The 256,391-nt window shown below is 35.5% G+C and overlaps 10 protein-coding genes across 12 annotated transcripts; 5 read left to right on the plus strand and 5 right to left on the minus strand.

Moving 5' to 3' along the window:
• The first annotated feature begins 25,395 nt into the window (after positions 1–25,395).
• Positions 25,396–40,207, plus strand: LOC128212508 (zwei Ig domain protein zig-3-like). Its single transcript, XM_052917993.1, has 8 exons — positions 25,396–25,546; positions 27,239–27,331; positions 36,122–36,158; positions 36,928–37,094; positions 37,322–37,520; positions 37,914–37,970; positions 38,509–38,786; positions 38,985–40,207. Exons 2-8 carry the CDS (start codon positions 27,245–27,247, stop codon positions 38,994–38,996), a joined length of 837 nt encoding a protein of 278 aa, XP_052773953.1. The 5' UTR covers positions 25,396–25,546; positions 27,239–27,244; the 3' UTR covers positions 38,997–40,207.
• A 33,192-nt stretch (positions 40,208–73,399) lies between these two features.
• Positions 73,400–86,954, minus strand: LOC128211533 (bridging integrator 3-like). Its single transcript, XM_052916436.1, has 7 exons — positions 86,843–86,954; positions 84,843–84,935; positions 79,305–79,366; positions 77,328–77,464; positions 76,232–76,272; positions 75,820–75,961; positions 73,400–74,902 (listed from the first exon to the last, which is right to left on the minus strand). The coding sequence occupies exons 1-7, from the start codon at positions 86,848–86,850 to the stop codon at positions 74,618–74,620; spliced, it is 768 nt and encodes a 255-aa protein (XP_052772396.1). The 5' UTR covers positions 86,851–86,954; the 3' UTR covers positions 73,400–74,617.
• Positions 86,955–87,110: 156 nt separating this feature from the next.
• On the plus strand, positions 87,111–100,382 carry LOC128211532 (zinc finger protein 184-like). Of its 2 annotated transcripts, XM_052916434.1 has the most exons (6): positions 87,149–87,229; positions 87,685–87,756; positions 93,974–95,722; positions 96,038–96,158; positions 98,989–99,087; positions 99,804–100,382. In XM_052916434.1, the coding sequence occupies exons 3-6, from the start codon at positions 93,977–93,979 to the stop codon at positions 99,926–99,928; spliced, it is 2,091 nt and encodes a 696-aa protein (XP_052772394.1). In that variant the 5' UTR covers positions 87,149–87,229; positions 87,685–87,756; positions 93,974–93,976; the 3' UTR covers positions 99,929–100,382. The 2 variants fall into 2 exon arrangements, with proteins under 2 accessions (XP_052772395.1, XP_052772394.1); XM_052916435.1 differs by lacking the exon at positions 87,685–87,756 and having other exon boundaries at positions 87,111–87,229.
• A 621-nt stretch (positions 100,383–101,003) lies between these two features.
• LOC128212454 (uncharacterized) lies at positions 101,004–111,111 on the minus strand. The gene is made up of 7 exons (XM_052917920.1): positions 110,638–111,111; positions 109,155–109,956; positions 106,711–106,868; positions 106,149–106,289; positions 104,358–104,586; positions 103,742–103,866; positions 101,004–102,227 (listed from the first exon to the last, which is right to left on the minus strand). The coding sequence occupies exons 1-7, from the start codon at positions 110,938–110,940 to the stop codon at positions 101,922–101,924; spliced, it is 2,064 nt and encodes a 687-aa protein (XP_052773880.1). The 5' UTR covers positions 110,941–111,111; the 3' UTR covers positions 101,004–101,921.
• Positions 111,112–114,278: 3,167 nt separating this feature from the next.
• Positions 114,279–121,357, minus strand: LOC128211791 (DDRGK domain-containing protein 1-like). Its single transcript, XM_052916859.1, has 8 exons — positions 121,222–121,357; positions 120,901–121,041; positions 118,850–118,974; positions 118,209–118,310; positions 117,262–117,384; positions 115,495–115,533; positions 115,032–115,088; positions 114,279–114,644 (listed from the first exon to the last, which is right to left on the minus strand). Exons 1-8 carry the CDS (start codon positions 121,316–121,318, stop codon positions 114,381–114,383), a joined length of 948 nt encoding a protein of 315 aa, XP_052772819.1. The 5' UTR covers positions 121,319–121,357; the 3' UTR covers positions 114,279–114,380.
• A 273-nt stretch (positions 121,358–121,630) lies between these two features.
• On the plus strand, positions 121,631–148,326 carry LOC128211108 (zip homologous protein 2-like). The gene is made up of 15 exons (XM_052915528.1): positions 121,631–121,775; positions 138,771–138,909; positions 139,167–139,282; positions 140,920–140,984; positions 141,534–141,617; positions 142,165–142,221; positions 142,675–142,757; positions 142,961–143,039; positions 144,398–144,414; positions 144,771–144,826; positions 145,195–145,237; positions 145,754–145,784; positions 146,009–146,069; positions 146,344–146,398; positions 146,771–148,326. The coding sequence occupies exons 3-15, from the start codon at positions 139,174–139,176 to the stop codon at positions 146,823–146,825; spliced, it is 795 nt and encodes a 264-aa protein (XP_052771488.1). The 5' UTR covers positions 121,631–121,775; positions 138,771–138,909; positions 139,167–139,173; the 3' UTR covers positions 146,826–148,326.
• Positions 148,327–150,387: 2,061 nt separating this feature from the next.
• LOC128212235 (solute carrier family 2, facilitated glucose transporter member 8-like) lies at positions 150,388–156,266 on the minus strand. 2 transcript variants are annotated; one of them, XM_052917580.1, is made up of 3 exons: positions 156,154–156,245; positions 155,609–155,827; positions 150,388–154,231 (listed from the first exon to the last, which is right to left on the minus strand). In XM_052917580.1, the coding sequence occupies exon 3, from the start codon at positions 154,221–154,223 to the stop codon at positions 152,838–152,840; it is 1,386 nt and encodes a 461-aa protein (XP_052773540.1). In that variant the 5' UTR covers positions 154,224–154,231; positions 155,609–155,827; positions 156,154–156,245; the 3' UTR covers positions 150,388–152,837. The 2 variants fall into 2 exon arrangements, with proteins under 2 accessions (XP_052773540.1, XP_052773541.1); XM_052917581.1 differs by lacking the exon at positions 155,609–155,827 and having other exon boundaries at positions 156,154–156,266.
• Positions 156,267–157,491: 1,225 nt separating this feature from the next.
• LOC128212429 (charged multivesicular body protein 7-like) lies at positions 157,492–169,030 on the minus strand. The gene is made up of 11 exons (XM_052917890.1): positions 168,985–169,030; positions 167,409–167,678; positions 166,835–167,009; positions 165,926–166,117; positions 165,083–165,150; positions 162,645–162,707; positions 162,132–162,180; positions 161,559–161,678; positions 161,022–161,120; positions 159,513–159,798; positions 157,492–158,715 (listed from the first exon to the last, which is right to left on the minus strand). The coding sequence occupies exons 2-11, from the start codon at positions 167,669–167,671 to the stop codon at positions 158,639–158,641; spliced, it is 1,392 nt and encodes a 463-aa protein (XP_052773850.1). The 5' UTR covers positions 167,672–167,678; positions 168,985–169,030; the 3' UTR covers positions 157,492–158,638.
• Positions 169,031–172,041: 3,011 nt separating this feature from the next.
• Positions 172,042–187,192, plus strand: LOC128211489 (lateral signaling target protein 2 homolog). Its single transcript, XM_052916328.1, has 12 exons — positions 172,042–172,175; positions 172,710–172,988; positions 173,278–173,427; positions 173,670–173,722; positions 174,063–174,152; positions 175,213–175,302; positions 176,894–176,995; positions 177,750–179,804; positions 180,133–180,296; positions 180,521–180,844; positions 181,176–181,279; positions 181,745–187,192. Exons 1-12 carry the CDS (start codon positions 172,140–172,142, stop codon positions 181,871–181,873), a joined length of 3,576 nt encoding a protein of 1,191 aa, XP_052772288.1. The 5' UTR covers positions 172,042–172,139; the 3' UTR covers positions 181,874–187,192.
• A 59,818-nt stretch (positions 187,193–247,010) lies between these two features.
• LOC128210577 (alpha-1A adrenergic receptor-like) lies at positions 247,011–248,353 on the plus strand. The gene has a single exon (XM_052914930.1). The coding sequence runs from the start codon at positions 247,115–247,117 to the stop codon at positions 248,351–248,353; it is 1,239 nt and encodes a 412-aa protein (XP_052770890.1). The 5' UTR covers positions 247,011–247,114.
• The last annotated feature ends 8,038 nt before the right edge of the window (positions 248,354–256,391 follow it).

The raw sequence follows: 256,391 nt of genomic DNA on the forward strand, positions 1-256,391 counted from the left end.
TCCCAATTGTTTGAAAAACTGCCGCTAATTTCATTTTGATTTAAGTGCTACTAACGCTTTTAGCCATAACACATAATTTATGATACATTCATATGAAAAACTGCGACCGATCTTTTGTCAGTAGTCTTATATCACTGGTTTCCAAACATTTACACAAAAAAGTGGCTAATTCCAAGACACAAAATAAAAAAACTGTCAAAATGGTCAATATGAGAGAGTGCAGCTAAATGGATAAAGAAAAGCTTTATATTGAATACTTGTCCAGACTAGTAAAAGGTTGCAAAGGGACATTTATTATCATCAGCTGGAATTTACAAACTACTTTCATGTAAAAGCCATGTTGCATCAAGCGACGCAGAAATAGGTTGTTGTTATTACAAGTATTCTCCCGTGCGTCTGTAAAAGATAGGTTTGTTCGAGTGCCGGATTCATTGGTCTTGTAAGCGGTAGTGTGGAATGGGACGTCATTCACATTACTGGGACAAAATCGGCACTCACTGAATAAGTCTTAACTTTTAGTTCTCACCTTGTGGCGTTCTGGTATATCCTCTGTTGGCGTTGGAAGGTCTTGAAGTACACGTCTGTTTATTCACACCGATGGGACTTAAGTTGATAATTATCATTTCTCAACATGTGGGTTTCATGCCTCTCCTGTGTGTTGACGTTGGAAGTCAGTCCGTAACACTTGTGTTTCCAATCCGTTCGAACAAAAGACAAAAAGGTTTTGTGCCACAGTTAACGCGTTTGGTTTTCGGTTTTCAGAACGTTATGGTGTTATGTGATTAGGGATTTTCGCAGGAAAAAGTAACTCAGTAAGTGTGGAATATACTTTGTATTTGCTTTAAAGCTTTGCGGGTCCTGAGAGACGAAACAAGAGTTGAAGTGAAGGCAGTTCATACTATTGTATTTGCAAGTGAACAGTTATTGTAAATATTGAAGCTCTATACTGAGGGCTTATGTTCTTGACCTTTTGTTTCGTGCTGTAGGATTTGTTCTATAATTATGTATAAAGCAGACGTTTATGTGAAAGTGGTTCCTACCATAATCGAGGCAAGAGAACAGTCAAGGTAATTTTTGATGTTCTATACTGAAATACTTCTGGTCTGCATCTTTTGTTTCGTGTTGTAGGTTTTTGTTTAAAGATATGAAACAGCTGCTTATATCAAGGCAGTTCCTACGATTGAATAGACAAGAGAACACTCAATGTAACATTAAAAGGCTTCTGGTCAGGACCTTTTGTTCCGTTATGTATGTTTTTGTCCAGAGATGAAACAGACGTTTATGTGAGGGAAGTTCCTACCATTCTGGAGGCTAGCCAACAGTCATTGTAAGTTTTGAAGTTCTTAACCGAAAGGCTTCTGGTGTGGACACTTCTTGCTGTAGGTTTTTGTGTATAGGGATAAAGCAGACGTGTATGTGAAGAAGTTTCTGCCGTGATAAGGGCAAGGAAACAATTACGGTAACTAATGCAGTTCTATACTGAAAGGCTTCTGGTATCGACCTTTTTTTCGTGCTGTTATTGTCTAGAAATTACACAGACGTGTATGTGAGGAAAGTTCCCACCATGATAGAGGCAATGAAAAAGTCATTGTTACTATTGAAATTCTATACTGAAAGGCTTCTGGTATCGACCTTTTTTCGTGCTGTATGTTTTTGTCTAGAAATTACACAGACGTTTATGTAAGGTAAGATCCTGCCATGATAGAAGCAAGGAAAAAGTCATTGTCACTATTGGAATTCTATACTGATTGTATCTTCTTCTGGTCTGGACCTTATTTTCAGTTGTGTATGTTTTTGTCTTGAGTTGACACAGACGGTTACGTGAGGGCAGTACCTACCATGAAAGAGGCAATGATACAGTTAGGGTAACTTTTGAAGTTCTATACTGAAAGGCTTCTGACCTGGACCTTTTGTTTTGTGCTGTAGGTTTTTGTCTAAAGATGACACAGACGTTCATGTGAGGGCAGTACCTACCATGAAAGAGGCAATGATACAGTTAGGGTAACTACTGAAGTTCTATACTGAAAGGCTTCTGGCCTGGACCTTTTGTTTTGTGCTGTAGGTTTTTGTCTAAAGGCATGAACCAGACTTTTATGCGAAGAAGCTCCTATCTTGATAGAGACAATGGAACAGTGACTGTTACTATTGAAGTTCTATACTGAAATGCGTCTGGTTTAGACATTTCGATTTATGTTGTAGGTGTTTGCCTAATAGGGGATAGAGCAGACGTTTATGTAAAAGCAGTTGCCACCATTATAGAGGCAAGGGAACAGTCATTTTAACTATTGAACTTCTATACAGAATGGTTTCTGGGCCGGAATTTTACCGGTATATCGGGCGCCGTAGATTTTCATCTGCGAGTGGCACTAGAAGTAGATGTTGAAATTAGATAGGTTTCGTGATAGTAGTTTGGTGCTTCGCTTAATTTTATGTGAGTTTTTAGATTACTTTAGAATGTCCATTATAAGTGTTTTAAATAAGTAGAATCTTAATTATTTTATCAACTCAAATAATATTAAAAAAAATATCAAATCATTTTTATTTAATGAAAAGTCAAGGACCCAGAGGAAGTTTCCATTTATAAAGGCCGCTCGGAATATGTTTAAAAATCTGTTTCACCATGGCGTTGTTTTAGAAGAACCGGAAATACTGTTTTCACTGTATTCAATTAACGTTGAGCATTAAATCTGTTGGTGATGGCCATATTATACCCAGAAAATACAGAATACACCCAATTCGGATTTCGTTAGGGTTGTTTTTCAACAGTTGGTGCTATATCCTTACTGATGGCAATAGAGCAAACATATGAATGCATGTTATTTGTCGATATAGTGAAGCTTTTGATACTATTTAGAAAAAATGCAACGAGGTTAAAAAATTATCAACTGATGTGGTATTGATGAAAAATAATTATTGAATGTTACTCCATATATATATCCTAATATTAGATCATGTGTAAAATCATGCTCATCAGACTATTTAAGGTATCGGTATGCTTTTGGATTGCGCCAATGGCAGATTATGTCCCCAGTTTGATTGCATCTATTTGTTTGAGAATATGAAATGGTTTTAAAAGTGATAGAGTGAATTCTAATTTAAGCATAGCTTGTGTTTTATTGATAAAGTTTCTGTTTGCCGATTAAAGTCGCTTGCTGAAATTCAACACCATATGAAAATTCGTTTTACATATTGTAAAATATGAGGTCTTAAATTTAATGCATCCAAAACCAATAATATGGTATTCTGTAAACGCGGAAGTCAATAGAACACCTCAGTCATTTCCATTGAAAATAACATTGGATGTAAAAGAACGGTTTACAATGTCAGAATGCATCAGCAAGTAGATCGCATATTAATTTCAAGAATCAAGCCTTAGTACTTTACTCTTGGGAATCTTAATTGTTTATCCAATTATACACACTGGAAATTAATTTTACCTTGAGCTAGTAAAAGATATTTCCACCTTTAGCACTACAATTGATTTATAATATTAGTTTTACGAACCGTTTTTACTAATGCAGTATACGTTCGAGGTTGTTTTCGGACACTTGAGAGGTGCTCCGATTTCGCGGACGTCACTGTTTCTTATACATATTATATATTATTCCATCAGATAAATGTCTTTGTTGATGTGTGAACTATGTTACAGTTCTTCTCCCAGTGTTTATGGAGGACTTGGTAGATACCCTTTATATATAAGTAGATAACGCATGGTGTTTTAAGAAGAAGCTGGCTGCACGAAAGTCTTAAGTTGACTTCTGGCGAACACTTAGAATGTAGAACTTTTGCGTAACATTTCATTTCCCACAAGTTAGACCATTTTCCTAAGTCTTTCCTTGAATAATTTATCTCTATGAAAAGCAATCATCGCGTATTTTCGCTTTTAACATTGCCTTGTGTCTAGAAGATCGTTTATGTGCGGACCTAAATCTGTGCCTATGGTAAACCGGATAAGACTGATGAACTGTCTCAGTGTTCACGATTTACAACAACACTCGTTTGTTACAAACATCGCGACTTAAAGGGGCTAAACACCAGTTGGTCCGAAAATCGACAAATACAGTGTTTCCTCAAAACAAGCCTAGTATTGTCAATACAAGCTAGTATGAGGGCGATAATACGTCATGATTAAAGAATATTTTGTCGCTGTCGCAGCAGAGTTAACCCCGTTTAAAAATAGCGCATAATGGTTTCCCAGTTTATAGCCTGTATATTAGGCGTGTGAAAGTCACATGATTAGTAGAGAGATAGATATATCGACGCATTTTTAAATTTACTTGTATTTACTTGGTAGACAAACCCAGTGAAATTCAAATTGAAAAAAAAAACACACGCTAATCCCACGGCAGTTACATATGTCAAAGGCGATGTGATACATCAGTCAGAAAGATTCAATGCGTTAAACATAACAATATCAAGTTTATGGAAGTTTTTTTTTACAATTATCATTTACCGTTGCAATTGTATATTATCTGGTGTCTAGTACCTTTAAGGTGGGAACATTTTATGCCATAAAGAGGCACGGTGACAATTGTACGTGGAAAGAAAAACATTAGCTATGGCCATTTGTCTTATATACACCTATTTGAGTGTACTTGATTTTCAACACTTACAAAAAAGTTGCGTTTCGGTGGAAATGCCGCAGTGAAAAGCAAATGAAATAAGGTAACGGTCTATGAATTATTTATGTTTAGGAAATAAAGGTAATGGCTTGTGTAAGTTGATTGGCACCTTTTTTCCCAAATGGACAGATGTACTATACTAGCCGTTGTCTTTGATATATGCATGAACAAAGTTTCTTGAGAGTGCCTTTTTCTGTGATATGTAGATCTTCAACTCCAGGGCTATCGTTATTTGGATATTCAGATTATTAATAGCCGCTTTCTCTTTGATTTAACTGAATACAGACAGATTCAAGCTGTTGTACGAATTCAGTTTCATGTTTTTGTATAGGTATATAAATTACCAACGGTACAGATTTATTAATATTCGACGGAGAGCATTTCCCATTTAACAGTTTGTTTCGAGGTTTCCTAAAATTTATACAGTTTTGCGAACGAATGCTTCTCGTCAAGGAAATGACATATTCAATATTTTAAAGGGAGGTAATTTTAATAAATAATAATAATTTAAAAGTGACCTAAGTTAGAGTTATTGCCCTGACTACGTTACTATACACACCAATAGCATTATCTTACAATTGCAGTTATTTCCATTCACTTGTGTGTTTTATTTTTCATTTTCCGTTATGCTTATTTTTCTAAAATTGAAATATAAAATTTAGAATTGCTATTGATATGCGAAAAGCTTTTAACAAAGTAAAAGACAAAAATGTCAACACAATTAGTTTTTGTCTTAGTATTTTAGATTTCATGTTATGAATAACAGAGGCTTACTTCCAAGAGGTACTAAGTCCATAAAAAAATCGCTAGGCCGCTAACTTCACGTACATCAAAAGAAACGCATTCAAATGCATTTTTATTTTAACTCTTAAAACAGAAACAGCATATGATATGTGTAAAGGTAAAAATATGAGCGATCATGGCGCTTTTTAACGGGACTTTGTGGCCAAGTAGATATTCATTAAAAAAAAACATTTACACAGGCTAATATTTATTTTTCTATACACAAACTATAATATTGTTTTTTGAGTTTTTTGTGTGTGTGTTTTTTTTATCATTAAAGTCAATTGAGTTTAACAGAATGCATTAAAATGCATACTTTTATATTGTGCATCTATCTTCTTCGAAGTTAAAAACGGTTTATGGCTTGAGTAGTTCTGAAAATATTATTGCTCAAAACGATGGCGAATGTAAAATTGTTATACAGTAACTAGGTATCGTGTAAAAGCAGTAACTAGCTAGTTGGTGAACTGTATGATTTTGTGTCGTTTCAATAAAGTGTAAATGTGGACGTTGAAATTGTTTTTCGAAAAAATGTTTTCACTCAATCTCCTGCATATTTTTGTGTTTGTTGTTGTTGTTGTTGATTTTGTTGTGGTTCACTATTTGTTTCTAGCATACTGAACAAAAGGCTTGAATGCATCAGTAACGGTATTTTGTAAGCTTCATATAAAAATCAAAATTTGCTGAAACATGAAAACCCGTGCCTTTTGGGTTGCGGTCAATACATACGTTGAAAAATCTCCAACCATAGCATGAATACGTTGAAACCGTTAGGCGAGATTGTCTGCGAATATGCTTTAAACTTAAAATCAGAATTATTAGAAGTATGAGTAAGTTGACCTGAATTAAAATCCTAATGATTAAGAATGGGCGTAATGAGCGTAAGGAACGAGCCCATCTTAATCATTAAGATTTTAATTCAGGTCATATTATCGATTTAGAATACAACCTGACATTTGCTGACACATTGTCAATGCAAAATCTGACGCAGGGAGTGTGTATCGGATGAATGGCAATTGGCTGACCTTTAAACAACCGCGAAAGTTGAAATTCTTAATAATTGCCTATTGGCAATTTCATTGGCTGAAAATGTATGTAATATTCTTCACATACGAAGTCGGCGTTCTTTTATATTTGGGCCAGTTTTTTCCAGATTAAGCAAGATGTGTCCTTTCAATACCACGTGACAAGCAGAGTTTTTTCCGTAGGAGCAATGTACATAATTGTGGTCCACATCTTAGTGTATCATACCATTTCCCCCCGGGGGTAGAGAGTGTAAGATCCCTGTCTTAAGATAAAGTTAATAATTAACCATAATCACTCAAAATTTTAATACTTGACATGAATGTTTTCAATTTCAATATAATTTCACATACCATGGTGACGTTTGTGACAAAATGTACATGTAGATAAGATCATTGACCGGCGGTAAAAATTAGGATCAAAGAAGCGTGAAATGTGAAAGGATCTCCGATGAAAAATGGTCACGATTGTACTTTTGAATTTCACATTATTTGAGAATTTGCGATGTCAACCCACGTTAAGTTACGGAAATGTTTGTTCACACGTAACGTGGCAATGCTTGTCTCTGAAGGTGCTGTAATAAGAACACGAACTATTATATCGTAATTAAAGATTTTTGCTTAAAGCTGCACTGTCACAGAACGAACGTTTTGACAACTTTTTTATTGTTTGTTTTCGAACGAGCCTGCGAAAGTGCATTGAAACCAGTGATATAAGACTGTTGACAAAAAATCAGATCGCAGATTTTCATATTTTAGTTCAAAAATTGGAGTTTTATGCATTTTTCTTAAACCGTTAGTAACGCTTTTAGCCATTAAACATTAATTTCAAAACGAAAATATGAACATCTGTGATCTGATCTTTTGTCAGCAGTCTTATATCACTGGTTTGCAGATATTTACACAGATTTTTGCCCATTCCAAGACAAAAAAATAAACAAGTTGTCAAATCGGTGCATCTGTGAGAGTGCAGCTTCAATTTTCAAGTTTTTTACTGTTGGAATCTCAAATTTGATTAACTTAATCAACGAAATAGAAATCAGTACATTTTAAACATGTAAATCATTTGAGTTCAGAAATAGCCTATTTTTCGAAAACCTATTGAAATATGAATAGTTGAAGCCCAGATCTGACCGAGATTTTCCGGCTGGGGGGAAAACCACACCTGAAGTCTTACTAATGACATGTTCGAACTCCCAGCCGTTACGATATGACACGATATATGATAAAATACTATCATGTTTCAGTACTCTTGGATAAACATGTTCGGATGGTGATAAGAATTGTGTAACCACGTTTTTCGTTCCTATCGGTGGTCACACCACTGCCCCTTCTTCATGGTCAACAGTCTGAGGTCAGGAGTGGCATAAGGGAGTGCATTCCAGATTTTCAAGTTGGACTCTCATAGATCGACCGTTTTTACATCATTTTGTTCTTGTTGTTTTTTGTCTTGGAATGAGCCAATTTTTGCGTAAAAGTCGGGCAACCAGTGATTTAAGACTGCAACTAACTTAATGTGTAAGGCCCAACAAACAAACTTTTGTCAATAGATGTAAACCATTGTTACATGCAAATTCAGTCTAACCCCGTTGGCCCGAACTGCCAAGGACCCGCAAAATACCTCGAGCCTCGGGGAAATCCAGCAAATGGGCTGAAAAAATGATATGCTTTGTTGCACAAGTCAAAATTTATGTTATTTTCTGTTCTTTGTTTTCTGTTCCTAACAGATATACTTAACGATAAACACGCAACGTCACAATACAAAAGCATTAAAAGGCTATATCACGCCTCCTTAATATATGCCGCAACGCCATTGGTCCAAGACTGGTCACGCGGTGACCCATTTTTTTCATATTTGGTCACCAATTTTATATCGTACCAAAATGGCGTCTATTTTGCGATTCCGGTGAATAAATGAAACATTTAAACATGCAAACAGGTTGTCGACGTGATATATACGTTACTGGAGTTAGTAGGTGACCCGATATGGTATATATAGGGCAAAGGGAACAATACCGGGTGAGAGCTTCACCTACTAACCCCGTAACTTATAATATTACTCTCTTTTTACAATTCTTCAGCCTAAAATAACAAGAACATATGCAATGAAAGATCGTTATTAACATATTAATAAATGTTGGAGTTACCGCCACGTAACTGGGGGTTAATTGGGGGAGGGAGGGGTCCGGTAGTCTCGTCACAGTATCATACAAATATTTAAGTCATTTCTCAATTTCAATCTCAACTATTTATTCCACATTACAGCATGACATTATTCAAAATAACTAATGTATTATTATTTTAAAAAGCGCATTCTCTTGTGTAATGTTTATAAATAGAATTCCGAAAACTATTTTTAGAACATAAAATATACTTACGCAATAAATCAGAAATAAGAATATGGACTCAAGTACAAGTTTTGCTCTTGAGCTATATCTCTCGAAAATATTGACCCAATTGTGTTAACAATATGATGTATGAGATGATACGTTTTTTTTATTAGTAAAATATATAAAAGTTTGATGTATCGTATGCGGTTTTGTGGCAAATGGTAAATTGAGTTGAGATTGAGAATTCACTTAATTATTTCTTGTGATGTTGGGACCAGGTGTATAACTGTTATCAATTGTATTAATGTCATTTGAAACATTAAAACATTTATAGTTTTTATACATTTTATTTATGTTTAAGGTGCATTGGAATAGGGCGAAACATTTTAAAACAATATCATTAAAATGATGGAAAGAATCGTGGTCCTCATTCATTGTTTGATAAACGACATGCGAACAGCTGGAGGAATTGATGAATTCAAACTATACAAATATAAATTAATATGCTTTTAATTGACATATTGTTTCCCTTAATGACAAATACTCAGCTTATAAACAATGCAATTAGATGCAGATGTAAATAAAAAACACATGAATATATAATTGTGACGGATTCAAATTATTTAAGGGTGTTCAAGTGCAATTAAATTAGCTCTTAAAGCTGCACTCTCACAGATTGAGCGTTTTGACAACTTTTTTTTATTTTTTGTCTTGGCTCGAGCCAATTTTGTGAAAATCCGTGGAATCGACTGTTTTATAAGACTGCTGACAAAAATTTAGATCGCAGATTTTTTATATTTAAGTTTAATAATTGATGTTTAATGGGTTTTTTTAAACCGTTAGCAACGGTTTAAGCCATAAAACATTAATTTTCAAACAGAAATATGAAAATCTGCGATCTGATTTTTTGTCAGCAATCTTTTATCATTGGTTTGCAGATATTAACGCAAAAATTGGCTCATTCCAAGACAAAAAATAAAAAAGTTGTAAAATGGTATATCTGTGAGAGTGCAGCTCTAAATGACAAATTGCACCAGGATTTTCAGATTAACAGGCGAATTAAATGGTCACAATTGCTTCAAATTAAAACGCTCTCTTTTAAAATAATGCTATGTTGCGAACAATAAAAATATGTTAATAAGATCACCAAAAGTACACGATCAAAGCCAGGGGAAACCACAACCATGCCCTTGATGCCCTGTTATGCAAAAATCGCCAGCTAAGCTTTTGGGGAAGATGAATGAACAATTTAGTTTGGAAAAACCGCAGAATGATCTCGACCATGGTTTCAAAAGAAGGTGTGGTTTTTGCGGCCGCCTACGGAGACTGATGTGTGACGTATGTGGTCGGGCTCGCCTCGGTATCCGTCACCCAATCTCCGGTAATCGTAGATTAAGTTTGCATGTAATTATAAGTATAGTATGTCATTGTACAAGGATGTTGAAACTTGATATAGGTTACGACGTGATAGGTGCAGAAGAAATGGTTTGGTTTTTTTTTAAAGTTTTATGCATTATAATGTGAAAAACTGCGTACAAATAAAACATATAAGCGATATCTGTTCGCTTTTTTACTGGAGAGGTAGTGGCCACGTAGCTATTAATTGAACACAAATTCTATTTTCTTTTGATCATTTAAGTCATGTGAGTTAAACATCAAAATACATTATGCATTGATATGAAAAATGCATCCTTGAACTGTGAACCTTTATTGTGTCCCCTTTTAAGCATGTTTGAGGTTCAAAGGCTATGTTGATGAATATGCAACTACTGACAAGAGACATTATTCATATTGATATAATGTATGTTGTATATTCTATAACTCATAAATATTGTTTTTGGACATAATCCTTCAAGGGACTCGCTCATGTTTTAGCACCAATTTCTTTTCCTCAGTTATGCATCTGCAAACACTTATATTATAACTATTTTAATCTTTTTACCAAGGTTGCAGGGAAAAAAAGAAAGTATATAAAAATAAATTTTCTTTTAGCAGGGTGCGAACCAAATGCAGAAATGCAGTTAATGAGAAAACAAATCTCGCGCCTACAATACACAAATGTTAGGATAACTTAACCTTTAAGCCTTTAATTGAATCGCGTTACTAACTTGGGCCTCAAAGACAATATTTGAGCATATATCAACATTTGTTGTAGGGTTCCAGCTGTCAGCAATTAGTTTTTAGTAAAACTTTTTACACCCGTAATGACTTGCCACACTTTATTTCGACATACAAAAAAGTACAAAAAGTAGTCCCTTTAAACATGTACTCTGGGTGTCCTGTAAGCGACTCGCCAAGGCGACCTGGGTTCGATTGTGAGTTTGGTTGGTGGTCAGCAACCCAAAAAAGCGGGTTTTCTCCGGGTTTCCGCCCCCCCCCCCCCCCTCAACAATAACAAAAAAAACACACATGCTGCAACGTCGTGCTAATGAGGACGATTTAGCAAACGTTAATATAGCTTTTTCACAATTGTTATATAAAAAATAATCATATTTGAACTAAACAAGTACAATATAGTGCAGTATTTATTTGAATTGAAATCATTTGATGTTTGTCCATTAGATCTGTGTGCAAATATTATGATACTTAGGCAACTGCTCTTCAATACATCAATAAAGCAACACGCTGTGGTCAAATCGCTTGATAACAACATTATCCTCCAATCTAATCGGCAAAAGGCGCACCTTTTAATATCGAAATGGACATTGGTCACGTCAATCTGTGTGTCCATGTCACGGTATAATGTTCCAGTTAATGTCAGAGAAAATTGCAAACAAAGACATTTCCTTATCAACCAGTGCATGCGACCAAGTACGAAACAAACGTTCAGTATTGTGGTTAATGGTTATTAGTATGCATTTACGAAATTAAATTGGTCTGGGACCATTTCAATAATTAAAAGGATTTTAGTCATTACTTCAATAATCTTAAACCTGTATAAACCACACAAATGGCAACACATTCACTGTTTTTATTTATTTCCACAACTTTGTGGTTATTTCTATTACTGGCGTAAGTTCAATTCACTCAAATATAGTGTGTCTACACCACTTGATAAATCGCGTCATAAATGTTTCATCGGAAGGCAATATTTTGCTTCTAATGACGGCTTTTAACAAAGATGGTGTAAACTTTATTGAACTTTAGCAAGTATTAAATACACAAAGTTTAGGCAATGAAAAAATGAACGCATTTCCGTGTGTTATGTTATTACAGATTTAAGATTTTTTTTGAAATTACGACTTAAAACCAACTTGATACCAAATTACTTCCAGTTTGAATTTCATGGGTTTCTGCGGTTTGGAACCTGTTTCGAAAGTTTTACTTGAAGTAACACACGAATGGTGTACTGGTTGTGCGGTTAGCGCAGTGGTTAGCGCACTCGCTTCTCACCTAGGCGACCCGGTCGGGTTCGATTCCCGGCTTGGTCGCATGTGAGTTTGGTTTGTGGTCACCAAGCCGGACAAGTGGGTTTTCTCCGGGTTCTCCGGTTTCCCCCACAACACAAGACCACACTCTCGCGTAAAATCGTGTCAACGAGAGTGATTAATATAATGTTGTAATAACTTGTTTCACAATCGTTGTAAAATAAATATGTTTAAACTAATGGTGTACAGCTTCAACAACACGGTAGAGCCCTTGTTCTAAATTATTTCTGTATTTCTTCAAAACAATGATATTGCACATGGTCGTTTGCCTGTTTTAACTGAATATTTTTTCAACACACGTGTTGGATCACTATCCGCCATGTTGCTTTTTCAAAGTGAACTAGTTTTCGGATGAAAGGAGCCGACGAAACCGCAGGGTCCTTTAATAGTTTTAGAAAACAGTTTCGGTTTCGAAAAATATTCGATAAACTAGTTTTAATTTTATTTACAACAAATACACAGTTCGTAAAACCGATATAAAACCAAAGCTAGTTTATTACCAACAAAAACGCCCTAAGAATGTAATGGTTAACGGTTATTTGTAGGTATGTACCAAAAAATGGTGTAATGCGATTTATCTTGTTTAATGCATACTACAAACCCTTTAACCAACTTAGTGATCGAGAATATATTTTGTCTACTGGTCCAGCCTCTTCCGATTCAAATGATTAAAATTAATGACGGCTAACTGCTGGTTTACCAAAATAAAACGTATGGCAGATTTGTGAGAATACTGCAATCCTATTGGACAAAAGATAATGATGACCACTAAGATACCTTAACTTGAAATATTATACAATTACAATTTGAACAACTGTTTTTCTTGAAATTAGTACATAAAAATGCCGACTTTTGAAATAAGGAAAGAAGGGCGTTTTCGATTATGATTAATCGATCTTTAACCACGAGACTGCCCGTTTTCCTCGTCAGTTCATTGCCAGGTTAGCATATATTAATACAAATCTGATCATAAATGTCCGTCTGTGGTTGTATAATAAGCATATTGTTAAATCACAACGTATTGCTATGATTCATGGCGACCATGATTTTAGCCAGAAAGGACAGATAGAAAAAAACGTCCCATTTTCTGACTGGATGATATGACAATTATGATAAATGGTTTGATTTTCATGGTATTATTTTTGTCGTTAACCATAGTGTTGCCTTTTTAGTTCATCTGTAATGTGTCAAACTTGCCATCACAGTAAAAATAGAAATGAAATACCAAAATAGCCCCATGTGCTGACCAGGGTTGAGGTCGAACAGTACTACTCTGTATATGGTGTATCACATTGGTCTTAAATCTACTGGTTTAACTTGATATTAAATGACAGTGAGAACCGGTAAAAGCAATGTTTGTCCCGTTTTAAATGAAATCTTGGGAATGGTTTATTCAATACGATATCGCCAAAAAATAGGGAAAAAATAGAAAAATAATAATATAAGAATAATTACAATAATAATAACTTTTATATAATTAATAAAAATCATACTACTACTGCTACTGCTATTGCTACTGCTACTGCTATAAGAAGAGAAAGAAGAAGAAGAAGAAGAAGAAGAAGAAGAAGAAGAAGAAGAAGAAGAAAGAATATTTTTAATATTTTATACCTAATAAATGACCACTTCGGACACAGAATGACTAATGACGTCCTAGTATAGGTCATTGGCAGGGCCAAATTTCACATATTTGGGTCAACTGGTCAGTGGTCGCATCGCCTGTCTTGTCGAATCACGTGTTACAGCTGGCTTGGACACATAAATGTGTAGCTGAGAAGGCGATATCACCAATTAGTATCGTCATGATTAATTAATTAGTTATCAGAGAAGAAGAACATTAAACACGTCGAGAATATAATGCTATGGGGATGAAACTACAAATATACGTCGACAACGGTGTCACCTCTATCAGAAAAGCAGTCACATTTCAACCAACTGTGAATGACGAAGCAAAACTATTCTAAATTGATGGCCGGTATTCATAATTCGTATTAAGTAATTTCATGACTTAAGTCGATTATCTAATTATGTTAAACATAAAAGTATATTAATTACTTAAAATTGATAAAAAATTAAAAGGTTTAGACAGTATTAAGTCATAAAATATGACCGGTGAGATACTTAATTTAGGAAAATGACTTAATTGAGGATAATACTATATATGTTTTAGGAATATCGGCCCGGCGGTATTTCATAAAATACATTCTTTGAAAGTCTTCCTTTTTTAAGTTTAAACAAAGGTATGCTTAAATCTAAATACCTCTCAAATGTTGCGTTAATCCACAAAGGAAGAAGTTAAACATAATTTGAGAAGCTGGGGAGCGTCACAGATATTTGCGATATGTATAAATAACGCCACCAATCACAAGACTTTGACTAAGTTACATTGAAAAATTTTGTCTTGCGGTTTTAAAATTGTCATTTGAGTACAAGCAGACTATGGTTTGACAGCAATAAGTAGACCATGACCTTAAACTATATGAATTCTTACTTTTTAGTTATGTAAACCCCTATTGTCAGGATGCGCCTATTTGCAAAGTCATAGCCTAGCGGATGTAAACAAAAAAGCCGCCATATTGGATGTAAAAAGATATGGGTATTTTTACTATCTCTCCGTTCATAACTATATTTCTGCCTCAAGTTTATTCTAGAAACTGGAAAATAGCTTACATTTTTACCTCGACGATGGCGGCTGTGTGTTTACAATTTAAATGGTAAGGTGCAGGGCAATTACCCGCCCTTGGATTGTAAGATTGTTGTATTGATAGAAAGCTGTTGGAATTCATGTTTTGGAAATGGAAGAAAATTATCGAATTTTTGGATAAGAAAAAAACAACATGAACACAACTATGCATGTGTTTTCTGCATTGGTATATGAGCTACAGTGTCCTTAGTCTGACTTCTATTAAATATGATCAATAACGTTGTGTAGCCTGAAACCGAGCTTGTTCAAAATATATCTTGTATATGAATTGACCTTTCCTATGATATAAAGTATTATGTTTTTAAATGGAATGTCATTTCATAATTACAAAAGTAAAATTACAGTATCACATCCTTCTTTTCTTCTCTCTGCTTTGAAACGCAAATGTCTCTAACTTAATCAGCCCATCAAAGTGACACTCTTATTTAAAATCAATACAAACACATATATAACGAAAATTAATTTAAAGTGATAAACCTTAAGCTACTTACTAAACAATGCACTTTTGGAAAATATTAATCACTGATAATAAAATTTTGACCATGTATTTACCTGCTGAAAACGCAAAAATAGTAAATGATTGGTGAATGCTAAAAGATTTACTCTGATCTACTATCATTTCACATGGTAGAAATACCGTGTTTTTGCACCTTTCTTTCAAATCAAACTTGGTATCCCCCCCAAAAAACTGTTGCTCTAAACCATGTCAAATATCTTCTAAAGTAATTGACGAAATCTGATCATTTTAACATTGTCATAGAGCTTAAAAGCCTAAGCTACAATGAAAATACAAATTTTATATTCGTGCCTGCTACAATTCTAACAAAATCAGACGTGATGTGCAAACTCAGCACTGAAAATGCGAATAACGAAACAATGAAGATTAAAAAACTACGAAATTTCCACCTAAAACACGTTTTATTCAGACTTACATGCAAACCTTGTGTAATGAAGCTTGCAATATCATCCTAACCGTTGAGAACTAGATGATTAAGACGCGTATTTATCATATCGAACGTGTTTTTGTTGAAGTAAATCTACTTCATCTTGCAATGTTGACCTTGATCGCGCAGTCAGTTATGTCTTTAATGTAAGAAGAGTTTTCATTGGACGTAAGTGACGTTATTAGATTGCTCTCAAATGTCGAGCGAACGTGAAAGTAGAACGAATAGGCCTCCCTTAAAAATAGAGTCCAATTTTAATCTAAAATGGTGATATTTTGGTGTACTCGATGCATCTTTTTCTACTTCTTAGACATGAACAGTTCACTAGGACAATTTTAGCGGTTTCGCGCGCCGGATGCGCGCCCCAACCACCACCACCACCCACCACCCACCAGCCACCAGCCATCACCCACTAGCCACCACCCACCACCACCACCACCCACCAGCCAGTGCAAAAAACAATCACATGATTATGGTAAGAACTTCATTAAACATGAGCGCAACATCAATTGAAATAAATGCGTTTGTTTACCCCGTACATGTTCCCATAAGGCTCTTGGCTTCTGTTCATGCGTGTTTGCATTCATTTATACGTTCAAATGAAATGGAATCGTGTCACGCTATGGTTTCACGTTGGGGCAGGTCAAATCGCTCTGCGCATGCGAACTGGGATATAGTAGGTTAAGTTTGTAATTTTTAAATCCTCACAGTCAATGATACTTGATTTGAACAAAGTATTTAAATACGAAAGTATTGTTTGAATTAATTATTGGTATTGGGCAATCACTAATATATTTAAAATTCGACAAAGACAATGACTCGGTGCCACTTAGGATTAAATTATTAGAGAACAAAATAAAAATTACTACATAGCTATGATAGAGTCTCAGATAATTTCTGATTAAAACCCGAGGTCCACACGATGCTCTATTAAACAAAAATGTATGGGAATTCATTAAAATTGCATGTGAATTTTTTTGGCTGGGCTATATTGTTGCTTCATTCTGAATGGACAAACAGAAATGTCTCGCTTTTCCATTAGCTCGAGTAGATATTTTCTGAGAAACAATTGTAAAGTTCACATTTTATCAGCCGGCGCCTACGCCGGACACACTCTCCGTAAATAGTATAAAGATGTCCATTCCCGTGTCCATTCTGCAGTACATCACATAAAACCAATTGCGCGCAACAAAAACAATCTATAAGTAAACAACATTTCCCCTGTTTATTGCCGTAATTACGGGAATGAATTGACTTTCATTCAGGCGAAATCTGCATTTACGTAAACGTTTCTCAGAATGTTCTGACAGGCTTTTCTCTACCCTGAAGGCGATATTGTGTTTCCTTTATTTGAACATTGTGACCCGGAAGCGGGATCAGCACGTCAATGGCTAGTATTCCTGCGTCCTCTATATTGAACAATAACTCCTCCACAAGAGACAGATATAACATTGCGTGTATCGGCTAACAAACAGCCCATTGCGTACGAAACCATTATATAGTTCTACTCTCATTATCGTAATTAATTGATCATTATCGAAGTAATAATTTTAAGCCAATGTACAAATGCGTCGTTATAGTCAAGGGATTGATTGTTGATGGTTTCCTTTTTCTTTTGGGACTAAAGTCTATACAAACGATGGAAGAATAATCGCTCGTCAATTGACCGCAATATTTTCCATGCCAATATTTATTTTGACGTCAAACAAGCATTTCTTCAGATAATGTTTCGAAACACAAATGCATTGAAACCAGCGTGATTCAGTCAGTATAATTTTTTTTCGACTATTCTTTCCTGAATGGCAGCTTCTCAGACAAGCCTTTTGGGGCGTCCGTTTATATTCCCAATGCACATTTTGTCTGTCTCCACTAATTTCTGCCTTTTTTTATAATTCCTTCGTTTGCAAACATTTACCACAGTACTCAAATGTTTGTATTTCTATCATAGCTGTAGATGAAGGCAGATTTAGAAATATACCTTAACAATATAGAAAATGTACATATTGCAATATGAATATGATTGAAGATGAATACCATTTTATTCTTATTATGTCAATTTTATACAGATATTAGACACATGTGCTTACCACGATATTATTGTCATTGGCCAACCAAGAAAAAACTATGTAATTTGTTATGTTCTGTAAATGCTGTTAAGAAGACTTGCTCAATACATTTAATTATTGCCATTTATTATTTAAATAGCTATATTTATATGTGTGCTTGAATTTATGCTCTTCTCATACAACATAAATGTCAATAATGTTTTATATTGCCGCCGTGAATGTATATATGCATTTGACTACGAACATGTTAATGTTTATGCCTAATAAAAGTTCTGTTCTGTTCTGTTCTGTTCTGTTCTTTTCTGTATCATTAATTTGTCTATTAATTGTCGTTTCAATGGGGTGTCTTTAAATATGTCTGACTGAAATTCCGACTGTCCGAATGTCTCTGTGTGTGTGTCTGTCTGACCGTCTGTCAGCCTGTCTACTGTTTTCGTGCGACAGTGTCTATGCAAGCGGGATTTCGATATGTATAAAGCGGCACATATATTGTCTCGCTATAGAGCTAGCATTTTATAGCGACGCGATAGAATGTCCGCCTGCAGAGCGAGCGGTCGTGGGTCCGATCCCCACAAGATGCACACAGTAATGTGTACAATTTGTTACAGCTATAACGCAATATATTTTTTTATGAGTGAGCATCAAAAGTTATATTTCACGGGTGGCCTAGCCACAAGTGAAAAAAAAGTTCACGAGGTGAAACATATTGTTATCTTACACAGAAGCAAACTTTTTTTGTTTATGCCTAGAAATATATTTATATAAGATGTCATTTTATTGTGGTTTTTCAGAAAATCGCGTCAATTATATGCGAATTTAAAGTCGGAAATGACGTCGTTAAAATCGTGTCTCAGCTCGGTGCGCGCTGACGGGCAAATTTTCAAAACAGTAAACAATATCAAATTGTTATTTCACTACTTGGAATCGCTCTCAATAATTGGGAAGCATATAATAAAGAGCGTTGGGTTACTGTGTTTACGTATATATCTTTATGTCCGTTCGTCCCCTTTTTGTGCGTATTTCAATGCTTTTAAAAACTCAATTTTATTCTCATCATACAGTCAAAAATGGTATTGTTATTGGTTCTCCTAAACCTCTCAATAAGATTTTCAACATTCCGTTTGGAAAGTGCCACAAGGAACCAAAACCTTCTAAGTTTAATTGTCGCTTGGGGCACCTTCTCAGGCCTACTAAACGCTAGCTCCAGCACTTTTCGGTGGTGCAAATCAGATGAGTTGTGTACACTTCCGTGGTGCAGCTGTGCCTTTTGTTTATTTATACATACGTAAGAATGACTTATATTTCATCTGATTTTTTTTATTAAATGGACAAATTCAGAGAATGTAGTACAAGGTAATAACACTTGTACGTGAAGTTAGCGGCTTAGCGGCCTAGCGGCGTGAAGTTAGCGGCCTAGCGGCGTGAAGTTAGCAGCCTGGCGGCCTAGCGGCTTGCGGCGTGAAGTTAGCGGCCTAGCGGCGTGAAGTTAGCAGCCTGGCGGCTTAGCGGCCTAGCGGCGTGAAGTTGGCGGCCTAGCGGCCTAGCGGCCTAATTATTTTTCTTTTTCCAAGCGTTAATTGGTGCATAAAAACAATTACTATGTCATTGTTCTAGACCGCCAGGCCGCTAACTTCACGCCGCTAATCCGCTAGGCCGCTGAAGTGCTTGCTCGACTTTTTTGAAAAAAAGTTGAAAAAAGCTTCAGAGTGATATTTTGTGCATAAAAAAGTAAATATATCATTGTTTTAGAAGATCAGGCATGTTAAATGCTTTGAAATAGCTGACTGCTAAATCGACTTTTTTGAAAAAAATATGTTAATTATCGCTTATAGCTTCAAAGTGTTAATTTGTGCATTCAAACAGTTAATATGTCATTGTTTTAGAAGAAAATGCATGTATAAATGCTTTGAAATAGGAAACCATTTTAAGCCGCTAGGCCGCCAGGTCGCTAGGCCGCTATCTTCACGCCGCTATGCCGCTAAGCCGCTAGGCCGCTGAAGTCCTCGATCGACTTTTTTGAAAAAAAGTTGAAAAACGCTTCAGAGTGATAATTTGTGCATAAAATTGTTTTAGAAGAACAGACATGTTTAATGCTTTGAATTAGCTGACTGCTTTATCAACGATTTTGAAAACGAAATGTTGATAATTGCTTCAATGTGTTAATTTGTGCACAAAAACAGTTAATATGTCATTGTTTTTGAAGAAAATGCATGTATACATGCTTGGAAATAGGAAACCATTTTAGGCCGCAAGGCCGCTAGGCCGCTAGGCCGCTAGGCCGCTGAAGTGCTCGATCGACTTTTTTGAAAACAGTTGAAAAACGCTTCAGAGTGATAATTTGGGCATTTAAACAGTAAATACATCATTGTTTTAGAAGAACAGGCATGTTTAATGCTTTGAATTAGCTGACTGCTTAATCGATGATTTTGAAAAAATATGTTGATTATTGCTTCAATGTATTAATTTGTGCATAAAAACAGTTAATATGTCATTGTTTTAGAAGAAAATGCATGTATACATGCTTTGAAATAAAAAACAAACATTTTAGGCCGCTAGGCCGCTTACTTCACGCCGCTAGGCCGCTGAAGTGCTTGATCGACTTTTTTGAAAAAAAGTTGAAAAACGCTTCAGAGTGATAATTTGTGCAAAATAGTTTTAGAATAGTTTTAGAATAAAATGTAATGAAAAATGTTCTGAATAGAAAACAATTTAAGGCCGCTATGTAACTATATGAATAAAAAACTTTTATTTATCGTGGTTTTAAAAAAAAACGCATTAACAATTGCTTGGAAATAGAAAAAAATAATAGGCCGCCAGGCCGCTAGGCCGCTAGGCCGCCAACTTCACGCCGCTAGGCCGCTAGGCCGCCAGGCCGCTAACTTCACGCCGCTAGTCCGCTGGACAGCTAGGCCGCTAACTTCACGCCGCTAGGCCGCTAGGCCGCTAGGCCGCCAACTTCACGTACATTTGAAACACTTAAAATGCAGGTTGGCTACGATTCCGTTTAAAAATTGTATGAATGGTGGTGCTAGGCGCCATTCTCTGTCTTGTTTATATTTTTAGATCTGCTGGTATTTCAACTAGTTTTCGATGTTGGCGTTTAGTAGGCGTGCTTCTGGCATTTACCGCACGAGTTGTTAAAACACTGGTCAATGATTAAGAACGAACATAGTTCAAAGCTGAGATCATGCCATTATTCATAAATGTGTATATTTGATTAGAGAACCTCAACTGACGTCAACATAAACACTATCTTCTTCATAATGCAAGCTGTTTAGATTTATCACTGTTTCCATATGAAGAATGTTACTTTCAAGTTCAATTTCCTGTGAACTACGTCTGTTTAATACTACACATTTCAGTTTAAAAAGCAATTCTACGTCATGCTTGAACTTAATAAACTTGTCGCATGTTTTATTTTTATATTATATGATATTCTGATTATACAGTCGGATTGTTTAACAGTAAAAGGATGGCTATCATATATCGTACGTGTATGTCTGATCCATTATCTGTTGGTAATTGAATAAACAGATATTGGATGATTAGTATGACACGGTAAAAAGTATCATTTATGCATAACTTCTGTCAGATTTACTAGTTAGTGCCACACAAGAGCCATGGTTAGTGCCAGGCTATATTTTCCACTTAGCCAACACCTCTTATCAGCAATTCTGGACGAATAATTATATTCAATGTCAACTCTTTTAAAGCTGCACTCTCACAGATATTCCATTTTTCATCTTTTTTATTATTTTTTTTTTGTCTTGGAAAGGGCAAATATTTGCGAAGATATCTACAAACAAATGATATAAGACTGCTGACAAAAAATCGGATCGTAGATTTTCATATTTCCATTCGAAAATGAATGTTTTATGGCTTAAACCGTTACTAACGGATAAAGTAAAATGCATAAAACATCAATTTTTGAATTTAAATATAAAACTTTGCGATCTTATTGTTTTGTCAGAAGTCTTAAATAACTGGTTTCCATGGAATTTCGCAAAAATTGTAACGACCAAGACAAAAAATAAAAAAGTTGTCAAAACGTTCAATCTGTGAGAGTGCAGCTTTAATACAGAACAACAAAATAACAATCAACGTAAATGTCATCTGGCACGTCGGAAGAGGAAAACACTATGGACAAATCATTGAGTGCACTTTCCTCTATAAAAAGTGATAAATTACAGATGAAACCATAGAATATAATTATATAAATATAAAACGTTATTAAATTGTATAAATTAGATGCGCAGGATGAATAACAGGTTTCGAAATGTCATGTGCTAACACGTGCAGATGATTAGCCGTATAAAAGTGACCTAACGTAAGTTAGTTCAAATTATTCCCCTGGAATCAGGCAAAGTCCCTTATTGTTTCAGCTGTTTTCAATGTTTTAGATTTAAAAAATAAGAAAAAGTACACACCATTGAGGGTCGATAACTCATATGACATTATATGGACCGGCCAATCAGCCCCTGAAGGTGTATATGAGCCGAGGTCCATTCACCATCGGAGGCTGTTTGGCTGGTCCTTATAATGCAATATGGCCAGAATTCTTATTCATAATATCCATTCAATTTTGTCAAAAAGGATTTTGATGTGTTTTATTGAGAAAAGCAAATAATGCACATACATTTTTATTTGCAACAGGTTTTCGCCGTACTGAAAATCCCAAAATCCGCACTCACCAGTTTTATCGCAACTCAGAATGAAGGCTTTGATGACTTTCTCAAGACTATAAACCACGTTTATTAAATTTAAAGAACCGTCTTTATCTCATTCGTTTCACACAAAAAAAACATGTGAATAATTCTAAAATACTATTCAGCAAATTTCATCTTCTAAGTCCTTCACCTAGAAAAAAATGAAGATTTGCTCTTAGGTGTGATCTCAAGCTCGAGTGGTCGTAATCATGGCCCAGGTTCCCATTTTCACGATTTAACCTCCCCGACACACACATCCTTTCTTCCAATCCTAATCTCCTTCCTTCCAAGTCCCTCAATCAAACCATCCTCCTCCAAATCCCTTTTCAATCCCACCCCTCAAACCTAATCCCCCTCCCCAGCTCTCTTCTCCCGACACTCGCTCAATATCCGGCCTCCCAAACCCCCTTCCAACCTCCTTTCATGCAATCCCCTATCCAGATCCCAACTTCCAACAACCCTCCTCCCAATCCTCGTCCCAATCGGACTACCAATTCCAATGCCAGCTTACCTACCCCGATCCCTCCACCGAATCCCTCATCCCTAACAATCCTCCTCCCAACCCTCCTACCATTCCAATTCCAGCTTACCTCCTCCCAATTCCCTCTCCCAACCCCCTCCAAACATCCCTCCATTCAATCCCCCTTCCAACCCCCTCCCAACATCTCTCCATCCAATCCCCTCCCAACCCCCTCTAAACATCTCTCCACCCAATCCCTCTCCCAACTATTGAGGACGTTACTGGTGTTGTACGCCTGAGTGTTCGCACACATTGTGAAATGATTTCATTATTGAATGTGAATGAGTGAATGTTAAAGGGGCGTAAATTTGAATTGTACACTTCCCGCAGAGCCAAAATGTATATGGTTTAAAATGTTGGCAGGGTGGTTTGCGTTTTACCCCCCCCCCACCAAACCCCAATCCCTAACCGCACCACCCACAACCAACCACATACACACATCCTTAATTTTTTTAACAATTTCCAGTCCGAAAGTATGCAGTTTTTGGCGTAATTTATCACATCTTTTCTCCTATATTGAAATACAAAGTTAAGTTGGACGATTTAAGGGGGTGCGGATGCACCCCCAATTGCACCGCTAATGGCAATTGGTGGCTCGTTTATGGTAACAAGGGTCAGAGCACGGGCAAACCACACTCGATTAAGCTTTTTTCGCGGCTAGAGAACAGACGACAGATTACATCACGCTTGGCACACTGACCGAATATGGCAAAGAAGTTAATGTAGGTTACACTTCGCACAGACTTCGTAACGAGTGGGAATTATCTTAACCAAAACCAACGACGGTATTCATGATTGCGGAAGTGTTTCAGTTAAGACGCGCGTGCACCGTTTATTATTCTTCCTGATCGAATAAGAGTTATAAGAGTAACCTTATTGCTCCCAGTCCTGTCTGTCGTTTAAGAATTTGAACTTGGGAGTTTGTTTGTATTTTGTTCCAAACAAATCCAAAATGCTTGGTGCTGGTCTTTTGCTAACCTTGTTTAACTCATGCCCTTTGGTTTTATGTCTTCAATTTAATTAGGTGAACCTTCTGTTTTTGAACCAGCTAGTAGTTTGCTTTAACTTAGGACACGCAATATGGACAAGCAAGCATTTGGACAAGCAATGCTTTTGGTTCAATTTGGACAAGCAAGAATAGTGTTTTAAATTTGGACAAGCAAGCCCTTTGTTTTCAATTTGTACAACTCAATTTGGACAAGCATGCATGTTGTCTTCAATTTCGACAAGCAAGCATGTTGTGTTAAATTTGGACAAGAAAGCATGTTGTCTTCAATTTGGACAAGCAAGCATGTTGTCTTCAATTTGGGCAAGCAAGCATGTTGTCTTCAATTTGGACAAACTGAATTTGGACAAGCAAGCATGTTGTCTTCAATTTGGACAAGCAAGCATTTTGTCTTCAATTTGGACAAACTGAATTTGGACAAGCAAGTATGTTGTCTTCAATTTGGACAAGCAAGCATTTGTCTTCAATTTGGACAAGCAATCATGTTGTCTTCAATTTGGACAAGCTCAATTTTGACAAGCAATCGTTTTGACTTCAATTTGGACAAGCAATCATTGTGTCTTCAATTAGGACAAGAAAGCTTTTTGTCTTCAATTAGGACAAGCTCAATTTCGACAAGCAATCATTGTGTCTTCAATTTGGACAAGCTCAATTTGGACAAGCAATCATTTTGACTTCAATTTGGACAAGCAATCATTGCGTCTTCAATTTGGACAAGCAAGCAGTTTGTTTTCAATTTGGACAAGCTCAATTTCGACAAGCAATCATTGTGTTTTCAATTTGGACAAGCCAGCATTATTATTTCAATAACGACACAAGGGTCAAGTGATAAACTGGACGTGTGTTTAGATGAATAAGAAGAAAGCTTACCAATGAGTGGAGAAAAAAAACGTATATTATTGTCGCTGTGTTTTAGTATGCCTTTAATTGCAATTCAATTAACCGGTCATTGCGTTCATTTGCTACCATTATTTTTAAATCTTATAAAACAGAATGACGAATAAGTTACACCTGCAAAACTCATAAAATATCATATTATAATATTAACATCCGACGTTTTGATGGCGTCTAAGTATTTTTCACAACGACGATCATATGAATATGTTAACTTCATTTTTTTTCAATACGTATATTTCAGAAACAGATGTTAGACCAACAAATTCTCGGAATTCAACAACCCAGTGACGCAGAATGCAACAAGTGTGAAGCTATATAAAGGCCAAGCAGGCCAGGAGAAAAGACAGTGGCTTGGTAGTATCAGAAAGCGATTGGTTGAACCCAGCGATGCTCTATACAAGCGACAGTTGACAGTAACATAGCGCTCTTGGACTCTCTCCCATTAATAGTGTTTCAATCGTGCACTGTTGGCATCGCACTCGGATACTTTTAGAATTCTACGCTAAGATAACTTATCGGTAAGTTTTCACAATATGTTTGCTATTAACAGTGCGTTGGAATAATATTACAGATTGACTTGCTACTATAAGTTTAAAACATTTCTTCGAACAATTCGTTCCTTTTATAAAAATCTACTTTATAAATTAGTAGCGTTGTTTATTATGCTATGATTTAAAAACGTTTTGGACAATATGAGTTTTTAAAATTACAGCAAATTTAATCTTATATTATTGTTTATCAGATCGCAATCATCAATATCATTTTAATGTATTTTATATCATAATAATCAGTTTTCATAACAACTAAGTAATTTGTTTGAATGATGATTTCTTAATTACTATTGATTAACTCTATACAATTAACATGATTATCTAATAATTTACATATAAACAGTTCTCTAAATTAGTATTTATTTGTTCCTGCTCTTAGTGGTATTTTCTTTAGCAAGCTATGTAATACATGGACTAGCTCACGTTTTTGAAAAATGCACTTATTTGTATGACGAAATAAAGTGTGGCAAATCCTCCAGCTTTGGAGTGTTAAAACAAAGATACTGGCGGCCAAAACTCTCCAACAAATGTTGACATAAACTCAAATTTTGTCTTTGAAGACACGATTTTGAATAGCGTTAGCGGCGCGATTCACTGAAAGTCAGGCTAGGTTATTCTTATGTTTGTGTTTGAGTCCTTGTTGGCGAAAGGTTTTTTGTCAGTTTTCTATTTTTTCATTGAATTCCGGCGTTGGTTCGGACCTCGGTTAAACCAGAATTATGTTTTATACTTTAAGTGTATTGTTTGTTACTTCGGTATCAAAAAGTAAGATAATTATTATATAAGTGTTTTCAGACAAGGGGAAAAGAATTTTGGTGCCAAAACATGAGCGAGTGCCTTTAATGATTGCAATTACGAAATGTCAATTTCAAGACACGCACATAAGTTTAGAGGAAGACTTTTGCTAAACAATTACATTACTCATATTTGACAGGTTTTTTATTTATAAAGTACACCAGTGGAGCGGTATTCAATATATTCAACATATTTATAAAAGAGCATATCATGAATGTTGTATTTTTATAAAATTATTGATCATTTTGCGTTTCACGTTTTCATTAGTAGGTAGACGAAGAGTTTATCATTCTTAAATTTGTGAAGATATTTGTATCGGCAATTTTAAAAGATTAAGTTTTTCGCATAATTGACGTAACTTCTGGTTATTATTTAGGTTTTGATTGAACATCTTGTTTTTAAAAAAATATGCATTGGAAAAATACTATTGTTTCCGGGTATATGCAATTCCTAGTAATACAATATATCAAGAAAAGGAAAACCAAACTACAAATACAAAGAAAAGCAAAATAATGTTTAATTTGTTTCTAAGAGTTTGTGAAGGTCTGTCCGCGCATATTGGTGGCAATATTGGTTGACCCCGCCGTGACGCCATTACAACTTAGAATGGTTTAGATGCCATTTGTGACATGAGATAGAAGTACTTGCAATTCCCTGTCAAATTTAGACATCTTTAGAGTTGAGGAAACAGATTTTGATACAAGGAGATCCATTTGCGCTTGTAAACATATTTCGGTATGATGCGGTCGGGAATTGAACCCACGACATTGTGCACTCGAAACAGACACATTTTGGGTGTTATATAAGCGCCCGGGCGGTTCAAAGAAAAATCTTTGTCTTTAATATCGTCGTTTTTTATTTCAGCTCAAAATGATTGTGGACGGAGATAGACTAGTGAAACTGATGACTCTCATCTTTACTGCCTTAAACCAAATACACTTCGCCTTTTCCTTTAAGGTAAGTCTGTCCTTAATCACGTATACCTGTTATTTCATTATCCAACCCATCACATATCCTTCGCTGTTTCATTCACTTATGTTTATTTCACATTCACTAAAATAATTCTATCATAAGGGCCTTCCTTCGTTTTACTACCCTATACAACACATCATATACATTTGTCTTTGATTCAAGTTAAACATCTGCGCTCAATTCATCAATCAAAAAATATGTGTGCGCTCATTAAAGGCGACCTATACATATACACTTTGCTTTTTGTTTCAAAATAAATCCGCGGTCATTAAATCGAGTTTTTGCTCTTTGATTCAAGATTCTTTTGCACTCATTAAATCGAAATCCAAATACACTTTTCTCTTTGATTCAAGATACATCTGCGCTTAATACAGGGTTGTAGTTTCCATTATGTCGCTTCGTCCGCAAAAGTTTTAAGGTTCTATCATAATAAGGCATATAATAAAAACTTGAAACAATTGTTTTAATGATATTTTAATCGCAATAAGTTACAGCATGTGAACAGCAAAAGTATATAAATCACGCCACTCGTGAAATATAGATTTTGGAACTCACTTGTGAAATTTATTGAGATCTTATATGAAAAGAATTGTTCGCTCTGTCATCTGTGACATATTCATTAAAAAGTGATCAGGCGCGTAGCTGACTGTACGCAAATACGCAGCTGCATAATAATTTTTGGCAGATCGAACTTTCCGTCAAACCAAAACCCCCGAATTTGAAATAAAAACCGAAGGGGGGGGGGGGGGGGGGGGGGTCAGGGTTGAAGGGGTTAATATGCTGTCCGTCAATGAACTAATTTCGATCTGCGTAATCGCAAATTTTCCCGAGCTACACGGCTGAAGTCTATAAAAATAAGTTTCCGTTTAATTGTGTTTTTGTAATTACGTATATGACATACTATACCCCTCTATCTCTATCTCATTATCCCTAAACCTTCCCTTTTTGTACGCCGGAACCCGGATGTTGTGGTAAGTTTGAGTGCAAACTGGATTCGAATTTCATAAGTGTCAGTGACAATTATAAAAAAAGAGTATCATATATACACCATTTTCTTCGAAAAAAAAAGATAATTGTGCGTTTATTCTATGTCACATAAAATTGTCCAATGAGATCCAAAACACGTATCTCCACTTAATTAGACCGAGAATGCTCTACATTTCTTCAATGAAAAGAATACAATTAATGTTTAAAACAAATTGAGTATGAAGTATTAACCTAATAACCCTTCAAACAACATTTCTGTCTGTCGAACAATAGCGTGTTTAATTGATGGTAAGTTTAAGGGGCTTTCGAAAACTTCGTCTGAGGAGTAATTGGTGTCCTTACTGAACCAAGAGAGCAGTAATGACCTGCGTGGCACCCTACGCCCTACTCATTTTTATATTTAATTGCTTTGTAGGTTATCATTGTACGGTTAAAGGTTTGTCTTCAGAACATTGTTAAATGGCACGAAATTTACTTCAGTCAAATAATACGGATATTTTAACACATATGAATACTGGAGTATAGAAAGTCATATAAATAGAACATTAAAGATTGATCAAGGAAAATAAACCGCAAGATAGCGAAAAGCCACAAAGCTTATAAAAATAAATGCCAGCCTCAGCATGCAATAAAGTCATTCGAAAACATAATCTTATTTATCAGTATCAAAGACTTTTACACGTCATTTCTATCTCAGAAAGTAATCTTATTTATGAAATACTATATCACGATCTCTAAACGCCAGCTCCACCACTTTAGTCATACCATGGTATATACCATAGTTCTATGGTAGAAATTAACACCACCTAACCGTTTGTTTTCGAAATAGTTTTCAGTAAGGTTAAGCTAGTTCGCGTAGAGTTTTGTCCGCAGGTAGTATGCATAACCAGCATAATGTTCAATGAATGATAAACTTAGCAACTTTTGCATTCATTCCAAAAGCGTTAACTTTTTTTATTTTGATATTACTTCAAGCGCAAAACATACTCGATAGCGCCACCACTTCTCGGCAGCGCCACCACTAGAGCAACAGCGCAACCACTTTAATAATATGTGCATTTTTCCTTTTTAAGAAGTGCTTATTAGTTTTGTTGTGTTTTGGCATAGGTACTATACTTAACAGTTATGTTTGCATGCGTGAGAATGTTCTTACGGGGTAGTGTAAGCACCGAAATGTACTTGCTATGCAATCAGATCTCAAAATATGCACAAGTCCTATTCGCGAGAATTGCTCCTGGCACCACAGTTTGCACAATATTGAAACGAAATAGTAACCAGCCGACAGTAGAAGTGTTCTTACACGGTACCACATTCTCCGATTTTCGAAATATGTTCGTTAAATGAAATTATCAAATAAAATATAAATCATACTCACGTTTGTTCATGTAAACATAAGGCACAGCTCCACCACGGAAGTGTCGACAGCTCATTTTCTTTGCACCACCGTAAAGTGGTGGAGCTGACGTTTAGAGGCCGTGTATATACATTAAAGAACACTCTGACAACAAAGGTGTGTACAAATCTGTAAATGATAGAAGTATATGTTCGTTAAATAAAATCAATGTTGGTTGGGAGGCATGTTGGAGTTCTTTCTTAGCGAACCTTCAAATTTTCCCATGATATTTGAATTATCGCCAGAACCAAAACCGAACACAGGTTGTTGGGCCAGTGGTCACCCAAGGTACTTAACAGAACATTGCGTTGTGGGTATACAACTAGCTACTCACTAGCGAATCCAGTCCACCACCCACCAACCCTAAAATTGTCCAAGTTTACTTTTCATCTCAATATAGGAGAAAAGGTAATAATATTCGCCCACAATGCACCACTTTAGATGCACTTGTTTCCGCAAACCCATCTGCTAACATTATAAACCAAATAAATTTCGGTTCAGAGGGAGGCGCGCAATTCAAAAGGTTACGCCCCTAACATACCCCTCCCCCCATCTAATTTAAAACCTTTAAAACCTAGAACAGCCCCTGCTACTGATTGAGGTTCCGCCTTTGAATATTGAATTCTAAAAAAAATGTAGAGCTAAATGTTGGATGAGAGGCAGGTCTGAGATGGCTGCCGTCTGACCGGTGTCAGAGCAGGGATTACTGGTGGAAGTCTGATATCCCGCGAGAATCCCATGGACTCTCTGCGATGTCATTGACTGCAATCTCGCAGTCGTGAACGTCTTCCAGCAGTCATACAACCCATGCTGATATGAATTCAAAATAGCCAATAAACGAAATATAACAATGGCTTTTATCTGCCCGGTAATTACTCATTGTATAATTGTGATGAACGCTTTGACCATGCTGTTCTAGGAATTGCTTACGAATTATGCTATAAGGTTACGATAAAGTAAATTAATACCAGTAGAATACGTAAGATAAAACCGCTGGAAAATAGTTAAGAAACATTACACACCATTGAGGGTCATATGACATTATAAGGACCGACCAGTCAGACCCCAAAGGTGTATACGGACCGAGGCGTTTGCCAAAAACATGATATGGACCGCTGACGTCATAAAAACTGGATTTTTATTAAAATACATTGATATACGAACCGATCAACTTTATATACACAAAGAAGGGACTCATTTATGTGAGGTATAATAAATATTTCAGTAAATCAGCAGTCAGCCGTTTTTGATTGTAATCAGGTGAAGCGGTAGATATAAACAGTGGCTGGCGCAGTTGGTGGGGTAGTTTTCACAATATTATGTAGATCACTAAGAAAGTTAGTGAGATTGTTAGTATGTGCTTACTTAAAAGAAATGGTATTGAAACGGTGTCGCATCAAACCATTGTTTTGTAAGTACATACTTTCAAACTTTAACCATGACTTCGCGGTCGAGTATAAAGTGTTTATTTTTTGAAAATATGTCGTACGTTCATTTTGGAAAATGAGCAGTCAATCAGCCGTTATTAATTTTAATGCTTTAAACCAAGAATGAGTAATCGCTCTAAATAAAATCTTGACTACTAAGCTGATCAAAGGGTTATTAGTACGCACTTACCAAAAATAAATGAACATGCGACTGGTATGCATAATAATAACCGGTTTAACTATTACAAGGAATTAAACAAAAGTTCAAAATCGAGCATGTACTGAAAATATTATGTTCTAGCGATTGCAGCGTTTCATGCCAATGTGAATTTAAGAATAGAAATAAAAGTAAAACAACGCAAACTACGATGATAAGCCCAGTGGATGATAAGCCACAATGCTACAAAACAACATGCATTAAAGACACATTAACAAATCGTCATTGGTAGATGCTGGGCTCACCATTTAGGCATGGTCTGTGAAAACTAAGTAAGAACACTGGGGGTGCGGAATAGGGGCTGGGGGCTAACGAGAGGGGGTGGGGGAAAACGAGTGAGGGGGGCTTACGAAGTCGGGGCTAACGAGGAACAGGAGGGGGTATCGAGGTAAGGGCTTTGGGGTAAGTCTAACTATTTGCGTACGCCCAACTGCAGACGCCCAACCTCAACGCCTCCCCCCGGCCGTCTCCCACAAACACACACACATTTATCAAAGGCCAAAGTACATATACACGCCACATCGGAGTCTGCACCAACGCGTCGGCAATGCGGTATACAATAACAAATAACATCTTATCAACTAAAATTATGACTGCTCAAAGGGCTATACCATCCGCTATCCGATACCACTTGCCATTGAATGAGTCTAGCCGGGGCCACCGTGTCGAGTTCATGTTACAGAATCAAATAATATAGATGAAATATCTTGAACATTTGGGAATGACCAAAGAGACTACTATCAATTCAAACCTCATTGATTGAGCGAAGATTTGTTCCCGAATGGAACCAGATTGGTCTTGTCAAGTCCCTAAAGGCATTAACAAAAAGGTTGTTGGCACCACAATCCTCTCCATTCAGTGCATGAACTGTAGCTGTACAGTCAAGAGGGAGCACTAACTATATCAGAGATTTTTGAGAAACGTGTTGCTGTAATGGATCGGTCGAATCAGCGGACACCAGCACTGTCGCCAAACTTCATACTACATCCAAAAAGTGACTGCGCAGGGATATTGGCAATAATTGTTTCCTTTTTCAGTAATGTGTTTTACGTCCTTTAAGTTTTTTCCATCCTTCCTCGGGCTGGACAGAGATACTGCTCGTAATTGTTTCCTTTTTCTCTTACACTAGCGGTTCAAATGAAGGGGGGGGGGGCGCCCCCCTTAAATTGTCCAAGTTCACATTTTATTTCAATGAATAAAATACGCCTAAATTGCATCATTTCAGACTAGAATATGTTAAAATTTTCTTGGGGGAATACCCTAAAAATCCCATCCCAACACTTAAAACCAAATAATTTTCGGTTCTGAGGGAAGGGCGCAAGTAAAAAGGTTTTCCCCTAAGTCACGCCCCTTTTAATATCGAATCCTTGATTCTCGCCTGAATTAAGTGTTTAAGTTTTTCCAAACCTCACCCGACCAGGTTAAGACGTTGGTCACACATTCAATTACAAATTTGCACACCATTGATATTGTTTAACCTATAAAAAAAATCTTACAATGTAAAGTTGTGGGAAATAGTAATATTAAAGTACGTGCATATTGTGACTTGTTCTTATGGGTTTTTTGTTACAAAGTATTTCGTCACTTTCCGTGTACAATTCTGTCATATGTGATCATGAACATGCTATTAATGCGAATGTGCACTTTTAAATAGTTCATAAGTGATCGAATTCAGTTAATTCACATGTCGGACTATGACTTGCAGATAAACTGACCTGCCCGGGCTATTATCACCCCATCCGGTCCGTGTATCTCGTGATCCATAAAGGACACTTAAAAGTCTGATAGCAATAAGGAGAGCGAGTCACGATAGTTCGATTAAATATTAACCATTTAGAAACATTGCATCATCTCGTCCTTGCCTGAAACCATTAATATCTCTTCCGTTTACTTTAATGATCTACTCTAACTTGAATGGGTTCGGTGTTCTACATTCCAAATAAGGAATGGATTCACGAGCGAGTGTATTCAGAATATCGGTCGTCAAAACATTGGCAGCTAATCTTTTAATGTTTACATTCCATCAGGAATTAAAGGTAACTCGTTTATTGATCTTGCAGGTTTATAATCCTTGTAGACCAAAGAACTGTCATGATGTACACACAGTACCTTAACTACATTAAAATATATAATTCACTGAAATCTCATCAAATCAAATATGTCAAGGTTGGTCTTTATTTTTTGCGTTTTAATGGGGTAATGAAACTGAAAACTTAGTTCGCTACTTATCAAAAAGAGGCCTACTATTCTAAGGGTTGTTTATAAGCAAATATTTATTTAAATCCTTCTCAAGTATTTGCAGTATAATGTCCTTGCTCCATTATATCCTATTATGCTTTGTGAAAGACTTCAAAGACCGAAAAATGATTAAGGCTTCTTTGACCATACATAACATGTTGGCATCCAACCAAACATTTATGCGTCTTACTCCAGCAGGGGACAAATTAATATGTCTACGAATATACCAAACTATCGCCGTAAATCCAACCCGCCCCACTCAACATTTCCCAAGTTAACCTTTTACGATGCATTAAAAATACCGAAATGCATAATTTAAATTTAATTTTAACCTCTTTGTGCTCCATGCCGTAGGCCTTTACAGACTTTAGTAACGCAAATCGAAATAATAAGTTATCTTCAGATCTACTTTTTTAGACATGACATGAAAATTTAATTAATGCGCAGGGGTTACGAAACAGAATGGATGGTGCTATACGGTTTAAATAAGTTCGAATTAAAAGACCACTTTATTCAGATACTTTTTAAAGATTGCAACATTTATGTGAATTTGAAAGCAAGCCAAAGAATCTTTCATAAAAGATCTTGGTCAGGAACCGAAGTGAATAGAATAGATAATTTTAAATAATAAAGCAGAACAAGGAAGTGTTGACAATCATTACCTTATACAAATAGTCAAAACGTCTTCAGCCAATATCGGGTTACATTTAATTGCCTTTACACTAGAAATAAATTTGCGAGATGAAAGCAATGTTCATATGACCTTGTACATAAGATTTTATAAGTGGTTATTATGAAACTAGCTAAGGGTATTAAAAATTCATTAATCAACATTATCTATTCTTAGGTAATGGCAGGCTTAAGTCTTATGGGTTATGGTTTGGAACCACTCAAAATCATTTTTATTCGTTTTTCAGTGCCAGTTGATCGTATTAAAAAAAGTAAAATCATGCTAGTCGTGCCTACATCCTTTCAAAGCTTTTATCGCTTTCATTTCTAGGGGAATGCTTACCACTCAACATTTATAGCCATTTGTTTTCCGCGATCACGGATGGGGAGACGCCGTAAGACTTGTGCTCCTAAGTCATGCCTCCTCTAACTTTAAATTCTTATTCCACCCTTTGAAGCAAAGTTAATCGTTGCACGGGTTTATGAATTCATAGCATATATCGATAATAAAAGCTATGTAATTATAAATTAAAGTATTTAAGTTGTTGGTGGTTGTAACCAAGTTAGCGCGTAAAATCTTCAATCAGTTGATTTTCACGAACCAGAAAACTCACACCGCGTGGTGGTTATGCAACTTCTGCACGGTCATGTAAGGTCGACGGTGGCAGTGAGGGGTCACTGTCTCTATGGCCCCAAACGGCCCGTTCGCACAAAGGGACAGACAGATCACTACTTTAAAGACGGGGTTATTCGGGGTCGACGGGCGTTCACCTTAATTGCCTTCTAACCGCACCCTTTACAGAGATCCTTCCACGGGTAATAAATTCAACAATTCATGAATACGACGACCCAGGGCTTAGTGTTTCAAGATTAATAAGATAACCTGATAGAATTCTGGGTGCGGCAAATACCTCCGTACTTTCCCGTGGCTAAATTTAGCAATGACGCATCCCGGCGCAGTGTAAAAGATCACATTATGACAGATATTTGACTTTATTGACCTTGCTCACCTCTCTCAATTTTAGCAAGCCCCAATTTCTGTCAGTTAATACATTTTTGTGGTCACTACTTATATTCAGTGACAATGAACTCGTGTTCAAAACGAGTTTTAGTTTGATTTTATTGTGTAATTTGATGAATGGAGCGGAGCGGCTTTTTCGAAATAAACGTCCGCATGCGTTTCGCATGAGATACTATAACCAATGGTTGACTTAAAATTGATCCCAGTTAACAAGAACATCTTTAAAGCGGGAAATTGATGGTTTTACATGGTAATGCATTACGTAAGAGCAGAATTGCTCATTTCTAAAATTAGCTGCGCGTGCACCAGTTCGATTTCACGTACGGCAGCGCCCTCGGGCTGCCATGATCATGATCATGTTCGGTGTTACAGCATGTCTCAACATTGACAATTTGACAGAAAGTGCAATTAACGTGGCGAAAAGTACAACCTTAATTATAATAATGTCATTAGGTCTTTACAATGAATAGATATTGCATCAGAAGAAAATGAAAATCATAAAAATGAATTAGCAAATAGTCCAGGGCGTCAACCTATTGGGTCCGGGGACATCCCCGCTCGTCTGATTTCTTTTAATACGTATATGGCTAATGGCCCATTTTGACGTTAATCGAAAGGGAAAAAATAACTGAAAAAAATCACAATAGGTCTTTTGCTCTTTCTTTTCAGGAAAAAAATAATGTGAAGGCTCAGGCCTTTAAGCCTATTGAAAGCTACGCCACTAATAAATGTACTCATGTCACAGATTTTAGTTTAGCAACAAAAACGAAGTGTTTATGTTCACTATGATTGAAAAAGTAATTTTATCATTATTATATTTTAGGGATTTTCCATGAGAAGTCCAGAGCAGTTTAGCATGTGTAAGTATTCTTCTTACTATCAAATGTATTATGGCAGTATTTAAATAGCTTTACCGCGTTGTGTTTATCTTGAACCTACAAATAAGGTAGCAAATGTTACCAATGGCCTATTCAAATATTTAAGTTATTCAAAAGTTATAAGATTGTACAAATCTGAGTCACTGGGTTAAATTTTACGCACTGATAATTTACATGAATGAAAAGGTGCGACAGGCATTCTTCACTCATGTTTTATGCGCGAAAAAGTAGTCCCCTTGTAATCGCCCAAGGCAACATCTTATTACGAGTATTTCCGACGTATTCATGACGTTTCAAATCGTAGTAAGCAAGTTTAGCTACAAATCTTTATTAAAGTGACAGTAAGTGAAATACCATTGACAACCATAATGACGTCATTCAGCGACTGCAATTTGATTGGCTACGGGAGAAATGTCTACACCTTTTTCATTGAAGAGTATTCTAGCGCCCAATAAGAATGCGCTGATGAAATCCTCACCTTACTATGAATACTCTGTCTGATAAAATAAATTTCATTATTATACAAGGTTAAGCTAGAGCTACATTAATTAAACGCTCTAAACATTATCATAAAGTGGAACTTCGTTGGTCAACGTCAGCTACTTAGAACGTAAATTCGGAATTCGGACTTCCGAATAAAAAGAAATAAAATAAACTGACGGAATAAAATTTAAAGCTCAAACTTCTAGAAACGTCAATCAAATGCGGACTGTATTTCTTTCACTGTATGCCATCCTAACCTCGTTTGCAGTGGCAAAGAGGGGAGGCGGCGGCGACTGGCGCGTGGCCTTCAAAGGCGACAAGTTCGAGGAGAAGACATTTGCGGCGCGACAAGACGACATCGTGCTTGAGTGCGAGGCGGGCGGAAGTCCCTCGCCAACCATTCACTGGCTCAAGGACGGAGAGCGCATCCAGCAGGTATGACATGTGACACACACCACGTGGTCAGCAGTTTTTACTATTTATTTTTTAAAATTGGATTTGTGTGTTATTTCAATTAAGAATTTTCAGAATGTAATTGGTTTATTTAAAATTCGTGAATAAAATTTGATACTTATAACTATCAAATTAATAATGAGCAAATGTTTTATCGAATTGTTTTTAGAAATAGTAATACATGCCATATCGAATGTTGTGCAATTCAGGGTGTGTCTCGGGACTATTTGGACGATGAGGCGGCGTACGAGGAGAAGCTGAAGGCGGGGGATCAGCGGATGTTGCGGCTGGGAAAGGTCAAGTCCAAGTTGTTCCTGGACTGCGTTTCCGACAGGGATGAGGGTGTGTACACGTGCGTGGCCGAGACGCCATACGAGAGAATAGCACAGACGACCGTCCTTCAAATGGGTAAGTTGCGCCCTGGGGATATAATAGTTGTACTTACTTATTGACGTTTTATTTAGTAGCAAGATGTCTTTTATGTGGACTTTCCTAGTAATGAGTTTTCCAATGACATCACTTTTGGATCATTTCCTTTGGTTTTAGGGTATTTTCTGTGAATTATGGTGAATTTGAGTTTAATTTCGCTTGTTCACACTTTTGGGGAGACAAATATAGCAATCTTATAATTATATTGGTAAACGACAGACTCTAAAACTGTCTGAAGAAAATGTCTTTATTAAAATGATCTTATAATAGTTTTACCACTTATGGTGATAGTAGCTTAAGATATAAAATCATACTGAACATGCTTATTTTCCTGTAAGGTTTGTTTAAAATTGATTTGTCTTATATTTTCAGAAGATAGCATCTCTTCATTATCAAGGAAAAGCTGTTTAACGAAGAAAGCGTTTAGAGGTAATTATTTCCTAATATTTATTTTAATAAACAATTCGGTTTCATACCAGTAAAATGATACACTTCAGTTGATGATATACTTATAAAATAAGTCACAGTTTTTGACCCGCTCATACCTCTTTCTATTGTTCCTTTAAACTTTAAAATTTTCCGTTCATTTGGGTTAAAAGTATTCGCCAAATCTATTTGCACGGATTAACTATTACGTGATATTACTTAAATAGTTATGACAGCAGTAGTTATGGCACTTGACCAAAATAGAAATGGAATAATGACTTTCATGATTTGAGAATTAATTCCGCCAGATTAATCGAGCGGAACATTAAATAGATATTGGCCGCCAACTATTTAATACGCAAATTCTTCAGAGGTCATTGAAACTCGGACAAGCAATGTTTTATTTATATCGGCATTAGTAACGTTCAGGATTTAAGCAAATAAAATTTACACACTGGCGCCTTAAGGCGTCTTATTTGTTAATTATTGTCGGTATTGTTTTTTCTTGTGCAACAAATCTAATAAGCCATTGTTTCTCCAGGTGAGCCGGCGCGGATCCATCTATGGACGGCCGTGCGGGTTGAGTTCGAAAGCGCGCCCGTGCAGTTGTTCTGTCGCGCGGATGGCTACCCGGCACCCACGTGCACTTGGCGATACACAGACGAGGGTAAACCGATCGAGGACGATGAACATCACAAGCTCCTGCCCAACGGCGACCTCCTGATTGGTCAGATCAGCTGGCGGAGAAACATGGGCGACTACTACTGCATGTGCGAAAACGAGTCCGGTGTTGACGAAATCTCAACATTCCTCTACCCAGTAAGTTTCATTTCATTTGTCTTATTCTGATATTGCATTGTCTACATATTATATAAACAAAAATACATTTTGCTCTGTTGGTTAAATAATAGGTGACCGTCCCTTACAAGAACATTAAAATTGCCGTTGGTTAGTTTAATTTTGCGTACTCATATGACTATTTTACAACATTGTTTTAAGTGATTCATTTTCTTTCAGACAAGACCCTGAGCTGCCCAAAGCCTTGCTTAAGATATAAGGAGGAAGTCTGCAGTTCAGCCAAGCGCCATTGCTTCTTTCATATGCCTTAACAATGACGTTCGGGTGTTAACACGATCTACGCGAGAAAACAAAAAAAAACAATCAGAGGACGGAAATCTCAATTCGACTTTCACGTGTTGTTGAACTATCCATACATGTCATTTACCTCTCATTTCGATGTTGTGACAATTGTGATATTGGTGCTGATGTACATTGTGCCAGTAAATTGTAACTTGACAACATGACGGTGAATATGCGCAGTAATTCGTTTTTTGGCGTGGTAGTTTTTGCGCATGCGCTTAATTTCTGTAGACGACTGTATCATGTGACTTAGTCGAAAACTATTCCACATAAGGGTGCCGAACTGACACGCCTTGCAATGTTAAATGTGTTCAAATGACTTGTAATCTATGATTTTATCCTGTATTATTATTGATGTACTTTCCTTGCTCTATGTGCTATTACAGTCATTTTTAGTCATACATTTTCTGTTGGCCATAATTTATAAGGGGGCATTCAAGTCAATACGTATGAACGATAAAAAAACGAGAGTAAAAAACAACTCGAATCGGGTTTGACTCACCAACACCAGTATTAAGACTGAAATGTGTATGAAACTCATCAAAATGCCCCGGAATAAAACGCTGCCATACAGCATAATATAACATTACGACAGAAATATTTATTCAAATGGGTCGATTGTTCAGAAATTTGTTACCTTTCAAATTGTTACTGCTCTGGAAGTTTAATGGATACATTTCAGATCTGCTGTATAACAAACAAGACTTGATACGGCTTTTATATTTAGATCTGTGAACTCACAATCCAATATTTTACGTTTACAAGATAACAACGCTACCTGATGACTTTAACAAAGTTGTGAACAACCGGCCCCATGTAAACAAAGTGCATAATAGTTTACATAGACTTTAGTCAAACTGCAAACGTGATTTATGTTTTTGTTTGATATGTCTCAGCCTATTTAAATCCAGGTTTCCTGTGTAAATACGCATTTCATATTTATTTTACTTATTTATTTTGTTCATGCATTTTTAGCCATCTTTCATTTACATGTTTTACATTCACTGCATTGACACTCATGACTTCATCTTTTGTTTCATTGTGACTATGAACTAGTTATTGTTAAAGGCAATTGAGAGATTAAAACTCAGAAAAAAATACCTCTTTAGTTTTAACATTATCTATTTTACAACGACTGTGGTGGTGGTGTGTAAGCTTATTTATACTTGCACTCGGTCCTTGCCCATTCGGCGAGTGCTCCGTTAAGAATGTCAGTCATTTTAGGGTTTTGGAGCATAGTGCACAGACAGAATGTAACCCTGGTTAGAGCTACCCTGGTTCTTTAACGTGCACCAGTGTATAGCACTGTCACACGGGACCCCCATTTAACGTCCCTCCCAGAAGACGATTAGTATTTTCAGTGATGCGACGGGGAATCGAACCCGCGACCCCTGGATTGATAGTCAAGTGTGTTAGCACTAGACCACGGATCCGCCACTCACACACAACGATTGTGAAGGAAGGTGTGATAATTTATACTAAGTCACTCTCGTTGGCACGATGTAGCGCAAGAGAGTGGTCTTGTGTTGTGGGGGAAACCAATGTGCCCGGAGAAAACTCACTTGTCCGGCTTGGTGACCATTAACCAAACTCACATCGCCCAGGCCGGGTTTGAATCCGATGAGAAGCGAGTGCGCTAACCACTGCGCTAACCGGACACCTCTTTCTTGTCAATAAATTACTAGCCATGCAAACAGTCGACACAGTAAACCCGGAGTTCAGTTAATGTGACTCGCGTATGTTAAGTAGTTGCACTATTTATGACGCAGTAAAGGGTATCTAGTATAAAGTGATAAAAGTATCATTTGGATTGTAAAAACTAAGATACTGGCGGCTGGAACACTTCAACAGATGGTGATATATGCTCAAATATTGTCTTTGAAGAAAGCGATTTTGAACAGCTTTCGTAACACTTTTCAACGGAAGACTTAAATGTAAGATATTCCCAAAATGAATTAAGACTCTTTGCGGGTGAGGGGTTAAGTTGTCAGGTTTCTTTTTTTTATTTTGACTGCACCGGCGTGGGTTTGCACCCCACTAAAACCAGGGCTGTTTATACTTGCATGGTTGTATTTTTTCTGCAATTTCGCTATCAAAGAGTAAATCAGTTATAAAAGAAGTGTTTTCAGATGCATTACCGTGAATATTTTATTTTAGGCCCTTTAAGGCTAATGTAAGGTGTTTTCGGTCTTAGTATTAGCAATTTTGTTCCGCCGCTTGTAGTATATGCTCTGTGCTGTAACAGAAATACAAAATAAAATAGCCCGCGCTCACGTGAGCGACTGACGCAGGGCTGCTCCTTGCCATGCACGGGAAACAAATACACGGCCTCTAAACGCCAGCTCCACCACTTTACGGTGGTGCAAAGAAAAAGAGCTGTCGACACTTCCGTGGAGCTGTGCCCTATGTTTACATGAACAAATGTGAGTATGATTTATAGTTTATTTGATAGTTTATTTGATAATTTCATTTAACGGACATATTTCGAAAATCGGAGAATGTGGTACCGTGTAAGAACACTTTTACTGTAGGCTGGTTACTATTTCGTTTCAATATTGTGCAAACTGTGGTGTCAGGAGCTTTTCTCCCGAATCGGACTTGTGCATATTTTGAGATCTGATTGCATAGCAAGTACATTTCGGTGCTAACACACCCCGTAAGAACATTCTCACCCATGCAAACATAACTGTTATGTATAGTACCTATGCCGGAACACAACAAAACTGATAAGCACTTCTTAAAAAGGAAAAATGCACATATTTATAAAAGTGGTGGCGCTGTTGCCCTAGTGGTGGCGCTATCGAGTATGTTTTGCGCTTGAAGTAATATAAAAAGTAAACGTTTTTGGAATGAATACAAAAGTTGCTATGTTTATCATTCATTATGCTGGTTATGCATACTACTTGCCTAAACAAAAATACCTCTCTCATAACCGGACACACATGATAGATACTTATAGTTATATGGTAAAATTAACAGCACCTAGCCATTTGTTTTCGAAATAGTTTTCAGTAAGGTTAAGGTAGTTCGCGTAGAGTTTTGTTTCAGCAAGTAGTATGCATAACCAGCATAATGTTCAATGAATGAACGTGAAACGTGAATGAATGTTCGTAAAATTAATTAGTTGTAGATTTTTACGCGTAAATTGTATCATTAAGTTCAAATTGATTACCGGAGGAGTGTATTATTGCATAAATAGTTAAGATTCCTAAGAGTAAAGTCCTTATTTTAACTGCTAAATTGAAATTACTACGCGATCTACTTACTGCGTAGCTATTTGTTAAGATATCTGACACTGTTCGCCGTCAAACTATATCTAAGGGTTTTTTCGATGGAAAATGGTGGAGGTGTTCCAAATGGAATTCATAATCAAATATCTAGTATGGACGTTTAGTGAATTATTGATCAAAATTGTACGCTTGTACAGAATAAAATCCAGGATCAAAATATTGCAAAATATTGCGATTACCAATAAACCCATTGCATTCTATATTTAAGTATTTAAAGGCGCACAATATTGGTTGATACAAAAAAATCATATGATTTAGGTACAGATGAAGATATTAGGCTTTATAAATGATTTTTTTTCTTCTTAATAGATACAAAGCCACAAACTCCTCAGTTAAACAAGCACCAAGAATCTAATATTGTTTATCTTTACCTTCATCATCTGCATCTTTTTATTTTTGAAGTAAAATGATTACACAAAATGATGCATTAAATTCAAATATTGAACTTCAACTTTTTTCCAAAAAGTCGATTAAACACTTCAGCGGCCTATTTTCTTGACTTTACAGGCGTGGGTTCGCATTAAACAAAAACGAAAATATTATTTATACTTTAATTGTATTTTTTCTGCAATGTCGATATTATAGAGAAAAATAACGATTAATTGAATGTTTTCAGAAACATAACTGGGAAAGCTATTTTTTGGTCCAAAACATGAGCGAGTTCCTTTAAGCAAGCTGCTAACACAGTATACTGTTTACAATTTATTACAATTGAATGGCAAGGCTCAGCTGAAACTCATAATATATGGTTCTCAATTCAAGAGATTCACAAAATTTGCAGACAGAATCAATCAGAAATGATGAACTAAAAAGAAATATTTAAAACTTAAATAAAACAAATCCGTTGATCATCTTTTATTTAGACGCAATGTATGCTTGGCGTCTAATGTTTCTTTACAAATGCAAAAATGGACAGTCAGCAATCAGCTTATCCTCATGTTATGAATAATAATGTATTGTTATTCTCTTTGGAATTTCGTTCTCGTGAATGCTGGAGACAGACAACTGAAGTGCCCAGCAAGAGCGGGTCCAGAATTTGACGTTTGAGGGGGCGTTACTTAGGGGCGTAAGTTTTTGACTTGCGCCCCTCCCTCCGAAGAGAAATTTGTTTTTCTTAAACTGTTGTCAGAGTGGGGGAGGGGGGGCGCTTCCAAAAGAAAAAAAATCTAGTCCAAAATGGTGCTTTTTTTTGGTGTATTTAATTACAGGTATATGCCTTTGTAAATTTATCCTTTTTTATAAGTGTAAATATTGACTGCTACCGAGTGTGTGTTAATACGACACTGATGTAAGGGAGTAAACCACTTTTAATTCTTAATTAACCGATTTCCCCCTTGTTCAAATAAGCCCCTGCTAAATTCATTCTCTGTTTACCACGATATGACCGATTGCATTTTTTGAGCGCAAACGTTAGATACAATATCTCAGAAGGTATTTCGACATTTGTTTTTGTTTCTGTCTGTTGTCAAAAATACGGCATGGCCTTTGTCACATGCTACAAACATTTCACAGGGAGCTGCTTATCGTTAAAGAAAAAAAAATAAAGAAAAATTGTGGACGAGTGCCGATTCATATTGACTAAGTAAAGAATCGGTGGACAAAGCTGAGATAGCACATTCTATGTGATAAAAAAACTACGAAGAACGTCTGCACGCACGTCATTGCCGATTTCCAATGGTCCTTTTGAAATCGGTTAATCGGTTAACGTGCGCAAAAAGTTTGATTTCGTTTAAACAATGAATACGATACAGGACGGACGAAAAACGATCTTGAAATGCTGAGATAGCAAATTCTTCGTGATAAAAAAGCTACGAAGAACAACTGCACGTATGTCAAAGCAGAATACCAATGTTCCTTTTAAAATCGGCCAATCGGTTAACTTACGCAGGAGGTTCGATTTCGTTAAAACAATGAATACGAAACAGGACGGACGAAAAACTACATTGATTACTGAAGAGAGCTATATTAGAATTGTCAATGAAATACAAGGAGCCCACTTAGAAACTTAAATGCAATAATCATCTGAACAATTGTAGAGTAAACCATTTTTGTAAGATTTGAATTTAATTAGCCGATTTCTTTTCCCTTTGTTTATCATAATTAGACCCTCCTTAGTTAATTCTGAGTTTACCGTCATTTGGCTGATTACATATTTTGAGCTTTAAATCTTTATTTCGACATTTGTTTTGTCACGGTCTGTTGTCGTAAAAAACGTCATGTTCATTGTCACATGCTACAAACATTTAACAGGGAGTTGCTTATCATATAAGAAAAACAGTAGAAGGAAAAAAATGTGGACGAATGCCGATCCATATTGACTTGGTAAAGAATCGGTGGATAATGCTGAGATAGCACATTTTACGTGATAAAAAAAGCTACGAAGAACGTCTGCACGTACGTCAAAGCTGATTTCCAATGTTCCTATTATCGGTTAATCGGTTAACGTGCGCAAGAAGTTTGATTTCGTTTAAACAATGAATACGATACAGGACGGAAGAAAAACGACCTTGATTAGAAGAGAGCTATATTAGAGTCGCCTATGAAATACAAGGAGCCCTCTTAGATACAGCAATTATCTTAACAATTGTACAGTGAACCATTTTTTTTTCATTTTTTTATTTCAATTAACCGACTTCTTTTCCGATTGCTTACATTAAATTAGACCCTCCTAAGTTCATCAGTATAAGTTTACCGTCGCTGATTGCATTTTTTAGCTTTAAATATTTTATCATAAAGAGTTTTTCGACATTCGTTTTTGTTTTGGTCTGTTGTCGTAAAATACGTCATGGTCTTTGTTAAATGCTACACACATTTCATAGGGAGATGCTTATCAAATAAGAAAAAGATAAAGATTTTTTTGGACGAATGCAGTTCCAAAAATCGGTGGATAATGCTGAGATAGCATATTTTACGTGTAATAGCTACGAAGAACGTCTGCACGTACGTCAAAGCAGATACAAATGGTTCTTGAAAAATCGGTCAATCGGTTAACTTGGGCAGGAGATTTGATTTCGTTAAAAACAATGAATACGATACAGGACGGAAGAAAAACGACCTTGATTATTAAAGAGAGCTATATTAGAGTCGCCTATGAAATACAAGGAGCCCACTTAGATACAGTTATCATCTGAACAATTATCGAGCAAACCATTTTTATTTTTTGTTCATTTCAATTAGCCGATTTATTTTCCCATTGTTTACATTAAATTACACCGTCCTAAGTTCATCAGTATGAGTTTGTCGTCGCTGATTGCATTTTTTTAGCTTTTAATTTTATATCTCAAAGAGTTTTCCGACATTTGTTTTTGTTTCGGTCTGTTGTCGTTAAATACGTCATGATCTTTGTTACATGCTACAAACATTTCACAGGGAGTTGCTTATCATATAAGAAAAAAGATAAAGATTTTTTTGGACGAATGCAGTTCCATACTGTACCGCCTTGGTACAGACTCAGTGGATAAAATGCTGATATAGCATATTTTACGAGATAAAAAAGCTAAGAAGAACGTCTGCACGTACGTCAAAGCAGATAACAAATGGTTCTTGAAAAATCGGTCAATCGCAGGAGAAGTTGCGGACGAAAACTAACCTTGATTACTGAAGAGAGCTATTTTAGAGTCGTTATAGAGTCGTCTATGAAATACTAGGAGCCCACATATTAAAATACATAAGTCATCTGAATAATTGTAGAAAGCTTCGTGATCATTAAATCACAGTAATATACAGAGAATACATAGCAAAAAACCCGTTTTTATACCACACTCGGGAATATATCTGGTATATCGGCGTGCGATTGACGTCAAACTCCAGCTGATCGTCCCAGCATGTCTATGCATCTTCCTAGATTTCTACATTATTGTACTCCATGTCATGAACCATTTCGATTTCGAATATGAATGACCGTAATCACTGGAGAAGTTGCAAGCGCTGTGATCGATCTGCTAAGTGTCACGCCATGTTTATTTTCTCTTTACATGCAATGCAAGAGGCGAAAGTTATTGCGTCCCGTGCAGGCGATTTCAATGCCGTTTAGTTATATAAATATCACATAATTAACAGCAATATCCTCAAGTGTGCTTGAACGATTCATAAATGTGGTAATAATTTAAGCGCATTTGGTGATCATCCACATGTTCAGCTCAAGATACCAGATTGTCCAATGCGTCCAAATAAATGATTTCGCGGAATCAGTTGTCCAATTAAGCACGACCATTCTAGAAGCCCCGCGATTCTAAAATTGTTCGACTCGTTCTAGATTTTCGCAAAGGCTCTTCCCAAGCAACAATTTAATATATGATTGTAATTAATATAAAATAGAATAAACACGAGTACAATTTCACCAGGCAAACTGTTTACTTGCTTTTCTCAATAATTTACTAATTATAGCCGACTTTGTACCCCTTTCGACAGGCGTTATCATATGTAATCGTTTTAAACTTGCCCCTCCCTGGCTGTATATGTACGCAAGAAGTCATACAGTCATGATATAGGCATACAGCATGATTATAAAGATCAATTCAAAAACGTTCACATTGATTCCAAATATAACAATATATATGTGATTGCTAATGATGTAAAATGTGTGAGATTGCAAATATACCTAGATATTTGTATTATTGCAAAATAATGCATGTACTATAAAGGCAATTACTGTTGAAAATAGTGGGTATAACAATAGACACGTTGGCAACGTTACGATCGAATCTTACGTATTCAAACGGATAGTTTGAAGTTCCTATCTCTTTTAATGAAGCGTCCATACATCATTATGAAGCTTTAAGAGAAATCGGTTAACACGGTCAAAGAGCGGCCAAAGCCATGGTGTACACTGTATGTTAAATGATGATGTGATTTTGTAAACTACCAGATGTCATTATTATTATTATTATTATTATTATTATTATTATTATTATTATTATTATTATTAGGCAAAAAAAATACCCGTGTTTCCGATAACATGGCGAAAAAAATAGGGTCGGTAGGTCGGGATTTTTTTTGTTTTTTTTTACACTTTCCATATCATGCAATTTTCTGTTGCATAAGACCAATAATGTTATATCTACGCGTTTCCTAATTTACAAAAAGACTGATAAAACAGCTTTGTTTAATGCCTGAAATCATTTCCTTACCTTCGACTACCGTATTTTCCCGCCAATATTGCCCATGAAATCTGGTGTTTTTTTGTATACAATACTCGTTTATAAGTCGTGATCGGTTTTAAGGAAAAATCCAGCACTTCAGTTTCAACAAATCTGTGATAATGTTCTAGCCAGACAGTCAATTATTAACTAAATTTTTAATTTGCTTGAGGAAAAATCGCCGATTTTCTTGTCAACTGTGAGCTCCTTAAACTAGGCCTTCAAGCGGAGGTGGATAAATAAAAGAGTAAGTAAACGCGGATATGGATTTATTTTACGTATCTTATTTTTCGTACATTACTACAATCAAAGTTTCATTCATATTTATATTGAATTTAAACATTTCGGTCATTGTTTTAAGATTCCCAGATGACGATTATTGATTATTATTTTTTCGATCGTATGGTATTTTCGTACCAGCCTAGGCGAAATCCTGGCAATTGAATGGGATCATACGGTATCCGACTGACCGAATTAGATACAAACCATAGCCACGCGCCTTTTATCATATCACCGCTCGTGCTCTGACGTCACAAATTGTACCGTATGATCTGCAGCCGACACATTCCTATAAATGTTTTGTTAACTCTCGCAGTTTTTTGCTTGGATTTCAGCTGATGGCACTTGAATAAGGCGAAATAAATAACCATTGATAATTGCGGATAAATGAATATAACGATTAATGAAATGTGTATTGCCTGCAGCCAGTTAGCCTGCATGAATTCGCAAAGCCTAATCGTAAGAAGCCTGCATGATATACGCAAAGCCTAATCGTAAAAAAAGTAAGATTTATTTTGGACATGGATATGGATAAATAACAACGCGAACTATAATTCAACATATTTTCATTAAAAAGACAGCAAATTATGCCTCCGGTGATCAACCACGTGTTTGGACAGTAAACATGCGTTTGCCAATTTGATGATATCGGACAGGGTTCGCCGCCCTCCGCCATTTTGTTTCCGTCTCGGTAATACATTATCAGGAATGAAAGTATATTCTCCGGGGACATTGAACGACAAACAACGAAAATAATAACAATATATTTAAAGAAATATATTTTTTTAAGAAAGAATTAAAAAAATATTTATTTTTTACTTTTATGTCTAAAAAAAGATTAGGGTCGACGAGGAAAAAATAGGGTCGGTCGGGTTACCGGAAAAACATGTATTATTTTTTTGACCTTATTACTTTTATAAACACTCGCTATATATAAATCTGTTATCTCGATGTTCCGGTTATGTCGAACTTTTCTCGACTTCTTTGGTTCAGTTTTACACGTTCCGTATTTCGGTTATATCGAATGTTCGTTATCTCGAAGCTATTATCGAGTTCACAATGAATTCGCAATATCGAGTTTTGACTTTATTGACAATAAGACCAATTATTGCAACATGGACGTTGTGCGTAACGCATTTACGCGCGGAGTGACGCGTATAAGCTCTAATAGCATGTAATCAGGCCCTTATTTCTCGAAACCTAACTTAATTCCCTCATAACAGGATTTAACCTAAGCTCTCCATTTTGTCAATAAATGCGTAATATTTACTTCGTTCGAGTTTATATACTTTATATAGGAATGACATCTTTCTTATAATCTCAATAAACCATTTTTCATTCATCATTTTTTAAAAAAAATGAAATAACTACTTAAGCCTATTGAGTTTTAGAAGTTTCGAGAAATTGTGGCTGCACGCAATCCCGATTTGCTGGCTCCTTTTGCCAATGGATTTCTCCAGGAATTATGTTTTTGCTCATTTGTGACTGTGATTTTCTCTTTACTGTCTTTTCTAATATGTTGGAGGCTTTATAAGGTGTAGACCACTAGTAGTAATCACACTGCCTCTTATTTGTATCATAGAAGATTCCCATGTCATGCAATGTCCTCCTTTGTAGCATTTTACATGCTTTGGGCGATTTAAGAAGCACGTTGATGCCTTGTGATCACAGAGGCAACTAAGGCGGCTGAAAACAGGAATTGAAGGCAAGAACACGTATATAATTGCTTCTATTATTCCTACTACTTAATACATGTAGCATGATGGTCATTTTACTGATGCTGAAGAACAAAATATGAACGCACTACTCAATTATTTTGTGTAAGAACTATTTATCACGGTAATCTCTGACATTCTGACTGAAACTCATTGCCATGATCGAAATAGGACGGATAAACTAGAAGTTCATTTCGAAAACGTTCGGCAGCCCCATAATGCTATTCTTAAATATTTAAGAAAACAATGTTCACGTATTTGTTTTATGAAGTGTATATATAAATATAGTGATATGGTATTTTTGGACCACTTAGCTGACTTCATAACATTTTTCATAGTAACCCCTTTGAAAAAAGCCAGTGAATGACGCAAGCACCTTGTCTCGGACCCTATGACTGTCTTTACCGATTTACCCTTCATTTTGTATGCACACTTGATATATTAACTTAATGAAACTATAAAACTATATTAACTATTTAATTTGACATTGCGTGGGCTAAAACCAGCGGACGCGAATGTTTTTTAATCTAAACACGACTTGTTGTAAAATATGTGTCTGACTAAGGGCTATACCTGTCTCTCTGATTTAAGTGTATTGCCTAATATCGTGGAGCTCCTCTCTTTTAGTTCTCTGGCAACTGGAATAAAAGTACTTGTAAGAATTAGTCTATCAATAGAGTCTGGGTCATCAGACTCGGACAGGCTTATTCTCCGGAAATTAACCCGGAATACTCGGTATAACCCGGAAAAAACATGCTCATTTGGCGTACGATAGCAAACAAAAATGTTTTAAATGACATTAAAATAACTCATTTCATCCAATTATCAAGAGTTTTGCAAACTTAGATTGTTTTCCCACAAACTATTCGTAGAACGAGAACGATCTACAAACATCGCTAAAAGTGAACGGAAGTGCAGTATTTGTGGAAACAAATACATACAAGACGAATTTCATTTCGTTCTTATTTGGCCAACATATAGGGAAAGTCGGGAAAAATATGTGCCTTTGTATTATCGGAGAAGACCGAATATGTTCAAATTTGTAAACATGCTGAATACAACGAAAAAACACTTACTACACAAAATAACATCTTATTTGATAAAGGCAAATACATTATTAGGAAACTCTTCAATCAACATTCCTGTGTGATATGTTTCATTTTGCATTATACACTCTCATGTCAATTCACTTATTATTTTTCTTTCTGTGTTTGCATCATTATCTATGTTATTGTTTGGCTGTGTACCATTTACATACATGTATGTTTGCAAAAAATGTGTAATTGGTAATAAGCTGTACATGCTTATATCAGAATTGACTTTATGTAATGTTACGTTATGTTATCATTATTTTCTTAATTGGTATCAATGTATTAATAGAGTTTAGAATAGCCTTTAATAGGCTCTTACTTTACTTTTTTATTAAGATAGTTAATATGTACTTACACAAAATAAATGTTTATGCGACTGTATCTCATCTAACCATTTATTTGTGTAAGTTCATACTTACCACCTTAAAGGCGGGCTTTAGCCATTTTAAATAGATATTATACACTTTCACAATTGAAATCAAAGCACTTAAAGCGTTTACAGGCTTTCGGCCAGCTACAATCAGTGAGTATAGTCCTGTAATGCCGAATGGAACGGAGTGTGTGTGAAGATTTATCAGATTGTCTCAGTAATTTCAGCCCTGAGTCCAGAGCATGTTGCATATGCATATATATATACCAGTGATATAAATATGTTCGTTTTGTCCACGAGTGACATAGGTTGAGGGCAAGATTAAGATACATCAATGCATACAGGGAATGTATAGTAAGTGTGTGTGTGGGGGGGGGGGGTCGATCCAGAGGACGTTTGAACGAGGATCCTGTCATTGTAGAAAGAGACCTTAAACATAAACTTTATCAATATGTCCAATGCATTTCGTTGAATGCACTTGGTTTAGCGGGCATACCGTGGTAAATCAAATACGACTCAGTCATGTTTGACTTTTATTAAAAAAATGCTTAAATGCTTTATCCGTGACAGTGCATTGTTTATTAAACAAAAGTTCCAGATAAGGCTTCATATGCAATTGCGTATTACTCCATACTCTTTGTTATTATTTGGGTATTCCACATATTAAATGAATATTTCAAGTGACTGATACTCAATTCTCTTGAATGAATCGAGTGTCAGCTCAAAATTATAACGGTATTTGCGAAGAAATTCATGAGTATGCATATACTTACTTTAGATGTTTATATTTATTTGTTTTATAATTGCATGACTATACTTACAAAACGCAGCAGACCGAAAGCCGCTTTAACGCTTTAAACGCTTTGATCAATTATACGTTATACATTTTTTTCGAAATTTGCACTGACCTTTCACCAAGCGTGTACCGGGTTAGTAACATTAGAGTTCCTGCCATACCAAAATTCCGGCTGGTGGCAATGTTACTATAACATAGAAATTAATGAAATTGACATAGAGTGCGTATAATTTGAGTTTGGTGGTGCACGCGCAAAGTTCGTCGATGTTTGGTGGGTAGCACAAGCGTTATTAACCAAAAGCTTGTACTGTAAAAGATGAAACGTATATAAAATGTGTAAAAAGCATAGTATGGTGGAGCACGCCTGGGTTTAATAAATGAAATGCTTAAATTTATCCTTTCAATGAATGTAGTTATATTATATTGAATATAAATTATATGAATCTAATATCCAGCAATTGTGAACACCCATCATCAAAATTCTTACTTAGCAACTTTGCTTTTCACTCATATTATAATCATATTTTATTTTTTACACTGCTTTCTTTTGTTAACTTTAGAGTCTTGAACTGCTTTGTTCTTCACCGGGGATATCAATTCTAGATGTTGTTATTTACATTTGTTTCCAATTTCCTCACGCCTCGAACGAGGTTTCTTGTGTATAGATGTCGCCTGAAACACAAATTCGGTTGTCTCCGATATGATATTAAGGGGAAGTATTTCCCGGCAACGTGGTCTCCAACATTACATCATCTTAACGCCTGACGGCTTCTTCAGACATGACAGTCTCGATACATTACTAATTTGAAATATAAACAAAGTCTAAATAACGCAAATACAAATCGCAGACCGGTATAAAACATGTCTGAATCATAGACGTCGAAGAAAGAGAGGTAGCTTGATACGGCTAGGAAGTAACACAAGATTGGCCCGGAAGTATAAAGATTGTACAAAATACGTTCCATCTGACATAGATTATATAAATAATGAGTTTTCTTCTTGGAAGAACAACTTTATGACGCCATTGCTGTTGAGTTGTAAAACTGCATGTCTTACTTATTAGTGGTCGATTGGCTATTCCATTGCTCGAAATGCAGTTCATAATCATTTTGTATAGAAGAAGAAATCAACAAATCTACTCTCGCGCCGCGTCAAGAAAATGGATTGGGCATTCTGGGTTAGATTTCTTTCTGATATTTATACTTCACACAAAAACAAGTTGGTGAAGTAAGCGACTGAGACATGACAATTTACTGCCGCAAGTAATCGACTTCATTATCAAAAGCAAAACAATACACTATTATTACATTTTACACAATTATCTTTCGAGAATATAAAAAAGATGGTTTTTAAGTGATTTTTTTGGTATTTTTTGTTTTATAAAACATGCAAAAGAAAGTACTATCCAGTAGCCTTACCCATAAGTACTGTGGTCTTGTTTACTGGTAAAATGATGTATAGTTATCATAACGTGTTGTCATGACGTTATTTTCGATAACAAAGAAATAAAACCATATTTCTTCTAGGATAGCATTGGTTACATCCGAACTTGATAAAGCTAACCGAATTACTGAATACGCGCAAAGAAAAAATATATTTTAACCTAGCAATATTTGCGGAACATCTTTTGCAACATCTATATTGCGTTCTATATATTACCTATTTTAGTCAGTATGCTTTTACCTAATCGACAATATTTCTAGAACACTTTTGACTGCCTCATATGCATAAACAAATGAACTGTCTGTTTCGTAAACCACTTTCCATACATCAGGTTTTCCGAAGGACACCTGTGTATCGAAAGCATTTAAAATATAAACATGTATTCGAACACATTTAACAACATAAAATGTATTAGTAGCATTTAGTTTAAATTGTGGTAGTTTAAATGAATTTTTATCTATCCTACAGTATTCACATCTTTGTATTTTTTATTTCGATAACCACATCTTGAGCGTATTGCTTGTCACGTGATATAACGTTATTGTACCCTGTACACAAGATTGTCTTATATGTATGATACTTTTGCCATGTCAATTGCTTGTTATATTGTTTTCAACGTTTATTCCTTGACAATAAAAGGGGGAAAATTGCAAATGACAAACATGAATGCAGACAAGAACATGCCAGATAACTAATTTAATGTGACGGCTGGAGTGATTTTCATTTTGAGTTGAAATGATTCTTTTTTTGTTTCCTGTAAAATAGCCAATTCCCAAGAGGTCATAATATTACATGTCACATTAAATGGCAGTATCTGTATTTCAATACCAGTTAATCCTGTTTAGTTTATTTCGAATAATGTTTTAGAAATACTGCATGCTGGTCTGATTTCAATCCCTTTATTTTGAACGGGGAAATACCAGAGCAATATTAAATGATCATCGTAATGTCGTTCTGTTTGAAATTATTGTCAGATATAAAAATGACAGGGCAGGCATGGAGAGTATTTTATACTGCCATTTAGAATATTGAACCTGTAGAAAAAATGCAATGGCCAGGAAATGATCATCATTGAAATAAGCGCTTCTTGGATTTGCAAAAACACGACAATCTTCTACATTTTCCTTTTTTCATTACTTAATTGCTTATGGTAATAATGATTTAGGTTGTAACAGTTTTTCCGTAAATTAAGAAAATTATCGAGATTTTTTTAATTCGTGTTGCACATGTGCATGGCCAACGCCTTTTTTGCGAAACTCCGCCTAGAGGGGACACGAAATATCAATCGGTTCATGCAAAATGAACGTAAATTGTATCAAGTGCGAATGTAAATATTACACTAAAATAACCAATGCGTAATACATGCATACGTTTAAAGCGCACGTATTTGTTAAACTGCAACCGCCGAGTGGACTCTTCATTACAACGGCAATATGTTTTTTGTACTATTAAAGCATTTCGTGATCTGTATAATTATGTATTTGCCGTTATGTGGTCATTGAGATTAAATAAGTGAAGCCGTTAGGTCAAGCTGACTTCGCAGAATAATTCGTTCATCCTTTTTTCGCCAGAAAACTTGACAGTTCCGCATAAGTATAATAGCATTTTATCCTTGATGTTTCTTCACTCTGATTTTTTAATACCCTTCTGCGGACGTCATAGAATCAAGGAGACATAAATTTCAACACAGACTGAGAAAAGTCGCCAAAGGTACAAGAACCCTGAAGATAAAACCAAAATTGAAAAACCAGCAAAATGACAAATTTGAAAAAAAAAAATTCTTCTAAAATATGTATGCACATTGAGCAGAGAAAATAATATGGCTTTCACAGAGAACATCTTATTGCGGTTGCAATCCGGCTTTTCAGACCTAAAATTGCTCGGTACCACAGTCGTTGATGAATATGAATATAACAGGTGTCCATGAATGACGTGATCATGATAGAAGCACTCGTATGTATTTAATGAAGAATACTTTCGATAGTTCAATCAAATAGTTTATATTAAGTTATTAACGCAATAACATTGCAATTGCAAAGTTTACTGAGAAACGTTACTTAGAAACAAGCATTATTTTCCTCATAATCGTCATAATCTTCAATATGGTTTTCGACAGTGTCATTCATGTCAGTCCACACTTATAGGATTGTTTTTTTCTTGGCGAAACGATCTCGGGTCTAGTTAAAATTTTGGAAACGTTTTTCCGATATCTTCATAAAGCTTTTGATATTGTGGACGATAATATTTTTCGATAAATATTATAAATGTATCTTTAATCTGATTCTAGCAATAGGCTCTTGACCTCGTATATATTTCACCGGAGACAATGTGTAAAGGATGGTGGTAAATTCAACATTTCAATATGTTAAAGATGGTGTTCAAAAAGGAATTCTTCTCTCTTTTATACCAATGATATATACCTTTCCCTGAAAAAAATTCTGTAGTGATGATTGCAGATGATTCCACGAAGTTAACATATGGATATAGCATAACGGAAATTCAACTATCTTGTAGAAGGATTTGGATGAAGTGGTTTCTACATGCTCCCACAACATATTAATTTATACGTGATTTCGTTTTATTACAGATCGAAACAAATTTTGTCGTTGCTAATGAATACTATATAATACTTAAAGAAGTCAATAGGCTTAGGACTCGCGGTGTTATTACTTATAATCAATTTAATTGGAAAGATGACAACAAAAACGTATGTCGTACATGAATTCTTAAATATGACTTCTCATAGGAGGTTACAATTCCTATATTTCATTTACAATAGACTATTGCTGTACAATATGGCACAGATGTACACATTAACAAACCACTAATATATCAACAATACAAAAAGCTGCAAAATTAACTTTACAAAAACGTCAGCTTATTCCCTCTTGTTTATTATTAAAAACATCTAGTTACCTTTTGATAAAAGATGTAAAGTGCATGTGTGTTTTGATATAAAAATATTTCTATGGGCTCAAGTTAGAATAATTAAGTGAAGTGATTTAATTTGCAAACAAGTATTTATACTGTTTAAGGCCCACCATCACAAACATATAAATCGTCTTTGCTACCAAACAAACTAAGGTAAACTTTTGTTTTCTTACTTTACCAAAAGTGTCTGGAACTCTGTTCCAATCTGTGTACGTGATAGCGCCTTATTTATTAAAAAAATATAGAGATAATATTTTGACTCATATCATATGAGATTAAAATGAGGTTCATACAAAAAACGTGTCAACGAATTTTAAGGTGGGATCGATCTCCACATTAAGAAAGAGCTTGCAATAACTCAAAATCAAGGATAATTTCAGATGTCACGTTCCGGAACTGCTATCAATCAGATGATCCCATTATCATTTAAATTCTAACTAAAATCAGAATTGTTTTTCAAATCATTACACTCCGATAAAGGATCCGTTTTTAGTATGAGCTTGTAGTATTCATGAAACCTGCATCCATTTGATCCCTTGTGGGGTTGTTGCGGGAAAATCAATGTTATTAAAAAATATTTTCAATAGGAACCGACAATTTTCTTCATTCTTAGGGCGCTTTGAAATAAATATATTGCGGTTATCTAACTTCCATTCCTAAACAATAGTTATGAAATACTATTTATGTTTACACAATTTAAAACATTGCATAAACTTATCTGAAAGAATACTACACTTCAGAGAGACAAACCAGATACTACATATGGTTAACAAAAGCACCTGGTAAGGGATGTCCACAACACTGCATTCTTATGATAGCCGTAGGAGGAATTGCAGTCCTAGACACACTTTCGTTTTTGACCAGTGGCTAGGTCAGCTCCTGCATGGTCAGACACGTAAACAGATTAACATATTGAATTTATAAACAGATGCAAACGATATTTCTTTATTAATCATTTAACTGTTATAATTCTAAGCATGCAATCATCATAAAATCTCATGCCATAATGAAATGTATTTTAAATGATCTTGTTATAATTTCAAGCCTGACGCGTATAGTACTATAATAATAAGATTGTATTGGCGTTGTAAGACATCTTACAATTATAAAGTAACATTGTTTTCTTTAGAACATTGTTTAAATAAGTATTGTGTGCCTTCGCCAAAGCATGTATGTATATATTACATTGTAAATATGTGTGTTTGTCCTCATGGGCCGTATGGCATTTTGGATATGAAATAAACAATCTTCTTCTTCTATGATAGGAGGAATTGCAGGTTATGTGGGACCGAGGGGGATACTTGTCAAAAACCATCCTGCTAACTGACACATATAGTAAGATGCACGTCTCATGGTAGTCTACGATGAATTGCATAGCACCATATGATTATTTTAACGGCCTTGGCCCTTGCCTCAGTAGATCTTTACTCATATCATATTTCTATGCCAGAATATCAAGATAAATGTCTGTCAGTATGTCATTACATAATCCTATTTATGCATGGTTTCATTATTCAGTGGTTTGTTTACTTGAAATGCCTTCTGCATCGAAATACGTTTATCCAATCACTCTTATACGCTTGCATACAGTGTCTAACGTTTTTTCTACCAATTCGCTTTTCATTCAGGTGATCCAGAGTTATCGTTGTGGTAAACCTAACTTATCTTGAAACCTCATTTAATATTTCTTCATCAACACCTTCCAGACCATCAAGTGACGCTAGTGTGTTTCTATCTTAGTTATGTAATCTGTCTGCAGGTTTTTTTTTAGAGTTTTAACGTGGCTGATATTTTGTTTTTTAATTATCATTAAGTCACTGATCATAGTTTTGAAAGCTTGAAAGTATTGCATTGGTAATGCAATCGCTTACTGTCTTTTGTCATCAGGTAGATGTTTGGACTTGCATCACAATGGAGGCTTGAGTCTTGGCATTTTCTGCATATCCTTGCTTGTGTGGATGACGGAACCATTCACTTTGAAGTACAGATTTTTCAGGATGTTTTCTTTATGGACTTTTTTATACGTATGGACTCGATGCATAAGAGCGGTCACGTGCAAATCGGAGGGCAATACAGTGAGCATTCGTCATGTTTAGCGAGTCATTGGCAAGCTTACACCACCAATATTCCATTTTCAAAAGAGTATAAAATAGATGCGACGTTGTTATTGACGTCATTACGCGTAGTTATTTTAATTCCGTGTGGACGTCAAATAGTCCCCTAAAGATTTCATTTATAAATATTGTTTAAATTCATTTTGTTATTATATGATTAAATTCTATGATAAGCATTTATTCATTCAATCATATTATATTGCATTGCCATAATTTACTTTCTATAAACTATAATGTACAAAAAACGCGTTGTTGCGCATTTCTCATCTGGCAGGTCGAGTTTGCCAGACAGAATTTCCACGTCCAATTCACCGGAAATGTTTGTGCGGGGTGCAAGAAAGAAATGCGTAATCCAGATATAAAATGCCAATTCGACGATTCTTCAACCAACTAAACATAGCGCATCCACACACTCATTGTACCCTTAAGGGAAAGTTTATCTATAGATAAGGTGAGGGTTGCTGCCAAGAAACAGTCAGAGAAAACATTTGTCTGGTGAAATCAGCAATCAAAATTTGGCTGTTGTTGTTTTGCTATGTTCGTGTTTTCGCACTTTGGATGCCAAAGGCGAATATGCAAAGGTGTACCATTTCAAAAATGCGCCGAGTGGCGGAACGAAAAACAGCAAGCTGACAGGGTGAGAATATGCAGATGGATAAGTATCGTATATCGTTCACGTTTGGTTAAAAGGCGCGATCTACTAGTTGCTAAATATACGATAGAGGCGACTCACTTATAATATGACCTGCAGCTATAAGTATAGAGGAGCAGCTCAAAGACGACTTTCAGCTTTGGCGACTTTCGAACGAAATAGTACTCATTGATGTGCTTTTACCAATATGACAGATACATGCTCACACATGTAAAATCACTCAAACCAGCCTCCCCTGGGGAGTTTGTCGCCGTGCATTGATGAGCTCACGGGGTTCACCGTGGTTAAGGCATGCAAATTAAATCCACATGCCTTTCTTAGTTTATTGCGTGCAGTCTTGAAAATTGCATTCCCGGTGTTCCGAACGTGTATTTCCATTTTGCCAATAATTGACGTTAACTTATTTAAATGACGAGCAAATTAATTTAGACCAAATGCTGAGAGCGCACGTGAGAGATAAAAGCGGGAATACGGACATTATAAAATATTCTTGCTCATGACAGAATTGCTTGCAATTGTATCAGTTTTTATATGAAATCAATTGGATAGCAAATTCGTTGGATACTATATTTTGTATCACGGGAAATGAATTACAACGAATGACCCCTCGCTGACAACATTATACATTGAATTTATTTCCATCTTTTAAATTGTCAGAAGAAAGAAAAAATAAAAAGAATCATTTCCGATTTTAGGTTAGATTCTTTAAATTCGTTAGAAGATTTCAGAATATTATTTGTTTAATTCGCAAACACCGTAATTGACACGAATTGAATATTACGCTAATGCATGCCTTCTTTCCCAAAAAACAGAATATCTTGACTTGAGAAATTATCCGCTGGCAAACATAATTGAACATATTTCGAAGACGCAAATTCAAGAACAATTGCTCTGTACAATAATGTAATATACTAAAGGAGAAAGAGGAATCAGCTTATTGCTGAAACTCTTATATCTAAGTTTAACATAAGTATATTATGATGAAAGCGCTAAAAGCGTTGGGAGGATGTGTGCGCGACAAACGTGGCTTTATTTATTTTACTATTCTTTTCACAGGCAAAAATCTAAGCGCTTAAAGCGTTGAAAGTTTCTTTATCATAGAATGTTTTATACGTACGGACTCGATGCATAAGCATAGTCGGGTGCAAATCGGAAACCATAACATAGCTATGCGTCATGTTTAGCGAGTCCCTGGCAAGCTTACACCGCCAGTATTTCAAACGCTGACAGATGTATCAACACTATTCAGCCCCAATAGATTGATAGTGTTCAGTCCAAAAGTATGCTATCGCTATGTAGCAAGTTTCAACGAATACCAGTGACGCTGGCTCATCTTACAATTCTGAAAAGGTATTTATCTGATGGTTTGGGTACTTTTCTTAGCAATCTGAAAAGTAGGGTGCATTCCTCGGAACCCTTGTGCGCTGGCTCATCTGACATATCTGTAACGTACGGCGTCTTTCTCGGATACCTGTGGCACTGGCTCATATTACAAATCAAAAGAGGTCTGTGTATTTTTCGGATGCTAGGGACACTGGCTTATCTAGCAACTTGGAATAGCCTTGTCTGTTTAGGATGTTTGTCGCGTTAGCTTATCTTACCATTCGGAAGAGTCTTGTGACTTTCTCGGATACATGTGGCACTGGCTTATCTTACAAATCTAAAGAGTATGGTGTCGTTCTCAGATACCTGTGGCACTGGCTCATCGTGCAAGTGTCTTTCTCGGATGCCTTTTGCACTGGCTCATCTTTCAAATTTGAAGAGTATGATGTATTTCTCGGATGCCTTAGGCACTAGCTTAACTTACAAATCTGAAGAGTATGGTGTCTTTCTCGGATGCTTTTGCACTGGCTCATCTTTCAAATTTGAAGAGTATGGTATTTTTCGCGATGTCTGTGCCACTGGCTCATCTTACAAATAATCTGAAGAGTTTTGTGTCTTTCTCGGATGCCTGTAGCCCTGGCTCATCTTTCAAATCTGAAGAGTATGGTGTCTTTCTCTGATGCCTTAGGCACTAGCTCAACTTACAAATCTGAAGAGTTTTGTGTCTTTCTCGGATGCCTTAGGCACTAGCTCAACTTACAAATCTGAAGGGTATGGTATCTTTCTCGGATGCTTGTGGTACAAGCTCAACGTACAGTTATGAATCTCGGAATAATTGGGGCGCTGGCTCATCGAGCAGATGGTCTTTCTAGGACGCTATAGTCGCTGGATCGTCTTTGTCTTTATGCATCCATTTTGTGTTTCGTACATGCTGCCTAAAATATACAAAAGACAAAAATATACATTGTATTTACGACATTTGAAATACATGCTTTATATATTTTCCTGCCCGTCTTAAATTATATATTTTTGTGTAAAAGATGACGTAGAAAACACTTATGACATTACGCGTCAGAATCCTGATTCCGTGTGAACGTCAAAAAGAACTTTTAAATATTTCGTTTTTATATAATATTTATTTTAATTTTGTAATTGGATTATTAAGTTATATGAAGTATAAATGTTCAATCATTCATAATTTACTTAACCATAAACTGTACTATTAAAAAATAAGAATTTGCGTGTTGTTGCGAATTGCCTCATCTTCCAGTTCGACCATTCTTCAACCAACTTAACATAACGTATGCCATTTAGAACATCACACACCCATTGTACACTAAATGTAAAGCTTATTTTTGAATGAATGCGAGGGCTGTCGCCAATAAACCGTCAAAGAAAACACTTATTTCTGGATTATGTCTGATAAAGTATTCAACTCAACACATTGCAAACATGTCTTATGAATCACCACTCAATATTTGGCTGTTGTTTTTGCCATGTTCGTGCTTTCGCATTTTGGTTGCAAAAGGGTGAAAATGTGATAGTGCGACAAAGCAAAAAATGCGCCGAGTGGCGGGGCGGAAATCAGCAAAGTGACAGGGCGATAATTTGCCGATGGATATGCAGTGTCTTTGAGTATCGTATGACGTACAAGTTTAGTTATAAGGCACGTTGCTAAATATAAGTATAGAGGAGCAGCTTAAAAACGATTGTCGGCTTCGGCGAAGTTTGAGCCAAATGATACTCGTTGATGTGTATTTCGGGAATATGACAGACGCATTCTTACACATTTTTTGTATTTTGGAGGCAAAAGGGCGAAAATGGGAAGGTGTGCCATTGCAAAAATGTGCCGAGTCTCGGGGCCAAAATCAGCAAAGTGACAGGGCGATAATTTGCCGATAGATATGCATTGTCTTTAAGTATCGTATGACTAGCAAGTTTGGTTATAAGGCGCGATCTTCTAGTTGCTAAATATACGATAGAGGCGCCTCCCTTATACTATGACCGGCACCTATAACTATAGAGGAGCAGCTCAAAGACGACTGTCGGCTTCGGCGACTTTCGAACTAAATGATACTCGTTGATGTCGTGCATTACAGGAATATGACAGACGCATGTCCACTCATGTAAACCAGTCTCCCATGAGGAGTTTGTCGTGCATTGATGATAAGTTTATTGCGTGCAGACTAGAAAATCTGCGGACATGTTTTGTATTCCCGGTGATCTGAACGTATATTTCCATAGTGCCCATGATTTACGTTATTTAAATGACGAGCAAATTAATAAAGATCAATTGTTGTGATGATAAAAAAACAGGAATACGGACATAATAAAATAAAGTATTCTTGCTCATGGCAGAATTGCTCGCATACAATATACATGAATATGACAGTTTTATATGAAATCACTTCGATAGCAATTTTGTTGGATACTATATTTTGTATCACTCTCAATAAATTCCTTATGCATTGGTTATTCGATAGGCTCCTATATTTTAAAAGAAGAAGAAAGAAATACAGTTTACAAACAGGAATATCACCGAAGAAGTAAAAGTATAAAAAATACCGCACTAAAATTGGCTTAAATGCCAAGAATAAGATGGCTCCTCGCTGACATCATAATGCATTGCAATATTGAAAGTTAAATTTCCATCTTTCTTATTGTCAGATGAAAGAAAAAAATTGACAGGATCATTTCCGATTGTAGGTAAGATTCTTTGAATTCGTTTGAAGATCACGGAATATTCTCCGAATAGTATTTGTTTAATGCGCAAACACCGTAATTGATGCGAAATGGATATGACGTTAATGTATGCCTTGTTTCACAAAAAGCAAAATGTCTTGACTTGAAGGAATTCGCCGCTGACAAACATAATTGAACATATTTTGAAGACGCATATTCAAGTAATGTAATAAACTAACGGATCGGAGAATGAGGAAACTGCTCATTGCTGAAACTCTTTAGATAAGTATATAAATATGAAAGCGCTGAAAGCGTTGAAAGGCTGTAGGCGAGCCAAACGTGGTTTTATTTATTTTACAATTCTGTGTACAGGCAATAACCAAACTTGAATGATTTACCAACTGCTTCATGGCCTTCATCAATTATGCAAGGCGACCATGATTTACCAACTGATTCATGGCATTCATCAATCATGTACGGCGACCATGATTTACCAACTGCTTCATGGCCTTCATCAATCATGCAAGGCGACCATGATTTACCAACTGATTCATGGCCTTCATCAACCATGCACGGCGACCATTATTTAACAACTGCTTCATGGCCTTCATCAATCATGCACGGCGACCATGATTTACCAATTGCTTCATGGCCTTCATCAATCATTCACGGCGACCATGATTTACCAACTGCTTCATGGCCTTCATCAATCATGCACGGCTACCATGATTTACCAACTGCTTCATGGCCTTCGTCAATCATGCAAGGCGACCATGATTTACCAACTGCTTCATGGCCTTTATCAATCATGCACGGTGACCATGATTTACCAACTGCTTCATGGCTTTCATCAATCATGCAAGGCGACCATGATTTACCAATTGATTCATGGCAAACATCAATCATGCAAGGCGACCATGATTTACCAACTGCTTCATGGCCTTTATCAATATTGCACGGCGACCATGATTTACCAACTGCTTCATGGCTTTCATCAATCATGCAAGGCGACCATGATTTACCAATTGATTCATGGCAAACATCAATCATGCAAGGCGACCATGATTTACCAATTGATTCATGGCCTTCATCAATCATGCACGGCGACCATGATTTACCAACTGATTCATGGCATTCATCAATCATGCATGGCGACCATGATTTACCAATTGATTCATGGCCTTCATCAATCATGCAAGGCGACCATGATTTACCAACTGATTCATGGCATTCATCAATCATGCATGGCGACCATGATTTACCAACTTATTCATGGCATTCATCAATTATGCAGGGCGACGGCCTTCATCAATTATGCACGGCGACCATGATTGGCCAATTGCTTCATGGCATTCACTATTCATGTACGGCGACCATGAATTATCAACTGATTACCACGATTAACCAAATTATTCATGGCGTTCACTATTCATGCACAGCGACCATGATTTACCAACTGCTTTACGGCCTTCACTTGCGATGCACGGCGACCATGATTCACCAAACGCTTCATGGCCTTCACTTACTTTGTACAGTGACCACGATTGACCAACTGATTCATAGTTTTCACTAAAAACATGAACAGTATCAGGATTATTCAGAATTTTCATCGATAGACAGTTTGCTGAACATTGGTATGGTATAATGCAGAGTGATTCTGATGCCCTCGAGCCACTTGGTACCTCACACCCTCCTGCTTCGATGAAGGCTGAATCGAATTTACATATCTTTTTCGTTAAGCTTTGTTTTATTTTGTAATGGAAAAACGCATGTTGTGCACATGTATTTAGAAATTGTTTGTTCCAAAATTTTAAGACATGATTTGTTTTTAACTGCTTATCTGTTCATGCATTACTATAGTTTTACTGCAATATTAAATCGAATTTTATTTAAGGCTGTACTAATCACGTGCCTTTCATATTCTTAATATGCACACTAAAAACTGGGAAATCATCATGCGCTATTTTAAAACGAATAAACACAGCTATGACAACGACAATATATTATTTTAATCATGACTGATGTATTATACTAGCTCATATTGACAACTATAGGCTTGTTTTGTGGAAATGCTGTACTGGCCGATTGTGTGACGATATGGTGTCCAGTCCCTTTAACGTATCAACCTACAGTTGCTCTTTTAATAAATTATAACAAAAAAAGGTTTAGACCTTCGACTGTCACTGACTGTAAATAGTCCTAAAATGTTTATTAAAGTACAAATATTTGAAGTTACTCAGCTGTTTCTAATATAAACAGTGTGGCTAACGTTCATATTACAATAGGAATAATCCTTTTAATTCCTATAAACTAGGTTTATGAAAATTAAGCAACCATCAACAAATCCAGTTTTTGTTTCTATTAATTGCTTAGCCCAACGCTGTTTTTGGTGCATTGTTTGGAACAAACGAAAACTAATTGTCTTTGCCAAAACAACTCTTATAAAATCTTTACTTCTTCTTATGCATGAACACTTTGCTAAGAACATCGTCACACTTGATTTAAATATAATATAAATGCCACAATGTTAGAAACTAGAAAGAATGAAGTAAATTTATAACATAAGGGCTAAAAATATTCTATTTAAGAACATGATTAATTCTTACATATTGTACATACATTTTATCGAATTCGGGCAACACAGACGCACCTTCTATTCTGAATAAGCTGAAATGGATAGTGGAAATTAATAGTTAATGCAAGCAATTCCTAACAGTTAGAAAGACACTCTTCGATCAAATTCATCCTTACAACAACTACAGTCAATAACAACATATTAACAAGTTTCCAAATCAAACCTCTAAAGAACATGCCGAGTAAGAAAGTCTATCAAATCTATATAAGTGTGTGTTTTTTTATGAAAAGCCATGCATTCATGGTTGTTGAGATCGAAGGTTACAAAAGCATATTTACTAAAACTCTTGGTAGTACATTGCTCATCATCCCATTGTGGATCACACAGTCAAACAGTTAAAGATGCATTATTACTCCCAACTAAGATTAACCATATGTAATACAATTGTTTTAATTTACCAAATAAGAATTAATAAATGTCATAAACAATGAAGGATACTCTGTTTAATTTGAAAGAAAGGTGCATAAAACACAGTATATATACATTATGAGGTAATAGTAGATCACAATAAATCTTTTAGCATTCACCAATCATTTAATATTTTTTGCGTTTTCAGCTATTGAATACACGGTAATAAACTTGTCAGTAATTAGTATTTTCCATAAATGCATTATTTAGTAAGAAGTTGAAGGTTATCGATCAAAATTTAAGTTGGTTATACATGTGAAAGTATTGATTTTGAATAAAAGTGTCAGTTTAAAAACTAAGAAATTGAATACCCTTGTCGCAACAATCTTAAATTTGTAGTCTTTTCAGTTTTGGAATCCACTTACAATTTATTACACTCGTTCAAAGCGCTCATACCCTTTAAAACCCCAAACTTCTGAACGATAATTAAGAATAGACATAACATATGTTTCAAAAAGATAAAAACATTACATTAACTGAAAAATCGTTTAAGTTTTAGCTGCTGCGGCAAATGTTACCGAACAGCCGTGAATACCACTTCCGGGTAGTTGAACGAGGTAATCGTTTCTACATCAGCTGTATAATCTGTATTAAGCCTGAGTTACATGCCCTTACCATTTCATTATCGTACTCTTGTTTTGCAGAGTACGCTTGGTACCAGATAATATCTGCATTAAGCATAGGCACGGAAATTACCATAGCTGTGCATGATAGCATTCACCATTATTTAGTATTTCAAAGAAACCTGCTGCGATATTGGATTATTCCAGCGTTAAAGTGTGCATTGGGCAAAAATAATAACGCTTGAATCCATTGTTGCAAAGTTCTTCGATTTATTAATTAGATAAATATTGTCTGAAAAATTACTCTGAAAGAAGGGGAAGGAATTCAATAAAATTAGCAACATTTTACATTGTCTCCTCTTGTTATTTGTTTTCTTAGATAACATATATATTCAAACATGTTTAAGGGAAACACCAGTTTTCCAATGCGGCGTTTGGTTTTAGCGCTGTTCACTGTTGAAGTGCGCCGATGCCGACAGGAAACAATCCTTTGATTTTTTACCTTGTTGTATATGTTTCAAAACTCTTAAAGGTTACATCGTTTTGCAATAGTTGTAAGTGTAGAATGCCCTTTACCATATTTACCATGTTTCGTATGCAAGGGCAGTAATGTCAGGTGCATCCATGCTTCCCGGTTCATTGTTTGAGTGATAAACGTCCTCGGTTCGGCGAGTATTACCACTGTTTTCTATATGTTTCAACGGTAATTTTTAGAAACGACCTTGTGCACTGAATGAAGAGCAATTGCTCGTTTACGAATACGCTTGTTTAAGATCAAAATAATGTCTGTATTAAAATATCTCGTGGAAACAATGCACGCTCTTGCTAGGCTTCTCGACTCACTCAATGCATTTTTTGCTTCAAAACAACTATTTAATACCGTTCTCTTGCGTACAAACCCCACCCGATGCTTTGTTTTGGTCAATAACAGTATTGCTATTGTTTTCCGAATGCAGACAGCCAATTTTGGAGTTAAATCGGCCGAAAATGCTTGCTGGTTCATTCTGTACATTTTTAGAACCTAGGTTCATCCCAAATCTTGAAGATCTATGGCACATCGTCGGAAACCACACGATACTTCATTCCGTTACACTTCTTACATACATTGTGACTAACAAAATCGTTGATATGAATATACATGAGGCAAGGGAGACAACTACGCATAGCTTAAGTATAGGCATAAGGTTGAAAAATAAAACATATTAACAAATTACCTGGAACAAATAACAAAATTAACTTAAAGTACATGTTCTAAAATCAAAACAATTTCAATGAATTCGTATGTTACAATTGAATACTCTTCAATGGCCCTGTATTGTCAGTAGGCGAGTGGTCTAGACTGCTGTCAAGATATTGTAGCTACAAATTTCTCAGGTTGGAGTTTAGCTTTCACTAGAATGCTTGTTTACCTACAGAAAATCAGTACGAGTGTCCGTGGATATTTCCGCATTTGGTACCTTGCGGAACCAATTAAACTGCATCATTATATATTCATAATAACGAGATATTCCTAGCCAAATCGCCCACGGTACACAACGAAGCATAGGGTAGTTGTTTAACAGGGAAAACAGACAATGGGATACCTCTTAATAATTAACATTATTCGCACACGGCTTGCTTTGTTTGCTGATGTGACTATAATTGCTGTACATTAGCAAATAGGATTAATGGACCATAATTTAAAAAAAGTATTGTGTGATCTAAACCGACCCACACACTTTGAGGGGTGGGTAGGTAGGAAGGTTGTTTTAATCATCATTTCCTAATGCACTAGTTCAATAAAGAAAATCAAAGAAAAATAATAATAATACCGGAGAGGCCAATTCGTTAAGGCGGCAGGGCCTTTTTTTATGACGCGGGCGGGTAATAGCACCACAATTTATTTTGTGGGTTGATGGCACATTTTTGAACATTCTTGAACTGACTTATGGTTGTTGGCAATGAATTTTAACTTTGTTAAAGGAAACACACGTTAAAACACTATAACCAATAAATACTATTAATTAAAATTTTACGAACTATTTCTACTGATGTATCGGCATACATCCGAGGTTGTTTTCGATGGAAAATGGCCGAAGTGTTCCGAATGTTTTTCAAAAAAAAAAGTTTACAGTGCACATTCCACTGTATTATAATCATGATATTAATATGTGATAGATATGAACAACTGAGAGCTCATTATATACCTAGTTAGTATCATACCCGACCGAGTATGTTAAAATTTATTAGTCTTCTTAAGTATTAAAAGAGGTCATTGTTACACAAGCTGGCTATATTTAGCATAAAGGCAAATCAGATTAGAGACTGTAATTATGTAGCCATCATTCCAGTCTAATTGAAACTGGATGTTATTGCTCTCTTGAAACAAGTGTTATAATTTGTTTGTAATAATGTTTATTTATTTATGTGTTTGTGTATGCTCTGTTGATAGCTTTGATGATCATAAGCTGTATATGCTTGTTAACTAAATAAATGTTCTGTTCTGTTCTGTTCTGATATTAATATACATGAAGTGCTAAACATTGAAAATATCTGTTAACTAATAATTATCACAGTTTTATCTAGTGTTAAATATGGATGGCATGGTATTAAATGCGTGGTTGTCAATATTGAAGAGTGGTCTCCAGAAAAACGGTATCGTATAACGCTCAGAGTCCTGTGTTCCTTTAAAGCGACTCGCTCATGTTTTGACACCATTTATTTCCAAGGTATTATGCATCTTAAATACTCTGTGTGTGTATACCACGTGATAAATTACGTCATATATGCTACGTCAGAAGGCAACGTTTTGCTTAAAATGAGGACTTAAAACAAAGATATCTTTTCGTTTACTACACCATTTTAAAAGAAACAAAAGGCAGTCTTTGCCGCTTTAAGAGCATCGCCTTCGTTTTATTTCCGGAGTTTAATAAGGTGATGAGTTTCATCAAACACTTCGACAAACCTGTTTCCAAAATAATGTTTTGACAGTGCTCCAGCAGACCGTTTTGTGAAAAGGTTTGTCGAAGTGTTTTAAGAAACAAAACGCTCAATCACACTCTAGTAAAGGATCGAAGACGTACCGGTAAGCGGCGTAGACTGCGCTATGTTTCATTTAAAATTGTGAAGTTATCTTTGAATATTTACACCTCAACTTCCATTCCTTAAATGAACTGCCTTTCGGCAATTGCGTTCATCAATCGATGAACGCAACATCTTCGTATATGTTCGGGTCGTAATTCATTGCATAACAATATACATGAAAGCTATTGATCTTGTTATTGGTTGTATTGTGTCTGCAGGTCCCGTAAAATATAGATCAACATTTTTAAAAGTGTAAGTTTATTATATTTTAAATATAATGGTACCAGAAGTGTTTCAATTTTACGTTTTACAGTGATTTCAAGTGGTTGATCTTTTCCCGCGTTATTGTGACGTCATTTGAAAAAAAATGTTTCCGGTTATAGTCGGGTCGTTCTATTTTCATAATGGGTACGAACGGATTACTTAAAGGTTTTCTTAAATAAAATGATTTTTTTTAACAATTCTTCAATGAAATAATGAACTATTGGTGTAAATATAAGGAATGAATTGCGGGGTTGATGTCATTATCGGAGATATGAACGCAACTGGGTTGGTCAAAGTACGCGTGGAGTCCTTCGGACTCCACACTCATTGATTAACCCAATTGCGTTCATACCCCGATAATGACATCAACCCCGCAATTCGTTCCTTAAATAAAGTCTTCATTCGAAGCAAAATATTGCCTTCCGATTTAGCATTTATGACGCAATTTATCACGTGGTATACACACATACTGATACTTAAAATATAACTATTTTACTCTTTGACACTGAAATTGCAGTAAAAATGCACTTACAATATAAAGAAATCTAGTTTTAGAGGGGAGCGAAGCCACGCCGATCGTCAATGTAAAACAGAAAACAGACGTCACACGCCAACAAGGACTCATACACAAACATAAGGATAACCTAACCTTTAAGCCTAACGCCAAACTGGCATTACGACATTAGTGAGTCCTCATGGTGTCATCATTATAAACATTACAAAACATTATTAAATACAGAAAGGTACCTACATCGGGAAATTCCATTAAAATATAAGATTGCTTTTGCTAGGTTTCGCCGTTCAAACCATAAACTAAACACGGAACTTGTAAGATATATAAATACTCCACAAGATGAGAGACTTTGTATATATTGTCTGAATTAAAATATGACAGTTATTGATTGTGAATATTCATGCATTCTTTCAATGTCCTAAATTCGATATTATTCGTAGACAATATCTTTTTGGCTGGTATTCATCTGGTAATAGTTTAAATGATTTCTATTCTTTACTCTCTACTGAAAATAATAATACAATATTAAAGTGAACAATCTATGTATACCATCTGTTAGACATGATAAATATGCAAATTGTATGTTGCAACTACTATATATACTATGTTGTTGTTTTTTGTGTATTTTGGACCGATGGCCTTTGTTTACTTGAATAAAATAAATTGAATTGAATTTGTTGAAAGGTTCCAACTGTCGGTATATTAGTTATAACACTCCTAATGATTGACCACACTTTATTTCTTCAAATCAAATTTTTTTTTACAAAAACATGAGCGAGTCCCTATAAGATCAACATGACACTCACAAGTGAATTCGATAGTTGGTAACATTGGTCAGGGATTACGTTTATACAAACATATATACGTCTTTAAGTCCAAGGTAGTGACAGTTTCTAGTTCACATTACAATTCACAAAAGAGTGAATATATAGAGAGAGAGATGTTAGATGTGCTCAGATGAGTCAGCAAACAAATCAGAAGGATTTTCTTTAAGATCCCTGGATCGTTTCGAATCCGTACAGAAAAATAAAGACTACGAGCACAGTGATTTGAGGGTAGGTGAGCGATTAAGGGCCTTCATTCAACTAAAAAATATAATAATATTTTGATGATAGTTTGCACACAAGTTATAATGTTAAACTTGATTTGACGCAAAGTTTCATCACTTTACACATGATACTGACTCAGGACATTTGGGAGTTGGGACTCCATCAGATTACTACATTTGTCAAAGGTTTATATGCATTTGTAGTTCTGATTTATGGGTCAGGGTATATGAAATATGAATTAAGTTGTTTTCCAAGAGTATCATTAAGGCCTCTAAATCGCTCACCTATCCCCAAAACACCCATTGCAGTCTTTAACCCTTTATTGTACACCTGTTGGAGTTTTAATACCCTTTTATGTCCAGTCCAGCTTGACCAGAGCGGATAATTGCTTGACCATCTATTTAACATCAGTCTCTACCCAACGCTTGACCAAAGCAGCCATTTGCTTGATCAGCTATTGTACATCAGCCTCTTTCAAACGCTTGACCAAAGTAACCGTTAGCTTGACCAGCTATTGCACATCTGTACCATCAACACGCTTGACCAAAGCACACAATTGGTTGACCAGTTATTCTACATCAGTTTATTTCCCACGCTTGATCAAAGCAAGCTTGACCAAAGCAACCATTAGCTTGTCCAGCTTATTTACATCAGTATGTTCCACACGCTTGACTAAACCATTAGCTTTACCAGCTATTTTACATCAGCTTCTTCCCCACGCTTGACCAAAGCAGCCATTTCCTTAATCAGCTACTTTATATCAGTATTTCCCCCATGCTTCGACCTAAGCAAGCCATTTGCTTGACCAGCTATTGTACATCAGCATCATTCCTACGCTTGACCAAAGCAAGACATTTGCTTGACCAGCTATTGTACATCAGTAGCATCACCACTTTTGACTAAAGCAGCCGTTTGCTTGACCTGCTATTGAACATCAGCATCATCACCACTCTTGATCAAAGCAGATATTTGCTTGACCTACATGTATTATTTTACATCAGTATCTTCCCCACTCTTGGCCAAAGCACGCATTTGTTTGACCAGCTATTTTACATCAGTGTCTTACCCACACTTGACCACACCACACATTTGCTTACCAGCTATTTTATATCAATGTATTCCCCACGCTCGACCAAAGCACACATTTGCTTAACAGCTATTTAAATCAGTGTCTTCCCCACGCTCGACCACACCACACATTTGCTTACCAGCTATTTTACATCAGTGTCTACCCCACGCTTGACAAAAGCATGCATTTGCTTAACAGGTATTTAAATCAGTGTCTTCCCCACCCTCGACCAAAGAAGCCATTTGCTTGACCAGCTATTTTACGTCAGTATCTTCCCCACGAATGACCAAAGCACACATTTGCTTACCAGCTATCGTAAATCAGTATCTTCCACACACTTGACCAAAGCATGCATTTGCTTGACCAACTATAATACATCAGTGTCTTCACCTCCCTCGACCAAACCACACATTTGCTTGACCTGGTATTGTTCATCTTCCCTACGCTTACGTAAAGCAGCTGTTTGCTTGACCAGCTATTGTACCCAAATCTTACCCAAGCTTGACCAAAGCCCGCATTTGCTTGACATGCTATTGCACACCATTATCTTCCCCATGCTTAACCAAAGAAGACATTTGCCTGATCAGCTATTGTAATGTGCATCAACACCTTCCACATGACCTTGACCATAGGTGGGCTGGGATGTCGTGCTAGACCAAGCATAACCTTCACATACAATATAAATATAGGTTTTTAAAGTAATTGAAAGCGGAAATTCTGGTCATGCTACTAAGTGTATTATTATATTTCTAGACCAAAACGGCACATTTAAGATGTTCTCTGAACTTTAAATGACTCTATTAATATAATTTTCTATAATTTTAACATAATAAGGACTTAGAGTTCCAACACAATGAAACATAAGATTGTGGAACAATAATGATTTGACAATTAATACAACTAAATGTATGGATATCGTTTATTGTATTGTATAGCAAATAAATATGACAAAAAAATCAATTAATTGTATCTTGTAACATGACAATTACTGAGTTCTATACAAAGTACAGATCAACAATCATTGACATTAGAAATAAAATATCAAAACAATATAAAACGTGAGAATTAATACTCTTATAAAAACATTGCACTTACCAGTGAACAAGCACATTATTTTTTGTGCTCACTTTTACATATTTAACCACGAATATTAAAGTAGTTATCAACAATCACATTATTTTGCTCAATTTAAAGACACACCGATCAAAATGAAAACAATCACGCTGTTTTGCTCACATCAAAGATATTACCATACCAGTCATCAACATTAGACTTTTGGATGAAAAAAGCCCGAATTCTTATACTGTTACCTTATACTATACAAATTTTTTAACAAGCCCTGCTATATAAAATTCAAAATTTTAGCAAGCCCGGAAGACATATTACCAATGCAGGGCTTGCATACTTATGTTCGACCACTGCCATACATATGGAAATAGCAATGAACAAAAAAGTACCTTTTATCACAGAAAGCAACTAGAAATGTGTCCATAGGACAAGGATGCCCCCACTTCGATTTTTTGTCACAGAAAATAAGCCATAATGATTATTCAGGATAATCTGCACATATAGGATAAGTTGAGTTGAGTTGGGTTTTACGGCATCGCAAGACTGTATAGGTTATATGGCGCCATTCAGGCAGGAAAAAACTTGTTGGATCCACATTGGACACATACTTTTCAAGAATTAGATTGGAAACATATATTTTTGAAGTATTTTTGGCAAAAAAGGGCCGTAACTCCTAAATGACTAAAGCGATTTCCATGACTATCGAACTTGATCAAGATATTATGGTCACAAACATGTGTTTAAAGTTTGGTGAGGATTGGACAAACAGTTTTAAAGAATTAGATTGGAAACATATATTTTTGAAGTATTTTTGGCAAAAAAGGGCCGTAACTCCTAAATGACTAAAGCGATTTCCATGACTATCAAACTTGATCAAGATATTATGGTCACAAACATGTAAAGTTTGGTGAGGATTGGACAAACGGTTTTCAAGAATTAGATCAGAAACAATCTTCGGGATGTACGTACGTACAGACAGACAGACGTACGTACGGACAAGGGCAACCCTATATGCCGCCACTTTGTGGGGGCATAAAAACCTGCATATTAATTTCAATCATCAACAGTGATGGCAAGAGCTTTGATTTCTGACAATGTTTGATTGATTCTCTGGCGTCTCTCGTTTTCACTGCACTTTGAATTACTGAACATTTCTGACGACACCTCTGTGTAGGCCCTGAATGCCTCATTGTTATATGCGAGCTGAGATCTGACCAGAGCGTCAAAAGAGGGCTTGAAGTAATCAATCCTGCCATCATAGAACTTGGGCAAGTCCTGGCGTAGAGCACTATCATGGTTCTCAAAGTCTCTCTGGGCTGCATCAAGGACTTTGCGATTCTAGGAGAGAAAAAATTGTTATTGATTTTATTCAAACAAGAAGGGATATCATTTTCTTGTTTATAATGAGAGCAAAAACTCTTAACGGCATCAGACATCTTCATTTTCAAAAACTAGAGAGAAATATTACATTGTGTTAATATTAAAACACATTTTTCCCCTAACAAAGTCTCTAGGAAATCAGATTATCTTATAAATGTATTTCATTCATCTAATATTCTATCAATTCTATTAAATACGTCATACTTTTGTATGTCACTATCATCTGGACAGTCCTAACATGGTTAATGATGAGTGATGTTCTGAGTATAGGCCTCCATATCACAAAATTTCTTCAGTCAAATCTCAATCTTATTTCATTTTGCCACATAACATCAAAAGCGAGTCAAAATCTTAGATGTTTTTACCATTTTAAAAAGCACATTCTCTCATAGAAATATGTTTATTAAAAGCTTTCGTCCATATCTCGAAGAAAACATCATACAGCACAAAATGGAATTGAGTACTCAATGTTATTAAGCAATAAACTTAGGTTTACTTTTTTGCTCTATTTTTTTTTATTTCGCATATTTTCAAAAAGGATTTTATCAACATATTCCATGAGAAAATACGCTTTGAGAAAGATTAAAATCATACAAAATGTTGAAAAAGATTATGCTTTTATTTGGAAAATTAAGTTGAGATTGACATTGAGATTTGACTTAAGTATTTTTGTGATATTGTGGCCAGACCTCTCAATCTCAGTCAACAAAATATAATTTTGAACACTAAAACATTATTTCAGCTTTCTAAATCCCAGATGCTAATCCGTGAAAAACATCACGAAAAAGATTTTAAGGACATCAAAAATGGTTATTAAACAATGCCTGGAGTATGTAGCAGAAAAAGTTTCAATTAAGATTTGAAATGATACTTACAGTGTCAAGTTTGACAACGTTAGCGCCTGTCCGTTCCCGTTCCTGGTACTTATTAAAATTGGCCTGCTTTTTATTATAATCCTGTAGGCTCTGTTCTCGCTTCTTTATTGCTGTCTGTATGCCAGGAAAAACTGCATTGAATCTATGAAAGAAACAATCAAGGGCTTCATCATGTGCATTTCTACGTTTCAGTAACAATACACCCCAAGTAAGTATAATAATTGTTCATTCCATACATCCAATTTTAAACTCTATAACACAAGTGCATTACAATGTCTGTTTAATTCACATACTTTTACTTTAATTCCATATTAGAGTCATTTTTTTCATTCTGCTAGATTGTTAATGGCTAAGCCTAAAATGTGACGGATTAAAATACTGAGGCATGATATGGAGTGTACTGTTTACACACTTTTTCATAGGCTCCACCATCGTCTTCTGAATGTTTGCATTCTGCAAAGAATTGTAAATAGAAAAATCAGGACCTGAGAGAGCAAGAATAATTATGTTTTATAAACTGTATAGTGTATACATTACTGTTCATGTAAATAAATGAACTAAATGTACTCCTCTTTTACAACAGTATTAATAAATAGTGAATGTAATATTTTGTAAATAGAATGTCTGCATGTTTTTTGGTATTAAGAATTAAGAATTAAAGTTCAATAATTGAAAGTACATATGTTACTAAATGTCAGGTGTGACCTTAACCTTCAATCAATTGCAGATGATATGGTGTAAATCTAAACCATCCCATAAAGATGCTTAAATCTTAAAGCTGCACTCTCACAGATTGACCATTTTAACAACTTTTTTATTTTTTGTCTTTGAAAGAGCAATTCTTTGCATTAATATCTGCAAACCAATGATATAAGATTGCTGCGATCTGATTTTTTGTCAGCAGTTTTATATAACTGGTTTCCATGGGTTTTCACAAAAATTGGCTCGTTCTAAGACAAAAAATGAAAAAAGTTGTCAAAACGTTCAATCTGAGAGAGTGCAGTTTTAATAAAGTCTTTATATTAAGAAGAGTTTTGAACTTAAGGTTATCCATCCATCATTAATACTAAAAATCGCTACTTGTAAAGTTTTCACTGAGAGCATTTATTATGCAGACATTTATAATGTTACTACAGAAACAAGTTAATAGAAATTTTGCTATATAAACATTTTTTGTATAATTACCTCCCTTTAATATAACAAATCATTATAATAGAGTCATTCAGAAATGTAATCCATGCAAAAATAATATAATGGATAAACATAGAAATGATCTTGATGTTTATATCTTAAATGCACTAACACGTCTTTGCATCATAATTATGGATGGCTTACCTTAAACTAATGTCAAGCTTGACCCTAAATGAAAGTTGATTAAGCATTTGCTCTGAATATCTTAAGAGACTGTACCATCAAACCTTTGCTTATATTTGAAATAATTTAGGGCAAATTGAGATGGCAAGACATAAGCAATAAAATAATGAATATAAGAACAACTATATGCCCACCATTTCCTGCCTGTTTCTCTGAATGTCCTCCAGGGCGCCCTCCCAAGTCTCTAGGTCATGTTGCAGCCCCTCAACCTCCACACACAACCCACTACTCAACACACCCTGGACCAGCTTGTGCTCTGCCTTGCCCACAGCTGAAGTACGTACATGAAGCATGGTACTGTGATATTTTCAGGAGAAATTGGAATGTTTTCCGGTGTGGTCTAAATTGCAATACAGGTTTCAGGTAAATGATATACTATATAGAAAAATTATAGATGAAATCTTTAATACTTACAATCTGACTAAAGGTTTGATGATGTCAACAACAAATAACAACATTCAATTTAAAAATATTTTTGTTGATGGCTTCTGCACCTACTGCTATGTTCATGAAATTTCTCATTTGGCACCTGAGCCTAATGTCATGCAAGGTCTAATTTGGCACCTGAGCATACTGCCATGTTCATGCAATGTTGACTCATTTAGCACCTGAGCCTACTGCCATGTTCATGCAAGGTCTCATTTGGCACTTGAGCCTATTGCAATGTCCATGAAAGGTCTCATTTGGCACCTGAGCCTACTGCCATGTTCATGCAAGGTCTCATTTGGCACTTGAGCCTATTGCAATGTCCATGAAAGGTCTCATTTGGCACCTGAGCCTACTGCCATGTTCATGCAAGGTCTCATTTGGCACCTGAGCCTACTGCCATGTTTATGCAAGGTCTCATTTGGCACTTGAGCCTATTGCAATGTCCATGAAAGGTCTCATTTGGCACCTGAGCCTATTGCAATGTCCATGAAAGGTCTCATTTGGCACCTGAGCCTATTGCAATGTTCATGCAAACTCTCATTTGGCACCTGAGCCTACTGCCATGCTCATGAAAGGTCTCATTTGGCACCTGAGCCTACTGCCATGTTCATGAAAGGTCTCATTTGGCACCTGAGCATATTGCCATGTTCATGAAAGGTCTCATTTGGCACCTGAGCCTACTGCCATGTTCATGAAAGGTCTCATTTGGCACTTGAGCATATTGCCATGTTCATGAAAGGTCTCATTTGGCACCTGAGCGTATTGCCATGTTCATGAAAGGTCTCATTTGGCACCTGAGCGTATTGCCATGTTCATGCATAAACATGTTTAAAACCTAAATCAAATTATTTCAGAGATGTGTTTTTGCCTTGTTAATATCATTTCCTAATATCACAATTCCGTAACAAGGTAAAGCATATTGTCAAAAAAACCTCACGAAAATACTCAATTTAAAGAAATCAGTTGCAGAAACAATAATGCTTCTATGAATATTAAGAAATTTCTGTACCACCATCAAACATAATGGCAAAATGAACACAAAAAAACACACAATTCTAATAAATCACTATAAAAACAATAATGTTCTATGAAAATTGAATTATTCTGTACCAAAGTTAAGCATATTGGCAAAAAACACACCAAAAGACTCTCAATTCTTATAAGTCAGTAGAAAAACAATGATATTTCTATTAACATTTAGATATATCTGTACCAAGTAAAGCATATTGGCTTAAAACAGCAATCCAAAAATCAATTCTAAGAAATGACTGGTAACTACAATAACATACTATGAAGATTATGGTAAGTCATTTCCATAACAAAGTAAAGCATATTGGCAAAAGACACAAAAAATAAGAATATAAGAAATATCACTAGCAAACTCAATAATGATTCTTAAAAAAACAGTCATTCTTAAAAACTGTCAATTCAAATCAAAGATATAGTTCATTGAACATGCCTAGGAGTTTTTCATAATTTAACTATGAATCTGATATATTTGATTTCTTTCATTATATAATACAATGTCTCATATGAATGAACAGTTTTCAAAAAAATGACATTAATCTTGATCATATTAAAAAATTCTTGGCATTAATCATCCTGTCCGATTCAGTGAGCCGAGATGCAATGTAGGATAGGCTCTCTAGCCATTGCTCGGAATATAAAGTAGATTTGTTTACCATTATTAGCCTCACACAGCCTTCTCCCATCCTTATACAATTTCCTAGAGGCCTCCTCCAATCTGAAACCATAATAAAGGGATCAACAATACATCTGTTGCTCATCCCTAGGGTATAATATCACCCTTCCCTTCCAAACACCATATATCAGTGAGAGAATTATAGCAAAAAAATGAAGCGATTTGAATAAAAGAAGATATAAACTGCAATCATAGCAAGGGTATTATGGTAATAGTCTATGATATATGCCCTTGCCATTATTGAATTGGCTTACGCAATATTTGGCTGTCATGGAGAACGTCATATCTGCTTCTTGTGTAATTGATTCAAAATGCATTTCTTAGCATTTCTTATCCATTTTGAAGGAACAAACCATCTTTTTCATTCAGCAAATGCCAGAATGTGACTGCTTGCTATTTTTGAATGTTAAACATAAAAAAATATATTAAAAGGGAAAAACTGGAATACAGTTTAAAGTCCCATTCTCTTATTTCGTCAGTTTATTGGTTTAGAAGTTATAAGTAAAATTATAAATAGCAGAATGAATTAGGCCCCTCAGACACATTTTATTACCCTACTACCTATAAGCCCTCTTGGACGTATCTTATTACCCTACTACCTATTAGCCCCTTGGACGTATCTTATTACCCTACTACCTATTAGCCCCTTGGACGTATCTTATTACCCTACTACCTATTAGCCCCTTGGACATATCTTATTACCCTACTGCCTATTAGCCCCTTGGACATATCTTATTACCCTACTACCTATTAGCCCCTTGGACGTATCTTATTACCCTACTACCTATTAGCCCCTTGGACATATCTTATTACCCTACTGCCTATTAGCCCCTTGGACGTATCTTATTACCCTACTACCTATAAGGCCCCTTGGACATATCTTATTACCCTACTGCCTATTAGCCCCTTGGACATATCTTATTACCCTACTACCTATGAGGCCCCACTACCTATTAGCCCCTTGGACATATCTTATTACCCTACAACCTATTAGGCCCTACTACCTATTAGCCCCTTGGACATATCTTATTACCCTACTACCTATTAGGCCCTTGGACATATCTTAATACCCTACTGCCTATTAGCCCCTTGGACGTATCTTATTACCCTACTACCTATTAGCCCCTTGGACATATCTTATTACCCTACTACCTATTAGCCCCTTGGACATATCTTAATACCCTACTGCCTATTAGCCCCTTGGACATATCTTAATACCCTACTGCCTATTAGCCCCTTGGACATATCTTATTACCCTACTGCCTATTAGCCCCTTGGACATATCTTATTACCCTACTGCCTATTAGCCCCTTGGACGTATCTTAATACCCTACTGCCTATTAGCCCCTTGGACATATCTTATTACCCTACTACCTATTAGCCCCTTGGACATATCTTAATACCCTACTGCCTATTAGCCCCTTGGACATATCTTAATACCCTACTGCCTATTAGCCCCTTGGACGTATCTTATACCCCTACTACCTATTAGCCCCTTGGACATATCTTATTACCCTACTGCCTATTAGCCCCTTGGACGTATCTTATTACCCTACTACCTATTAGCCCCTTGGACATATCTTATTACCCTACTGCCTATAAGGCCCTTGGACATATCTTATTACCCTACTACCTATTAGGCCCCACTACCTATTAGCCCCTTGGACAAATCTTATTACCCTACAACCTATTAGGCCCTACTACCTATTAGCCCCTTGGACATATCTTATTACCCTACTACCTATTAGGCCCTTGGACATATCTTAATACCCTACTGCCTATTAGACCCTTGGACGTATCTTATTACCCTACTACCTATTAGCCCCTTGGACATATCTTATTACCCTACTGCCTATTAGCCCCTTGGACGTATCTTATTACCCTACTACCTATTAGCCCCTTGGACATATCTTATTACCCTACTGCCTATAAGGCCCTTGGACATATCTTATTACCCTACTACCTATTAGGCCCCACTACCTATTAGCCCCTTGGACAAATCTTATTACCCTACAACCTATTAGGCCCTACTACCTATTAGCCCCTTGGACATATCTTATTACCCTACTACCTATTAGGCCCTTGGACATATCTTAATACCCTACTGCCTATTAGCCCCTTGGACGTATCTTATTACCCTACTACCTATTAGCCCCTTGGACATATCTTATTACCCTACTGCCTATTAGGCCCAACTACCTATTAGCCCCTTGGACATATCTTATTACCCTACTACCTATTAGCCCCTTGGACATATCTTAATACCCTACTGCCTATTAGCCCCTTGGACATATCTTAATACCCTACTGCCTATTAGCCCCTTGGACATATCTTATTACCCTACTGCCTATTAGCCCCTTGGACATATCTTATTACCCTACTACCTATAGGGCCCCTTGGACATATCTTATTACCCTACTACCTTTAAGGCCCCTTGGACATATCTTATTACCCTACTACCTTTAAGGCCCCTTGGACATATCTTATTACCCTACTACCTATAAGGCCCCTTGGACATATCTTATTACCCTACTACATTTAAGGCCCCTTGGACATATCTTATTACCCTACTACCTTTAAGGCCCCTTGGACATATCTTATTACCCTACTACATTTAAGGCCCCTTGGACATATTTTATTACAAGTGAATCGAGGGGGTTAGAGTGCTTGCGCACCTCAACCCACTTAAATCAGCAGATGTATTTAATGTGTACGTCGACTTTTATTATTATATATATATATAGATATGTTGAATAAATATGTTTAAACTAAATCAGCAGAGTTTACTTTTAATTTCAATATAGCAGACAAAAGTAATAAAAAATGCCCCAAATGCACCAATTCAGACTAGAAATTGTTAAGATCCCCATGCAAACATTTTAAACCATATCAATTTGGGTTCTGAGGGATATGCCCCTAAGATAACTCCCCTCTAAAATTAAATCCTAGAGGCACCTTTGGCTTTAGTAACCAAACAAAAGGTGTAAAACTTCTGTCAGAATACATAACATCTACCAAGTTTCCTTTGAAAATCTTGGAAGGGTTTTTGAGTTTAATGGCCAAGGTTAAACTGCTCTGTAAGACAACAATGAGACCACCAAAGCCAAAAACTAAGGCTATCTCAATACATCAATTATTCTTCTTCAAAAAGCAAAAGAGAAAAGCACGGTTTGTCTCCAACTGTTGGCTAAATGGGAGAAATAAATCTAACATTTAATTATCATGCATGCAGACATTCCTTCTGTATTTAAATATATTGTCAAATCTAAAATGTGAAAAATAACAAAACTGAAATACTGATTTTACAAAGCTAGAGATAAATACAGTTTAATTATTTTAATTATTTAGACAATTAAGATCTTTATAGAATTAAATTTTAATAATAATCTTAAGAGACCCATTATTTGCTATTATAAAATTTTGTACAATGAGGGCTGTTCTTAAAGTTTGTGGATTGTGAGCCGTCAGGGCCAATTTAAATTCACCATTTATTAATGTAAGCAATTTGACATATTCTAACAACAGGTCATTCAATATTTTGTGAAGAAGCATTGAAAACTTCATTCAAAAATTTTGATTGGAAGACCCCTGATTTGATCGGAGCACCTACACTTACTACACATCAAAGCACCTTGAAGTAAAAAATGCAATTTATTTAAAAGAAATTAATCCGCCCATATTTTTGTTATGCTTTATCTTATTACAGTTTTATGTTTATAATTTTATATCACAAAATTATGAATATCAATTTGTTGTAATACAGACTACCTATTTTTTGTCTTATTTTTTTCTCATGTTTTATATATTGTGGTTCAATAATGCTCATGAAAAACCTGTAAGTCGCATTTAAAAACAGTTCCAAGGTCAGAAACCTTTAATTTCAAGCTAGAAATTAAGAATTACATCTAATGTATGCCTTCTTTGGTAAAAAAGAATATGCACCTTCCTATCAAATGTAAAAACAATCAGATGTAAGGGGATGAGTTAAGAATAAATGGCAAAACATTTTTATATTACATGTTGTTGTTTTTTTATTTTATGTTGAGTTATGTTTCAAATGAATTTTGTATCATTCAATCTTTGTTTAAAGTATTTTATAACCTAAGATATTTCCAAAGTGCTCTATGTTCAATATCCTTAGTTTTCTTGGCAATGTTTACAATAATATGATATGGTCATTTCTAGACAATCTGTTTCTTAAATGATCTCAAAAAGGTGGCTCTTTGAAAAGTTAGATCCTCATTACATATATGATAACTTATAATATTCATATTTAAAAGTACTAAGCCTGTCCATTAAATTTGGGAACAGCCCTCGTATTAGAAGTGCAGAAAAACAGCAGATAACATGTATTTCAAGATGCCAATTTTCAGAATTACGTGACATTGAATTCAAAGCTGCTAAAAGTATTTAGCAATCAAAGACAAAACAGGACACTCAGCCAGCTCTCAAAATGGACACCAGAGCTGGTTTCTTCCCAGAAGAGTGCTTCTTTAAGCTATCAGCTTTCTTCAAAATCAAGCTTTAAGAAATTAGTACAACTTAAAACTAATTGAAATCTGATGATATCTTATGGCCAATTTATCAATCTTTGGAGGCCAATATATGTGTTTCATACACATTTCTTTTAATAAGTTATCATTCTTTTAATAAGAATCAGTGCTCTAGCTAGGGGTTGAAAAGGGCAGGGTACTAGGTCAAAAAGGGCCCTTTTTGATTGCATTAAGCCTTACTGTTGCACTTGCAAAGGCCATTATGTTCAATTCCTATTGAGTATGTGTTGTAACTTCGTGTACTTTTAATAAAACATAGTAATAGTTTTTTTATGAGTACTTAACATGTCCTTAGATTTTATCTTTACTTAAGTGTAAAAATGTATATTCATTATTTTATAATTATTTTTCTCTCAAACAAAAGGGCACAGCTTGGTGTAGTAAAAAGGCAGCTGGGTGCTGGAAAAGGGCAGCTATCAAAATGGACCCCACCCTGCTATTCAGGTCTAGCTGGAGCACTTGAGTATCATTTAAATACATATATTCTATCTTTACACACTAAACCCTTTCAAATGGTACCAAAATGATATGGGTCATTCAAAACTCATTGATTGTCATTTGATTGTACTCGATAATCGTTTCATCACTATGTATATATCGTTAGGTAAAAATAGATTCCCGTCACATGACTGTCCAATTTTCGCACAAAGCTAAACAGTCTATGGTAACAAATTCATACAACTTTTTCACTTCATATGTATCTTTTCATATTTACTAACCTTCTTTGCAGTTTAGAACTCATTAGTGGAGAACTTATTTAAAGTGTAAAATAAGGTTAAAAATTATCATTTGCCATACCAGTTTCAGCTGCCTTAAAATGATAAAATCTGAGATACAAACAAATTGATATATTTCTGCACCCATACTTTTTTCAATAATATTTCTTGAAAGAAATTATAAAAACATTCAGTTCTCACATAATTATAAATCTATGTAATCTAGAGCCCAGTGGATGCCCAACTTACTCGTCCAGACGCTTGACTTCTCTCTCAATCTCCCGTTCAGAATGGCGGGACACCACAATCTTCTTCGAGCCCGCGTGCCGACTAAATGGATTCCTGCAATAAATACCTCAAATACCTGTATATACCAGGAAGAAACAATACAGTTTTGATGGATTTATAAGTGGAGTGGAAAACCAATTTTTGCTAAAGAGGCCCAATATAAATACACATGGGAATTCAAAACAAGCTGGATATACATAATGTTTAAAATTGAAGTAAAATAAAGTAATATGTACTGTTAAATCATCCCACGAAATATAGACCATTTATTCCCTTTTTCAATTGCCATGCTATGTACATACTCTACAGATGCCGCAGTATACAATACAATACCCATCTCACTGTATATCTTACTATCATTGTTTTGTTAATATATTATATCTGCCTTTAACAAATAATAAACCAAATCAATTAAATTTATTTAATTTAAAATGTGTTTTTATGAACCAAATGACAGAAGCACGTGCTTAAACGTGTCCTGTTCATGAAAATCTCAAGGTTAACAAGATATGAGTGAAGAGCGTCGGTACTTTTTCTTTAATGAAATAATTAATCGATTACATTGGAGGTTACTGAGCACACAATGTGTCAATTTTCATAACAATGCGTTCAATATATAATTATTATAATTATTAAACAAAAACGTGTGAATAAATATTGAAATGAAATGGTAGGAAATGAGATGATAATCAAAAGTGATTAAATTTGTAAACATCGGCTATCTTTTGGGATTGTTTACTCAAATATATGCACCTTCTCGGTGTTTTCACAATTTGCAAAATTCATAATTGGCATTCAATGGCTTTGCCTTTCTGTATTTATGATGAAGGTACATCTTATTTTATGACCTTAATTTCCAATTAAATTGATAATTGACATGGGTATATGCACTAATTGGCATTTCATACCACTTTAGCGAGCGTCATAAACGGAGTTACATAGAATACGGAAAAAGCGGGCGAGCGCGTGGAGATTATGGAGACAATCGCAGTTTCAATTTTTTTTCACGAATTCAAGTACCCATGAAATGGTAACTTTTCGGCAAACCACGAAATTTCATGCCAACCAATATAAATGTTTTCACATTTCATCATTCACCTAGGTACTGTTATGGTTGATCATGTGAGGATGACTACAATTTCCAACATTTGGCATTAGAATGAAGTGTATTGTAAATTTAGCACTACATATTATTAGTCAGCCTAAAATGTTAATGGGAAGGAGTGTAGTGTGTGTGGGTATGAACCAGCTGTCCGGTTAGCTCAGTTGGTGAGAAGGTCGTCCTAGTGATCGGGGGGCTGTGGGCTCAAGCATCACACCAGGCGCACTTTTCATTCCAGGTTTATTTTAATGGTGTTAGCGGTAAATGTCAGCTTAAAAGACTTATGGGGAAGGAATTTGTTGTGGGAATGAACCAGTTGCCCGGTTAGCTCAGTTGGTTACTGTGCCGTGCTAGTGTTCCAGCGTTCATGGATTCGGGCCCCACACTGGGCACACTTTTTCTCCCAGGTTTACTATACCATTAAAGAGTGGCATAATTTGTGGTTTTACACTGATTTGGCAGGAAAATAAGCATCCAATGGCTTTTTTCAGCTGACTTTGAGTGTGTGTTTTGATTGATTTAAGATACTGTTAGGACTACATGTAACTGGTAAGATTGTTGAACTTGTTACATGTACGGATGTAGTTTTGAATCTGCAGCATGGACATTTATTTTAAAATAATTTGTTTTCATTTTAAATAATATAAGGCTATGCTGACATGTGCCAATATTGTCTTAAAATCATGAAATGTTGTTGTCTTAATTATGTTTATGATCAACAGCGCAAAACCGAAAATATGCCTTTGCGTCATACATTCTGGTGTCTGTGATTTCATGTGCGTAATGAAAGCCGATCCTGATAAACTACGACATATGTAAGTTAATGTAAACGTTTTAAGGTAACGTAAGAAAGACAAACCAGCTCATTCTTGAATTTTCCCGACATAAATCCTGTAAATTTGTTATTTTGTTGACATTTTCTCGTTTCTACTTCCGGGTGCTCTTGATTAACGGATATTATGAAGTTACTGGAGAACAGGACAGGGAGACAAGGAAAGAGGGTTTTATATCATGTTTTACGCAGAACATATATATCATATTGTGTCAATGACATATGTATTGTTACAAAGCAACGAGAAGGGGCTATATTTTTATTAAAAGCGCAAAGGAATTCAAAGTTTAATCGACTAAGTTCGATCGATTTTAGTCAAGCACGAAATGATACAGAGGCTGCTCCAACAAGGTCGACCCTCCAACAACAATATTATTAAAAGGGGAAAAAAAGAAAATACGAGCCATATAACAGGTTGATAAAGTTGTATTATGAATTTTATTTGCATATTTTAAAAATTTTCATTGTAGCAATGCTTTGTGGTTTTGAAGAAGGAAGGTTGTTTCTTTTTGAGAAATCTAATTGATCTAGCTACATGAGCTAGTAACTAAGTAAGGGTGTAAATATTTCAAGTTATTATTAAAGGGGCTCGCTCATGGTTAAGGTATGTTAAGTATATTTTTTTATTACAAAAAAAAGTGTCACAACTCATCAGGCATGTTTGAATAAAGATATCAAAACCTCGAACCCTTTAGCAAATGTTGATATTTGCTCGAACATCATCTTTGACCTTTGAAGACCACAATTTTCAGTACCGTTACTAACGTTTTTCAGCAATTTCATTGTTGCATGATTGGTTGATTGACATGATCACATGATGTTATAAATGTATTATTAAATTGTCAAAATAACCGAATCTTCTGTTTAAGTCCTGGTGGCCTAGCTAGTGGTTACAGTAACGTGTCTTTGCCAGTGTGAGTTCACACCAAGTCCAAATAATTGTACGTTGACAGATTTTTTTATGATTTTTGATAAGGCAAATCCTTCTGGTACAAATTGTTTTGTACAAAAAGTGGGTAGTTTTTCCGATCGGAATTTCGGGTTTAAGCATATTCGTCTATAAAATATCATAAAAATAAGAAATATTACCAGATAATGTTATTTTATATTAGTTCCACACAAAAAATAAATATTCAACGAATAATTATGTGTTTGACAGGTTTTTCTTCATTTCATTCCGTCAAAACATAACGATATATCCATGAAGGGCACCTGCAAGGCTGCAGTTCACAATTTTACAACAATCGGAACATTTAGGCCATGACCGAGTTGTTAAGATTGTATTTTACGAGGTCTATCTTTAAGCTTGTCGGAGGTGGCCGAGTTATTACGATTGGGTCGAGTTGTTCCGCTTGGCATAATTGTTGTCTGTATCAGTCAACTATTGTTTTATTGGAAAGGTGTTATAATTGCATTAAATGCTTGTTTTGTGCAAAATAGCTTTACACTTCCATGGTGAAATATGAATATAAACTTTTATTATCCATTTCAACCATAAAATACATCACTTAATACAATTTCAATATTTTTCAAACACCCCCGGTTTTTGCACAAACCCGTTTAGACGTTAGGGATTGGAAGAATCCCGTATAACACGTCTATTATTTTAGACTAGGTTCATACCCCATTTAAACCAGTACTTTAGTTTAATCTTTTTAATACTATGACTGTATTTTTTCTGCAATTTCGATAGCATAGTGATAGAGTAAAATAATGATAAAAGAATAATACAGGGCTTTTTCTATAGTACCCATGGGTCTGATTATCATGGTCCGACTATCGGACCCATTCCCAAAGCAAAATATAAGATATTTTTCCCAATCTCCAGAAAAAAATCTCAATCAAAAGTAAACAAAATAATATATATTTTTTTTTAAAAGATATTTCAGCCATTTTGGGTCTTTTAAAAGGGAAATGAAACTAAAATGAAATCATTTCCTCACTGCAGGAGACTAGACAGCTTGTTCTTTTAACTGTAAAATTTCCCAATTTCGGCATTTTTGTTACCCAAATTTTCCCAAAATGTCTAGGGTCTTTTTCCCAAAATTGGCAGAAAAAGCCCTGTAATAACAACATAAAAACAATCGTCATAGTTTGTGACCCTTTTCTGCCATCTTGGATCGTTTATGTCCTAATGTTAGATGCAGTAACCCCTGTCAACATCCATTATTTTAATGTGTAGAGGTTATTTAACATCACTAAATTTGTTACATTTTGAAACTATATATAATATTTTGAAACTGCATAAGTTGAAATGATAAAAAAATAAGACTAATAAGAAAAAATATTATGTTCAGTTGTTATCACTTCAACATTCATTGTTTTGATTATCTTTCATTTTAAACATTTTTTCTAATTTTTTGATCATTTCAACAATAGTATTAATATTCAGCCACACATAACACTTCTTTAACAGCTCATTCTTACATTTATTTAATGATTAATGTTTTAAAAATTGATATTTTATGATGATGGGGCTTGCATAACTTATAAACTCAACACTCATATATATGATAATATATCGCAACAAGGGCTGTTGTTTATTACACTTCTTGGTTAAGTACACATTGTTGCAGACCAAGTGAGTGGTGGGTTGAAGTGTGTTTCTGTCCGCCAATGTTTAGTTTATGTTAAGGTCAACTTTTCTCCTCAACCAATTTTGTTTTAAAAAGCTGTTGGTTTTAAACTTTTAACACTTCTTTGAAACATTGGTGAAATATGTTCGGAAAGATTCATTACACTACATATTTTTTGTTCGGATTTATGGCCCTTTGGCCTACAGTTTACAAAATAAAAAAATGTAGAAAAAGTCTATAAAATGACAAGAATGTCTGCAGCTGGATTAAAACTTTTGGTCTATTTGGTCTGTTAATATTGCTGGTACCTCAGTACCACTTTGGCTCACTTGACTAGGCTGGTACCTCTGTGTCACTTTGGCTCACTTGACTAGGTTGGTACCTCTGTGTCACTTTGGGTCACTTGACTAGGTTGGTACCACTGTGCCACTTTGGGTCACTTGACTAGGCTGGTACCTCTGTGTCACTTTGGGTCACTTGACTAGGTTGGTACCACTGTGCCACTTTGGGTCACTTGACTAGGCTGGTACCTCTGTGTCACTTTGGGTCACTTGACTAGGCTGGTACCTCTGTGTCACTTTGGGTCACTTGACTAGGCTGGTACCTCTGTGTCACTTTGGGTCACTTGACAAGGCTGGTACCACTATGCCACTTTGGGTCACTTGACTAGGCTGGTACCTCTGTGCCACTTTGGGTCACTTGACTAGGCTGGTACCTCTGTGCCACTTTGGGTCACTTGACTAGGCTGGTACCTCTGTGTCACTTTGGGTCACTTGACTAGGTTGGTACCTCTGTGCCACTTTGGGTCACTTGACTAGGCTGGTACCTCCGTGCCACTTTGGGTCACTTGACTAGGCTGGTACCTCCGTGCCACTTTGGGTCACTTGACTAGGCTGGTACCTCCGTGTCACTTTGGGTCACTTGACTTGGCTGGTACCTCCGTGTCACTTTGGGTCACTTGACTTGGCTGGTACCACTGTGTCACTTTGGGTTACTTGACTTGGCTGGTACCACTGTGCCACTTTGGGTTACTTGACTTGGCTGGTACCACTGTGCCACTTTGGGTTACTTGACTTGGCTGGTACCACTGTGCCACTTTGGGTTACTTGACTTGGCTGGTACCACTGTGCCACTTTGGGTTACTTGACTAGGCTGGTATCACTGTGCCACTTTGGGCTACTTGACTTGGCTGGTACCTCCGTGCCACTTTGGGTTACTTGACAAGGCTGGTACCTCTGTGCCACTTTGGGTTACTTTTCTAGGCTGGTACCACTGTGCCACTTTGGGTTACTTGACTAGGCTGGTACCACTGTGCCACTTTGGGTTACTTGACTAGGCTGTACCACTTTGGGTTACTTGACTTGGCTGGTACCTCTGTGCCACTTTGGGTTACTTGACAAGGCTGGTACCTCTGTGCCACTTTGGGTTACTTTTCTATGCTGGTACCTCTGTGCCACTTTGGGTTACTTGACTAGGCTGGTACCACTGTGCCACTTTGGCTCACTTGACTAGGTTGGTACCTCTGTGTCACTTTGGGTCACTTGACTAGGTTGGTACCTCTGTGTCACTTTGGGTCACTTGACTAGGTTGGTACCACTGTGCCACTTTGGGTTACTTGACTAGGCTGGTACCTCTGTGCCACTTTGGGTTACTTTTCTATGCTGGTACCACTGTGCCACTTTGGGTTACTTGACTAGGCTGGTACCATTGTGCCACTTTGGGTTACTTGACTTGGCTGGTACCACTGTGCCACTTTGGGTTACTTGACTTGGCTGGTACCTCTGTGCCACTTTGGGTTACTGTGAAATCATTAATGTTCGTGGGGCATAAATGTTCGTGGTTTTCGTGGGTTGGGTGATCCACGAATTCAAGATCCCACGAAATATTGACCATTTATTCCCTTTTTCAATTGCCATGTTATGAACATACTCTAGTTTATTCGTTACGGAGGCCGCAATACACATCGTAAATATACATCTAACTGTATATCTTACTATCATTGTTTTGTTAATATAGTATATCAGCCTTTAACAAATAATAAACCAAATCATTTTAATGTGTTTTTATGAACCCAGGGCTTGAATTTAACTTTTTCTGATACTCGCAAATTTTTGCGAGTGCTTAAATTTTCAACTCGCAAAACCAGACACTCACTCGCATTTTTTTAAGGCAAACCATTGTGTTTGCTAGGAAAATATATATATTGTATGGAAAACAATGGTTAAAGGTATAGTGTAACTGTTTTAATGAATGATCATGTAATTTTTCATTATTGATTAAACGATATCATCATAAATGTAACACTGGCAATACGTTCTGAGGAAGTCTGATCAGGCCAGTATTGGTCTGTTTAATGTTTAACTTCCTCTTCCACATTGAAACAGTTTTAACGGACGGATTATTTCATTTTGGATTCTTTTTTGGAACTGATTGATCATTGCCGTCAGCAATTTTAAAATGAACATGCATATTTTTTTGCTTGTCATCATTTTATAGACTGTATCTCGATACGATTATCACTAAAAATAGCCGCCAAAAGTTTAAACGAAAGACCAGTCTACAAAAATACATAGTAACGAGTACCTGCCACATTGTAACGAGAACCAGTGCCTGTGCGCATAATGTTAGTCTACATCATCAGTTTCTATGTGATTATCGGAAAACGAAATGAGTAGGCATTTTTAAAATTAATTTTATATCTATTGTGCAGGAATTGATCACCGATTATGTTCATATCTATTTCAATGATTGCATATTTTCTGCAAATTTTGAACTCGCAAATTTTTGCGAGTGTCTTTAAATTCAACTCACATTTTCAAATTTTGGCTCGCGAGTGCTAAATTCGAGCCCTGGAACCAAATGACAGAAGCACGTGCCTTAACATGTGCTGTTCATGGAAATCTCCAAGTTTACAAGATGTGAGTGATGAGTGTCAGTTCTCGATTTTAATTCTTTAATGAAATAATTAATCGATTACAATAGAGGCTACTAAGCACCCAATGTGACAATGTACAAAACAAAGCGTTCAATATACTTATTTAACGAAACGTGTGAATAAATATTGAAATGAGATGATTCAAAAGTAATTGAAATTGTAAACACCAGCTATCTTTAGGGATTGTTTATTCAAATATATGTAGACCTTCTCGGTGTTTTCACAGTTTGCAAAATTGGCATTCAATGGCTTCGTCTATCTGTATTTAGGATCAGGGTACATCCTCTTTTATGACCTTAATTTCCAATTAAATCGATAATTGACATAGATATATGCACTAATTTGCATGTCATACGACTTTAGCGAGTGTCATAAACCGAGTGACGTCGACAAAGGAAATCACGGGTCAGCGCGTGGAATGCAGTAGATCTAGGACGATCGCAATTTCGATTATTTATTTTTTTCAAAAATGAAAAACCACAAATTCAAGTACCCACAAAATTGTAATTTTTCTGCAAACCACGAAATTTCATGCCAACGAATATAAATGCTTTCACAGTACTTGACTTGGCTGGTACCTCTGTGCCACTTTGGGTTACTTGACTTGGCTGGTACCACTGTGCCACTTTGGGTTACTTGACTTGGCTGGTACCTCTGTGCCACTTTGGGTTACTTGACTTGGCTGGTACCACTGTGCCACTTTGGGTTACTTGACTTGGCTGGTACCACTGTGCCACTTTGGGTTACTTGACTTGGCTGGTACCACTGTGCCACTTTGGGTTACTTGACTTGGCTGGTACCTCTGTGCCACTTTGGGTTACTTGACAAGGCTGGTACCTCTGTGCCACTTTGGGTTACTTTTCTATGCTGGTACCACTATGCCACTTTGGGTTACTTGACAAGGCTAATACAACTGTGCCACTTTGGATCACTTGACTAGGCTGGTATCACTGTGCCACTTTGGGTTACTTGACAAGGCTGGTACCTCTGTGCCACTTTGGGTTACTTGACTAGGCTGGTACCAGTGTGCAACTTTGGAATACTTGACAAGGCTAATACCACTGTGCCACCTTGGGTTACTTGACTAGGCTGGTACCACTGTGCCACTTTGGGTAACTTGATTAGGCTTGTACCTCTGTGCCACTTCTGGATCACTTGATTAATCTGGTCTCCCTGTGCCACTTTGGATCACTTGACCAGTCTGGTCTCCCTGTGCCACTTCTGGATCACTTGACTAGTCTGGTCTCCCTGTGCCACTTTGGTCATTTGACTAGGCTGGTACCTCTGTGCCACTTTTGGTCATTTTGGCATGGCTGGTATCCCTGTGCCACTCTTAATCACTTGACTAGTCTGGTATCCATGTGTCACTGTTGGTCATTTTGCAAGGCTGGTATCCCTGTGCCTCTTTTGGTCACCTAACTAGGCTGGTACATCTGTGCCTCTTTTGGCCACCTGACTAGGCTGGTACCTCTGTGCTAACTTTGAATCATTTGACTAGGCTGGTGAATTTGTGCCACAGAAGTTCGAAGATTTGACTGGTGTTAAGTATTGTAATTACTCAAAATGGATGTCTAAGATATGAATTCTATACTGTAAGTTTGTTTGCAAATGAGTACATTTTATAAATTATTGATACTTGTTTTTCAGGCAATGGATGGGGATGGGAGCAGTCTCCTGGGTCTGCCCATTGTGGGAGCCTGCTTGCTGGACGATGTGGGGCTAACAAGCTCTCATGGGGGTCGGAACAGGGGAGGGCGGCAGAGAGCAGTGGACAGCCTTCTCCCAGACCCTGACCACCAGACCAACAATATAGCCACCATCGAGTCTGGTGGTATGGACTTCGAGTTTGTCAGCTCAGACTTGGTTCCTGTTCCAGAGTTCAGTATCGACAATAGCTCGGTGTTTGGGATATCTGAAACGGGAATGAGTGAAAGTGAGCGAGATTGTGACGACCTGTTAAAAGACACCCAGTGTTTTACCTCCAGTGGCGTATGTAGACCTGGGGACCAACTCACATCTGGGGGTGTGGCTGTGTTACCCAGCAGTGCTGTCATGGAGATGTACAGGAGTGTTGGTCTAAGGCTGCAGATCATCCCCCTGAATAATCTGCAGTACATCTCCACCATTCAGACCAGTACAGGGATGCATATCTTGGCTGTACCTTCTGGTACAAGTGTAAGCGATCTGGGAAGGTTAGTTGAATCTCCTAATGTTTCAATACTAGACAGCTGTGAATTGGAGACGACACAGGAGTGCAACAGCAATGTCAGTAACCTTTGCTGCCCTTCTCTGCACTGTGGCTCGTACCTTTCTCACACGGATGGCGCAACTTTCACATCAAGTCAGTCAGATGAAATCACAACTGTAAAAGATATGTGTAAAACCCTGGTCACCCCAAATGTCGGTGACACATGCAAAAATAAATCTTGTACAGGCAATCATACTCTTAGTAAATGGACAGATAATGAAGCCATATTAAACTTGCACGCAGCAGGTTTAATGAATGGAGCAAATTTAGAAACGACGAATAAAAGTGTTAAAATGGTTTCACTTTTGAACTGCAGTGACATCAAAAAGGTTAAAATATCAAGAAAAACTAAAATACAGCTTACAATACCTGTCAAAACACAAAACAACTTAAAAAATAAAGGAGAACAAAAGAATAAATCCATTGAAATAAACTTCTCTTCTGAGAACCCAGAAACAAATGTACAGAAATTTCCTAAATCATGTGTTAAACAGCCAAATTTTATTCCATTGAGCAAAGTCGAAGAGATTGATGGCATGACCGTTTTAAATCCTTTGTCTAGTTCTGAGAAAGAAATTCCATTTGCAATACACAATCATCAATCAAGTGAAAGTGAACCCCTTCGAGTTATTGATGAACAAGATTCAAAACTGATTTCATATCTCTCAGATGCTGTAACAAAATCTGAAACGGCTGATGTTGGTATCAATAACTGTCAAAACAATCCAAAAGAATGTTTTCTAAAATGCCTTAGATGTCCAGCAAAGTTTATGCGAAAAGGAAATCTAAAACGGCATACTAAAACACACGTGTTATTTACTGACTCAGAAATTAATCCAACAAATCCAATTAACACAAGTGAGAATTTAACAAAATTTATTACCTGTAATTCAAATAAAATGGAATTAAATTGCAAAAAGAATCCTTGTACAGAGTTCTCAAGTACAAACAAAATTAAATCATGTGATATGAAATTAGTTGATGACAATTTACAGTCTTCAAAGTCAGACGAAACCACAACATCTTCCTTGGAGTTTGAGAATGAGGAAACTGAGCTTTCTAAGTATGAATGTGAACTATGTCAGATGAAGTTTATATCCCATGGAAATCTGACACGCCATCTTCTCACTCATTCCAAGTCTCTTATGGTAAGCATGTTTAAATTTAATTGATTTACATGTATTATCAAAAAGTGACATAAACTTTTGTACCCATCCTTATCCTTAATTCCTATTTATAGCGGTTAAACTAAACTTTTACTTTGACATAAGCGGAGTGCAGTGTTTTCTATGTAAGTGCAAAAGTCTCTGTAATAGCCATTGTAAACTTGCAAACTACTTGTTTTTAATGCTAAATCAATTTTTTTAATCCAAATTTTGGAGTTAAGTTTTGTCAGAAACCATGAAAAAAAAATGTTTTTGCCCAATGATCCCATCGGTAGAGAACAACCTTTAACATTTTAGTTACAAGGGCGATACAGCTGTAAGATATGTGGGCGGGGCTTTCTGCAGCGCTGTGACCTGACCAGACATCAGCTGACCCACACACACCAGTTCCCCTACACTTGTGAACTATGCAGGAAAGGTGTGATCACTGCTTCCGATTTATTTTGAATAATGCCAACATGCATGATTCTAGAAGATCTGCACAAATATTTCTTTGTTTTAAAAACTATATACACAATGAGTGCAAAGCAAAATTTAAGTCATGAATAATTTAATTGTAGGGTTTTAGCGAAAGAGTTATGGAAGGGTGCTGCACCTTGTCCTTTTTTGGTAGCACCCTTCTGCCCTCCTGCCTAAATAGAGTTAAATGCTTAAATGTATCTTTTGTTTGATTGAACCTCAAAAGGCGATTATTGCTTGAAACTCAAAAGGGGATTATAAATTCATACAAATTTAAGAGTTGAAACCAAATATTTACTTCAATTAAGCACAGTTCCTAACATTTATTATCAAATTCATAATGATCCGATTCCTAACAACACAACACAATGAGTATTTTTCTCTGTTAGAACCCTGTCCATTTTCAACAGAAACCTGCCCTGCCTGGCTTATACCCTAGAATAACTCCCATAGTTGTTGCAGTAAGTGTTACTGTTTTATACAATATTGTCAAACTTATCAATATCATGCAATAAGTAGCATGGTATATTGAAATATTACTGTAATTTAACCGCACTCTGCTAATGCCAGTGTGAAACTGATATTAATGTTTTGATGGGAGAATTAAGAACTGCATTAGCCACAAAAAGAAAACACTTTCAAAAATGGTACAAGATATTATGAACAGCCCCTGCTACATTTAGGTAACTGTGTTATTTATATGCATACTGCTCATTTGATATTTTATTACAGCTGTAGGTAAAGTTTGAGGAGCAAAATCATTCCACAAATAATTGATGTAGACATTAAGACATCTCCTCGTTTTATTCCTACATCCTACGAGTCCCAAATTATTAAAAAGCTTGGATGCTTGTCTTGAATGAGATTTCGTGCAATTTATCTGTCTAAAAATAGTACTTCCAGTATGACATACTAATATACGACGTGTCAGGAAATATACTGTGAAGAAGAGATGAATTTTTCATTCAAGAATACTGATCAGAAGCCTTGCTTTGTAAAGTTTTAAACAACAACTCCTTTCAGCATGGAGTACCTTGACACAAAATGGCGTCATGAAGTCAAAAATACAATTTATTTCAAAGACTGTTATCTGTAGATATCCTTATTAGATGCTGTATCTTATTGTGTTTTTTTTTATCATTTTATATTAAGAAAGATCTGTATTGTGACTAAGACCTCCTGTTTGGAGGTGGGTTTTTTTGGCTTTTATTTCCTTATGTTTTATTATGTTAGGTAAACTCTGGTGATGCAATGCTCAAAAAAAACAACTCTAAGGCGCATTTTGTTCAAAGCCAGAATTAGATGATTTAATGAATACCTTAATTGGAGAAAACATATGTACATTCCCACTAAATGTAAAAACAACCAGGTGTTAGATGTCAGGGATAGATGTTCAAAGCTAATGGCAAAACATTTCATGACAAAGATTATTGTTCTGTGTTTATGTCAATTTTAAAAAATTTCAATGTTGCTATGTATTTTTGTCCGCGAGTTTCTCAATCCAAAATTAAAGTTCTTATAATGTTTATGATGATATGATCGCATACATTGTTGAGTTTGTATCATGCAAGGTATTTTGCAACCAAATACATTTTTAACCAAGAACATTGTCTAATGTTTATTTCATTTATTTAGAAATAACTTTTCACTGATAAACTTAAGGTAAATCCCAAATTCTACTCGAAATTTCCATTTTTAAGGAATACGAGCTTATTGTAAAAAAAACATTTTCTGTGATAAAGCAATTAGGTTACGGCGGCCTCTGGTGTCGTAAACAAAACATTTTAAATTGAATTTCATCATAGTTTATCCCTAATGTGTGTCTGTTGGTTGAATTTTTTGTCAAGACCAGATGAGGCAAGGAATTATATGTCAGCCCCTGAGTTTGGGAACAGCCTAATGGCACCATGTGTCAGTAAATACATGGGAACAGATTTAGGGCACCATACTTATGGCTCCATGTGTCAGTTACAGTAGAGCTCATCCCAACATTAGAATTGCAAACTGATTAAATTCTGATTGAAATTTCTGAAAAGTAATTACTGGTAGACTATGTGTGATCATAACAAATAGTTAAAACAAAACAAATTATAATCACTTTGAAATAAGAATTATATTGTTAAGAGGCAAGTTATTGAACTCAATTTTAGTAATGCAATTACGATACACAGGGTTTTATGTTTACATAGTCGAGGCTGTCTAAAAGCGTCTTCCTCTCTAAAAGTCTTATTAGGAGTGCAATAACCTCCAAAATTGAAAATCTAATTCCCATAATATGATTGTGTAGGCTTGGTTTTCCACAAACTAGCAGGCTATGGTTCTTTCACTGATATTCCTGATGATAACACCAGTCCTGTGAAAGAATTTAATTTTAACACCATATTGCTTGCTTGAATTCCAAATAGTTTGTCATTTCTTATTATGTCTGTGAAAGGTCTTCCTTTGTCCAGTTGGCGGGTGCTATTGGTGGGGGCTGAATTTGCTCTGAATTTTGATCCATCACTGGTCCCCTAGCTAATGTTGCAGTTAATAGAAAGGATTAATTTGCCTCTGAACTTAAAACTGTCCGTGTAGCCTCGCCAAACTGGCCTTTAACAAGTTTGAAATGAAGTCATGCAGCCATGCTTACCGTAATGGTTAATTTAACATTTTTGTGAGTAACCCAGACCATTTAACACATTATATATAGATGTCATTTAATGCCCAGTATATGTGTAACACTTAGTTAACACATTAACACATTTCCTCATGCTAGTTGACACATTTTCTAATGAGGTTTTTAATTTCAGGTTTCGTGCGACGGAGTGACTTGCTTGTTCACAGACAGTATCACGAAGGCAAGAAGAATCATCTGTGCTCACATTGTTCCAAGTCTTATTTTAAGAAAGGTAATAAAACGATAACACCTCAGGTGAAGTAATTGTTTGATACCACATCACATTTTTTGTACAAGTTTACAAAATGATTATGATTTTGGCTCAAGAGTGCTAAGAGTTGAAGATGTACTGGTACAGAGCTGTATTCCTCTTATCATCAAACGTGTGGCATGAAAAACCAACCATTGACAGACATATGATTTATGTGCCTTGGAGTAACACATGATATTCGTAGTATATCTTTCTCGTGAAATGGTTTCATGCTGAATTCGTAACATATCATATTCAGGTAAATATCAAAGTTTTTCATAATGCAGGCATGATCAAGCTGCAACACTGATTTGTGAATTATAAGGAGAATATGTTTGTGTTTGTTTCGGTGTTATTAAGATCCCAGTACATTATAATCCTTTGGTTTACTTTTTATTGTTGCTTCGGCGTGAAGTCCTTTTTCAAGTTATTAACAAAGAAATTATTACATTTTTAGACTAAACATGGCAATTGTCATATATAGGACGTGTTATATATGTAATAATATAAAAGTTTGGCAAATTGAAACAAGAAGAAACGTTGCAAACCAGTAGAGGCAGAGTATGCATGTTTAGAGAGCATAACAACCCCATTTAAATACAAAACATAGTTTAGAGAATAAAGTCACAGATACATTATTTCATAAGTAAAATTAGATTTATCCTATCATTACTATTACATGATGTTGTCTGTTTCAGGTGACCTTTTACGCCATGTGCGCCACTCCCACAGTGACTCGTGCAGTCTGACATGTGACACGTGCGGCCAGCCATACAACTCCAGGAAGTCACTACAGCTACATGTGCGCCTCAAGCATGCTTGACAAACATCAAGCAGGCAGATTGATAAACCATCAAGCCAACTGGATTTCAATATTCATATCTGTTAAACCAATAAAATGACGGATATGGCTTAATGCCGCGAACAGATGTAAGATTATGGACTTGATTTCTATTGAAACTTTTCTTAAAAACCTTGACCTTAATTAAAAAGCAGGCATAATCTGACTTTAGTGTGACTCCCAAGTCATTGTGCATTGGAGAGAGAGTTTTGATGTGTAATGTGCTGGAATATCATGTTAGCTATTTCTTTAGGAACACCAAAATTGAGAACTGTTCTGGTAAAAGAGAACCTAACTTTAAATAGCTGTGATATGTATGGCTGAATTTATTTAACTATTCAGCAAACTCTTGTCTCAAAACCATTGGACATTTGTTAGTTGAAATATGAAAGATCTGCAGACAACAGGTTTGATGAAAATAAAAATGCCCAAAAGATATGTGTGTTATTTTATAAAAACTGATATATTAAAAAATACATGTAATAAAAATATATATAACTAATTCTTAGGTAATATTTATTGCAGTGATAACTTATTTCTTATGTATCTTATAATGGGCAAATTGTTCAAAACATGATAAACGATGTCTTTGTTAACTATTAAACATGATTTTTTTTATGTGTTCTCACATATTTAAATACAAACAGCCAAAACAGTTGTCTCAAAATTTGTTAAAAATACTGCAAATCACAAGTGTATCCATTAAATTTTCAGAGCAGTAACAATTAGCAGTTAACAACGATGACGTTAACAACATTGTTTACTATAACAAAGTTCTAAGAGACTGGTCCACTATGTAATATCAGTGCTAATCACAATGCTAAAGTGATTTTTCCATCTTTTATGTGAATGAGGCCCTGAGAGCCCTTAGAATTGTGAAAATAGCGAAAAAATGCCTAAAATTGTAAATATGTTATACTATGATTTAAACAAAGAAACATAGCTAAGCCCCCTTAAAGTTCATGTATTTGAAGAATTTTAAGAGAAAAAGACTGCATTTAATAATACTTTTACTAGTTTTACTTTTAAAGTATTGAATTTTTTTTTTATACTTTATAGCATTTTTAAGTTTGAAATCTACTATAAATGAGGCTCTGATAAAGTGATTAGAAATAAAAACAAACTATGGTGAACTGCTACTTGATATAAACTGCCTATGTTTGGTAGACAAATGTTTACAAATTTGTAACTCGTGTTTCATGTGGAAAAAAAATACCGGATATAGCAATAATCAGTATCTGCAGCATACAAAAAATGAAAATAAACCCAATAAATCATTAATACAATGAAAACTACAGGGACAAGCCCAGAAATAAAGAAATAAAAAATAAATTCTGTTTAGAGGCACAAGACAAGAGCCCAAATGAACTAAATAAACTAGAGAGACACAACAGAATAACCACTAACACAAATACAAACTCCATAGACAAACAGCATATGCATCAAGATAAATTTAATGATATATGATGGGATTACTGCCTCGGAACCGTCAGTGAAACACGAGTTCAGTAGTTTGTATGGACAAAACATTTATAGTTTAATAGCAGTATTAAAGTGTTGTGCAGTAACAATTAAAATTGGCACACAAAACAGACCGATAGTCTTCATCAATACAATATTACACAATGTCATCATTGGACCGTGGTTTAATGTCCTTTTGGGGATTTTAGGAACATCCTTGTGATAGCTCATGAACGTTGGTAAGGTAGGATAATCCCAAATAAAACTGCTAAAAAATGTATATGAAACTGGTCAAAGTTATATAAATTTCTTCGCGCGAGTCGTACATATACTCATTTTGTTTCTTCTTCTTCGGGGTTATTAGGAACGTCCTTGTGACATCTCATATACGTGGCAAGGAAGGATAATCCCAAATAAAACTGCTAAAATGTATAAGAAAATTGTCAAAGTTATGTAAATTTCTTCGCAGAAGTCGTACATACACTCCTCTCCAACAAACTGCCGCTGACGTAAATCACCAATTAGACAGTTGATCTTTAGCTTCTTGTACGTATTCTTTGCTACATCCTTTGAATATCATCACATTTAGGTTGTTTTTCAATACAAGAGTACAGAAAACCTTTGGGTCACGTCTCTTGCTGAGAAGAAATTCTTGCACTTTGACGTTGTAATAGAAGTTCTTTGGTTGTATATACTCATCAACGTAAAGGTTTCTGATGTCATTTTCAAGCTCTTCTAATTCAAATTTGACTTTTAAGTATTCTTGGTATCCACATATTACATCTACAATAGGAGGTGAGGTCTCGGTAAAGGCTTGAATCTGAAATCACAAATTGCATGTTTAATTGCATGTTTGTTGCCAAGTCAAGGGACACATACTACTGATATTACTGCTGCTGTTACTGTTTCTACTACTTCTGGTGCAGCTGCTGCTGTTACTGTTGCCGTTTCTACTACAACTGCTGCTTCTACATCTACCATTGCTACTGTTACTGTTGCTGTTTCTACCACTGCTGCTACTGCTACTATTGCTACTGTTGCTGTTCCTACCGCTGCTGTTTCTGCTACCATTGTTGCTGTTTCTACTGCTGCTGCTGCTGCTACTGCTAGCATTGTTACTGTTGCTGTGTCTACTACAACAACTGCTAATACTTCTACCTTTGCTACTGTTACTGTTGCTGTTTCTACCACTGCTGCTACTGCTACCATTGCTGCTGTTACTGTTGCTGTTTCTACTACAACTGCTGTTTCTACTGCTACCATTGCTGCTGTTATTGTTGCTGTTTCTACTGTAACTGCTGTTGCTACTGCTATCATTGCTGCTGTTACTGTTGCTTTTTCTACTGCAACTGCTGTTTCTACTGCTACCATTGCTGCTGTTACTGTTGCTGTTTCTACTGCAACTGCTGTTGCTACTGCTACCATTGCTGCTGTTATTGTTGCTGTAACTGCTGTTGCTACTGCTATCATTGCTGCTGTTATTGTTGCTGTTTCTACTGTAACTGCTGTTGCTACTGCTATCATTGCTGCTGTTATTGTTGCTGTTTCTACTTCAACTGCTACTGCTACCATTGCTGCTGTTACTGTTGCTTTTTCTACTGCAACTGCTGTTTCTACTGCTATCATTGCTGCTGTTACTGTTGCTGTTTCTACTGCAACTGCTGTTGCTACTGCTACCATTGCTGCTGTTATTGTTGCTGTAACTGCTGTTGCTACTGCTATCATTGCTGCTGTTATTGTTGCTGTTTCTACTGTAACTGCTGTTGCTACTGCTATCATTGCTGCTGTTATTGTTGCTGTTTCTACTGTAACTGCTGTTGCTACTGCTACCATCGCTGCTGTTATTGTTGCTGTTTCTACTTCGACTGCTACTGCTACCATTGCTGTTATTACTACTGCTGCTGCTACTGCTACTATTACTGCTACAACTACTTCTACTGCTTATTGTTTGGATGTTATATTAATTGATATTTTTTAACATTGCCATTTAATTTGCTTATGGTGTCTGAATTATTACAGCTTTGTGTATTCAAAGAACAGCTTCACATGTTGATTAATACTTGAATTGATTTCAAATGTGCTCAGCTTTGAAAGGATAGGTATGACCTTACTAGCTATACATGACTGTATAGTTTCTTGCCCAAATTTAAGGCAAGCATTTAATATTTCTTTCTATTTCTGAGAAATCTTAAAAAAAAGTTTGTTTTTATTTACAGTGTACATCATTAACAACGTTTCCATATTTGATCCTATAACAGTTTTTTTCCTGGTCATGTTAGGTCAGTACAGGTCTATAGTTTTACATACGCAAGTAGCAATAAGAGATAATGTTACCTTCACAGTTTTGAATGTCTGCCTGATATTTGTGATCGTCTCTTTGAACAAAAAATATGCAATATGAGCAGTTTCTCCACGTAATCGCCACTCTACGTTACCATCTCTTAGCTGTATACTTATCCCTGCAAAATTTTAAGAACAATCAAAGCACTGACAGTACTGTAATATTGGGGCGGTGGATAATTTACCAAAAACTGACATGATACCCATTGCCTTGCGATCCCTTTTAGATCAGTATCAATTGCACCACACAGTTATGAAAGATGCATTTATCTCTTATATAACTCACAGTCTACGAATGATATTGATTACATGCACATTTTAAATCTAATGAGATAGCTGAGTTTAAGATCATTATATATATATAAACCATCAAAAACTCACTTGAAGAAATAAAACATTTAATAAATGTCAATGTCAAACAAAGTTTTATTTTGGAGTTAATATGCATATGTTTTTCTCAGTTTCACGCTTTGGACTCGTTATCATATATCTATGTACAGTACAATCATTTTATACAAAACCGTTACTTTTCAGCCATACATGTCAGTTAAAGTAAATGGGTTCCTGTTTGTTAATTCATGCAAAGAAATGCAAAATCTGACCAACTTACCTGTCTTGGGCACAGACTCATTCAGATGTTCCAGCGTGTGTACAGCGAGGTCAAGGATCTCCTGTTGATGCCCATATATGGCAAGCCTGTCCCCCGTCCCACCTACACGGAGCCCAAAGTTTTGCTCCAGCAGAGCCCGCAGCCTTCCCAGACCACCTGTCACCCGCTTCCACTTATTTAGCAAAAACTTGGGGATCTTTGTGCTCATCTGTGGCTTTCCTAGGCTGCTCTGTAAAGATCAGGAGGTCGTTATAAACTAAGTCAATTTTGGTCGTAAATTGAAATTACCTTACTGCCAAAGTTTCATTATATTTGTGTGAATTGTACTTCAGCCAACACTGAAAATGAAAACCGAGCTGAGGAAATAAAGCATACTCCATGCATTACTATTTGTGTCGTTTATACAGATCAAAAAACATTTAAGTAATGAATAAAACCTTTTTTGAAACGGCTCCGAGGAGGTTAATTGATTGAATAGACGCGAAATACAACTTGTACTTCTACCAAATGCGTAAGTTTCAACTCGCAAACTCTTAAGACCATCACTGGCAAGTTAATTGTCTCTCGAATAAAACACTTTCCTAGTGATTTTGTAGTAGTCATAATACCTTCCACCTTATATATTACCTGCCATAGATCATACATTTTACACGTGTCCTAGGTATGTACTTTCCGAGTCTTAGATTTCCTTTTATGACGTAGCTCACAAGAAGCTGTCCACACATTCATGTATCCATACGAGCACTGTTTTCCAATCTCTGTTTAACTAGTTATTACATGTATATCTAATAACTTATTTAACATATTAAAAGTGTTCTTCACTCCCGCCAGTTATATGCAGTTATTGTTGCAGTTTCTTTGTAAGTACATGTACTTGTACAATGTGTTAAGTTCAACCGTATATCACAGAAGCAGTTTTACATGCTTTAGCTAGATTCTAACATAACATAACTGATACATGTAATGAATGACTTTATAGACTGTTCAATTAAGCAAGAGCAATTGAACATGCATTGTTTAGCAGTGGAGACGTTTAAACTGTCTCAGGTAACTTCTGTTTATAATGTATGTGTTTCGAGGCGGGTTTTATTTCAGCATAGCTTGTCTGACCTGCACACACAGGTTAAGTATACCACTGGAACGAATATTCAAATTACATATATACACTTTTCCCACATGCACAAGTAGTCTATTGCAATTCTTAAGGCATTTCACACTGAGTTAAATATGGCTGAATCTTGTGAAACTATCTCAGAAGAGCAAAAAGAGCATATTGTAAGATTCGCTGCCTATTGGATTAAAGCGCATTAATTATTAAATAAAACAGATCCAGACAATGTGTATAGGGAAACAGCTCTTCAATACCGTACTGTTGTTTATACAGATTTAAAACCATTTAAGTTGTAGAACTAATAAAACCTTTATTGAAACGGCCCTGAGGAGGGTGAATTTAATGAATAAATGAATAGAGGCCACGCGAAACACAACTTGTACTTCCAGGGTATAGAGAAACAGCTCTTCCATACCGTACTGTTGCATGAGGGGAAGCCTTGGTTAAGGAAGGTAAAAAAGTGTATTCAAGATGAGCTCTGGCCTGGCTGGCTGATTTCGGTGGCCTCTGATAAAGACATTGATGCTGTCAGATCCATAATAAGATGCCCGACTTACAGTGAAAGAATTTGGGGACATATCTGAGTTGCATTCTGCAGTGATGTATTCCTTATTGAATAAATTATTAAACATGCACAATGTTTGTATACAAATGTACGTTGAAAAACTTGATGAAGTTACCTCTTTCCTCTGCAATGAGACTTGTGTTTGAGCTGTATACGATGACTTTGTTGTCCTTGCTCTATTCCCTAAATATGTCTTGTCCAGTGGCTGGTGCAGTGGCCGGTCTAGTGTCCGATCCAGGGCTTGGAATGCTTGAACCTACAGTAAGGATGTTAACAGCTTATTTATTCTGCACTTTTGTACAGCTGACCAGTCATCAACATTACACTTTTTTTCACCTACTGTCGACCCCAAAAAGGTTATACAATAGGTTATACAAGAGTTAATAGTTTAAAAAAGTAAAGTACAGTGTCGTTAGTAATACGTCTTTATCTAGATCTTAAAGTACAGTGTGGCCCTATATGAGGCCAGTGACATCCTCTCTGTAACATACAATGTTCTATGCTAGAAGTACAGAAACTTTGACAAATAGTGGCCTGGTTATTGACATAGTATTGACAGGTATAAACATTTCAATACTGAAAGTCGCCGGGACACAGATAAAAAATTCGCATAAATATGTTTATGTTTGTACTTGTTGAACATTCTGTAATATATTCAGTTTTCAATACGTTCATACCTGTAGAGAGATGATTGGAGTTTTCTCCCTTAGCTGGTCAGCACACAGTGGGCACTGTGCAGTGGTGGTGAGAGAGGGGTCCACACATCCTGAACACAGCACATGCTTACAGGCAAGGTACACAGGGCTCGAACACTCACGCTGACAGTGGGAACATTCTAAAATGAAATCTTTACTATTAAACATTTGCTTAATGCAATGACGTGCATGTCTGTGAGTTGTTCAATATTGAGCTTGTCTTTTACATACTTTCGGTCTTTCAAGGTTAAGTATATAAACTCTTTAACTTGTCTTCAATATTGTGTATACTTAGGTCCTCAACATTGTATGTTTTGGTATTAAGCAATGTATTTAATCTAGGTTTTTAATATGATGTATCATGTCTTCAACATTGTGTACATCAGTTCTTTAACAATGTGTATATCATGTCTTCAACATTGTGTATACCATGTCTTTAACATTGTGTATACCATGTCTTCTACACTGTGTATACCATGTATTCCACACTGTGTATTATGTCTTCAACATTGTGTATGCCATGTCTTATTATTGTGTATACCATGTCTTCAACATTGTGTATACTACAGTACTGTTAAGACCAAACTTGACAGTAAGTGTATGTCTTTAACATTATGCATATCATGTTTTCAAAAATGTGCATATCATGTCTTCAACATTGTGCATATCATGTCTTCAACATAGTATACATCATGTCTTCAACATAGTATACATCATGTCTTCAACATTTTGCATATCATGTCTTCAACATTGTGTATAACATGTCTTCAACATTGTGCATAACATGTCTTCAACATTGTGCATATCATGTCTTCAACATTGTGCATAACATGTCTTCAACATTATACTATGTCTTCAACATTGTTCATAACATGTCTTCAACATTGTGCATAGTATGTCTTCAACATAGTATACATTATGTCTTCAACATTGTGCATAACATGTATTCAACATTGTGCATATCATGTATTCAACATTGTGCATATCATGTCTTCAACATAGTATGCCTCATGTCTTCAACATAGTATACATCATTCTTCAACATTGTGCATAACATGTCTGCAACATTGTGCATAGTATGTCTTCAACATTGTGCATAACATGTCTTTAACATCGTGCATAACATGTCTTCAACATAGTATACATTATGTCTTCAACATAGAATACATTATGTCTTCAACATTGTGCATAACATGTCTTCAACATTGTGTATAACATGTCTTCAACATTGTGCATAACATGTATTCAACATTGTGCATATCACGTATTCAACATTGTGCATATCATGTCTTCAACATAGTATGCCTCATGTCTTCAACATAGTATACATCATTCTTCAACATTGTGCATAACATGTCTGCAACATTGTGCATAGTATGTCTTCAACATTGTGCATAACATGTCTTTAACATCGTGCATAACATGTCTTCAACATAGTATACATTATGTCTTCAACATAGAATACATTATGTCTTCAACATTGTGCATAACATGTCTTCAACATTGTGTATAACATGTCTTCAACATTGTGCATAACATGTCTTCAACATGATGCATATCATGTCTTCAACATTGTGCATAACATGTCTTCAACATTGTGCATAGTATGTCTTCAACATAGTATACATGATGTCTTTAACATCGTGCATAACATGTCTTCAACATAGAATACATTATGTCTTCAACATTGTGCATAACATGTCTTCAACATAGTATACATCATGTCTTCAACATAGTATACATCATTCTTCAACATTGTGCATAACATGTCTGCAACATTGTGCATAACATGTCTTCAACATTGTGCATATCATGTATTCAACATTGTGCATAACATGTCTTCAACATGATGCATATCATGTCTTCAATATTGTGCATATCATGTCTTCAACATTGTGCATATCATGTCTTCAACATAGTATACATCATGTCTTTAACATTGTGCATATCATGTCTTCAACATAGTATACATCATGTCTTTAACATTGTGTATACCATGTCTTCAACATTGTGTATACTATGTCTTCAACATTATGCATATCATGTTTTCAAAATTGTGCATATCATGGCTTCAACATTGTGCATAACATGTCTTCAACATTGTGTATGTCATGTCTTTAACACTGTGCATATCATGTCTTCAATATTGTGCATCAACATTGTGCATAACATGTCTTTAACATTGTGTATAATATGTCTTCAACATGGTGCATGTCAGGTCTCACCATTTTGTGAATATGCAATAATATATTCAGAAATGTACTATTATTTATTTGGTAAAAGGGATACTTTGAAAGAATAAGATTAAAGGAGATCCGCCATTTGGATCTACCATCTATATTTCTTTCAATCTAAAATGTCATTCAACTAGATTTCTAAAGGACCATACTTCAACATCATACATTGTATTACATAATCATACTAACCTTTACAGAATATGCTGAGGAACTCCTGTTTTGTGGCTTGAACTGTGTCTTTGTCCTTGGCTCGAATGCCAAGCTTGTATCCAGAGTCTGTTTGTTTCACCAGGCATAAGACATTACTGTCAGTCTCCTTCAGCAAGGCATACACCCTCAGTCGGAACACATCGCTGTCCGGTCTGGCCACTTCCTCCATCGCCACTGTATGCAGAGCATCAACAATATCCCTGAGGCCATAGTCAACCTCAGTGTAAGCCTCAGGGTCACAAGTCACAGTTATTTTGGTATCAATGTCTCTTAGATCAGACATGCTGTCAAACAAATGTTTTTTCTGTGCTTGCCTGAGATACTGATCAGCTTGTCTGGAAATTCTCCCAGACTGACTTGAACATCTGTCTGAACTGGCCTCAACAAATTTAGTCCATGATGTCCGAGTGCCATTACTGAACACTGTTACAACAACTGAATGATGTTCGGAGAATAAAGTCATTTTATCAACAAACAATTTTAATGTTATGATGGCAGACTCACCACAAATTGTCCACTCTATCTTTCCCTGCTTCACCCGTTTGGTTATGTCCTTACTCTGATTAATTGTGTCATTCCCCAGTTGTTTTACAGTGTCACATACAAGGTCCAGCACCTGGTCGTCATCAGCAAGCAGTGTTACACTTGAACTTATATAGTTTGCACACACCTGAAGGCCAAGCTCGGTTTTTATAAGGTCTACAGCTTGACAGAAATTCAGACCATATCTCTCTCTAAAGATTTGTAACAAATCTTCATCCACATGTTTGGACTTTGACATCTGTTGGACAACAAAGGTAACCAAAACATTAGTATTTTGCAGTACTGGTATCCCTTTCGAACTATTTGTGCTTTTTAAAGTAAAAAATTAACAAAAATACATAAAAATTGTCATTATTTCTAAGTATACTGTATAAAGGGCCATAAAGGTAAATATTAAGCATTAGTTACATAACAAATAACAATAAAAAATAACAACCTAGTGACCTTACTTCAAGATTTTGTTATGACGATCCAATAAGATGTATTTTAGGGACTGGATTACATTTGATAAAGCAGATATGTTTAGACATCCAAAAAAAAGTATGAAATGTTAACAAGGTGCTTGTTTCATCAAAGTTCAGTTGCTTTCATTGTTAAAAAAATGAAAAAGGTGATAGGAAATGCTCTACCATGCTGAAAAGCATTACCTAGTTACGCTACTAAAAATTGAATTGTTTTAGGCATCAACGAGGATCTTTCAGTCGCTGTTTGGTGTTCATTCATAAAAGTAAAATGATCAATTTTAGTAAAATATTAATCTATTTGCCAGCATAAATCATTGAGTAGATCTCTTTAAATAAACGTAATCCATAAAAAAACTTACTTAACTTTTTGCCACAAAAGAAATTGGTTTAAATAAACTTGTACCTACATGTATATATAAATATTGACATGTCAAAAAAGAATATGTTTGTCTTACACATTGTACAGTGGTGTGGCGCAATGTTCCACCAAACCTGGCATGCATTTCCTCACAGAGGCCACACATCTTCTGACAGCAGTGGGGGCAGTAGCGGGAGGCGTGGTTAGCCTCGATCTCACACACATCACACGGCAGAGTGCCCCGCCCCGCTCCTAATGTACTGGGGGTCAGGCATGACACTGACTCTGCATCTGACGAGGGTGTAACTGTGGACTCCCGCCCATAACGAGCCTTTGTGGTAGCTCTTTGTCTGTCTATAGGTGTGTAGGACTCATCTGATCTTAAACTTGCACTATCCATATTGTTTAGAGGTCAGAGGATCACGTTGTGACTAAATAAAGACTGTTCATGTGGTATGACTTAAAATAAGTACATTAAACAAGTTTCACATAATTTTAAATGTGATAATCATTTTTATCCTAAATGTTACTCCACAATATATCTTTCTTCGATATCATTACCAAACACGCGAATCACCTTTTAAGATAGCTTGCATATCCATGAACGATTTGTTTAAAATGTTCAACATATATTTCATTAATTAGTAGAAAAAGTGCAAGTGAGCCCAAAACCATTCATGTTTATCAATTTCATTATCTAAGATCGTGTATTTTACGTTGATAAATCAGTGATCTATGACACAAATGTCATTTGATAGTCTTTCAACTGTTTTAAAGCACATTTTAAATCGAAGGGCATATCTATTTACATGGACGTATATGATATTGTAACAATATAAGTCATTACAAATGAATGGTGCGATGGTATTGTTTAGTTTAAGTTCTAATTCAAATCTTATGAAATAGTTTTAAGATTTCTCCAATCATGCATGTTTATTAAATTATGTGACATATCTTGCATGTTCATTTAAATATGTGACAGATCTTGCATGTTCATTAAATTATGTGGCATATGTTGCATGTTCATTAAATAAAGTGGCATATGCTGCATGTTCATTAAATTATGTAGCATATCTTGCATGTTCATTTAAATATGTGGCATATATTACATGTTTATTAAATTATGTGACATATCTGTTTAATGTATGTCCGTTCATCAAGTATAGTAATTAATGGTATTGTCTTCTTCATATACCAACATGTTTTCTGTATTCAAAATACTAGTTTGTTTCTGGTAATGTTTGCTTGATTTCAGCAGAATCCTGTTCTAACTATTCAATAATTAACATTACAGTGCAGAAAGATTTGGTTACAGAATAAATAGCATAACCTGGAACATAGTTTATCGAGAATTATTCTGCTGGTGTTAAAATGAATCTTTGAATACGAACAAGTCGTTGCCCTGTCATTATTACCTAGAAGTTCAAAAGAAAAAGTAAATTGCTTCATAATTGAGTTGTCCCTATGAAATGCATAATTTAACTGAGTAGTCATAAACACTGTAGAACTGGGTTATTTAATGTGAAAAAAACATGAATGTCTACTAGGGTTTCCTTTTGTTCAAAACATTACATGAAGCAAATACCTTTCTCAGTGTAAATGTCAGTAATTTAGTGTTCTCTTTGATTTTGTTTTTTGTCAAATTAGCATCATCTCCCAATGGGGTTTCATTGTAATTAAAGTAAAGATGTGCCCATCAAATACTCGCATAAACAATGTACCTAAAATGAAAACACTTGCATGTTATATTCACATATATATATTAATTATAACTACTAGGGAATTTCTCATGTGACCCCTATGTGTGACCTTGACCCTGCCATTGAGTGACCTTGACCTGATGTGATCATCACCCTTTACCTTTGTCTGCACATCTACCTCTAATGAAGTTTTGCCATATAATATCAAAATCCTTGAAATGAGGCTCAAGAGAGGGCTGACCACCAAGACCTTGACAAAAAGTGTCTATAACATGCAATCTGCGTGTTGTTGTGATGCGCACCCGGGCCCCCTGGCTATCAGGGAGAGTGCTCTACTGACTGAGCTACCAGACTGCTTACACACCTCCTCACCACCTGTTTAGGTATTGGTTCAGTGACATCTAATGCTATTGCATAAATTCACCAAAAAATTTCAACTGTGACCATCACATTTAAGGAAGGAGTCTGGGTTTTGTGTGCGACATATTGTCTTCATGTTGTGAACATTTGTAACTAGTTATTTGACTAGAACTCCGCGAGTCGGATGTGTCGCCTGACGAATTATTTAATGTCGACATTATAGCTGTTAGATTGGCATTTCATTCATTTATAGACAATGATGTTGCCATTTAACTTTCAAGTGTAGGTGGCATTTGAACCCTCAATCAGATATACCTACGGAATAAGTTTCAGGTTGAAACCTCCTATAGTTTACGAGATATGCCACGGACAAAACCTAAGCAAGAAAATTAACAAAGGGCAATAACTCTAAAAATATGGCAGCAAGAGTAACGATTCTTGTGTACTGCACTTGCCCTCAATGAGATCTATCTAGCTATGAAGTTTCAAGTTGATACCTCTTATATTCTTCAAGATATGCCACGGACAAAACCTAAGCAAGAAAATTAACAAAGGGCAATAACTTTAAAACTAAGAAAGCAAGAGTTACTGTTATTGTGCACTGCACTTGCCCTCAATGAGATATATCTAGCTATGAAGTTTCAAGTTGATACCTCTTATATTCTTCAAGATATGCCCCGGACAAAACTTTAAGCATGAAAATTAACAAAGGGCAATAACTTTAAAACTAAGAAAGCAAGAGTTACTGTTATTGTGCACTGCACTTGCCCTCAATGAGATCTATCTAGCTATGAAGTTTCAAGTTGATACCTCTTATATTCTTCAAGATATGCCCCGGACAAAACTTTAAGCATGAAAATTAACAAAGGGCAATAATTTTTAAACTAAGAAAGCAAGAGTTACTGTTATTGTGCACTGCACTTGCCCTCCATGAGATCTATCTACATATGAAGTTTCAAGTTGATAACCCTTATATTCTACAAGATATGCCCCGGACAAAACTTTAAGCATGAAAAATAACAAAGGACAATAACTCTAAAAATATGGAAGCAAGAGTTACAGTTCTTGTGCACTGCACTTGCCCTCAATTAGATCTATCTACATATGAAGTTTCAAGTTGATACCACTAATAGTTTAGGAGATATACCCCGGACAAGCGAAAATGGGACACGGACGCCGCCACCGCCGCCGACAAAAGTAACCCTATATGTCGTCTTTTCAGGCGACACAAAAATTGTCTCCTGCAGAAAGTTACATGCCCTGACATGAGAGCAGACAGTAAGACATACAGACGGACAGTTTACTATGTACCACCCTTCAAGGGCATAATAAAGCATGCAGAAAGTTTTTAATTTAATGGTATTGATAGTACATACAACTTCCTAACAAGACCAGGATATTTTCCCCAGACATAATAGTAATTAACAGATTTGTACATACATTCGCGTAAGTCACCAGTCTATAAAACTCTCAATAACCTATTTTTATTGTTAATTTGCTAAAAGGAGTCTTCGTATCTGAAGAATTTGGTATATTCACAATTTTATTTTCACAATTCTAAGGTCCCTGGCCCCATTCACAAAAAGATCGAAAAAAGCACTAACATTGAACATGTAAGTACAGTCTTTCCATAGATTGGAAAATATCCATTTTTACTACAAAGAAATTAAGACATGAAATCATCACAATCTTTATTCTGACCTTTGAGGTTTCATTTATAATTTACAAATAATTTACACACAAAATGAGCATGATAAGCAGAGATCCACTATAAGACCAATCACTCCGTGACCTCCACAATCTCTCTCATGTCTGTATCACCCACAATCAGTTTTTTATGAATGTCCGCGTTATCTGGGTTCAAGTTAATCAATCTACTACTGGACTCAGCCAGCTCTCGTATCGACACACGGCCGTGCTGTTTGATAAACTTGGCAACTGCTTCTAGCTCCTCAACGGTGATATAGATAAACTTTCCCCGGTCATCAACAACTCCCGTTAACCGCCCGTCTGTCTGCAGGTCTTGTATTCTGTTTATACAATCCTGAAAAAAGGGACAATACTTGATCAATACACAATATCAAGGGAGCAAACAAATAAAAAAATAGAGATATCACTGTATGTGATTAAAACCCTTGAAGGCAGCCCTCATAGGAAATAGCAGTGAAATATTTGGGAATCCCACCTAAAATTGACAATGCTGTGGAAAAAGTTATGGTTCTTCTACACTGCACTGAATCTCATTGTGCTTTAATTAAATTTAATCCAGTAGTTTTCAAGTAATGCACCAGACAAGAAAAAATAGAAACAAAAGACAATCACTCTAATTGGCTAAAAGTAATTGTGAGTGTACACTCCACTTCCTCTCATTATGTTATATCACTGTTTCAATAATATACTGATAAATAATTTAATTTCTTGAAGAGCGTACCTGTGTTTTGATTTTAAAGTGTGCAGCCAAATCTTCCAACATGACAACTTTCATCTCCTGAAATGCAAAAATTGCCAAAATAGTTGAGCATAGGCAGTCAAATATGGTTCCTTTCAAAATTGAGTGCATAGCCTACATAGTCATGTACATGTACAATTAGCAGCCTCCAGGCCATTATGGAATTTTTCATAGTCGTGTCATTGTACACGTACTGTTAGCAGCTAGATGGCTGTAGGGTTTTATATTAATTTATATATATATTTATATTAATTAGTATTATTGATAGTCATGCCAAATGACTTGACAAGTGTTAGTTATAAATTTCCAAGAATTAAAACGCAAAGGATTTTATACAGTTATAAATTATCCAATTTAATCTGAAGCATTCTAAAATGATACTTGCAAAGACAAACCCAAAACATGGCATCTTACTAACATTGTATAGAACTAACTGTTAGATTACCTTTATGTAGTTTATAAATTCTTGCAGCAATGACTGGGACTGTAAGAAAGGAAACAACATTACATATATGTACCCACAAAATACTAGATATAACATTACGATGTTCTGTAAAAAAGTACATGGAGTGAACAAAGAAACTCATAGATCAGAAGAAAACTATCAAAATAAATTTCTTTTTATCGGCTTCTTACAGTTACACTATAAAGTAAAAAACAAATGAACAAACTCAAAGCAATAAAATGTGATGTATAACAATTTCTAAGAAACACTCCGCACAAATTGCTAGATAGTCTCAATCTATTTCCCCCATGCCAAGGTACAATTTAACATTACATTGTTCTGTAAAAGTACACAGAAGAAATGAAGGAAGTCTTAGATCTGAAGAAAACTAATAAAAACAATTTCTTTTAGCAGACATGCTCTGAGTGACCTTCAACAGTTATACACAATACCAAGAAACAAATGAACTCACTCAAAGCAATAACATGTTATGTATAACAAATTCTGAGAATTACTCATCACAAACTGCTAGATAGTTCTGATTTTTCCCCCATGCCAAGGTACAATGTATGTGGGGTTTTTATCTTTGTATCTAACATGGCTCAATATATGGCATTTGTTGGTAAACAATTGTATAGAAGATCACCTGCGTGTACATGTGTGTCGGTGCTATAAACGATGATGGTGATAAACAGGAATTAACACCTAACTTATGTCATCACCTTTCTCAACATTTAAAGTACACATTCGGTGAAGAACTGTGTACATAAGTTTACCTGTATACCTGTTGATTGTCATTACAGTTGAAGATCGGGATACGGTATATCGTAAGACGTTTATAATTTCAACAAAAATATTTTTCGATTCAAGTTACCGTAATTCACCTAAGAGTTCGGACACTCTACATATTTGGACACCCATAATTATTTCCCAAAATAATTTATTTTGCGTACCTAATTTTCGGACACCCAAAGGACATTAATAATTATTTTCATCGTTTTTATAGTGAAGTAATGAAATATTCACAGGGAAACAAAAATAGCACTTACCGAAATCTCAACCAAACAGAGAAATATGATTTCCTAAAGCTTAATAATTATATTAACAATGATCTGAGTTACAAAAAATTGTTTATCAGGAGAGGTTCAAATGTCCAGATAAAATGGACATTAAATGACTCTATGAGGCTTCATTTATGATTTTCATTTACAAAAGAGGCTATCATGGCCATTCTTTGTAGCTGTAAAGAGAATAAGGCTTGTTTTTTCATGTCAAATCAATTTGGTATGGCCTAATGATGAATTCCTAGAGACAACTAGAAATGTTGTTTTCGTAGCGCGGCCTTCAAAACCGATGTCTCCCCTTCAGGGAGTGAAATGTTTATAAAAAAGGAAAATTTCATTTACATGTTGTTATGGGGTTGAAAATGAATTTGAATTCCTTCAAGTAGTTTTTGAGTAAGTTTGCATTTTTAAAAAATGAACAAGGGGAGATAACTCTGCAATAAAGTGTCCCATAGTTATAGTTCTTGCAAGGGGGCACAACTTCACATCATTATCTTTCTACGTTCTCAGAATCAATGACTCCCTTCCAGCAGTTTTTGAGTTCAGCTCCAGACAAAAAATTTGGTTGATGAAAAAAGAAGAAGAAATAGAAGAAGAATCAGCCGAATAATTACAAATTCATAAAGTCACCCTTCCAGTCTGTGGGGAGACATACTTAAGCAAAATAATGCCTGCAGTATGTGCACCACACAAAAATACATACATCGAGATTGGCTCCTTCCTCGGCCTCCCCCTCCTCCTCCACGGAGAACGCCTCCTTCAGCTTGAGGTATTCCTCGTGATCCCGCTTCTCCTGTTCCTCGCGGGCCTTCTTCTCATCCTCCAGCTGCAGGGGCAAAAAGATTTCTCAATATACAGCAATACAGCAAAATAAAGAAATGCAACAAGACCACATCAAGAGGATGCTAATGCTGACCTAATCTTATTAAAGTCAGAGTTATGACCCTAGTACACAGGTGCATATTTTCTTTGGCAACATATGAACAAAGTTTAATTTAAATATCTTAATTTTTTTTGTTGTTTGGCCAATATGAATTAATTGATAGATTTTCATCAAACTTTTTTAATTTATTTTTTCAGTTTTTATTTTCCTTAAGATGACTGTTTCAGCGTGTTTATGCTCTTTCTTATAGCATAAATGGACCATAGACATGTGCTTCTAGACAAATCATGAACACGACCGTAACAATTCACCTTTTTTAAATCTAAATGTTATACATCAACACAGAATAAACGCCATTCTCAGACGGTACAGGTCCAAAACGCAAATACAAACCCCAACATTTTTATTTAAAATTTTAGGGGTGGCGAAAAAAAGAGGGTGCTCACTCGGATGTAGATCTAGCACTTAATTTATAGTCGCCAGGGTAGAAGTTTTTGCATGCAGATGAAATAACACAGGCTATCACAATTTTTCTTTCTTTGAAAATCATTCATATCTTGAAGGGGTATCACTCTACATATGAAGCAAGACTATGTAACCTACATGTATCTTTATAAATGTGGTCAGACATTTTGATTTTCAGCCTGGTAAGGTGAAGTCACATGAACCATTATGCAGCATTCTACAGAGGAAGATGCATCAGCGAAATGTTATCCAAGGGCAGTAACTTAACTAAAAAAGTACTATATGTAGCCAGAGTGACCTACCCTGGCCTCCTCTTCCTGTTTTTCTCTCTCATCTTCTTTTTTACGCTGGGCCTCCAATTTCTTCTCCCGATCCCTTTTCTCCTCCCTCTCCTGCAGCTCCATCTACAAATAGGGCAGACTTTCAGTGAGACAAAGACAAATGTAAGCAGAATGCAATGAATACCTCCCATTTCTTAAATTGAGATGGCTCAATAAAAATTACGGTATTACACATGCAACTTCAAACTTTCGAAAATGATTCGATATTAGCTTCAAGACTTTCAAGCATTCAAGCTAACCATATCGTGTAATTACATGTTTTTATGTTGTAATTGCACTAACTAAGTGTTTTTTATGTATCATTTTTTTATAAAAGTAATTAAAATTTCTGAGTAGTTATTTGTGACACTCACTAAATTCTTGTCCTTACTTATTTCATTGTAAGCTCAATAATAAGGCTACCCCTAATGTCTTCCCAATTTCACCATTTGACAAAGGCTTACAATAAATCCAACTCCAGCAAATATTTTACGCAAACCCATGTTATTTAAACAGAGAATTAATGTTCCAATTTGGTAACAACTCAGTTTGAACTTCTAATTGACATTTCAATTTTATTGTTAAAAGTTTTTTATCAGAATACTCAAACCAAAGCTCCCTACTTCTCTTTGTCTTTTCTTTTCTGCTTTTTCTTGTAGTTTCCTAAGTTTCTTGGCTCCAATCTTCCCCTCAGTCTGCCCGATCTCATCAAATATATCCTCCTCCTCCATCTCCCCACCTTCTTCATCTAAAATGCAAACAGATGCCTTATGCTTACAACATTATTACAAATATAAATGCAATGGACAACACATGCATACCTTAGCTTTTTTGAAAGAAAACATTTAAATACAATAAGTTTAATACCCTTAAGTTCTTTGAAATCAAATCTTACCCTTCTCCCTTGCACTGAAATACATAGCTGAAATTGTTCTATTATGCCTGGAACAAATCGGCTAAATGCTAAAATCATCAATAGACTATTTGGCAGCTATTTATATGGACTGCATAAATAAAAAGCATATATAAAAGAACAAGAGCTGTCACAGAGACCGCACTCTCAACTATTACATTGCTTTTAAGTTTAAAAATTGCAAAGTTTGATGAAACACACATGGATCACTGTAAAATTAGATTACATGCAAAACCGTAATCAGATCTAAAGTTCTAAGTAAACAAAATAAAGGGTCATAATTTGCATTGTAAGCATGATAGAGTTATCATACTTCATTGTATTAAGTTTCAATGCATTACATGATGTATTTGCTGAGATATTGACTTAAATGTGGTTACATTCAAAACCTTAACCAGAATTTCTAAGTCAAATAATATGCATTATATGCAAAATACAGCTATCTAACATGATTATTCAAGTAGGTTGAATGGTTGAGAACCATTGTAAAAAGTCTCAATGCAATTCATCCAGTAGTTGCTGAGATATTAACCTTTGTGTGCTTACATGCAAAATCTTAACCAAAATTGCTATACAGAATAATAAAGGGTAAATATTTGTATTATATGCATGATCGAGTTATCTATTTTAATTCATGTACTGGTTAGCGACCTATTATTCGCTCGTACCACTTTTTCGCCCACCCAATTTAAACCAGCCAAAATGAAATTAATATTTTACACAAATCAGTCTGGCCTTTCATTGCGGCATCTTTTTTGATAGATAACAGCTGTTTTTTGCATTCAAATGTAAATAGTATGTGGAATACGACCCAAATAAACAGTTGCACACGGGCATGACATCATCACGTGCGCGCTCATTTGCATGAGGCCCTGTTAGGATTTTTTAATTTTCCTTATACCTTACACTATCAGACGACATTATTGATTTGTCATTATAAAGTATAAAACCTGTGTTAAATTATACAAAAACCATAAATTGCTGTATTTAAAGTTCAATTTTTGAAAAAGCAAATGGTAAAACCTGAAAACGGTGAAGTAATCGCCAAATTTTTCGTCTAAGGGAAGCAACTCAAATTTGAATTAATCATTACATTCTTGTATGGACAAGCGTTGTCCCCCTATAAATATGCATACATAATGTAGGTCATGTTTCAAGAAGGAATCCCAGTAGTTTTTAAAATTTTCTGCAAAGCCATAAAAGGCTTACCGAGTAGGTGTTGTATTATTTTAAACATACATAAACGGTATATAATAGTAAACATATTATATTTATTGATCAATTGTCATTTTAAACGGTCACTAGACTGGTCAAATAAAATAAAATTGTTTGAAGATATAGTTTGTATGAATGCATGAAAAACATAGTAAGAACAGCGAATTTATGGGGTGGGCGAATAATTGGTACAGTAGGGTGTTGTTTTTAGCGAAATTATAGGGGTACTTTGAACGTGGGAATATTCGGAATCCCTAGCTATTTTTAAAAACAAATTACACAGTTTTTGTCGGAAGAGCCAACCTGTCTGAGTGTAAAGTTTTATTGTAATAGCTATCTAGTGTCAAAAGTAACATAGGAAAAACCTCCATTTCCGGCCGAAAAGGGGTAGCTAACCAGTATATGTCCACAACGTTTTGTTGAATACGATGCTTGTTTGATTGGGCGAAGTTTCTTTCGCCTTTGTGTTGTGCATTGTCCAAGTTTACAGGATTGTGTACAATATATTGAATAAGATACATTTCAAGAACTTAATGCTGATCTTACCTGAATCTCCATCAGCCATCTGCATCCGACCACGCCTATTTCTCCGTCTCATCCCACCAGCCCTAGCTCCTGGGGGTCCCTCTCTAGCCCGCGGCCTACCTGCTGCTGCTGCCTCTGCCTGACCATCTTCTGGCCCTTTTTCTGAAATACACAGGGCATTCTGACAAACATTTTAAATAATAACATTTTTTTTTTAAATTCTAGATGATTAAAATATAAAACATATGTTACAGCTACATACAGGAAAAGGGACGGTTCTTGGCTATATACACATCAATTTATAATTTAAAGCAAATGATAATGTTAAAAATCAATAGATACTTTTGTCTCCTCCGCCAAAAATGTACACTAAGAGAATGACAAGCGCAATTATCGCAATTAACACTAAATACACTGTTTCCTGGCTGACAGGTGCCATATTGATCAATGATTGGCTTGATTGTAGGAAATGAAGTGTATGAAATAACGCAGTGTGAAACACTATTTTTATAGGTTTTAGGTCGAAAGAAGTGTTAAGTGGTATGTCATTATAAGTTTTCATATGATTAAAAATCATTTAATGTAAGTTAAAAGTTAAATGCATACAACCGTTTACTGCGTCGTAAGTTTTAATCGATTAACAGTTTTAAAAAATTGAGCGCCGCGGGGCCAAAATAATTTTGGGTTGAAATTTTAGCAATAAAAAATGCAGACGAGCAAATATTTATTTTATAAATATGACCATTTATTCCAAGGTTGAAGTTAATTTCTTGTAAGTTTCGGACTATCCGCACAAATTGTCTTCCTTAATTATATCAGTTTTGATGGATAGACCTTGTTGACCTGCATTACTTTCCAGAACTGAATGTTGACAACGTAAAAATTTGGATTTTCAGGTTACATACTACTAATTAATTTCTGTACATTTCAATTCAAACAGGCCAACTTCATACTTAAATAAATGCCATTTAGAGCGTTTTGCGTATATCAGGTAAAAACAGTAAAAACTTGAAAAATGCCATTATAGACTCACTTTTCTTTTGTGATATGCTGTATAACAGTCATTGAAATAAGACTTTTGGATGAACAAGCCCTAATTCTTATACTTTTGCTTGGCATCAAATTTTTGAACAACTTGCTGCCCTGCTATATAAAATTCAGAATTTGAGCAAGCCTGAAACATATTTTACCAGTGCAGGGCTAGTGGGCTTATGATAAATTCCACCACTGGTATTATGTAAAATGTATTGTAGAACTGTCAATGCGAAAGTCCGTTCTTATATGATTATTCATCATGTTAATCCTTGTATCACTATTTATAAACCCCGTTTTGCACTTGTTATCGTAAAAAACGAAAATAGACAAAAGGTTCCGATAACATCTCATTGATAGTTGGAATTTTACAGAAATGTTCTGAAATGAAAAAAATTCCGTACATATATTTTTCGGCCAGATGGTTCCCGGCAATCATGTAAATTTAGATATGATGATGAATTTACCGTACTACACTCTTTCTGCTATGTTTAACCTTATCAATAACAAGAACTTCACTTTTGTTTTTGCATAAATGTTGTGTCTGATTTTGACTTGTTACGTACTGTTCATTATATTTTGTAACCATATCTTTAATTTAAAGATGATTGAAAAGATTTAGATCTTGCTGCCCAAAGGGTTTAACGAAACCGGAGGAGGACTTATAGTATGATTTTATGGGAGGCAAGGGAGGAGGAATGATGACTTAAAGAAATAAAATTTTTTTTCGAAATATTGATTTTTTGTCTTGATATTCAGCTTCCTTTTGTTTTATTTATTACAGTAAGACACATCCAACCAAGAAAATCTAAATATGTTACAGTGAGAAATAAAAAAACTAAAGAAGCTTAAAATCAAGATTTAGATTGATGTTACTGAATACTGTTTGAAACATTGCGACAGGTAAAAAATTGTTGCGACAGGTAAATTTAAGTGTTTACCTATGGCAATATCCTGTGAAGAAAAAAAGTTTTGTGTTGTCTGGTTGAGGTGACACTTGCCTAAACCCAATTCAGGTGTCTGTGTCTTCTACCAATTTAGAGAACTTTACAGAACGTTAAGTTGATGTTTTTGAACAGTTAAATAGCCCATCATTCACCCCTACATCATACATTTATGTCACAGTATCTTCAATCTTGTCACACTAGCCAGCTAGGGTTTGGACAGTATCATATCTACCATCCCATCTAATATCGGGAATGTCGGTCTTAACCCAATCCAGATGTTTTTGTCTTCTATGAGTTCCCAAAGCTAGTCTTACTCTCCCAGAAAGGTTGTCCATGTCGGAAATGTCTATACAAGATGGCAGTAGAATCTTGTCTGCTAGAGCTATGGTTCAATCGATTATGGTTTAACCGGTTTGATGAACTGATTGAAAGCAGTGTCTACAACACTTCCCCTTTCTTGAAAGAGGCCAAAGGCTTGGCGAATTCCCCTCAACAGGACTAAGCTGGTATTTATTTTCCTGTTTGGGTGTGTGTGTTTTTCTCTAGGCTTGGTAGATAGCTTGAGATTCCTCCTAATTCCACTAAATAGTCATCCATCTCTTTCACAGCATATTGTCTCACTGATGCAGAAATACTTTGTGACAAGTGCAGCAAGGACCTCGACGAGGTAACAAACTGGAGACTCACAACTTTACTAAACGTAAAATAGAAACTAAAGCCATAAATAGTCTAATAAAAAAGTTTTACCATCAATTATAAGTCATGAACAATCTGGGCTGTTAAGGTTAAGATACATGTATATAATTATATGGGAGAAAACGCTAGGGTAATTTTTGAAATCATGAATATTTAAAAAAAAACCCAAAGAACCCGGACTCTTAATTTTTGCCGACTTTGCTAAAGCTTTTGACAGTTTAAACGACAGTTTTATCCTTGAATGAATAAAATCATTGAAGTTTGAATCAGATGTTTTATAATGGGTAGCTCTATTCTACAACAATATTCAGAGTTTGATAATTAATAATGGACATATATATCGCAGCCAGTTGGACTAGAAAAAGGTGTTCGACAGGGCTGGCCACTTTCGGCTACATTGTTCATAATTTACTTACACTCTCTATCTTGCTATATATTACACTGAAAGATGACATTAAAGGAATTAGAATAAATGACAAAATAATACAGCAAACTTCTTTGAAACACTCATACAAACCCTAGAAATGTTGTCTAAATTAGCTCAAGCCTAAACCTGAACACCCAATAAATCAGTTATAATGAGGTTGGGATCATTTAAAACTCGTACAAAAATCTGATTGTATACTACGACTTTAGGAATGACATTTGCAAATGATAAAAATACAAATATTGCAAGAAATATCGATAAAAAAATTAAAAAAATTAAGAAAGGTATTAAAACAATAGCAACACGGAAAACTGACACTGATGGGAAAAATTACGGTTATTAAAACGTTTGCTTTACCTAAGCTCATTTATCCATTTACTGTACTAGCTAATCCAACTAAACAAATGATAGACATTATTAAAAAATACATTTTTTGATTGTATGTGGGATGGAAAAAAAACGGATAAAAAAAAATAGCATTTACCAAAACTACGAACACGGCGGACTTAAGCTAACAGATATAGAAATCATTTTTAAATTCAATTAATTAAATAGCACTGGATTAAGTCAAATAATGGAAACTGGAAATCATTTTTTCATAGAAAACTACAAAACTACGGCTATGAACTAATACAAGAATCAAAATTTGATCAAACAGTTATAAATAATGAAACACCAGAAGGAACTTTCCTAAATGATGTACACAAGTCTTGGTTAAAAATAAGACCACATATCACGAGGACAAGTCGAAAACAAACGCAAGTAAACTGTATTTTAAAGAATGGTATGCAATTATTTGGACACATATTCGACTACAGGGCAATTAATGATTTTACAGTTTTGAAGAAGTAAAACCTTTATACGACATAAATAAAAGAATTTCTTAAAAAATCTGACACTAGTTAATTGTATCCCAATCCATCTGAGATGAAGAATAAATCTGAAAATATAAATCAAACAAGGCCCGGAAAAATTACAGATAAGATAAAAGAATCGAGCGTGAATGTTTGTGTGCTTGTGTGACTGCATGCGTGCGTGTGTTTTTGTTGATGTTTTCTGAAAATATTAAAACGACATAGATATGTTTTGATTTGTGCTGTGATGGTATTGTTTGTTATTCAGTTATTATGATATCTATGTTCAAAATAAATGAGAAAAAAGATAGCACTGACTCTGGTGACCTGAACTAGATGTCTGCAACATGTTCCATAGCATTGATTTGTGCACTGTGTCAAAGTGTTGTCATACTCACCTATTCTTTGATACTGAAAGCTACATGTACATGCATGACAATTTAGAGGTCTGTCAATGGCATCACAAACTCACTTTTTACTATCAGTGTCAGACCAAATTGCCTTGTTTTTTGGACAACCTGAGTTTTTTAACTTCCTTTTTCAAGGATACATCACTTTTATTTGTAAACTTTCTTAGCAGCTTATTTCTAAGAAAAGCCATAATTGAATGTCCCGTTGGGGCAGCGTTGTTTTTGCTTTTATTCCCATTATCGTCTTCACTTTCTGAATCTGCATTCTTGTCATTCAATGGTTTTCTTGTAAATCTTTTACGTTTTTAGATGACCATATCCATAGGACATTCATTGGGTCTTTAATAGTTGTGTTTCATGTGTTTGCATAAAACAACACACAAAGTATTTCCTATAAGGTGACACTACTGGTGTTTTGATTTTCTGGTTATAAGGTGCAGACTTTGAATGTACAACGTATTTATGAAACAAACTAGGTTATGGTTTAGATCTGCTCGATATTGTCTATGCCCGGAAGGGTCTTATTATCACTATCATTTTCACTTTTTTCTATGCACACACGATGATATGATATGCTGTTGTCACTTCCTGTGAGGGAAAACATCATATGCTTTTTCAAATCTTTCAATAGTCTGGAACAGTACACTAAGAATTCCTGTAAGGTGAAACTACTGGTGTTTTGATTTTCTGGGTATAAGGTGCAGACTTTGAATGTACAACGTATTTATGGAACAAACTAGATTATGGTTTTGTTGGGGTTTTGATGTAAGTCTGACTGTATATATATGGATGGTTAGGTTGACTCAGGATTTGTGAAATTATACAATGATTTTTGGAGATACCACTGTTGCTTTCAACATTCTCATTTAAACCTTGATCCTTTTCAGATAATGTTCTCTTGTGACTAGCCAAGTTATATTGTGCCTGAAATGTTGACTAAATTGGGGATTTTCAGTTGCATATCTGGCAGAAGTACACAATATTTTCCCCTTTAACCCGCCTTATAAATTTTCCTAAGTCTGCAGTTGAAGCTGGTGTATAAGGAAACTTGTTATCCATATCTTTTGACTGACTCCTTCCCTAAACATCAGATTTTGAAATTTGGTCAGTTATTTTTTTAAATGTCAATATCACTTCTCTTTTTTGGTTTGGAACTTGCAGCATTAAATGTTGCTCGAGCGTCATTCACAACTTCACCTTTCTTTGTCAGAACCAAAGATTCATTCAAAGTTCCTATTCCGATATGATCCACCAACTGTTTTGGATTTTGGAATTCATGTGATGGTTTTGATCTTTTTACAATTTTTGCTCGAAATTGTCTATGCCCAGAAGGGTCTGAATCACTATCATTTACACTTCCTTCTATGTCATATGATATGCTGATGTGACTTCCTGTGAAGGAAAACATCATATGCTCTTTCAAATCTTCCAATAGTCTGGAACAGTACACAAATAGTTCCCTTAAGGTGAAACTACTGGTGTTTTAATTTTCTGGTTATTAGGTGCAGACTTTGAATGTACAATGTACTTATGGAACAAACTAGGTTATGGTTTTGTTGGGTTTTTGCTGTAAGTCTGACTGTATATATATGGATTGTTACGTTGACTCAGGATTTGTGAACTTATACAATGATTTTTGTAGATACCACTGTTGCTTTCAACATTCTCATTTAAACCTTGATCCTTTTCAGATAATGTTCTCTTGTGGCTAGCCAAGTTACAGTGTGCCTGAAATGTTGACTAAATTGTGGATTTTCAGTTGCATATCTGGCAGAAGTACACAATATTCCCCCCTTCTTTAACCCGCCTTGTAAATTTCCCAAAGTCTGCAGTTGAAGCTGGTGTATAAGGAAACTTGTTATCCAGATCTTTCGATTGACTCCTTTCCTGAACATCAGATTTTGCAATTTGATCAATTACTTTCTAAATGTCAATATCACATCTCTCTTTTGATTTGTAACTTGCAGCATTAAATGTTGCTCGAGTGTCATTCACAACTTCACCTTTCTTTGTCAGAACCAAAGATCCATTCAAAGTTTCTATTCTGGTATGATCCACCAACTGTTTTGGATTTTGGAATTCATGTGATGGTTTTGATCTTTTTACAATCTTGGCTGGAAATTGTCTGTGCCCAAAAGGGTCGAATCACTATCATTTTCACTTCCATCTATGTCATATGATATGCTGATGTGCTTTCCTGTGAGGGAAAACATCATATGCTCTTTCAAATCTTCCAATAGTCTGGAACAGTACACAAGTAATTCCCTTAAGGTGAAACTACTGGTGTTTTAATTTTATGGTTATAAGGTGCAGACTTTGAATGTACAATGTACTTATGGAACAAGCTAGGTTATAAATGGTTTTGTTGGGTTTTTGCAGTAAGTCTGACTGTATAAATATGGATTGTTAAGTTGACTCAGGATTTACAAGTGATCTTGTACAATGATTTTTGGAGATACCACTGTTGCTTTCAACATTCTCATTAAAACCTTCATCCTTTTCAGATAATGTTCTCTTGTGGCTAGACAAGTTACAGTGTGCCTGAAATGTTGACTAAATTGGGGATTTCCAGTTGCACATCTGGCAGAAGTACACAATATTTTCCCTTTCTTTAACCCGCCTTGTAAATTTCCCAAAGTCTGCAGTTAAAGCTGGTGTATAAGAAAACTTGTTATCCAGATCTTTCGACTGACTCCTTCCCTGAACATCAGATTTTGAAATTTGGTCAATTATTTTCTTAATGTCAATATCACATCTCTCTTTTGGTTTGGTACTTGTAGCATTAAATGTTGCTCGAGTGTCATTCACAACTTCACCTTTCTTTGTCAGAACCAAAGATCCATTCAAAGTTTCTATTCCGGTATGATCCACCAACTGTTTTGGATTTTGGAATTCATGTGATGGTTTTAATTTTTTTACAATCTTTGCTCGAAATTGTCTATGCCCAGAAGGGTCTGAATCACTATCATTATTTTACACTTCCTTCTAGTGATGTTCCGATGATCGATTATAATCGAAAATCGATTGTTTGGGCCTGAAATCGGCGACAATTGATAGTATTTAGTTATAATCGATTATCGAAAAAAAAAAAAAAAAAAAAAAAAAAATTGTAAGTGTTCAGATGTTATCTTTAACAATATGGCTGATGAAAGCCACAATGAGCAAAGAAATGAACTTTTTTTATACAATAACACTTAATAACTTCAATCATAGACATAAGGTATATGCATATAATGATTAAGAGTTTAATACTGTACCTGAATAAAACTACAACTCTGGTACTATCTAGTATTTTAAAAACCGATTGTACTATCGATATTCGGTTACTTGAGTGGAACCGATCATCGATAGTAAAATTGCAACCGATTCCTAACACTACTTCCTTCTATGCCACATGGTATGCTGTTGTCACTTCCCGTGAGGGAAAACATCATATGCTCTTTCAAATCTTCGAATAGTCTGGAACAGTACACTAAGAATTCCCGTAAGGTGAAACTACTGGTGTTTTGATTTTCTGAGTATAAGGTGCAGACTTTGAATGTACAATGTACTTATGGAACAAACTAGGTTATGGTTTTGTTGGGTTTTTGCTGTAAGTCTGACTGTATATATATGGATTGTTACATTGACTCAGGATTTACAAGTGAATTTATACAATGATTTTTGGAGATACCACTGTTGCTTTCAACATTCTCATTTAAACCTTCATCCTTTTCAGATAATGTTCTCTTGTGGCTAGCCAAGTTACAGTGTGCCTGAAATGTTGACTAAATTGGGGATTTTCAGTTGCATATCTGGCAAAAGTACACAATATTCCCCCCTTCTTTAACCCGCCTTGTAAATTTCCCAAAGTCTGCAGTTGAAGCTGGTGTATAGGGAAACTTGTTATCCAGATCTTTCGATTGACTCCTTTCCTGAACATCAGATTTTGCAATTTGATCAATTATTTTCTAAATGTCAGTATCACATCTCTCTTTTGATTTGTAACTTGCAGCATTAAATGTTGCTCGAGTGTCATTCACAACTTCACCTTTCTTTGTCAGAACCAAAGATCCATTCAAAGTTTCTATTCCGGTATGATCCACCAACTGTTTTGGATTTTGGAATTCATGTGATGGTTTTGATCTTTTCACAATCTTGGCTGGAAATTGTCTGTGCCCAGAAGGGTCTGAATCACTATCATTTTCACTTCCATCTATGTCACATGATATGCTGATGTGACTTCCCGTGGGGGAAAACATCATATGCTCTTTCAAATCTTCCAATAGTCTGGAACAGTACACGAATAATTCCCTTAAGGTGAAACTACTGGTGTTTTAATTTTATGGTTATAAGGTGCAGACTTTGAATGTACAATGTACTTATGGAACAAGCTAGGTTATGGTTTTGTTGGGTTTTTGCAGTAAGTCTGACTGTATAAATATGGATTGTTAAGTTGACTCAGGATTTACAAGTGAATTTATACAATGATTTTTGGAGATACCACTGTTGCTTTCAACATTCTCATTAAAACCTTCATCCTTTTCAGATAATGTTCTCTTGTGGCTAGCCAAGTTACAGTGTGCCTGAAATGTTGACTAAATTGGGGATTTCCAGTTGCATATCTGGCAAAAGTACACAATATTCCCCCCTTCTTTAACCCGCCTTGTAAATTTCCCAAAGTCTGCAGTTGAAGCTGGTGTTTAAGGAAACTTGTTATCCAGATCTTTCGACTGACTCCTTCCCTGAACATCAGATTTTGCAATTTGGTCAATTATTTTCTTAATGTCAATATCACATCTCTCTTTTGGTTTGGTACTTGCAGCATTAAATGTTGCTCGAGTGTCATTCACAACTTCACCTTTCTTTGTCAGAACCAAAGATCCATTCAAAGTTTCTATTCCGGTATGATCCATCAACTGTTTTGGATTTTGGAATTCATGTGATGGTTTTAATCTTTTTACAATCTTTGCTCGAAATTGTCTATGCACAGAAAGGTCTGAATCACTATCATTTTCACTTCCATCTATGTCACATAATATGCTGTTGTCACTTCCTGTGAGGGAAAACATCATACGCTCTTTCAAATCTTCCAATAGTCTGGAACTGTAAAGAACATGAACCATAGGAATGAGGTAGGTAACCTTGTGACAAACGCAAATAATTAATTCAAGGCCTCCAGCCCAAAATACTCATCATTAATTTTAATTTTATGATTACATGTCCACATTTTTAAATATTCAATGAATATTATAAATACACATGCAACATTAATATATTTAATATATACTTGTATGTTGAATATTAATAAACATACATGTATACATACAGAACAATTTTGCAATACAATTTAACTTTGTTAACCTGCATGTACTAGCTTTAGACAGGTACGATATACATTCTAAAAAGGCACACATTTTATAATGCGCAAATTGATAATTATATTATTTCATAATCAGAAATAAATATAAGCATTTAATTATGGGATTAAATGTAACAATAAATGTTAAATTTCACCATGACATACACTTCTCTCAAAAGAAAAGCTTTGTTTTAAAAATATTGCTAAGGCAAAAATATTGCCATCCTGGTTATTTGACATTTATGATCTCATTAAATAGTTCAGTGTGTGTGTTCCACGTGATGCATGTGTGTTGTCATTTACCAGCTCGGTTTTGGGGTAAAATACGCTCTTAAGTACTTGTAAAATGATACATCGTCAGCATATGAATAATAGTGTGTAGTTGACCAGTATCATTTTTAATAACTACTCCATATTGGTTTTAACTCTTATGTTGCTTATTAAATCATTCATAAAGAAAGAAAAAATTCTCGGGGAGCTCAAACATCCCTGATTAATGTCCCAACTTCACATTGAAAAATGTCTGTGAGCCCATTCCTCAGTTTGACACTTGCTTTCACAGTTCACTTTGCTGTACATTGAGCAAAATATTTGCAAGTATTTTCCTTGTATATTGTTTGTAGTTTAAGACATTCCCAAATCTTTTGGTGCTGGCAACTATCAAAGGCCTTAAAAAAATCATCAAGAATTACATAGAAACGTCCGCGTTTTTGAGTAGTGTATTTCTGAATGAAAAATTGTAAATTGAAAACATTATCAATCAGTGAGTAGCCCTTTCTGAATCCTGTTTGTGATTTTTGTCTGTTGTAGTGTTGTTGCCAGACCAGTTCATGAATCTTTTTAAGAAAATCTGCAATTTTTTTTTTTCTCAAACTGCTCAATAAGGTTATTGCACTTTTATTAATAGGCTCTAATTTTGACTCTTTTTGTGAATCAGACAAATCATGCTTTCACCCATACGTCCGGAAAAGTTCCACTTTCAAATATTGAATTAAATAGTTTTGTCAAAAAAGTTTAATACTATCAGAAACTTCACAATCGCTTACTGGATCGTATAAAGTACCCGTATTGGTCTCCCTTGATAACCGTTCAGTTACATCGTTCTCAAAATGTGCTCCTATATTTTCGGTGTGTACATTTGTAAAGTATCTCAGCAAATTTCATAACATTCTCATTATCATTGTTCTTGTACTCCTGCAAAGTTCTTGTACTCTTGTGCATGTGCATTTCCCTGCTTGTAAGCCTTTGAGGTCCTGTTGCCAACACTGAGCTGATTTTAACAGGAGTCTTTTGTTTCATTATTTAACCAAGCTCTAAAATATTGCACAGTCAGGTTTAACTATACATATCTCTTTACCACCATTCATGTCACTGGACATTTTTTTCACGTTTCACTTTGTTGGTGTTAATTGTCTTCGTCAGTTTTATCATTGTCCACATCACCTTTAAAGGGACAAGACACCAGATGGTCCCGAAATCGGCAAATACATTATTTCTTGCTGTCTCTGAAGAGTTTACCTGTTTAAAATAGTGCATAATAGTTTCCCTGTTTAAAATGTGTAAATTTAGCATGTGAAAGTCACATGATTAGTAGAAACATTTACCAACATTTTTTTTTAAATACTGGTATTTACATGGTAAACAAACCCAGTAAATTTCCAATTGGAAAAATACCAAAATCTGCGAAAGATACATGTGTCCTTAAGCGAAGTGATACATCAGTAAGTATGATTCAATGAGTTGTACACAATATATCAATTTTATGCAAGTTTTTGACCATTTTCTTTTTTTCTTGCAATTGTATCATCTGGTGTCTAGTCCCATTAATTCTTGATTAAACAATATTTAATATATCATCAACAATATTCTCTTCTTGCTTTCACTTTTCACTTTGTAAGTGTTGTCTTCATCTTTTTTATAATTTTTCACATAACCTAGATCCTTGATGACATAACATTTTCTGTTTGCTCTAAAGTATTAAACATATTTCCTTCATTGTTTCTTGTTTCATCATTCTGACCACCATTTTTCTTCTGCAGAGTAAGCAGTCACTTTACTTGAATCTTCTGTTACTTTATTTTCGTCACCACCTACTGTATCCATTCCAGAGAAATCACTATCAAGATCCAGCTTGACAGGATCTTTCAGACAAACATGAGTTTCAGTACTACCATTGTTAGAATCATGAATCCATATCTCCAATATGTTTATCCTTCAGGCAAGCTTTAGTTTTACTGGTATCATTCTCATAATCATCAATATCTCGCACATTTGTTTCATTATAATTCTCTGTCTCAGGTTCATGTTTAGTTGATTTCACAACCGTTTCTTCTCCTTAATATCTTTATCTTCTTGATACATTTCATTGCAGTTTTCACTTGGACTTTCCATGTCATGAAGTAAAGCTGGGGATTTTCAGAATATCTGAAGACATGGAACATGGGCAGGATCTAATTGCCAGAATCTCTTGTTGTTTGAGGGTTTAAACTGTTTATTTCATGAACTAATTCTGAAGTGCCCGTTTAGAGTTATAGAATATGAAGTTAATGTTTTTGCATGTCTATGTAGAATGTGGGGTTTTACAACCAACACACTATTTAGGGTTACAAATGTTTATTATCCAGTGAATATAAGATAAAACCTACAAAATGAATATAAATATGAGAACCCAGCAAATATATGAAATGTACAATACAAAATACAAGGGCCACACCCATTTTATTAACAAAAACCAACAGGCTAAATAATTGCTTACGCATAAATGACTATCATAATATAAGGAAAAATAACTCACCAGACTGCGTGACAGTATACTTGTAAATGAAAAATTAAAGTAAAGTTCTTTTGAATTATTGAAATTTGGTGTACAAGAAGTACAAAATTCACTGAACCTCCAGTGACATACATAGTAGTATTGAAAAACAGTCAACATATTATGGAATCCATATTCACAAGATATATTGAAAAGAAATACATGTTTTCGTTTGAAAATACATTATCAGCAAACACGCAAAACATTGTAGTATCTGAAAATTAATATTTTTCAATATTTAATTACTAAAAAAATACTGATAAATAAAAATCAATATCCGCTGTAAGGAAATGATGCATCAAATGTTATAAAAAATAAAATCAAGTAACATTGTAGCAAATGTTTGGTGTAGGTACCGGATGGCGTTGTAGGGTTTCTCTGCATTTCCGTCACTGACCTGAAACTAGGTGTATTTAGATGGGGAAACTGTGTCAGTGTGTGATGTGACGAGAAATGGGCAACAGGGAGTAACTGGGAAAAGGACAGGATTGCATGGAGTGGTGACAGGAGTAAAATGTAAAGGAGGGGTGTTTGGTTTGAAACTTGCGGATGGATTGGAAGCTGGACTTAAATATGATGTCCTCCGTTGGGGTATGATATACGAGCTGGACTCTGTTGAACTGGTGTGACCATCATAGCCGTCATGAACAGGAAAAGGGGTCGACCTCGTTTTGGGCTTGCGGCCAGTTTGAAGTGGACGGGCCTCCTCGGACTCTGGAATCAATATGAATGGAAGGAGTAGATTCCGGTGAAGCGTCCTGACTGGTCCTTTGCGAGTCTCAAGTTGGACCTTTGTAAACTGGCTGTCCCTCGTATGGAATATCTATGATGGAGTATGCGTTCTTCTTCCATTTATCAGCAAGCTTTGGATGTCTTTGTAAGCTGAACTTCTGTACCAGCACTACATTACCAATAGATGTTCTCCCGGACTCTCTGGTTATACTGGTCCTTGTTCTGTTCAGCCCTCTTACTTGCCGCTTTGCCAGCTACCCTATATGCATATCTCAGGCATTCCTGGAGCCATTAGACATACGAAGAATGGTTTGCACCATTCTCGTTCCTAAGTGTCGTGCCAAGATATGCATTCACAGAGTGCCGGGAATGCCAACCAAACATCAGATAATGGGGAAAGACCCCAGTTGAGCTGTGTTTGATGGCATTGTAAGCATGTACAAGGGAAGGAATGAAGTCGGCCCACCTGGACTTGTGGTCCTCCTCAAGGGTTCACAGCCTGCGGAGTAAAGTCCGGTTGAATCTTTCTGCTGAGGGGTTGCCAATAGGGTGGAATGGGATCGTGCCTATTTTCCGGACATTAGCAATGCTACACAACTCCTTTCGAAATTTTGACCCTAGTTGGAATGTAGTTGTTCGGGAAATGCTCGTACAGAGCCGTGCAGTATTCGTCGTCTTCTGGTTCCTGCATGGGATGGCTTTGGAATATTGAGTAAAATGATCTGTGATAACCTCAGGGTTCGAATTTAGACTCGCATACTCGCAAAATGCGAGCAACATTTGGAAATTGCGAGTGACTTTTATTCAAGCTTGCAAAATTCTGCGAGTGGCTTTTTCTAGACCACAAAATGTTATAAGGAAAGTAGAATAAACATGAACTTAATTCTGCTATGTAGTCGAGTGTAAACAGCCTATAAGTGGCATGTTTACACTACCGGTATAAAGAAGACAGTACGAAGTCACACGTAGGTTTTCAAAAATAGAACAAATACGGAAAAGGCCGAGTTTTATCTTGAATCTTTCCGGGAGGCGTGCATAATACAAAGTAAATATGAATGACGTAATCACCCAGCTCAATCATTGGCTAAATTTAGCGCTTTTGCGCACTATATGTAAACCCCATCATCCTCTGAATATATTTCCGCCCAACTGTCAAAATGAATAGACTTCGTTGATCGATATATTTCATGGTCCAAAGTATCCACGCTACATTTACTGTTGCTTTTTTATTTTAAATTTATTATTTTATTGTTTTTAATGCCTATAGACTTAATGAAATCTGTAGCGTGCTTGTATTAAATTACCTGATGGCGAGGGTAAATATACAAAGTGAACAATGTCAAATTATTGGACAGCTTTGTTATCAAAAAGCTGCCAGCATCAGACGAGTCTTTCCATACTCCCCAAATAGAATAAGCAATCAACAAGTTCTAGTAGTCGAGTCACTCAAGATTGATACTTTTCAATATTCATAATATGTCTTAGGTATAATTTCTACTTTAATTAGACACTATTATAAGGGAATAAAGAGAAATAATAAAATTTGTTTTGTCATTTTGCGAGTTGCCTCAAAATGCACTCGCAAAATTTTGCGAGTGCTCCTCAAAGTTTAATTCGAACCCTGAACCTATACATCTTCATATCCACCCTTGGATTTCTCCAACTTCAGAAAATGGATGCAGACAAGTTACATGGGCCTAGTAGTTTGGATGGGCACGAGCTCCGCTGCCGGAATAATCAAATTTGAGGGGTCTTTCTACATACACAAGAGCTGCACGAGGAAACAAGCTGCTTGAAATCAGACTCCATACCTGGCCAGAAGAAACGCTGATGTGCAAGCCAAAGAGATTTTTCTTGTCCAGGATGTCCAACTTCATTGTGCACACCATTTGGCGAGAACTGTGCCGCAGAAACAACTTTGGCTATGTCAGGTTCCTTAGCTTGTTCAATATCCCAGTTGATAGGGTTAACTGGTGCAATCCAGCGGTGACCAGTGGCGTCAAGTTTATCATTAAGAAGATCAAAAGAAGACTGCTGGGCGTCACCCCAGACCAAGTCTACAGGTTTTTTTCGTTTAGACTTGGACTTTGACTTAGGTTTTGTGTTACCATAACTTTCAAGTAAGTGATTTAATGGCTGGACAATTTGAGAAAAGTCACGAATAAATCAGCGTACTTTGACCAGCCCAATTGCGTTCATATCCCTGATAATGACATCAATCCCGCAATTCATTACTTATATTTTCACCAATAGTTCATAATCATTCAAGAATTGCTAAAAGAATACTTCATTTAGTTTAAGAAAACCTTACACTAAGCCTTTCTCACCCATTCAGTAAATAGAACGACCCGACTGTAACCGGAAACATTTATCAAATGACGTCACAATAATGCGGGAAATGATCAACCACTTGAAATCACTTTTAAAAGTAAAATTGAAACACTTATGGCAACAATACATTTAACATATCATAAATTAACACTTTCTAAAATGTTGATTTATATATTACGGGACTTGCTGACACAATACAAACAATAACAGGATCAATAATTTCCATGTATATTGTTATGCGATGAATTGCAATCCGATAAATTCGAAGATGTTGCGTTCATCGAATGATAACTGCAATTGCCGAAAGGCAGTTCATTGAAGGAAGTTGAGGTGTAAATATTATATAATGTTAACTTTATGATATTTTTTCTCTTAGAATTTTATTGAAATGTCATATTATTACTTTTTAGAGTATGTGATGACCTGTGGCATAAGTCACTCAATATTTAATTTTCTAAAAATGGTTTTAGCTCAAAAGCTTGAATTAGGAATAACTCCGTGTTGAAACCATATAAGTCCATATAAATAGCCGCTTCAGAGTCTTTGTCGATTTTTGTTTTGGCTGGAATAAACGGGATCATGGTGAAGGTTGCTGTTACTTACATGGAAATAGAAAATCAAGGTCATTGATAATTTAATATACAGAGAAAAGGTTTTAATCAGTCAATAATTTAAAGCTGCACTCTCACAGATGGACCGTTTTGCCTTTTTTATTTTTTGTCTTATAATGAGCCAATTTTTGTGTTATAGTCTAACAATTAGTGACTGCTGACGAAGGATCAGATCGCAGTTTTTCATATTTTTACGATCGAAAATTGATGTTTTATGCCAAAATACTCATTTTTCTTAAAGCGTTAGTAACGCTTTTAGCAACAAAACTTCAACTTTAAAAATTGCGATCTGATATTTTGTCAGCAGTTTTATATCACTGTTTTCCAGATATTTACGCAAAGATTGGTTCATTCCAAGACAAAAAAATAAAAAGTTGTCAAAACGGTCAATCTGTGAGATTGCATCTTTAAGAATAACCTGTAGGCATATAATACTTAATATATTATGAAGGGTCTTATGTGACTTTCCCTGGGATTGGATTTAGGTCATTATTTTTCAAAATTTGGACAACTGTTAAGGCTAAAAAACCTTAGATAAGAAAGCGAGCAATGATTTTACTTTAAATAGCAAACTGTGTATAGTATTCAGGGTTGATAGGGGAAAGCTGAAAGTCAATGCTTGTATTTTAAGATCCCAAAAACTTAATACTGCCAAATTTATACTTTTGTCATATCTTTAAAATATTGATATTTTTATGCCCTCAAAGGGTGGCATGTAGTATGTGCACTGTCCTTTACAGAAGTTTTAGTTTGTCCGCACAATAACACTAGAACTATTTGATCTAGGACTATGAAACTTCAGGGTTATGTTGCCTTTGAACAACATATGACGCTTATTGGTTTATCAGTAGGTCATAGGTCAAGGTCACAATTTTATGGAAACTTTGTCTGCACAATTAATTGCAAACAGTTTTACCCAGGACCATGAAACATGACCTTGACCAGTAGGTGACCTCATGAAAACTTTGACCAAGGACCATCAATATTCAGTGGTAGGTTACCCTTCACCAGTAGGGGACTAATTGTAAAAACAATTGTTCCCATAATTAAAAGACAATTGTTGGGCGCCAAATGTCACCGGGTGAGAAAAATGTGCAGCCTGACTGGGGCTCGAACCCGGACCCCTCTCTATCAGGGCGAGTGCTCTACCAACTAAGCTTAACTGGACCGCTTACACAACTTCTCAACACCTGATTAGGTAACAATACCGTGATATACTCCCCTGCCAAGTTGGAATTCGTCCCTAAATTAACAGGATTGAGAACAAGGTAAACATGATCTCGACAAAACCACGGGTAGGATATTGAGTATATATTATATACAGTCACATTCCCTCGTTGGGCGTCAAATGTCACAGGGTGAGAAAAGTGTGCAGACAGACAAGGGCTCGAACCCGGGACCCCTCGCTAACAGGGCGAGTGCTTTACCGACTGAGCTACCGAACAGCTTACACACTTTCTCAACACCTGTATAAGTAAGTATACCATGACACCTAGTATTATAAAATTTCAGTGGTAGGTTGCCCTTGACATGTATAAAGATGACCTCTATTGTTTTGGTGGTCAATGATCACATACAATAATATAAATGATCTGCACAATAATACAATAATTTGAGAACAGTTTCATCTAGGACCAAACTATTTAAGTGGTAGATTGCCATTGACCAACATATGACATCTATTGATTATTTATATAGTTGGTCAAGGTCATGGTCAACAGTCTTATGAAAACTGTATCCACACAATAGCTTGAGAACCGCTTCACCTGAGGACTGTCAAGCTTCAGTGGAAGGTTAGGACATTGACCAGTTGATGACCCCTATAGTTAAATGCCAGGTCAGTACTTTGATAGGACAAAGGTCAATACAATTTTTCAGAGCACCTCAAATGAATAATTGTCCACATTATCCTCTGATAAATTGGCTCTCAAGGAGCATAACATTTAACAAGCATCTCTTTTTCCCTGTTAAAATAAGGAGTTGTTGAATTTCTTTTTTCATCAGAAAAAAATAATTTAAGGAAATGTACTTGGACTCATCAAAAGTACAGCATTATTTTATTCTTTACATTTATATTTAAGTTTTACATTTCAGTGAAAAAATGGGAGACTGGCTGCATTGTAATTCATGTTACCGACAGCCAGGCAGTGGCAGGAACTATTTCCTCACCAACTGTGGTCATATCTACTGTGAAAATTGTCAGGACAAAGGTTATGCATATATAATAACTTAAAAATACATTGTCAACCTTTAGTATATAAATAGCTTGATTTGAATGTGAGAATTTGCAGATTTATGACTGTTTTGTATTTTTGAAACATCAATCACAAATTTTACATGATTTTTTTAAATTTTCTTAAGACAGGAGGCAATTTTTTTTAATTTTAGGAAATAGCACTTACAAAATTTTAAATGAAAAAAAGGGAAAGGAGAAAATAACAAATTCCGGCTACTGCTTCCGGCGGATACTGCTCATCAACCAGTAGATTATTATATTCAATAAAAATCCTTCAGCCATTCAGTATTTTATGCCTTTTATCAACATTTGTCTTGTACTTTGATGGTATAACATGCTCCTTCTTCTTCATTTTTTAATTTGTTACGGTAATTTGTTGATCAGTTATCACTAGTATTTGTTATTGTTGTAAAAATAATTAATGTTCCTGTTGATTATGTTATTCTTTTATCTTGACAATTTGAATTTTGTGGAAAAAAAAGTTTGGCATGTTATCTCAGTTGGTAGCACACCTAGCTAATAAGACTACCTTTGTGAAACCAAATTGAGTTTTTATGAGCTGATACAATATTAATAACTTCTATATCCTTTGTTCAGTTGTTCAGGACCATCACACATTGAGGTTACATAACTCCATATTATCCTAAATACAAGTTATGGCCCCTGATTGACTTAGGTTAAAGTTTTAGGGCAGGTTAAGTTTTAGGGCAAGTTGGGATTTTCACTTAAAACTCCAATACCATTCATTCAATTGACTTAATACTTCACACAGATGTTCAGAGCCATCACATAATGAGGTTAGATAACTCCATATTCTCTTTTATACAAATTATGGCCCCTGATTGACTATGGAACTTCGGTTAAAGTTTTAGAGCAGGTTGGGATATTGTTTAATAACTTCTATACCCTTCATTCAATTGACTTAATACTTCGCACAATTGTTCAGGACCATCACCCAATGAGGTTACATAACTCCATATCCTTAATACAAGTTATGGCCCCTGATTGACTTAGGTTAAAGTTTTAGACAAGTAAAAGTTAAGAGGAAATTGGAATTTTAATAAAAAAACCTTCTATACCATTCATTAAATGCACTAAATAAAATTCAAAATTATTTACGACCAACTTACAACAAGAAACATAACTCCGTATTAAGCCTAAATACAAAATATGGCCCTTGGATTTTTTTATTATTATTTTTTTATTTTCTTTGAAAGGCATATTTGTATATTCTTAACCAGATTTTCATAATGGGAAATCAAGTTATTTGAATGACTTGCGTCTTTGTTTGGGCGGGCTGGTGGAAGGGAAGCATCAAAGTCACCTTATGTATCGAATAATTTTAGTTAGGTTTGACATAAAGATACCAAACTTGGTATTATTTCATCTATATTGTATTCTAAGTCAAAGCGGCGTAGTTGAGCCCACTGTCTTACGACGGCTCTTGTTTTTTTAGTCATGGAAACTGAGATTTTCTTGAACATGTCAGAATGCTTTGATAAATTATGTTAATGATAAATATAAACTATTTATTTCATTTTATATATAAATAAAAAAATAAAAATACATATTTATATAATAATTTAATGATTTATAATGATATTCTTTCAGGTTGGAAGGAACGTTGTTTGTTGTGTGGCACAGGACATCCCAGTTCCTTCAAGCTCACCTCAAAAGTTTGTAGTGTTCAATATGATTGCAACAAAAATAATGAGTTTTAAATCAAATTCTGTAAATGAAATGAAATGTTGACAGAGGTCTGCTTCATGTTGAATGTGAAAACTTGTATCTATGCTCTATAGTAATAGGTCATTGAAAAAAAGAAGGTTTTAACTGTCAGTGATTGCTAAATATTTAGCAGGTAATGTAAGATGGCAATATATTTCAGGGAGTGAGCACCATGCAAAAGCTATATTACACGAGTGGCGTAGACACAAGTGAATTACAGATTTTTGATGTCCACAAAGTGAAATTTATTGCAATCTTACACTAACACAAACATGTTTTTTGTTATCTTTATGCCTAAAAAGGATATAAAATGACAGTTATTTGTAGTTTTAAGACTGTGGGAATTATCATTTTTTTTTATTTTAAAGATAAATCTTTATAAGTCTTAAGATAGCAGTATTGTAAATGTGCACACATATTATCATGGTTTTAATGGTGAACAATTACCAGTAAGACTTGAATAATTCATGCTTCTGACTTCATTGATATGTTTGCAGTTACCCCCACCAGTGGATGCCTACTTTTCTGATCCAATCAAGATGCTGAAGCAGACTGCATCAGAAATGAAACAGATACTAGCTGTAAGTAATTGCCAAAGTCTATCATAATGTGCTCGGACACACTGCTTCCATAACAATAAATCAATCCATTAAAGTATTCTTCTGTCTTCATGTTGGCCTAAATGAAACCGTGAACATTTAAAGAAAATCATACATTTAAACATGATTGTGAAAAAATGTATTAGATTTTTTAAATGGTCTTATAGAATTACCAGAATTTACTTCCATATTAAACCAACTGTGTTTTTTTATTCCATATAACAAATCTACTTTTGCAATGCTTCTCAAAAGAAATATGATTTTTTCTGTCAAATTAAAAATCATTTGTAAAGAAAAATAATATAAATTTTATTTAAAAAAAACAACCTTAGCTTTAAACATTTGAAAAAATACAACGTTAGTTTGTGGAATGGTATCACTTCTTGTCGTTTGTACAAGATTCATTGCATTCAACCTTCAATTGTGCAAGATAGACTTAATATGCAAGCAACACAATACATATCTGGGCCAAAGCTATTTTGACCAATGCATAAAAGCTTGAATATTTAAGCTTATGTTTTCCTTTCAGGCTACAGAATTTCAACATCATCAGAGGAAGCGCTTCATGACACATTTACAAAAAAATGTGAGTTGCAGCCAAATTGACTAATGTTTAAGATAATAATGTTAATGGATTTATATGTTAATATAAATAAAATGGCAGTGAAAGTCTTGTATTGGATAGATTATGATTAATTTAATAAAAAACAGGGTTAACTCATGTACTGTGTTGCGTTGTGCATTATAAGAACATAATGTTACAGACCCTTGTGTATGTAAAAGGGATAAGTCAGACCTGAAACGGGATTTGTATAATAGGTTTATTCTGTACAACAGTTTAACAGCAGCTCCATGTAACTATGTTTCTTAGAATACCTGAAAATAATGCGTGAATGCTATTTGCTGAATACAAGCTGGTAGGTGGAGCTTATTAGAGACCATACAAAGCATAAAGGTGCATGTACTTTATTTTTAAGGGGCTCACATTGTCAGTGACGATTATCTTTTTTGCTTGGTATTCTTTACGTCACTGATGTAGGTGTCCAATCAGAAGGCCATTGTAGAAAAGTGTGAGAAAGAGCTAAAGGAGAAGACCCTGACTGTATTCGCTCAACTTGAAAAGTAGGTTTGACTATAATGTGTTAAAAATTCAAAAACTTAATTTTAAAAAACAAACTTTTTTGACATAATTTTTATGTTGAAAAATGTATACTAATCTGACTTTTTTCTTGCTGTTAATAATTCCATGATTGCATGCATTCATGAGTAAGTATTTGATGCTCATATGTCTGAAATTCACATTCTGTGGTGTTTTATTTTTTCAGAGAGAAGACTAAATACCAGAATGAGAGCAGACAGTTGAAAGAGGAGAACAAGTACTTGAAGGTCCTCCTCAGTGAAAAGGTTGGTGGTTTTTCTGTTATGCATCATTCATGGTACCTACCAGAAGGTACACCTTAGTGAAAGGTTGGTAGTGAGTTAAACACCATGGTAGTTGAAGGTACTCCTCAATGACAAAGTCTGTGGTTTTCTGTTATACATCATGATACCTGAAGGTCCTCCTCAGTGAGAAGGTCGGTGGTTTTTATTATACATCATGATACCTGAAGGTCCTCCTCAGTGAGAAGGTCGGTGGTTTTTGTTATACATTATGATACCTGAAGGTCCTCCTCAGAGAGAAGGTCATTGGGTTTTTTTATACATCATGATACCTGAAGGTCCTCCTCAGAGAGAAGGTCAGTAGTATTTTTTATACATCACGGTACCTGAAGGTCCTCCTCAGAGAGAAGGTCGGTGGTTTTTGTTATACATCATGGTACCTGAAGGTCCTCCTCAGTGAGAAGGTCGGTGGTTTTTATTATACATCATGGTACCTGAAGGTCCTCCTCAGTGAGAAGGTCGGTGGTTTTTGTTATACATCATGGTACCTGAAGTCCTCCTCAGTGAGAAGGTCGGTGGTTTTTGTTATACATCATGGTACCTGAAGGTCCTCCTCAGTGAGAAGGTCGGTGGTTTTTGTTATACATCATGGTACCTGAAGGTCCTTCTCACTACATCATGGTACCTGAAGGTCCTCCTCAGTGAGAAGGTCAGTAGTTTTTTGTTATACATCATGGTACCTGAAGGTCCTCCTCAGTGAGAAGGTCAGTAGTTTTCTGTTAAACATCATGGTACCTGAAGGTCCTCCTCAGTGAGAAGGTCAGTAGTTTTCTGTTATACATCATGGTACCTGAAGGTCCTCCTCAGTGAGAAGGTCAGTAGTTTTCTGTTATACATCATGATTCCTCAGTGTAAAGGTCAGTGTTTTTCTGTTATACATCATGGTATCTAAGGGTCCTCCTTAGTGTGAAGGTCAGTGTTTTTCTGTTATACATCATGGTACCTGAAGGTCCTCCTCAGTGAGAAGGTCGGTGGTTTTTGTTATACATCACGATACCTGAAGGTCCTCCTCAGAGAGAAGGTCGGTGGTTGTTGTTATACATCATGGTACCTGAAGGTCCTCCTGAGTGAGAAGGTCAGTGGTTTTCTGCTATACATATGATCGTGATACCTGAAGGTCCTCCCCAGTGAGATGGTCATTCATTGTTTTTCTTTTATACATCATGGTACCTGAAAGTCCTACTGCTCGTAACAACATTTGGTCTGAAAGCAATGTCCATTATGCCATTTCATATAATTTTAACACATTTTCATATGTTTCAGTATTGTATGCAAAAGGAGAATTGTTGATATCCTTTGAAAAATAATGTAACATTTTACAGGGACAGACTCCCATAAGGTATAATGGTTTTAAATTCAGTTTTGATTAGTTATAGTTGCTCACAGTTTTGTTTTTGTAAAATGTTTTGGCTGACATATTTAACTGTATTATTTAAGAACTATTGCTGCATGTCTTTTCTTAAAATTATGTGTTATAAAGTCATAATAATTGCCATTGTCTTCAGTGTCATCATCATCATCATCACCATCATCATCACTGATATTAATGTTACTCTCTTTCTAATACACTTTGACTTTTCAAATGTCAAGAGCACAAAAAAAGAATAATTTCAAGCTAAGCATTTTGTTTGCAAAAAAAATAGTGGTTAAATTACTGAGATCTCAGTGTGATTACATGGTACTGTATTGTTTCAGGAGTCCTTCTGGTGACAGGCTGAGACCAGACTCCTCTAATTCCCCAGCAACAAGGGGTTGGTGTTTCACCCATGATGTTCATCTTTGTTTGTTTGTCCAGTAAATTACCACCATGTGTGCAAGCTTGGGGACCCTCTTGTGGATACAGGATTTTTCATTGCAATTTGAACTTAACTATACATTCTAGCCCCAATTTCTCAAACAGTCTGAAGTCCCTTATAACAGGATCAAACTAGGCTCACTGGTTTTGTTTGGTATAAATTGCATAATTTTCTCCTTCTGGAATCTGTTGTAACAAATGTTACCATGACAAATAAAGGTTACTATTGTTGTTGTTGACAAATAACAATATCATTTACATGAGGACAATTGAACATTTTGACATTGTTTTTTTAGGAAGTTTAAAGTGTATTTATTCTTTCAGGTTATGGTTCTCCATGTAACTTCAACCAACCTTCTAGAGGAACGTGAGTTAATTGACTGAATCTTTCAAAATACAAAGTATAATTGTTTGATTTTGAATCCTATTGAGTTTATTTACGCAGAAAGTTTACTCATTTAATTAAGTAGAACAACAGAAACAGTTGTCTGAATATATGAATATATATATGATAATTTTATATGACAACAGCAAAATGTTTTAAAATATTTAACGCTTTCTCTTGAAAATCATAATAAACACAATAACATAATAACATTTTTATCTATTAATAAATGATAAAATCTAGTGGGATATATGCCCAATATATTTACAGAATTTTTTTTTTTTTAATTTTAATAATTAATATTCATTATATTTGTTACTGTTGTTTCAAAGATTATTTTTATTATAAACATACATGTTGACTGGTGTTCATTAGTTTAATCATGTCGGATTTTGTAAGAGACCAACATAAAACATTTTCTTTTAAATAACGATGCTAACTTTGACCTAACTCACACAGGCGATTGGATTTATTGCAATGAAGTTATTTGTTTTTCAGCCCTTCGGAGCCATTCAAGAATACGCCTGGAGTAAGTTAATCAGTGAAATGGTTGTACATGCATCGATATTTTTCATTATTAATCAATTATCTTCAATTAGCGAAAGTAAATTCTGGTGATCTGGTCCTATTCCCAACACCATTTTGAGCTGATAACCTTCATTTTATTCAATATAAGGTGTGTTATTTACCAGAATATAAAAATATTAGTCGTGTATTTGAGATGTTACTAACTGGAGTTATGTACACTTACAGTCCACTATAATGACATCCGGCCGGATCTGTGTGAGAACACCGCCTACAGGGGGAAGGATGGGTATGTTATACATGGCATTTTACTGAGTACCGTAGTCAGTCCTGAATATCTCCAAAGTTCTTAACATTAACACAATTAAGTAGCTTATTTCATGAAGCCAAATTTCTAACTTTATCTTAATCTTGCAGCCCATTTCACTAAAGGATTTTAGTTGTTACTTCAAAAATCTGAAATCTGTACATATAATGTCATAAATTGCCACACATTTATTTTTATTATTTTTTGTATTTTGTATTACTTGATAAAAGAGATTCTCAGTTTATTTTGTTTGCAGGTGTGATTCCTGACAGCACCCCATCCCCAAAGCCCCAGTTTAACAAGACTCCCAAGTATGTAGAAATACACAAATATTAGTAATTTTTTGAACTCATGAGAATTAGTATAAACTGAAGGCAAGATTGACAAGACTTCAGAGTCTAACATTTTTTGTTTCATAATGTTAACGTGAATAACATACTTTATTCTGAATATAAGGACCAACATCTTGGCAATAACACCTACTAATAAAATTTCAGTCACTCAGTTCCAATTTGTTGAAATTCATGATTTTGGATTGTGAGTTTAAAAATTTGCTATGTGAAATTAGATACTTTCCTAGAATTGGCCTTTGTCCAGTCCAAGAAATTCTTATTGAGCTTCCATTAACTGTAGTGGACGATTACTTGTCGTTCTAACATATGGCACTATATTGTCTGTTCTAGATCAGTGCCCCACCCAATCAACTTTGACTGGAATATGGAAACTTCTCCCAAATAAAAAGTGAGAGCATAAAGTTGGATAATGACAGTCTCATGGTGTGTCCGAGGAGTTTAATTTTGTAACATACTTGCAGAGATTTAGTCAAAACTAATCCTGAAATCATCATTCAGAGATTTCTATTTTAGAATATCGTACATTTGTGAAGGTAGTTTTTCGCTTGACATCAGAATTAAAAATAGTAAGAATAACTTTATAATTGATATAAACCACTTTGAAAACAATATTTGAGAGGTAATGCTGCTTTTGACCTGTATGGGCTGTATCTTTCATAAACAAACAAAACTTTCAGGACTTGTATTTTCGGTCTGTTATCGTCTCTGATTTTGGCTGTGATATCCTATTCTTTTGTTGATTACAATATCTTGTAATGAATCTTTTTAACGATGTGATTTAGTTTACTACATTTTTATTGTAACTGTTACTTGTACTCTGCTGTATATAACACACAACATATAGTTTATTGTAATACAAGACCTCCGGCCGTAAATACAGTTATCAGATTATCAAACAGCAGTGATGAAAAAGGATATGCAGTAGTACTCTGAGTATGTTAATATGCCCATGAATACAATTGTCTAGCAGACATATATATATATAAGTGTTTTTACAATGCAGACAATATATCAATATCTGTTCAAGTAATACAATGTTTCTATCGGATAGCTTTGCCAGCTGTTACAGCCAGTCCACACTCATGGTTTCGCCAGCCACACATATTTTGATATTCATTCAACTATCATATCATATATCAACTACAGATGCATCAACATTATGATTAATAATACTGGTCATTATGTATATTGACATAATAAAGGCCACAAAATTAAATTGTTACATAAACACTATGAAGATTTATCATGACTTTTTTGTATGATTGAGTTTTTCATTTGAGGCCAAGTATATATTGTTGTAAGAATGTGTTAAAAGAATAAATTGTTGGGCCAATTGTTCAAAACTTTGTTAAAGATAACATTGTAATTAATGACTTCATTGTTAAATTTTAAACGTGAAACATTTCATGATGTACTCAAATTTTTAAATATAAACAAGAGTAGGTGAAACAGTTGTCTATAATATTGTTAAAATACCGCAGATCATAAGGGTATCAATTAAACTCAAAGTTAACAACTATTAAAAGTTAACAACTATTAAAAGTTAACAACTATGACATTAAAGACGTTGTTAACTTTAAAAAAGTTCTGAACAATCTGCCTGTTAAGCAACTCTATGAGCCTTTATCACCGGGGATTGAGGTAAATAACAATCCAGTGTGTTTGTATATTGGTGTTTTATGTTTTAACAAATAAATTAATTGTTCTGTAGCACTACAAAGCTTTATAATCATTTGTGAATTTTACATTCCAGTTTGTGTGTACAAGTATATTGGTGTTATTATATGTTATAAGTGAAATAAATTGTTAATTACAAAGCTTTATAATAATCTGTGATTGAGCTTTATATTCCAGTATGTGTTTTTGGCGTTATTTTGAGTTATAAAATAAATAAACTATTAAGTAACGCTTCAAAGTTTGGTCATTATACACCCATATCACAGAGTGAAGAGGGCCTATTTAGTAATTACTGTTGTCAGTCCATACTGTTTTTGTCCAGTCCATATATTTCTCATTCATAGTCAGATTTGAAACTTATTTATCAGAAGTGACCACAATAGCATAAGGATGTGTAGCACACAAGAACTGTGTCCCTACCTTGAAGGTCAAGATCACAGCAACCTCTGTTTTGTTATATAAGCCTTACTGATACTAGTTTGTGTCCGGTCCATATCTTTGTCATACAAGGTCAGATTTTAAAATTGTTTGGCAGAGGTGACCACCATAGTATCAGGGTGTGTCGTGCACAAGAAACATGTTCATACCTTCCAGGTCAAGGTCACAGCAACCTCCTGTACATAATAAGTTTTGCTGTATAAGCCTTACTGATGATAGTTTGTGTCTGGTCCATATCGTTTTCATTCATATGGTTGGATTTCGAAATGATATGGCAGAATGTACATCCATAGGAATAGGAAAAGTCCATCTGTCTGTCCAATCTGTTGTGTTTCGATTTCATGTTAGGTCCATAAATCAACCATTATCAAGATGTGTGTCACTCACCAAATCGACAAACTTTTTAACTTCATAATTCAGTGCAACACGTTCTACTTTTTATCATCGAGTTTTATTTTCCAGTACTTGTGTATATTGTCGCTATTCTATGATAAAAATCAACTGTTAAGTAACACCATGAAGCGTTATTATCAATGATTTAGTTTTACATTCATAATATAAACGTTTGTCTATTTTTGCAATCAAACATGTATATACTGCACTAAAAGTGCTTGATCAACTCATGAAGCTAAAATTCAGATGAAACTGATCTCACTTAATCAACAGTGCCATCTGTGACAGAATAGTCATCATAACTGCAAACTATTACACTAGACTCCTTGAAAATCAGAATATGAAAAGATCCTTCCACGCCCGAACGAGCGAAGCAGCTGCGAGCCTGGCACTTGTGCAAAAATAAAAGGGGAGCCCCGGCATGGCGGCGTCCCCGGTGCCCGGCGCGAGCGCGCGCTGATGATCGCATCAGCGCACGCACACACTCGGGTCGGTTTGGCCGCCGCGCGGAGCTCCCCGCACAGCACTTGTCTGTGCTCAATGGGAATACCTAATACTACAGGGGTTCTCAAGTTCAGAATTTGTCCCGATATCCGGATTGAGTTTTTAACTTCAGACTGTATTATTGTTGAAATGAATATTGATGACTTTGGACTGGAAACCCTTTACCCTACATTAGGCATGGATACCTCATACCCACATGCCCTGGTCCCAGTATCACAAAAATACTCCAGTCAAATCTCAACTTCAATCGCAACCCATTTTACCTCATAATGAGCATAGAATGATTCAAAATCTTGCATTTTTTTATATTTTTGAAAACATACTTTCTCTTATAAAAAAAAGATTTGTCAATATTTCGAAGAAAACTAATTCTAAAACGTACTTGAACAATTGCTATTACCCATGAAATGAACATTTTTGTCTGTCAAATATTTTTCCTTGGAACCCTGACAAAAGGTTTTAATCAACATATTAAATGATAGAATGCGCTTTTAAAAGGTTTAAAAACATACCGGTATATGACTTTTAATAACTTTTGATGCTATGTGGTAAAATGAGTTGAGACTGAGATTTAATTTAGTATTTTCATGATATTGGTGCCTGGTGACCTTTAACTTTGACTTACTCAGACTCCAAAGCAACAGTTGTCATCTAGTCAAGGGCAACCTACTTGTGAAATTTCATGATCCTAAGTTCTTTAATAAGTTATTGTTCATGTTAGATTTAAAAAAATATAAGCCATGACCTTCAGCACAACAGGGGTCTTCTACTCAAAGGCAACCTACCATTGAAGTTTCATGGTCCTAGAACAAACTGTTTTTGACTTTTGTTGAGAAGACTTGGTCTAACAACAGACCATCTGACAAAGTGACAAACCTTTGCAAACCGATCTGTCCCTTTTTCTCCTCAAACAAGCACGATAAACAAACAAGAGCTCATGAGATTCTTTTATTCCCATATTGTACATAAGAAATGTGCAAACCACAATGTTATAATTAAATATGGAATGAAAATATGGTTAAAGAATTAAAACACAAAGAATAAATAAGTAAAATTGTTATAATGTACTTGATAACACCTCTATTACTGTTTTGTCCAATGGGATGGCAGTAATTTTTAAACCAGATGTACAGCCTAGAATTATGTGAATCAGGTGAATTATTGATTCAAACAGAAACAAACTATAATTTAAAACACTTAAGTCTAAAGTTTGTTAAAGGGTATTAGTATGCATTTACTAGTTGGGAGTGTCTGCGACGATCTAAGTCCACTCATTTCTGTTAAAGTATACTTTTAACCATTAATAAATTAATCTTGTAACAAGAACCAAGTTACTCACCAATGATTATCGAAGATGATCATTATTATTATTATTATTATTATTATTATTATTATTATGCAATATAATGATAATGAAATACACTAAAACGCACATGTAATTCACCAATCAACATTGTGATGGTTAAGTATAACCCAGAAAAGAAAACTGTTAATAACAGTAACATTCAAATGAAAAACCACAGAGTGTTATCCTCTTTACAAAACAATGTCACTTACAATGCACCAAATATTTAACATACGCAGATGGAAATATTATTAAACCACAGAACGAATCATGATTACATTTTAAGAGAATTCAGAATGCAAAAACAAAGTAACAAGATTTATAATTAATACAATATTATACAATAATTTTCCTTATAACAAAATAACCTCTAATATATATATTTATATATATAGATTGAAAAACAGAAAATAAAATGTATTATGTACATAGAATCATAAACAATTTAATCAAGTACTGATCAATGTAAACGATTTAAAAACATTACTCTCATTAATCACATAACAATTCCAGTGACTGAAACAGAAAAAATACTGCTACCTCTTTTTACCAGGTATTTTATTCTTTCCTTTTCTTCAAATTGAAATATACACTAGACTCTGATTAACCAGCATTGAATTTTTGTCGACCAAATCATGTAAGGCCTGAGTAAGTAAGGCCTTTTTCTATAATTCTCATGGGTCGGACCCATTACCCTAGCAAAATATATGATATTTTTCCCAATCTGGAGATAAAAATCCAAATCAAAAGTAAAACAAGAGGCCCATAAGGGCCTATGCTTTACTGGCATGGCTCTTGTGGTCATTTTTAATCCAGCTCGCATGTATGTATGGGTAAAAGGCAACAGACATATAGTTCACGTTTTGTGTTTAGGTTACCTGAAAATGTTGCACGTTCAACATCTGAGCCCAGAAAGTATTGTAAGCAGATTAGTTGCATGAACTATTTTAATATGTGCCAAGTAAAGGTCATCAGACAAAAAAAAATGCTTTCAAAACTGTACTTATGGTAAAAATTTCTGTAGTATTAAAAATTAAAAACTTTCAAGACCCATAATCTAGGCATGCATGGGCGGATATGGCTGGTTTTGGAAAGGAATCAAGCTCTAATTGATATCTAAATACAACATACAAGTTTCATCGAGATACAATCAAAACTGAAGACTGTATCGTGTTAACAAGAAATTGTTTACAGACGCACAGACTCGCATACTACGTACACATTAATATCATTGCATAAGCTCTTCTGGCCTTTGGCCAGTAGAGCTAAAAATGAATAAAATTAAATTATTATATTTTTTTCATGAAAGTCTTTATCTGTGATTGTTCATTCAACATTCTAATAAATTGTTTGATATATAGGCTTTGGGGAATATTGAATACAGAAATCGTTGTTTTTCATCACGTTCAGAGATCAGTATGCAATATTAACTGTCATGATTTATTTATTAGATATTTACACTCAAACAGATTGATATTTCAGCCATTTGAGGTCTTTTGAAAGGGAAAAGAAACTAATATTTTAATAATTTCCTCATTTTCAGGTGACAGAAAAGCTTGATTTAACTGTAATTTTCTCAATTTTTTATGTAAAGCAATTATATTTTCTGGTATATTTCGCAACGCTTATTTTACCAAAATGTCTACGGTCTTTTTCACAAAAATGGGTAGAAAAAGGCCTGTAAGAAATTAACTTTCAACCATGATGCAGAAGACATGATGTGCTGGTAAATTAAGTAATAATAATATGATGCCATTTTACAGCCAGAATTTACAAGTCATTCAGTTTTATTTGAATTTTAAGGCTGACATTTAAAACTGTTCGGATTAGGATTAAATTAAAAGTTGTAAATTTGACATAAAGCATCAAAGCTTTAAGCAAACTACAAAAGATTATTGCATAAGAAGTTATGTGTACATGTATGTGAAAAGCACAAGCATATGATCAATAACAACAGTAGTACCATGTTCGATCTAACCCAAGAAACAGAAAAACAATTAGTATTGTATTTATATGCCAAAAATGCTTGTATTAAGAGGTTTAAACATGCATCATACTCTTGCCCAAGAAAAACAGTTCAATATCCTCCAGTGATTTGCCCTTGGTCTCTGGCACCTTCTTCCAGACGTACAGCACACTGAACATGCAAGAGCAGGCAAACAGGGAGAACGTGATAGCTGGGCCCAGCCAGTCCTGGATCATCAGAAATTCTTTAGTTACGATGAATGCACAAGACCAGTTTGTGAATATTGCAATGGCACTCGCTGCTCCCCTGACTCTGGAGGGAAATATTTCTGACATGATCAGCATGGGAATTGGCCCCCAGCCCAAAGAGAAGCCAATGATGTACAAAACCAAAGAGGTGACAGCCAGCATCCCCATACTGGATGCACTGGATCCAGTGTTCACTTTGTAGTAATACCAGCTGAACAGGAAACAAGAAATGCTCATGACAGAGCCTGCAGTAATCAGTAGCTTGCGTCTTCCCATTTTATCCATTAACATGCAGGCAACAAATGTTCCTACCACCTGAACTGCTCCTATTAGTACTGTTGCCATTTCACTATTTTCCAGTCCAGCATTTTTGAAGATGGATACAGTGTAGAACATCACTGCATTTATTCCACTGAACTGTTGAAAAATCATAATAATTACAGAAATCATTAATGGTTTTGACAGCTCAGGTTTTTTAAACTCGGACCAAGAGAAGGTCTCCTTTGTGTCCAAGCCTTCTTCAATGTCTCGACACTCATCCTCACAATCAGCATGCTGGTGTCTTAGCTGCTGCAATGCCCTGACTGCTTCTACCTTTGTGCTATTCATCAATAGCCACCTTGGTGTTTCTGGCACTAAGAATGATGCCACCAACTGCACTATTGACAGAACCAGTCCTACGACGGCCATGTTAGACCATGTCAGCGATAATCCAGATGCATAAGCCGCAAGAATACCAATAGTTATTGACAGCTGAACACCTGCTCCAAGAGTTCCTCGTAGGGCACTTGTTGAGATTTCTGCAACATACACCGGCACACAAACAGTCACAAGTCCTGAGCCCAGGCCACATAGAAATCTTCCCAAAAACAGTGCTTCTGGCCCCGTAGCCGACAGCATAGCGATCCATCCAAGGAAGAATGGAACAGCAGCCATCTTCATGGTGGCTCTTCGTCCACACTTTTCCAGATTCCATCCTCCTAGAGGTCCACCAAGCAAGGCCCCAACTGTCATGAGAGAGCCAAACCATCCGCTCTCTGTCCCCGTCAGTAGCTGCTGTTCCTCCAGCTGTGGTATAGCAGGGGAACTGTACCCTATCACATAGCCAAACGACAAGGGTCCCACCAGGGCACATGTTGTAGAAAAGAACAGCCTCCAAGGTGTCCCATCATGTTTCTTGCTAAACTGCCTTCCAGACTCCAATGATTCCATTTTGACGCCTGAAGAATAAAAGACTTTGTCAAAATCTATTGGATTGAAATACACAATAAAGATCAACTACTGTTTAAGATATAATATTTAATGTCTATGTTACCAAAAGCATAGAACTTGTATATTGTCCATGCAAAAGCACAATGTGCATGTATGATTACGTAGTCGGGTTAACGGCCCAATTACCTTTTCGGCATGGTCCAAATTGGCCTAGTTTTGCAAGGAAGCCTGCCTACGGAATGCTGATTGGTATTATATATGTTGTTTACACCTAATTTACGGATTATTTAGAGCTGTTAATGTGTTAGAGTGTTAAAAGTAAACGCCGAAAACACCTTTGACAATTGAAAATTTCAAAGGATATTAATGATGTTTATAAATTTATTAGAACTAATTATATTGTCTTAGAAAAGTTTTACTTTAACACACTTTTAATATTGAAAAGATATAAAATCACATAGGGAATTGAGAAAAAGGGGAGAGCAATATATAAATGTGTTTAAAAAATCGTTAGGATTCATTAAAAACTCATTTACATGAAAGTATTCCGTCATTTATTGCGTTATATTATATGTTTAATTATTCTCATGTATCCTTCTATTATATGTTTATGAATGAAGTTGTAAAGGCAACTTCAACAGGCTATGGACTGCGACTTGTGCCAGCAATGGCAGCACAGAACTGGTTAAACAGGTAAGGAAGTAGTGTTTTTCTTTTTGAAAACATTTATTTTTGTAATTATATGTATTCAGGCGATGAACAAATATATAAGTCTTATAAACTCCTTATAAAGTTCTGATCTGTTTATGAACAGGACTGTTGCTAAGCTACTTCAAGTGCAGTGTTACTTCAATTGCAGTGTCATAAATGATAATGTATTGCCACATGTCAGGAATAGAATGTCACTTCAATACTGAGACGGTAACTTGGCAAAAATCAAGGGACAGGGATGCCAAAATTGCATGTATCACATGATTATTATATTGAAATCAATAGGACATGACAGACTGATATTTTGGTAGGATTGATGGCGTCAGAATGTGATGAACATTTTGTATTGTTGTGGACTTGTGATCACCCATACTTGTTATAGTAAATTAGTAAGGAAATAATTATTTTGAAACATATTTTTCTTTCTTTCCGAGTCCATTTTGTCTCTTGAAGAATTAACATGTCTGTTAATATTCTATACAGCATCAATGTCATCTATTATATACATTAATATACATACTTTGGGTTTTATTTATTAATGATAGAAATAAGAATAATAAGTATAAGAATAATGATAAAAAAGTAGACCAAAATTGACCAGGCCGAAAAGGTAATTGGGCCGAGTTGACTCGAGTTTACCACCCCATGTTTATAATATCAGTGTACTTATGCACCAGTCAATTGTAACCACGGCCCCCAAGGTCCGGGGAATAGTGCGGACTTTGAATTTCGATCCAGCAACACAGGCTAAAATCCCCGCCCAGAGGGAATGAACTGATGGTAAAATCCCCGCCAAATGCCCCTGCACCCAAGGGACCTTAGGTTTGGCCCATTCCCCGCTATATTTTGTGCGAAGACAAAACCACCACATTCACCCGGCACTGCAGGGCCACCTGAAAGGTAAAAACACGGCACATTTCACCGGCTATCTCCGGAATACCCCCGAACCTCGGGGCGTGGTTACAATTGACTGGTACAATACAATACAATTAACGTGAACTGTCAACTCTTTCTATTGCTAAAGAACATGATATATTATTGGAGAAGACATAGATCAAGGTTGTTGTGGTAAACACAAAAAATATGGTTTTATTTTTAATAATAAAATAACATGTATCCATGAATGCTCATTATTGAGACTATGTCAACATATACCAATTATCTTCTAAAATAAACTGAACCAAAAAAAGGAATAAAATAGAGACGATATCTGCCTTACCTTAAAGCAAATATGGCTATATGCAACTTGAACTCATATAATAATATTGATAATAATATTTGACACATCAATTCATCAATGTTGCACGGTGCATAATCTGTACAGCGTTAAGTGATGCAGATTTATCGGCAGCAGACAACACTTTTCATTATTGACAGACAAAAGTTTCAACGCGATAGTTTCCCCTATTCTGCAACAGTACCATTTATAAATGGTTTGCTAGATAACCTCATTTTGATAAGCTTTCATACTGTACAATTTATTTAATTACTAACGGTTTAAGAAAAATGCATAAAACATCAATTTTTGAACTTAAATATAAAAATCTGCTACCTTATTCTTGTCAGCAGTCTTGTATAACTGGTTTCCATGGATTTTCGCAAAAATTGTTCCAAGACAAAAAATAAAAAAAGTTGTCAAAACGTTCAATCTGTGAGAGTGCAGCTTTAACACATTTAAATATTAAATCAAATATTTTAATTTATGCCAGTGTTGGTAATTTTGATCATTTTATGGGAAGCATTTTAATCGGTATTCAACAGAAGATGTGCTGAAATAAAAGTAGAGGGTCAGTCTTCTCCACCATTAATGAAGTATCGAACAGCACATACTCGTTACCTAGCAATTAAATTAGTCAAAGTGTCAAGTGATATGGCAAGCTGTTTTTTGCACCAACACTCCAGTGATATACTATAGGGCTTTTCATAACATGGCCTCTATCAGTGTTTTAAGCCAACATTGATAAGGGAAAGAAAATTGGTCTTTTATCATTTTTTTTTTAAAAGCAGTAGAGCTGTGGTAGAGTCTAAAAAGCATTATTTTAGTCCTATCACCAGTAGAGTTCACATTGCTTGCATTCAATCGAACATTCCCTTAACATGCATGCAATACAAATCTTTATCATGGTGTGTTTATGTTCAAAGTGATACATTGGGATTTGTTCCCTTTGTTCATATTCGCAAATATTGAAACCGTTTACTGGTGGCGTAAAGGTCCTTAAATGCTTCTTACTAATGATGAAGGATGACAGAGAAGATAACTGAAGAATTCTCACTTAACTGGTAATATACTAACATTTGAATGATGACAACTTCTACTGCAATGTTGACATATTAATCTGATATAATCATGAATTTTGTTTACCATATTACAAAACAGATATATTGCCTGTGGTCCAGCAGAAAAGATGTTGATTGATAGCAATCCAATTTTGATGAAATGGTTTATATTTGATAACTTCAATGCAGCACAGCTTATGTGACTTCAATACATATATAGTGTGTGTTATATTTAATAAACATTTGGCCTAGCATTTCATCTTTGAAAAAATCAAGACTGTGAAATCAATATAATTTATTTGAAATAAGACTTTATATACACAGAACAATAATTTCATTCCACATATGAACTGATCAATATACAGGTAGATAATTTTTGACATCACAGATTGAGTTCCTTTTACATACAAAGTAATGCATGTGTCTTTTCATGTATACATGTGATTTAAAAATAAAGGTGGTTTTTTTTAGAAAAATTGCTCTTAGGACATACATATTTAAAAGAATCGATACAACCAGAAGTTCGCTAATCAGCTGTGTCGCCCTCTAGGAAAGCCTGTAATTTAACACAAATACCACTGAACTTCATTTTCCACATATGAACTGATCAATATACAGGTAGATAATTTTTGACAGTTTGAGTTCCTTTTACATACAAAGTAATTCATGTATACATGTGATTTAAAAATAAAGGTGTTTTTTTTAGAAAAATTGCTCTTAGGACATACATATTTAAAAGAATCAATACAACCAGAAGTTTGCTAATCAGCTGTGTCGCCCTCTAGGAAAGCCTGTAATTTAACACAAATACCACTGAACTTGAACTTTGACCTATTGACCCCAATTTCAAAAAAATGTCATCTCATGGCCATGGCCAATGTTTATACCAAGTTTAACATCAAGCCTTTAAAAAGCTATATACCAGAAGGCCTGTAAGTTTTCTAGTAAAGGTCACCACGACAAATCAATTGACCCCAAAATCAAAAGGGGTCATATACTAACCATGGCCAGTGTGCATAACAAGTTTGAAGACTTCACCAATTCTTTAAAAAAAGTTCTTGATCAGAAACAAAAGTGTGATAACAACATGGACGGTGACAGACAAAGCCAATATTATGTGTAAGCCATGCTTTGCAGACTATACAAAAATGTGAATCATAATCAGTATTCAAACAAGTGGGGAAAAGCTTTTAAAAACTACCTTTTATGGCAAAACAATGATTTAGAACCATTATCATTATCAGCATACATGTATATATGTGTATTTATATTGTTCTTGGTACTGTCAAACATATTAATTACAGTTCACTTATTTATCAACTTCCAACTGCATTATATGTAGACCTTATTGCACACAGAGAGCATCAGTCGAGAATGTACATGTCCCTTTGTGCTAGGAGGTGAGCACCTGTCTGTCTGTCAGAGTGCTAGGAGGTGAGTGCCTGTCTGTCTGTGTGTTTGGTTGCTGATGGTGAAGTTGTTGGAACATCCGGTAGCTGGAGGTCTTGAAACAAACATGTAAAGCATTTTGATATCTTCAGTAGATACAGGCCAATATCACTATGACTAATCTTATTAAAAACCCAAAGTTTATAATAATACCATAATTCAAACCTCTTTTTAAATTAAAAGATTAATTGAATTTTTGGAGACATAAAAATGTGCAATTACAAACATTCAAGTACTTAAATGATTCAAGTATTTAAATGAATTGCAAAGAAACAGCTCAATATGAATAACTCATATATTGTTGATTATATTTAGATGAAAAAGAGTAATAGTGATTAATAACCTGTCTTTAGAATAAACAAGAGAGCCACTGAGCCAAAGCCAATGCTCATCTGTTTTTGTTGTTTTTTTTCAATAGAAAAAGGGTCATAACTTAACACTGATTAAAGCCAGAGTTACTGGGCTTGCTACCCATGTGCATATTGTCTCAGGCAACATGTGTATCAAACTTGAACTAAATGTCTTCAATGGTTTATAGTTAAGTTCAAGGGCAGTGAAAACATAACCCAAGATTAAAGATTATGCACTTAAGATAACAACGCCAACACCAAAGCTATAATTATACCATAGTTCAAACCTCTTTTAAAATTAAAAGATTATTTGTAATTTTGGAGACATAAGAATATGCATAATAAACATTCAAGATTTTAAATGTATTGCAAAGACACAGTTAAATATTTTCTTAAAAAAATAAAATTGAAAAGTTAAAATTGTTGATGGACTAGTTCATCTCTTTAATTTTTTACACTTACAAAAAAGATAGCTCAAAGACATATAGATTAATATAAATACCATCTAGCATCTTGTTTAGATCTGACAAACTGCCACTATCCTTGAAACTTCCATCCACATGGCCACGATCCGTTCTAAATCCACTAGGTACATCAGGTAACCCAGTGGGTGTGTCTGGCAATCCAGTAGGCGTGTCCTGTAGCCTAGTGGGAGTGTTCTGTTGCCGTGGAGGCGTGTCATCCTGCAGAATGATTGACAGCTCCTCCTCCAATTCCTCCTGAGAGGGTTCGTCTATATATGATGCTGTGCTTAGCTCCATCAGGATCTCTTCTTGGGTCTGAGTCGCCTGTAAATTTTGAAAATATACATCAAAATATGAGCCCTGTGATGTAATATGGGTTAAAACTAAAACTATGCAGATTTGGCAAGTTTTATGTGATACATGATGTACATATTACCATTGATTAAAAACTAGAGTTCTGCAAAATTGGATGTGGTGCCTGTTTGGAGTGCAAATCAATATAGACCTTATTTGTAGTGTAAAAGGTAAGACATACTTGTGAAGTTTCTCTGCTTATTATATATATGCATTATTATAAATTATGTCAATACCTAAGTAAACAACAACACTAAAGTAAACCACAAAGCTGAAGTAAACCAACTGTTTTCCAGTGTAAAAGGTACATAAAGGATGTTACTTTAGTGATTAATCCAATGATCAAACTTGGTCAAGACATTATGCCTAAAAACACTGTCACTAAGTTTAATCATGATTGGGTAATAAAAAAATAAGTTATTATATATTATCTGCAAAAGTAATAAACCAAGTATATTTTACTATAAAAAGGGTATAACTCTGTTATAGCTGGGGCGAATTATCTCACTACTTAACTTGACATAGATATTATGCCCACATACAACCATGCCATCAAGATTCATCATGATCAGGTAATAAAATATTCTGTTATTGTCTGCAAAACATATAAACTTACTTTTTTAAAAAAACTCCAAGAGTTAAATCAATCTTGACTGAGTAATTTTGCCCCAAAACACTGTCAATTTCATTATGTTTGGATTATAAATACCTAGGTTATTCTCTGCACAATATATAAACCTACTCCGGTACTACTTTTTAATGGAAAAGAGACATCTACGTTATTCTCTGCACAATATATAAACCTACTCTGGTACTACTTTTTAATGGAAAAGAGGCATCTAGGTTATTCTCTGCACCAATATATAAACCTACCCCAGTACATTTTTTTAATGAAAAAAGATGCATCTAGGTTATTCTCTGCACAAGATGTAAACCTACTAAAGAGGCTTAACTTAAAGGTTATTGAGTCAAATTATCAAGTGATTGAACTTGACCAAGGTATTATGCCAACAAACACTGTCCAAGTTTCATCATGATTGGATCATAAATTTGTCAGATATTGTCTCCACTACTGCAAGAAATGATACCTAAATCTCAACATTTCAAGAAACACAGAAACAGTTAATATATGATATAATATGAACACAGTGGCTGTTTAATCTGCCAGCTATTGAAATACTGTTTGTACGTACATCAGCCAGGTTGTCCATGACGGAGGAGACATCGTCGGCGCTGGTGCGCGAGTTGAGACCTTGTAGAGCCTTTGTACCACCCTCGATAGCTTTCAGCACCTGAACACAGAGATATTCACAGATATATAATTTGATCATTTAAATATGAAAGTGATTATAAGGGATAACACCCATTGTCATATTTGCTCTGACATTATCTTATCCCAAGTATTTCTGACACATTTAAAAAAAAATCGCTTTACATTTCAATACTAGCATTTAAAAATATTTACTTTGTATTTGTCAGTGCCATTTTCACACTAAAGACATAATACATTGTATATTCATTCTATACATCAGAGATCATTCAGAAAATGATCTGCATAATAACAATTATGTTCCATTACTACTTTTTTGGAACAAAAGAAAAATGTACATGGAAAGCTATTTTAAAGATCATGAAATTAAATGCTAAAAGTATATATATTGATTGACATTTTTATGTGCTTGAAAATATAAAATCTGAACAGTAAAAATGTAGCCGTTTCCCATACAGACCATTTCATTGCTTTCTGCCTCCTTGATGCGGTGGAGAATGTTGTCAAGTGTATCCATGGAACCTGTCAACTTGTCAACCCGGGACAGCCCCAAACGACGCTTACGCATGCAGCTCATTGCCTACGGAAATAGTAGACTGAATCAATTCACAAGTCAGGCAGTATATCCAACAAGCAGTAGTCATTAACATTTTACATTTGAGGTGTTATACAGAAAAACTAAAGTTGCAATACTTTTGAATTTCTCTGCATCAAATAAACAAATAGTATTAAGTGAATTACAATTTTGTGACATGCTTCAAATATTAAATTGTAAACTACTGATTATAAAAAAACATTAAACACATGAAAATACTTAATAACTCAATCACTTTATGTCGGTTTAAAATATTGTACTGTAAAACGTTATATATGTACCCAACTTTAGACACAATTCAAATCCTGAAACAACATTATAGTTTACTCCACGAAGCAAAACAAATATAAAAGCATGATGATTTGCATCATCTTTGACAATAACAACTATTGAGGTGTTGATGTAAAATTCACTTTCAAAAGTAATAATAAATCTCACCAATTTTGTCATGCCTTTCTGTTTATATGCAATAGCTTCAGCCGCAAGCCTGAAACAAACAAATCTTTTAAGAAAGTTCACCACAATGGCACAAATTTATCTGTTTGTTTGCATAGGAGAAGTTCTCTCATTATATGGACGGACAAATATTTTAAAATGTTATCCCCTACATTTTGAACTTATTATTTGAACGTATTTAAAACTGCTGAACATGATTAAACAAGAGCGTCATTCAATGTAAACGCTCATTTTCTCATTAGTCGAACAAGGGACATAACTAGACTATTACTTAAGCCAGAATTATGGGCCTTGCTCAACTGATGCCTTTTGCACATGTGTACCAAGTTATAATGACACCAGTTCAGCAGCACAGCGATCAAGGCTATGACAATACTTTTTTTGAAACGGCAGATGAGCTTAAAATGAAGCTGTAATATTTCAGTAACTACATCTCTGTTGTGTCTGAACCACAACAAGAAACATGCATATATATGTATAATAAATGTATGTTACCTTTTTGTCTCTGTCAACAATGTTTCTATTTTACTTTTTAAATCATCATGAGCTTTTTGAATCCTGAAATATAGAAAGAAGAATACACATGAGATATAATGGGCATTGATTTCTCTCAATCATCTCAACTTCAGTCACTAAACTAATTAGTAACACCACAAGTGGAAGACAAAGCTTCACTGTTGTTTTTTAGTTGACTTCCGTGTATAATTCAACAAACAAGAGCTGTCACAGTATGTGACGAATGCCCCCGAATGTGACATTGACCTACGAACAAGGTCAGTACATGAAAAGTTTATCTTGCCTTTACGTGTCAAATACATATGGCAAGTTATTTTAAAATGCCTCTGAACATAAAAAATACCACCCATACTTGACAACCTACACTGTTATGTCCTTATATTCAGAATTCCCTTGTGAATAAACACTTAGTGTATCTTTCACCTTAGAGGTAGGGACATGGGTCTTGCACACGACACGTTGTCTTCGTATGTGGAACACATGTAGCAAGTGATTTTAAAATCTGTCCATACAAGGGAAAGTAACAGCCCGGACACGACAACCTATACTCTATGTCCTTATATGCAGCACTCCATTGTGAATAAACACTAAGTGTGACCTTGACCTTTGAGGAAGGGACACGGGTCTTGCACGCGACACGTCGTCTTGGTATGTGGAACACATGTGTCAAGTTTTTTTTAAATCTGTCCATACAAGGGAAAGTTACAGCCCGGACACGACAACCTATACTCTATGTCCTTATATGCAGCACACCATTGTGAATAAACACTATGTGTGACCTTGACCTTTGAGGTAGGGACACGGGTCTTGCACACGACACGTCGTCTTGGTATGTGGAACACATGTGGCAAGTTATTTTAAAATCTGTCCATACAAGAGAAAGTTACAGCCCGGACACGACAACCTATACTCTATGTCCTTATATGCAGCTTTCCATTGTGAATAAACACTAAGTGTGACCTTGACCTTTGAGGTAGGGACACGGGTCTTGCACGCGACACGTCGTCTTGGTATGTGGAACACATGTGGCAAGTTATTTTAAAATCTGTCCATACAAGGGAAAGTTACAGCCCGGACACGACAACCTGTACTCTATGTCCTTATATGCAGCACTCCATTGTGAATAAACACTAAGTGTGACCTTGACCTTTGAGGTAGGGACACGGGTCTTGCACGCGACACGTCGTCTTGGTATGTGGTACACATGTGGCAAGTTATTTTAAAATCTGTCCATACAAGAGAAAGTTACAGCCCGGACACCACAACCTATACTCTATATCCTTATATGCAGCACTCCATTGTGAATAAACACTAAGTGTGACCTTGACCTTTGAGGTAGGGACACGAGTCTTGCACGCCACACGTCGTCTTGGTATGTGGAACACATGTGGCAAGTTATTTTAAAATCTGTCCATACAAAGGAAATGTTCAGAGCCGGACGGACGGACGGATGGACGGTGCGATTTTAATATGCCCACCTTTGGGGGCATAAAAAAAATTGACAAGAGCAATGCAATTTGCAACCCATACTCATTCTGTCAGTGGTAATATATATATATCCAGTTTCATGTTGATATCCTTAAGGCCTATTTGTTTATCATCTGAATTAACAGCAAATGATCTCAAAAATGCTAGGTAGGGATGGGACAAGTGTTGTTTTTTGTGTTTGTGTTTTACATTCAGTCAAAACAGCAAAGCATGACACGAAAACTTACCATGACATTTCAGAATATTGAGTATTAAATAAATAGACTATGTTTTCAATTGTTATCAACACAAATGGTTAAAAAACTTAATATCCAAACTTTTCTCTTGGATCGAAAAAACAAAACATCTAAAGTCAAGGGATTTTGCCAGGTAGTGTTACTGTAAGTCAAGTGTTGATATCTGCTTACCTGTGTATATGCAAGTCAAGTGTTGATATCTACTTATCTGTGTATATGCAAGTCAAGTGTTGATATCTGCTTACCTGTGTATATATGCAAGTCAAGTGTTCACATTTGCTTACCTGTGTATATGCAAGTCAAGTGTTCATATCTGCTTACCTGTGTATATGCAAGTCAAGTGTTGATATCTGCTTACCTGTGTATATATGCAAGTCAAGTGTTGATATCTGCTTACCTGTGTATATGCAAGTCAAGTGTTGATATCTGCTTACCTGTGCATATGCAAGTCAAGTGTTGATATCTGCTTACCTGTGCATATGCAAGTCAAGTGTTGATATCTGCTTACCTGTGCATATGCAAGTCAAGTGTTGATATCTGCTTACCTGTGCATATGCAAGTCAAGTGTTGATATCTGCTTACCTGTGCATATGCAAGTCAAGTGTTGATATCTGCTTACCTGTGCATATGCAAGTCAAGTGTTGATATCTGCTTACCTGTGCATATGCAAGTCAAGTGTTGATATCTGCTTACCTGTGTATATGCAAGTCCTGCTCATCTATCTTTTTTTTCTGTGCTTCTTTTTCTATGAACTTTACAATCTGTAAAGAAAGATGCCATGGTAAGGGTACTAATCATGTTATTTTATATACATGTACAAGGATTGTTTGGGATGAGCTCGAAATTCTACCATATAAAGAACAAATGTTGTTGAAAATGTTTGTAAATTGTTGCAAATGAAGTTTAATAACTGCAATCTTGGTTGATGATAGAAATTTATGGTATATTTTATAGACATTATTTCAAATAAAGAATTTGAAGTTTATCTCCAAAATTTCCCAAATTGTCAAATAACCTCGATACAAGTTTAAGATCAGCTTTCACAGAACTTTATCAGCTTTGCTTCATGAAGTTATGTAGTTTGAGAAGAAAAACGTCCCTGGCTTATCTAATATGGACTTCTCAATTTAATGTTGACATATTAAAGATCAAATAAGCTTGCCCCAATTTCTCATAATTTTAAGTCCTTTTTAACAGGATCAAGTTAAGCACACTATTTTCGTATTTGTTAATACATAACCAACCTAAAGTCAAGTCAACTTATGCTATGATTATGGACAGTTCCTACCTTTATGATAATATTACAATAAGTAATACAAATTATACTGCCATAAAAAATTATCAACCATGCGCTATCGCACTTGATCCATAATTACCCTGGCTAACATGCTGACTAACCTGGGTACTGATAGAGTGCATTGATTTTGTTCGGGAGCATTTGACTAAGCAAATGAAAATAATTTAGTCTTTTAAGGGCATAAGATTGGTCATGAAAACTGGAACTGTCCATCCGAAAGAGCACTACCATTTCCTCACCTTATTACCATCCTCTTGCGTCTGTATGACCACCTGTTTACTGGCCTCTAGCTGTCTCATAACAAGATTAAACTCCATGGAGGTGGGGCACAGGTCTGTTTGCTCTGCCTGCAATGTGTCGTACTCCACGATCCCAGAGACACGCGCCTCACTCAGCCGATGGCGTCTTTCTACCAGCTCTTCCGCCTTTCTCTGTTATGAATAATGTGACAATATAGAAGTAATATGTAGTTATAATAATTCCTAACATATAATGAGTTTACTCACTTAAAGTTTAAATACTTATCTTTTTCAAACTCCCCCCTGGAAGTTTACAATTGTACATTTTTACTGATCTGTGATGAAACAGTAACAAAATGAATCTTTTCTACCAGCATCAATATAAAATACCAGTAACTGCACACACAGCTAGAGTTAGTGAAATTATTCACGGTAGCTTTCAGTGTATACTTTCAATCACAACTGAATTCGGTGAAGTAACTGTTTTGTACAGAAATGCCAAGAACAAAATTCAATTACCAAGGTGTGTGTAAGTAAAAAGCATCAATTGTTACTTATCCACACAATAGTTATAGCATGGTCAACTGTTCTGGTATGGGAGTTAATGTAGACGGAAAAAAAGAAAACACTCTAGCATTGTACCATCATTATTATTTGAGTTTGAGAGTGATCCAGTGGTATAGGTGTCTGCCTTTCACCTAATAGGTTGTCAGTTCAATCCCCAACAGAGATAGCTTCTAACTGCCTCTCAGAATGACACCAGGACTAGTTTTTACCCAGGAAATGGACTCAAGCGTGATTATATAAGCTGTTAGCTTTTGTCACAATCCAGCTAAAACAAATTATTATAAACTAACCTTGACAAAATCCATCTTGCAAATGCTGAGAGAGCTACATGTATTTACAGACCTTAATGACATCCATAATGACGTATGTTTCAGGAGGCTGCTTTTGTTCTTGTTCCCGTGACAACCATTTGAGACTCCAGCCGACTGGTTTCTTCACGAGTCTGTTGTATCCCCATGACAACCAGCCATCACTGCCCTCCACAGTCAGGTCAGACAACTTCTTCACCTGGCCCTTACTGCAACAGTTCAAGTTTGAAATTGCAAAAAAATGTGTTTATTAATGACTAGTAGAATTCCACAAATATGCTAAATACTTTTAGTAAAGGTCACCATGACCTTGACCTATACACCCCAAAATTTAAATGGGTCATCTTCTGATTTATCATTAATGTGCACACCATGTTTGAAGACTAATTGAACAAAGTCGCTAAAAATTTGTCAAAATAAGAATGAGAAAAGGATGATAATGGACAAAGTAATGTGTCCTTATGTGTCTGTCATGTTTCGCACACAATAAGAGGCTACAAAATGAATGTATAATCTTATTTCTTCAGTTATATCGATCACGCACCTTTCTTCATGCTTTTCAGCTGAAAACATTATTTATATAAGAATAAAAAAAAGCTTTTCCCTACTTGAGCATCTCCTGGAGCACGGTATCCAGGCATGATGGAGATTTCTCCTTCCTGCGAAACTTCTCCCTCAGTTGCTGCACGTTTATCAGAGCCTGCTGGGACTGCTTGCACTCTTCCACAATCAGTTCTGACCAGAACTTAATCTTCTGATCCCATGACTTTGGATTGAGGTTTTTGTCTCGGAAAGGTGAAAACATGACGGTCATTTTCATGTCGTCAGTCCAGTCTGGGGGCAAGGCTGATGGCTTATTGATGGTTTCCATGGTTACACTGAAAATATATGGATTCTTTCATTACAGAACATGTTCATTGTGCAATTACAGAACATGTTCATTGTGCATTACTGACTAAATTTAAAATCATATATATGTACACTATCTGTTGCCCACCTCTCGGGTGAGTCAAACTAGTGATCAAACTTGTGCCTCACTAAGCCTTACCTAGCATTATTTTATACTTTGACATCCATACATAATTTTTACATGCGTTTCTGTAATAAATAAAGTTCAGAAACTGTCATTTAAGTTTTTTCTGAAGAAACATTAAGCCAAAGGTTCAATAAAGTGTGTGATATCAATTTTAACTTTGAATAGCTTTTGATAACGAAAAAAAGCAGGACCAATGGTAATGGCAGAGCTTTTAAATCGTTGCTCGGCAATCACCATTGAATTAACGACAGTGAGTATAGACAAGTCTGCAAATACTGTGCCAAAAATTGTAAAAAGAGTCAAACAAAAATACACTACAGTTGGGACTAATAAGGGCGATTTTGTTGGTAATAAACTGGTTTCGGTTTTATATCGGTTTCACGAACTGTGTATTTGTTGTTTCAGTTTCAAATAAAACCAAAACGAGTTTTATCATTTTTTTAACGAAAACCGAAACTGGTTTTTGAAACTATGGAGACCCGTACTATAGGCAGTTTCATCAGTTCGTTCCATCCTAAAGCTAGTTTACTTTGCCAACAACATGGCGGAAAGTGATCAACCATGTTTGTTGAAACTAAATCTTTTATATACTAATACCCAGCCCCAATAATGCGCGAATAGGGAACTTTTTTTAACATTTGGATATTCATTTTGTTCCCTAAGCGTAGAGTCGCCAACAAAAATCGTCAAAGACTCTGAAGCAGCTGTTTATATGGACTAAACAATGCCTTACAGGCGGGGCAAATGAGCTTAATGAAAAAGGTAATATTAGTAATTAGATATTATGGTTACATGCAGTAGCTCCGCCATGTTGTTGAAACTGTACACAAAACCTTGCATTTGTTACTTCAAGCAAAACTATCAAAACCAGTTTCGAAACTGCTAAAACCATTAAAACCAAAACTGAAACTGGTTTGGTATCAACATAAACGCCCTCAGACTGCTCTCATACTGTACTACGTTGATGTTCTTTCACTTTTAAAATTCAATCAATCAAATAAAATGTATTTTGTGATGGGAACGAGACTAATTCCTGTGGATTAAGCTATATTTTTCTTATTATTTTTCAAATAAAATTGACAAAAATCGTTATAGCAAAATACTTCTACAGTTATCAGTAACAAAAAATACAAGAAAATAAATAAAACCTGTCCAACTTTTCCGTTCTACTTTCAGTTTCAAATTATATCTTTTTAGCCGAAAGAAAAAGAAATTGTTGTAAAATGTGTCCGCCCTAGAAGTACTCGTTACACTTAAAAATAAATAAGGGTAAGATGTATTTTGGTCACAATGTACAACAGCTTTTATAGCAACGGACAGGGTCCTGCTAAAAGCAGGTAGTAGTAGTAGTAGTAGTAGTAGTAGTAGTAGTAGTAGTAGTAGTAGTAGTAGTAGTAGTAGTAGTAGTAGAAGAAGAAGAAGCAGCAGCAGCAGCAGCAGCAGCAGCAGCAGCAGCAGCAGCAGCAGCAGCAGCAGCAGCAGCAGCAGCAGCAGTAGTAGTAGTAGTAGTAGTAGTAGTAGTAGCAGCAGTAGTACTTAGTAGTAGTAGTAGTAGTAGTAGTCTAAAATAATAGACGTGTTATACGGGATTCTTCCAATCTCTTGGATATTTATTTTTTGTGTACGGAACTAATATAAAATAACATTATCTGGTAATATTTCTTGTTTTTATTATATTTTATAGACGCAATATGCTTTAACCCGGAAACCTGATCGGAACAACTACCCACTTTTGATACTAAACAATTTGTACGTGAAGGATTTGCCATATCAAAAATCTAAAAAAAATCCGTCAACGTACAATTATTTGGACTACTACTACTACTACTACTGAAGCAGTAGCAGTAGCAGTAGCAGTAGTAGTAGCTTTATTAATAGCAAGACTAAAAGTAAACGCCATACATTATAGAGCGCAAAATTAAGAGAAAAAAAATAATAAAATATAATTTTTATTGAATTGCATGATTAGTTTGTCTCTCTTTCATTGCAAATCATTCATTCATTCACCATATCATACATTGGGAGCAGGATTTTTCAACCCCAAGACATTTCAACCCCTTCTCAAAACGAAGACTTTTCAACCCTTAGACTCTTCAACCCCTATTTTAAAGACTTTTCAACCCCTACCTGTTTGGACTTTTCAACCCCTAAATCAAAGACTTTGCAACCCCTAGTTGAACTATTTTAATGGCCAATTTGAAGACTTTTCAACCCCTATGTCAAAGACTTTTCAACAACTTTTATTTTTGTTAGCCAGGTGTTGTCTTTTTCATTGTTTTTTGCAAAGAAACTCAGCAAATTGTTATTGAAATACAATTAAAGATTTGTTTGTCTTATTTGTTACAATTTTCTCCACAAAGTATTGGATGAAATTTATAAAGGCTTTGCCTTGATTTACTAAGCACTAAAGGTTAGTGTTTTTCAATATGCTAAAATATTCCGAACATTAACAATGGTACAGTAAAGTAAGATTTTGATGCCTGGTTACCCCAAACAATTGTTGCATTATTCTAAAAGGGTATTATATATTTCAGCGAATTCACATATATTATGTACAAAGTTCAACAGTCGAAACATTTTTTGTAGTACCATATTGCTATTTCAGTAGTTTGATTTTAGTTCTTGATAATGTATTATCTAAAAATTCTGATATTTGGGGTATAAATAAATAAAATATATTTTTTGTTTGGTTTTATATCCAGAAAATCATACACAAAATTTATCAAGCTGCTCATTGTTTGAAATGATGGCCATCAGGGTATTACAACCTTAATTAACTGTCACTTTCAAGTTACTTTAACCTCAATTAAAGGTGTTATGAAGCCCCTTAATCCCTTAGGAATTTATGACCATGTCACATATGTTGCCCATTAATGAATGTGCGACCTTCATTCCATTCTTTAATTGCATTTATGAAAAGACAAAACAATGCTTATAGCATTTTTTTACATATATACCACTTTATAATAGAATGTCTTGATTTTGTTTTAATCTGAGAAATAAAAAAAAACATTAATAAAATCTTATGTTACACTTATGTAACATTTTATCAACACATTTTAAAAGCATTTAGCACTTAGTGATGAAAAAACGTTTATTCTCTTCCCGAGAGTTTTGATAATTGGCATAATGTTTATTCTCTGTGTTAAAGTGTTTCATCTTGGCTTGACATATTAAATTATAATTATATGTTATTCTATTCGTAATTTAAAAGCATTTGAAACTCAATCTATAATACATTTCTTACAACTTTGAACTCAATGTATACTTTTGTATTTCTTTAACTTCGTCTGCTAAATCTAGATATTTTGAAATATTATGAAGAATTTTATTTGAAGTTCAACTCATTTTATTGTCTGTTTTATTGATTGACAAAATGTTTAAAAAAAGTTTTTCAAAAAACTAAAACAAAAACAAATGCTGTTTCAATTATTATTGGGAGCAGTAGCATGCACATGATATATTGTGTGAGGATTTCCTCAGGGGAGAGGGAAGATTTATGGCTAAGCGACTAAATAGCTAAATGGACAGTCGAGCATATTTTTTATTTATTTCAATGTAAATATTTAATCAATTATTGTATAATCATGTGTTTCAAGTATGTATATTTTGTATGTATTACATATTTTCTCTCTGTTATATTTTTCTTCTTAATATTTTCTTGATTTTTAAAAGAAAATTCAAAATAAATTGTTTACTGCTGTAGTTATTTTATTAAAAAGGTGAGAAATTAAGGGGTTGAAAAGTCGTCATTTATTAGGGGTTGAAAAGTCTTTGTTTTAGGTGGGGTTGAAAAGTCTTAGCACTTTTAGGGGTTGAAATGACAAACGGGTTGAAAAGTCTTTGATTTCACAAATGACAAAGGGGTTGAAAAGTCTTGGGGTTGAAAAGTCTGACAGCCTCATACATTCATCCATTCATTCATGCATTTACATTCTGGGTCAGGCTTTTCTGGTAATGGGCCTTTTTGACCCGACACCTTTTATGCACCAATGACTCAATCACATTCGTTCATTGATTTATCTATTTATTTACTCTTTTGGCTTTATGGCTTTATTGTAAAAAAAATATTGTTGATTGCTAGTATTTTATTCCAAGTATTTTTTACAGTACAGTATTTATTTCTAGAGTGTTGTCTGCTTCAATCAGTAGCTTTTCTTGCTCAGAGATTTTCTTTGACTTTAATTGAAAACCAGGAAGTCTCGACATCATCGACATTTTACGAGAAAAATGATGACTAAAAATCATATTTTTGTTTATCCCATTAGATAATGATATTGTTTGTTAAGATATTTGATAAAAGATGAATTCGTTCAGACGATGGCTATACAAGCCAAAGGTATGCTGTAGCTTGTATGAAATATGAATTGATTATCATTATTTCATTTTCAGAAAAAAACAAAACAAAAAACATTCAAACCAAAATCTTTATTATTTACAACGTACAAAAAAGGTGAACAAAATGTTATGTAATTGATTTAATCTGTATTAAATCGTGAATACGTCAATGCCATCTTATATTTAACTGGTCAAGGACTTCAACAAAATGTTTTGCTTTTTTCAATTGGTCTGCCCGCTTAATCTGCTATGTTTTAAATTTATCAATGTGTATATATTGATTTATTGGGAATTTTTCAAGTGAAAAAATGTACCATTGTCACAAAGAGTATAAAAAAATAATGGCCATATAATCAGCTGAAAAATAAAGCCTTGGATCTATATTCTGACACTAAATTTAGAGTCTGAGTTAAGTTTGAGACTTAATTCCTTATTTTTTTATTTTTAAAACTGATTTTATGATCATCTTGCACCTCTCTCAAAGATTACCTTTTAAAGCAGCTATGTTTGATTGTTGTTTACGTTTTTATTCCAGAAAAATGACAGCACCCTATTGGCCAATTTCTACTTTGCTGATGATGACTTGAATCAAGTTGCGGCTGAGTTGGACAGTTTTGATGGCCGGAAGGATCCCGAACGATGCACAATGCTGGTTAACCAGCTTCGTGTGTGTCAGGATAAGGTCCTCACTGTCATCCAGAGGATCATGAATGACGCCATCCCGACCCAGAGAGCTAGCCGGGACTTTCGGGTCAAGTTCCCAGATGATGTCCTGCAGGAAAGTCTTGCTGGACAGCTCTGGTTTGGTGCTGAGGTGCGCATCTAGATGATATTATGTGATGAATTTCCTTTTTTTATGTAGTTTTATTTAAGTTTGGTGATAAGGGTAGGATTATGAAATATATGTTTAAAATATCTTTCACAAATCCAAATGATAGCTGTTCTTTTACATTAAAAGCAAATAGTCATACCTTTGAACGCTATTACTAGAAACTTAATCTGTAGGCGGTTTGTCATATTTTCAGTGGCTACACATACATTGTGACATGTGAGACTTGTATTATTGTCAGTGTGTACCATACAACATTGTTTTCTGTTTTCAGTGTCTGGCGGCAGGCTCAAGCATACTGAACCGTGAAGTAGAAAGTGCCAGCATGCGCCCACTAGCCCGGGCTCTCACCAAAAACCTAGACAGTCTACGGGGCGTGCTCCGGGAACAGTGCCTTAGATCCTGCACCGAATATACATGGAGGGTAGGATACATGGGCAGATTAACTTAAAGCATTAATCATTAAAGACCTTCCAATTTAAATTGGTTCTTAATATTTTAGTAAAGACGATTTGAAACATCTTTATTATCAATATTTGCATTTTGGGTGTACATTTCAAGTAAATGTCATTCAATTAAGTATACTTATATAATATCAGATAATCATAATTTAAAGTTGATAATCTGGTATATAAGTCGGTTAATATTATGTCCTTGCTCTTTCAGATTCAGGAAGCGCTTGTGATATTTGATAAGTTGTTTGCTGAATTTGAGCTAAGGTGTGTACATTTTTCTTGTTTGGATTCAGAACATTGCATTTACTGGTATTGTATGCATTATGTATGATTTCTGTCAAAAGATGTCTGGTTTTTGTCCAATTTGAAACTTACCAAAGTGATGTGTTTATTCAGTTTAACATTCATTTTAAATCACAGAACCTCTCATTGCATGCTGAAAGATGTGTGTGATTTATTTTAGAAAATATTTTTACCCAACAGCTCTTTTAACCATGTGTGGATTTCCAAAATCTGTTAAAGTTAGTTAGTAGTCAGACAGAACTTAAAGCAAACCAGTGAGTGCCGTCAGCATAGCATTGATCATTAATCTTCTGCTTTCCAGTTACGTGAGTGCCATGGTGCCGGTAAAGACAATGAAGGAATATGACATGTTACAAGAGGTCACAGTGCTCTTCTCTGAGACTGTTCACAGGTGAGAGGGCAGTTTGAATTAACCTTAAACATCCCTGTGTTTATATGTGTATTATTATTGGTTTATGTTATCATAGGGTGTTAGCTAGAGAGTTATGGAAGGATGTTGCAACCTGCCCTTTTTTGGTAGCACCCCTGTGCCCTTATGGAGACCAGCATGTGTACCATTCTGCCCTTAAAGAATTGAATACTAAAGACTGTCAACTGTCTTTAGTTTTGATTAAAATTGAATAAAATTATATAAACTTAGTTACAAACTAAACATATGTGGCAGTCGACACCAAATATTACTTCATTTTAACACAATTCCTAACACTTTTGGTCAAATTCAAAATGTTCCAGTTCTTCACAGCCCGAATCAATCTGCATTTTTCTCCCTCAGCACCATGTTCCTCCTCCGCAGCACCCTGTGCTTTTTAAAACCTGGCTTAAACCCTAGAACTTATCGGTTATGTTATGATTCTTGTGTATTATTATTGGTGTTGTTACTTGAATATATATATGAAAAGTTAAGTCCAATTAAAGAGAAATGTATGAACCAAGTCTTCTCTGATATAATTAGGTACATGAATTTCATATAATCTGTTTGTTCAATCATTAGGGACTGCCAAACATTTGCAAGTCAGAATTATGACAATTGTTAATTACACTCTTAGAATGTATGGACTTAAATAGCTTCTGCTTTCCAAACATATGTGGCAGTTGACACCAGCTGTGCATGAGGTCACCATGACCATCTATTAAACTGTACATTGGTAGAAATTGAAAGTAAAGTTTTCTTATAAAATTTTGTCGTCTACAAGGGATCTTGTATTTATAACTCAAGCTTCATTTTTAACAAGATATGAAATTGTGTACATGTACATATAGGCAAGCTATATACTACAACCAGTAAAAAGTGATTAATTGTTGAACTTGAAGGTTAGTGTAGCTATATTGTTGTTTTCTGATTTCATGCAAAACAGGGAGGGTAGAACCGGAATATCTGGGGCTCTGAATTGCAGGAAGATTAATATTATCATAAACAGTTGAATGATATATGATTTCTTTCACCTCCACAGAGCACTCCAGCTGGGCCTGTTGAGTCAAGATACGGTTGATGACTGCGACCCTGCCCTTATGTTCACCATCCCCCGTCTAGCCATTGTCAGGTAAGGCACAGCTAAGTGCAAGGTCTTAACATCCTTTCAGATATGTTATTTTCTACTCGTTTTTAGCTCAACTATTCGAAGAATAGGTGGGCTATACTACTCGCACTGGCGTCGGCGTCCGATTAAAGTTTTATGGCAAGTTCGGATTTTAACTTATAAGTCCAATACCCTTCATTCAATTGACTTAATACTTCACACAGTTGTTCAGGGCCATCACATGATGAGGTTAGATAACTCCATATTATTCTTTACACAGATTATGGCCCATGATTGACTATGGAACTTAGGTTAAAGTTTTAGGGCAGGTTGGGATATTTATTGATAACTTCTATACCTTTTGTTCAATTGACTTAATACTTCACACAATTGTTCAGGACCATCACACAATGAGGTTACGTAACTCCATATTATCCTCAATACAAGTTATGGCCCCTGATTGACTTAGGTTAAAGTTTTAGGGCAGGTTAAAGTTTTAGGGCAAGTTGGGATTTTCACTTAAAACTCCAAACCATTCATTTAATTGACTTAATACTTCACACAGTTGTTCAGAGCCATCACATAATGAGGTTAGATAACTCCATATTATCTTTTATACAAATTATGGTCCCTGATTGACTATGCAACTTAGGTTAAATTTTTAGGGCAGGTTGGGATATTTATTATTACTTCTATACCCTTCATTCAATTGACTTAATACTTTACACAATTGTTCAGGACCATTACCCAATGAGGTTACATAACTCCATATCCTTAATACAAGTTATGGTCCCTGATTGACTTAGGTTAAAGTTTTAGGCAAGTAAAAGTTAAGGGCAAGTTGGGATTTTAATAAAAAAACTTCTATACCTTTCATTCAATGTACTTAATAAAATTCAAAATTATTTACGACCATCTTACAACAAGAAACATAACTCCATTTAAACCCTAAATACAAATTATGACCCTTGAATTTTTTTAATTTCTTTTGAAAGGCATATTTTTATATTCTTAACCACATTTTTATAATGGGAAATCAAGTTATTTGAATGACTTGCGTCATTGTTCCGTCAGGTTGGTGGGAGGGCAGCATCAAAGTCACCTTATGTATCAAATAATTTTAGTTAGGTTTGACATAAAGAGACCAAACTTGGTAATATTACATTGTTATTGTATTACGACGGCTCTTGTTTATTTATGTTAACATTGCAGGGTTCTTAATAAGTTTCTGTTGAACTGTCTTAAATATAAGTTTCGGTTGAATCATCTCATATAGTAAATAAATCACCAGCTACTACCGTACTTATTCTACTAAGGTTTAACTTATTTGCCAAATTTGATTTGGCCCAACTGCCATTTGAATCGACCATATTAGCCGTCAGACAATGCTTAAAATGTAAACTACTATGATAGTTCTGCAGTTTTATGTGGCTTTGCTTAGATTGCTTTGTTTTGTAAATTCTATAAAGTTGTTTCATGTATTTTACTAAGTATTAGTTTTGTTGAAAGAAATTTTAAATCACTATTAAAAAATATTCAGTTTAATCTGCTAACACAATAACAATTTGTATGCATATCAACCTTATACAAAGTACATGTATACTATATTGACCAGTGGTTTGCTGGTGTACCCTGAGGGCCCCCTTAACCCGGACATGGAGCCGACTAACATGACAGAGATGTTCAGACCCTTCCAGACCCTCTTACAGAAAATCAGGTATGACATGTCAATGAAGACATTCAGTGTGGAAATACATTGAGTGATTTCAGATTTCATTGTGCTTCTAATCCATATTAACAGTTTTGGAAAAAATATTCATCCTCTCATTGCTTTGAAGAAGTAGAGTTTATTCATGTAAACTTTTAGTTCTGTGTAATATATAAATATATATATTTCATAATATCAAGACAGTTACTGTAATGCAATATCCAAACAAGACTAATTTGATATTGCATTACGGTAACTGTCTTTGGTCACCAAACTTGCATGTACATTATAGATGTATGTATTTACTGAAATAAGAAATGCAAACAAGAATCCAAATCACTCTAACTAAACTAAGGTGATCCCCATCAGGCATCTTGTGGGTATATGATTAACAGTGTAATCTTCAAAATATTTTTCTGTCTTGTGTTTTAGTATTTTATCAGCTTATTGGTTTTTGGCAGAAAAAAGTTCAGATATTGTCATATAGCCTTGGTGGTGTTGTCGTTGGCATCATCATTGTGCAAAACTGATAATGTTTGCCATTACTCAAAAAAACATACAAGATATTTAAAACTAGGTACCGGTACACATGTTTCCAAAGACAACAGTAAATGTATATCAATACCTCACCTGTAACTCGCAATTTAATAATTTATGAGTTATGCCTCTTTTTAAACTGTTAAATAACATTCATTGGCATTCATTCCACGAAGTTTTATGTTCAGTGTTTTATGTTGTAATTGTTTTTCTTTTTCCCACCCAGGGAATTGCTGCACACACTGAGTGAGCTTGAACTGTCCATGTTGGAAAAGTCCCTGTGTAGCTGTGAGGAGCCTGATGTGCCTACTCCAGCCCTCGTCAGCCAATCAGATGCCCTGTTACATGCAGGCGGCCAATCAGAGGTCCTGTTACAAGTGGACCAAGGCTTCCATGAAGGGGGGGAGGGGATAGTGCCTGTTGATGCCATAAGTCTGGACATTAATGACTCCTCCCCTTTGTCAGGAAGTCCGCGGACTCCTGTCAATCAGATGAACTCAGAACCAGACTTTGCACAGATCTCGCCATGCTCAACCCTGGTGGATGAATTTAATTCAAGTGGTATGGACGATAACAGGTTGAATCTGAATTTGAACAAATCAGAATCCCAGGACTCAGGTCTTCACAGTGAGAACGTGAGTACATCAGACACTGTTACGGTGGATAGTCCGCCTGCTGTTGCACTTGAACATGACAGCCCACTCACTTGTGTTAGAACTGCTACCAGCGATTCTCGGCTCAATTCTACAAACACAGTTACAGTGGATAGTCCATCTTCTGTTTCGCCTGAACATGACAGCCCGCCCACTTGTGTTAAAACTGCTACCAGTGATTCTCGGCTCAATTCTGCAGAAACTGTTATGGATAATAGTCCACCTGCTGTTGAACTTGATCATGACAGCCAGCTCGCTAGTGTCAGAACTGCTTCCAGTGATTCACGGCTCAATTCGGCAGGCACTGGTACGCAGGCGACAGAAGCCGAACACTTTAGTAAGGATCAAACAACTTGTGATACTGAAAATATTTGTGATAAGGATACAGATGGTGATAGTGATGAAGCTGATAGTGTTTGTGAAAGAGATGTGGAAGGCACAGCAAACTCTTCTTATGATGTTGGAGATTGTAAACCTGTCAATGAAAGTAGTTGTGAACAAATTGGTGATACTAGTATTAAATTAAATACTGGTAATAGTGATAGTACTAGTTGTGATACTAGTAAACAAAGCATTGATTCTGAAGTTGATTGTTTGTCACAAAATGATTCAATCCAAGGTGCTACTCAAAATGCAGATAACAATGGAAGTTTATGTGAAAACTTCACAGAGCAGAGTGAAATAAGTGAGGATCCTCTTGTTAAATCCTCAGCCGAAGACACTGTGGGTGAAATTTCCTCAGAAAGCTCATCTCATCCTACAGGAGTGGCCCGTCAGTTTAGCTGGCAGTATAACGTACAATTTGCCTTGCCCCATATCAGTCTGAACCAAGACCCGGACATGGATCGGCAGTCCTCGGGCTCGTTTTCCAGTGACAGTACTGTGTCTGAAGCGGGACATATTGGGGAGAGCGTGTCTGACTTTGTGATTGAGACACTAGCCAATATGAACATGGGAACTGACAGGAGCAGGACCCAGTCCTCTCAGAGTCATCACAATGTATTGTCAAAGCGGTTGGACACAATGGAAAGACACCATCACCACAACACTGCTGCTAACCATGGCTCGTCATCATCATCATTCTGTCCCCAGAGGAGTAGAGAAGTCCCGGACCTGTCTGTTCCCTCTACCTCACACCAACAACACGGCTCAAGACACCATCGCTCATCTAGCAAACCAAAGAGTTTATCAGCACAGGAAAAACGAGACTCAGTAGAAAATATTAGTTGTGAGATAGGTGCGCAATCAGACTCAGGTGTGGGAGTCTGTCAGGCTGAAACTGCTGATAAAACCAATGAGTCCAGCCTGGAAGAACACAAAGATACCACAAACATCTCTCAAAACCAAAAATCTAAACATGCAACGAATGGTGATGAATCAGATCAACACACTAGTGTGACTGATGGCTTAAATCTGGAGCAGGCAACAGGAATGAGCAATGGTGGGGATGTAGGGGTTGTCGTGGATCCGGGGTCAGGTGGGCCTGGCAAAGTGGGGGTCAGTCTAGATGGCCCGGTGTTAAAGTCGGAGGAGATAGGGGACACAGAAGGCGGAGAGGAGCTGAGCATGAGCTGTTCCAGCTGCCAGACCTCCTCAATTGGCTGTGACTGTGAGAATGATCAGCTCTGGTAAGCTGCTCATTTTTTTTGTTTGTTTGTTTTTATACATCTATGAAAGCTACACATTCTTTTCTTAACATGTGTTTTGTTAGGTAAAAAAATAAGAAGATAGTCAAACTGGGAAAAATGGGTCTTCCTCTCAGTCTTAAAAAGTATCAATATGTACAGGGCTCTTTGTTGACCCGAGGTCTCTGGATTTGACCAGGGTGATTCGCCAATTACGAATTTATGAAAATGCACCATCAAGATTCTATCATGGCTTAACCAGTAACTTCTGCTGTGTATAATGTAAAAATGTTCTCTTAAATGACTTTCATTTGCAATGGATTTTTTACAGCACATGTATAGGGAGTGAGACCAGTTCCTACAACTCAGACGGTAATGACGAGGAGGAGGTAGCATTGGCGATCCGAGCTGCAGAGTCAGCATCACGTAACGAGATTAGGGCAAGGTTTTGTAACAGCACAGATCTCATACACAGACTGTTTGTTTGCATAGCTGGTGAGTTGTGCATTCCCTTTGTATCGAATATCATTGATCCATTTAGCTATTTATTATAGCTACTTATTTTAAGTGATCTAGAACTTTTTCTTTTTTGTAATGTTACTTGATTCATCATGTTGCATTTTGAAATAGGGTAGTAAAAGTAAAGTATACATAGTTTGCCAGCGTTTGTATCTTGCAAGTTGTATTCAATTCTCATATGCTCAAATCTTGGCTTGCAGGTGTGGCAGACCAGTTGCAGACAAACTATGCGAGTGATCTCCGTCATATCCTCAAGTGTGTGTTTGAGATGCACACTTCTGATGATCCCATAGAAGACACACCTCCAGCCCCACCACCTCAGCAAACCACACCAGACACCAGCAACTCTCCATCTACCCATGATCCTGCAGTGCCTATCAACCAGGAGTCTCCTTGCAATGGGATGTCTCCTAACAACCAGAATATACCAGAAACAACCAGCCAATCAGGTCCCATCCAGCCTGACATCCAGCCCCGACCCCGCGCCACCAGGGTCTCATCCTCACCCAGAAGAATATTTGATGGTTAGTTCTCCAGAATAATGATGCGCTGAAAAAGAATGAAATGCATACATACTTTGTTATGTTTTCGAGATTAAAACAACATGAAACATGATTCTATTAATAGTTCAAGAATTTGGTCTATTACATATTAGACCTTAAAACTACTACTAAACTCTGTTGCAATTAACCTTGTCTGGAGCATAAATTCTATACTGTCAGATGGAATCTAAAAAAACTTCATACAATGATAAAGCACAATGAGCGGAAGTGCAGTGCACATGAGACATAACTCCATTTAGCAAATTACAGAGTTATTGCCCTTTGTTACTATTTTCTTGTTGTTTCTGAATAGAGCCCCCAGAATGGGTCCCGGATGAGGAGGCAGAGAGATGTACTGCCTGCAAGACGTCGTTCACCTTCGTACGGCGACGACACCACTGCAGAAACTGCGGAAAGGTTACTCTCCCATTTCTTGTTCAGATACTGGTTAACAGTTTAGGATATGAAAAGTGTTACCTTAAAAGACATACAATGGCCTGATTGTTCAGAACTCTGTTAAAGTTATCAACATTGTTAACTGGATAGTTGTTTACTTTCAAATCTTTAATAATCTGAAAGTTTCATGGACAGATATGTTCTTTGCAGTACCGTACTTTTCGCAAGTATTTGGACAACTGATTCAACTATGCTTGTTTTACTGAGATATATCTGCACATCATAAAATATTTAAACATTAAAATTTAACAATGATGCTGTTAACAAACTTGAACAAAATTCTGAACAATTATGCCATTGTGTTAACAATCGATGGATGTTTAACAACAGCTTTCAAACCTAAATGCTCAAAAGTACAATAGCTTGTTTAATATCCTTGTTTCGATTTAGATGTTAATAAAATGTATTCTGTTGCGTCTTCCTCAGATCTTTTGTTGGAAATGTTCCTCCACAACGGTTCCCCTGCCGCAGTATGGCCACCAAAAGCCTGTACGAGTGTGTCACCGATGTTTCCTCTACCAAGTCTCCCACTTCACAGCTACAGCTCAGTACTGACACACAACTGTATAGTTAGATATAGAGCTCCTTACAACGACTGGCAAAAACACTGTACATAAGACATGAGACCTATGGGATAGTCCGGTAGTGCTCAACAATGTACAGACACCACCTTCTGCACGAATGGCATAAAGCTGTACATAAGACAAGAGACCTATGGGATAGTCGGGTAGTGCTCAACAATGTACAGACGCCACTATCTATCATGACTGAGATTACACATTTCTGACACTGGATAATCTCAATACCCAGGGGCTGTATTCCTAAAGCATCTTAAGTCATTTCCTAACTTAAGTCGATTTTCAAAATTTTCATAGTCAATTAAACGAAAGGTTTAAGTGTTTTTAACATAAAAGTATTTTATTTACATTAAGGTCTCTAAAAATAATAATATTTTGGAAAATCTTTAATTCTTATTTCATATGACTGAAGCAATACTTGAATGAGGAAAGTAACTTAAGTAAGGAGATTTATGAATATCGCCTAGAACTGGAATTTCTTAGCACCAGCACATAAAAAATGAACATTGATTTTCTTTTGTGCATCTGCGCCTGGGGCCATATTCATTAACATCTTAGTGAAAATTTTCAACTTTGTGAAGAATTATTTTTTTGTAGATTTAATTTAAAAGAAAAAGAAAATGTTTTACTCAAAAGAAATGAAAATAAGCAAGAAAAAAATTCCAAGGAATGAACGCATATGAATAAATTTAATAAAAATAAGAGGGTATTTTAAATATACATTGTTAAAAAATAAAAATAAATCACTTAAAAGCTTTATGAATACAGCCACTGAACTTATGTATCACAGCCACCGCACCTTTGTAAGCCAGTACTCAAATTAAGTATCACATTGGTAAGGCTCAGATTAAACATGGCATTTAATCCATGCTGTTTGAAAAATAATCCTATATCTAGTATTTTATGACTATACCATTTTATACTACAAATTTGGATATAAACTTTAGACAGGGATTGTATTGTAAGATAATTTGTGCAATGAACTGTTGTGTATTGTTACATATTGCGACATAATTTATGATGTTATGTTTGTGTTACTCGAATGCAATGTATACGCTTCCTTTTATACAGATCTTATAAACTTAAATTATGCTTAAGTTTTTCTGGATTATAAAATAATGTATTTAAAGTGCCTATTATTAACAGTTCACCAGGGGGCCATGATTATGAACAGTCTCAAGTCTGAGTCTAGACATACAAAAGTGGTATCATTAAATTACCAAAATCACCTTTATTCAGTTGATTTTACAATCATAAATATGAACATTTGTTCATTTTCGAAATAAATAGTAAAATTTTCTAGAGAGACAGTATAAATGGAATGAATATTTGCAGTCTTGTGACTTAAGTCTAATATAAGACACGAGAGTTTAGAATTAATTCTCAAAATCAGAATTGAGAGCTTTGAACTTAAAATTACTGTACAGTTGCTTAGATTTTACTTTGCTAGGAGATTTGCATCTAAAACAGTAGGAAGTACCTTGAAATGAATATAAAAGACTTGGGGGGACAATTTCAAATGGGGTCTAAACCCCTTAACCCGGCTAGGAACTCCTCATATTGAAACCACCCTCAGTAATTTTCAGGATTGACAATTTTCAGCTGATAGAACCCCATTATATACTAAAAAAGCTAGGTTGTATTAAGTTTCTGTTTTACATGTCATAGGTTTAATGGCATTGATCTCCAGCATATACATTTATGTGTGTTTAAATTATGCTTTATGGCAATTTATACAGATTTCTCAGTGAAAAGATATTGACGATTTCAAACAGTGAAATAATTATGTGATATTTTTCTCTGTTTAAAACTAAAATAATAATAATAATAATAGAAATAATAATAATAATAATGATAACAATAATAATGATAATTATAAAATAATAATAATTGATAACGTATTGATTTTTTAAATTTTATTTTTTTAATTAAGAACGCATTAAGGCACCTCAGTATTTTGTCTAGTTACAACGTGATCCTCAACTATGACATGTAGATATACAAATGCAGGAATGATACAGTTGACTGCAGGTGGTGAAATACATGTTGTTTTTTTTCACCCTGTGGTGAACTCTATGTATGAGAAGTCTTTCAGGTCAATTTTTGGTTGGGTATTATGGCATTTCACCAGATAACGTCTTGCGGAACTGGAAACGTACATTTTAAGAACTATAACTGTTTTTATTGCTTTTATCATATTTATTTAAAGCTTATATGTGTTATGTTGCATTCTTCAAAGCTTAATGTTTTTATATTTTACTGCATTTTACCACAATATATGTAATCAATCGGAATTTAAAACATTCGGAGGGTTATCAAAGGGGTTATCTATGCTATTTATATGCTTAGTGTCACTGATTTTTACCAAATATCAGTTAATTAGATTGCACATATTTTTAAATTAAAAATATAAAAAAATAAAATAATAAATTGTATTCAATTGAACGGAGAAATCTTTATTAAAGACACAGATTTGAATATCAGGCCCAAATTTTTAAAACAAATCATCTATAACAGAATTCAGCTAAGCTCACTTAGTTTGTTTTGGTTTCCCTGTGTTATATATTTACTTGGAAGAGTTTTATGACTTGTAAATGGAAATATTGTTATTAAAATCACTATAAACTGTTATATTATTACATGAACTTAATGTTAAGGAATGTTTTGGGGTACTTGAAATGAGAGACTAAATGTTGTTAAATTGATTCCAGTAATTCATCCTAGGAATTATTATGCTATAATCTTTGACAATTTTTTTTATTTTCTAGGTTATATTCTTCTCTTTGCAAATTTTCTGTTGTTTATAACACTATCAATTATTACAATGTTGAGGTATTTCTTATCTTGAAAAAATGAAGATTTTTGTGCAATATATGGTACAAGTTAATAATTCTAGTGATTACCAATCGTGTTGAATAAAGAGCAGTTTCATAGCCTTATGTAAGTCATGCCCCAATTTCTTGCAACATCTTAAAAAGTCCCTTATACAGGGATGTGATTTGTCCGCGGATTCGCGGAATTCCGCGGATCTAATGCCCCAGGGACTCCCCCCCCCCAAAAAAAAAAAATAATAATAATAAAAAAAAATATATATATATTTTTTTTTTAGCTGATTAAAAAAGTTACTAAGGTGCTTTTGGTTGTTAGAGTTGATATACCTGTGTGCTTTAAATTTCAAGTCAGAAGAACCCTCAAAAGAGCTTCCAAAAAGCCAGTTTTCTTCTAAGGCAGTGTGCTTTTGACCCCAAAAGTGCCCCCAAGAACCCATGGCTGAAATGGTTTCAGCTCTTCAGCTGCCAGGTTAATCACATCCCTGAACTTATAACAGAATTAAGCTAAGCTCACTATTTTTGCTTTGATTTAAATTTTGTAATATTTACAGTTTTTGGCGTTCCAAAGGAAACCATCTTTATGATAATCACAATAAACTTCTTTTTAGGCTTAAAAACTTTTGAGATATTTGGGCCTTGTGACAAAAACTTCTATTCTTCTTGAACTTATATTGGCACTGTGGACATGATTTCCAGCTTAATTTTGAAGATGTGTTTTGTTACCTTATGAATATCTTTTGCACAAATATAACATAATGCTGTTTATCAATTATTGTCGGCGAATATCATTTCATGCTTCGCTGGTAATTATAATGTATAGCTGATGTTTCAGCCAATGGGATCATCAAACAAATTCTGATTGAATAATTTAGAAAGCTTCTGACAAAAAATGACTACCAAAGTTTTATATAGCCATTATGTTATTTGTTTTTTTAAGCGGGTTAGGGTGATTCTGCAATTTATGAATTCATTTCGGCTAGTAAAGACAATAGATTTGGCAAAGACAATTAATTGTTTAGCAAAGGAAAAGTAAACATTTAACTATTTCTTATTACTGTTAATACATCTCTTGTAAAATAATTCATATCAGTTCTTGTGTTCATTCTGATTTACTAAAATAAAATTAAAAAAATATTCAGCAAATTTGAAAAAATTGCCTTCGCATTGGACAAAAAATAATTTTGAACACTAAATACTGTTCAGCTATATATTGTAAAAGAAAAAAGGTCAGTCCTTGTATAAGAAAAGAATAATCTGTGCATATTTTATTATCTACAAATATTCTTCATTATACTGATATCTTTTAATCACCAAAGAATAGTGTTTCTTGTATCATGTATGTTAGGTGCGGCTAACTAATCCATTAAAGCATTGTGATAAATTGTCTTGTTTTCTGGCTTTAGTATTTTCAGAATAACACATTATAGCTGCCAACTAAAAAGTTTTTAGAAGCTCAAAAGGTTTTACTAAAGTCACTTTTTATTCACTTGTAGCAATCCCAAATAAAAGCTTATACAAAAGCATAAATGTTCATATCACTTGGATGATTTATTGTTTGATGGTTATCCTGGCATAAAAATCTCAACACTGTAAGGTTGTCACAGAAAACAAGAAAATAATTATGTTTTCATTTCCCTGTCCTCCAGGCAAGAAATCAATTTACATAAATACATACCTAGTAGTATAAGGAAACTATGACACAAGGTACTTTTCCTCTGTGTCTAACAACTTCAATTTTTAATTATTTCCTGGAACATAGCTGATGTTGTTTCGACTGGGAAGCTTAGATTAGTACCCCCCGAGAAAACTGTGACCTTTTTGTTTTGTTTTTAAATATGATATGTAACCCTGATGTTGTTTTAAACTGTGATGAATTATTATATAACATTATTTCTTAGTTTCTCTTGCCTGTAGCATTGTTTGGCCCGAATTTCGCGAAACATCTTAAGTCTCTTATAACAGGATTAAGCTAAGCTGACTATATTTGTTTTGGTATAATTTGTGTTATATTTACATTCTTGAGAGATTTTTGTGTTTAAAAGGAAATTATATTTATGGTTATCACAATAAACTATATTTTATAGGTAAGATATTTGGATTAATTAAATAAGTTACTCAAGATTGTTATGCTTAAGAACTTTCGAGTTAATTGGGGCCTGTTAAAGAACTTTTGAGTTATTCGGGGCCTGTTAAAGAACTTTCAAGTTATTCGGGGCCTGTTTCTTAAGCTTTTCTTCAAAATAGTTGTCTTAATAAATTAACACATTTTTAACATAGAGTTTTTTATATATACATACACCTAACAGAATGCCTTCACATTACGTTTTGTATGATTGAGTTAGCATGTCATTGTTAATATTGCATACTAAATGTATCGTTTTGTATATGAAATCATAACCATTGTCAAAATACAACGCATATTCTTAGATAAATTTTGTATTTGGAAATACACAAAAGTTTGTTTATTTGTTGTTGTTGTTATTTGAAACAGACCCTGGGTACGTAATTACTAACGCCTCAATTGAGTCTGAGGGAGACTCGAATCTCAAAACTGCGAATCTTAATCTTCCGGTAAAATAATGAAAAGTGAGGCACTGAAGTTAAAAAATGCTGTATATGTTCAATAACTAGTCTTACTTTTTATGTATTCTCCGTGATATTAATGACTTTATCCTTTTTAAAGCTACACTCTCACAGATTGAACATTTTGACAACTTTTTTGTCTTGAAACGAGTCAATATTTGCGAAACAAAAAGGAAACCAGTCATACAAGAATGCTGACAAAAAATTAGATGCAGAAATTTAATATTTAAGTTCAAAAATATATAGAATTTTTCTTAAACCGTTAGTAACAATTTAAGCCATAAAACATTACTTTTCAAACGGAAATATGAAAATCTGCGATCTGATTTTTTTGTGAGCAATCTTGTATCATTGGTTTGCAGATATTAACGCAACAATTTGCACTATTTTCAAGACAAAAAATAAAAAAAGTTGTAAAACTGGTATATCTGTGAGAGTGCAGCTATAAAAATTTAAGTGTTTGAGTCTAAGCTTTTTAACTCGACTATTCGAAGAATAAGGTGGGCTATACTACTCGCCCCAGCGTCGCTGTCGGCGTCCGGTTAAAGTTTTAGGGCAAGTTGGGATTTCCACTTATAAGTCCAATACCCTTCGTTCAATTGACTTAATACTTTACACAGTTGTTCAGGGCCATCACATAATGAGGTTAGATAACTCCATATTATACTTTATACAAATTATGACCCCTGATTGACAATGGAACTTAGGTTCAAGTTTTAGGGCAGTTTGGGATATTTATTTATAACTTCTATACCCTTCATTCAATTGACTTAATACTTCACACAATTGTTCAGGACCATCACACAATGAGGTTACATAACTCCATTTTAGCCCTAAATACAAAATATTGCCCTTGATTTTTTTCTTTTAATTTCTTTTGAAAGGCACATTTTTAGCTCACCTGAGCACAAAGTGCTCAAGGTGAGCTGTTGTGATCGCCCTGTGTCCATCGTCCGTCGTCGTCGTCCTTCGTTAACAATTTGACTGTTAACACTCTAGAGGTCACAATTTTGGCACTATCTTAATGAAACTTGGTCAGAATGTTACCCTCAATAATGTCTTGGATGAGTTCGATATTGGGTCATCTGGGGTTAAAAACTAGGTCACCAGGTCAACTTAAAGGAAAAGCTTGTTAACACTATTGAGGGCACATTTATGATTGTATCTTCAAGAAACTTGGTCAGAATGTAAATATTAATACTCTCTAGGTCAATTTTGATTCTGGGTTATGTGCGGTCAAAAACTAGGTCACCAGGTCAAATTGAAGGAAAATCTTGTTAACACTCTAGATGTCTCATTTATGACTGTATCTTCATGAAAGTTGGTCAGAATGTTTTTTTAATAATCTTTAAGTCAAGTTTAGATCTGGGTCATGTGCGGTCAAAAACTAGGTCACCAGGTAAAACCATAGGAAAAGATTGTTACTACTATAGAGGTCACATTTATGACTGTATGTTCATGAAACTTAGAATGTTTATATTAATTAGCTACTATAGGCCAAGTTCGAATCTGGGTCATGTGCGGTCAAAATCTAGGTCACCAGGTTAAATTAAAGGAAAAGCTTGTTAACACTAGAGGTCACATTTATAAAGGTTTCTTCATGAAAGTTGGTCAGAATGTTTACATTAATTATCTCTAAGTCAAGTTTAAAACTGGGTCATGTGCGGTCAAAAACTAGGTCATAAGGTCAAATCATAGGAATAGCTTGTTAGCTCTCTAGAGGTCACATTTATGACTGTATCATCAGGAATCTTGCTCAGAATTTTTATATTGATTACCTCTAGGCCAAGTTCGAATCTGGATCATGTGCAGTCAAAAACTAGGTCACCAGGTCAAATTTAAGGAAAAGCTTGTTAACACTCTAGAGGTCACATTTATAAATGTTTCTTTATGAAAGTTGGTCAGAATGTGTATATTGATTACCTCTAGGCCAAGTTTGAATCTGGGTCATGTGCGGTCTAAAACTAGGTCACCAGGTCAAATAATAGGAAAAGTATTTTAACACTAGAGGCCACATTTATGACCATATGTTCATGGAACTTGATCAGAATGTTATTGTTGATGATCTTTATTGGATCAGGTGAGCGATTCAGGGCCTTCGGGGCCCTCTTGTTATATTCCTAACCACATTTTCATAAAGGGAAAACAAGTTATTTAAATGACTTGCGTCATTGTTCGGGCGCGCTGGTGTTAGGGCAGCGTCAAAGTCGCCTTATGTATCGAATAATTTGAGCTAAGTTTAACATAAAAAGACCAAACTTGGTATATACAAAGAGTTTATGGAGACCTTTTATGGAAATGCGTTTGAGGCCCCTAGGATCAAGGTCAAGGCTACTATTAAACGAATAAGGGTTGTTATTGAATAACTTAAGTAAGGGTCTTCATATTGGTACCAAATTTGGAATATAGGAAGGGTTTATATAGACCTTTCCTGAGATTGTGTTTTGGGCCCCGAGAGTTATGGTCTAGGTTAAGGTCAAAATAGAAATATGGTTAGTACTGAATAACTCAAGTAAGGGTTGACATAGTGTGACCAAACTTGGTATATAGGACAAGTTTATGCAGAGCTTTCATGGATTGCCTTTTGGCCCCCTGGTCGCTGTTACTAAAAATAGATTACTGTTTCAGTTATGGTTGACATACTGTGTCCAAACTTGATATGGACGAAGAGTTTACGGAGGTCTTCCATGTGATTGTGTTTGGGGCCCTAAATTAGGATCAAGGTCACTGTTACAAAAAATAGAAGAAACAGTTGAAACTGAATCTCTTCTGCCAATCATTAAAAACCTGGTTTTGTCACATTGCGATTCTTGTTCACTTTTCAATTAGATTGTTTTATTGCTTTTGGCAGGCACATATTACATCGTTATTGTATTCACTTCTAAGTCAAAGCGGCGTAGTATAGCACACTGTCTTACGACAGCTCTTGTTCCTTAAAGATTCACTTGGGCATTTAATCTTGGAATATAATTATTTTTCAGAATTGGGAATAACAGCTATAAAACGGCTGAAATCTCCATGATGTTGAGCAGCCAAGAGCGAAGAGTTCATTAAACCTAATCAAATACATATAAGTTATAAAATTCTATTACCGTGCATTTGATCATTGTTTTAGTTGAAAGAAAATTGAAAAATAAAGTTACAACAATGAAACACAAAATGCCCAGTTCAATTGTTAAGGATGGAAATACTACATAAGTTGTATGCACTAGTACCAAGGACATCTAGTAATAGTAATTTCAATTTTAAACAGAAATAAAAAAAAAAAAACATTCCTATTGAATTGCAGCGGGATTCAGACAATTGCGTGAGGCAAGGTAGCATATGCATGTCTCTATTGCAGGTTTAAATTTACTTAATGCTCTGAAAGTGAACAGCCTATTTTAGCTACAACTCCAGCTGACAACATTGTCATCCTTTTCACCAGTCATTATGGTCTTTAGTTGATGGTCAGCACGAGTAAGCCATGATGTGGAGTTTTGCCTACTACACGGCAAAATGTGCGAATATCGAGATTGGGGGAAAATGCAGCCAGGGTGATAAGCCCAGCCAGATAATGTATGGGGACACATCTATCGACAGCACACACATGTAAACTCATCTGGGTATCTTACAACCGCCCATTGGAAAACTACCATATAATATTGATGATGTCTGACAATGTGTTGGATGAATGTTATTTTAAATGCCCTTTTCATGCGTTACCTTGTCATGTGTATCTTTTATCATTTTACTGTTTTATATACTTACATATTGTGTCTTCTGCAAATCTTCAGTGAATGGAGGCAATAAAATATATAATAAAACGTTTGTAATAAATGGCAACAAGACTTTATCTATTTTGTTTTATAGTTTGGTGCAACAATATATTAAATTAGTTTTAGGACTTGATATGAACTACGAGAAAATGAGGAGGTCAGTGTCAACTGTGGTTGGTCAGTCAATTGGTCAGTGTCAACTGTGGTTGGTCAGTCAATTGGTCAGTGTCAACTGTGGTTGGTCAGTCAATTGGTCAGTGTCAACTGGTGAGTCCATTGCAATCTTCCTTGTTCGGATCATAATTTAAAAACTGCTGGATAGAGTGTATTTAAACTTCATTCAATGAACATACGACATGGAGTGCAGTGTACATGTACCACAACTCTATTTTAGCAAACTGCAGAGTACATTCTCTGGATAGAAAATGACCAAATAAGCCATGCCAGTAGATCATAGGTCCTCGTTGGCCTCTTGCAGGGATGTGCCTTTTGTTTAATGTATGCTTTTGAGGGTCTTAAAGATGAACACATTTGAAAGTTTTAAAAATTACAACATTTTTATTTTGTAAACATGTTTTTAAAGATAAACATAGTCTATACGGGTTACATTTGGTAATTTAAAATGTAAACACACGTCATTATATGTTATTTTCAGATCAACATAGATATGTAAACGATAAGCATACACAGGAGATGGAAGAACATAATATTACACAAGAGTTTGGGATGCAGCCAATGCCGGTACTAGGTGTACACCCTAAGTACCATTTATTATTTAAAAGCGTTTTAGGAGAGTTAGTTTTATTCCCAATGATGACTGGAGGTTGGTGTTTTTTGAGTAACTTGTCATTTAATCTAATCATGAAACATACATGCCATATTTTAAAAGGCTCCCCAAGGGATTTTTTTAAGAATTCCAGGGGATTTGAGTCCCATACCTGGGGATTTTCATACTCGCCATTTTCATTATCTTTAATTGTGGAGGATATTCATCCCAAACCGGGGGATGGTTCGAAATTCTGGGGGATATGGCATGTATGATGAATGAATAAGTTCTCTAAATCATCATTATTTTTTAGCTAATTCGTCAGCATGCTACATACTGGGAGGAGAGTTGCGATTTCTTCGTTATAGTTTTGAATACAAAAAATGTACTTGGAAACTGCTTTAGTAATTTAGTGGAATGACAACGTATGATCAAATGGATGAACATGACCCAAAACTTGCAACACAGTGAAACCTCAATTATGTTCACGCGCACCGCCACAACCAGAAGACGTACGCTTTAATATAACCGTCTAGCACTCTCAGTGCTGGAGGCGTGCGTCGAGCAGACGCATTAATCATGGTAGTGCCAACGCCTCGCAACCGCGTCTACGCGTTCATGGAAAAATTGACTAAGTATATGACGTATTTTAACGTGGTTCATGGTTCACTCGACGATCATTCAATAAATCAATACCTTTCAACGCTTTGATATTACTGTAAAGGTGTTTTATCATTTGTAATATTTATTAATCTACTACAAGACTCGTATGTGAACTGATGCAAATTGCTTCCATTAAAGCAACCTTCAACCAGCTTACAAACAGAAACCATGAAACTGACTTAAACAACAGAATGGCATAATTCGTAATGTTAATACTTATCAGTATTCAGTCAATTAAAAGTGTTCTTCGTTTAGCATAGCTCTTACTCTCACGACTTCGTTAAAATTCGTCCCGAAAATCATGACAAGGGGCAATGACTATCTCGACGATTTATGGCACTGCCTTTAAAGGCCTAGTTTAAGGAATGTTCGGCATGATAATCCCCTGCTGTGTATCTCCTGCTAATCGCACTGGTGTCACAGTAGGGGCCAATTTTCTGTGTATTGGTTTATTGGCTCAGGGCCACTTATAGAAGGCTTAAACTAGGTATTTAAGGCTTGCACGGATGGAGATTGTTGGTGTCTAAATTGTATGCGTGTGATGCATCTTGCTGCAACCTTCAGCATCGTAGTGTATCCATAAAGGCAGCCTAAGATAACGTAAAACGTAACATGCATCGTATTTTTTTTTTAAAACATCAGACATTTTGTTCTGACAGATGATTCTTTTCCTTATTAGTATATGTATATTAGGGATATAAAATGAAAGCTAATTGTACTTTTTAGCTCTAATGGCTAAAGGCAAGTATTGCTATCGTTATCATGCTAATCATTTTTATTTGCATCGCCTTCACTAAAAATGGTACGATTGGCACTCTTCGACTTTTTCCAAATACAATTATAGTCGAACCTCGTTAGCTCGAACTCTAAGGGACCGGCGAAAATACCTCGAGCCTCAGGGAGCTCGAGCCAAGCAGGAATTCTTATATTTAGTTTAAAGAAATCGGTCCTTTATATCGTGTTCGAGCCAAAGAGATATTCGAGCTAAGCGAGTTCGAGTCAACGGGGTTCGACTGTACCTTTATTGCAAAGATAGTCTGTAAATATAAAGGTTATCGTATCGATGATACATGCATCACTGATTTCTGCATTTATACGGCTAAACCCCCAGCAGAGCTATTGAAAATGTATCTTCTCACGCTTGTAAGCGGATCGTGCACGAGATTTTCGAGTAATCCCACTAGCCGATACATTGTATTTAGAAAGGCTATAATAATAATATAATGTTTATCTTTCGGAAAAAAATCTACTTATCAATTCATAAATATGTATTCATGCATTAATTCATTTTTTTCCCTCACTTATATATGCAATACACGTATTATTGTCGTATTAGTCAGATACATTTACTCGTGTTTTCGTTATTTCGTTGAGAAAATCTCATACTGTATCCTTTTCTTAGACATCTCTCGAGACGAGGTAGATCCGTCGACAAGTTTTCAACAACATATGGACAGAGGGTAATGTAAATTATGGCCACTGAATTCTTTTGAGTCAGAATTTCAGTTCCACAGAGTGATATACGTAGAACACATGGAATTAAATCAAACTGGCATTGCTTAGTTAAATTTAATAATTTATATCAGATACTATGAAGTTCTTTGCTCATGTTCGTTTGTGTCTTAACATATCAATATTTATTTTGTGTAATCGGCCAAAGGCAAAATGCTGATTGGCCAATAAAAACTTGTGACCTGTTTTAAACCAAATAAATGCATACATTAACTTCGCCCACCAGGACAGTACACGCTACATTAACATAATTCATCTAATCAGTGCCAGGACAGCAAACACTCTAAATTTTAAATATCCAAACAAAATAGACGGTGGAAGGATTATATTGTATTCAAACAATGTATTCTAGCCCCTGGACATGTGTACAATTAGGTTTGAGTGAATGGAGTCATATGCGGTCAACCTTGCTTATACATGTGTTAGCTATACCTTGGACAGTTGAAGCTGGAAAGCAAATAAAAAAGGAATGTTTATAGTGGCTGCCATGAGGAAATTCCTGTTTGTCTCCAGGTATTTCTTTTGGGTTGTGCTTAGATTTAATATTGTGTTGGATTTTGTCGAACTGTTCCATGAGCTTTCACTGTTCTTTGCTGGTTGTGAAACCAATTTTTCAGGACATTGGATCATTCAAAGGGTACCAGCTAAACAGTTAAATAGCGAAATATTTACAAGAATGTCAGCTTTATCTACATTTTTCTGTCGAACGATTCTATATATGAGTGCTCTGTCCGGGAAGTATTACAAATCAGTTTTATAAAGTTCAAATAGTCGCCGACGTCTCTCCACGATTCATTCACGCACACCCACGACGTATTTACCTTCGCCCCATGCAGCTGCCATTATGTTTGAGAGAAAAAATAGTGTTCGAAATAATAATTAATAAGAATATAGAATTTTAGAATTACAAGAATTGCAAGTGGGCTTTTTCTGTTGGCTTAAGAAATACATGTACATCAAGATTTGTTTTCGTTATACTATTTGTTTTAGTAAACTTTTTATTGAATAAGTGACTGCATCAGTTCAATGGTTCATCACTTCCAGCGTTTATGGTACCGGAATTGTCCAATCATCCAACCGGAAGTGATGCCCCTTGCAGTGGGGTTTGCTAGGTGACCAGATGGCTATGGGCGACAACTCACTGATGACGACTGGGCCGTACCAGGTGAGCAGTGTATTATCGGTGAGGTTTAACAATCGTTTAAAATATTCACATATAATTTGCACATTGTTATATACTTTTTTGTATCTTGACAATCATGGTCTGTACATTTCCATCTTTTGTTTTAAGAAATGCACTTTTGGATGTGTTAAATATTTTTCTTTGGCTGAATATAGGAGCCTTTATTTCCGCGCTTTGTAAAATAGCATTCTGGAAAAAGTACTTACTAACTTTCAAGATGTATTTAATCAATCCACAAACTCACTTGTGACTTGTACAGATTTCTTTGCATTGTACTACATGTACTAATTCATAGAACCTAAACACTTTTCCTAAAACGCTGACCTTATCTTTATTACCTTACAACCTGCAAGCTCATTTATTTGATTTTAAATTATACTTGTTTGCAACTATTGAAAAAGTAACTGCATCTGTTTTAATGTTAAAGCGTCCACGGTACATGAAGTGGCCGCAAACCATTCAATTGTATAAGTCTAAACGTGGTTTATTATAAATTGGTAGGAAAGGCTCATGAAATGAGAGTGCAAACCAATATTAAAGTGCAAACCAATATAAAACTGATTTAATTCATATGAATATATTTGTTTAATGAACATAATTTAATTGATTTCAAATGATTTTTGTTTATAACAAACCTTATTTCACACGTTTAACAATTGTTTATTTAATTATGATACTTGCTTATTTTTTATATAAGCTACTTATTGAAAAAAGTTACTGCATCGGGTTAACATATAAATATCAATGTCACAGCGTCCACGGTACCTGATGTGGCCAACCATCCAACCGGAAGAGATGCCCTTTGCAGTGGAGTTGGCGATGAGGCGTAATGCTGCTACAGTAGCGGTCAGGTTTGCGTAAGCTTATGTGGACAACTTCATCAACAAAGATATGTATTATTTTGCTCACATTCTGTATATGCTTTTATTTGCACTATTTGGCTTAGCATTGTTGTTGTTTTAAACTATTCATCTTAAAAGAATGTTTTCACTAAGTAGGTAACTTTATATTTCATTGCCTTATGATGAATTAATTAAATTAAATTGATTGCATTTCTAAAGGTTCTTATTAAATCAATTATTTTATTAAACATATTAATGATTCTTCGAATTAATGATTCTTTTTTTTTTCGAAATACACGAAAATTGAAAAGGCAGTTTTCTGTTGGTTTTAGAAATCTTACAGTGAAAATGCTAAAAGGTGCCAGCATCCTTTCCCAAGATTTTTTTAACCGAACCCAAGTAGCAGAAAATGTTTATTTCATTTTCGTGTATGTCAAAATAGGATATTTTTAAATAAAATATTTCACATTGGAGGGGCTACATTTGTATAAGTCTAAACGTGGTTTATAATGAACTGGTAGGAAAGGCTGATGAAATGAGAGTGCAAACCAATATAAAACTAATGTAATTCATATGAATATATTTGTTTAATGAACATAATTTAATTGATTTCAAATGCTTTTTGTTTATAACTTCTTTAATTCACATCTTTAACAATTGTTTATTTAATTATGATACTTGCTTATTTTATATATAAACTACTTATTGAAATAAGTTACTGCATCGGTTTTTCATATAAATATCAATGTTACAGCGTCCACGGTACCTGAAGTGGCCAACCATCCAACCGGAAGAGATGCCCTTTGCAGTGGAGTTGGCGATGAGGCGTAATGCGGCTACAGTAGCGGTCAGGTTTGCGTAAGCTGATGTGGACAACTTCATCAACAAAGATATGTATTATTTTGCTCACATTCTGTATATGTATTTATTTGCACTATATCGCTTAGCATTGTTGTTGTTTTAAACTATTCATCTTAAAAGAATGTTTTCACTAAGTAGGTCACTTTATATTTCATTGCCTTATGATGAATTAATTAAAATCAAGGGATTACATTTTTAAATGTTCTTATTAAATCAATTATTTTATTAAACATATTAGTGATTCTCCGAATTAATGATTCTTTTTTTTTCAAATACACGAAAATTGAAAAGGCATTTTCTGTTGGTTTTAGAAATCTTACAGTGAAAATGCTAAAAGGTGCCAACATCCTTTCCCAAGATTTTTTAACCGAACCCAAGTAGCAGAAAATGTTTATTTCATTTTCGTGTATATCAAAATATAATACTTTTAAATAAATTTTTCTCATTGGAGGGGCTACATTTGTATAAGTCTAAACGTGGTTTATAATGAACTGGTAGGAAAGACTAATGAAATGAGAGTGCAAACCAATTTAAAACTAATGTAATTCATATGAATATATTTGTTTAATGAACATAATTTAATTGATTTCAAATGCTTTTTGTTTATAACTTCTTTAATTCACATCTTTAACAATTGTTTATTTAATTATGATACTTGCATATTATATATATAAACTACTTATTGAAATAAGTTACTGCATCGGTTTTTCATATAAATATCAATGTTACAGCGTCCATGGTACCTGAAGTAGCCAACCATCCAACCGGAAGAGATGCCCTTTGCAGTGGAGTTGGTGGTGAGGCGTAATGCGGCTACAGTAGCGGTCAGGTTTGCGTAAGCTTATGTGGACAACTTCATCAACAAAGATATGTATTATTTTGCTCACATTCTGTATATGTATTTATTTGCACTATATCGCTTAGCATTGTTGTTGTTTTAAACTATTCATCTTAAAAGAATGTTTTCACTAAGTAGGTCACTTTATATTTCATTGCCTTATGATGAATTAATTAAAATCAAGGGATTACATTTTTAAATGTTCTTATTAAATCAATTATTTTATTAAACATATTAGTGATTCTCCGAATTAATGATTTTTTTTTTTCAAATACACGAAAATTAAAAAGGCATTTTCTGTTGGTTTTAGAAATCTTACAGTGAAAATGCTAAAAGGTGCCAGCATCCTTTCCCAAGATTTTTTTAACCGAACCCAAGTAGCAGAAAATGTTTATTTCATTTTCGTGTATGTCAAAATACAATATTTTTAAATATTTTTTTCTCATTGGAGGGGCTTCATTTGCATAAGTCTAAACGTGGTTTATAATAAACTGTTAGGAAAGGCTGATGAAATGAGAGTGCAAACCAATATAAAACTGATTTAATTTATATGTATATATTTGTTTAATGAACATAATTCAATTGATTTCAAATGATATTTGTTTATATCAACCTTATTTCATATGTTTAACAATTGTTTAATTATGATACTTCCTTTTTTTTTATATAAACTACTTATTGAACTAAATAACTGCATCGGTTTTTCATATACATATCAATGTCACAGCGTCCATGGTACCTGAAGTAGCCAACCATCCAACCGGAAGAGATGCCCTTTGCAGTGGAGTTGGCGATGAGGCGTAATGCGGCTACAGTAGCGGTCAGGTTTGCGTAAGTTTATGTGGACAACTTCATCAACAAAGATATGTATTATTTTGCTCACATTCTGTATATGTTTTTGTTTGCACTATTTGGCTTAGCATTGTTGTTGTTTTAAACTATTCATCTTAAAAGAATGTTTTCACTAAGTAGGTCACTTTATATTTCATTGCCTTATGATGAATTAATTAAAATCAAGGGATTACATTTTTAAATGTTCTTATTAAATCAATTATTTTATTAAACATATTAATGATTCTCCGAATTAATGATTCTTTTTTTTCAAATACACGAAAATTGAAAAGGCATTTTCTGTTGGTTTTAGAAATCTTACAGTGAAAATGCTAAAAGGTGCCAGCATCCTTTCCCAAGATTTCTTTAACCGAACCCAAGTAGCAGAAAATGTTTATTTCATTTTCGTGTATGTCAAAATACAATATTTTTAAATATTTTTTTCTCATTGGAGGGGCTTCATTTGTATAAGTCTAAATGTGGTTTATAATAAACTGGTAGGAAAGGCTGATGAAATGAGAGTGCAAACCAATATAAAACTGATATTATTTATATGTATATATTTGTTTAATGAACATAATTTAATTGATTTCAAATGATATTTGTTTATAACTTCTTTAATTCACATCTTTAACAATTGTTTATTTAATTATGATACTTGCTTATTTTATATATAAACTACTTATTGAAATAAGTTACTGCATCGGTTTTTCATATAAATATCAATGTTACAGCGTCCATGGTACCTGAAGTAGCCAACCATCCAACCGGAAGAGATGCCCTTTGCAGTGGAGTTGGTGGTGAGGCGTAATGCGGCTACAGTAGCGGTCAGGTTTGCGTAAGCTTATGTGGACAACTTCATCAACAAAGATATGTATTATTTTGCTCACATTCTGTAAATGTTTTTGTTTGCACTATTTGGCTTAGCATTGTTGTTGTTTTAAACTATTCATCTTAAAAGAATGTTTTCACTAAGTAGGTCACTTTATATTTCATTGCCTTATGATGAATTAATTAAAATCAAGGGATTACATTTTTAAATGTTCTTATTAAATCAATTATTTTATTAAACATATTAATGATGTTTCGAATTAATGATTCTTTTTTTTCAAATACACGAAAATTGAAAGGCATTTTCTGTTGGTTTTAGAAATCTTACAGTGAAAATGCTAAAAGGTGCCAGCATCCTTTCCCAAGATTTCTTTAACCGAACCCAAGTAGCAGAAAATGTTTATTTCATTTTCGTGTATGTCAAAATACAATATTTTTAAATATTTTTTTCTCATTGGAGGGGCTTCATTTGTATAAGTCTAAATGTGGTTTATAATAAACTGTTAGGAAAGGCTGATGAAATGAGAGTGCAAACCAATATAAAACTGGTTTAATTTATATGTATATATTTGTTTAATGAACATAATTCAATTGATTTCAAATGATATTTGTTTATATCAACCTTATTTCATATGTTTAACAATTGTTTAATTATGATACTTGCTTAGTATTTTATATAAACTACTTATTGAAATAAGTTACTGCATCGGTTTTTCATATAAATATCAATGTTACAGCGTCCATGGTACCTGAAGTAGCCAACCATCCAACCGGAAGAGATGCCCTTTGCAGTGGAGTTGGCGATGAGGCGTAATGCGGCTACAGTAGCGGTCAGGTTTGCGTAAGCTTATGTGGACAACTTCATCAACAAAGATATGTATTATTTTGCTCACATTCTATATATGTTTTTATTTGCACTATTTCGCTTAGCATTGTTGTTGTTTTAAACTATTCATCTTAAAAGAATGTTTTCACTAAGTAGGTCACTTTATATTTCATTGCCTTATGATGAATTAATTAAAATCAAGGGATTACATTTTAAAGGTTCTTATTACATCAATTATTTTATTAAACATTTTAATGATGTTTCGAATTTATGATTCTTTGTTTTCCAAATACACGAAAATTGAAAAGGCATTTTCTGTTGGTTTTAGAAATCTTACAGTGAACATGCTAAAAGGTGCCAGCATCCTTTCCCAAGATTTCTTTCACCGAACCCAAGTAGCAGAAAATGTTTATTTCATTTTCGTGTATGTCAAAATACAATATTTTTAAATATTTTTTTCTCATTGGAGGGGCTTCATTTGTATAAGTCTAAATGTGGTTTATAATAAACTGTTAGGAAAGGCTGATGAAATGAGAGTGCAAACCAATATAAAACTGATATTATTTATATGTATATATTTGTTTAATGAACATAATTCAATTGATTTCAAATGATATTTGTTTATATCAACCTTATTTCATATGTTTAACAATTGTTTATTTAATTATGATACTTGCTTATTTTATATATAAACTACTTATTGAAATAAGTTACTGCATCGGTTTTTCATATAAATATCAATGTTACAGCGTCCACGGTACCTGAAGTAGCCAACCATCCAACCGGAAGAGATGCCCTTTGCAGTGGAGTTGGCGATGAGGCGTAATGCGGCTACAGTAGCGGTCAGGTTTGCGTAAGCTTATGTGAACAACTTCATCAACAAAGATATGTATTATTTTGCTCACATTCTGTATAAGCTTTTATTTGCACTATTTGGCTTAGCATTGTTGTTGTTTTAAACTATTCATCTTAAAAGAATGTTTTCACTAAGTAGGTCACTTTATATTTCATTGCCTTATGATGAATTAATTAAAATATAGGGATTACATTTTTAAAGGTTCTTATTACATCAATTATTTTATTAAACATTTTAATGATGTTTCGAATTAATGATTCTTTGTTTTCCAAATACACGAAAATTGAAAAGGCAGTTATCTGTTGGTTTTAGAAATCTTACAGTGAAAATGCTAAAAGGTGCCAGCATCCTTTCCCAAGATTTCTTTAACCGAACCCAAGTAGCAGAAAATGTTTATTTCATTTTCGTGTATGTCAAAATGTAATATTTTTAGATAATTTTTTCTCATTGGAGGGGCTTCATTTGTATAAGTCTAAACGTGGTTTATAATGAACTGGTAGGAAAGGCTGATGAAATGAGAGTGCAAACCAATATAAAACTAATGTAATTCATATGAATATATTTGTTTAATGAACATAATTTAATTGATTTCAAATGATTTTTGTTTATAACTACTTTAATTCACATCTTTAACAATTGTTTATTTAATTATGATACTTGCTTATTTTATATATAAACTACTTATTGAAATAAGTTACTGCATCGGTTTTTCATATAAATATAAATGTTACAGCGTCCACGGTACCTGAAGTAGCCAACCATCCAACCGGAAGAGATGCCCTTTGCAGTGGAGTTGGCGATGAGGCGTAATGCGGCTACAGTAGCGGTCAGGTTTGCGTAAGCTTATGTGGACAACTTCATCAACAAAGATATGTATTATTTTGCTCACATTCTGTATATGTTTTTGTTTGCACTATTTCGCTTAGCATTATTGTTGTTTTAAACTATTCATCTTAAAAGAATGTTTTCACTAAGTAGGTCACTTTATATTTCATTGCCTTATGATGAATTTATTAAAATCAAGGGATTACATTTTAAAGGTTCTTATTACATCAATTATTTTATTAAACATATTAATGATGTTTCGAATTAATGATTCTTTTTTTCGAAATACACGAAAATTGAAAAGGCATTTTCTGTTGGTTTTAGAAATCTTACAGTGAAAATGCTAAAAGGTGCCAACATCCTTTCCCAAGATTTTTTTTACCGAACCCAAGTAGCAGAAAATGTTTATTTCATTTTCGTGTATGACAAAATACAATATTTTTGAATATTTTTTTCTCATTGGAGGGGCTTCATTTGTATAAGTCTAAATGTGGTTTATAATAAACTGTTAGGAAAGGCTGATGAAATGAGAGTGCAAACCAATATAAAACTGATATTATTTATATGTATATATTTGTTTAATGAACATAATTCAAATGATTTCAAATGATATTTGTTTATATCAACCTTATTTCACATGTTTAACAATTGTTTAATTATGATACTTGCTTTGTATTTTATATAAACTACTTATTGAACTAAATTACTGCATCGGTTTTTCATATAAATATCAATGTTACAGCGTCCATGGTACCTGAAGTAGCCAACCATCCAACCGGAAGAGATGCCCTTTGCAGTGGAGTTGGCGATGAGGCGTAATGCGGCTACAGTAGCGGTCAGGTTTGCGTAAGCTTATGTGAACAACTTCATCAACAAAGATATGTATTATTTTGCTCACATTCTATATATGTTTTTGTTTGCACTATTTGGCTTAGCATTGTTGTTGTTTTAAACTATTCATCTTAAAAGAATGTTTTCACTAAGTAGGTCACTTTATATTTCATTGCCTTATGATGAATTAATTAAAATCAAGGGATTACATTTTTAAATGTTCTTATTAAATCAATTATTTTATTAAACATATTAATGATTCTCCGAATTAATGATTCTTTTTTTTCAAATACACGAAAATTAAAAAGGCATTTTCTGTTGGTTTTAGAAATCTTACAGTGAAAATGCTAAAAGGTGCCAGCATCCTTTCCCAAGATTTCTTTAACCGAACCCAAGTAGCAGAAAATGTTTATTTCATTTTCGTGTATGTCAAAATACAATATTTTTAAATATTTTTTTTCTCATTGGAGGGGCTTCATTTGTATAAGTCTAAATGTGGTTTATAATAAACTGTTAGGAAAGGCTGATGAAATGAGAGTGCAAACCAATATAAAACTGGTTTAATTTATATGTATATATTTGTTTAATGAACATAATTCAATTGATTTCAAATGATATTTGTTTATATCAACCTTATTTCATATGTTTAACAATTGTTTAATTATGATACTTGCTTAGTATTTTATATAAACTACTTATTGAAATAAGTTACTGCATCGGTTTTTCATATAAATATCAATGTTACAGCGTCCATGGTACCTGAAGTAGCCAACCATCCAACCGGAAGAGATGCCCTTTGCAGTGGAGTTGGCGATGAGGCGTAATGCGGCTACAGTAGCGGTCAGGTTTGCGTAAGCTTATGTGGACAACTTCATCAACAAAGATATGTATTATTTTGCTCACATTCTATATATGTTTTTATTTGCACTATTTCGCTTAGCATTGTTGTTGTTTTAAACTATTCATCTTAAAAGAATGTTTTCACTAAGTAGGTCACTTTATATTTCATTGCCTTATGATGAATTAATTAAAATGTTGGGATTACATTTTTAAAGGTTCTTGTTACATCAATTATTTTATTAAACATATTAATGATGTTTCGAATTAATGATTCTTTGTTTTCCAAATACACGAAAATTGAAAAGGCATTTTCTGTTGGTTTTAGAAATCTTACAGTGAAAATGCTAAAAGGTGCCAGCATCCTTTCCCAAGATTTCTTTAACCGAACCCAAGTAGCAGAAAATGTTTATTTCATTTTGGTGTATGTCAACCGATAATATCTTTAACTAAAATGTTTCACATTGGAGGGGCTTCATTCGTATAAGTCTAAACGTGGTTTATAATAAATTGGTAGGAAAGACTGATGAAATGAGAGTGCAACCCAATATAAAACTAATGTAATTCATATGAATATTTTTGTTTAATGAACATGATTTAATTGATTTCAAATGATATTTGTTTATAACAACCTTAATTCACATCTTTAACAATTGTGTATGTATTGATGATACGTGCTTATTTTATATATAAGCTGCTTATTGAAATAAGTTACTGCATCGGTTTTTCATATACATATCAATGTTACAGCGTCCATGGTACCTGAAGTGGCCAACCATCCAACCGGAAGAGATGCCCTTTGCAGTGGAGTTGGCGATGAGGCGTAATGCGGCTACAGTAGCGGTCAGGTTTGCGTAAGCTTATGTGGACAACTTCATCAACAAAGTTATGTATTATTTTGCTCACATTTTGTATAAAGTTTTGGTTTGCATTATTTGGCTTAGCATTGTTGTTGTTTTAAACTATTCATCTTAAAATGTTTTTACTAAACTATTCATCTCGAAATGTTTTTACTAAGTAGGTCACTTGATATTTCATAGCCTTGTGATGAATTTATTAAAATAAATGGATTACATTTCTAAAGGTTCTTTTTAAATCAATTATTTTATTAAACATAGCAATGATTCCTTTTTTCCAAATACACGAAAATTGAAAGGCATTTTCTGTTGGTTTTAGAAATCTTACAGTGAAAATGCTTAAAGGGGCCAGCATCCTTTCCCAAGATTTCTTTAACCGAACTCGAGTAGTAGAAAATGTTTATTTCATATTCTCGTGTTTATATATATAAATTTAATATTGCACACTGGAGTGGCTTCATTTGTATAAGTCGGAACGTGGTTTATAATGAACTGGTAGGAATGGCTCATGAAATGGAAGTGAAAAACAATTTTAAAAATATTAAGATAATATGTTAAATGAACATATTTTTAATTGAATTTGAATGATATTTGTTTATTACTCTTTAATTCATATAGTTAACATTTGTTTATTTGATGATGAAACTTGATTTAATTATATATTGACAACTTATAGCGCATATCGCTTATTTATTTTGTTGTATTTGTTACGTTATGTTAATATTGTGCACTTTCTTCGTTCAATTTATTATGCAATGTAAATATCGTGTATATTTATCTGAATGCCACCATGTCAAAGTCCTAGACACACTTTCGTTTTCGACCAGTGGCTAGGTCTGCCCTTGCGTGGTTAGATTTTTAAACATATTAACTTATTAAATTGATAAACAGATGTAACGATATTTCCTTATAATCACTTAAATGTTATAATTCTTAGCAAGCAATCATCATAGAAATTTATTCCATTATGAAAACTCTTTAAATGGTTTTATTATAAATGCATGTATGACGCATATACTGATGATATACGAGTAGTACTATAAAGAAAGAAAAAATACAGTATTTGCGATGTTATACAGCTTACTACAATAAGTTATATTGTTTTCTTTAGATAATTGTTTAAACTATAACTGTGTGCCTTCTCCTACTCATGTATTTTTACATGTGCCATTGTAAATATTTGTAAATATTTCGTTTGCTCACATGGGCCGTATGGCTTATTAGTAATGAAATCAAACTTGTTCTTCTATATATTGAACGTTTTTTTAATATAAGTGACTGCGTTCGTTCAATGTTTCAGCGTGTGTCCCACCATCCGGTTTGGAATCGATGCCCCACGCATTAAGCTTTGGATGACATATCACGTATGATACTTGGGACAGGAGCAGGTGAGCATTGTGTATAAAATTTGAATTTGAAATAAATGATATAACAATGATTCCATATTATCCTAAATACAAATTATTACCCATGATCGACTTTATTTTTAATCATGATGATGATTTTTAACTAAACCCTCACTTGACCCATATCTAGTTCAATATTTCAGTGTCCAGGAACCGGAAGTCTCCCACCTTGCAACTCGATGTGATACCTCTTGCAACCTGAACCATGCTCCATCAGTGGCATTTGCAATGGTACGAATTGGTCAAAACATTGCTTGATTGAATTTTAGAACTTAAATAAAGATAATATTTAATGGAAATATCATAATTGAAATATCACTCTAGTTCGTTCGAATGGCATTCGTACAGCAAAGATATAAACTTTAATTGATACTAAAGTTAATTATTAAAATTATAATGAAGATGGTCAAAACGATGATGGTGGTGCTGTTGGTGATGCTGCTGATCTTTTTATGTTAAAGGATACTGATTTTGTCGTCAAGATACCTAAACCGGTTTAATAGTTTGTTGTTTAATACAATTTCAGCCCGAAGGCCGCACATACCTGTCTTCCATTAAGCACTTTTGGCTATTGGCGACAACTTCGTGATGACACAATGGGTAACACCTCACTGATGACACAATGGCTCGATTGCTAAACTGGATCCGGCCTTTTCACGGGAAACAGAATGGAAAATGAAATATTCAATACATTGACGCTCTATTTTTGGGCCTTGTGTTAATCGATAAGACTATTACATTTATGTGACGATCTTATATTGATGTGACATTATAACCTCGATTTCATTCAAATTCGAAAAATGATGTTTGTATACATGTTTGATATTTGTTTATTCATGCATGCATGCCCGGATAGATTCCGTAGTTCCTATATTCTGAGGAATGAATTAGGGGTTATCTGTCTTAGTTAAGCCCTACGTGCATCGCTACGGTAACACGTTTCAACCACCGGGTGTTTTTCGTGGGCGGCTGTCATTCCTATGAAGGATATATGATCAAATCTGTATCACCGTTAGTAAGAATTAAGAGGCGCAATTAAGACTGTAATTATTTATTGTTGACGCCTGGTAGGATACAGGTTTGATCAGGGCATGTGCCGGAGGGGCCGGCAACATTTGGACAGAATGGAACAGTATGTTCGAGCTTTTCAGTGTTCTTAAAGTATTTATGTAATTTTACGCAGATTTTCATATTTCCGTTCCAAAATTAATGTTTTATTGCTAAAACCGTTACTAACGGTTTAAGAAAAATGCATAAAAAATCAACTTTTAAACTTAAATATAAAAATCTGCAATCTAGTGTTTTGTCAACAGTCTTATATAACTTGTTGACATGAAGTTTCGCATAAATTGGCTCGTTCCAAGACAAAAAATAAAAAAGTTGTCAAAATGGTAAATCTGTGGGAGTGCAGCTTTAACTATGAGATACGTTGTTAATCTCATATAAAACATCACGATGACCTTGTACACAGGAAACATCAACATAACCGTTCATACACAGGATACCTCAGAATAGCAGGTGATACACAGGACAACTCATTACATCAGGTGATACACAGGGTACCGTATTTCATTAGGTGATACACAGGATACCTCGTTTCATTAGGTTATGCACAGAATACCTCATTACATCAGGTGATACAAAGTACACCTTATTACATCAGATAATACACATGATACCTCGTTATAAAAGGTGATACACAGGTTACCTCAATATAATAGGTGATACAGAGAACACCTCACTATATCAGGTGATACACAGGACACATTATTACATCAGGTGATACACAGGACGACTCATTAAATCAGGTGAAACACATGATACCTCAACATAGCATGTGATACGCAGGCACCCCGTCATAGCATGTGATACACAGGACACCTAATTATAGCATGTGATACACAGGACACCTCATTACAGTAGGTGATACACAGGACACCTCATTACAGTAGGTGATACACAGGACACCTCATCACATCAGGTGATACACAGGACACGTCATTACATCAGGTGATACACAGGACACCTCATCACATCAGGTGATACACAGGACACCTCATTACAGTAGGTGATACACAGGACACCTCATTACAGTAGGTGATACACAGGACACCTCATCACATCAGGTGATACACAGGACACGTCATTACAGCAGGTGATACACAGGACACGTCATTACAGCAGGTAATACACAGGACACCTTATTACAGCAGGTGATACACAGGACACCTCATTACAGCAGGTAATACACAGGACACCTCATTACAGCAGGTGATACACAGGCCACCTTAATATAGCAGATGATACACAGGACGCCTCATTAAAGCAGGTGATACACAGGACGACACCTTAATATAGCAGGTGATACACAGGACACGTCATTATAGAAGGTGATACACAGGACACCTCATTATAGAAGGTGATACACAGAACACGTCTTTATAGATTCTGAAGGTGATACACAAGACAGGTGAGAATAGCAGGTGATACACATGACACTTTATTACCGCAGGTGATACATAAGACACCTCATTATAGAAGGTGATACACAGGACACCTCATTATAGCAGCTGATACACAGGGCACGTCATAATAGAAGGTGATACACAAGACACCTCGATATAGCAGGTGATACACAGGACGTCTCATTAAAGCAGCTGATACATCGGGCACCTCATTATGATTAGTGATACACATGACATCTCATTATAGCAGGTGATACACAGGACATATCACTATATCTGTTGATACATTCGGCATCTCATTAAAGCAGGTGATACACACGGCACTTCATTATAACAGGTGATACACAATACAGGTGAGTATAGCAGGTGATATACAGGACACGTAAGTATAGCAGGTGATACACACGGCACTTTAATATAGCAGGTGATACACAGGACGCCTCATTATAGCAGGTGATACACAGGACGCCTCATTATAGCACGTGATACACAATACAGGTGAGTATAGCGGTTGATAAACAGGACACGTTAGTATTGCAGGTGATACACAGGACACCTCATTATAGCAGGTGATACACAGGACACCTCAGTATAGCAGGTGACACACATGACACGTCATTATTGCAGGTGATACACAGGATACATCACTGAAGCAGGTGATACACAGAACACGTCATTATAGCCGGTGATACACAGGACACGTCATTATAGCCTGTGATACACAGGACACGTCCGTATATCAGGTGATACAGAGTATACCTCATTATAACAGGTGATAAACAGACCACGTCATTTTAGCAGGTGATACACAGGGCACGTCAGTATAGCAGGAGATACACAGGACACGTCATTATAGCAGTTGATACACAGGACACCTCATTATTGCAGATGATACACAGGACACCTCAGTATAGCAGGGGATACACATGCCACCTCATTATAGCAGGTGATACACCGGGCTGCTCATTATAATAGGTGATACACAGGACACCTCATTATAGCCGGTGATACACAGGACATATAAGTTATCTGGTGATACATTCAGCATCTCATTATAGCAGGTGATACACACGGTACCTCATTAAAGCAGGTGAAACACAGGACCCCTCATTATAGCAGGTGAAACACAGGACATATCATTATAGCATGTGATACACAGGACACCTCATTATAGCAGGTGATACACAGGACATATCATTATATCTGGTGATACATTCGGCACTTCATTATAGCAGGTAATAAACACGGCACTTCATATTAGTAGGTGATACACATGGCATCTCATTATATCCGGTGATACAAACGTATCCTCATTATAGCAGGTGACACACACGGCACCTCCTTAAAGCAGGTGATACGAACGGCACCTCATTTTAGCAGGTGATACACACGGCACCTCATTATAGCAGGTGATACACACGGCACCTCATTATAGCAGGTGATACACACGGCACTTCATTTTAGCAGGTGATACACCAAGCACCTCATCATAGCAGATGAAACACACGGCACCTCATTATAGCAGGTGATACGAACGGCACCTCATTTTAGCAGGTGATACACACGGCACCTCATTATAGCAGGTAATACACACGGCACCTCATTATAGCAGGTGATACACAGAACACCTCATCATAGCAGATGATACACACGGCACCTCATCATAGCAGGTGATACACAGGATACCTCATTATAGCAGATGATACTCAGGACATCTCATCATAGATGATGATAACAGGACACCTCATTAAAGCTGGTGAAACACACAGGACACCTCATTAAAGCAGACGATACACAGGACACCTGATTATAGCAGGTGAAATACACAGGACACATCATTAAAGCAGATGATACTCAGGACATCTCATCATAGCAGATGATACGCAGGATACCTCATCATAGCAGATGATACACAGGACACGTCAATATATTAGGTAATACACAAGACAAGTTAGTATAGAAGGCGAGACACAGGACACGTCAGTATCGCCTACGATGCACAGGACATCTTATTATAATGGAGTGGGTGTATACACTAATGTATTGCTGTTCATGTAAACGTTTGTGTTAACAAATAACACATATATTGTTCAAGTTAGCAAGTTGTAAGTACATAATTCTCTTTATAATAATCACAGACAACAGGTGCACAGTACAGGTAAATACAATTATAAAAAAGCAACTATGTTGTTCAAGAACTTTCTCTCTATTATTGGAGACCTTTTATAATACGAAGAACATTCTACTAAAGTTTCGTGTTTTCTGCGAATAATTGTTAAATTGGGACTAAAAAATAATAGAACGCGACACAGGATGAAATCATTTCAGTGGTTTACTGCTGCAATATGAAACCAAATGGAAATCGACCGATGTTTTCTATGACAGTGCTAATAGTAATTATTTGGCATTGATCAAACCCATATTATTGCTTCTCTGAGAATTAAAATTCGACGTCGTATTTTGTGATTATCTCACGACATAACTTGCAATCAAAAATAAATGGAAAACAAAAACAAAAACGGAAATAATATTTCTGAACGGCCATGGGAATCAATTTGAATCAGTTGAGAAACTATCTTAACAGAATAGTTAAAACATAATTATCAGTGAAGACATTTATTATACAGTAATTATATTTAACTGAAAGGTGTTATTTACAGTAAATTACACGTTTAACGTCGCCGCTCGTCGGTCCCTTTCTCTGTATTTTGTGCAGGGTGGAGATGACCTTGACCTTGAGCTTTCTGCTAACCATATACATGTAGTCATGTCCGTTATATCGTTGAATAAGAAAAACATTTTTTTGTTAGAATATCTATGAAATAAAAATTCTACATTTCGTTTTTGATACTTCACTAGCGGAATTAAGTAATTTAACTAATGTACTTTTGAAGAATATAATGAACATATTCAATACTCAGACATATCACATGTGTATCACCTTTTATAATGATGTGTCCTGTGTTCCAACTTTTATAATGATGATTTCTGTGCTCCACCTGCTACAGTGAGGAATCCTGTGCTCCACATTCTAAAGTGAGGTGTCCTGTGCTCCACCTGCTATAGTGATGTGTCCTGTGCTCCACCTGCTTATGTGATGTGCCCTGTGCTCCACCTGCTAAAGTGAGGTGTCCTGTGCTCCACCTGCTATAGTGATGTGCCCTGTGATCCACCTGCTATAGTGATGCGCCCTGTGTTCCACCTGCTATAGTGATGTGTCCTGTTCTCCACCTGCTATAGTGATGTGTCATGTGCTCCACATGCTATAGTGATGTGTCCTGTGCCCCACCTTCTATAGTGATGTGTCCTGTGGTCCACCTGCTATAGTGATGTGCCCTGTGCCCCACCTGCTATAGTGATGTGTCCTGTGGTCCACCTGCTATAGTGATGTGCCCTGTGGTCCACCTGCTATAGTGATGTGTCCTGTGCCCCACCTGCTATAGTGATGTGTCCTGTGCTCCACCTGCTATAGTGATGTGTCCTGTTGTCCACCTGCTATAGTGAAGTGCCCTGTGCCCCACCTGCTATAGTTAAGTGCCCTGTGCCCCATCTGCTATAGTGATGTGTCCTGTGCTCCACCTGCTATAGTGATGTGCCCTGTGGTCCACCTGCTATTATGAGATGTCCTGTGCCCCACCTTAGTGTAGTGATGTGCCCTGTGCCCCACCTGCTATAGTGATGTGTCCTGTGCTCCACCTGCTAGAGTGATGTGCCCTGTGATCCACCTGCTATAGTGAGATGTCCTGTGCCCCACCTTAGTGTAGTGATGTGCCCTATGCCCCACCTGCTATAGTGATGTGTCCTGTGCTCCACCTTCTATAGTGATGTGCCCTGTGCTCCATTTTCTATAGTGATGTGTCCTGTGCTCCACCTTCTATAGTGTTGTGCCCTGTGCCCCACATGCTATAGTGATGTGTCCAGTGCCCCACCTTCTATAGTGATGTATCCTGTGCTCCACCTCCTATAGTGATGTGCCCTGTGCCCCACCTGCTATAGTGATGTGTCCTGTGCTCCACCTCCTATAGTGATGTGTCCTGTTGTCCACCTGCTATAGTGATGTGTCCTGTTGTCCACCTGCTATAGTGATGTGCCCTGTGCCCCACTTTTTATAGTGATGTGTCCTGTGCTCCACCTGCTATTGTGATGTGCCCTGTGGTCCACCTGCTATAGTGATGTGTCCTGTGTTCCAGCTCCTATAGTGATGTGTCCTGTGGTCCACCTGGTATAGTGATGTGTCCTGTGTTCCACCTGCTATAGTGATGTGTCCTGTGCTCCACCTGCTATAGTGATGTGCCCTGTGCTCCACCTGCTATAGTGATGTGTCCTGTGCTCCACCTGCTATAGTGATGTGTCCTGTGCTCCACCTGCTATAGTGATGTGCCCTGTGCTCCACCTGCTATAGTGATATGTCCTGTGCTCCACCTTCTATAGTGATGTGCCCTGCGCTCCATCTTCTATAGTGATGTGCCCTGTGCTCCACCTTCTATAGTGATGTGTCCTGTGTTCCACCTGCTATAGTGATGTGTCCTGTGCTCCACCTTCTATAGTGATGTGCCCTGTGCTCCACCTGCTATAGTGAAGTGCCCTTTGCTCCACCTCCTATAGTGATGTGTCCTGTGGTCCACCTGCTATATTGAGATGTCCTGTGCCCCACCTGCTATAGTGATATGTCCTGTGCCCCACCTGTTATAGTGAGATGTCCTGTGCCCCACCTGCTATAGTAAGATGTCCTGTGCCCCACCTGTTATGGTGAGATGTCCTGTGGTCCACCTTCTATTGTGAGATGTCCTGTGCCCAACCTGCTATAGTGAGATGTCCTGTGCCCCACCTGCTATAGTAAGATGTCCTGTGCCCCATCTGCTAAAGTGAGATGTCCTGTGGTCCACCTGCTATAGTGAAGTGCCCTTTGCTCCACCTCCTATAGTGATGTGTCCTGTGGTCCACCTTCTATTGTGAGATGTCCTGTGCCCCACCTGCTATAGTAAGATGTCCTGTGCCCCACCTGTTATGGTGAGATGTCCTGTGGTCCACCTTCTATTGTGAGATGTCCTGTGCCCAACCTGCTATAGTGAGATGTCCTGTGCCACACCTGCTATAGTGAGATGTCCTGTGCCCCATCTGCTAAAGTGAGATGTCCTGTGCCCCACCTGCTATAATGAGATGTCCTGTGCTCCACCTGCTATAATGAGGTGTCCCTGTAAAGTCAGATCGAACCCACCACCGCTTTGATGAGAGGTTCTACTTATTACACTTGACCACTCATCAAAGAGCCGGACACTCATACGGGCAGACACTTATACAACTAGACCACTCTCATCCTGGTTGGGCTCGAACCCACAACCTCTTTGAACAGAGGCGTAAATTTATACCGCTAGACCACTCTTACCCTGGTTGGATTCGAACAAACAACCTCTTTGAACAGAGGCGTACATTTATACCGCTAGACCACTCTTACCCCGGTAGGATTCGAACAAACAACCTCTTTGAACAGAGGCGTACATTTATACCGCTTGACCAATCTTACCCCGGTAGGATTCGAACAAACAACCTCTTTGAAGAGAGGCGTACATGTATACCGCTAGACCACTCTTACCCCGGTAGGATTCGAACAAACGACCTCTTTGATGAGAGGCAGACACCTTAATCACTTGACAACTTTCACCCTGGTGTAGATCGAAGCCACAACCTATAGGTTGAGAGGCGGACACCTATACCACTAGACCACTCTCACCCTGGTGGCGATCGAAGCCACAATTTCTTTGTTGAGATGCAGACACACTAGACACAACTTCTTGGTGAGAGGTGGACACGTGCATTACTAGGCCACTCTCATCCTTTCACTGAACTTAAATTTAAGTTTTCCTTTAACGTCTTCATTAATCCAAGCTGAACAAGATATTATTTTAAATCATTTTTCATTCCTAAATATATATTCGTTACCCTCTAAAATGTCAGTCTAACTCTACCGGACAAAAATTAAGTAAATGTGCATGGTAAGACTTGTCTATTATTAACAGAAGCAATTCGGTTAGTTTATGCTGATAACCTCAATTATTTATCGCACTCGCATATATAAAACTATGATTTAGAGGGATGCTTCCAGCTTTCAGAAATAAATAATCTTACAAAGTTACTATTGTTGGAGAAATTTAACACCCTGTATGTTTTCACATACACAGACCGCTAGTTTGTATAGTGACACTTTCCAATATATTTTAAGCAATTTCTCGTAGCATCGTAAATCCCTAATATCAGGTATAAGCTCATTATTTTTATTTTGATATGTTTTATTTCTAAGAGTTTTTGAACTTTAAAATGGAATTATCTTTACAATAATCACGATAAACTATTTTTTATTTAGTAAACTCAACATTAAATAAAATGAAATGGCTTAATGAAATAAGCTACTTAAGCTTGTTACTCATAAGAACTTTCGAGAAATTTGTGCCTGACATGTCTGTGCGGACGTTGCATATTGATTTGTCTTTAATAAGGGAAAGGTTGTCTAAGAAGTTTGGGCAAGTCAAACCCTTGCCCTCTTTGATTTTCTATTGTACGTTATTTAATTGCTGTTATCAATCAGAAAACCACTCTATTTGGAAATAAATTTCCTGAAAATATGCATGCTCATGTTGTGTTCGCGTCCTTTCGCCGGTGTCTCATAATACTGTTGATGTTTGTTAATTACACAATATGGATGTTAATGTCGGAATCAGTCGTATTTATTTCAGACAGAGGACTCAAGTTTCTTCGAATAGTTCCTATTAAGTGAACACTGAGCAGGCCTTGCATTTAGCGGGCATTACTGTATGTTGCATTAGGTGGAGTTTCCTCTACTTAGTTTGTTCAATAATACAATGAAAATACAGGGACAAGCCCAGTAGTCGAAAATTCAAAAATAAACCCTGTTTAGGGGCACAAGGCAAGGACACAAACGACAATGAACTATAGACACAAACGACAATGAACTATAGACACAAACGACAATGAACTATAGACACAAACGACAATGAACTATAGTCACAAACGACAATGAACTATAGACACAAACGACAATGAACTATAGACACAAACGACAATGAACTATAGACACAAACGACAATGAACTAGAGACACAAACGACAATGAACTATAGACACAAACGACAATGAACTATAGACACAAACGACAATGAACTAGAGACACAAACGACAATGAACTATAGACACAAACGACAATGAACTATAGACACAAACGACAATGAACTATAGACACAAACATACTTTCATCACATTCACAAATACAAACACCAAAAACAAACTAACACCACATACACAATACAAACACCACAAATAAACCATACCCTCATCAAGATTGCTTTTTCGTTAGATGATAAAATTACCACCTTGGAACGGTGAAACAAGAGTTTACTGGAACTCGAGTCTATTGGGGGCTTAAACTAGTTTGTATGGCCACAACCCCACATTTGTGCCATCATTTATCATGTATTATGTCAAATAGAAATTTTGTAACTGTCTAGAGTAATAGGCATTGTCATAACTTTATGCCTCATGGGTCTACGACCTTCTGGTTTATTATAAATAAAACTTGAAACTTGGAACTTGAAACTTTATCAATGATTATTTAATTAAAATATATAAGCCTCATCAGAGCGCGCATAAACTTGAAAACAATAATAAACAAGAAAAAATTGATGCATAGCATCAAGTCGGCGCAATAAAATCAGAAGAAGAACGTGCATGTTGATAACCAAAAAAGGTTATATTTCAATGATAACATGTTGGGTATACATATGTCCGAAGGACATAATGGTTGATAATACGTTACTTCGGAAACAATAGAGTCAATAGCATGAAATTCACCTTTTAATTGTACCGGCATTGTATATCAATTCCGGGCTTTATATATTGTATTTGTTTTTGTGAATACATTTTACCCTTATGAGTAAATAGAACGGGTTAAAAAATACTATACATTAAGAGGGAATTATCCGGAATTCATTCTTTCAAATGACATTTTCAAAACAAACAATTAAAGCTGCACTCTCACAGATTTACCGTTTTTCAAACTTATTTTATTTTTTGTCTTGGAATAAACCAATTTTTGCGTACATATCTGCAAACCAGAGATAAAAGACTGCTGACGAAAGATCAGATCCGGATTTTCATATTTCCATTCCAAAATAAACGTTTAATGGCTTAAACCGTTACTAACGGTTTTATTATATACGCATAAAACATCGATTTTGGGACGGAAATATGAAAATCTGCGATCTGATGTTTTGTCAGCAATCTTTTATCACTGGTTTGCAGGTATGTAAGCAAAAAATTGCTCGTTTCAAGACAAAAAATAAAAAAAAGTTGTCAAAACGTTCAATCTGTGAGAGTGCAGCTTTAAGCTCAATGTTAATTTTTCAAACTCGCGTTTTTAGCTGCTCGCCAAGGAAGATTACTGCGTAGGAGTTTTAAAAACATAAAGGATATGGTAATAGTACCGTGTAACCTTCATCTATTTGGGGGAAGTTGGTATTTAAAATCAAAAATTAAAAAAAATGATAATCAAGGCTATTATTATTTAAGGTTTCATTTCCAAATAAAGTGTATTTTTTTATAGAACACATTTAACTTCACATTTTATCGTGCAACGTGGAAAATATCGAAAGCATTGTTCTGCAATTTATGAGCTGGTCCCTTAGTTGGAGCAATGTCTTGAGTAATATCAAATATCTGGGCGACGACTAACCGACTAATAAAATAACATATAAATTGTTCAATTACTCTACGACCATATACCAATATCACCTGTAAAAGAAGGAATCAAGCCGGAGCAAAATTGCTGGCTCTCAAGAGGCACGATAAAGTGATTCAAAGACAACTATCAGACAACACTCGCCTTAACAAGGTTAAAAATATGTCTTCATTTAGTCTAATAATGAAAGTATAATTGTACAGACTAGGAAAATAGACAATGAAAATATAATGAAACACTAAAAATATATAAATGATGTGTATTATTCTTCGAGATGTAAATTCGAAATGAATAAAAGAAATACGGACAGTCTTTGATATATGAGGCAGAAGCGTCAGCCAAATAAAGCCAGCCAAAATTGGTCTTAAAGACAACTTTTAATCTTCAAGAAAACCATTCGCGGTCTGCAACGCTCACCTCGATCGAAATGTTTTAATATCGGAAGAAAGTAATGAAATAAAGGTCAACTGAAGCTAATGTCAAACTTAATCATTGCTTTAGAGGAAGATAATAAGAGAATAACTTGTGGAAATAAAACAAAAATGACATAAGTATCAAACCATGCTTCTAGGATCAGGATTGACACGCCCGGTACTATTTATTCGCGTTAAGTCATAACTAGGGTATAAACCAATGACTTTCTTGGAAAACCTCACGACATGGGTTGGCGTGTTATGCATGTACAATTGTCAGGTGGTCTTCATGGGTTTTCCCAATCTGAACACCTCGACAATTTTCCATCGAAAACGACCTCGGATGTACATTGTATATGGACGATTCATGGGCTTTTAATGTTTAAGCTGCAAGTAGATCGCGTAGCGATTTCAATTAATCAGTCAAACCTAAGGACTTAACTGTTATGAATCCTAATTATTTATGCAATAATACACTTAACTGTGAATTAATTTGAACTTAAGAATATAAATAACACGTAAGAACACTACAAAACATAATTAATCAAATTATAAAAAAATAATTTACGAACTGCTGCAGATACATCCGATGTTGTTTTTGAAGAAAAATGGCCGAGGTGTTCCGATTGGGATTTTTCAATTTTATAGTTGAGTATTTCCCACCAAAGACCCACTTATTTGAGTTCAATCTTCTATTAGAAGCTTCAAAACACTATTGCTAAAGCAAAAAAGCGAAAACGTAAGCAATTTTGATATTCACTGCTATTATTGTTAAAACTATGCCAATGTTATCAGGAATGGTCTTGGCTGGTGAATTATTTCTCAGGCGAGTAATCTGAGACCATTTACGGTTTCCGCCTGTTGGGCAGACCAAAACATCCGGGCCAATTGTATAAAACTAAAACTAGATAGGTCAGACACCACAAAATAAATGTCCTATATATTCTATATAATTGCACAATTTGCATGCAATATAACAGTGTTTTCTAGTGCTTCACGACCCCCAACACTATATATTGGGAGAAGGCCCCACTTGTGTACTAAACATTAAACAACGTTAGAAAAAAAGTTACGTTTTCTTCGGCAAAAGGACCATATCCTGTGTTCGAGGACAAACAATGCGATGAAAACAGTATAAAGCAGATCAAGTAGATCCAGCATGTTCAGCCTGTTTTTGAAATAAAAAATCATTCAGCTTCAAAACTTAAAAATATGGAAGGTAGCAAATGGTCTCAGATGGCATAACCATGCTTTGATTCGCTGTTAATGCGTTAATTAAAACAAATAAGTCATGTAACAATGAGAAGGCACTTTAGAATTGGTGTAATTTGCCATTCAAGATAACTCTTTAGTTTTTGTTTTTATTAAACTTCATTTACACGTGAAAATCATTTCCAAGAAAAGCAAAGTTTGATTTGAAGTTCTATTGCAAAAACTGAAGGTTTTAGAGCTCTTTACAAATAGCCACCCCACAAAGTCATGTTTTTGTGGGAAAAAAAATGTTATTTTTTACATATTTGCACTCAATATCCCATTCTGTCTTAACATAAATTAGCTATCTTATAATTGAACTTGAAGAAATGTCATCAAACACAATATTTTGTAACAATGAGTAGGCACTTCCGAATTGGTGTAATTTGCCCTAGATAACTTATCCACAAGGTCATTATTTAGTTTCTCACGAACACACATCAAATTAAGAGTCCCCGAAGCATACAGTTTGATAAAGAAAATAACATAAACAAATTTGTAAGAGACTTTGAAATATATACACTTAAGCACAATTTTAAGTATGGGGAAATCAACACTACAATCAAAACATACAGTACAAATACACTAAAGGATAAAGTCTACACGCGAATTCGATTAGGAACTATCATGCTAGCTGCTGAAAACTATACAAATACTGACTGCTGTAACCAATGCGATGACAAAAAAACAACAACGTTTCAACACATTTTCTCTAAATGCCCATCATATAAGGAACAACGGACAAACATAGAAAGTAACTTTTAAAACTTAATATGCCAGTGATTGATAATTATCATGTGATGTTTCCCGGTCATGCATATTATTATGTAAAAAAACCGGGCGCGGGCCGGTGGAAAAAAGTAAAAAAGGTAAAGAAAAAAAAAGATAAGCTTTCTCTCTCTCCTCTTTCTCTCTCTCTCTCTCTCTCTCGCTCTCTCTCTCTCTCTCCCCCTGGCATCGACAACAAAAAGCTCAGTTCATATATGAATAGAGACTGGACGAAATGTTTAGGTACAACATTACCCTTTGGCGAATATCCCACACACAGGTGCACAGTTCAGGTAAATACAATTATAAAAAAAACAACTATGTTGTTTAAGTAATAACTCTTATGATTGGAGAACTTTTATAATACGAAGAACATTCTATTTAAGTTTCGTGTTAACTGCGAATGATAGTACAATTGTGACTAAAAACTAATAGAACCAGGCACGGGATGAAATAATTTCAGTGGTTTACTGCTGCAATTTGAAACCAAACGGAAATCGACCGATCTTTTCTGTGACAGTGCTAATAGTAATTATTTGGCCTTTATCAAACCCATGATATTGTTTTTCTGAGAAATAAAAAGTCGACGTCGTATTTTGTGATTATCTCTTGACATAACTTGCAATTAAAAATAAATGGAAAAAAAAACGAAAATAATATTTCTGAACGGCCATGGGAATCAATTTAAATCAGTTGAGACACAATATTAACAGAATAGTTAACACATAATTATCAGTGATGCTTTTTTGTACAGAAATTATATTCAACTAAAAGGTGTTATTTACAGTTAATACACGTTTAACGTAGCCGCTTGTCGGTTCCCTGTCTCTGTAGTATGTGCAGGGTGGAGATGTCCTTGACCTTTGGCTTTCTGCTAACCATATACATGTAGTCTTGTCCGTAATGTCGTCGAAAAAGAAACGAGTACATTTTTTGTTAGGTCATCTATGAATATAAGTATTTATCATGTGTTTCCGGAACGCATAGAAAAATTCGATCCGAAGGCAGGCGCGTAAGCCGGTAACGAGGCTTGCCCAATTACCGGCCACGCAGCGTGCCCGAGGGTCGGATTTTTCGATCCGGACCGGAAACACATGATTGATATTTTTTCTTGTATATCTAAAATTATCAATTTGAGAAAAAAATGACGTAGAAATAGAACTTATGTACATTTCACCAAAAAGCGCGTGCGACGTTGTGTACTGACGTCATAGAGCGTAGTACTTTTAAATAACTAAAAAACGCGTATTTTACTATTATTTATTTTCAATTTAAGTTTAAAGTCTTGCATACATATATATTTGATTGCGCTTTATTGAAATGGCATAATATTCTTTTCATAAACCATGCAATAAAAGAAATAAGAAGTGGCTAGTTGTTGCGCGTGACTCATCTTACATAGGAGGTGTAAGATGGGGTTTTCAAGCACTGGTCACATGACCGGAAACACACGTCCGGTATGCAAGAATTAAGAATTCTTAACGTACTTGATACTTTACTAGCGGGTTTAAGTAATTTTACTAGTGTACTTTTGAAGAATATAATAAACATATTTAATACTCAGACATATCACATGTGTATCACGTTTATAATGATGTATCCTGTGCTCCACCTGCTAAATTGAGGAACCCAGTGCTCCAACTGCTATAGTTAGGTGCCATGCTCCACTTGTTATAGTGAGGTGCTGTGCTCCATCTGCTTTAGTGAGGTGCTGTGCTCAAACTGCAATAGTGAGGTGTCCTGTGCTCAACCTGTTATAGTGAGGTGCTGTGCTCCAACTGCTATAGTGAGGTGCTGTGCTCCACCTGCTAGTGAGGTGCTGTGCTCCACCTGCTATCGTGAGGTTCCCTGTGTTCCACCTGCTATAGTGAGGTGCCCGGTTTTCACCTGCTATATTGAGGTGCCCAGTGGTTCACCTGCTAAAGTGAGGTGCCCTGTGCTCCACCTGCTATAGTGAGATGCCCTGGTCCACCTGCTATATTGAGGTGCCCAGTGGTTCACCTGCTAAAGTGATGTGCCCTGTGCTCCACCTGCTATAGTGAGATGCCCTGGTCCACCTGCTATATTGAGGTGCCAAGTGGTTCACCTGCTAAAGTAAGGTGCCATGTGCTCCACCTGCTATAATGAGGTTTCCTGTGCTCCACCGGCTATAATGAGGTGCCGTGTGCTCCACCTCATAAAGTGAGGTGCCTTGTGCTCCACCTGCTATAGTGAGGCTTTTTGTGCTCCACCTGCTATAGTGAGGTGCCCTGTGCTCCTCCTGCTCTAGTGAGTGTCCCGTGCTACTCCTGCTATAGTGAGGTGCCCTGTGCTCAACCTGCTACGGTGAGGTGCCCTGTGCTCCATCTCATACAGTGTGGTGCCCTGTGCTCCAACTGCAATAGTGAGGTGCCATGTGCTCCACCCGCTATAGTGAGGTTCCCTGTGCTCCACCTGCTATATTGAGGAGCCCTGGGCTCCACCTGCTATAGGAGGTTCCCTGTGCTCCACCTACTCTAGTGAGGTGCCCTGTGCTCCACCTGCTGTAGTGAGGTGCCCTGTGCTCCAGCTGCTATAGTGAGGTGCCCTGTGCATCACCTGTTATAGTGAGGTGCCCTGTGCTCCGCCTGCTATACCGAGGTGCCCTATGCTTCACCTATTATAGTGAGGTGCCCTGTGCCCCACCAGCTATAGTGAGGTGCTCTGTGCTTCACCTGTTATAGTGAGGTGCCTTGTGCTCCAAATGCCATAGTGAGGTGCCCTGTGCTCCACCTATTATAGTGAGGTGCCCTGTGCTCCACCTGCTATACGGAGGTGCCCTGTGCTTCACCTGTTATAGTAAGGTGCCCTGTGCTCCACCTGCTAAAGTAAGGAGCCCTGTGCTCCATCTACTATAGTGACGTGCCCGGTGCTCCACCGGTATTGTGAGGTGCCCTGTGCTCCACCTCATACAGTGAGGTGCCCTGTGCTCCAAATGCCATATTGAGGTGCCCTGTGCTCCACCTGCTATAGTGAGGTGCCCTGTAATCCACCTGCTATTGTGAGGTGCCCTGTACACCACCTGTTATAGTGAGGTGCCCTGTGCATCACCTGCTATAGTGAAGTGCCCTGTGCTCCACCTGCTATAGTGAGGTGCCCTGTAATCCACCTGCTATTGTGAGGTGCCTTGTACACCACCTGTTATAGTGAGGTGCCCTGTGCTCCACCTGCTATAGTGAGGTGCCCTGTGCTCCACCTGCTATAGTGAGGTGCCCTGTAATCCACCTGCTATTGTGAGGTGCCCTGTACACCACCTGTTATAGTGAGGTGCCCTGTACATCACCTGCTATAGTGAGGTTCCCTGTGCTCCACGTGCTACAGTGAGGTTCCCTGTAATCCACCTGCTATAGTGAGGTTCCCTGTTATCCACCTGCTATAGTGAGGTTCCCTGTGCTGTACCTCCTATTGTGAGGTGCCCTGTACACCACCTGTTATAGTGAGGTGCCCTGTGCATCACCTGCTATAGTGAGGTTCCCTGTGCTCCACGTGCTTTAGTGAGGTGCCCTGTGCTGTACCTCCTATTGTGAGGTGCCCTGTGATCCACCTGTTATATGGAGGTGCCCTATGCTCCACCTGCTCTACTGAGGTGCCCTGTGCTTCACCTGTTATAGTGAGGTGCCCTGTGCTCCACCTGCTATAGTGAGGTGCCCTGTGCTTCACCTGTTTTAGTGAGATCCCCTGTGCTCCACCTACTATAGTGAGGTTCCCTGTGTTCCACCTACTATAGTGATACCCTGTGCACCACCGGCTATTGTGAGGTGCCCTGTGCTCCACCTCATACAGTGAGGTGCCCTGTGCTCAAAATGCCATAGTGAGGTGGCCTGTGCTCCACCTGCTGTAGTTAGGTGCCCTGTACTCCACCTGCTATATTGAGGTGCCCTGTGCACCACCGGCTATTGTGAGGTACGATGTTCTCCACCTCATACAGTAAGCCGCCTTGTGCTTCAAATGCCATAGGGAGGTGCCCTGTGCTCCACCTACTATAGTGAGGTGCCCTGTGGTCCACCTGCTGTAGTGAGGTGCCCTGTGCTCCACCTGCTATAGTGAGGTTCCCTGTGCTCCACCTGCTATAGTGAGGTTCCCTGTGCACCACCGGCTATTGTGAGGTGCCCTGTGCTCCACCTCATACAGTGAGGTGCCTTGTGCTCCAAATGCCATAGTGAGGTGCCCTGTGCTCCACCTACTATAGTGAGGTGCCCTGTGCTCCAAATGCCATAGTGAGGTGCCCTGTGCTCCACCTGCTATAGTGAGGTGCCCTGTGCTTCATCTGCTATAGTGAGATGCCATGTGCTCAACATTTGTCCGATAATTTATCAATATTTATTAAATTACATTATATAAACCTCATCAGAGCGCGCATTTACTTTAAAACAATAAAGAACAACGTATAAAATAACAACTGATAAATAACTCAACGACCGTATACCAATACCACGTGTAAACGAAGGAATTAGCCGGAGCAATAGTGCTTGCTCTCATTCAAAGACAACTATCAGACATAGCTCGCCTTAACAAGGTTTGAAATCATGTCTTCTTTTAGTCTAATAATGAAAATATCATTGTTAAAACTAGGAGGGAGAACATAACAGTGGCCAATCCAGGACTTTCTCAATGGGGGGGGGGGGCACAACAATAGAAAAAATATCTATCATGTGTTTCCGGTACGGATAGAAAAATCCGACCCGAGGGCACGTGCGGAAGATAAATAGCAAAACCAAATGAATACCAAAAGGTGCTCTTAAAATTGTTCGTTTGTCTTACAGTACTGAAAAAATTGCTGTGTAAAATTAGTATGAAAACGGATTGAGCATATAACATTTTCACATCTTATATAATTCAGCAAGCTTTGAAACACAATTATTTTGTAATCACATTTCAGCCTTTAGTCTAGAACATTCTAATGTTCCATGCTCAGCTCTTATCTAGATGTTCAAGTCTTAGTCCTAGCCTGTAAGTTGGTAATATAGTGTGCTCTCATTCCCCCTTGCTGTTTCCCATCTAACACAGAGCCTCCATCTTTACAATGAGTTCCTGTCTGTATTGTTCGAACGACCGCAGTTTTACTGATGTAGATCAGATAATATTTGTTCAGACTGAACCAAATAAAAGATTCAGCGTTACCTGAAAGGTATGAACAATATAAATATGCTTTAAATGTGGAAATATATATAAACTAATTGTGATGTGCCTATTTTATTGTTTTATATCACATCAAAATAGGAACATTCATGAAATTTATAATTACCACAAACGGGCCGCTAACTACAGAGATGTTTTATTCGCCGTCAGTCACGATTATAATTTATAAGGAAAGCTATCTGATTTTTGAAGAAATGTATGTATGATTCTGTATTGATCTGCATATTTAAAACTACTTATCGAACTTATAATGGCAGACTTTCTCTTAAATTATCCCATAGACTATCTTTTAACTCCTCATTAAATATGATTGCTAAATATTTAGTTATTTAGATGTGTGTTATAATGTAAAATTTATTGATACAACTTAAATAAAAACTAAACTCTATACATTCTGACTTCACGAATAGAAAATGCTTGTATAACTATTAGTTTGTAAACCGCACTCTACTTTCAAACATAAACTAAATTGACCGTGTACTTTATCATCCTAAAATGTCCGTGTACTTTATCAATTTGGTATTAGTTCATTTTTACCTAAGGCTTTGAAATAACTAGAAGTTAAAGAATACACGCTGAAAACTATAAAATACATAAAATTTGCTTAAAATAAGATTTGTGTATGAATTATTTACGGCTAACATGAAGTAAAGCGATAGATTTGTCAAAAACCGTGTACTTTCCTTAGATTTCAACTCTGAGAAATCAGTTGGTCAAGATTTTCAGGGAAACTTTAGGATATTAGAGAAAGTTCTTTATAACCGTGGATAGAGCTCTTAAATGCGGGGTTTATGGTCTTTATTTCACAAAAATTCTCCAAATATTAAGAAAGTTATCTTTAAAAACCTTACCTGAATCGAGACTTGTTGACATTTGTTGCCGTGCACTTTACCAAATAAGTCACGTGGGTTCTCCATCGTGATAAAGGCTGTGTATTATTCTTCGAGATGTAAAATCGACATGAATAAAAAAATACGGACAGTATGGAACGCCATTCTGCCATGCGAATAGCTATTCTGCTATGCGAATTGCTATTTGCGAAATGACAAATGCGAAATGACATTTGCTAATGATTATTGCGAAATGCTTATTGGCACAAGGTTATTTTCAAAATTTCACCATTAATCAGACCGCTGTCTTCCAGGAAGGTAGGTAGTAAACAGCTATTTGCGAAGTTAAAAGAAGATAGCGTCAAGCATTTTGGCGGTTGTCTCGTTTGAACTAGGTAATTTCAAAAAGCATTCATTGTTGGATAACCACGGTCGCCTGATTTTGTTTCACTTCATGGATCGACCGTTCCGAGCATTTATGTAAGTACATAACCTAGGTAAACAATGTACGTATACTGTAGCCTGAATTTATTGCATGTATCGATATTGGTAATGAGTCAACTCGGCCCTATACAGACTCGGAACGGGTCAACTCGGCCCACTTAAAAAACAACAACAACAACATAATAAACGGATTAACTTTTTATAATTACTTACATTTTATATCAAGGCAAGCTGTTTTAAATGAAAAATATCTGGTATATTATGATATAATTGTACATAATGATGCTGAAATTAATGTAAATTGTGAATAAGTCTAGATAGATCTATATTAATTATGTGGTTCCAACAATAAATAGTAATAGAAAAAAACAAAATATTAATAAATTGAAAAGTGGGCTGAGTTGACCCGTGCCAAGTTGGAATAGGGCAGAGTATGTTTTAGGGCCGAGCTGACCCTGATTCTCGATATTTGTAGGTATTTATAATGTGTATAAAATGATGAATTCATTTATTTCAGTTGTCCACAAATTCGTCTCATACTTGGTGCGTGATTCCGAAGAGTGCGAGTGCTGCAAACTTGTGTGTAAGTTTTTAAACAAAGTATACTTCCAGTAAAACAACAAGCAAACTTTAATTTTGGTATTTCTAAATGTATTTCAATATTGAATAACTTTAGGAGCAGAACCTAATAAGTTTAAATAAGTATCATAATAAGAATGATTTATGATTAATTGGTTTCTGATTTAAGTTAAAGTGAAAAGTTTTGCGATCAACAAAATTCATTTTTAGCAAAAGATACTTTTAACATGTACCCTTTGTCCCCAAACATTGTTGATATCTTTCCAGACTATGGTCCCTAGTCTTGTCCCATGGTCCATATTGTCTTAAATTCAATAAAACTACTGTCATTTTTAACTATTCGTTTCAGATTGTTATTATGGAAAGATGGAGAGTATAAAGGCCTGTATAGAATGGCTTCACCGCCATGGATTACATGAATTGGTTGAATCATTTAAAGGTGATTATTACGGAAACGTTAGTTTAGCAGGGTCAGAATAGTGACAGAAAAATTATGGGACCAGGGTGGGGATCGAACACAGGACCTCCTGTTGCAAGTCAGACCTTCTACTTACTGATCTACCCGGCCGGACACTACAATAACATTTGTACTTTGTGTACAATGTGCTACATTAGTTATGCACTTCTGTCTGAAAACAGTGGATGTACTTTAGATGTCACTTAGAATAATTATCTTATATTTCTCAATAAACTGCATTACATTTTTTTATTTGGAAATTGAGAATACAGTTCAAATGCATTTTAATAGAAACTAATGTCTGCCATGTATTACTTCTCAATTTTGACGGAAAATCAAATTTTAGACCAGATTAGACCAAAAAAAAAAAATAACCATACCCACATGGGGTAGGTAAGCAATTTTTTAAAAATTAAAATTTCTTCAAATATTTTCTTAGAACTGAAATACTTGTTAATGCTAATTCATCATGAAATGTGATGTTTCTGTATGTTTTCTTTGTATTTAAGGGTAGAAATTTGATTAGTCATAAATTTTCATGACCCTTTTGATCCTGAAAATTAATTTAACAAAAGCAATTTCAGACGTAATTTATGCATGTGGATTCCAAAATATTGTAAAGAATGATATTTAAGAGTGTTTGAATGATTCTGAGTCGCATCATTTTTCAATAAACTCCCTATCCATTCATTTAAAGTGATTTTGAGCAAATCTTTTTTGTGGCCAGTGAACTTTTCAGCTGGCCTGTAAATCTTTGGTGTCGAGGCCAGTCTGACCTGTAAAATTTGATTGTCAGGTCTGAATGAAAGTTGAATAAGGCTTGTTAATTTACATGTACATGTATTTCGTATTCTTTCAGAATGGCATATTTGTATTGATAGTAAGGTATGTTATTTGTAGGGGAAGGGTGGATTTTTTAATTTAAGTTTTGTTCTTATGTAAACAGCATGATGAACAATAAAACATTAGTATTTGAATTAATGCATTAATATTATTACATTTATATTAATATCTATATATATTCACCTTGTGGTGTCCAATAAACCAGCACTGAGTTCAGTTAAGGAAAAGTTTTGACAAACTTATTTTGCCTCAGTATTGGTAGAATTGAACAGCTATGTAACAAACATTGCAGCACATCTCATTGGTGCCTCTATCTTTTTTGTACAGTCATTAAGCACACTACATACCCAGTGTCTGATTTGTTAGTAAACTGCATGTTCAGTGCAAAACAACCATCCAATGATTTAAAATCAGTTTCTCAAATGTTGCAAACGTTTGGCACTGTTGCCTTTTTTCCTTTACTGAACACATGCCAGGTCTTTGTTGTAATCAACTGTGGTGATATGTCATGTAATAATTAAACGTTAATGGTAGTGGTAGATAACTAATATATATGTCACTTGCTTCTTACATTTCTTGTTCTGTGTGTCAACTCTCGATTGTATATGTGACCTGACCTGTACTAGAAGCCTTAACTCTATTAGCATCCTTGCATTGCACTCTGCCACATGGGTAGGATGCATAGTGATTTTTTGGTCTGTTTTGGAAAGTACCATGTACAGTACTGGGGAAATTCGGGAAATTGGGTCTTATAATTGAAATTGTGAATTTTAACTCTCTCAAATTTTGATGTGGTGACTTTTTTGAAAATCAAATTTATTCATACATATGCTTCAATTTCCTTACTGTTATTTTAATATGCTGTATAATTGCATATTTATAGCTATTGTAGTAAAACAAAAATATAAAAATTGTAATTTTTTATCTTTTACTTAAATGTGTTACCCACAGTACATGTTGCTTATAAACAACATGTTATAGACACAATGTTTCTGTTTCAGAAATTGTTCATATTGAAATTTTGGAAAAATTGTTATTTTTCTCTTGAAAGTAAGAAAAGAAATCACTAATGCAAGTCCGACCCTTTTTTTCATATGCTATAATAGTATACAGTAAACACATTAATGTTTAGGGAACAGTCAAATTTGTTTCCCTCAGTGTCAAGGATAACAGTTCAAACTGTTATCCTTGACACTGAGGGAAACAGTTTTGACTGTTCCCCAAACACCCATGTGTCAATTGATTTATTACCTGATCAGCTTTTACGCTACTAGATCTACGTACTACTTTATTTATTAATAAATATATACACTCTCATGTGATTAAGATTCATTGGAAACAAACAACAACACTGTACAGAAAATATAATTATGGCTTCATTTAAGCTTTGCGTGACGTCACACAACAATTTCCTTAGATAGATAGTGTGTACTTTTATTTTGGCAGCAATGTAAACAAACAAATTCAGTTAATTTAGATTTACTACTACTTCTGCTTCTGCTACTGCTGCTGCTGCTACTACTACTACAAGTTACTTCTACTACTTTAACTATTGCAAAACACTAGATCTACTGTAAACAGCATCACAATGATCGGGAAAATCCAAAAAACAGCATTATGTCATTCTAAATATAGACTTGTGCATGTGCGGGAAACAGTCAAAACTATTTCCCGATGAACAGTCAGTCAAAACTAAAGCATGTTGATATGCAGTACACTGAGTACAGGAAAACAGCCAAAAAACTAGTGAATTAGTATTATATAGAGGATCAGGTAATAATGACTCCAATAACCTCTTGCTAAACGACTTTAGAGTATCTCTGTCCATGGAATATATTATATATTTAGTAAATTAAGGATCTATGATCTATGGCATAATGAAATTTATAAAATGGTAGCAATTTTAAAGGTAATTTAGCAAAGAAAATATCACATCTAATTAAAATTCATCAGTTAAAAAAGTAAATAAAATGTATACCTACCAACAGAGTGGTTTTAGCATGTTTAAAGAAGCCTACTTTTCTAGGCCTTATAATGATATAATTTGGCATCGTTTAACTTTATACATGTATGAAAAATGACAAGAAATCAAACATTTAATTCCAGTAATCAAATAAACTGACTAATATATTTTTATTTTTTTTTGTAATTTAGAACAGAAGATAGATGGCGCAGCGCTACTAACAATAGTTCAGGATGATTTTATGCTGAAAGAGTTGGTGCCAACCATTGGGATCAGAGCTCGCTTAAAGTGCTGTGTGTTAAAAGAAGAGGAAAAGGTAAATCCTTTCAATAGAGCAGTTTATGCATTTAAGCTCACCTGGCCATAGTGACAAGGTGAGCTTTTGTGATATTTCTCCGTCTATAGTAGCAATATTTACAGATTTCTGTCCTTTATTAACATAAAAGTTTGGCTGAAAAAGTCTAGAAAGGTAATATCTTGTTCATGTTTAATGATATCAATTACAATACATGCTCATATTAACAAGGCATTACTGTGGGAAAATGGAGCATGCATCTGGTAGTAAGATTATAGATATCTGCCAGTTAATTTATAAATGCTGGTGTATGTTTTGGTTAATATAATTATTTTAAAAATCAAATAATGAAGTCATAAGGAGTAGATTACAAGACCTGATATGAAAGAACGTTTGTAACAGTGCAAGTTCTGCTCACCTTGGACCGATCTTGTGATGCTCAATTTTTATGCCACCGACTAAGTCGTCTGTGGCATATAGTATTAACCTGTCTGTTTGTCTGTGTGTGTGTGTCTGTCTGTCCATCCGTCCCATTTTCAAAAATCTCTAAAACTGCTGACCCAATTTGATCATAATTTAGCAGGGATGTTCCTTGGGTGAAGGCCTTTCAAAGTTATATAAATACATGTTGACATGAAGAACTGGTTGCCATGGCAACTGTTAGTTTCCTATATAAATATGTAGGAAATCTGTTGATGTCTTTTTATCAAAGACTATTTGCCTGGTTCAATTGAAATTTAGCAGGGTTTTTCCTGTGGCAAAGGTCTTTTAAAGTTATATAAATCATTTGATTCCATTGTCATGTCTGGTTTCTGTGTCAACCGTTAGCTTCAGATATAAATGTATAGGAAAAACTCTTAAAAGTCTTCTCCTCAAAGTCCAATAACCTAAACTTTAAAACTTTTTTTTCTCAAAGACCATTCGCCTGATGCAATTAAAATTAAGCAGGTATGTTCCTAGGGAAAAAACCTTTTAAAGTTCTATAAACTATTTTATTCTGTTGCCATGTCTTGTTTCAATGGAAACCGTTAGTTTCCTGTGCAAATATGCAGGAAAATCTTTAAATGTCTTCTCAGATACCGCTAATCTGATTTCAGTGAAATTAAGCTGTGATGTTTCTTGATTAATTGTCTTTCGAAGTAATATATTTTATTCTATTGCCATGGAAACCAGAAGTGGCAACCATTATTTTCCTATATAAATATAAAAGAAAACTTAAAAAGTCCCTGATTCAATTGAGATTAAGCAGGGTTGTTCCTGGAGTGAAGGCCTTTCAGATCATATAAATCATTTTATTTTGTTGCCATGGAAACCAGACATTTCTATTTAACCGAAGGAAGACTTTTAAAGTTTTTTTTTTCTGCAAAGGCCATTTGCCTGTTTCAATAATGTACTCTTTTCTGTTGATGGCATTCATTTTCTATGAAAATAGACTTGTGTAGTCTGATTGCTATTTCAGGACACATCCAGCATCTCGTCTTTGTCATCCATTACCTCATCTGGGTCTACAAGTATCTTGTCGTCATCTGGTGTCTCATCTGAGTCTTCTACTGAGTCGTCTCGTGTCTCATCTGGCTTTAAAAAAGGTATGGTGATAATAACACGACCATCTGCAGCAGATAATGACTGAAAAATTCTCATATTTTTATGCCCTCATGGTAGTGATTTTAAATTTTAAGTGAGTCCAAGTGTCTAACTCAAAAATAAAAATGATAAACTCTTGGATTTTTTAGCTCACCTGTCACAAAGTGACAGGGTGAGCTTTTGTGATCGCTTTTCGTCCGGCGTCCGTCCAGCGTCCGTAAACTTTTACTTTAAATGACATCTCCTCATAAACCACTAGGCCAATTTCATTCAAACTTCACATGAATGTTCCTTTGGTGGTCACCTTTAAAAATTGTTCAAAAAATTTAATTCCATGCAGAACTCTGGTTGCCATGGCAACCGAAAGAAAAAACTTTAAATATCTTCTTTTAATAAACCCAAAGAGCTAGAGCTTAGATATTTGGCATGAAACATCTTCTAGTGAGTGTCTACCAAGTTTGTTAAAATAAAAGCCCTTGGGTTAAAATTGGCCCTGCCTGGGGGGGGGGGTAATGATTGATTTTCCTTTTATATGTGTATAGTAAAACTTAAAAAATCTTCTTTTAAAAAAACCTAAAGAGGTAGAGTTTAGATACTAATCATGAAACACCATTGAGTGAGTGTCTACCAAGTTTGTTCAATAAAAACCCTGGGGTAAAAATAAGACCCGCAGGGGGGGGGGGGGGGGGTCATTGTTTTTCATTATATGTGTGTAGTAAAAACTTAGCATCTTCTTTTAAAAAACTGAAAGACCTAGAGCTTAGATATTTAGCATGAAACATCTTCTAATGGGTGTCTACCAAGTTTGTTCAAATAAAAGCCCTGGAGTTTAAACTGGACCCGCTCCGGGGGCCTATATACAGGTGAGCGACTTCAGGGCCATCATGGCCCTCTTGTTTTAAATTTATTTTATATATTACATATATGTGTAGCCAAGCTTGCTCTGGAGGAAACATGGTGTTCATGTTTTTATTAGACTTATATAAAGATTTGTAATTATGTAACTTTTTAAAGCGTTTGGCCTGTGTGTGTGTGTCTGTCTGTCTGTCCCATTTTCAAATAACTTCTCCTCAGAAACCGCTGACCCAATTTCAATAAAATTAAGCAGGGTTGTTCTTTGGATGAAGACCTTTGAAAGTTGTATAAATCATCCATGAAGAACTCTGGTTGCCATGGCAAACATTAGTTTCCTATAGGAAAACTGTAAAAGCCTTGTCCTCAAAGACTGTTTGCCTTATTCAATTGAAATTAAGCAGGAATGTTCCTTGTATAAAGGCCTTTAAAAGTTATTTAAATCATTTGAATAGCTTGCAATGTCTGGTTCACCTTTTGTTTCTTATATGAATATATAGGGAAAACTTTAATATTATTCTTATTGTTCTCAAGGACCTCTGGCCTGATTCAATTGACATTAAGTAGTAATGTTCCTTGGTTGAAGGTCTTACAAAAATATATCAAAAACAATTTATTATGATTCCTTGTCTGGGTTCAGTGGTAATAATTAGTTTCTTTTATAAATATACATGTATAGGAAAACATAAAGGTCTTTCAAAGTTATATAAATCATTTGACTTTGTTGCCATTGGCTAGCTACTGTTGCTAGTATCTAATCATTTTCAATAAATTTAGTAATCATGTAATAATGACTGTAATCAGCAGGGCCATCTCTGTAGACTGGAATCATTTTAATTGTAGTTTTGGATAACTTGCCATATTACAAGAACATCAACAAATATAAAATAGTGCCAGAATTCATAATCTTTCCATAAGCAAAATTCTGAAAGAAAATATTTAAATACTGCATTAGGAGCTTCTTGTGTGATTTCCAACAATGTTTGCAATTTGACATTAATTAACATGAAAACGTGATCCTTTGTTATTAATTTTGACATCAATGGGCTAATTGATTACTGTCTTACAGCTCATTCAATTACAAACAAGGAGGCATTCAGAAAATCTACTGGAAATTTAAACATATATATATACATGAAGGTTCTGTTAGTGATAAATTACTATGTCATTTCACTAGATTAAATGCTTGGATTTCTGTGTGAGAAAGGATATGAAAGCAAACATGATTTTGTCACTTGTATAAGTGTATTAAATTAATAAATATCCAAGCTACAGTTTAAAATACTTTTGATATGAACATGTCTGTGCTTAGATTGTGCTTTGTGAATATTTAATTATCTCAAAATGACCAAAATGTCGCACATTGTTGGAAATTCCTTGAGATGCTCCATTTTAAGGAAGCATTTGCTTGCTAATATAAATAATCATACCCTTTCAAAACATTTTATAGGTAATGCCCCTACTTTAGAGGAAGTAAAATGGAAACTCCTGTCCTTAAAAGCATCAAGAAAGATGCCAACAAGTTCTCCAGTTGCTGCAACAAAAAAGAAAATGAAGGTATGATTTTTAGCTCAATATAAAGAATAGTTCAAGATATTGTACTCACCCTGGTGTCGGCAATAATAACAGCTTCACACCTTATATAAAATTTTGCAGGCAAATACAGTAGTCATTGTCACAAAGATATCATTGTTTATGAAATTACACAAGTGTCATTCTGACAGGAGACAGCTGTTATTGAAGATATAGGTCTAAAATTTTGACAAAAGCCTTACTGAAAAGCCATCCATAGTTATCTGACAGTTTCTATAGTTGATAGTAAAAACTTAGCAATACGTTTGAAATGAATGATCTATCCGAACTATAGTGGTCTGGGTTTGATTTAGACTGTTCATTGACATTAATGGTAATGGACACTTCCAATGGCCTGTACCAAGTAACTACAGTGTAACTTCTGAATTCCGGAACTTCTCAAATCCTGAAACTTCTGAAATCCGAACATTTTTCAGGGTCCCGAAATTTCTCCATCTGTTTTCTATGTAATAAATACCTCTTAATTACGGAACTTCCGAATTCTGAATTCCGAATGCTTTTCAGGTAAAATTTGGGCTATATCAATTCAAATTTACTTTACAGAGCAAAGTGTGTAAACTAATGTGTCATCAGAGGATTCTGTATCAACGGAGCAAAGTGTGTCAACTAATGTGTCATCAGAAGATTCTGTATCAACGGAGCAAAGTGAGTCAACTAATGTGTCATCAGAAGATTCTGTATCAACGGAGCAAAGTGTGTCAACTAATGTGTCATCAGAAGATTCTGTATCAACGGAGCAAATTGTGTCAACTAATGTGTCATCAGAAGATTCTGTATCAACGGAGCAAAGTGTGTCAACTAATGTGTCATCAGAAGATTCTGTATCAACGGAGCAAAGTGTGTCATCTAATGTGTCATCAGAAGATTCTGTATCAACTGAGCAAAGTGTGTCATCTAATGTGTCATCAGAAGATTCTGTATCAACTGAGCAAAGTGTGTCATCTAATGTGTCATCAGAAGCTTACATATCAGCGGAGCAAAGTGTGTCAACTAATGTGTCATCAGAGCAAAGTGGCTCTAAAGAAAGTAAGATTTTTGATGTTTGTTCAGCTGAAGAGGCAATTGAGTGCATAAGAAAAGAATTCAAGGACTTGAAAAGTAGAGGTGATAATTTAGAATCAGTAGATCTAGATTACGTGGATACTAATAAATTCTGTCCAGTATATGCCACCGATCCAAAAATAGTTTGTTTTATGAATTTAATGAACAAGAGATATGTTACTGTAACATGTGGCTATGGGGATTTCTTCCTCGTACCTCAAAATGACGTGGATACATTTGAAACATGGAAAGAAGGAAATCAAAATCTTTTCTTTGTAGATGCAGCCCTTCTGTATTTTTTAGCATATATTTATGATAATGAAGAAGTGGTTAATGTGAAAGAAGTTGTAGACACAGTTTGGAAACTAGATGCTGAGGTTTCAGATAAATTCATTTCATGGAAACAGAAAATGGTTGACTGTTACTGTAAAGAAATATGATGGGACTTGTCATGCTAAAAGGAACCTTATGCCAGGACTTTGATAAATGATGGCCATTAAAGTAATGGAGCATTTTTACCTGCTTTGTTTCAATGTTAACTTTTTCTTGTGGAACGAGTTTATAATATTCAAACTTTTTATACTGATATTTTAGATTTTGATTGTATCTCTGTCAAAATCTTTAATTAAGTGACAGCTTTGAATACTTGAGCTTTTTTCTTGTTTGTGTTTTGTTCAATAATGCAAAGGAAATTAATTCAAAAGTTTGCTTTATAATTTTTTTTCAGAAATGTCAATGACACTGCTCTCTAAAGGTCCCTTCACATTCTGTTTTCTTTTCATTTTTTTACATGTTGAACAGTTTAGTTTCATATTAAATAAATATGTAGCGAAGTTATATAACATGCATGTTTCTGAGATTTACAGAAAGAAGAAAAAGAGGTTGTGCCACTGTGTAATATAGTGAAACAGCAACTTTGCTGCTGTTGTTGATAATGGAGATATTTAGTGCTATGTTTAGTTTGTTAATTTGTTAGTTTATAATAGATGTGTTTCTTCCCTTTAATTTTGTTCTCCATTTGTATCTAATAAATATGACAAATGATTTTACAAATTTGTTGGTTTCTTCTCAATTATATATCTACCATTACTGTCAAACCCCTCTCAGGGACAAAGACAGCTATCTTGGTTTACCATGATAGACAGAGAGTCAATGTGCTTTCCAATGGATTGTGCAGGCAGATAGCACAAAGCGGACAGAATCCACAATTCATTGATACAAGCTTTAACGTTATTTCTAATGCCTGAAGAAACACCCAATCGCTCCTCGTCGAGGATCGAACTTGGGAACTATTGCATCCAATGTGAGCATCCTACGACTGGACCAACTCGTCTCAATTATGGTGGATGACCTATCATTCTAGGAAAAATGTTAGTATTTTGCATTTTGACCAAAAAGCCCCATATTCGCCAAGGGACATGACTGTTTTCATGAGAAAACATACTAGAGAGAAACCATTTAATTTTAGTACAGTTCAGCCATGTCGTTTGTGCAACAACAAGAACTAAATAAATGTTCTATAATTATTGCCAACTTCTCAGCTTGTTTATGTTTATGAGCTTCATAACCATCTACATAATAAATTCAATGAATTAGCTTGTTTAATCTAGAATTTTCACAGATACGAATAATACCCCCGCACAACAAACTTTAATTTGAATAAATCCTTTATACATAAAATGTCTAAGTTCAAGATCACATAACTGCAATAATTTTGTGGCTTGCTCATATTCACTTCATTATTATGATATAATTCAAGTTTGAAGCCACTCAATTAAGAAATGTGAAAGCAGTTTGCTCAACAATTCTTCATTTTAAAGTAATGCATATGTGCATGAAATGTCTAAATCCAAGGGTATATAACTCTGCAATGCCTGAATTGCCCTAACTGACCATATCTTCACTTCATGATGACGATGTTTTATAAGTTTGAAACTAATCCCTCAAGAATTGTGAAAGTAGCTGGTGCCACAAACATGTAAGTTCATGTATTTATGCAAACAGACCAACCGACCACCCCAACAACCAACAGAGTGACTCAATAATTCCCCTTCTCAAACTTCGTTTGCGGGGGTATAATAATGGTTGAATAATGTACATGTTTAACAAATGAATCGATAATTCTTAACTAAATTTTACTGTGACACCATGATTTTATTCATTCCAAAATTATTCACTTGCATATATTTCCATGATCAAATTTGAAAACAGTTCAAATGCTCTATCAAGATTAGTTGGCATCTATCTGTATAGTTCAATGACAGAAAAGGCCCAGTCAGAAAAGATTTTATGACAGCCATACTGATTACGTTCGTAATAGTTTATTTGCAGGCAATGATCAACCGATGCTTATTCCAATGGTGTGCATGATGTTGAAGTTCATTGCGAATTACAGGAATGAAACAGAACTTCAAGCACTGTATATGAAGAACGTTGTCTGTTTGCAAAACACCACTGACTTCAAGGTCCTAAAATAAATCTATGTACGACTGTAACAAGGATTGTCTCAAATATTGCCAAAACCTTTCGACCCTTTGGTTGTGATTTGATGAACCATACATTACAGCACATGTTGTAAACCTATAATTGTGGTGAGAACGAAGAAGCATTTGGACATCAGCAATATTTACATTTTCTGTACCCCGGTCCATACGAACTATCAACGGAACCTTCTTGAGCTCACGAATTGACTTTAAAAAGTAGGTGCAAGTCAGACGTGGATTTTTGTTTGTTTCGTCTACTTCGAGCCAAATCAACCTTCTGCTCCAACCATCTATTGCCCCATGAATACAAATCCCAAAAGGCTTTAATTTGTCGTTTCCATCTATATGCCACATATGGTTTGGACCTTTAACTACATACTGCCTTCTCTGTAATCGTCTTTTTCTCATTGATGCAGCTCTTTGTGGATCGATACAGTGTATAACGTCCCTTACAGTTGACCTACAAAACGTATATATAATCGTACAGTTGACTTACAATTAAATAGTATACACAATGGGAAAATAAATGAATTACAATATTTAGAAAAAGTATGTATGAAAATATAATATTCGTTTTAATATAACACGCGTTGGTGGTGTTCATATATTCAGCATGTGCAGGTCGAGTTCCGTTGTGACTTGCGTTTGATTACGTAATCGGGGTTTAAGTAGCGCGTTGACCATTAAAATAAAAGTTATGCCATTATCTTCATGTCACATCTAGAAACTAGGTTCATAGCAACTTAAAGACTAAAAGGCGATTCATAGATGATATAATTATTATTGATATGGCCTCAGTCACTACAGGAATTGCATTCTTATACAGCTTTTAGGCCACCATAAAATTTAATGAAAAGGCAAACTCCTTAGACTTCACAATAACAAAAGATAACGAGGGATACCTACATACAACACTATGCACCAGCTAGACCCACATCCACGCTTACATACCTACATTTCTCGTCCTTCCATGCCAAACATGCCAAAGAACTCAATACCATATAGCCAAGCTTTGCGAATAAAACGCATCTGAACCAGTAGATAAACATTCAATTAATGCGCAAAATCGCTAGAAATCTTCAATAGAACCATTAAAAAAATGTTGGAAAATTGGACAATAACGAACTACTAAAAAGTAGAGAAACCAAATCGAGGCAAAATCCTACCATTTATAATGACAATGAACCCAAGAAACCCAGCCGCTACAAACACATTTATATGGACATACTGCAAATGCTTTGAGAAAATAAAACAACAAAATTCGGTTTCATTAAATTGAGACCAGTCATTAGCAGTACTGAATATATGAACACTGCCGATGCATGTTATATTAAAACAAATATTGTATTAAAACCTTCGTAATCTCGCTTCTAAAGACAGCTAGGCTTGTCTTTAACATGAAATTTTGCCCAGTTACACTATAAATGTATATATTTTTATTTCCTTCTTTATTTGAAATATTTATGTATGTGTCATATTCATAAAACAATATCAACAGTCACATATGCCGAATCTCAGGCTATTATTCCTACCGTTTTACAAGCAATCCACGCTCCCTTCTTAATCGTTGCCATATCTGATCAGCTCCAAGGCGCCTCCCTGTGTCTCCCAAGTTCTGACTGGATCGCTCTGATTATATTTTCAATAGGCGATTCAACTTGTTGTTTAGATATACCCAATTCATTACGGTATCTTTGTACTGTTCGCTCACTATAAATATATACATATTGTAAGAGACATAAAATATACACAAACAATTATTATGACTATTTTCATTGCATTTAATTATATGTTCTATTCAGCTTAAATACATACTGCCTACAAGTGTATAGATGCGTATGATGATTCCGACATGCTGTACATATACATTTGCATACAGGCCTACATTGAGCATGTACTATACATTTACCAAACTTTCGCTGCGCATAACGACTTGAACGTAAAATTTTAAGCGAATGTTTTCAGTGTCTGGCGCATTATGATTTCCAACAATTTCACAATCGAAATTCAGATTTGACTTGGTTTTTATTGGACTTAAATGTAAACACCGTACTGGCTATATACCGCGGGGATCAACCTAACTAGTTTTCCTGGATTTTTTTTCTCTGCAAGTTACTTAATTCAGGATAGAACCACTAAGAAACGTAGAAACACAAATATGACTTGTTTAAAATATTATAATTATTACCTTCGCCATACACAGTTTTGATACCAATTGCAGCTGCAGTTTCATATGCATTGTAGTTCTCTCTGTCAAACAGGCGTACACACTGTTTGTCTATTGATGAGTTAAGGCGACGTGTTTTCAAGTGAAAATTATAAAAAAAAATGCTTAAAGGTGTAAGCCAATTTATCTATTTTCGGTTTCCAGAGAGACCGGAGGGATTTTAGTCTCAATAATTAATTAAAAAAGAATTTTGTCATGAAGACTTTTGATGGTATGAAGTATTAATTTTCCAATTCCAGAAGCCTTAAATTTGTGCGTTAGTGTTGAATAACTCACCACGTTTAAAGTTTTGACCCTGGACGTCGCATGTGGCATACATGTATTAAATCGGCGTCCATTTACATTGACTAGCAGGAATGCCTGCTAGAATTAGAATATATAGCCCGACTATTAGTAGTACATGTAAATGTAAATGTAGTGAGAGACACGGGTTTAATTTGTATGTATCAGTTTAACAAAGAATAAAAGATACATGCTTCAATTTCCTGGTCATCCATTGTAAGAAGCGCATACAGTATGGTAATGACATTTCGCAAATTGCATTTCACAATAATCATTAGCAAATGTCATTTCGCAAATTGCATTTCGCATTTATCATTAGCAAATGTCATTTCGCAAATTGCAATTGGCATGGCAGAATGGCTTTCCATAGGACAGTCTTCTATATATGAGGCAGAAGTGTCAGCCAAAAATGGTCTTAAAGATAACTTTCAATCTTCAAGAAAACCATTCGGGGTCTGCATCGCCGCATAAACGTGTTTTTTTTCTTTTATGTGGTGATTTTCAACGCATAAACAGGGCGACCACGTTTATGCGGCGACGCTCAACGCATAAAGCAGAAATTGCTTATATGGGGCGCAACTGTGCCTTTGTGCCACAAAAAGAGGATTAACTTAACCATTTATTATAAAGCTAAAAAATAGAGTTCTTATATTTCAACAAAAATGATTGTGATGACGTTGTTGATGATGATGATGATGTCCCGAAATCTTGTGACATGGGAGTCTCCAGAGTCACTTACATTTATTCATTGGTGTATGAAGCTGTGTACCTGCTTTAATTAGTTTATTTCTATTGTTCCAGTTTCGAAATAATTATGGTCCTTGATTCAGTCAAAATTGAGATACTCTTTTCAGAATAATATTCAAAAGGGATTGGTTCAAAAGCCCCAATATTCCCCGGGGTGGGTGCAGTGGTTACAAATCGCATGTGCATAACTAATGACTTATTGCAATGGACATTGGAACAAGTAAAGTTTGAAAAATATTTTTATCAGTCGGGCCAAACGTCATTTCAAACGTTTTCGCAGAAAGATCAATTGGTTTGGTTCACATTTAAACCGATCTTACTAAATCTTTGTAAGAAGTTACGCCTCTAAAAGTCTAGTTCAAAGTCCGATCTTGATGAAACGTTTTATACTACTATTGTATTAGTATGTGTTTTAATTGTTTTATGCGGCGAAATTGTGCCTTTTTGCCACATAAGAAAGGCCTGTTTATGTGTTGAAAATCACCGCATAAACGTGGTCAATTTCGTTTATGCGGCGATGCTGTTATGCGGCGTTACAAAGCTCCCTTCGATCGAAAAAGGTATTGAGAAATATTATTATAACGGTAGAAAGTAAATGAAGTAAAGGCCAAAAAAAGCTAAAGTAATCATTGCTTAGAGGAAGATGATAAAAGTACCACTTGTGGAACTAAAACAAAAATGTATACGTATCAAACCATGCTTCTAGGATCAGGATTGACACGCCCGGTACTAATTATCGCGTTTAGACATACATAGGGTACTTATAAACTATAAACCAATGCCACTTTCTTGTTAAAACCTCACGGCATGGGTTGGCATGTTATGCATGATCAATTGTCAGTTGGTCTTCATGGGTTTTCCCAATCTGAACACCTCGACAACTTTCCATCGAAAGCGACCTCGGATGAATATGGACGGTTTATGTGTGTTTTTATGTTTAAACTGCAAGTACATCGCGTAGTAATTTCAATTAAGCAGTTAAACCTTAGGACTTTTAATACTGTTAGGAATCCTAACTATTTATGCAATAATACACTTCACTGCGAATTAATTTGAACTAAGAAATATAAATAACACGTAAAAACACTACAATTAAATAAATTATAAAACAATTACTTGCGACGCACCGACATACATCCGAGGTTGTTTTCGAAGGAAAATGGCCGACGTATTGCGATTTGGATTTTCCAACAACGTTAGAAAAAATGTTACGTTTCTCTTAAGAAAAAATAAAATTGGCTGAACGTAGCCACTGTTACGTGTATTCGGTAAAAGGATCACATCCGGTGTACGAAGACAAACAATGCGGTGAAAACAGTATAAAGTCTGTTTTTGATATCATAAACCATTCAGCTTCAAAACTTATAAATATGGAAGGTAGCCAATCGTCTCAGATGGTATAACTGCTTTGATCCACTGCCATGTGTAAATTAAAAGAAACAAGGCATGTAACAATGAGCAGGCACTTCAGAATTGGTGTAATATGCCCTTCAACATAACCCTTAAGTTTTCGTTTTTATAAAACTTCATTATTTACACGTGAAAATCATTTCCAAGGAAAGCAAAGTTTGATTTGAAGCCCAATTGCAAAACTGAAGATTTTAGAGCTCTAAAAAATAGCCACCCCACAGCCAAAAAAAATAATAATAAATGTTATTTTTTACATATTTGCACTCGAAATCACCTTTACTTGTCTTTCTTAAAAGAAATTAGCTATCTTTTAATTGAACTTGAAAAATGTCATCAAAACACAATCTTTTGTAACAATGAGTAGGCACTTCCGAATTGGTGTAATTTGCCCTAGATAACTTATCCACAAGGTCATTATTTAGTTTCTCACGAACACACATCAAAATAAGCGTCCCCGAAGCATACAGTGGGATAAAGAAACTAACAAAAAATAAAATTTGTAAGAGACTCTGAAATATATACTTGAACACAATTTTGAGTATGGGGAAATCAACTCTAGTGAGGTAACCCGGGCATCGACAACGAAGAGGTCAGTTCATATATGTATACAAACTGGACGAAACGTTCTGTTCACAGAACACTTTTTTGTCAATGAACTGACCGCGAGTCTTACTAAACCTTAAAAAATAATCCATTCTTTCATTAGTTAACTAGTTAAGACTAGAGAAATGAAACTATATCCAATAGTCAGAGCTGTGGGACCACTCTAGATGTCATTCATCGCAAGGCTCTCTGCACTTGGGTATAAAATTACTCTTTTGGCGAATATCCCACAAACCGATGGGGGTAAAACTCCCCCTTTGGCCTCAAAATTATGTTTCAGTCATACTTAGGGATGTGACGAGGCCAAGCCATAATGCAGCCATGCGCGGACAGACCTTAATAAACTCAACAACAACATCTTTTGGTTAGTTTGCACATGCAAGCAAATTAATTGGCCAACAGTCATTACTGGATCAAAATTGACTCTAACCAAACAAAATTAACTAGAATCAACCGGTTTTATACAATTGACATCTGCTGTTCTCTGAATATTTTGCCGACGATACGGAGAACAAATAGGTTTATGAGCTCTAAAAATAACCCACAATGGCATTATGTTGTATTTATCAGAGTCTTAAGAGCCTTATCGAATGATTATATTTGTTTTAATGGCTGCTTTCCCGAACAAAATACGGCAATTGATTTACTTCTGGTCGTAAATTGCGGTAATGCAATATTTAAAGTCAACTATACCGCCTGTGTTCAATATTGCTAATCTAGTTTCATGACGTCAATCAATAGTTTATTGTTAATAATTCAGACTGTATTTTGAATGTGGAGGAATACACAATCCGGGCTCTCCCAACGAATTTACACGATTTGATTATTGACGATGGACAGAGTGTCAAGTGACAATGGCAGCAAAACGTGAGTTGAATAAAGGTGAAGCTAATCTTTGAAAGCATTTCTTAAGGATACAGTGGTAACGAACATATCTTAAGAAAATAAATAAGATATCAGTCACTTAGGAATGTATGATTTCAAGATTGCAACGTAAAGCACAGCTTATTCATCAAGATTCCGAACAGCATTGGCGTCGCAGGTGACACCATAAGTATCTTATGACTGAGTGTTCGACGGAATTGCAATCAACGGTAAGGCGAACAATTCTTTTGTTTGTTTCTACTTACCCCACCGACCCTTTTTTTTCTCCCGACCCTACACTTTTTTCCCTTTGTGTGAATTTTGTTTTCGTTGTGTCCTAAAATATGTGCATTTATTTGAGTAAACATGTTAAAATTTGACCATTTTATATTTGAAAATGTCATTACAGAATGGGCGCCTCGCTCCACTCGGTCCCTTGTCGGGGTCTGTTTGTCAGTGATGGTGAAAGCAATATATTGGAAGATACGACTTATGTTGGAAACGAGCTTTTAAGTTGGTTTTCATGAGGATTGTGTCTTCAGTAAACCAACGACCTACTTATAAATTACCTTTATGGTCTATATTTAAATTTGATTTGGCAAAACATACATTCTGTAAATTGATGCAAAAAATACAACACTTTAACATTTTATCTTAACCAATGAATGCATAATTTCATCAAAATAAATGTTCATAATTTTTTTTAACCACGTTTCATTCTTGAAATTATAAGCAGATAACATTGTGCTTTTTGGTGCCATTTATGGACATTTCGTTTTTTGTGTGACCAGTTTGGAAGCCCCACCTCTAGATTAAACATTGCTCATCTGTTATCATAGGGGAGCAAATAAACTTGACTAGGACAAAGGCCTTACAATGGCTTACTTGGCCGCGAGTACAATGCAAAAATAAATATGAGGTAATAATATGAGTTAATGTGTTGTCGGAGCTGATCGATCCCAACATCTCTTTGGCGAAAAGAGGACACGAATCAGTTGAACCACCGCTCATCAGCATATTGCAGACATGTATGGCCAATAGCTATATATGATAACTGACTTATTTGACAAAGATTTGCATTCAGATACCTTTAAAATTATATTATTGGTTTCACACTTAACATTGGCAAATATCCGAGATTTAAACTGACTTTTTTCCTACTAATTGACTGACATGTATGTTTATAATATTCAATAACTATCAAAATTTTGTTTATTTTAAGATATCATCAATTGGCTCTAGCCAGGCATTATATTATTGTTACAGGTTGTTCGTACACAGTCGCATGACCATTTATATTGTGTAACAACATATTAAAAACATTTAACCTTTTTAGTGGTCTGCAATTTCTTGAGTAAACTACCTACTAAATGGGCCGGCCACTGTTAATATCTGTCGCATCACATGCTTTAAATCAATTACGACTGACTGCTGATTTACTGAAATTAATGTATTGGAAAAAAATAAGAAATACTGCCTTCTCATTGGACAAAAAAATGTTGACCACTGATCTGGGTTTATTCGTTATTAAACACATCTACGCTGGGTTATCAGAAAACGTTTGCAGAGAACAAAATCAAATACAATACCTACGGATTATAGTTGTTCATAGCGAGTAAGATTATTGATGTTTCCGGAATTGTCTAACGATTTCAATTGATCTTATAATGAAGTTTGCCAGTGAGGTACTTGGCTGCCTTTACGAACGTATTCAACATGCTTGCACTTGGTAATAAAAACGCACATTTGGCGAACGGCTTACCGCGAATTCTGTTACATTTCTGACGTTTGTGGATCTATTAATTTGAAAGTAAAGGTACGATTTATTTTGTTCAACTTTTTTAAAGTCAATGTTGTAATTAAATTGATTATTGCCTGAAATAAAATAGATTTTTTGACAAATTTTGAATCTCTTTAGCAGTGTAATTTGTATATTTTGAAGCCAGCATCACTAATCGAAATACATTTCAATTAAGACAAACAGCTGCTCGGTTTAAGGCAAGTTTCTTTTGTATGTTCTGTCGATAATCACTGAACAGATACTTTTGTTTGAACATGACCATGAAATTTACCTTGATAAATATATACTATCAGTTTCAAACAGACTCAGCGTTAAGTAATGGACACCACAATACAAAACCAATATTATCTACCAAACTTCGCCTGTGATTGATTGACTTTAATTTTAAAGATCACCTCAAAGTAGTTTCAGAAAATAATCAACGGTGTAGATAATGTTATATTTATATCATTAATTTTGTCGAATTTACCGTTATAAGTTGACCTTTTCTGCAGTTTCGCGTATTCGTTGTCCATATACTCAGTGTGTGTATACCAAGTGATAAATTGCGTCATAAATGCTACGTCGGAAGGCAACATTTTGCTTCGAGAAGATATCTTCACTATATCTTCAACATTTTAAGTGAAACATAGAACAGTCAACGCCGCTTATGGAGCCCCGCCTTCGGTCTTTTACAAGAGTTTCATTGGGAATTTAGTTTCTTAAAACACTTCGATAAACCTTTTCACAAAACGGCCGGCTGACGGAGCACTGTCAAAACATTATTTTGGAAAAAGGTGTTTGATCAAACTAATCACCTTATCAAACTCCGGTACTAAAACGAAGGCACTTTAAGCGACATAGACTGCCCTTTGTTTTATTTAAAATGGTGTAATACAAGAAAAGTTACCTTTGTTTTAAATCTTCATTTTATGCAAAATATTGCCTTCCGACGTAGCGTATATGACGTAATTTATCACGTGGTATACACTCACTGATACTGGCGATTACAAAATGACATTAAAAATAACAATGCGGGCATGTGGAACATTGTCACAAAACTTATTCGTGGAATACTAATGTGTACATTGATTAGAGGGGGAGACAGCATTTCATCTAAATGGTGTAGAGTATTTGTCTATTAACATCAACAGTTAATATGGATATTTATTGTTTCAGTAACTCCTAACAAGACATAACATACGTTCCCACAGAAAATCAATTTGACGTGGGTGTCCTTATGGTAATGTCAAAGTTCGATTGTGCCGTGCATTACAAGCTCTTTTTTCAAAAGCGTCACCATATCTCGAAAATTGTCATCAACAACTGTGCATTCCCAACAAAACAACAGACAGTCTATTTGCTGAGACTTAGTTGCCGACAGCATTTTTTATATCTCTGTGATAACGATCCAGATTGCAGGGAAATACCAGACGTCAAGTGCGATTTATTATTGATAGTCAAATAGCTGTGATCGGGAAGAGGAGGAACATACTAGACAATTGTGATAGGTGGAGTTATCTGTCGTCGCATATTGGAACAGTACTAGCAATTCAAGAACATGTGTTCAATAAGTAACTGTTAAACATTTCATCGAACAAAATGTACAGTAACATTGATCTTTGCTTGGGTGCAATGGCAAACGCATCTAACATCAGTGAACTGTTGTGCTGGGGCGTGAATGGAACATACGACGTTTATTTGAATTTTGGAGATACTATTAACAGAAATAATACGTCGCAAACTTTATTGGACGAATTAAACGATCGAGACGCAGCCACGCTTTTACCATTAACTATACTCCTCGGTGTGTTTGGAATAGTTGGAATAGTTGGGAATATATTTGTGTTCATCGTATATGGTTGCGGCAAGGAATTTAAGGACAGAAAATTCAGGTACTTTGTGTTATCCTTGGCTTGTATAAACTTTCTGACTTGCTTAACATTAATACCAGCCGAAATTCTTAAGCACCGGAATTATTTCAATTTTACGGAACGTTACTTTTGCAAGATAAAATGCTCCATGAATGTATTCGCGGCCTCCGGGGCCTCATATTGCATGACGCTGGTGGCCGTTGACAGGTACATATTAACCTGTCGTCCCGTGTTATGTAACAAAGTGCCTAAGGTTTCAAATGACTGGGCCAGGCGTCTGTGTTTAATAATGTTACTGATGGCTGTTCTAACTTCAATACCCGCGGCGGTGTTATGTGGAATAACGTCTGATGTTATTACTGACGTTCGCGGATACCTTGCCGCTGACATATACGCTTGTGAAATTGAACCGTATTTTGAGGACGGGATAGCACGTTATGTATACAGGATAAGTCTATGTGCCATACAGATTCTTGTTAGCTTGGTGATGATAGTCTTGTACGCGAAAATTGGCCACACGGTATCCCGAGCCATGCATATCCGTGAAGACACGGACCAAGAGATTATCGAGATGTACGACTACCGCGCCCACGTTGGGCCACGACCCAGGGCTAGTAGACACCAGCTCGTAGCGCCTGCGTACGGACAGAACAATGATGAATACCACCACCATCATCATCATCACCACCACCACATTCCGAACAATATTAAACTGTTATTTATTGTCACTATTGTGTTTATTGCGACGTATTTGATATACTTATCGCTCTCCTGGATAGATCAGAAACACTTGTCACAGACTCAGTTCTTGGTATTTTCCATGTTTTATAGGAGTTACTTTGTTCACAGTATCATAAACCCAATACTCTATCTGAAAATGGATAAACATTTCAGGGAACGATGTAGGAGTTTTATGAAGAAACTTTTCTGTATTGAAACATTTAGAACATTATGTCACAAATATTAAAATAATTGTTCATGTTTTGTTTTTGTGTTATCCGAGATTTGAATTATGAACCTTGATGCATACGCACCAGTAAAATAAGCGCCAATGAAACTATGCCGCTAGGTTGCGCATAGTCAATGAAACAAATTCCGGTAAATCACACAGCGCCAATAAAATAAACAGGAGATATTATGATAGGACGCTTTTCTGATGACCTGTATCGAGTTCTGTGTGTAAACACGTATCAAATGTCCAAATATGGAATGGCTTGCGCGTTTGAATATGTTACGTACATGTGTGTATTGAAGTCAAGGGAGGCTACTCCAGCAAAACAAGTCAGAAATTACAGAATTCACTTTATTGAGGAAAATGAAAAGAAAATGTTTTACATTTCTGCAAAATAAACGAAGTGCTCATACGAAAACAATTATTAATTGTCACAGCACAAAAAATAACAAATACAAACGGTACTTATTTTACGAGAACAAACAAATCGTCATTTTCTGAAGATTAACGCGGCCATTTTATGAGAGTGAAAATGCGTAGGGTTTTTTGAAGATCATTTACATGCAGAACTGAGGGAAGTTCGTGAGTCAATCGCTATTACTTTCGATGACGCGAATTCGCCTTGTTGTTTGTATTGACGAGCTGCCCATGTTTATGATTATGTTACAATTTATTATCTTCGAATTGGCAAACAACTAGTTGTCTAGATAGATCGGAAGTGTTCTCTGCTTCGTGCTTAACCTCATGTTTCTTTGAACACCATGTTCCTGAATATTAACATGCTACTGGTGGCGTGAGTAACATCTGGGAGTAGGATTTGTTATTGGTTCCAGGTAAGATTAGGTATTGTTATGTATCTTAAATTTGACAGGTTTTACCAGTTAGTTTTGGCACGCTATTTTTAGCTTTGCGAAAGTAGTTCCTAGACTACACGCCGTACTAGCATGATACGGAATTAGAAAACGACAGTATGGTGATAAGGATTTTTAAATACGGCGTGCTGTATTTTCACTGTTGGATATGGAAAATGAAATTGATATGCATAAAATAAATGGCGGTAAGTTGCACCGCGTCAATAACATAAATGCCGATAAGCTGCATAGCGTCAATGGAGCATGTGCCGATTAGATGCATAACGTCAATGGAACATGTGCCGATAAGTTGCACAGCGTCAATGGTACATGTGCCGATAAGTTGCACAGCGTCAATGGAACATGTGCCGATAAGTTGCACAGCGTCAATGGAACATGTGCCGATAAGTTGCACAACGTCAATGGAACATGTGCCGATAAGTTGCATAACGTCAATGGAACATGTGCCGATAAGTTGGATAACGTCAATGGAACATATGCCGATAAGTTGCATAACGTCAATGGAACATGTGCCGATAAGAGCGTCAATGGAACATGTGCCGGTAAGTTGCATAACGTCAATGGAACATGTGCAGAAAAGCTGCATAACGTCAATGGAACATGTGCCGGTAAGTTGCACAACGTCAATGATACATGTGCCGATAAGTTGCACAGCGTCAATGGAACATGTGCTGATAAGTTGCGTAACGTCAATGGAACATGTGCTGATAAGAGCGTCAATGGAACATGTGCCGGTAAGTTGCATAACGTCAATGGAACATGTGCTGATAAGAGCGTCAATGGAACATGTGCCGGTAAGTTGCATAACGTCAATGGAACATGTGCAGAAAATCTGCATAACGTCAATGGAACATGTGCCGGTAAGTTGCACAACGTCAATGGAACATGTGCCGGTAAGAGCGTCAATGGAACATGTGCCGATAAGTTGCATAACGTCAATGGAACATGTGCCGATAAGTTGCATAACGTCAATGGAACATGTGCCGGTAAGTTGCACAGCGTCAATGGAACATGTGCCGATAAGAGCGTCAATGGAACATGTGCCGATAAGTTGCACAGCGTCAATGGAACATGTGCCGATAAGTTGCACAGCGTCAATGTGACATGTGCCGATAAGAGCGTCATTGAAACATGTACAGATAAGTTGCACAGCGTCAATGGAACATGTGCCGATAAGTTGCACAGCCTCAATGGAACATGTGCCGATAAGAGTGTCAATCGAACATGTACCGATAAGTTGCAAAACGTCAATGGAACATGTGCCGGTAAGTTGCACAGAGTCAATGGGACATGTGCCGATAAGTTGCACAGCGACAATGGAACATTTGCGGGTAAGTTGCATCGCGTATATGAAACATATGCGGGTAAGTTGCATAGCGTCAATGGTACATGTGCCGAAAAGTTGCATAGAGTGAACGGAACATTTGCGGGTTAGTTGCATAGAGTGCACGGAACATGTGCTGGTAAGTTGCACAGCGTCAATGGAACATTTGCCGGTATTTTGCACAGCGATAATGAAACATGTGCCGATAAGTTGCACAACGTCAATGGAACATGTGCCGATAAGTTGCACAGCGTCAATGTGACATGTGCCAATAAGAGCGTCAATGGAACATGTACCGATAAGTTGCACAGCGTCAATGGAACATGTGCCGATAAGAGCGTCAATGGAACATGTACCAATAAGTTGCATAACGTCAATGGAACATGTGCTGGTAAGTTGCACAGCGTCAATGGGACATGTGCCGATAAGTTGCACAGCGTCAATGGAACATTTGCGGGTAAGTTGCATCGCGTATATGAAACATATGCGGGTAAGTTGCATAGCGTCAATGGTACATGTGCCGGAAAGTTGCATAGAGTGAACGGAACATGTGCGGGTTAGTTGCATAGAGTGAACGGAACATGTGCTGTTAAGTTGCACAGCGTCAATGGAACATTTGCCGGTATTTTGCACAGCGATAATGAAACATGTGCCGATATGTTGCACAGCGATTATGAAACACGTGCCGATAAGTTGCACAGTGTCAATGGAATATTTGCCGGTAAATTGCACAGCGTCAATGGAACAAGTGCTGGTAAGTTGCAAATTGTCAATGAAATAATGCCGTTAAGTTGCATAACGTCAATGGAACTTGTGCCAATAAGTTGCACTGCGTCAGTGGAACATGTGCCGATAAGTTGCACAGCGTCAATGGTACATATACCGGTAAGTTGCAAAGCGTCAATGGAACATGTACCGGTAAGTTACATAGCGTCAATGGCACATGTGCCGGTAAGTTTCACAGCGTCAATTGAACATGTGCCGGTAAGTTGCATAGCGTCAATGGAACATGTGCCGGTAAGTTGAAAAGCGTCAATGGTACATGTGCCGATAAGTTGCACAACGTCAATGGAACATGTGCCGATAAGTTGCACAACGTCAATGGAGCATGTGCCGATAAGTTGCACAACGTCAATGGAACATGTGCCGATAAGTTGCACAACGTCTCCACAGGTCCTTTCGGTTTGTTGCACTGCATCGTGACCCTACACTTGAATCAGCACGAGCTGTTCATAGAACATGTGGAGATGTTCTTAAATAATACAAAAACAACAACATTAAATACAGGATATTTTATGATATCTTTTTACAGGATGCATGATGATAATTGTCTTGATTTTCTCCAGAATATTAGAGCACCATACACATTTTTAATACAGTCTTATCATTCATACATTGTTATATATATATATATATTAGGCAAAATCATTATAGAAATTGCCATTATAAATAAATGTACGATGGGTCAGTGTATACATTTTACATCATTATTCACTTGAACGAACCTCGGTTTACATTTATCTGTGAAAACTGATATTTTCTAGGACTATTTCACAATGTCATGTATAAATAAACACGGTCCAGTGTATTCATTTTACACGATTATTTTCACTTATACTGACCTAGGTATACATGTATGTGTATAAGCTGATTTATCATAGAACTATTTAACAATATCATGAATAAATGAACACGGCTCAATGCAGGGGCGGTTCCAGGAAATGGCGCTGTAAGTTAGGGGTACAATCTTTTGACATTAGCACCTCCCTCAAGCCGAAATTGGATCAATTTAGATTGTTAGCAGGGGGGTTTGAGGTAACTCAGCCAAGAAATTGTTCACAATTTCTAGTCCAAAATAGTGCTTTTTGAGCGTATTTCATAAACTTTTTTCTCCGATATTGACATTAAATGTAAACTTGGACGCTTTAAGGGGGGCGGGGGCGGATGCACCCCAACCCTGGATCCGCTAGTGCAGTGTATACATTTTTAACAATTATTTTCACTTATATGGACCTTGATATACATGTATCTGTGAAAACTGGTATTCCCCAGAACTATTTAACAATGTCATGCACAAGATATGAGTTGTGAACAGTTGCAACTCTGTTAGAGAATGGTAGCATTTCAAAGTCACATTTTTAAAGAGTCAACAAAAGCGAGACTTGTTAAACCACTGGGCCCCGTTACAATAAAGATCGTAAGGATTATGAACGTAAATTTCCAGGCGTAGTCATGTTTTGGTCCTAATCTGCGTTTTAATAAAAATATCTTTAGATCATTTATCGTCTGCCCGTTACTTTACGGGTGTCCCATATCACTCTTTCGCAGGGTAAGGTATACGTCTAATATCTCTTATTGAAATGGTACCCTGAACAAGGAACAGCCGTTTAGGACTTAACAAACAGTCTTATAAAATCCAGAATGGCGTAAAATGCACCACATGCATTGTATAGCGCCTTCAGTTCTGTGGCAGTAAAAATACATAATGGAATGCCGTTTCAATTGAAAACAGATGTGACATGACATTACACATTTTCTTCCAAAGAACTAACACACCAATGCAAAGACGGGGAAACATTGTTTTTGAAGACATTTATGTAGCGTACATACACAAATCATATCGCGTAAGTATACATTTATACGTTTCTGTAATCTTGGAGAACCTTCTGCTTGTTTACAGCAAAATTGATAACATTTTTACAATCATATTAGATGGAAATACACCGCATGATTGGGTCGATTATATATTTGGAAAGTAATTACCATATACTGAATATTCAAAATTGAATCCATAAAATGTCGATTTACAATCATTTTCTTAAATGTCATGTGAGGTTTCGCAGAATATGAATTAGTGTGTGTATACCGCGTGATAAATTACGTCATATATGCTACGTCGGAAGGCAACATTTTGGTTAAAATAAAGACTTAAATCAAAGATAACTTTTCTTTTACTACTCCATTTTAAATAAAACAAAGGGCAGTCTATGCCGTTAAAAGAGCCTCCGTTTAATTACCAGAGTTTGATAAGGTGATTGGTTTCATCCAACACTTCGACACACCTGTTTCCAAAATAATAATTTCAGAGTGCTCCGTCAGACGGCCGTATTGTGAAAAGGTTTGTCGATGTGTTTTAAGAAACTAAACTCCAAATCGAACTCTGGTAAAAGACCGAACGCGGGACTCCGTACGCTGCGTAGACTGCGCTATGTTTCATTTAAAATGGTGAAGTTATCTTTGTTTAAAGTATTCATTCGAAGCAAAATATTGCCTTCCGACGTAGCAATTATGACGTAATTTATCACGTGGTATACACACACTGTAAATGGCAATACAATAGTAGTTATTCGTTTATCGATGAAACTTCCGAGTAAATGAATACAAACAGCGCTTAAGCGTTACATTGGTAGATGTTGTACATTTTGTAAGATTGTATTAAATATTAATGAATACTCAGGATTGTTTACATAAAAATCGATTAACAATTGCTTTCTTAAAGAGACTCGCTCATGTATTTGTAAAATGAACTTCTATGTATGATGAAATAAAGTTTGGCAAATCATTAGGAGTGTTAAAACTAAGCTACCAAAAGCAGGATCCCTACAGCAAATGTTGATATTTGCTAAAATATCGTCTTTGAAGAGCACAAATTTTATAAGCGTTAAAAACGCTAATAACCTCTTATGGACGGCTTTGTTGTTTTGTGATTGGTTGAATGACATTATCACGTGATGTTATCAATGTATTGTTGAAAGGGCAAAATATGCATAATTTTGGTATAAGTCTTGGTGCCCTACTGGTGATGGCGTCGGTTTTCTTTTTTTCCTGACTTTACCCGCGTTCATTCACAACCCACTAAAACCAAAATCCTTTTTTGTATACTATAATTGTATTTTTCTGCAATTTCGATATAATGGAGTAAATAATGATAAAATGCTGTTTACAGTTGCATTACCGAGAAACTAATTTTGGTCCTAAAAATGAGCGAGTACCTTTAAAGCCCATACAAGGTTTCTCAGACTAAAATGGGAAACACAGTGCTAGCTATTCGTTTATCGATATCTTTTCAAGTGAGTGAAAACGAACAGCTCTAAGGGCTACATTTGACGATGCTATACATTTTGTAAGATTGTCATTACGTATTACTGAAAAATCAGGATTGAATCCATAACTAGTCGATGTACAGTCTCTCATATAAGGTTTCGCATTATATAGATGGCAACGAAATAATACCCATTCGTCTATGGATGACCTTTTCAAATGAGTGAATACCAACAGCGCTAAGCGCTCCATTAGTAGATGTTATTTTTTTTGTAAAATTGTAATTACCAATTACTGAATAATCAGAATTGAACCCATAATCGGATTAAATTTAGTTTTTTTTTTCATACCAGAGCCTTTCATGCTGAAAAAGTATTTTCAAAGTTTGCAATAACTTCCTTTGATATTTCTTAATCGTGCATCGATTTTAAGGTCTAAGACTACTTATTTCATCTCACTGCTACCCATTAACCAACGGCTTTCTCTTTGTTTCATATTATTTAATATGGTCACTTGGCACTTTGCTGTATTGTAAAATGAATAGTATCAAATGATGTGTTTGTAAAAGTCTACGAGGTCAATAAAGCCATTTTTAAAGTGTCACTCTTATTCAAAATCAATATATACACATGTATAACAAACATACATTTTGAGTGACACATCTTGAACAACTTAAATAATGCATTTATAGAAACTATTAATTACTGATAACAAGATTGTAACAGTGTATTTAATAGCTGAAAACCGTTCTTTTTTTTAAATGATTGGTGAATGCTAAAAGATTAAAAGTGATCTACTAACGTCTCATAAGGTAGAAATACCGTGGTTTCTGCACAATTCTTTCATATTTAACTCGGAATCCTTCATAAGAACCATTGTTTTCGCCCTTTTTTAAGCTTTTGGTATATTTAAACAACTGTATCAATTGTGGTTAATCTTATTTGGAATTATAGTGAATCTTTAACATTTGTTTTAATAATACCACCATTTCATCGGTCGATAATGGACATTCGCATATATACTTCATTTTTAAAGCCCCTGAAGCGTCAGCGTCAAGTATAGTATGTAGAAAGTAGGGGTGCTGCATTGGCCTTGTCGCGTTCATTGCCTTTACTTTAACAAGCCGGACGGTATAATCATTTGACTGAACGCAACTAGAGTATTTTTTAAGCATGTTGTAAATAATGAAATGTCTTCACCAACCTCATTTACGACTGAGAGATCCATGCAGGTTTTTTGGCGACAAAAATAAATAAATTATAAATGCCACGTCGTAATAAAACTAACAGTTTTCTGGAAACTGCCCTGGGGCAAATGTCATTAAATCGCGCCATCGACGTAAATAGATCTATAAAAACCTCTCCCAACATATTAAAAGGAGAGTTGAATATTTTGCAGACTCAGTCAAAACATGCTTGCAATTTACATTTTAAGGATTAAGAATGAGCGGAGTGAGCGAAGCGAACGAGCCTTCCTTAATCATTTAAATTATACTTCAGGGGTTAGTGAATATTTTCATCTTAGTGAAAATTTCGTATTTTTTGACAACGATTATTCTAAATACCCTCTACTTTTTATCTGATTTATTCATATGCATATATTGTTTAGACCATTTTCTTGCTTATTTTCATATTTTTGGTATATAAACATTGTCCATTTTCTTAAAATTCAAATTAGAAAAAAAAGGCAAATTTTTCACATAGATGAAAATTGTTACTAAGATGCTTATTGAATACGGCCCCAGGTCATAATACTGTCTTAGAATAATACCTCATTGGCTGACACATTGTCAATGCAAACTCTGAAAAAGGGAGTG

Source organism: Mya arenaria, chromosome 12 (genome assembly GCF_026914265.1).
Source record: "Mya arenaria isolate MELC-2E11 chromosome 12, ASM2691426v1".
Classification (NCBI taxonomy): Eukaryota; Metazoa; Mollusca; class Bivalvia; order Myida; family Myidae; genus Mya; species Mya arenaria.

What these genes read in the sequence shown, in the direction of transcription:
- LOC128212508 (XM_052917993.1), top strand. Translation starts at nt 27,245, where the DNA reads ATGATTGTGGACGGAGATAGACTAGTGAAACTGATGACTCTCATCTTT. An exon ending in ACTTCGCCTTTTCCTTTAAG is followed by an intron (nt 27,332 to 36,121) that starts GTAAGTCTGTCC and finishes ATTATATTTTAG; the next exon opens with GGATTTTCCATGAGAAGTCC. An exon ending in TCCAGAGCAGTTTAGCATGT is followed by an intron (nt 36,159 to 36,927) that starts GTAAGTATTCTT and finishes CCTCGTTTGCAG; the next exon opens with TGGCAAAGAGGGGAGGCGGC.
- LOC128212235 (XM_052917581.1), bottom strand. Translation starts at nt 154,223, where the DNA reads ATGGAATCATTGGAGTCTGGAAGGCAGTTTAGCAAGAAACATGATGGG.
- LOC128211489 (XM_052916328.1), top strand. Translation starts at nt 172,140, where the DNA reads ATGAATTCGTTCAGACGATGGCTATACAAGCCAAAG. An exon ending in CCCCGTCTAGCCATTGTCAG is followed by an intron (nt 175,303 to 176,893) that starts GTAAGGCACAGC and finishes TATATTGACCAG; the next exon opens with TGGTTTGCTGGTGTACCCTG. An exon ending in ACCCTCTTACAGAAAATCAG is followed by an intron (nt 176,996 to 177,749) that starts GTATGACATGTC and finishes TTTCCCACCCAG; the next exon opens with GGAATTGCTGCACACACTGA.
- LOC128212454 (XM_052917920.1), bottom strand. Translation starts at nt 110,940, where the DNA reads ATGGATAGTGCAAGTTTAAGATCAGATGAGTCCTACACACCTATAGAC. An exon ending in CTCCAATCATCTCTCTACAG is followed by an intron (nt 106,290 to 106,710) that starts GTATGAACGTAT and finishes TCCTTACTGTAG; the next exon opens with GTTCAAGCATTCCAAGCCCT. An exon ending in TCTCATTGCAGAGGAAAGAG is followed by an intron (nt 104,587 to 106,148) that starts GTAACTTCATCA and finishes TGATCTTTACAG; the next exon opens with AGCAGCCTAGGAAAGCCACA.
- LOC128211533 (XM_052916436.1), bottom strand. An exon ending in GCTGTGTGAGGCTAATAATG is followed by an intron (nt 77,465 to 79,304) that starts GTAAACAAATCT and finishes TACGTACTTCAG; the next exon opens with CTGTGGGCAAGGCAGAGCAC. An exon ending in ACGTTGTCAAACTTGACACT is followed by an intron (nt 74,903 to 75,819) that starts GTAAGTATCATT and finishes TTTCTCTCCTAG; the next exon opens with AATCGCAAAGTCCTTGATGC.
- LOC128211108 (XM_052915528.1), top strand. Translation starts at nt 139,174, where the DNA reads ATGGGAGACTGGCTGCATTGTAATTCATGTTACCGACAGCCAGGCAGT. An exon ending in GTATTCGCTCAACTTGAAAA is followed by an intron (nt 142,758 to 142,960) that starts GTAGGTTTGACT and finishes TTATTTTTTCAG; the next exon opens with AGAGAAGACTAAATACCAGA. An exon ending in CAGTTTAACAAGACTCCCAA is followed by an intron (nt 146,399 to 146,770) that starts GTATGTAGAAAT and finishes TGTCTGTTCTAG; the next exon opens with ATCAGTGCCCCACCCAATCA.
- LOC128211532 (XM_052916435.1), top strand. Translation starts at nt 93,977, where the DNA reads ATGGATGGGGATGGGAGCAGTCTCCTGGGTCTGCCCATTGTGGGAGCC. An exon ending in CTCATTCCAAGTCTCTTATG is followed by an intron (nt 95,723 to 96,037) that starts GTAAGCATGTTT and finishes TTAACATTTTAG; the next exon opens with TTACAAGGGCGATACAGCTG. An exon ending in TTGTGAACTATGCAGGAAAG is followed by an intron (nt 96,159 to 98,988) that starts GTGTGATCACTG and finishes TTTTAATTTCAG; the next exon opens with GTTTCGTGCGACGGAGTGAC.
- LOC128212429 (XM_052917890.1), bottom strand. Translation starts at nt 167,671, where the DNA reads ATGGAAACCATCAATAAGCCATCAGCCTTGCCCCCAGACTGGACTGAC. An exon ending in TCATTATGGATGTCATTAAG is followed by an intron (nt 166,118 to 166,834) that starts GTCTGTAAATAC and finishes TATTCATAACAG; the next exon opens with AGAAAGGCGGAAGAGCTGGT. An exon ending in TCATGGACAACCTGGCTGAT is followed by an intron (nt 159,799 to 161,021) that starts GTACGTACAAAC and finishes CAAAATTTACAG; the next exon opens with GCGACTCAGACCCAAGAAGA.
- LOC128210577 (XM_052914930.1), top strand. Translation starts at nt 247,115, where the DNA reads ATGTACAGTAACATTGATCTTTGCTTGGGTGCAATGGCAAACGCATCT.
- LOC128211791 (XM_052916859.1), bottom strand. Translation starts at nt 121,318, where the DNA reads ATGGCACCTGTCAGCCAGGAAACAGTGTATTTAGTGTTAATTGCGATA. An exon ending in AAAAGAAAAGACAAAGAGAA is followed by an intron (nt 118,311 to 118,849) that starts GTAGGGAGCTTT and finishes CCCTATTTGTAG; the next exon opens with ATGGAGCTGCAGGAGAGGGA. An exon ending in ACTTTAAAATCAAAACACAG is followed by an intron (nt 114,645 to 115,031) that starts GTACGCTCTTCA and finishes CCCTTTTTTCAG; the next exon opens with GATTGTATAAACAGAATACA.